At 42.4% G+C, this 288,358-nt stretch overlaps 5 protein-coding genes, 1 long non-coding RNA gene and 2 pseudogenes across 15 annotated transcripts; 5 read left to right on the plus strand and 3 right to left on the minus strand.

Moving 5' to 3' along the window:
* Positions 1-212: 212 nt before the first annotated feature.
* Ccdc170 (coiled-coil domain containing 170) lies at positions 213-79,517 on the minus strand. Of its 4 annotated transcripts, none has more exons than XM_047558455.1 (11): positions 78,962-79,517; positions 55,210-55,338; positions 53,410-53,666; positions 49,119-49,263; positions 45,906-46,091; positions 33,443-33,760; positions 21,294-21,494; positions 16,732-16,884; positions 13,311-13,553; positions 5,153-5,389; positions 213-3,038 (listed from the first exon to the last, which is right to left on the minus strand). In XM_047558455.1, exons 1-11 carry the CDS (start codon positions 79,202-79,204, stop codon positions 2,838-2,840), a joined length of 2,313 nt encoding a protein of 770 aa, XP_047414411.1. In that variant the 5' UTR covers positions 79,205-79,517; the 3' UTR covers positions 213-2,837. The 4 variants fall into 4 exon arrangements, with proteins under 4 accessions (XP_047414411.1, XP_047414412.1, XP_047414410.1 ...); XM_047558456.1 differs by having other exon boundaries at positions 16,732-16,905; positions 33,605-33,760; positions 78,962-79,516; XM_047558454.1 differs by having other exon boundaries at positions 16,732-16,905; positions 78,962-79,516.
* On the plus strand, positions 22,700-23,041 carry LOC124988728 (spindle and kinetochore-associated protein 2-like; annotated as a pseudogene).
* Positions 29,343-29,850, plus strand: LOC124988406 (40S ribosomal protein S11-like; annotated as a pseudogene).
* On the plus strand, positions 79,304-110,319 carry LOC124988729 (uncharacterized). Its single transcript, XR_007109479.1, has 4 exons — positions 79,304-79,477; positions 83,018-83,089; positions 101,597-101,699; positions 110,154-110,319. It is a non-coding gene; the product is annotated as an uncharacterized LOC124988729 (long non-coding RNA).
* Armt1 (acidic residue methyltransferase 1) lies at positions 102,568-114,899 on the minus strand. Its single transcript, XM_047558458.1, has 5 exons — positions 114,786-114,899; positions 112,565-112,670; positions 109,482-109,726; positions 106,998-107,163; positions 102,568-104,416 (listed from the first exon to the last, which is right to left on the minus strand). The coding sequence occupies exons 1-5, from the start codon at positions 114,824-114,826 to the stop codon at positions 103,622-103,624; spliced, it is 1,353 nt and encodes a 450-aa protein (XP_047414414.1). The 5' UTR covers positions 114,827-114,899; the 3' UTR covers positions 102,568-103,621.
* Positions 114,900-115,216: 317 nt separating this feature from the next.
* On the plus strand, positions 115,217-156,047 carry Rmnd1 (required for meiotic nuclear division 1 homolog). 4 transcript variants are annotated; one of them, XM_047557691.1, is made up of 12 exons: positions 115,217-115,348; positions 121,352-121,872; positions 128,635-128,743; positions 130,765-130,840; positions 134,016-134,055; positions 136,178-136,278; positions 137,765-137,871; positions 138,753-138,817; positions 140,796-140,872; positions 143,676-143,796; positions 155,170-155,286; positions 155,821-156,047. In XM_047557691.1, exons 2-12 carry the CDS (start codon positions 121,366-121,368, stop codon positions 155,851-155,853), a joined length of 1,353 nt encoding a protein of 450 aa, XP_047413647.1. In that variant the 5' UTR covers positions 115,217-115,348; positions 121,352-121,365; the 3' UTR covers positions 155,854-156,047. The 4 variants fall into 4 exon arrangements, 3 of the variants coding, with proteins under 3 accessions (XP_047413647.1, XP_047413649.1, XP_047413648.1); XM_047557693.1 differs by lacking the exon at positions 115,217-115,348 and adding an exon at positions 119,105-119,135; XM_047557692.1 differs by lacking the exon at positions 115,217-115,348 and adding an exon at positions 120,074-120,206.
* Positions 156,048-167,445: 11,398 nt separating this feature from the next.
* Zbtb2 (zinc finger and BTB domain containing 2) lies at positions 167,446-189,997 on the plus strand. Of its 3 annotated transcripts, none has more exons than XM_047559339.1 (3): positions 167,447-167,706; positions 181,862-182,046; positions 187,214-189,997. In XM_047559339.1, exons 2-3 carry the CDS (start codon positions 181,874-181,876, stop codon positions 188,583-188,585), a joined length of 1,545 nt encoding a protein of 514 aa, XP_047415295.1. In that variant the 5' UTR covers positions 167,447-167,706; positions 181,862-181,873; the 3' UTR covers positions 188,586-189,997. The 3 variants fall into 3 exon arrangements, with proteins under 3 accessions (XP_047415297.1, XP_047415295.1, XP_047415296.1); XM_047559340.1 differs by lacking the exon at positions 167,447-167,706 and adding an exon at positions 168,117-168,241; XM_047559341.1 differs by lacking the exon at positions 181,862-182,046 and having other exon boundaries at positions 167,446-167,706.
* Positions 189,998-195,835: 5,838 nt separating this feature from the next.
* On the minus strand, positions 195,836-284,884 carry Akap12 (A-kinase anchoring protein 12). 2 transcript variants are annotated; one of them, XM_047558077.1, is made up of 4 exons: positions 284,574-284,884; positions 240,785-240,902; positions 199,654-204,604; positions 195,836-198,651 (listed from the first exon to the last, which is right to left on the minus strand). In XM_047558077.1, exons 1-3 carry the CDS (start codon positions 284,733-284,735, stop codon positions 199,662-199,664), a joined length of 5,223 nt encoding a protein of 1,740 aa, XP_047414033.1. In that variant the 5' UTR covers positions 284,736-284,884; the 3' UTR covers positions 195,836-198,651; positions 199,654-199,661. The 2 variants fall into 2 exon arrangements, with proteins under 2 accessions (XP_047414033.1, XP_047414032.1); XM_047558076.1 differs by lacking the exons at positions 240,785-240,902; positions 284,574-284,884 and adding an exon at positions 217,877-218,064.
* Between the last annotated feature and the right edge of the window lie 3,474 nt (positions 284,885-288,358).

Here is a 288,358-nt window from a genome sequence, read left to right on the forward strand (position 1 = left end):
GAATTGCTTGCTATTCACCTGAAAAATAGACTATAAGGTAAAACTGGGAATTTAGACAGATCGGGCTTACAGTTTCTTCCTGAAATATTTTATGCAGATATTTAGATGTCTCAATGACCAGAACAATAACCCCAGTAGCAATTTCACTCAAGCATATTTGGTAGAAGAGTTAATATTAAATATTTTAAGGCCTCATCTAAAAATCACATCAATCTAATGTATTTTATTGGACAACATAAAATATACATGGATATTATAGATGAACAAAAACGCACATAAAAACAAGAAGCTGGCCTGCCAACTCTGGAATGAGTGGCCCTGAGGGATTGGCAATAATCAACTGCCATTTTAACAAAGAGGAAATGGCTTTTCACTAGCAGGTTTGCAGTTTGTCCAACCAACTGTATGAACCATATGAATAGGCAGGACTTCTTTTTCTTATTCTATTTACCCTTTCCACTAAAAGTCTCTAGGGATTAGATTCAAACATTAAAATATTTCCTTATATATTAACCATGATTGTATACCCCCCATTCATACAGTAGAAATACTATGTAAACATATTTGGATAAATGGTATAATTTCATATACTACTGAGAAAGTAAAATACTACCCACTATAGGCTATTTTTAGCCTCTTACGTGAATCCTAATATATATTTAATGATAAATCAATCACGGAAACACATTTATGTTTTAAAAGATCTTTGAATGGTGTAGAAAATAAATTTATAAAGGAACAAAATAAAATCTATTAAAAACTGTATTTGGAAAGCAAAATGTACAAAAACAGCCCTCCTACACACACACACACACACACACACACACACACACACAGATCCATATTGTATTCATGGGTACCTGCTCCAGGGACCCGGGGGAAGCCACTTCCTCCACTGGGGGCAGGGGTGGGTTCCAAAGTAGACGCCACTGCCTGTTTGGAGAATGAGAGGGGCCTCCAAAGACTGCAGCTCCCTCTGAGAACATTCAAGTCTGCCTCTCAGGCCTTGTGCGGGTCCAGTTGGTGTCCTGAGGCAGGGCTCTACCATGTGTGTACCCACTGACAAAACACCACTTATGCCACCTTCACACCAAGGAGAAAGCAGGCAGAGGTGGCCCATTGCACCAAGCGGAGCCAAGGTCACTCTGCTTCTGTGTGTCTGTCACCCAACCTGTAAATGTCACTCATTTACTCGCAAATTTTATTTTTTCTCTCTGCTTGATCACCATCTGCCCTACATTTATCAGATAGTAATTTTCTTAAAAGAAGTTCTTCACTTTTCCCCCTATTTCATCACTTATTTTGGGTAGTACTATGGATTCTTGGACTTTTAGTTACTGAAAGTATTGCAATCCACAGTACATTTATCAAGCTTAAAAAATTAAAATTAAAAAAAAATGGCATCCAGCATTGAGTCTACATTCAAGTTTCCCTGATGTTGCAAGAATGTTCTTTTACTTTTTTATGGACACCAGGATCTAATCTAGCTTCAACCTTTGCAAGAGAGTATTAGGTCTCTTTAATCTGAAAAACATTGGTGCAGAAGAAATTTTAGAAGAAACTAGGTGCCATGACACGCACCTCTAATGCCAGCTATCTGGGAGGGCTGAGGTAGAAGAATGGTAAGTTTGAGACCAGGCTGGACAACTTAGAGAGACCCTGTCTCAAAATTAAAAATAAAAGGACTGGAGATGTAGCTCTGGGTGAGAGGCCCTGGGTTCAATCCCAGTACCAGAAAAAAAAAAAAAAATTCCAAAAGAAAGCAGAAATTGATAAGAGATTTATAATAAAATCCCCACCATGAAAAATTATCCCAGCTGTATTTTTGGTATATTAGTGAATAAAGCTATAGAATGTCTCCATTTTGTAGGTTGGGTTCACATAATTTTTTTTACTTTAAAAGAACTGATAAGCCAAACATGGAAAAATAATAAATTTAGAGTTTTGAAATGATGCTATTTAAAATATCTTTGGAGAGTATAGAAAATATTCAACCCTGCTCAGACATTTAAAATTTTGCATCTGGCAGTAACATTTAAAACAGGTAAGCGTCTTTCTGAACCCCAAATCTATGTTTTATCCAAATAAACTGAGTGAATTGTTTTTTTAAAAAGTCATACAGGTTCTACTCGTCACTGTCACTTTGGGACTTCAATTCTTGATTTTAGGGATGTTTTCCTTTCTTTGTGCTGGCAATTTCTTTACCCTTAAGACTCAGGAGAAGCTGAGACTGTGGGACAGAAGAGACACAACCTCTGACACAGAGACAACACACTGCACATCCTGGCTCATCACTAACCAGCTACAAATTTGGGCAGGGGACATAATCTGAGCCCCTAAGAGGTTGTAAAATAAAGGTATTAAAGGTTCTCATGTTACCATGATCTGATGATTACACACTGTATACGTGTATTGAAATGTCATCCTGTACCCCATAAATAGGTGTAATTTCTATGTGTCAAATAAAAATATATATCAAAATAATTTTTAAGAAAGCTTCTCCATATGGTTATGAGAATTAAATTGGCTAGTGAACCCCCAATTGAAAAAGATACCCTGTCAATGTCAATTCTCTACTCCCATTTCCCAGTCTAGGTTGCAATCTAGTGGAATAATTCTGGGTCTCAAAGTGTTAGCAAATGGAATAATAGATGTTTTCAGTGATAACTATTTGTCTAGGGCTGGCACTTTTGAGACCCTTTTCTGCCAATAATGCAGCCTCACTACATCATCAAAGTACACAATATTCACACACTGATCACATTTCATAGATTTGAGGAATTTGTGAAAGTAGGAATTGCGATATCTTAGTTCCACCTCCCTCTAGAGACAAGCATTCAATGAAGAAGTTTTGAGTGCCCTTGTGGGTGCCTGTCTTGTCCGGGAGTCACGTCTTTGAGGCAGGCACAGGAAACAAGGCGATGCTGATGTAAATGGATCAGTCTTTCAAGACACTTGATGATCTCATAGTCAGGAAGAGCAAGAGCGGTCATGTTCAAGCCCAGCATCTGGGAAACTACCTCCCTGAAGTCCGCCAGCTGCAATATCAAACAGAAACACATTAACTAGGAGTACAAAACGTCTCCACTGTTGCTGGGTCAAGTGCAACCAAAAGCAAAAGGATAAATAATAAAACCTGGAAAACTCAGGTTTGCACAAGGTAGGTAAATTACCTACCCACTCTAGCCTTAGTAGTCTCACTCATAAAATAAGTCGGCTTGCCTGCTAATTACTTCTAAAGTCTCTTCAAGGGTCACACCTCAGCAATTTCATAACCATTTTTCTGATGAGCAAATTGATTAGCTACTAAGTCAAAAATTCCAGTTAAGAACCCATTAATGAGACTCTGACCTAAGACTTCATTTTCTCTTCTCCAACACTTACTTGCTCTGAAATTCTGAACAAATGAAATGATAACTGTGTATGTGCTCTGCATACTAAAAATACAGAGCTAGAAATATACAAATGTTGGTATGTTTGTGCATTGGAATCTTAACTGGACCATCAACTTCTAAAACTAAAAGAACAAATGGCAAGAAAGAAGGAGGGCTTCTAAGTTAGTATCATATCACATCACAGAGCTTGCCACCTCAAACCATAACATGGGACTGGTATGGGATTATTTGTCCAACAAGAAAGAAAAATGGGAGACCAGGGATCATGGATGAAATAAGCTTCATATACCCCTTCAAATTCTCCTAGGCTGGTTTCTGTGGTTCTAATCTAATGCAGAAGCAGGTAAATGAGAGCAATCTGGACAACACCTCGTTAAAGGTACCTTCCACTTTAGAAAAGGTGTGATCCAACAAGAAACTGAGATGACATTAGAGGAATGCTGTCCATACATGCCTGCCCCAGGCCCGTTTACTTGCCAACCACCTTCCCATGCAGAGTTCAATTTGGGAAATGTAATGTCCTCTCCACCTGCTATGGTAGAAATGCTTGTACCAAAAAATTTATTTATGTGGAAACAACCACCAATGTGATGGTATCAGGAGGAGGAGATAATCAGGTGGGAGTTCATTAGGTTTCTATGAGGTCATGATGGTAGAGTCCCCAGGACAGGATCAGTGCCCTCATAAAAGAGGCCCCAGAGAGCTACGTTGTTCCTTTCTACCACTTGAGGACACAAAGAGAAGACACCATCTATGAACCAGATGCCCAATCTACCTAACCCCCAGAACCGTGAGGAAGAACTGTCTTGCTTACGAGATACCCAGTTAATAGCATGGGCTTACAGCACCGCAGCAGACTGAGACACAGACCTGTCGCCCAGATGAAAGGTTCCCCTCAAGCTTCCACCCTTTTGAATGTGATCAGAGTTCTTAATTCCCAGGATGTTTCCCCCGAGTACATTTGCTCTCATGGTTTGGCGTTCCACAAACTCTGTCTGACACATGAGCCAAAGCAGAGGCAGCCAAAGAAGGGGGGAGCAGCATCCTAGGACGAGAGTCCACTCTCTGCCCTTCTGAGCTTCAGAGAGAGAGTGACATGAAAGCCAGAGGCAGTGGGGGTCAGGCTGCCCGGGACATATTTCCTTATGCCTGACCTGATGTGCTCACCAGATAAAATGTTCCTCCGTGTAGCCAGCCAGCCAGTGAGTACATTTTTATGGCTTACATCTGGGTTTGGTGGACTCGCAAGTCTGGGTGCCACTGTTTGAGACAGGAGGCTGTTTCCTGCAACTGAGCTCTGCCAGAGACGAAGCCTTTCCCCGGAGCAAGAGCCCTGTGAACCTGAAGGGACGCGGAGGCTGCACAGCCAGGGGTCATCACCAAACATAACAAACGACCTTGCCGCGACCAGAACCTGGATTCTCACTGGCTTGTCGCTGCTCTGATAAGAGCCTGTCTTTATTTTCTACAATCCTTGCTGTGCAACCGTGAACTGCAAATCATGGTCGTTCGTAATAGTTATTGGGATGCCGAAAAGAGGCAGGAGGGTATGTTGAAATGATAAAGAAAGCTTGAAGAAGTGTGTGAATGGCGTTGTCTTTGGCAGCACAAACACTAAATTGGAATCACACAGAGCAAAGTAGCACAGCCCCTGCAGCAGGGTGACAGTCTGTGAGGCATCCTAGTGACTAATCATCCAGCCTTTGAATTGTCCTGCCATTTCCCACATACGATTCCACTGCCTGATTTGTACCTACCCGCTTTTCTCTCTTTTCTGCTTCATCCAGAGATCTTTTCAGGGTCTTCATCTCGCTAGTCACTGCTTCTATCATGTGTCTGGCCCTTTCCTTATCCTCCTTAGCCCCATGCTCTGCCGTGTCCAATTCTGACCTGACGGACATGAGTTTTTTCTCGACTTTCTCCTTCATCTTCTCCAGCTTGTCTCTGGATTTATTTAAGTCTTCGATGGCTTTGGTCTGTTCCAAAGTTTTAATCTAAGGAGTCAAGAGAAGGCTGATTGTTTCTTTTGTTTTTATTTAGGAAAACTGTTTAAACAACATAAATCAGAAGTCAATGGAATTCACTTAGCTTTTTTATGAATAAAGAAAGGAATTCATCCCAAACAACTACACAGACTTTGCTAAATATTATGAGCTGGATGAACACGACTTAAGACTGTTACAGCTTGTAAACAACATATTAGAGTGCCCTTATTTGGAAAATCAATGAGATAAAATCGTAGACAGCATGATTCTGGAATGAGATATTAAAGCCCACAAGCAACCTGTGCTTTCTGCCCCTCTTAGTGGGCCACCATCCCTATAAACATTAGAATAGCAAAATGTCTCTTTTAGTTGTGTTCCATGGGGGAGTCCCACCTAAAGTACCCTCAGCAAGTCTGAGGAACATCTAGATCAGAATTATTCAGAAGTGTCTTCTGCCTTCACAATGAGTATTGGTTGCAGAAGGTGGTAACCTTGGCCTCTGCAGACCAGGGGAGGGTGGTGCATCCCACCAAGGATCCTGTCCCAGGATCTTCATTCCCAGGCTGTTTTTTAATTTTTTATTTTGAGATACAGCCTCAACAAGTTGCTTAGGGCTTTGCTGAGTTACTGATGCAGGCTTTGAACTTGAGATCCTTCTGCCTCAGCCTCCCGAATCGCTGGAATTACGGGCAATGCCACCATGCCCAGCTGCCCCAGGATCTTAAAGCCCAAACATCCTGGAGTGCAGGGCACATTTTTTGTGTTATCTTACTATTCAAGGTTATACCACAGCTGCTTACAAAAGAATTTAAGTAAAAAGGAATAAAATTCTGACTTACACGACCACATGGATGAACTTTGAAAACATGCTAAGTGAAAAAAACCAGACCCAAAAAGACAAATAGTGTATAATTCCACTTATCTCAGGTACTAAGATCAGGCTAATTCATAGAGACAGAACAGAGAATAGAAGCTGCTAGAGGACAGGAGGTTGGGAACCATCATCAGATGGACATAGAGTTTTGTTTGGGATGATGCAAAAGTTCTGGAAATGGATAGAGACGATGTTTGCACAACATGGTGAGTGTAGTTAACGCCACTGGAAGGCAGACACAGCGATGACTAAAATGCTGAATTTTATGTCTTATTTTGCCACAATCAAATTAAGGAATTTGAAGCAGTTTTATATGGACACAAATATTTTTAAATGACCATTCAAAATAAATACACATAAGCTACCACTTAACATCCACTGGGATAGCTACATAAAAACAAGAGACAATGACAAGGGATCTTCATTTATCCCAAAGCATCAGAGCCCATATGTGGATACGGCCTGCGCATTAGATATGGGTGTGTCGGCACTGCCTCAGTGGTAACTCCTATCAGTCATCAAGGGCAAAGTCAAGGCACCACGGCTCCCAGACCCACACACTTTCCACAAGCCACAGGAGACCAATTTGCCCTCTTCTTGCCTTTGCTGACACTGTAACTGTAAAATAAAATGTTAATGTTTAATTCAGCACCAAAAAAATAATGATTCCTGAGTATGCTGTTTATATTGTGGCAAAGGAGGAGAATGCCCTTGCTCTTAAGAGATACAGGGGAAAGGATTTGGGAGTGAGGGGTAAAGATGTTTGCCACTTTCTCTCAAATGGTTCAGCAAAAATAAAAGCAATCTCTTTCTCTCTCCTAGTAGGCAGAGTACAATAATTAATAAAATTTTTAAAATCTTTGTGAAGGGTTAAAGAATGTCCCTTATACTATTCTTGCGATGGTTCCATAGATTTGAAATTTTTCAAAACAAGAAGCTGGGAAAGGGACTATATTGACCTTGGGTCCTATCAATAAAAATTTTTAATATATATTTATAAATTACATAAATATACAACTCCAAGTAATATATTCTAAATTTTATAAACATTTCATAAATTGTGAACATTGCATGGATTAAATTAATATCAATTTTTAAAATAAAGTTATCGCCCATTAAAACAAAGAGATCCCCTTCACATGCCGAGTAGCCCCATGCTGCAGAGAGAATACACAGCAGAACGGGAGGTTGCTGGGGTTGGTGTGTTGAGTTCGAGCCCTTGTCTTAACAGCAGAAGAGACGCATTCAGCCTTTCTGTTCAGACTGGGGAAGCATTTACAGCGTGTGGTGGACCAAAGGCGACCAACTACAGCTCGGAGAGCTGAATCAAGTCCTAGGGAGAAGAATGCATTGCCAAGAATTTCTGAAAAACTCAAGACTTTATCACAGTCCCTAGGGCTGCCTGAATCTTCTTGTCAGGGAGCAAAAGCAGTAATGGCTCTATGCCAAGTCACCAGGACAAAGCAAGAAGCCAGCGGTGGTCTCCAGCCTCATCCTCCTAAAGTCAAACCCCACAGCAGATGTTTGGGAGTGGGGTGGGACCAGGTTGGCTTCTTAATCTTCCTGAGGGAACTTCTCCACACCAGCCCAGTGTTCAGCAAGGGTCCATGCCCCTAATTTTCTCCTACTGGGACAGAACTGGCCATAAACAATATTGATGCGCCTAAGACTCAGGCATAGATGGAAGGTTCCTAGGCTGCTCTCCCTGCTCATTGTAAACTATATTTGCTGCCTCCTCAGGGAAAGAATTGTTAAAATCTGGTGAGCAACTCTCTCTCATGTTATCAGGCCCAAAGACCCAAAAAGAAAAGGTGATTAAATTTAAAAGCTGATGTGTTGGTTCCTGCACCTCTCCAGCTGTGTGAATGTGGGGTGGGGTAGAGTGGGATTCAAGATATGCAAAGCCACCCGCTCACAGGCTTTCTGAATGGGGTGTGAACACAAGACGGGAGACCCTCCCACTGATCTGAATAGACACTGTGCCCCTTTTGGAAGAAGAACGCAAAGGTTTTGCTGGGTAGGAATGCAGCAGAACCAAAGGGAGATGTTGAATTTGGCAGTTCTGGCCCTCCTCCAGCAGCCCATGCCAGGGAACCAGAACCACTGGCTGCACTGGGCAAAGTACTGGGAACTCAAAGATTCTAAGCAGCTAGGGGATCTGCAGAATCAGAGCTCATCCGAGATGGGAGGTTAGGGGAGGAAGATAGGACAGACTCACTGGTTGGGTGGGAAAGGGGTGTGGAGTGGAGAAGGACCATGGGGAGCTGCTGTTATGTGGGGGATACCAAGAGAGCCGGAAGGCAGAGAACTCTGCAACACCCCTGTTGGTGTTTCCGTGAGAGACTGCAATGAAGATAATCATGGCTCGCCCCTGGGTTTGGTGGTCTGGCTGCTGATTTTGGGTCACAGCTCCCTACTAAGTTTAAGTTTGTGCCACACAACTCAGACCAATAGTAGATACTTCTCCATCAGAGAGCTTCTTTATTGCCCAGAATAAAGACCCATTCTCAGACTGACTTCATTAAATGAAGTCCTGGTACTCAGTTCCAGTCAGTGAAGATGTAGAAAGTATTGAGTCATTCCTGGAAAATAGCACACAAAGTGTCCTTGCCCTTCCTCTTGCCTAATAACTGAAAGGAGACTGGAGCCCCAGCAGCTACCTTGTGCTAAGAGGCAACATGGGGAATGAGAGCTACCATTAGGACAGTGAAATAGAAAGACGGAACAAGCCAGGGTCATTGGTGATCATGGAACTATCCATCTATGCATGGAATGCCTACTTTTGTGCTTCTGTTCAGTGACAAAGAATAAATGTCCCTCCTATCTCAGTCACTATGTGCTGATTCAATATATTCAGCTGAAACTAACATACTGTATCTCCAGTATCATATGAGTTACACATAACATTTTCTGCATCCTTTGGTGTTCTGCCATGTGATTCTAGTGGTTGAATTTATTTGCATTTCTACATAAGGCTACATTTATGCCAACTAGTAGTACTACTTTAATTATCCTAGGTTAATGAGAAAAGAGCAAAGGTAGGGTTAATACAAACTAAATGTTCATTCCAAATGAAAGCTGAACTATGCTATAGTGTATACACAAATACAGTATCTGCAATAGTAAAACATGTGGTAGGATAAGTGCTCTATCCTTAGGGAAAATAAACCATAGGCTTGCCAAACTCAGAAGAAGTTGCATCCTGAGTAGCTGTACCACACATTCTTGCTGGGATTTTAGTAAAATAACATCATCTGTCACATTAAATTAATATTACTAATTTTTTAATTCTATTTTGATAATTTGTTTTGATTTCTAAGTTGGTTTGGATTTCATAATGCTAAAAATATAATAAGATTAAGAACTTTTTATATAGTTTTGAGTTTGTACATATGTGAGCAACATTCTAATAAAATTATTCTAACTGAAGTAGGGAAATGTGAAGACATATTTATCTTGTCTTTGTAATACTAGGTTTGCCTGCCAAATTAAAATTTAATTGTTTATCTGTTAAAGTCTACTTTTTCTCAGTCTAGAATCAAGGGGAAATTTACTCAATGGGTATAAAAGTAGGTTTAGGGAAGATTTGGCTAAGCTGAGTCAAGGTCTTCGGTTATAGTTTTGCCACAGACTTAGAAATACATACCCACAAATGCTTATGACAGCCTTATTCATAATAACCCCAAACTAGAAACAACCCAAATTCCCATGAAATGTTTAATGGACAAACAAAATGTGTTACATACATACAATGGATTATAACTTACCTATAAAAGAGAATTATGATGGTAAGTTTTATGCATCAACTTGAGTGAACCATGGTACCCACATATTTGACCACATATTATTCTGGATATTTCAGAGAGGATGTTTTCAAATGGGATTAACATTTAAATGGGTAGACTGAGTGAAGCAGATTGCCTTCCCTCATGTGGATGAACCTTGCCCAATTCGTTGAAGGTCTAAATATCACAAAAGACTGACCTCCCACTAACAAGAGAATTCTGCCAGTAGATAGTCTTTGGATTTAAACTGCAATGGCAGCTTTTTCTGGGTCTCTAACCTGACAGCCCAACCTGCAGGTTTTGAACTTGTCAGTCTTTATTATCGTATGAGTCAATTCCTCAAAATAAAACCAAATAAAACCTCTCCCCGCCCCCTCTCTCTCTCACGCATACCTTCACACACACATTCCATTGGGTCCATTTCTCTGGAGAACCCTGACTAATATAGGTATATTGCCACATGCTATAACATGGAAGAACCTTAAAAACATCATACTAAGTGAAGGAAATCAGAGAGAAAGGACCACATATTGTATAATTTCATTTATCCAGAATATGCAAATCAATACAGACAGAAAGTAGGCTAGTGGTTGGTGGTGACTGCACAGACTGTCAACATCCTGAGAACCATCAAACTGCACTTTAAAATGGTCCATCTTATGGCATGTGAACTATTTATTCTTTGAAAAAGAAATGTAATTTCAATTATTATTTTATGCAGACCCTCTATAAATGGTGAAATTGTTCATCTAGAAGGTAATGGGCTGAATAATCTTCTCACCCCCAAAAGCTAGGTCTACGTGGAACCTCTGAATGAGATCTTGTTTAGAAAGAAGAACTTCAAAGATATAGTTAAGTTAGTTAAACTTAACTAACTAACTGATGAGATCAGCCTGGTCCAGGAGGTGACCTAAACCCAATTTTGGTTGTCTCTATAAGTGACAAAAAGAAGAGGCACACAGAGGGAAGGTTATGTGAAGACAGAGCAGAGTAGGAAGGATGCAGCTATAAGACAAGGGTTGCCAGCAGCCACTGGGAGCTGGAGAGGCTGGAATGGACTCCCTCGGAACCCCCAGAGGGAACTGTCCTGCTGACACCTGGATTTCAGGCTTCTGGTCTCCAGAATTGGGAGAGACTAACCTGTTGTATTAAGCTACCCAGTTAGTAATGATTAGGTCAATTTGCTGATGCCCTGAAATATTGCTTCATGAATAGTGAAATTAATACAGAGACAAGCTTAGACTGTATACGAAGACAGGTAAGATAACAGGACCTGGTGGTCTGTTTGTGCAGCCATGGCAAAGCCTTCTCAAAGATGCAGACGGAGAGTTCATTTCAAAACAGACTGTGCACTCTGGATTAGGCATGACCCGTCTATACACAGCCACCTCTCTGGGGAAGATGGAGATTCTCCAAACGGATCAGATGGGTCTTCAGATTCTTCTCATTCTTCTCTGGAGCCCAGCGTCCCACTTCCTGTTCCAGGACCTGCAGCACACCTGAGCTACCACAGTGAAGTCCCCTTTCCTTTCTGTTCTGTGCATTCTCCCACCACCGTCTGTCTTTCCACCGCTCTCCATTTCCTTTCCTTTCTGGCTCCCTTGGCAGTGATTAAGGGCCTTTTATTCTCTTTAATAAAGTAATTCTCCTGTAACCCTTTGAGCAGCGGGGGTAAAGGGGTCCCCACCCTGGAGGCAAATAGCCACACATTTCAGTCAGGAGTGACCAAAGCAACATCCTGGCCAGGGTAACTTAGGATTCGCTTTGTGGTCTCCAGAAACAAGAAACCAACTCACCGCCCATCACCCCAGACTGTGCAAGCACAGTGTTGGTAATCAACCATATTTCCTTGGTTTAAAATTTATTTTCCTTCATGCATTGCTCAGTCTTTCAGGAATGCTTTCTCCCTTTCTTCCTGCAATAGGGTTTGGGTGGAGGGAAACCCTGGTAGGTGTTCTGGCCCTCACGCTGCCGGACCCTCCTGCCTACTCCTGTGACCCTGTCCTGTGAGCACTCACTCACAATAGTCAACACTCCATCATCGGCCTTGGCGGGTTCAAGACCCTATAACTACATTGGATCATAGCTTGGGCATTGTCCCAGGGCCTCAGATGGGGTCACTTTGCCCCTCACTTGAAGGGACCCATCTGCTCCCACACTGGTATGCTGGCACGATCTTCAGCTATTGTCCATGTCCCCAGCTGTCGCAAATAGAACCCAGGCTCTAAGCAATCGGGATGCAATCCAGGCATCCTCTCTCCACACCCCTTCCAGCCAGGGTGGGAGCAGCCAGGCCAACCTCAGGGATTCGACCCCAGCCCCACTGGGCCCCCAGGTCAATCTCAAGGCCTGAAGAGGGAGTTGAGGACACTTGTCTCTGATATTCCCCACCCCACCCCAACCCGAGCACCTGTCAGATGCCTTTTCTTGCTTCTCTTCTCTGCATTCAAATAAGTCCTTCCCCTCCTATGCCACCCTCCTCTTCTCTAGGGAAACTCGCCTCAACATCATGGCCTTGTCTATTGGCAAGAAGGGCCTGAGGGGGGAACCCTAATGACCTAGGAGGGGAAAAACACAGAGGAAATGCTCCCTAAACAATTGTGCCTGCTGTGCATGTTCAAGGGTGGCTTGATCCCAAGGCTTTCTCCTTACTGCTCTGGTTCCAAATTCAGAAACACCTGAAAGTCAATCTCAGGGTGCCCCTCTGCTAAGAGCAGGATATTACTGTCCCTAGGATTTGATATTCACGTACCTGCCAGAAACGTGTGCATGTGGACATATGGCTAGAAGCACACGCACACGACATTGGAATATTTCTTTAAATTCCTCCGGGTTCTCATATCTTTCTTCTCTGTATTTAGCAGACATGGAACCCCTCAAATCCAGGACCACCTGCCCCATCTGCTGATCCCTTCTACTGTCAAACAGACTCCTCTGTAAACACTGTGCCCATTTTTTCATTTCTCCCTAAATGAATTTCTACCTGCTAAATCCCTCCATCGTCCCTCATCACATAGTGCAAAAAGAAATGTTTTTATTTCCTCGCACTTAATGTTGCCTCTTTTTGACTCTTTGAAAAGTGACCACCTCAAAGGTTGAAGACACAAAATTAGATATTCTGATTTATGTAATTGTGCTTTTTCCCCACAACAGGGGAAATCTTCATCTTTATTTTCCTTTTCTGGTGTGTCCATGATAAGGCTGTCATTCCTTGGCATAAACTTTGTTGGGAACCTGCAAAAGGAATGAGGGAACGGAGCCACACACTTGCCTTGAGCTCATTGGTGTCGGCCAGCTTGGCTTTGAGCTCCAAGTTGGATTCGCGACACACACTCAGCTCCTTCTGCATCCTCTCCACCTTCTTCTCCAACTTCCTGATGGTGAGCTGGGCCTCGTCCCTCTCCATGGCCAGGGCTGAGCGCACCTGCTTCTCTTCCTCCAGCTGGGCTATTTTCTGCCGGAGGAGGCTCATGTGCAGTTCTTTGCTCTCTAGTCTTTCTTTCTGAGTCTTTAGCTAGTTTGATACAAACAGGGATTTTTTTTTAAATAATTGAACAGTCAGTAAACATAAATGAATTAGCCAGATAATGTCAATTTTTATCTCCACTTCAATAAGACTAATTTGTAAACCATCAAAAAAGGTCACTGGGTTCCTTTTCCTGATTGCATTTTTATTCATATTTTTCCAAGAATTCATCTTGCAGCTGCAAAGTAGGAGACAAAAGAGCCGCAGAAGATGTGCAAAGGAGTCAGCTTTCCATCTCTGCTTCTCCCCAACACTGTGTGCATTATAATAAAAATACAAAATTACTTTTAAAACTACTTAAATAGGCTTATCAAGAACAGAATATAAGACAGAGAGACAAAATCCTCTCCAAACACACTGTCCGTGATGCCTGCGCTGGTGTTTTCTGAAACAAGATATGATACAAATTAGTATTGCAAACTGGGGCTGGTTAATTTCAGTCCCCGACAGTGACAACTGTGTCTATGCCCAACTCACTCCTTAACAAGGCAGAGTGGCACCCTGTGGGAGAATTCAGACATTGCTAAAATATGATAAACCAAGGAGATTTTTAAGAAAGCTTTGTTTACGTATTTAAAATCTTGGTTTCCTTGTTACATGACTGGCTGATTAGATCAACCAACCAAGCAAAGAACAAGGTCCTCAAACTGGCTTCTCAGTGGCATTCTAACTGGATGAAGGAAATTAGATTTTTTAGGTGATCATGGGTTCTCGAAGGGAGATCAGTAGAGCGAGGAAAGGGACAAAGAAGAGGGAGGAGGGGAAGGAAAAGGGAAACACTGGGAAATAACATTGACCAGATTATATTGTTGCATTGTGTGCATGTGCAATATGTAACAATGATCTCACTATTATGTGCAACTATAATGCACCAATAAAAATATGGAGAAATAAAATAAAATGGCTATGGAGTCTAAGGCTGAAAAGATGTTCCTGGGTTCCACCTGTCACAATTAAAGAGTGCAATAAGTTCAGACACCTCTGTTGTCTGCTACACATGGCAGGAAGGGGAATCAGGTGGGACTACGACAATCCCATTTCCCTCTATCTTCTCTATATCTGTAAGGTATTATAAGGCACGTGACTTTCTGAAATGCTGCTGAGTTTCTTACCTCCCAGTGACAACTGTGTCTATGCCCTCCAACTTATTCTTTACCAAGGCCCTCTACTATTTCTCTAACAGCTCCTGTTCTTAACCGTCTTCATGTCAAATTCCACTCTGGCAAATTTACACTGGTAAGCTCCACACCCTGACAATTCCAATAATTCTACAGTTCTTAGAAGGAATAATATTGGGTATGTAAAAAGGAAATCATTTTTTAAGGAGGACTTTGGGAAGAATTAGAGCTCAATTTAATGTCCTTGTTAGCAATTTGGTTTGTCTACTCTCTCTTTTATTAAATATTCCTCCAACTATAATCAATTAGGGAAGAGGAGAAATAGGAACAGAGTATCTTCTATGAACCAAGAGCTCAAAAATGTTATTTAATAAAAATCGACAGTTCCTTAGGGTAGGTATCATCCCTATCTTAAAATGAGAAAACAGAGAGGTACATAATTTGTCCAAGGTCACCCAGTTTGGTTGAGCCAAATTGCAAACTCAGAATGTAATTCATTACACAGCATTTAGACTAGATTTTGACCATAGACTTTTCTCCTAAGAACTATAATAAGAACACATCTGCATTTTCTATTTTCTTTTCCCAATACCAATAATTATATAACTAAGAATTACACTTTTTTCAGTTCATCCCTTCATTCATTTATTTTGTCTACACTCCTGTAGAATGAATGGAAAGTTGGTCCTTCTCTCTCTACTTTCTAGTGCAGTAGAGCTTATAAATGCAATCACTGCTACATACAGCCCCCAATCTCCTCTTCTCCCAAAGTAGTGGAAACTGAGTTTTTTAAGCTAGGCGAATGACCACCCAGAGTTAAGGCTATGTTTGCAAGCCTCTGTGTTAGCTCGGTTTGGCCATCAGAACACATTCTAGTTGGGGATGTAAATACAAGTCCATGTGACAGATTCTGGACCCCGTCTTCAAAAGGCATCTCTGGCATCTTCTTTTGTAACCTTCTTCTTCATCCCCTTCTTCTCCAATCTTCTGCACGGATCACAGATATAATGGTGTGGGCACCATTTTGAACCATGAGGATATTAAATTAATGAACTGAGATGGGTCTGGTTCCCTGAAGAATGGACAGAGCAGAGCTGCCAGGCCAGCCTAAGCTGCCCATCTCCAGAAATGTATGTGAGAAAAGAAACAACTTCTGCTTGTTTAAGTCAATATTATTTGGAACTCCTTGACATATACCCAAAGGACTTAAAAATCAGCATACTCTATAGCAACATAGCCTCATCAATGTTTATAGTAGCTCAATTCACAATAGCTAAACTATAAAACCAACTTAGGTACCCTTCAATAGACGAATGGATCAAGAAAATGTGGTACATATACACAATGGAATATTACTCAGCCAAAAAGAAGAATGAAATTACAGTAATTGTCAGTGAAATAAGCCAATCCCCCAAAACCAAAGGCTGAATGTTCTCTCTGATATTCTACTGCTGATTCACAATGGGTCGGGGGAGGTTCACCAGATTAGTAGGAGGAAGTGGGGAGAAGAAAGGGGAGATAGGAATGGGAAGGAATCAGACATAACTTTCCCATATTCATATATGAATACATAATCAGTATAACTCCACATCATGTACAACCACAAAAATGGGAAGTTATACTCCATGTATGTATGCTATGTCAAAATATGTTCCACTGGGGCTGGGATTGTGGCTCAGTGGTGGAGCACTTGGTGGAGCAACCCATGCTTGAAGCACTGGGTTCAATCCTCAGCACCACATACAAAACTAAATTTTAAAAAACAGTTATAAAAAATATACATTCTCCTGTCATATATAACTAAAAAGAACAAATTAAACAAAATTTAAATGTATTATTTGAGGCCTCTATTTCTCACAGTGAAACATAACCTTAAGTGGTGCATACTCTGACCAACTCTCCAGCCTTTAATCAAGACCCAGATTGTAAACACAGAATTTCCTACTTCCTGTCACACTAGTAAATATGGTGGGGGTGAATCACTTTTCAATATTTGGGTTTTTCAGAAACTGTTTTTCTTAATACTCCTAATTTTCAATGTCGCCTACCTTTCTCTGTAAATTGTGGGCAATAGTCTTGTTTTCGATGACGGCGCTGCTCTCAAGGCGAACTAGCTGCTCTACACGAGCTAAGACTATATCCAGACGCATGTCAAAGCCAAGTTCAGCAGCCATCCGGTCCAATTTCATTTTCTCTGAAAGCTGATCCAGAAATTTAAGATACTAAATTCAGGAACAAAATACGAAAATGGAACATAAAAGTAAAGTTAATGTGTGATCTCACAGAATCCTTCTCTTTCTCCCAAGCTTACAGGTGGTTCTCTTTAAACCCCACACTGGGCCTGGACTCTGATCCTAATATCTGGCAATGAATTCTGAACCCACAAATTCCCTGCTCTGCTCCATGTCCAACTATTCTTGACTGTCCTGGTCAGTGACCTTGGTGTTCAATCTAAGGTCGTGCACTCTGGTTAGCCTAGCCATATGACAAATTTGGCTGGGTCGACAACTACGTTCTCATCTCTCTGCTTTGGAAACGTGCTGATGCATTCGTGCCCCCGCACCCATCCAGCTCCTGGGACCTGCCCACCCATGCACCTTCTGTGGCAGGGCCACAATACCCAATGTGGAAACTGGCAACTCAACCAGTAGCCACTTAACTCTCCCTGCACCCCTCAGAACTCTTCAAAGTCAAAGCTCTCCCAAAAACTTGAACAACATTTTGGTTTGTTTTTTTTTTTTTTAAGCAAAAATGCTTTCACAAAATGTTTTTAAAAGTATTTAATGCATCAAAGTTAAATGAACAACATCTAAAATAGAGTTGTACAAAAGAAGTCAAGGTTCGTAGTTCAATGTCACAAACTATTCGAGTCCTCCACTTGTTAATGCTGAGTTTCTGCTGGATGACTAAAACAGTCCAGGTGCTTCCAGCATTGCATGATTTGGTCTCTATCTTGAACATTTTCTTCTCATTGCAATAAACTTCTCTCCCATCTGCCATTTCAGGCAATTAAATGTTTCAATAATTTCCTGCTGCCTGAGCACACCATCTTAAAGCCGGGAGCGATCTATATTTTAGTCATCAGGATGAAAATATCTCTAAGTGTATATTTTCCAATTTTGTGAAATAGCATACATGTAAATACAATTTAATCTCTTCTTTATGTAGGTCGGAGTCATTATAAACACCACACATTGTATCACCCTGCAATACCAGAGCTTGTTTGTGTCCCTGCATCACCAGGTTATCACTTCTTCCTGCCGTGTCACCTCTCCCATTGGAACGTTCAATTTCTAATCTGTGTGCATGGAAGTGACCTAACAGCTATTGCTTCTATTTAACATAACAGTTATTGCCTTTTGGTGATGACAGGAAAGCCCCTTTTTTCTATTTCTATGTGTGACCCACCCACTTACATGCAAGGATCTACAACAGGCAAGAAAAGATTAAGAAGGGAGCAAGCCAAGACCCCACAGAGGAAGTGCCTATTTCTAGACTCTTAGCTGTGCCTCTGAAGATTACATCCTCTGGAAACTTCTAACTTCATAGAAGCAAAGGATAATGTACATTTTGTTTATACAAATGTTAAATAAATGAATAAATGTTAAAAAGTGTGTTGTTGTGCATTTCGTGTTAGCCTAGCTCACCTCTACTTAGCATTTAATCTCTGTACAACTTTGCTTTTCGATTTTCACAACCCTGCCCAAACCAGGACATTCATTTCGTATGCAATTATCTCCGGAAAATTCACTGTGGGCCGAATTAGCTGACATAATTGGCTTTCATAACTGGAAGTAATTTTGGCATAATCCCAATTAAAATTAATGATTCACTTATATGGAAGGAGGGGAAAAAATAACACTCCACCTGAAATTCTTGCCTTTGAAATATTTCTTCTATAATTCACTCTTACTTAGGCCCTGGAGAAACAGAAAGAGAGAAAAGAGGAGAGGAGAAGGGAGAGGAGAGGGGAGGAGGGAGAGTAGGGGGGAGGGGAGGTAAGAGAAAAAGACTTCTGCTGGCTTCAGGAAGCAAGGAGAGAAAGTGCTGTGATGGAGGGACAGGGCGCGGCTGCTGGGGCGCATGAGAAGGGAGAACCGGGGCGCTCAGGTGAGACTGCCGAGGCAGTGGCATCTGAGCTGCAACCTGAAGACCAGCTCTTACCAGGTGAAGGTAGGAGAACATTCTCCCAGAGCAAATGGCTAGCGCAGTCTGAGAGGCCCACAAAGCCAGAGGCATTCTGCTGCAAACGTGAACGCGGGTGTCTTTAGCCTCGGCAATCTTTCACCACATACCCTGCCAGGGTCCTACTAGCCCCTGAAAGATTCTGAGTTTGTTCCCATTAGCCAGAGAGATTTGGCCTGCCAGCAGCGTACAGAATGTGAAGCCAGAGTGAAAGAAGGCATCTTCCCGCTCCTGGGGGCCAGAGAGAGCCACCCACCAGTTGTAAGATGGAGAAAGATAAGGTGGCTGTGTCTTTTATGAAGACCTCTCTGGCAGGCATATGGAAAGCAAATCTGAGATGTGGTGACCATAGCAAGGAGACCTATTAGAAGGCTGTTTCCATAGTCCCTGCGAATTAACAGGATGCTCAGAACAGCCACTGCTGCTGGAAGTAGAGATGGGGAGGGTGGGATCTAGGAGACAGCACTGGCAGAACTCAGCTCCTGGTTAAGGAGGACGAGCACCCAGGACAGCTTGGGTAAGTGGAGGCAGGCTGCCTCCTCACTAAGCAGGAGAGAGGCCAAGGTGAGGACAGTTCGCTTCGGTTCTGAATTGGACTTGGGGTTCCCAGACCATCTAACTGGGGCTGTGCTGCTGGCAGTTAAACAGTTTTCAGATTACCCTACTCTACTCAGGTGCAATATTTCTTCACAAAAATCATAATTTTAACCAATACCTAATTGGCTAAATATCAATATTTTATCTAATATCTAATAAACAAAAACCTCCTTCCTCCCACATTTCTCAAACCTATTCTCTAGCATCTTCATTCACAAAACCACTGCTTGGTCCACACCCTTTTAATCTTCTGAACTCGATTAATCCGCAAATCTTCCCCTGGGCTCCTCTACTTTTGGCCTCTAAGATGCTCCCAGCCAGTCTGCCTTAAGAGAAAACTTCTTTTATTCGAGTACCTTCTGTGGCTTCCCATCACCTACAGGATGCAGCCTGAGTGGATCCCTGCCCTGCCTCTCTATTCCTAGCCAGCCGGGGTGTATCTCACATCTCGGGCCTCATGAGCCACCACTCTGGAGTCTCCTCGGGCCACATTCATTTCCCAGGCCATCTTGTCCACCTCCCTTTCTTCCTGCAGCTCCCTCCACTGGGAAATCCTTCCCACCCCTTCTGCCTGACAAATTCCTATTCATTCTTTAAGGCCCCTGACAACTGGCACCTCTTCTGTGAAGACAGCTCACTTCCTCACCCGCAGGAACAGGAAGGAACTCATCACCTCTCTTCCTTAGTTCCTGTCACATTTATACCCATCCCCATTACTAATCAGGCCCCACCTGCTTGCCCCGTCCACTCGTTGGGTTTGGCACCATTCCTGAGTCTTTGCCTTCGCCCAGAGCCAACTGGCTCCCTATCTCACCACTTCTGCAGACCACATCACAGAGGTGGTTGATGTTCTCCCCACACTCAGATCCTCAGGGTGGACCCCTTGCCTTCTCATCCCTCTCTCCTCTTCCACTGGGCTAGCCCCAGACCACAATCTCAGCCCCTCAGCGGCCTCACGTTGTCGTTTTGAAATGAGGTCATGCATTGCTCGACACCAGGGATTCGTTCTGAGAACTGCATCCTCAGACAACCTCGTCATGGTGTGAACATCAGAGACATCTTGGTTTCACCGACTAAAAGCTAGGATATCACCAGGCAATATCATCTCATAGGACAACAATCACAACCACAGTCCATCATTGACTAAATCATTGTTACCAAGCCATGCCTGCATGGTGGTGCTCACAATCATTTATCACGCTTTGTATTCTACAGAGTAAAGAATGCTCAGTCTTTATAATCCCAGCCATTCCAGTCTTGTCTCCTTCCATAGCCCCACTAAGAATGCCCTGTTCTGGCCACACAGGAGTAACCACTCTGCATTCTCTGCATACAGCACTTAAAAGACTTTGTGTGCTCTTGTTCAAACTGCTTCCTCTATCAGCTCCTCCTTACCACTGTAACCCTACTTATCCTTCAAAGATGCACTTAGTTATCTCTTCTCCTATAAAATCTCTACCCAGAAGTACCTACGACACTGTATGCATATAATATAACTTTTATAACACATACACAGTCCGGGGCACAGCAAATTATCTGACGATCTGTCTTAAATTCTGAGAATTTTAAGACCAAGAACTTTGTATTATTCATATTTGAGCCACCCCAAACATTCAGGGCCTCATATATAACAGACATTCAGAAAATATGAGTTTAATTGAATTAATTTGGATCAAAGAAGTTCTTAATAGGAAAAGACTCAGCGTTTCTTGAAGTTTATTTGTGACCCAAGTCTTAGTCTAAGTACTGAAAAATTCAGAATATTCTCAGGTAAAATCTTAGAATGCAACAGATGCTTCCACCCATGGACGTGCCCTGGGGTCATTACTTTTTGTTTCTCAAAATTCAGGTTGTCTCGTAAAACATCTGCAGAAACCAGCTCTCCTTCCAGGTGTGTCAGCTGACTCTGGAGAGTCTCCGACTTGTCTTCTGCCTTCTGGGCTCTCTGGAGAGCTTTCTGGTGAGCCTCAGATGCCTTTCCCAACTGTTCCACAAGCTCTGCTCTTTGGGCTTCAAGCTGGGAGGCCATCTGGAAACAGAGATGCAACCAGGATAAGCCTTGTTGCCTTGTTACTCAGCCCCAGCACCCTAACCATTTATGACACCCACTTTCAGATTCTTTGTAAAAATTAAATAAAAAATAGGTCACTGGTAGCTCGACTTGCCTCTGTTTGAAGTAAATCTACTTCTATTATCTAATAAAATCTCTTTGACAGGTATTTTTAATTTGTATGAACATATTCAACAGTTTAATAAATAAATATTTACAGATAACATTGACTTACCTCCCAAACTGTTATTAATTTAGGAGTTTCAAAGTTTAGTTGGAAAAAGAAAGCAAATGAAAATTACTTTCAAAAATCTACAAGAGTCATTCTCCAGAGAAACTCTGCCCCCATATGCAGGTGACGGAAGATTACACAGCAAGGTGATCTTGATAAGTAACCTTGGGACATTGTGGGGAATTCAAGCATAGAAACATTTTGGTCAAACTTTCTCAACCTTGTATCAAGTGTCAGTTATTCACACCCTAAACTCCAGTGGTACTGACTCTACCGGACACAGTAAGACAGTGAAATCATTTCAGCATTAGGTGGGAATCTCTTCACCGTGGTGACTCCAAACAGGGTCAACGGTGGCATGCAAGTCAGCCAGGGAATCTGACTACTGTCCCCTCTCCCACCTCATGAAACTGCTGCCCCTCCATGAAAGCCCCCAAGGTTCACCACAATCTGGGATTTCCCCAACACCTTCCCAAAGGTCCTCTTTGCCCCTGTCCCCTTACACCAAGAATGTAAGTTTATCAAAGACCTCAAGTACACATTCAGAAAACTCAAACCCAGTTTCATAAAATGTTGAATTCAATACAACCCAGCAGACTTGGGCAATATATTTGTTTTCCTTTAAAGGTTTGTTTTGGAAAAGAGAAAAAATAGATATTCATAACACTGCAGTACCATTCTATAGGGTGAGCTATCTCAACTATTTCAGATTTTTAACGGTCTAAATTTTTTAAAAAAATGTTTGCACTTGCCTATTCAAAAACAACCATGTTTAAAGGCAAGAAGAACTTGAAGCTCCCTTCAGCTTTTTTGGAAGTCTATTATGTGGAAGAACAATAAGAAATCAGAGAAGGAATTCCACATCTATTTAAGGGGAAAAAATTTTCCCCATCCTATAATAATAACAGTAACACATGCCCATTATAAAATATTTGTTAAGGAACTATTCAACATGGAGGTAGAGGTCAATAAGCTGGAACTGATGTTCCAGAAGGCTGACTCCAGCTGGAATATGAAATTGAGACAAGTCATCCTGATTCAGCAGGCCTGAAAAATCCAGTTATGGTCTTAAAGGAATTGTCAGTGATAGAGTCTCACTATCAAACTTTATATGCACATTTTAAACCAGTTGCTATTGAGCAGAAAGAGACTACGAGCCACATTTACGCCACTTTGAATAAGACTATGACCGTGATACAAGAACTACAAAAGCAAACAGAGCTGGAGCCGTCACCACTGACTGAAGAAGAAAACCGTGACAGAGCAGCTAAAATCTCACATAACAGGCTTATGAAGAAATGGATTTGCAAAAGGAAATCAAAGAGATCCATTCTAGAGAAATCGAGGAAGATGTAATAGGGTAGGGATGCCTTTAATATGAGTGGAAAATATAAGAGCAGATATTATCTGTATAAAATTTAGCTGAAAAAAAAAAGAAATGGGAATGCAGGGATTTAAATATATATATATATATATGTATATAAAATCTATGTATACATATATACATATATTTAAGTGTGTATACACACAAACTCAGTTTCACAGTTTTAACTAAGGAAACCCCTTAACACTATTTTGGACCTGTTTTCTTTTGTATCATTGAGATAATGTAGATATTCTGCCTTGACATAAAATAATGCTTATTTATATTTCAGGCAGTCAATGTGTAAATAAGTATGATTTAGAAATTAAAGAACAAGCAACCTTTATGTGTGGGGTGTGTGTATGTGTGTGTGTGTGTGTGTAAACTTCCATTTTTTGAAATGTTGATTGGAGATGGGAATCATTATTGGGGAGACCACTATTATATGATGTGTAATCTCTCACAAAACCTAACTAATGTAGCAAGCTGGCTTTTCTGTAGTAGACGCACTTTTATTTTTTCCCTATTCCTTCTGCCTGCTAATGTTGAACAACATGAGCTTGTCTGCAAATGTGGTTTCAGACCATCCCTGTGGCATTTCAGTAACCCCTTTGTTTTCCTTCAGCCTGTGTTTGTGACTGTTTGTTGTTTGTTTTGGCAGCAGTGGTGATTGGACCCAGGGCCTCGCACATGCTCCATCCCTCGCCTGAAGGACATGCCTATCCCTGTAATTATTCATTCTGTGTGAAAGAAAACCAGGTGCCCATTGTGCATGCCTATAATCCCAGCTACCCAGGAGACTGAGGCAGGAGAATTTCAAGCTCAAGGCTAGCCTGGGCAACGTAGGGAGACCCTGTTTCAGTAAATAAAAAAAAAAAAAGTAGATGAAAGCTACATTGGACCATGTATCTGCTTCTTAACAGTTTTATATATAAGAACCCATTTCCCCACTTATTTTCCAACAACTGTTGGCCACAAGGTAATTGTCCGAAGTAGGATCAGGACTGGGAAAGTAGCTCAGTGGTAGACTGCTTGTCTAGCATGTAGGAGGACCTGGTTCAATACCCAGCACTGCAAAAACAAGCAAACAAAGACCCAAAATAGGGACAGATCCAAAAAAAGTTGTGGGATAGAAGGTATAGTCCAGTAGTAGGGCATATGCTTAGCATGTGTAAGGCTCTGGGTTCAATCTTCAATACTAAAAAATAAACAGAAAAGATAATATGGAGTTATTTACTTTAAGTTAGATCTTTTATTTAATTATTTATTTATAGGTGGTGCTGGGTATCGAACCCAGGGCCTCACACATGCCAGGCAAGTGCTCTCCCACTGAGCCACATCTCTAGCTCCTGGGGTTATTTATAATAACAATACATATACATATCTGACTAATGTAGATGAAGAGGAAAATAAATCATGGCATATCTATAAAATAAGATTATTGGATAATCAAGAAATTTTTATAGAAATGCTGAATCTGTGCCACACTGGGGAGAGGAGAAACAGATACTGCAGTTTTATAGTTAAGATTGGACTTTGGAGTCATACCTGAGACAGAAGTACAGTACTCCCCCCTGCTAGCTGCAGTTTTGCCCTCCATTATTTTATTTACCTGTGGTCAATTGCAGTCCAAAAATAATAAATATCAAATTCTGGATACAAACAATTCCTAAGTTTTAAATTTCACATTAAAAAATAATGATAATAATATAAATAAATAAATAAAATATTTGTTAAGGACAAAAAAATTTTAAATAAAAAATAACCCCCCTGATCCCACCACCCAGAGGCAACAACTTTAATATTTTTAAATAAGTTGTTATGCATTATTAAAATATAGATGAAGGGCTGGGGAGATAGCTCAGCTGATAGAGTACTTATCTTGCAAGCACAAGGCCCTGAGTTCAATCCCCAGTACTGCAAAAAAAAAAGCTTAAAATATTGGGCTGGGGATATAGCTCAGTTGGTAGAGTGCCTGCTCTGCAAGCGCAAGGCCCTGGGTTCAATCCCCAGCACTGCAAAAAAAGAATAAAAAAAAATATATATATATATATATAGATGAAATTATATTATATATGCAGCTTCCTTTGTTTTTACCTAGTTGTATCTTAAGCATCTTCTCATGCCATTCAAAATTTATGCCTGTAATTCCAGTGGCTCAGGAGGCTGAGACAGGAGGATGGAGAGTTCAAAGTCAGTCTCGGAAAAAGCCAGGCACTAAGCAACTCAGTGAGACCCTGTCTCTAAATAAAATACAAAATAGGACTGAAGATCTGGCTCAGCGGTCAAGTTTCCCTGAATTCAATCCCTGGTACCCACCCCAAAAAAAATTCTTAATATTTTAGTAACTACATTAAGAATTCATCATGAGAATGTGTTATCATTTACTTAAGTTTTTCTTTTAGAAGCAAGGAAAACTGTTTTAATGATTAAACCCATCTAAGCCCCCTCAGGCAGTGGGTTCTCAGTCACTGGCGATGGCCAGAAGTTCACTGACTGTTTGTTCCTAATGTCACAGAGCAGCCCAGTGCGGTGGTGTTCTCTAATTCCAGAAGCTCAGGAGGCTGAGGCAGGGGTGTCACTAGTTCAAAGCCAGCCTCAGCAAAATTGAGGAGCTCAGAAACTCAGTGAGACCCTGTCAATAAATAAAATATAAAATAGGGCTGGGGATGTGGCTCAGAGGTCAAGTGCCCCTGAGTTCAATCCCCAGTACCCAAAAAAAAAAAAAAAAAGAATGTCACCAAGTGAACTGAAGTGTTAAGGGGAAAGGTTAGGCTACATGGGTTCCAAACTCTCTAATTCAGTGTTTCTACAGCTTTCAGGGTTTGGGGCATATTAGTCAATAAATTTTCTATTTATGTGGGCGCTTAAAATTAGATGCCTGGTGGTTAAGCTGCTCAGAGCCACATTTGAGGAACTATTTCCCAAGGAAACTCTTAATGTTACTCCAGAACGAGTGACATTAAGAATACTTCATTTCATATTTTCTACTCTCGGTACTTACTAACAATAGATCTGACATCAATGCAAGAAAAATAGTGTGCTCACCTGGTACAACACACAAAGTTACCTACAGAGAAATGTCCATGAAACGAGGTCCTGGAGATGCCAACTCCCCAGGAAGCTGGTTCGTACTGTCCAAGGTTTGACACTCATTTCTGCAAAACGGGCCATGTGGCTTGACTCTAGGCTCCAGGAGGGAGAGTCTCTCCCCACCTGAGGAGCTGTCAACACCTCTCCTCTCCACTGTTGACCCAGCACAGAGGACGAAACCACAGGGGAACAGATGTGGAAGGCCCAGCCCAGAGAGGGAGCACTGCACATTTAGCCACGCGGACTGGCAAGCAGACCTCACCAGAAGAAAGCAGAGCCGCCCTGGAAATCAGTCAGAGAGGACTCCCTCCTGAGAACGACACTGGGCAGCAACAGGAAGTGGACTAGGGAGTGATAATGACCTTGAAGGAGGAAGCGGACATCTTCATGTGGATCACATGTGGGGCCAGAGCTTTGGAGTCAGAGAGCCCTGTTTCCAAGTTCCTCCAAGTCCCTCTGAACTGTTTACCAGTATGTTTCCTCAGGCAAGTATTTAACCTCTCTCAAACTCAGAGATGATTGAAGGAGACAATTTAGACCATTCGAGTAACAAATTTGAGTAGAAGAAAGATTCACTATCTACTTGGAGTCCAGCTTAAAGCCACATTTTCTAATGTGCAGAAACAAGTCAAACCTTGAATAATTTGAACCAGCTTCCTGGGGAGGCCACATCTTGTGGAGACCTTGTGGTCATTTTTCTTCTGTAGGTTGCTTTGTGTGCTACACCAAACTAAGCATACCATTTTTATTGCATCAAGATTAGATCTGTCTCACAGGCATACCTGTCTTACTGCCTTTGTCTTAAAGAGGTAAAGACCTTTCAGAAATTGTCCTATGTAATATTTCTCAAACTATCTTCAACCGTAGAGTCTTTTTTATGACCTAGAAGTCTTTCTGGGAGGGACAAATATGTTCAAATCAAAGGTACGAGGATCCCACCTGCATCTTCACCCCGTGTGGACCCAAGGCTATTCCAAGACTCCACATCGTATGACTTCTAAGACCACAAATGTGTAGACAGTTAAACTGTGTGCAGCCTACCTGGTTGCCTTGCCACAATTCTGGAGCAGAGAGGGCTGCCAACATCCGGGCACCTCCCTACACTCCAGCTGGTGCAGAACTTTGCTTCATAAGTTTATTTACGTGTCAATGCACTTGGCACCACTGGGTTTTTTCAGAGGAAATTTACAAACTGTCATCAAATAAATGAACACTCCCATCTGGCTCAGTTCTTAGGAACATCAAATGCCAGTGCCTGGGTGAACATATGTGTCCCACCCAAACTGTAAACATGTGTCACTTTTCACACCAAAAAATCAAAAGAGTCAATGAGCTTTTCCTTCCTCCTGTTTTCTTGTACCCTCTGTTAACATACACCTGATATTCCGTGGGACAGAACGTGCCTCGGGCTTCCACACTAGAGTTGTAGGGAATGGGGATGGGTATCACAAAGAACATATACCCCTGTTTTTTAAACAAACAAAAAGACACTGTAGTAAACTCTGCTTCAAGAGGCAGCAGTACCATGTTTGGCAGTGAAGTCATAACGCCCTAACAGTTAATTCACTTTCCAAGGACAAGGATTTGTTGATTTCATCAGAGAGGCATTTTGCTCTGAGACGAAACTAAGCAGAAGCAGAAGAGATTTAAGCGCAGAGGGTCACTTAGGCGCTAATGCCTTTTGGATATAAACCACTCTTTTTTGATTAACCAAGCTTTAATTTTCACTTAGGAAATATATAAAATCAGTAATCAGGTATCACACACTTAAATCAAATGTCCTTTCCTTCTCATAGGCACGTGTGGCCAACAGCGCTGACTGCCTAACACCACCCACTCTATTTAGTTCAAGGCAACTTTTGTGATGGATTGAATCAGGGACCCGACCCCCAAAAACCCAGTACCCCAAATATGGCCTTATTTTGGAAATAAGCTCTTTACAAAGATGACCAAATTTAAACGAGAACTCACTACCTTAGGCTCTAATTCAATTTGACCAGTGTCCTTATTAAAAGGGGAAATTTGGACACAAAGTCAGATATGCAGAGAGAAAAACTATTACGTCACAGGGACAGCATCATCCAAAAGCCAAGTAGACCTGAGCCGCCAGGAGCTAGGTAAGTCTTCTTCACTGACCTCAGGAGGAACCAGCCCTGCCAACACCTGGCTTTCAGATTTCTAGCCTCCAGAACCAAAAGCAAAAAATGTCTGTGGTTTAAGTCACCCAGTTAGTGGTCCTTTGTTATGGAAACAAATACAACTAGAGAGGCTGGAGAGCTAAACTTGTGTCTGTTCAGATGCCCTTACAGCCAGGGGTGAGTATGGAACACAGTTTTTATACAGTGAAGCATCTCTAGATGCTTCCAGGCACTTCCTGAGGAATGTTGGCTTTAGTAGGTGACACAGGATAAGAACAGAGTGGAAGCAGGTGACACCAAACAAGGACTGGGCTCAGAGACCAGAAGCATAGGCGGATCAAGGAGTCCATCCCTGGCTCTTTAGGACTTCAAGCTGGGTCACCACAATCCCCATAGAGCCCCCAAAATAAGATACTTTCCAGTGAAGGAAGTAAAGTCTTAGATTTGCCTAGTGCAAAGCAAAATGGCTGTCCAGGTCAAGGTGTGTGAGCTTGCATGAGTTTGTCTTTTTTTTTCTTTTTCTTTTTCTTTTTTTCTTTTGGTATCTAGACTTGAACCCAGGGGTCCTTAATCACTGAGTCATATCGGAAGGCCCCCCCCATTTTTTTTTTTTTTTGAGACAGGGTCTTGCTAAGTTGCTGAGGTTAACCTTGAACTTGCCATCTTCCTGCCTCAGTGTCCCCAGCCACTGGGATTACAGGCAGGTGCCACCATGCCCAGCTTGCATGAATTTGCCCTTAAGAAATTATGAAAAATTGATCATGGTCCTATCTTCTCTGTTTAATCAGTTCTCATCCAAATGACCAATCAATTAGTAAACACCTCAAAGCAGGGAAAATTTTCCTTCAGAATTCTCAAGTAAAATCTAAAAATGCGACAACTTTCTGCCATTGGGCAAGGGGTCACTATCTCACCAATATCTATGATGGCATCCTGAAATTTCAAAGCTAAGTTGTATCTTAAAACTTATTCAGGCTCTTTTATTTCAGGCAGCCGAGAAGATGGCAGACATTCAGACAGAGCGTGCCTACCAAAATCAGCCGACCACCTTTCAAAACAAGAAGAGGTCCTGCTGGGAGAAACGAGGAAGAAGAAGCTCCCTGGATACAACAAGAATATTGGTCTGGCCTTCAAGACACCCAGAGAGGCCACTTGAGGGCACCTATACTGACAGGAAGTACCACTGGTACTGCTTCCATCCGAGCATGGATCCTGGCTGGTGTGGAGACCACAGTGAAGATGCCGAGGGCCACGGGGATCCACAGGAACTATCTCCACTACATCTGCAAGTGCAGTCGCTTTAAGAAGTGACACAAGAACACGTCCGTGCACTTGTCTTCCCCCGTCAGGGATGTCCAGGTTGGTGACTTTGTCACCGTGGACCAGTGCAGGCCCTTGAGTGAGGCAGTGCACTTCAACGTGCTTCAGGGCTCCAAGGCACTAAGTAGCTCTTCCAGAAGTTCTGAGCAGGATGCCTGCCCACTTCCCATAATGAAAAAACTTAATTAAAAAAAAAAAAAACTCCGACTGGGGACATGGCTCGGTGGTAGACCTCTAGCCTGGCATGCATGAGGCTCTAGGTTTGATCCCCAGCATCACCAAAAAAAAAAACTCATTGAGGATTTCTGGGAAGCTCACAATAGAATGTTCCTCTAGGGAAGTGGTTTCCATGGAGGAGGGAGATCTTGCCCGGGAGGACATTTGGTATTATTTGGAGACACCAATGATTGTCACAATTGGGGAGGGGACAGTAATGGTATCTTGTGAGTAGAGGCCAGGAATGCTGCTAAACACCCTACAAGGCACAGAACAGCCCCCTCGACAAAGATTATTTGGCCCCAAATGTCAATAATGCCAAGGCTGAGCAGCCCTGCTCCAAGAGAAAGAAAAGCTTTTCAAAAGAAAATTAAATTTTGCCAGAAGCTGAAATTCAAGGAACAAGTAGAAATGACTTACTGAAGTGTGGGTGGTGTCCTCAATTCTACTGAGAATGGCAAAGCCAGGAGAGAGAAAATGGTAGACAAGGGGTAAACAAGAAAAGCACCGATCGGCAGGTGGGAGAGGACGTGGGGTGAGGAATGGCCAGGCCAAGCCTGCACCCGCCGCGGAGACTTCACGCCAGTGTAGACGCAGCAGCTGGCGGGGGTGCAGCCTCCCCAACAAACAGGTTCGTCAGTTGCCAAAGCTGCCATTCTTCAATTCATTCCTAAGACAATGTACAAAATCCATTTTCTCCTGATTTTACTTGAAGATGAGTCACACAAGACACCAGCTATATGCTTGATTTCAGGCTTTTAAATAGGAAGAACAGCTATTGAAAAAAATTACAGGGTAGGAAAGGCAGACAAAGGCACTAAAAAGATTCTGAATCATTCTAATTATATGGGGAGTGGGGGAGGCATATTAAGCTTAACCAATTTACATCATTTTGCTTTAGAAAATAAACATACACATCATGCTGACAATTGTACGCCATGTTTCACATGCTAGAATTAAAATAGATTTAGGGAGGAAAACATTGGAAATATAGAAGGGAAGCAGTAAAATGAATGGGAAAAAAAGTTGGCTATTGAAACACACTTATTTCCATTAATCGCTTCATAAAGTTTTTTCTGAAGCCTGTAAATAATTTCCTTTCTCCTTCTGTGTAGATGGAATCACAAGAAAAACTGAGTTTCTCTCAGAGATGCACATGCTTTCCAGGATGGAGGAGGTTAACCAAGGAGCATTCTGTGTTTGAACATGTATGTGTGTGTGTATGTGTGTGTGTGTGTGTGTGTATGTGTGTGTGCGCGTGTGTGTGTTATTTGTTCTAATTAGTTATACATGATAGTAGACTGCATTTGGACACATCATACATAAATGGAATATAGCTTCTAATTCTTCTGGTTGTACATGATGTAGTTACACAGGTTGTGTAATCATACATGCACATAGGGTAATAATGTCCCATTCATTCTACTATCCTTCCTAACCCCGTGCTTCCTCCCCTCCCTTCACTCCCTGCTGTCTAATCCAAACTATCTCTATTCTTCCCTATCCAATCCCCCACCCCCACTTATTGTGAATTAGCATCTGCATATCAGAGAAAACATTCAGCCATGGGTTCTTTGGAATTGGCTTATTTTGCTTAGCATAATATTCTCCAGCTCCATCCATTTACTGGCAAATGCCATAATTTCATTCTTCTTTAAGGCCAAGTAATATTCCATTGTGTATATGTACCACATTTTCTTTATGTGGTGAAGGGAACCTAGGTTGATACCATAGTTTAGCTATTGTGAATTGAGCTGCTATAAACACTGATATGGCTACATCAGTGTAGTATGCTGATTTTAAGTCCTTTGGATATAAACCAAAGAGTGCAATGACTGGGTCAAATGGTGGTTCCATTCCAGGTTTTCTGAGGAACATCCATACTGCTTTCCAGAGTGGTTGCAGCAATTTGCAGTCCCACCAGCAGTGTATGAGTGTGTATGAACATTTTATATCCACAAAGAGAACCCTGTAGTTGACCAAGGGAGCCCCAATTGCTGCTTCAAGAGCATGAATTTTGGAGACTTTTTAAAGGGAATTTAAATTTTTGGATAGCTAAAGGAAATTTATAAATATAACCTGAATTTGTTTTTTTTAAATAAATGCTTGTGTATGTTTAAGGCATACAAAGTGAAAAGATTCACATATAGTAAAGTGGTTACTATATTGGAACAAATTAACATGTCCTTCATCTCCCAGAGTCACCCATTTTTCCCTTCTGTTTGCTACCACATGACAAACAGTATGCTAAGTGAAATAAACCAGGCAGAGAAAGAAAAATATTACATGATCTCACTTATATACAGAATCCTTAAAAAGATGAGAAAGGTCGAAGATATAGAGATAGAGAATAAAACAGTGGTTACCAAGGGCAGGATGTGGGGAGATACCATAGGATACAACCCTGAGTTTTGAATTAGTCATCAGTGAGATGCTTATTAATATTAAAAAATGGAAAAGTGCATTTTCTCAGCATCAACAGAAGAAATAGTCCATAATGGAACTATACATGGAATTTGGACATCATTTACTCTAAAATCTCTTTAATTAGGACTTCAGGAATTTGGATTTGATGATCATTTAAACAGCTGGACTGAAGTTAACTCTGCTAAGTAAAGCTTTATGGAAAATGAGAATTGTTGATAAAGATGACCAAATTGAAGATGCTTCCACTATGTACATTAACTAAAGCCTTTTCTCCACTTGGTACCTAGTTCTCCTAAAAGACTCTCCTGGACACCAATACATTATACAAAGCAGACGAAGGAGGAAGAGACAGGGCGAGAAAGAGCAGCAAGAGTTAAATTTTGTTTCTGTGATTTGCCAAGCGGGGTTTTAAAGACTTTATAACTATTTTTCATCAATCTTATAATTTAAAAAATAATCTTATGTGGCAAATACTGGTACAGGTCTAGAAATCGTTCTGTGCAATTCCAAAATGCAGGTTTTTCCCAATTCATTTGCTGACAGCGCAGGCCTGACCTGACCCAGTGGAGCAGCAAACCCTGACCTGAAGTGACCCGAGGCCATTGAGAGTCCCCGTTCATCCCACTCCGGTAGCTCACGGGCTTTTCTGCAGCACTATGAATGTGGCAGGGATGGGGGCTCAGCAGACCCACGGTGGGGGGCTGTGCACCATTGCTTCTGTACTATCTTTCCATTCACTGTCTTGTCTTTCTGAACCCTGAAACAATTCTGAATTTAAAAGCACCCGGGTCCCAGCGTTTTGGATAAGGAACTGTAAACCTTGCACTAACCTGTACTGAGATAAGGAAACAAAGTCTCAGAAGCCATGATCTCAGGACTGCCCAAGCTCACACCGACCATGAGCGGGGTAGGGACTGGGTCAGTGGCAGGTGGGTCTGACTCCAGAACTCCGGGTCTTACTTCACAGCCAGCGGTCACTTGAGTGACTCTTGGGCCTTCCTAAGCACTATGCATAGTTACAACTACAACTGCACGTGGACTCTACTTCCAACCGACTCATGTGAACCAGGTGTTGAGCGCGCTACATGAATGACTCTGTTTTCCTGAGGAAGCCTGCAAGCAGCCATTCCTCGCTCACCCTTCTCAGGCTCTCTTCCTGGCTGCTCATTTCTTGAATCCGCTCCAAAATGGCATCCTCCGTGGACCCCGTTGGGCCCCATCTGCCCGAGAGGAGGCCTGAGACCTTCTCCCTAAACGAGGCGCTCTGGTTTTCTGAGGCGGTGGCCACCTCACGACTGACCTTCAAACTCTTCTCCAATTCACAAGAGCTTTCCTTCAGGAGGCTCAGCTCCTGCTTCGAGGCATCCCAGGCCCGCTGGCCCGCGAGCAACCTTTCTTGGAAGATCTTAACTTCCCTCTCAAGAGCTTCTTTGGCCTCTACCGCACTGAGCAAGTCCTGAAATAATTGCAGAGTAAAGACACAACCATTAGCAGTCAACAAAGTACAGCTGTGTGGACCCCAGCAACTCACTTACCTGGCTTTCTCATGACTTCAAGGAGTTGGGTTAAATACCGTTTCCATTTTTAACTCTGCGTTTCCTAATGTCTCTTCATAAAGAGACATTTTTACAATGGTCCTTTACAATCAAACCTTTACAACTTGATAATTGTAAAGGTTAAAGCATTAAAAACTATTTGAATAAAGATGCCTCCTTAATCTTGCTTTTTAAAATAGACTAGGATTCTCATGCAAACATCATTCCATAAAGAAGAACTAGATCTTTCTTTCAATATTCATTGACTGTTTATCCCCTTGTCTCATAAAAAGACAAGATTAAAATTGACACAACCTGAAGAAAGAAGACAGAAATAACTAGCCATTTGGTGGAAAAGGGGTTTAAAGGTAGAAGAGGGACTTGCCAGGCTGAAAAGAATAATCTTAAACCATATATTAGATTCAGAAAAAAATAATGCATGTAAAAGGTTACCTGTGCACCTGCTTCTATTCACCATAAACTAGAATGGTTCAAAGAGACACTGGAGTATATTTTAATTTTTAAATCACTTGATAACATCCAGTTCCAAAATACCTGAATTCATATCAAATTAAGATTAAGCAGTTGATTAGCCAGTATTGCTATCATATTGCCTAGTTAACTGGCAAAAAAAATTTTTAAATTTAAAATAGTATATCGGAGGGAAAAAGCAAAAATAAAAAAATAAGAAGGAATAGTATTGTTGAATCACAGCACCTAAACACCTAAACAAGTTGGGAACACTTCAGCCTGTTAGTTAAAACACAATCATTCCTTTTGCATTAGAGATTTTAAATGGTATTTATCTTCACCAACAGCTTGGAGACAAGAAGAAGGTTAGCTGACACACTAGATCCTACCATTTATGGGACCCATAGCATCTTACTTTTTTCCTTACGGTGATTTTTTTTTAAAGCGAGTAAATTTCAAGCATCAATTTGAAAGAAAAGTAACTGAGTGGAGAGGGAGGTAGAGAAGCCTGCCTGTTTCAGAGATGCAATAACTAATCATGGAGCTTATTTTGAAAAATGCCTTGCTTTTCAAGGTCTTGGTTTCCTCTTTCTCTTTGCAAACTAGTCATCTCTGCAGAGAAAGCCTCCTGCTAATTAAATTACAGCTGCTAAAGTAGAGGCAAGGACACTTTATCAAAAATACAGTATTTTTGCAGGTTTCTGATTGCTCTTCCGAGGGTGACATTACGACTGCTCACTTGCTCAGTTGGAGTAACCAGCATCAGCATGAGTGACAATCAATCCAGCCACATTTTACTTAGAAACCACAATCTCATGTGTGCTTAGAAAACTGAGACCCTAAATTTGACGATGGAGGGGTGAAATCGTCCTAAGCACTTTAGAGTTCTAAGCACATAGAAGATTACTTATTAACTTCCATATTGAAAGAAAACCCCTAAAGTGCCAGGCACAGTAGTGCACGCCTGTAATCCCAATGACTTGGGAGGTTATCGCAGGTTTAAACCAGCCTCAGAACTTGACAAGGCCCTGAGCAACTTAGCAAGAAAGTGGGCTGGGGTGTTGCTCGGTGGTTAAGCACCCCGGTACAAAACAAAAACAAAAACAAAAACAAAAACCTACGGCAAAAGGAAGAAGTGTCCATAGTCAATAGAATTTTATTTGTAACTGATTATTTACAAAAGGCCCTCAAAATACACACACAAAAAAAATATATCAGCCGCTTGAGTACCACGAACTTCCTGACAATTTGAAGTGACTAATCAAGAGGCAGCTGACACCAAGAGACCAATAAACACAATTAAAATATTTCAGAAATTTTTCTACCTAGTATCGTACTGTTGTTTCACTGACTTAGAAACAAGGACCATAACAATCCCCTCTGACAAATCCAAAGCTTTTCTTCCTTTTAAACCTGAGTACCCACATTTATATCTAATAAAAATCCAAAAGTAGCCTGCAAGGATGGACCATGGCAGAGCCTGTCCGCAGGTCAAATTTCTTTTCTCTAGATACTTTCAGCCCAGTGAACTCCAAGCCATTTCTGTATGAAATGCAGGACAGGAGCTAGTGACAGACCTTGGGGAAGGCCACTCCCCGGGGCTCTGATTAATCGTTCCAGGATTCAGGGGCACTGGCCTGATCGGCTGGAAATAGACGGCCTCAGATTGCAAATGCAATTATCTATGAGGAGCCATCCAGCAGCCTGCAGTCTGGTTGCATGGCTACCTCAAGGATAAACTGAAGCACAGGGCTTGAAGTAATGTGACATGGGCATTGGCCAGGACTTGGTGACTGCTGTCAGACCACACTGACACAGCAAGAAACAAGTAGCTTCCTCCTCACAAAACCAGGGCTGACCTTCCCAGGGGACATCACCTGTGCAAATGAGGAGAGGCCCTCTTCAGAGAGTGAAGCTGGTCACTTAAACATTGTTTTTATAATTAACAGATCTTTAGGTTCAGACGGACTAATACGAAGATAAACAATGACTCCATCGCCATTATGTTAACAACACCACTTATAAATAATATGATTCAGGCCTTCAGTTTAGCTTCGCCATTAAATGGCTGAGTCTGCGTTAAGTGATGAAACCCTTGGAACATTTGTGCTTTTAAAACAATCGATTCCTACAATGACACTGCTATTACATAGATTTAGATATGCCTGAGATCAAATTGCCTCTCAAAAGTACACTGACTATTTATCATCAGGGTAGAACCACGGTTGGAGCTTAATTCCTCCAATCCGAAATCAGTTCTATAATTTTTTTTTAAAAAAGTTCAATCGTTCTACTTACTGCAGTTAAGATTAACAAACCCAGGAATTTTCCCCAAACAGGACCTCTTGTACATAGCTAATAGAAATGGAATAGGTACAGTTTTGGTATAAATTGTTGCTATAAATGTGTAACAAAATTTAACAGGCACATTCACATATGATCAGTGGACATGATTGCTGTATAAGGGATGGTCTCTGCTCAGACTTGTTGAACTATGTGATGTGAGCCGTATCTCTGTTATGTCCTGTAGGTACACATCTAAAAATGTGCTCTTTTAATTTTGGTTTGCAGACTACAATCTAAGAGTAAAAAGCATATAAAATCCAGAACCCATTTTCTTTCATCAAGAGATAACTTAACTATACCTTTATGGAATAAATTAATAAAACTGTCTACAAATGGAGGATGGAACCAATTTTGAAAACACATTTGTTTCATTTTAGATGTAAGTTACAAATAAATATATTGTGCTTGCTGAAATTATTTTAAAATCTCTTCTACTCTCAACAAACCTCTGAGACAGTTTCCAACCATAAGTGTCTTAAAAACAAAACATGTTTTCTGCAATCAGAATTGTCAGCAATCCAACCAAGGTGACCTAAGTTAAGAAACCAGAAGCAAGTTCATTGTCTAAATTAAACTTTACTGACATAAGCAGAATCCATTCAAAATGTGCATATAGAACTTTATAACAAAGGGAATTTTAGTCATAATTTTTTGTTCACATGATCGCAATATAAGAAAAAACTGTGAGTATAATACTGATACTCTGTATTAATCTCCCACACACATACTTTCAAAGAATTTATATAATTCTATTCTTCATGTTTAGGCTCATCATATTTATTAAAATTTAATTTTATGTCTGTGGCTTCTAATACATAAATTTGGACATATGCTTTTTTTTATTATTGTAAACAAATGGGATACATGTTGTTTCTCTGTTTGTACGTGGCGTAAAGGCATACCATTTGTGTAATCATAAATTTACATAGGGTAATGTTGTTTGATTCATTCTGTTATTTTTTCCCCTTCCCCCCACCCCTCCCACCCCTCTTTTCCCTCTATACAGTCCTTCCTTCCTCCATTCTTGCCCCCCTCCCTAACCCTAACTCTAACCCTAACACTAACCCCCCCCCCCCCCATTATGTGTCATCATCCACTTATTAGCGATATCATTCGTCCATTGGTTTTTTGAGATTGGCTTATCTCACTTAGCATGATATTCTCCAGTTTCATCCATTTGCCTGCAAATGCCATAATTTTATCATTCTTTATGGCTGAGTAATATTCCATTGTATATATATACCACATTTTCTTTATCCATTCATCAATTGAAGGACATCTAGGTTGGTTCCACAATCTGGTTATTGTGAACTGAGCAGCTATGAACATTGATGTGGCTGTATCTCTGTAATATGCTGATTTTAAGTCCTTTGGGTATAGGCCAAGGAGTGGGATAGCTGGGTCAAATGGTGGTTCCATTCCAAGTTTTCTAAGGAGTCTCCACACTGCTTTCCAGAGTGGCTGCACTAATTTGCAGCCCCACCAGCAATGTAAGAGTGTACCTTTCTCCCCACATCCTCGCCAACACCTGTTGTTGCTTGTGTTCTTGATAATCGCCATTCTAATTGGGGTGAGATGGAATCTTAGGGTGGTTTTGATTTGCATTTCTCGGACATATGCTTTTTGAAGTAGCTTTTTCTAGTCATTCACTTTATATTTTATAGACGTATTGATCAGCAATTGATTGGAAATAAAGAAAAAGTTATCCTTTCCCACACATGGTATGGAAAAAAACAAACCAGAGTACATTCAGTAAATAGGAAGATTGGCGGAAGTTTTGAAGTTGTGTTCTGGGAGGAAATATTAACAGAACTGTAGATGCCTTCAAACAATTTGAAGGTTGTTACTAGGAGGAGGATTACCTTTTTTCTGCTCAACCCCATGATCAATGAAATGGAAGCTGGAGGGTAACATTTTACTTCCAATGAGAAGAGTTTTCCCAAATCTGACCTGTCCCGATGGTGTCAAGTTTACAAAATAATAAGAATTCAACTTAGGTTTGAAATTCTCATTACTGATAAATTCAGTGCTAGTAAGCAATGGACTTAGTTGCCCAAGAGGTCGGTGTGCTCCTGGGCTCCAGTACCAGGCTGCAACCCTCTGCCCTGAACCCATCAGTCAGTATCTGGAGGACCATGGACAGTTCCCACTAGACATGTCAAGACAGCCGTTGGCAAAATGGAATGGGTTCTGCATCACATATTAAGATTAGGTCCATAATAGAAAGTTTTATATAAGCACATTATTTTAAAATGCTCTTCTAACTGATTTCAAGTTTTCAAAATGAAGCTAAATACAAATCGTTGAAGATCTAATTATGATAACAGAACAAAATGGAAACCCCAACAATCTAAGTACGATAATATAATAAGGAGGTAGAAAGAGGGGATTGGAACGTAGAAGGTATTAAATTCTTCATAATTCATAGTAGAAAGTCTAAAAATACTATCTCATATTGATGAACCAGGAATGAAAATGTATTAAGGTCTTCATGGTAATTATCAGAACTAAGAAAGATAAACAGTTTTTAAAAATTAGTTTGTAAGAGTGAGACTAGGAGTGAGTATTGGAAGGAGAGGGGGTTTTTCGCCGTACTTCGGAGTCCTATGAGCAACTTTAATTTTATGAGCAGGTACTATTTTAGGGCCTACATTTATTTTAATTCCTCACCCAGTAGTAGAACTCCCCAAACCTCACAGAAAGTAAGAAGGAGGCACCAAGGCAGGAGAGTTGGGGAGAAATGGGGCTATTTAGTCAGAAGAGACTTGGAAATCCATGACGAATGCCTTTAACCGCTTGAAGGGTGGCCATAAGGAGGGATTTCCGTTTCCTCTGTGAAGTAAGGCAGAACCATGGTGAAGACAGGAATCCCAGGGATTCCAATGCCACCTGCTGCAATAAAGAACAGCTGAACAACTAGAACGGACAAGTTGAGCTGGACCACCTGGGATGGTGGCGAATTCAAGGAAGCGCTGGATGCTAGCTGTCAGAGACATGATTCTTTAGAGACTTGCCAGAAGATGTGAGGCCCTGGGTTCAATCCCCAGCACTTAATGTTAGTTCATTAATCAGTTAGTTAATTAATCAAAATAATAAATGAAGGTAATTCATATTTCCTATAGAGAGTTGGACAGTCTAGATGCTAAATGACTTGAATGTCAAGTCCAACATTATGATTCTAGAATAGTCAAGAGATCTTTAGTTTCTTTAGTAATACATCCTGTCTCATCATTTCTCACTTCCAGGAACATTTCCACATGCCTGCACTCTTCAAATAATCTCATACCTATTTTAATCCCTGGATAAAAGTAAACAACTGGGAAAGAGAAATAAAAATACTGAGTATAAATCATGTACCAGATATGTGCCGAGTACTGCGTGTTACAGTTGGCCCTGTATATCTACAGGTTCCACACCTGTGGATTCAACCAACTTCAAATCAGAAATATTCAGGGGGGAAAGAACTGCATCTGAACTAAACACATGCTGACTTTTTTCTTGTCATTATTCCCTTAAAAATATAGCACAACAGCTATGCATTTACATTCTATTAGGCATTAGAAGTAAATTAGAGATGATTTCAAGTCAACAGATAAAACACAAATACTCAACATTTCATATAAGGGATTTGAGTATCAGTGGATTTTGCATCCACCAGGGGTCCAGGAACCAATCCCCCATGGATATCAGGGGATGACTTTGTATAATTTAATTCTAACAATAGTTATAAGAGATAGAACCTCAAATCATTTTCCTATTTTACAGATAAGGAACAGATTCAAAGAAGGAAAGTTGCGTGCCTGAGATCACATAGCCAAATGATTCTGGAGCCAGGATAAAACCCCCAGCAGTCCTGTCCCCAAGTTCAGCTTCTTAACCACTCTGCTGTCTCTCCAAGTCTCTTTCCCTTTCACTGCTCAGCCACAGAATAAGTCAAAAAAGCAGATGGGATGTCCCAAACCCAAGTCAGCCTGAAACCAATATGGTGCCAATATGGTGCCTAAATCTAGTCAGTAAAGAAAATGTGAACAGTGTGAAAGAAAAGGCGCTGTTTGAAATGCACCATGTAGGTTTAATTTCCAATCCACTAACTTTAATTTCTAATAGTCTACAAGAAATGTGAGTGTGACTTGTGTGGACTTGAGTAGGCAAAGCGACTACTTTTCTCAAAGTTGGATTTTTTTTTCAAGATACCAATCTTTTGTAGTTTTTAATACGTACTTCAATATTTGGGGTGTAGCTCAGTGGTTGAAAATGTGCTTAACCCTCAGGAGACCCTGTGTTCAATTCCCAGCACCAAAAAAAAAAAAAGCCAAAAAATATTAAATATTTGTATATAATATATTCACCATATATATGATAAATCACTTGGACTCTTTTTTTTTTTAATGGTACTGGGGATTGAACCCAGGGCCTTGTGTATGTGAGGCAAGCATCTACCACCTGAGCTGTATCCCCAGCCCAATCTCTTGGATTTTTATGCAAATTTTTCATCAAGTAACTTAAGTAGATTCTAAGCTACTCAGAAAAGTTGAGTTTGGTAGAAACAGCACCCCAGCCCTGTGAATACTTCTAGCTCTGCAGTACAGCTGGACTTCACTAATAAATAAGTTTCCTATTTCCAAAACAGAGCTTTAGAAAGCATTATGAATACTCTTCCTGAGACCATTAATATGTCAGTAAAACCACTTGACAGTATTTTTCAGTAGTAAATCTTTGGAGTCATAATTCTGTGAATGAGCACTTTATTAAAGACCTCAAGTTTTTTATTGCCTGTATTTTTATTTTACAATTTTTATTATTTTGGCAGGAACCTCAAGCCAAAGTGAATGTGTTCCCAAAGTCTGAACAGCATCGACTCAGTCGTTTCCCAGTAAAGACACTTATGTAAGAAAAGGAATTAGTTCTGTTTTTTAATGTACTATTACAACACATTTTTCTTACTTCCTACTACTAACCTCCAGAGATCCATTTTATAGATAAAGATTAAATTCTTCCTAATTTTCAAGACTTGAAAATTTAATAACTATTATTATAACTGAATTAGAAATTACTCACTGGGGAAATTTTCATAGCTGCTAATACTATTGTTCCACTTACTAATAAATAATGTCTTTCATCAGACTCATACATAAGATGTAGCTGTGACTGTCAGTGTAAAGGGGAGTATGGATGGAGCATACTCCATCAATGGAGCAATGTGATGACCTGGGCTCCAGTCCCAGCTTTGCCATGAGATGGTTGTGCGAACTTGATCACATACATAACCTCACTGAGCACTTAGCACAAGGACTGTAAGTGTTCAATAAATGAGCACACCTAAAGCATGACTCTTGACTTCCAAGCACCATTCCCTGGTAAAATGAACCACAGCTCCTTAGGAAATTGGCTGGTTGGGTTTATGAACTAAAAATTGCAAGTGAGTCTGGGGTAACTTCTTTCTAAAAGTAAGGAAGTGTTAAACACTAGAGGAAGCTGGACATGGTGGGGCACACCTGTAATCCCAGCAGCTCAAGAGGCTGAGGCAGGAGGACCATGAATTCAAAGCCAGCCTCAGCAACTTGGTAAGGCCCTAAGCAACTCAGTAAGAACCTGTCTTTAAAGAAAATACAACAAAAGGGTTGGGAATGTTGCTCAGTGGTTAAGTACCCCTGGGTTCAATTCCTGGTCACGCACAGACACACACTAAAAGGAAGGGGCTGGACAAATTTGGAGAATTCAAGCACCAAAAAAGAATAACTGAGTGTAACACAATAAAAAGATAAAAATCCATGCATCCATAGAATCAAAAAGAAAAAGAAAAATGAAGGAAGTCTTTTTTTTACAGAAAAATAGCATCTAACTAATAGGACGAATGCTAAAATTAGAATATTACCACATTGCCACCCTGACCTCGGAGTTATTCCAAGCAAGATTTGATGGATGCTGACATCATTGGTAAGTTGTGAGAGCCAGACTAGTAAGTGTCACCCCCACCGATACCTTACTTAACTGCAGAAGAAAAAAATGTACCTTTACACTAAAGAGAATGGTAGTCATACTAAGCGTCACCAATAAAGGAAAATATCTAACATCATTTTCTTTCTAATGTGGTGCAATAGAAAATTTATATCTTTACTTTTCTGAGATAATTCAATTTCAGGATGTAGAGAAGCAATTCAAAGAGTATTGTGAAGAAACCACTTCTCTGGACTTTCCAAAATGTTAATGCTGTTTTAAAAAAAAAACTATAAAAAGAAACTAAAAATAATCCAAATATGCAACAAATAAACCCAGCATAGATCCCAATTTGGTGAAAGAAAAAGCCATAAAAGACATTCTTACTGCAAGTATTCTTACAAATACTTATGAAGTGTTTGAATGCGATTTGAGATGATTATTGGTTCTCTGTTGCTGTGTACCACTTGCCCCAGTGTGATGACCTTGAGCCCAGGTCATCACATTTCCGTCTTGAAACAACATCTGTTATGTCCCAGTTTCTACCAGTCAGGTATATGGGCATGGCTTGGGTAGGTCTGGCTCAAGGTCTCTCCTGAGGTTACAGTCAAGCTGTTAACCTGGGATATAGTCATTCCAAGGCTCAACTGGAGGAGGAGTCTCACCTGAGTTCACTCACATGGCCCCTGATCAGTCTCAGGTCCTTGCTATACGGGCCTGGAAATAGGCTACCTGAGTATCCTCACCACATGGTACTTGGCATCTCCCTCCCCAGGAATACCTTGCCATTAGGCAGCTGACTTCCTTCAAGAGTCTCTAGAGAGAATAAGAGAGTGCATCTAAGACAGAAGTCACAGTCTTTTAATACCCTAATCTCAAATTTTAACACCCCATTACTTCTAACATACATTATTCACTAGAAGTGACTCACTAAATCCAGTCCTCACACAAGAAAAGGGAATTAAGCTCCTCTTTAGAGAAGAAGTATCCAAAAAATGTGTGGACTTGAAAACAAGTTTAGATGATAATGGTACTCTCATAAACTTTTAGTTGTGATAATGGTATTGCCATTATTCATGTGGTTATTCAGTGGTAAGATCCTTATTCTTGGGCTAAATATGCTGAAGTAGTCTGAAAGTATACATAAAATATCTGTAACCTATTTTCCAATGGTTCCCCAAATACACATGTGTATTTATATACATAAAACAATAAAGCAAACAGCAAAATGTAACTACTGTTGCATCTGGGTAGGTGATAGATTATTGCTTACTATCCTATTTCTTTATTCTTTCTTTATATTACAATTTTTCATAAGAAAAAGTTAAAGAGAAATAATTGAGAGCAGTGTGAAGTGAATTGTGTCCCCCCCAAATTTTTACAGTAAAACCTTAAGCCCTGGTGTGTTGCTGCTTGGAGGTCGGACTTTGGGAGGTATTAGGTTTAGACGAGGTCATTAGGGTAGAGAGTGGGGTCTTCATAATGAAGTTGGTGCCCTGATAAGAAGAGACACCAGAGAGGTTGATCGTGTGTCCTCTCCCTGTCCTCTGCCCCAGTTCCCACGTGAGGAGACAGCAAGAAGACAGGCAACTGCAAGCCAGTAAGAGGGGTCCCACCAGACTCAACTATGGCTGCACTCCCAGCCTCCAAAGCTACATCGTTGTTTAAGTCACCTGATTTGTGGTGCTTTGCATTGTTTTGTTTTGCTTTGCTTTGGGGTGTGTGTGTGTGTGTGTGGTGCTGGGACTCGAACCCAGGGCCTTGTGCATGCTAGCTAGGCAAGTGCAATACCTGGGAGCTATATTCCCAACCAGCTCTGTGGTATTTTGTCATGGCAACCCACGCTGACTGAGAGGTTGATGACGATAGAATCTTTTTGCTCAAAGTTGAAATGTCAGGGGAGAAAACCAGTGGTAAGGGGGTTTATTGGTGCATGGAATTAGGGGAGAATTAGAAACTACTACCTTTACTGTGATCACTGTCACCCCCGGCTTCCCATCTCACCTCAGCTCAGCAGTAATGTCAGTCACTACTGATAGGAAAGGCCCCAGGAAGCCGGTCCCTTCTCCACAAACCAAGCCACGCCCTCTCCTCAGCCTGGGTCCTCATCCTTCTTGAGGTCTCTCTTTTGGAGTAGCACTTCTTACCTCATCATAAACTCCAGCTGTTTACCAGGGCCATTTGCTTTCCTTCCTCCTGTGCATCTTTTTTTTTTTTTTTTTTACCGGTGATTGAACCCATTGGCACTTAACCACTGAGCCACATCCCCAGACTTTTTTATTTTTTATTTTGAGACAGAGTCTCACTAAGCTGCTTAGTGCCTCCCTAAGTTGCTGAGGCTGTCCTCAAACTTGCAATCCTCCTGCCTCAGCCTCCAGAGCTGCTGGGATTACAGGACTACACCACCACACCTGGCCCTCCTGTGCACTAGTATTCACTGACTGCACTGCTCCTTACTGCTTTTGGAAGTAGATTGTTATTATTAATCCAATAATTCATTTTTGTCAGAAACCATAAAAATCACAATTAAAGGGTTATATGGTGTTAAACATATGGTATCAATTCTCTTGCTCAAATAGATTCCAGCTAATTTTAAAAGATCTAACAATTTGTTATGTAAAAAAAAATTTAGAATAGGGAATCACTTTCCTTTTGTCAATACCTCTCAAAATTACAACATCCATATCCTTTGATAGAGCAAGTCTACTACTAGGACTTTGTTTTATATGATCCATGAAGCATGCAAAATTATATAAAAATCATGCATAGTGGCCTTATTGATATTAATGTACAATATATTGCTGTTTCAAAAATAAATACATATTACATGTTACATATAACAGACATCTTCTCTTACATATTATATTCATACATGTACCTAGAATTATTTCAGAAGTATATAGAGGAAATTGTAGCAAGTTCCCTCTAGGAAAAACTGGGTGTCTGGGGAAAAGCGTCAGAGAAAAGGGTTTTCACTGAATATGTTTTTAGACATGCAGATTTTTTTAAATTTTGTAAACATATTATCTGTTTGTTCAAAAACACGAAACAAAATTTTTTAAAAATCCTTAAAAACTAGCTAACATAAATCATCTTCTCTACAAAGTCTTTACTTTTAAGTATTCTGTATTTCTTTTTTTCCAACTGAAAAAAAAAAATTAAATGGCCTGTTCTGGTCCCTTAATCCCACATCACCCACACCTCCTGCTGAGAGCAGCGATTGGAATTGTGGTCCATAATTCTAGAGCACTCATCTGACGTCCGCTCCATAATAATGGTCACAGACGCGCACACACACTGCACACGCCGTACCTGGTTCAGCTTGTCTTTCTCTTCCTTCCAAGAGGCAGTTTTTCTCTGCTCTCTGTTGACTTCTGAAGCCAGCCTCATGATCGTCTCTCTGTTAGCTTTTGCCTCCATCTCATGGACATTTACAGTCTCTTCAAGAGTAACAATTTGTTCTTTCGAGAATGCATTTTCCTTGCACAGCTCTCTAAGCTGAAGAGGAAGAAATTACAGCTGTCCCATGAAAATTAACAATTCCACCCACTTTCTCCAAGCCACTCACAGTCTGCAACCCAATGACTTCAGGATCGAATGAAAATGGTAAAAAGGATATTCCTAAGTGAACTTCAAAGCTCACATTTTCAAAGGCAGCCTCTAAACTTGGTTGTTAGGTGCAGACCCAGGGGTCAAATTAAAAGTATTCAAAAAGTGACCCTAAGGCGAGATGTCAAAAGTCTGCCCACCGGGCAAGCATCAGCTAGCGCTGGCTTCCGAACACTGGAGGCCAGAGATGCTCTACGGAGGTCGCTGCAGGAGATGGAGCCAGGGAGCTGCATTTGGTGCCTCGCTGCTCACCCCTGCTGCAGGCCAGGCACCTCCAGGGGAAATCAGAAGAGACAGGACTACTGTTTTTAAAAATATCCTCCTAATAGGAACCTAGAAAAATTCTGCATAACACGCTCAAACTATGATTTTGATCCTGGCCTAGGATCAGCCTATGGATGGCTTCGCCTATGGGGATGTCAATAGGCAGTGTGAAAGCCCCACCTTCCTGTTATGCCCAGCCAAGGAAGTGCCACAACTTTCAGCCTCAGCACTTCGCCAGCACAGTACCGTTCCCAACTAGTGCAATTCCTCCCGCTTGAACACTTTTTCTCATATTTGCATGCTCACTCCCCAACATCCTTCACAGGTCCCCACCTCAGGGGCCATTCCTTGGTCAGTCTACCTGAACCAGAAACCCAGGCTGCTGACCAGCTCTGCTCTCTAGCCCTGCATCCTGATGTATTTTCTTCGCTGCACCTTTAATGATGTGGGATAATATTCAATATTTACTTATTTACCTCTTCACCCTCTTTACCCCATGACAAAGAAAGCTCTAAAAGAGCGTGGAATTAATCTTGTCACACGACCACATTCCCAGCACCTCACGGTGCCTAGAATGGCTCTCACTGACGACTGATGAAATGGATGAATGAATATCAAATGAATTATTAGGAATGCCTCCTTTTCCACCACGGATCCTCCGGAGTGCTTGTGGACATGTGTTTACAGGGCATATAAAAGCAAAGCAATAACTTTTAAATCAGAGGGATTTTGTTCCACTTCTCAGCGGAACTCCCAGTGAGACTGAGGTCTTCCCGCTCTGGCCAGAGATTGTTTCTAGGCAAGCCCCTGCTCGGGATGGGGTGCTAAAACTCCAGAGTCCTGCTGTCTGTTTTGAAATACAGATTCCATTACTATTCAGGCATTGGGAGGCCAACAGACCCAGTGATAATTGCTACAGCAAAGAAGGCTCATTGCTTGTGGTTCCCAAGAGGAGACGTGCCATGCGACGCAGGGCCACTTGGAAAAGCACCAGAGCCAGTCAAGAGGCAGAGGGAGCAGGGGAAACGTGGGCAGGAGGCTTTGTCGTGGTTGCCTTAGGAAGGAAGAGGCAAGGTAGAGTAAGCAGGCTTAGGATTGGCTAGATTGAATAATTTTGGTGTATCCAGATAGAGAGGCTGTCCAGAGCCATCTGATAGCTGGCCCTGGGGAATTGAGAGCAGAGGGACAGTGGTCCAGGGAGTGTAAGAGCCAGACATAAGAGGTGATTAGGCTCTGGGGTGGTTTGTTCGCATGAGAAAGCCACGCTCCTAGGTGAGCCCTTTACCATCTCTAGGAACTGGCTGACCCTGGGAGGGGCAGTCTGCTCTGGGTCAGCCAGGCCCCAAATGGCAAAGCGTCAGGAAAACGGAAAAGTAAAGGACATGCTTAATGCACCCAGATTAGCACCAAGAGATGACCTTTGATGAAGGAAGGGGTATCATGAAGAAGAGGCTTCTGAAATCCCTTTGTATTTTCCCCAGCACTGGGACTGAAAAGCTAGCCCCCAAACTAGTGTGAAGGGCACTTTTACGGCATAGCTCCTGGTCACACATCAGTCACAGTAGAAGGAGGAGCCCATGAGAGTGTCAGGCAGACTCTCTCCCGAGATACCAAACCTATCAGTGAATGGATACTTGCTAAAGCATCATGGAATCCTCTCGCAACTCGCAGAGAAGACTAGCAGACAACTGGAAGGTGACTTTTAAGAATGGCTGCATGGCTCTATGATTTGAGTCTTTTAATATGTAATAACTGAATTTAGTACCCTAGTTTTACGGTAAGCTATTTCTTGAAAAATGTTATTCTCCCCTCTCCCACCCCAATCTACCCATATTTTTTTTTTTTAACTTCTGGATCCTGAGCTCCCTTCACAGTCTGAAGAAGGTATTGCAGCCAGAACAATGTACTGATGATAAAAGCCTTGGTAGCAATAAAAAGTTGTCCTTAAAAAAAAGAAGAAGAAGAATGACTGCATGGAAATCTGCCAAGAAGCAAGAAAACAAAAGGGTTGTCAATGAGCAAAGAGACCATGAGCACTCAAAGGCTTTGAGGTACCCAGATGAATCACTATGGGCCACGTGGATTATTCCGTTAGTATCATTCATTTCCATCTTAACAGTAATCGACCGATAAATAAAATTTTTACTGCTTGGTTTTCATGTAAAATTTTAAAAGTACCTTCAAATTAATCTTAAATGTATACTCAGTAAGTGTCCCCTAAATGACACATATCTGGTTGTGTGTGTGTGTGTGTGCAACTAAAAGAAAACAAAAATGATCCTACTCTGAGGTACCCCATTTGTGTACAATGAATCAAAATGTATCTGTAAATATAAAAAATATTTTAATAAAAAAAGATCCTAAAATACATCATTAATGAATAAGTAACTGTATTTGAAAACCTAAATATATTTTAGACAAAATAATTAATCCCTTTTGGAGAATAATTAATCCCAAGTAATGTTAGGAAGGATTTGGAATTAAGGTCCCAAGAGGAAATGTGATCTGTCCCACATCACACGGTTAATTAATGCTACACTTGGTCTACCGTTCCAGTCTCCTGTCACCATCCAGACTCAACCAAGCACCTCCCTTCATGTCACATGTCAGAATGACCCTTAAATTTCAGTCTTTTGGTCTGCACATGAACACCTTTAAAATTAAATCTTCCTCCGATGCCATCTCACTCCTCTTGTCTGGATCCAAGGAGTCACGAAGTTGAATTAGAAATTCTTCATGTTTCCTGCTATGCTTTGAGGCTTGTCTTTTGTTTTCCTCATTTTCCTCTGAACATTGTCTATCAGGCAAAAAGCAAATAAGCAGAGTTAACACCATAGAAGAGAGCATTCATCAAACCAAGTCAGAAGTTAAGCTCGCTGAGGGAAATAACTGTCGTGTTCAGCACAACAGAGCCCCTAGACACAGTGCACACTGCTGTCAACCAAGCCCTGTTGAGGATGGAGAAAGGTGGAAGCAATTTCCAGGTGCCTACACTTCGCTGAAGGGCAGAGAAATCCTCATGGCCATGTGGGCCTAGTAACGGGAGGAGGTGGACTCCGCCCCCTTGGCTCAACCCATTGGGATCTGCAGAAGCAGAGGCTAACCTTCGGATCACACTGACCCTTTGCCATGTGTGGTCACAACCCACACAGTCACTGGTCTCCAGTGGGACCTCATGGGGAAGCAGAGTGCCAGGGCATTGGTTCTAGAAGACCAAGCTGCACTTTCTTCTTCCAACACTACGCAGGGACCTATCAGGGTCCTGGTGTGGCCAAGCACAACTCTAAAGGAGGGGATGGGCCAGGCCCACCCACTGGAGGACAGAAGTGTTCAGTCACCAGCAAAGATTGTGATTAGTTTTCACACAGCGAGAATCTTCAGCATATGGGAAGAACGTTGGGATTGGCCAGTCAAGACAAATCAGGAGATTTGGGGCCTATTGTGAATGTTTTATTTCAAATCTCAGATAGGTTTGTTGAAATAGTGTGGTCCAGGTCTAATGCTCTAAATGTTAAAGACTTAGAGATTGTGAAAAAATAGACGTACTTTAAAGGCAAATTAGAATCATTTCAGTAATTTGGTGCCATTTCTTTCAGTACCCTAGACAACAAACATGATTATTGCTTTCCCTTTTCACCACGTTGAGTGTTTACCGCAATTTTTTCACTTGATTTGAAGATTAACAAAGCATTTAATTGCATATACTCAAAAGCATATCATATTTCCATTTAGAAAAATGTGTAAGAGTAAAGAACTAACATCAATATATCTGTGAATTCTTATTTTGGGCATATAAAAAGTAATATTTATTCAATCTTTTGGGTTTATGAAAGGCACAGTAAACACTGTGATTCTTATTGATTTACATATATGATCCTGTATATTAACCCCAAGATTTCAACCTTATTTTCTAAATTATGTCCACCTCTTTGCATTTTATCTGACCTAACCTCCTAAAGTCTCAGGAGTTCACCCTTAAGGTCAGAATCACATAAATGTGCAAACATGAATATTTGTGAACATTTGTTACAGCTTGACTTTTTTTTTCCTTTTTTTTTTAAAAATTTATTCTTTTTAGTTATACGTGACAGTGGAATGTATTTTGACATATCTTACATACATAGCGCATAACTTCCCATTCTTGTGACTGTACATGATGCGGAGTTCCTCTGGTCGTGTATTCACATATGAACATAGGAAAGTGATGTCCCCATTCATTCTATTGTCTTTCCCATTCTACGGCTTGGTTTATAGTAAATTTTTTTTTTAATGGTACTAACCTAAGTGTTTACAGGAAGCAGAAAAAGAATTGGTTGAGTAAGTTAAAATACTTCAGGCAATGGAATAAAATGGATCATTAAAAATTATGACTTTTAAAATATCTACAATATATTATTCAGTAAAAATAGTACATTACGAGATGTCATCTGGGCACAACTATCTGAAAATCTCTTCAGAAATTGTTAATTCTTGCTTTTCTATAACCATAAATTTTGGGCAATTTTTAAAATTTCTTCTTGGCACATTTCTGTATGTTTTTAAAAAATATTTTACAATAAGTATATATCATTTTATTACTCATTTATTTAATAAACACTGAACACCTACTATGCACCAGGCCCTATTAATAATGCTAACAGACAGTAGTAAACAAAACAGATAAGAACACTTGCCCTCGTGGAGCTTGGAAAGATGGACAATAATCATAATATTAATATATGTGAAACATACAATAAGGTATAAAAGAACTGCAGAGAAAAGGTGAAGCAGGAAAGGTGGTAAGAAATATTGTGAGGGAGCAAAATTTCAGATGCGGTACTCAGGGAGAGCCTCGGTGGGAAGGAAGGAGTGTTCTGGGTGAAGACCTAGAGGAAGCAGGGACAGCCGTGCAACATCTGGGGAAGAGCATTCCAGGCAGAATGGTTAGCAGTTGCAAAGACCTTGGGGTAGGATCACATCTGTCAGTTTCAAGAAACAGAAGGAAAAAAATAAAAAGGTATCTGATGTAAACAAATAAAGGAGATAAAGGCAATAAACCAGATTAGGATGGGCCTGTTAGGGCAAAGAAAATACTACTATGTCGTTACCCTAAGTGAGAAAAGAAGTCCATGAAGAGTTCTAAACTGAAGATAGACATGATCTAATTTGTATTGTGACGGGATCACCCTGGCTGCGGACACGTAGGCAGAAGCAAGCCAACTACTACTATGGACTAAATGTTTGTGTTCCCTGCCCCAGAATTCATACATTGAGCCCTAATCCTCAATGTGACAATATTTGGAGGCAGGGCCTTTTGGAGGTCATTAGATAATGAGATGAGTGCCCTTTTAGGAAGGAACTTGAAAGAAATAACCAATCTCCCTCTCTCCACCAAGTGAAGATACAAGAAGGCATCCATCTGCAAACCAGGAAGTAGGTCCTCACCAGGAAATGAACTGCCAGTCCCTTGACCTTATATGCTTTCAGCCTCCAGAACTGTGAGGAATAAATGCCTGTCTTGTAAACCAGTCTATGGTATTTTTAGAGTATCTCAAACTGACTAAGACAGAAATTGATATCAGGAGTGGGATGATAATGTATCAAACATCTCCTGCAATATCCAGTAGTGTTGGGGTGACCAGGGAAGCAAAGTTTGGATTCACTTTGAAGATGGATGGGAGTGGATTTATTGTAGAACCAGATATGAGTTTGAAAGAAAAAGAGAACCAAGATTTTGGACCTGATCATCTAGAAGAATGGAATTATCCTTGAAGGAATTCAGGAACCATCCAGAAGGATTTTGTGGGAACACCAAGAGTTGAGTTTTGGACACATTAGGTTTGCAGTGCCTGTTGGACATCTATGAGGATATGTCTCCTGGGGGGTAAGGTGTGTGGGTCTTGAGTTGTGGGAAGAGATCCAAGATAGATATAGAAATGGGGTGCCACCAGCATTTAGATCATGCTTAAAGTCATGAGACCAAACAACAAAGAAATGAGAAGAGATTCAAAGACTGGCCCTGTGACACTCCAACATTTGGAAGTCAAGAAGCTGAGGGGCAACAGCAAAAGAGACTCCCTGGGAAGATAAGAATGGAAACGGGTCATGTATGATGTCCTAGAAACCAACAGAAGAAAGTGACTCAAGGACACCAATGGGCTGTGACAGATGTGCTACTGACAGGTCCACAAGGTGAGGCTGACCCTGCGCGGCGCAGTCAGCGGTGGTCTACCTGAGTGGTTTCATGGAGCAGCTAAAGGAGAGAGGAGAGCAACTGGAGACGGTGAGCGCTAGAGGAGGACAGGAGCCAGGGCGTTGCTTTATTATTGTTAAATGGGACAAGCAAAATAAATATCATGTATTTTATGAATATTGGAGTCCTGCATGGAAGTTTTAAAATATAATTTAGGGGCAACTGGTTCCCACTTTTTGTCTAAATAATCACCTCGTTCTGAAACCAAGTATGGAAAATCTAGGTTTTAAGAGTCCTTTGTGTAAACCAGCAATAAAATCCAATGAGGAATGTTTGGGGTGGTCTGGCTTCCAGGATTTTTATATCTAACTTCTGAATAAATGCCTCCCTCTGTGGATTAGCCTGCCACCTTAGGGTAAAACTCTACCTAGAGAAAATCTTCCCATTTTGCATATACTATGCTTCTTTTATATATACTAGTGAATGAAACCTTTATGTTTATTTATTTGCTGTGCTTTTGCAAGCTTCATCAACAGGACATACCCGTGCATAGGACAATGCGGGGTTTGTGAAGACACTTGATGAGACTTAGAAAGAGCTAGGGAAAGCTTTTAAGACTCTAAAGATATCTGGGGCCAATAATATGTTTTTTTCTAATTGAGTTTCAAGGTCAGATAATACAAAATATTTAGAGCTTATTCAAAGACCTATCTTGCCCTCCGAAGCTACTGTGGACCACTCACTAAGCTGAGAACATTGCAGTATCCTTACTGTAATTTCTCCTCTAGTTCAGCAACTTTCTTCATTAACTCCTGATTCTCCTTGATTGCAGTGTGAGCTGTGAGCTCTGTTCTGATTTTAGAAGCAAAAAGTGCTGCTGATTCTTCTTCTAGCTCTTGAACTCTGTCCCTCAAAGAGGTGAGGAGAGATGATTTTCTGGCATTGTTTTCTTTGTAATTCTCCATTTCGGCCTTCAGCTCTTGACAGGAAACTTCTTTAGAAAGCATCTTGGAGTGCAGTTCTCGAAGCTAACGCGAAGGGAAGTTTAAAACAAAAAAAGACAAAGGAATCTAATGGCATGCCATTTGAAAAGCCAGTTAGAAACTGAAAACTGTAATTTAAAATCTTACTCTTGTATTCATGATTTGATCCAACTTCATTTTCTTTTTCTCATATTTGTATCTGTATTACCAATACAATATTATACTTTAGTAATATACTTTGTGTTTCTGTCTTTTTCAAAACCAATGGACCAATGTCTTAGGTTGATTTTATCTCACACGGGAAGCATTTGTGGTGGGAATTGCAAAAAGCAATAAATGTATTTTGCAGCAGTGACCCATTATATGTATCAGTATTGTTGCTTTTGCTGCTGATAAACAATGATTCAAGGAACCTACAAGTCACACTCTGTGATTTCACAGCCACAGCTATTCTCAAATAAATACAGACTATTTGATATATCACTATATTTCTCCCACTTGCCTTCTGGGCCATAATTGTGGGTAAAAAATAACATTCAGATTTCTGGAAAAAAATATGAGAGCAAAGGAAAATCTTTATCGTCCTTATATAAAGGGGACATTTTGAGTTTTATGAGCTCTGTGGCATCAAAATGCTGATCCATGTACACATCCTAATAAGTTAAGATGTCAGGTCTCTCCTATAGGAAAACTTCATGAATTTTTTTAAAATTTATTTTTATTGTAAACAAGTGGGATACATGTTGATTCTGATTGTACATGGAGTAACAGCATACCATTTGCATAATCATACATTTACATAGGGTAATGATGTTTGATTCATTCCGTTATTTTTTCCTTCCCCCCACCCTATGAATTTTATAAATGCAATATATTTCTTTGGAACTATTAGTGTGCATGTACACATTCTCTCCCTCTCTCTCTCTCTCTCTCTCTCTCTCTCTCTCTCTCTCTCTCACACACACACACACACACACACACACACACACACACACAGGCACACACTATCAAGACATCTTTCAGTGGGGTCATGGCATCTTCAGTGAAACTGCTTTTTATCTCACAGGCCAGCCTAGACTCCTGGAGCCCACTGGGCAGGAGCAGAATGAGTCTATCAAAGTTCTACTGTAGAACTTGATCTAGCCCAGAAGGCAGGTGGACCCCAAATGTCTTACTAGAATTTCCCCAGCCAATCAGAAACGTCCATAGAAAAAGAATTCTGATTTCCCTTCTAGGGCTCCAGATCGTAAGCTATCCACAGCAAAGGACAAAATTCCCAGAGAGGCTAAAAGTTCCCCAAGTCCTTTGCAACTTCAACTCAAGTGCTCAGGTGCCCTCTGGTCGCTTAAGGCTGCAGGGCTCTCTGAGATCCAAGCCAGGCCAAGTCACCTTGCTTTGCAGTGTGACAAATGCATAACCCTTCAGGAATTCTAGGTGATGGGCTCACCAGAAAAGAGAAAGTACAAACTTTACCAAAAAGCTTCCGTCTGCATCCCACTATCCCACTTCTAATCCTCTATCCTCTGCTTTACTCTATCAGAAGCTAAAAAGACCCACCATTCTTCGTGATGAAGATGTACAATCTTACCTCAGACTGAGCTGATTCAAATTTGACCAAAGTTGCGGCAAGTTCACTTCGAACATTCTCAGCCACATTCCGATAATGGTTTAATTGCTCCCGAGTGACAGGGACTTCCAAAGAATGATTGTGAGTTTCCTGGGAAAGTTCCCCCAAAAAGACAAGAGACAGAGAAGAGTGATAAACAATCTTTTCTGAGCAGCTGTGCAAAGCAAGTTCTGGCAGAAGGATTCTTTGTATTTCAAATGTTGAGAACGCTAACCAGAAGTGTGTTGTGCTCAGATCATTTTATTCTTGTTCTCAAATTCAAAGGGAGATAAGAACAGCCCAGGAACTAATAAGGGGCACCCTCAGGACTGTACTGAGATTTGACACTTAAGGATTGACTCTTGTCATTTCGAACATTTCCTCCCAACCAACTCAAATGCTGTCTGACCCCCTTCCCAGAACAGAGTCAACAAAGAGCTATTGGAAAAGACCACATCCTCTGTAATGACCAGGAGATTTCCATCATTCTTCTGTCTTCTGACTGTAAAGGTGATCAGCTCCTCTCTCTTATTTGTTTATCAGAGATCACATTATTTCATGTAAACGACCATATCCTTCCTTTTCACTAAGCCTTTTACTCACAATCTCCTAATCTCCTGGGGTCATGGAGATGCCTCAGAGAAATGCAGAAGACTAAAGATGGGGAGGTGCATGGAAAGCCTTCATTCCCTGCAGAAGGGAACAGTTCTCAGCTCCACTGATGGTCACCAAGGCAAAAATGAGGATCCCAGCTGGCCAAGTCATTCTGATTTTGCAAAACAAGCCATATATCCAGACCTTTCAAAGTAATTCTCAGTTTTGCAGTTTGAAAACTATCAAAATGTTTTTAAAGAAAACTAAGTGCCAAATAAACACTTCTGCAGAGCAGACTTGGCAGGGTCAACTGTGGTCAGTCAGCAGCCTCTGATCCTGTCTCTGTTCTCTCAAGCATTATGCCCACTTCCTTCAAGAATTATTTCTTAGCCTGGACAGATAACTGTACCCACCTCTGTGAAGTCCCTGGGGCCTATGAGGTCTTTGAGAAAGAAATCCCTTCATTTCTGAAGGAATGTGAAAGAGGTCACATAAAGGAGAATTTCCTGGAATCTCTGTGGCCTCAGGGGACACATCGGTAAAATCATGCCAGCAACTACTCTAGCAACTGTTTGACATAGTCATGAATGCAAAAGTCATCATAAAGCCCTCAGTCTGAGAGCAAGCATTGTCATGACTAGTGTGTTGTCGTCCACAAGATGCCAAACAAAACTTTTTGGGCACTTAGTAACAGGCAGTGTTTGCCAATCACAACACATCCCAGGAGACGGTAGCTGTGTCCTCCTGGGGAAAAAGCAGAACAAGTTTAACTGAAGCTTTCACTGGGGAACCACATCCTGCTTGGCCTCACTCAGTATGCAGAAGGGCCCTTCTCCACCCCAACCACCACAGGCACGTGTCCCAAACCAGCCTGTGTGAGGACGCAGGTCACTTACGAGAGGTTTAAGTCATAGTATACATGGCCCACCATTCTATAAAACCCATTAGGAAAATAAGTTCCCCCAAAGGTCTATGACTATCTTGTTCAATAGCTAACGTCTTTGTTTAAGAAATGATATAATCATATTATTTTATATCTCCTTCCAATGAAAACAAATTAGATCCATTGAATGTAATACTAAGAGTCAGACAAGACAATTCAGAAATTCATTTTAGGAGGTTACAACCTAATGCAGCACAGTACCAAAAGCATTAACATCTTCAAACATTCATGGGTAAATGAAACTGTAAATTAAGATAGGATGGGGCTGGGGTTGTCACTCAGTGCTAATGGTGTGCCTAGCACACAGAAGCCATGGATTGACTCCACTCATTGCTGGGGTGGGGGCGGGGGGCAGGGAGAGGAAAAAATATCCAAAGATTAAATACAAAGATATTCAAAAGGGTGAGTGTTAGCAAATTGTTTTTAGATCTGCAATTGCAAACATTTTTAAACAATTACAGTTCTATAAGAATGATAACATGAAGAAAAAAAAAAGAAAATGAAACAAAGGCACAATAAAATCATATTCAGCCGGGCACAAAGGCACATACTTATATTCCCAGCTATTGAAGAAGCTAAAACCCTAGTTCAAGGCCAGTCTGAGCAATTTAGAGGGACCCTGTCTCAAAATAAAAAATAAAAAGTTCTGGGGGTGTAGTTCAGTGATAAATTGCTCCTGGGTTCAATTCCCAGGACCACATACATACATACATACATAAAATCATGTTTGGTCATTAAAAACCATGTTTGGGAAACTACATTGTTTTTCATTTGTTTTGTTTTGAGACCCATCTCACTAAATTGCCTATGCTGCATTTGAACTCATGATCCTCCTGCCTCAGCCACCCCAGTAGCTGAGATTACAAGCATACACCACTATGCCCACCAAATGCCTCCCCTTCCCCCAGAATCACCCCAGGTGCCAGGGATCAAGTCCTAGGCATGGTGTATAAGCACTCTACCACTGAGTTATTTCTCCAGGCCAGTTTTGGAGCACCTTTAGTGACATGATAAAATGCTATATATATATGTAAATATATATAATATATATTATATATATATTTATTATTATAAATAATGTATTTATAATAAATATATTTATTTGTATACATATATATATGTATATATATATATAGTTGGTACTGGGGATTGAACTCAGGGACACTTAACCACTGAGCAACATCTCCAACCCTTTTTATATTTTATTTAGAGACAGGGTCTTGCTGAGTTGCTTAGGACCTCGCTAAATTCCCGAGACTGACTTCGAACGCACCATCCTCCTGCCTCCCAGGGTATTGGGATTACAGGCATGCGTCACCCATGCCCAGCTAAATGCAATTTAATTTTTAGTTTAAAAAGACAAAATGCAAAATTGTACATATACTTTCATTTCAGTTATGTGAAACAATTTTATGTGAAAGATAGAAAAAATGTTTTATTAGAATATTTGTAAACATCTACAAATTAGCAAGAAAATCACAAATGACCCACTAAAAAATGAACCAACATAAAAGCAGGGAATTTACATTAAGGAAATACAATTGGAAATATAAAACATGAAAAAATACTTAACTTCCCTAATAATCAATACAAATTAAAACAAAGACACACCAATTTGTATATAGCAGATGGGGAAAAAATAAGAAATTTAATAATATCGAGTGTTAGCCAAGATAAGAGAAGTTATTTTCCTATATAGCTTCCAGGAATATAAAATGAGTATATCCTTCTGATGCCTTACCAATTCGTTTATATCTCTGAAGAATGTAGATGTAGGGCTGGGGGAATAGCTCAATGGTAGAGTGCTTGCCTAGAATGCACAAGGCTCTGGGTTTGATCTGGTTATAGTGTGGATTTAGAATGCCCCCCAAAGGCTCCTGAAGGCTTAACCCCTAACATAGCAGTGTTCAGAGGTGGGGCTTTAGGATAGTGATTGGATTGTGGGGGCTCTGACATCAGTGGATTGATCCATGAATGGATTAATAATTTGATGACATTAGTGGGAGGTGGTGGTAACTTGAGGAGTTGGGACCTGGTTGGAAGAAGTAGGTGACTAGGGAGGGACATGGCCTGTAAGGGCATTTCTTGTCCTCAGTCTCTTTTCCTCTCTCTTTCTGCTTGGTAGCTGCCATCAGCTGAACAGTTTTGCCTTACACGCCCATGATGTTTCTGCTTTGGAACGAACTGACCATGGACAAAAACTTCTGAAATCATGAGCCAAAACAAATCTTTTCTCATGTGAGTTGTTTACATCAGATGTTTTTGTCATGGCAATGACAAACTAACACAGATCCACCAGCACCACAAAAATTAATTAACTAATTAATTAAATGTAAATGTATAAGTCTCTGGCCCAGCAGCTCAACTCTCCAACTGGCTACCCTTGAAAAATACTCACACGTGTGCACAGAGGATATACATTGTATAAGGATATTCATGACACCATGATTTGGAACAGCAATAAATGGGGAAGGGGGCTACTGAAAAATTATAAAGCCATCTCCATACTGTAGAACCTGATGCAGCAGGTAGTGTGAGATAGATCTATATGTCGGAGCATACTCATGTCCCAAGAAATAGCACTGAACAAAAATAAGACCTATACATTCATAGTTTGAAACTTGTTTTTATGAAGCACATACAGGAAGAAAATATTGTGTGTATTTACTATGAAAATATAGAGACAAAACAGAGAAGGACCTACAGAGCACATAGTCACCTAATGCCAGTACTTTTTCTGGGGGATCCAGGAGGACACTAGTAGTGGAGCTGTGGGTAGGGAAGCAATGTTCTGATTTTTTTCAAAAAGGATATATTTATACATTATTTTTACAATTAAACATAATTTTTAAAAAAGAAGAATACTGAGAAGAAAATGTTATCATTTGGTTATGGGGCTAGATTTAATTTTCTTCTTTATTATACATTTCCATAGTTTCCAAATCTTTTTTGATGAATGTAGATTACTTTCAGAATCAGAATTAATATCCCCTCTTAAATTTTCAAAAATAAGACAAAACCCACAAGACTTGTTATGTAGTGTCTATGTGGATGTGATGACAAAAAATGACAGTGGGCCCCCTGGACAGGAGCACATGTGCAGCTGCCATTTCAGGGGGTTGCTCTCTTAATTAAGCCCTCCTGGAGTTTGCAAAATTTTTCAAAACTCCTTCAACATTTCCTGTAAGTATTAAGCAATCTTCACTTTAAAACTTTTTTCTTACACTATTCAAAATGGTAAGATTAGGAGCTCATCCATTTGTCATCGCATGGGGACAATCTAAGTTATTAGGCACCTCTCAGTTAACCCATGAAGCAATTTTATATTAATTTTAAAAATCCAACTACATATGATTTGATTTTGCTACTGATATTATTATGATAATGATTGAAATTGCCTCACAGGGTGGCTCATAGTCTTTTCAGAATAAAGGATGGTTTCAAAGCTCAGTGGCATAAAGCTGATTCATAATTCAGTACACAATGTGTCCAATTATCTGACCTGTGGACAATGTCTTGGGCCAGTCTTACTAGCATGGTATTTAGTTGTCTTATTATCCCATGGAAAGAAAAAAAAAGAGGAAAATCACTGGCTACCTCTGACACACAAAAGCCCCTAAATTCATTCCATTCTCATCTTACTGTCCCATGAGGGACCTCCCCTTGTTCCACACAATTCCGTACAGCAATGCAGACTTGCATTCCTGCGGACTCTCCCACTGCAGAATTCCTCTCTTCTCTCTCTCTCTCTCTCTCTCTCTCTCTCTCTCTCTCTCTCTCTCTCTCTCTCTCTCTCTCTCTCTCTCTCCAAACTCATATTTCCAGTGGTGCCCAGTGAGTAATCCCCTCTAAGACACTCCCTCCTATTGTCTAACTTCTCTCCCACAAGTAAAGCTTCGTCCTTAATTCACCATACATAAAGTGTCTCATTAACTGCCTTTCTCCCACCTAATCATTACTACAAGAAATTTTTGACCATTCATCAGATTTCTTCTCTACCTGGAAGGACTTTCCCGAGCCTCCTGCTTTTCCATTATCTCCTCCCTGCACCTGGACCCTGGGGCTCCTGAGTGGCTACAGGGGACCCTGTGATGGGTGTGGGATCCAGAAATAACCCTGAGCACCTGCGCCCGAGCAGCTGTGGGACGCGTTTTGGAAGAAGACATTGTCACTAAAAACCACGTATTGCAAAAAACTGGTCATATTATTTTTACGTTATTTTCCCATCCTTTCCCCTTAGGCATCACTCTTGTTTACTTGAAACCCCTTCTAACTTAATATTTCTGTCTAAAAGAATACACCATCCCCAACACTACAGGGGAAAAACAAAGGAGAATACACTATCCTGAAACAGTCTTGCTTTATTAAAGATAGTGAGTCTTCTCCTCATGGGGCCGGCAGAGACCGCAATGAGAAACACTGAGGTGCCAAAGGCTTTTGAAGATCTGCTTTAAGTGCTAGTTATAAAGTAATTTATATATTTATACATGCACATATATGCTTATAGATTCATATATATTAGAATTCATATATACACATATAAGGATATATATGTAAGAGTATGTACATGTTTGTATATATATATACATATATATTTTTCAAAACTAATATTTACTGATCCAGAAACTTTTACCATTGCTCAACACCATAACTCTGTGAGTAGGGGCTATTCCTATCCCTTCACTTAACGTCTTAAAAGGAATTTTATTGCTGGATTGTTTTTAAAGTAGAGAAAGAAAGAAAAAGAAAGAAAGAAAGAAAGAAAGAAAGAAAGAAAGAAAGAAAGAAAGAAAGAAAGAAAGGAAGGAAGGAAGGAAGGAAGGAAGGAAGAAAGGAAGAAGAGGGAGGTACAGAGGGAAGGAGAGAGAGAGAGAAAGAAGGAAGGAAGGAAGGAAGGAAGGAAGGAAGGAAGACACAAAGGAAGAGAGGGAGGAAGACACAAAGGAAGAGAGGGAGGAAAAAAAGAAAAACTGGTAGCAGATCTCAAAGTAATAATTACTTCTCTGTGCTGTATAATGAAAAATAAGTTAAAAATATGCCTAATGAATGGGCATGTGAAATGTCCCAGCTACTGTGGGGGGCACTCCGGTTTATACTGTATGACCCACAGTTCTCCTGGTTCTATGTAATGTTCATGGCGAGCAGAGTCTATTAACACAGGAATTAGTACACTAGTACATCCATACAAAGAGAATCCAGAAAGCAGCTAACAGACTGGGACTATATCTATTGGGAGCACCATAGATTCAAACACATACTGTTTTTTAAATAAATTAGAGAACAAAAGTAACAACATGATACCTTTTATGTTTTAAAAGTGAATGCTAAGTAAAATAAGGTATTTTCCCTGGGCACAAGTATGAATGTAAACTATTGTCAATAGTCTCAAAGACACCTACCTGACCTATACAATAATTACGTCTGGAGAATGGAGGAAAGGATCAAGATTACAGGTGATTCTCAAAGGGAACTATAGCAGCATCTTTTGTAATTCTCTACTTTTTAATGGGAAAGTAACTAACCTTAATGTACATATGTATCAGAACATCAGAACATTTATGATGGTGCCCCATCATAAATATGTATTCTATACTTTTAATATCAGTTTTAGAAGATTTAAATTTTTTAAAAGTGACTAATTTTCATATTAAAATTAATTTCTTACCACCGATGAAACTCCATTCACAAGAATGGAATCCTAATTAGAATAAGTATGTATGTATAATATGTCAAAACACACTCTACTGTCATGTATATCTAAAAAAAAACAACAAAAAATCCATTAAAAATAATTTTTAATTGTATAAGTAAAAAATAACTGAAAGAATTTGAAGAGTTTAAATTACATAGTTCTCCGTTGGTTCACCCTAATTACCTTTGCTGCAGACTTTGAGGAGCTGAATACCATGTTTGTGAATTCTTACTGGCTACAGAGGCAACAGAAAACCCTGAACTTGAACCCCAGCATGCACTAAGAGGCAGTAGAAGGAAGCACCAAGTTCCAGCAATGCTTGGGATGCATTTGGTGTGCAAGGACGATGTTATGACTACATTCAGGACAGGAAATTCACTGCTAAAATAAATGGAATATAAATTATGTTGCAGCCAAAATATGAAGTGCCTTCAAGATTTAAAACAAGAATTCAGTGATTTTAAATTTTTCTCTTTTCTTTTTCACTAACTGGAAAAAGATCTCCAATTAACAAAGGACAAATTAGAGAAAAAATACCTAGCTGACTTCTGTGCTGCACTAAATCCTTGCTCTCTCTTCTAAGGTGGCTCTTAACTTTGCCCCCCACAAAAAAATTCAATGAAAATTATGCCGCTTCATCTGTCCTAGCAGCTTCTTCCACCACCTCGACCACCTCCAGCAAATACACACTCCTAACTGCAACAAAGCCTCCATTGGGAAATAACCAGAAGGTGGAAACTGTTAGCAAATGTAAGCAAATAATCCACTTTAGAAAGAAGTCAAACAGCAGTTAGCCTTCCTAAAAGAATTCTTGCAAAGAGACAAAGAAAGATCTTTGTCTTTTTAGACAAAGTTTAACAGGATTTTAGAATTATTCTCCCCTCTATTTTGTTCCCCAAATAAGTGAGATTAAAGGCAGATTCAAACCCTCCTCTGTAGTGTTCAGCAACCTTCACCAAGTCATGAGGATGACCTGTGTCCTCAACACCCTCTTCAGGACAGACGTTGTAGGCTCTTGGTTAGGAACCCCATCTTTCCCAAAGAAGGAATCCATCGCCTCCTTAACAACCAGAGCTCACCTCAGTCTGCCCAGGATCCACAGCCTCTCCTCCCCTCAAGTTCCAATCCAGAGAGTAGCTGGGGGCAGCTTGGGATTCGAAGAAGGAATCAAAAGCCAGTGGGGAAAATCAACTCGGCCAGTGCACATCCCAACAGTAACCCTCTGGCTCTTCCAACTCTCACAATTTAAAAGCCTGATTTTCTGTAGAACTTGACCAATCTAAACTCCCAGGCTGCACTGCTCCGTTTCAGCTGTCTTCTCACCATGAGGACGCTTCTTCCTCCAGGCACTTAGCCCAGGGTAAGGAATAAATGGTATGTGTAATCAAGGACTCCATGTCTCCCTCTCTCAAAAGACTGAGGCTCACTAAGGCACACCTAGCATCTACTGAGGACCTCACTATGCACACTATAATTATTATTAGAGTTAAGGAAATGGATGGATGCCCTTTTTACCAATATCTTACTCTTCCCTTTGGATTGACTAATGAGGGATGGATGCTTTTTTTTTAACTAATAGTTCAGTCCTCACCCTACATTTTATTCTATCTAGACTCTCATCCTATTCTCGTTTGTTATGCCTAAAACTGTTGGCCCCAGTGGCCGGCCGATTTCTACTGGGTCCCACCTGCTGGGGATGGGTAGATTTGGAAAGTCCACAGATGTCGCATGAGAAGGAAATGGCCCGCTAGTCTTCATTTCAGCCTCTCCAGAAACATTAACACCAGAAAGCATGGGTATATCACATAAAAATGAGCTTAGACAGGAGAGAGTTTCCTTTTTTCTTTTGCTTCTATGGGTATTCTGGAACATACTCCTCCTGTATCATGGCAGAGCCATAAATAAAGGCAAGTCCTCCAACTGCTAGTGTTTCCTCTATCTTTATTGTCTGTAAAAGACCTGGATTTTCGAGAATGACTTTAGTTCCCATCCGGAGCTTCAGGTCTATTTCTTATCCAATGTCAAAACAAAGAAAAGAAGGAATGGAATGGCAGTAAAGAAAAATTAAAGGAAGACAAATATTAAAAGAAGCAAATTAGGGTCACTTGCTTATAATGGACCTCAGCTTGACTTGGCTTTTCCAAGCAGATAAACATGAGTCACATGATTCACTAGGACCACAAGGGAAAGCGAACCAGTTGCTCAGTAACAGCACACCTACTACGGAAGAAATCACAACAAATTTCAAAACCCACAAAAAAATTCGGTGACATAACGCCAAGTCCTGGTCTAGTTAAAGCATTTCTACAACAGAATCAAAACAATATAGTCCAACTCGTTATCTCTTAAGATCTGGCTTTTCAAGGATAATTCAGTCAGACATGGTGATGCATACCTGTAATCCCAGCCACTCAGGGTGTTGAGGCAGGAGGATCGCAAGTTCAAAGCCAGCCTTGGCAATTTAGCAAGGCCCTAGGCAACTGAGCAAGATCCTGTCTCAAAAAACAAGAAGGGCTGGGGATTTGGTTCAGTGGTTAAGCACCCCTGGGTTCAATCCCCAGTACCAAAAAAGAAAAGAAGAGAAAATTTTCAAGTAGGATATAAAATGATCCTTGTTGTATCATTTGACCATCATTAATTTAGTTAATTCACACAGTTTCCCAGACTTGTCCAGGAATTGGGACATTCCTCGTCCATCACCTGACCAACTTCCTATTGAGACAGTGAGCTACGTCCTGGTAGGAGGCCACGGAGACCTCACCGGTCTAACGCCAGCTTACCAAGTTCTCAACATCCAGAGTCTAAGCATTTCAATGTTAGGGTTAAAAAGAGCTCTGCCGAAGCTTCACCCAAAAGCAGATGGAGACTGATGCCCAAGCTTCTCCACTGTTCTCCCCTCCTCTGACTCCCTTTGTGCTGACCTAACCACTGAGCTGCCTGACTAGTCATTCTGAAACACAGACCTGATCTCTTCCTCTCCACCTGCCTAAGCTGCCCAAGTTCAGGAATAAAGTCCTCAAGGGATGCAAATGTCTTCGTAACCAGCCAGGGTCCACATGGCCAGCATTTCTGACCTTCTACTAGTCGTGTAAACACCGATGCCGAACAGTATTGAAGCATGATTCAAATACAATGTCATTGAATCCTGGGAGCAACCAGGTGAAGCAGATGCTACTGTGCATTTTGGGTAAGAAAGAAAACCAAGTTCAAAAGGAACAGGAGTCCCCCCCTCTCCTCTCCTGTCCTCCCACAAGTCTAATCCCCTCACCTTCGCTAACTCTCCCCACCGTCACCGTGGCCCTTCATTCCTTAAGTCGGCTTTCTCTGGCCCTCAGTCTAAATTAAGTTCTTGTGTTACTTCCTCTTATGGTACCTAATACTTACCCTTCGTGTCTTTGACTGTTCGTTATAACTGTTATTCATCTGTGTGATTACTTGCTTAACATCCACTTCCCCTGCTAGACTAGGAGGTCCATAGGAGAATGTCCATTTTTGTTCACTACTGTGTCCCAGTGACTGGACATCAGGAAGTACTTGTGGAATGAATGAATAAAATAGTACAACCAAAATTCAAACCAAGGTTGACTCTAATGTCTAGGCTCTTAATCATAATTGTCCCATATATATTAGTCAAGAGTTGAAATGATCACTTTCCCATAAATTAAATTATGTCCTGACCTTCCATATTGTTGTCTGCTTGTCTGGCTATTGTAATATTGACATACATCCTGTAATTGATGTTAAAGTCACATCATTCATTTAACTTCCATTAATTCATAAATCCCTTTCCGACCACTTCTTAGAAGATACATTCTTCTTTCTGAAAGTTCATAAATGTACAGGTTGGGTCTGATCGATTCAGAGGCCTATATTTTAGCTGAATGTAAAGTTCTGTGGAACTTAAAACAATCTGTTCACATTAATGCAGTAATTTCTTAAGCTGGACTCAATGAAAGTCATAAGCAGACTAATTAACTTCAGGTCCAATTTTAAGCAACTAGCATTTGCAGTGGATATATCTCCAGGACTAATAATGAATGCAGACCTGGGAATGTCCTCCATTTGGAATAGTTTCTATAAATGGAATGGTGGCAACAAAAATCCCTGTTCACAGGTAGCTAGATGAGACATCTTAACTCTTCTCTCTCTATATATATCTGCTTTCTTTGTGGTTGGTGTTAATCCTTCATTCTCACAAACTCCTCAAGCATGGAAGGACTCAAAGGGCCATTGCCCCGAATGCTAGCGAGGGTTCTCCAGTAAGCCAACACGTTCCATGACTTGGAGGGGTACTTTGTGGGTAGATATTACTGGGGGCCCATGAGGATGTAACTCAGGCCCAAATTAAGGGACCAATAGAAGCATTCTAGAGCTACAGAATTCTTGATTTTTAAAAACTGGGCTTTCTGGGCTGGGGATATATCTCAGTTGGTAGAGTGCTTGCCTCACAAGCACAAGGCCCTGAGTTCAATCCCCAGCACCGCCGAAAAAAAAATTGAGCTTTCTGGAAAAGGGGAATTTTTAAATGTTTGAAATGCATACTTTTGCATATAAATAACAAGGCCTTGAGGATTCACAGTACAAAAAAATATCATTTCGTTAACTCACAGAGTAGAGAACAATCCATGATGGAAGACATTTTTCCACTCAAAAGAGAATGTGAATGAAAAAGAAATGGGAGGGACCTGGGACCACTGGTGCTTAGGGCTGCTGCCCATCCTCTTGGGACTGCAAACTGAGGTGGTGGGGGTGAGAATGTGCACTGCAGCTAGCTGCCCACTTCCGGAATGCACCATGGAGATCAGAGCCTCCTAGAGAAGGCCTGTGGCCTGCACAACTCCTGGGTGTGTCTGGGTGAGGTGCCCACCAGGAGAGGGAAGTGGGTCCTTCCAAGCTGCTTCTTCAGCACCCACTCCTCAGGCAAGGAAAGAAACAGCATCCAGGTTTCCCATGTTCCCAGGGAAAGCAAAAGGGACAAGATAAGACAACTGACTTAAAAGGATTGGGCAGGGAATAAGGAACAGGCCGTGCCCTGCACCCCCAGAGGCCAGGGCAGAGTAAGGACTTCAGCAGACATTGATGTCCAAGTCCAAGAGGGAAGGGGTGGGGCCCGGAGGAAGAGGATGGGCTCAGTCTTGTGCTGGCCCCCACCCAGACCTACATGCTCAAAATCCCACCCATCTCCACCTGCACAAACAGCTCCCCTCGGGAAGGACAAGAGAAGAAAACAGGCTAAGTTACCCTGAAGAGGGAAGAAGGTGTTTTTCTACTCTAGACAGGGGATTGCATCTCCTGAGCTAAGCTGAGTTACAGTCTCTCAACTTGACCCTCACTGCCTGGCACTAACCGGATGTCAGGTGTTCCCCCAGAGGGCTACCTATGGCCCACAGACATCCAAAGAAAACTGTTAGGTGAGCCAAAATGTATCAGAAACAGGCTGAGCAGCCGCTGCTTCCAGCTCTATAAGTTAGAGTACCAGAGAGTTTATTTCTCTAGAGCAGAGACTTCTCTAAGGTACAGTTTCATGTTCTTCAGCCTTTGGGGACCAGTGTTAGAAGAAACCTCCATATGAAGACTAATTCTGTAATTAAAGACACCGGCCGTATGTTACATCATTCTAACACTCAGTGCTTTGTGTGCAGGGAGGAGGGCTGGTGCGGCTTCTGAGTATGAGTGAGGATGCTGACTTTAGCAGAGGCAGTCTATTAATAAGCTCCGGCTGCTGTAACTGGGGAGCTTAGAGAACAGGCATGTACTGCTCACAGTTCTGTAGGTTGGGAAGTCCAAGATGAGGTTATTCTTGATGCAGGCTCTCTTCCTGACTTGCATATGGCCATATTATCTTGACAAAGACGAGCTCTGTTGGATCTCTATCTTCTTATAGGACACTCATCCCATCCTAGGGTCCCTACCTTCATGACCTTATCTAAACCTAACTACCTCCCCAAGGTCCCTGTGTCTCAATATCATCACACTGAGGGTGAGGACTTCAGCAAGTGGATTTGGGGAGGACACAAACCTTAAATCCACAACAGACCGCAGCTGAACTCTAGAGGACAGGAAAAGATAAATCCACATACACTCGGGAGCTGAGGGGCCTGGGGATTTAGGCAACTCGTGCATGTTGTATTCATCAACTCGTCATCCCAGTTTCTTCTTACAAGTCCAAGCACAGAACCTTCCAGATGTCCCTGGAAACAGAGGCTCACCCTTGCCTTTCCCTACCCCTAATGAAGGCTCCCTCCCGTTTGTTGATGTTGCTGCCTTTGTGTGTTCCAGAATGATGCAGTGTGTGGGCGCATCCCCGCCGGGCTCTGGCCTACTCTGTTTTCTACTTTTTCCTCTTTAAGTGTGGGATTTAGAGAAGCAGAGGATGTGAACATACACACTCCGTCCACTTTCTTTAGCAAGGAGTCCGGAGCAGGGATCAATCCTCCTATTTTCACCACGGGGCCTCTGAGGACTAGAGGGCTGTTCCAAGGTCTTAAGTTCAGCACACAGTGTGGCTGCACTGGCACCTGTCTTCTGCACTGTAGCTGTGGCCCCCACTTACGGCGTCACAGAGGACCCTTTCATGAACACCTGCCGTGATTGACCACCAGAACAGAACATTATCCCCCCCGTGTGTGTGTGTGTGTGTGTGTGTGTGTAAAACTTCTACCTTGAAAATCCACTGCTCTTTTTTTCACAAGCTGTCAGAGAGCTCAGCAATTTAGTGTAACAATTTTCATGCCATTTTCATGACATATCTAACCCTTAACTAGAGTGCTCTAATTCTCTCCTCTTCTCTGTCTCTCTCTCTCTGTGTCTCTCTCTCTTTGTCTCTCTCTCTCTGTCTCTGTCTCTCTCTGTCTCTCTCTCTCTCTCCATGTTTCTGTTATAAATATCTCAAATTATTGGGGAAGTCATTATTAGTTTATTAATATTTCTTCAATTTTTTGAAAAAGAAATAAAATACAAAACAGAATGGAACTAGAGAAGATCATGCTAAGTGAAATAAGCCAATCCCAAAAAACCATAGGCTGAATGTTTTCTCTGATAAGTGGATGCTAATTCATAGTGGGTGGGTGGGTGGGTAGGGAAGAATGAAGGAATTTTGGATTTTGCAGAGGGGAGTGAGGGGAGGGTGGGGCAGTGGGAATGGGGAAAAAAACTTCCATTAAAAAAAAGTTTAAAAGAAGCAAAACAAAACAAAGCAAAACATAAAACAACCAAACCTAGCAAGATCAAGTAATGTGTTCTCGATAACAAAACCAGCTCATCTCAGACTCAAGAATACTCAGGTCTCTTGACTTTCAGATTAATTCTTTCCAAGCCAATAAATATTCACTCAATAAATTGATGAACAATTGATTTTCTTATTAGGTGCTTATAACAGGAAGAATCTATTCCCTCATATCTTCAACTGAAAGGATATGAAGGGAATAAATTTGGGGTCCTCTGGGGTCTGCTCACCCCAACCAACACATGGTCAAATTCAATGTTCATTTGAAAATGACTCTCTCTCCCTGGAAAGGCTTTTACTTCTGTAGCCTTCCTTGTTAATGACCTCAAGAACCACCTAGAGGTCAATGACCTGCAAATACAGATGATCCAGCCAACACCTCTCTGTGAAGCTCAGAATCTTCACACCTAACTGCCTACTGGATACAACCTGGATACTGCACAGGCACCTCACACCCAACGTGTATAAAACTGGACTCCTAGCCAGATGCAGGGGGCACACCTGTAATCCCAGCAACTCGGGAGACTGAGGCAGGATCGCAAATTCAAGGCCAGCCTTCACCAGCATCCTCCATCTCAGCAAATGAGACCAAGCATCACCTTGTCACTCAAGCCAGACACCCATGCCTTACGACACGTCTCCCTTTTCCCTGTTCCTACACATCTGTCTGTGGATTCTCCCACCCAAGACCCTCAATCTCCTTGACCTTCGTTAAGTCTAGATCACAGACAATGGGTTCCCATCAGCTGATTCTCCTGTAGGCCCCAGCTAAGCCCCAACCTGCCTCGCCACCCTCATCTGCCACTCTAGTCACTTCGCTGTCCCCTCCAACGGCGCTCAGCCACACTGGCCTTCTACAGTTGCTTGAGCGGACTGTGCTTCTCCTGCCCCACGGCCTCCACACACTCTGTGCCCAGGAGAAGCCCCCTCGTGGAGATCCATGCCCAGTCCTTTGCCCACTAATTCCCACTCGCCTTCCAAAGCTCAACCTCAGTTTCACTTCCTGGAAGAAGATGGCCTCACCACCAAGTCCAGTGGATACTTTGTCCTCTGGCCTGACTCGGCCTCCCTCTGACATTCAGCACACAGACACTCCCTCCGTGGCACCCCACGCTACGTGCCCCCGAGCACCTCTCCTTCCTTTATTTCTGCGCACCCGCTTCTCCAGTCCCGCAGCTCATCTTCCTTCACCCCCCTCAACTTGATCTTTTTGGAGGTCTGGGGGGAAGGAACCTGGGGACACTTAAACACTGAGCCCAGCCCCAGCCCTTTCTTATATTTTATTTAGAGACAAGATCTCACGGCGTTGCTTAGTTGCTGAGGCTGGCTTTGAAGTCACGATCCTCCTGCCTCAGCCTCCCAGTCACTGGGATTACACTCGACTTGATCTTTGCTGGATTTTGTCCTCAACACTCCTCACTCATCACTCGGGACACCACCCTCCCGGCCTACTTCACACCCTTCGGTGATTTCAGCCACTTCTAGGATCTGATGGCTCCCAGTCTACATTTCCAGCCAGAGACCCACACTCACAACATCATGTCCTACCAGCACCTGAAAATCGGGATCCACCCCGTTGCCCCGTAACCTTGGCAAGGCTTCCCTTCCAGGCCCTGCGTCATGATGTCATTGTTTGTCCACGTGTCTTCCCTCCTGAGCCTTCCCCAAATTCAAACTCCAGCCACACTTGCCTTCGACCTTTCGTAACTTTTATTTATTAGCAATTATTCTTTACTTAACTAAACTGTAAGCTCAACAGATATAAACAGTGCCTTCTACTTTGTAATCCCATTTGTGGCCTGGTACGTCAGTTGAATGGATTTTTACTTCAGTGTGCAGAAGAGTTGCAAGATTAATCCCATGAATTCAAGAATACTGTTCACTTAATTCACCAATAAGAACATTTTGCTGCATTTTATTTTTTCCTTTATGTATTTGTGATTGCTGAATCATTTGTGAGCAATCTACAGACACCAGGGCCTTACTTCAGTATGCATCTACGAATAATGACATTCCTTTTTATATCATTGTCAAGTTCAAAATATTTAACAGTGACACCATAGTATTCACCAATTGACCCAGTGATGTTCCTCAGAATAACAATAAATTCATTGCATGTGGTGGTCAATTATCAGCCTTTTCCTTGTCTTTTATAACATCAGTGGTGAGAGAAATTGGCAAGTGACTATGTGATGCTCAGAAAATACAGACCCTCACGTGGAATTGCCAAAAATGATCAACACAAATCCAGTCATGAAGAAATGCCGACCATCCCCAAAGTGAGAAGCATTCAACAAGTCACTTTCTTAAATGCATCAACTCATTCCCATGAAAGGTACCATAATTGTCCTGGGTTTTTCTAAGAATGTTGCCTCACAGATCATTCAGGACTCTGCCTGGGTGCCAGGCAGACTCCCCCGGCCCTACTAAAACTGGACCCTGCCCTTCACCCCACTCCATCTCTACCTTGCTATCCTGCTTTCATTTCTTTTCAAAACATTTACCACTCCTTGAAATGACCTTATCTGCCTGCTTAATTTTTTATCTTTCCCTTACTAGAATATATATTTTTTGAGGGTGGGTCCATATCCAAAACAGTGCCTGCTTTTAAATCCGCCCACATTTCATAGTTGCTGAAGGAAGGCCCTTCTGTGTCTTCAGTGCCTAACAAAGTGCCTGAGACAGTGTGCGTGTCTGCAAGTGAGCGACCAGGGCAAGCTCCAACCCTGGGCCTGGATTTGTGCGTCTCTCTTCCTCCTGAGTTCTCTCACTTTTGCTTACTGCAAACCTCGAGGAGATTTCAACATCCAGATGTCCTTTTTGAAATCCAACTATCCATTTCTTTTGCCCCAAAGTAGACAAGATTTAGGGAAATGTCATAAAATTATTCCCCTTTGCACCGACATTGAGATTAGACTATGTTGACAGATATAGACAATGTGCCAAAAAATACATTTCTGAATATAGCTCATAGGGCAGATTCATTCAAGAGGAAAAATCTAAGGGTAAATTTAATCCATGGAAAGGAAGTCATCTCAAACACTCAGAAATATAATCCAGATATTTACTTTTATGAGACTGACTCTCCCCAGTGCACTAACGAGACAACTCAGATATTTATGAGTAATATTTATTACTCAAGCAATATCTTCTCATGTAGACATAGAAGCCATAATCAATAGCTGTGCTCCTATCTGTAAGAGAAAGAATGAGGTGCTCCGGTCCAATTCAGCAATGCCTTTGAACTTCTCTGCCCTTAGATCAAAGCCACCAAAGCAACAATTTCAAAGGGAAAAATTGGAAGGAAAACAAAGAAAGAAACCTTGAGTAAAAGAACATAGCATAAATAATTCCTGGTGTAGCAAATGTTACTCCCTTTTTCACTTAAAAAATTTTAAGTTGTCCTTGAACATGGAAAAAAGTAAATCTTTATAATGAGTCAACTTAATTCAAGTACAAACCAAGGAGTATTCACTATTGTTTGAAATACACTGCACATTCTATTTGCCAACACTAAGTAAACACCCACAATCTTCTCAAATTCATGCAAAAAACACCTCACTCTGTTTCAGGTTCAAAAAGTTCTCCCCTACCTGTTCTTTTTGAAGGTTTTTTTTAATCTCTGGCTGCATTCTAAGGCCAGGCAGCCAAAGAATAGGGAAGAGAAACGAAATGTTATAGTAAATATAACAAAGTCAAATGTGTAAATGAATGAACCACTCAATTGTTTTTAAAACATTTTATTCTGAAATAATTTGGAATTACAAAAAAGTTGCAAAAGCATAACCCAGTGTCCCCCTAATGTTAACCACTTTTGCGACTGAGGTACATTTATTAAAAGTAGGAAATTAACAATGTTACAATACTGTTAACTAAAGTACAGACCTCATTCCAATTTCATTGCTTTTTCCACTAAGGTCCTTTTTTTTTTTTTTTTTAAGTTGTCAACGGACTTTTATTTTTTTTTATATGTGGTGCTGAGACTCAAACCCAGTGCCTCACACATGCTAGGCAAGCAGCTCCTACACTGGGCTACAACCCCAGCCCACTGAGGTCCTTCTTTTTATTTTTTTGAGGTGCTGGGGATTGAACCCAGGGACTTGTGCATGCGAGGCAAGCACTCTACCAACTGAGCTATATCCCCAGCCCCCCTGAGGTCCTTTTTGATCAGGAGCCAACCTAAGCTCCCATATGCACTTAGATTTTGCATTTCCCTAGTCATGATCTTGATACTTTTGAAGAACACTACCCAGTAGTATGTAGAATGTCTTTCAGGCTAGGTTTGTCCACAGTTTTCACACGATTTGAGAGTTATCATTTGTTTGTAATAATTCTCTATCTTTAACATAGTAGAAAACATCTGATTCAATCCCTACCATGGAAGCACACTTTCTAGGCTTTTATCCAATTGATTATTACATAGTCTAAAGATATTTATTCCCCTGGGCCAAGAGAAAAAAGGTACTGGTTAATTTTTACAGTCATATCCCAAATGACTTATGCATTTTTATTCTTACAACAACCAAGTTTGCACTTTAGCAAAATCTTTCATTGGATCCCTTGCCAATTTTTGGTCTGGTTGGATCTACCAAATACTAACAGAAGTATATTTAAAATCTTCTAGTTGTGGATGTGTCCATTTGTACTTTTTTTTTTTTTTTTTAGCTCCTGTCAATTTTTACTTTTATATTTTGAGGCCATGTAATTAAGTACATATACATTTAGAATTGTTACAACTTCCTGATGAATGGAAAGTTTTATCATTTTGTGAAGATTTCTTTACCTCTAGTAATCCTTTTTTTCCTTTGAGTATTTTGCATTATATGAATATGGTAATCAGTTTTACTTTGGTTCTTATTTGCCTGGTATATATTTTTAGGCACTTTTACTTTCAGCCCTTCATACTCTTTTCCTTCTGTATTGTTATAGCTTGGATCTGGAATGTCCCTCAAAGTCGTGTGTTAAAAGTTTGGTCCCTGGTGCAGCAGGGCTCAGAGGTGGGGCTTTGGGAAGTGATCGGATCTGAGGGCTCTGACATCATCAGTAGATTCGTCCCTTGACGAGTCATAGCTGTGGACAATTGGGAGGGATGGAACTGTAGGAGGTGCGACCTAGTTGAAGGGAGTACGTCCTTGGGGCACGTCCTCGGGGCTCTGTCTTCTCCCCTGATCCTTTTCTCATTACCTGGTGGTAATGAGCTGACAGCTCTCCTCTGCCAGGCCCTTCTGTCATGCTGTTCTGCCTCATCTAAGCCAGAGCAAGGGAACCAGCCCGCCATGGACTGACACCTCTGAAATCATGAGCCAAAATGAATTTGTCCTCCTTTCAATGTTTTTTTCCTCAAGTATCTTGTCATAGCAACGAAAAGCTAACAGGTGGGTCTTAGCATTAACAGCATACACTTGGATTTTAAAATGTGATCTAGGGCTGGGGGTGTAGCTCAGTGGCAGCCCATGTGCTTTGTATGCACAGGGCCCTGCATTTCATTCCCAACACCGCAAAAAAAAAAAAAAAAAAGTGATCTCTTTTCATCAGCTGAGTATTTAGTCCATATGTATTTACCATAAGTGCTGATACATGTGCATTGCTTTCAACTAATCATTTTGTGTTTTCTTTTTTCTCCCCCTGTTCTATTTCTTTTTCTCTAATTTCTTGTATTTTTAAAAGACTTAGGTTTTTTTCTTTATACCTAGAAAAGGGAAACCTTCTGGCTTAAATTCATACAACAATGTAATCAGAATAAGATATTTTCTTAAACTTAATTTTGGTTTTAAAAAAGGAGGGGAAGAAAAGAACAAAACAGAGCAAATGAGAGGAGGGAAGGTGGGAGGAAATGGTTGTTTAAGAAGCAGTAATGACGGGCTGGGTTTGCAGCTCAGTGGTGGAGTGCTTGTCTAGCATGTGTGAGACACTGGGTTCGATTCTCAGCACCACATATAAATAAATAAGTAAAAATAAAGTTTCATCCACAACCCAAAAAATATATACTTAAAGAAAAAGAAATAGTAATAAGATCACCTCATATCCATTAGGATAGCTATGATACAGAACTCCTCTTCTGGGTATGTACTCAGAAGAACTAAAAGCAGAGACTCCATGAAATATTTGTTCACCTGTGTTCATAGAGCCCTATTAACAAAAGCCACAAGGTAGAACAATCCAACTGTTCAAGGACAGATGAGCAGATAAGGAAAACATGAGCTATACATACAGTGGAATATTATGCAGCCCTAAAAACAAAGGGAATTCTGATGCACGCTACAACATGGATGAACTTTGAGGACCATATGCTTTATTAAATAAACCAGTCACAAAAGGACACATACAGTATATATGGTTTCATTTAGGTGAGGTACTAGAATGGTAAAAGTGATCAGAAGAATGGCAATAGTCAGGGGCTGGGGGAGGGGGAATGGGAAGTTACTGTTTAATGAGTACAGTTTCAATTCTGCAAGATGAACAAAGATCTGGTAGCAATGGTGTCCCAGCAAAAAGAACATACTAAATGCTGCCGAACTGGGCACAATCATGTATGATTTAAGATGATAAGTTTTATGTGCCTAAAACACACATTTTTAAAAGTGGAAATAGTGGGGGGATAAAGGAAAATAAACTTCACTCCCCTCATTACTCTACATGATCGGCTCTAAGTCCTTGGCTCTGAGGAACTGCAACTGTTGAGAGCCGGTGTTGCTATTTGCATTTGCTTCTTAGAACGATCCTATCAGAAAGATATTCCACTTAGGCCTGCTTTACAGAAAGAGTAAAGAGTTTACTCAATTTCCCAACAGTAGTTTATATCGAAGACATCACTTCACTTTGGGTTCTCTGGGTATGTGGAAACACACTCAGCAGCACAGTGGTAGACCACCATGTTTTGTGGCCCCCTGACACCCGATCCAAGCACTTTCACTGAAATACGGTGACAGCTTCATGCTGCTTGGTGATACTACTTTTTAACCCAGTCGGATTTTTCATTCAGTGACTTATTTCCAATGCATAGTTATGTACTGCTGAAAGTTATGTATAAATTTCCCCAAAGCAAGTCTCTTCCTCCACCCTTGAGCTGTTCCACTTCGATCTCACAATATTTGCCCTCAGTGCTCATGACATTTTCTAGCCTGGTGAAGCTCTGTGGGTAACTTGGTTACAGGTAAATCCACTTTGAGGAAAGTTCAGCATGAAACCTGGCTCATGAGTGAAACCATGAATCCATAATCTTTTCATGTGTCTATTTCTCCCAATCATAAACTCTGGATTCATTAAAAGCAGGGACTGTGTCAAAGACACTTTTTGTCCTCAGTGCCTGTCCACAGATCCTCAGTAAACTGATGGTTGAGGTGGTTGGCAAGGTATCAGTGCAGGTGTTTGTGGTAGTAGCCGTGGTCTTGACACCATGGCAAATTCTTGAAGTTACAAAGAATCGCAGCAGCTAATATTACTAAGCTTATTCAGTCACTTCGTGGAGTGCCTTACATATTATGAGTGTGAAATCCCAAAACGACACTATGTGATAAGTATTTTGGTCCCATATTACAGATGAGGACACTAGAGTTCAGACACTGCTTGTGGTTTTTGTTTGTTTTGTGCTTTTTGTTTGTTTGTTTTTCTTTCGTTTTCGGTAGTGGGGATTGAACCCAGGGGTACTCTACCACTGACCTACATCCCCAGTCCCCATTTTTTGAGATAGGGTTGTTGTCCAGGTTGGCCTCAAACTTATGATCCTCCTGCCTCAGTCTCCCAAGTTAAGTAATATTTTTGGCCCAGATGACACAGATAAGAGGTATAATCAGGATTATATCTAGTTTCGGCTCCTTGGTCCTTATAGTACTCTACTTCTTCAGAAAGGTGCATACGATGACTGCTTTGTATTTTAACCTGTTTTCAATACAGTATGGTAGAAAAAGAAAACTTGCAAAAGAAAGATACTTCGGTATCTGCTCATTGTTTAACTGAGAAATTTATCTCCTCTTCTATATAATGGGACATTTCTGCGCTGCCTACACACCTACCTAAATTTTAAGATTATCTCAGATGAAGTATTTTGTAAACTAAAAATTTAATTACCATAAAAGCTTCTACTCTTTTTCTCAGTGCCATTTAGCTTATTCAAGCCCGTTAAAATCTCAGACTTCGTGGAAGTTTTCCTTTATGTAGTGACTTATTCTAAAAATTCTCTACCTGAATCAATAAGATTATTAAACTAATATGATTACTTATCTATTGTTAAAGGAGAAAAGGTACCTTTACAGTGGAAGAATCTGGTAGATACTACCAGTTGGGGACATCACCAATAATGGAACAAGTCAATATCACTCACCTGCTGATGTGATGCACTGAGATGCAATATCTCTGAAATAGCATCCTACCAAAAATCTAATCATGAAGAACAGATTTTTAAAACAAAACTGAGGAATTATTCCAAGTTTAAAGAAACTTGGTGGAGCTCAAAGTAAACTACATCACCATCATTTACAGACATCATGATGATGTCTAATTTACTCGGAATGGGCATACCATAAATAACATAAAGACACTACATGCTTATGTATGGGCTGTCTGTCTTAATTAATGGAGGAAACCATGTTGGGATAAAAGGCAAGGTGTCAAATATGCAAATGCAAGTGGAAGAAAAAATTAGTTTTATTTTTACAACACGCGACTGCTTTTCCACTAATATGTCAAGCATTGGGGAAATCTAACTGTGGGGGGTGTAAGACAGCAATCAAAGGTGCTGAACATGAGAATTCTGGTAGCATGGTGAAGAATCCACTCCACGCCTTGCATCTAACAAATCCTCCAGAGATGCATATAGTCAGTATGGTTAGCAATTCCACCGAGCACCGAGCACGGATTCTCCCTTCTCTGGCAACTAACTGCTCCAGATACAGGATACCTTGGGGGCATCCAGTGCCAGCTCCAAGGTGCATACTTAACTCAGGCTGAGCCAGACAGAGAATGAATCTGACACTTCAAGTCCCCAGTGCCTAAGTGAGTAAATGAATCCAAGGACACCTGAACTTCAATATTCTGGAGTGGTGAGCAACGGAAAGGTCAGCAACTTTACTCAGCCGGCATTAATCCTACCACATCCGACTGGGGGGATGCTCTGAGCACGTCTCAATAGCTAAGCAGCCAAAGTTAAAGACGGAATTCTCGGCTCCTTGGAGTCGGGGAGGAGGAAGCGCAGGAGCCGCCACCCTATCGAATTTACCCCTTTCAAGGGACCTGAGAGGCTTCGTGGCACAACCCAAAACACACGCGCTCGCCAGCTCCTGACCTGCGCGTCATTTCTGTGATGATCCGGCCACCCCGGTCCACTGCCCACGCGGGGACCGAGCTGCTCCGAGGCTACCCACGCTCGGGAGGAAAGGGGCGCGGAGGTGCGGCGTGCGTGCCGCCGGTCGCTGGGTCGGGGCCCCTCGGCGCGCGGCGGCAGCTGGGACTGTACCTCGGGCGCGGGCGACGCGGTGGGGCGGGTCGCGTCCAGGCTCCTGGAGCCCGAGAAGCCACGGCGGCTCATGGCAGGTCCCCGGACACCCCGAGCGCGGCGGAGCGCGGAGCAGGCGGGTGGCGCGGACGCGTCTCCTCGGGCAACGGTAAACACCGCGGGGAGGCGCTGGCGCCCGGCTGCGCAGGAGCAGGGTGGCCAGAGGCCTCGGAGACCCCAGCCTCCTGAGCCTGTCCTCCGCCGCAGGCGGCAGCGATTGAGCAACCGACCCCGTCAAAGCGACCGGGGTCCGCGGGAACCGAAGTCCGCGCCCACGGTGGGACTTCACTGTGAGCGCAGTTCCAGGTATTGTCCTTATGTCAGGGACAAGGGAGAACGAGTGGTCACTTTAAGGGTGCACGTGAGATGTAGGCACTTGCTAACAGTGGTGAACGGAGCATTTATTTAGCACCCAGTGTATGCAAATGTGCCTGTAAGCTCCAAGGCCGCTTCACAGGCATGCAACCTGTGTGGCTGCACAGGCCAAAGTTTAATGCTCTGTGATCCCAGTCTTGAAATTCCTGGTTCAAATTCATTGAAACTTTAAACAGGGGTTTCATTTTGTACTGGGCTTTGCAAATCACGTGGCCTGCCTCGGTGAGCCTTCTTTCATTTAACTTTGGCAACAACCCTGCAGGGAAATGGAGGTAATGGTAATCCTAGGGTTAGTGACAGCATGGCTTCTCCTGAAAACCAGGTGCCCTTACTTGAGGTGTTCTAACGGCTCCTTAAATGAAACAAGATTGCAAAGTGTGGGGATTGGGGTTGTGGCTCAGTGGTAGAGCGCTCACCTAGCATGAGTGAGACTCTGGGTTTGATCCTCAGCACCATAAATAATTAAATGAATAAAATAAAGATCTACCAACATCTAAAAATTTTTTTTAAAAGATTTACAAAGCAAGTATTAGAAGAATGCACTTTTAAGATCAGAAACCCCCACGGAAAAATAAAAGAAATTGTTCAAGAGTTGATAAATACTAGGGTGCAGTAAGACACCAGGCGAGAAAACTAAAACCTAGAGAACAGAGTAACCCGCCCCAGGCCCCACACCTCAGTAGCAGAACCTGAAAACGGAGACCACCTTCTTAGCACTTTAAAGCCCCTGCTGGATCCCACACTGTTGGAAACAGTATCAGAACTCAGGCAGCTTTTCTTAGATTGCATCCAGTCATCCTACATGTCTCTTAGAGTTTCTTGACCTTGACAATGGCTTTTTAAAAAGCAGTATTTTTAATTGACACATAAAAGTTGTACGTGTTTATGGAGTGCCGTGTGGTGCCGACAATGGCTTTTGACATTAATGTTGTATACCTTCCAGAATCACTTCCACCTGAAGCAACATTGGGGAAAAAAAAGTCCCTAATGGAAACCAAAGCTTTCTGGAATCTCCTATTAATAGTCTAGTTTTTAGAAAACATGTTTTCCCGTGGCAGTTTTCCCTTGCTGTGGAATCACTACAAAGTTGTTTAATTTTCAGCAAACGGACACTACCAGAGGAAACTCAGTCAGTGAAAACTCAAGGTACCTAGAAGAAAGAACCAACCAGAAGAAGTCGCTTTCTGTAAACTCTACATCCAGTTACTTCATAATTTCATTTCACAAAGTCTGAGTCTAGTCACTTTGTTTAACCTCCTATCTCTTCTTCATGAGAACAGGAGAGAGGAATTAGCAGAATCTTAAACATCCCTGTTAAACAACTTTTCTCTGTGTGAGGACAATATCTCTTTCTGAGTGCTTGGCCTAGCCTTGACCCAGGGCCTTTGAACCTTCTGGGATATCAAGACATGAGTCACATGGCTTTTCAAGGCAGCATCTGATAACGGGGTCTGATGATGTCTAGGGAGTTGAGAAGCAGGACTCAGAGGGCTGGACCCTAGAGGGGTCTGTAGGGAACTCCGTTGGCACAGCATCTTGAGCTGGGATGGAGGCCTGTGTATAGGGGCAGTTTATACCCAGGAGGGAAGTGATACGACCAAACCAGCTCCAGTCCAGCTTCCCACAGAGCTCCTCCTGTGGGCAACACACCGTGCGCCCAAGACTCCAGTACAGACTTCTGATTTTCTTTACAATGACAACACAGACAGGAAGCCACCAGCCATGTGACCCTGTTCACATCCCCTAACTTCATCTTTACTGTAGAGAGATGTTCCTAATTGGATACCTGTCTGAATTTGTATCAAATAGTATAGTCCCCTTAGGCTGATAAGCTTTGAAGGGCAGCATTGTGAATGCTACACCCAAAGAAAGAACAGGTGGACAGCAGATAGGCCTTGATAGGGTTGGAGAGGGGCTGGAGCAGGACACTGTCACGGGCCACCTGAGAGGCGAAGCTATACAACATGGGAGTGTGAGGAGAGATATTTGAGGCAGGAACCAAATGGAGTCTGGGATCCACCAGACAGGCAGAACAAGGTGAGACAGCAGGAGACAAGCAGAAGAGAGTTCAGTCTGGGACAACTTTAGTTAGAGGTGCTGAGAGGAGAACACGAGCAGATATTTCACAGTGTGGAACAGGCAGTCCTGAGCATCAGGCTGAAGCAGGAAACCCAGCTCATTCTTCTACAATGTTATCCTCTCCCCTGAAATGCACTGATAAACCTGGCATGCAGAGATATATGGTAAATAAATAGGATATTTGAAAGAAGGTAAAAATGCCCCCCCCCCCATGCTCTGGGGAGATGAAAAGTTCTGTCTGTTCCTACATGGGGTCTTTTGTTTCAGAGTTTGCTTGTGGAGTCATAAGTTTATTACTCTGTTTTCCATCTTTTGTTTAATTGCTTATTTGTTTTACAAACGAACATGTATCTCATAGGAAAAACTGTACTAAGATAACAACTTGGGGGTGCTCAATTTGCATTTACGAGCTTGTCACTGGATCCACTCCTATGACATTTAGTTGTCTAAAGATTGTTTGAAAGGGTATGTTCAATTTAAATATTTTCCTAATCAGGGGCTGGAGGTGTGGCTCAGTGGTAAAGCACTTGCCTAGCACGCATGTAGGTCCTAGGTTCAATCCTCAACATCACAAAAAAAAAAAAAAAGTTGGGGGGATGTTGCTCAGTGGTATGGCTGCCCCCAGGACTCAATTCCCAATACCAGGAAAAAATAAGTATTTTCCTAAATGATTTGCATGTGGGTGTCCTTGAAAATTTATGTTGGAACCTCATACTCATGATAGTATTAAGTAGCACAGCCTGTGGGAGTCAATTAAGTCATGAAGCTTCCACTCTAATGGATGAGATTAGTGTCTTTATGCAGGAAGACACCATTCATCTGTAAAGAACAGGCCTCCACCAATCTGTTGGCACCTTCAGGAGGCACGTTAGCTTCCTGGACTGTGAGAAATAAAACTTGTTGCTTATAAATGACCCAGTTTAAGGCACTTTGGTGTAGCAGCCCAAATGGACTAAGACAGAACTGAACAAAGACTGCAAACAAATTCTTTAGTCATCTAACCCAAGTTACCTGGTGAAATATAGACCGCTGAACTCTACTGCTATTATAAATGACAGCATTTAAAGGTCTTTAGGGCCCTTGTCACTCCTTTCCTAGACTTGTCTTCATTGTTTGCTGATCCCTAGTTGATGGTTTTAGCAATGATTTGCTAAAGCGAATCATTCTTTAGCACTGATTTCAGTTTTATCAACTCATCCTAAAACAGATCCCCTGTCCCTTCTTGGTTCTATTGTGATAGCTGTTGTAAATAATTTATCAGTGTCACTTTCTAAGGACCATCATAAATTTTCATTCAATTTTTCTTTAAGACCCACTTTCTTTTTTCCATGCATATAACCATGCATATTTTACACATAAAGTAAATGTGATCCTTTTATAACTTTACTATAGGCTAAGTTGAGAGAACTTCTAAGAACTCACCTTATGGAAAACAACCAACTCAAAGACCTTCCAATTTTTAAGGTAAATTATAATCATTCTTTTAAATTGGTAAGGTGAATTATAACTGCTCTTTTAAAAAACAAAATCCTTCTTATGGAAAATGTAAAGTACATTTCAAAATATTTAAGCTGGTTAATGTGAGGTTTGAAAAATATGAATGATGAATATACATATTCTAAACCTATGATTTTATTTTATTCCTATAAATCCAGTCAATATATCAATTCAATTTTAATCAATATTTCCTCAACTAGTCAGAAAGCTATATATATACATTCATGGCCTTACTGAAGTGATCTTTCAGCTGTAGAATTGCAAGTTTAAAATGTATTAATATGTTGGTGAAATTTGGAGGGATAAATGGAACAGTCTATGTTAATATTTTTCTGTTCTAAGGGGAGTGAGTACTTTCTGGCAAACTGGTAAAGGTGAACCATGTAAGTCAATGTGCATGTCCTCAACTGAAGTCCAACAAGCAAAGGTCCACATTCTTGTTCCAACATTCATGCGACAAGTGTCCATTAGTGGTCCAGTTTGTGCTTCTTTTTTGTTTTTTATTTTTTTGTTTGTTTGTTTTTTGAGATCTTTTTTGGCTTTTTGTATTAGTGGGGTTTTTGATTTTTGTGATTTGCGGTGGTTTTTTTTTCTTCCATTTCCAACCTTGACATTAGTGATTTTGTTTTTTGTTTGATTGACAGTGCCGGGGATCAAACCCAGGGCCTCAAGGATGCCAGGCAAGGATGCCTTGTTGGTGATTTTGCTGATTAAAATGGTCCCAGGCACAGTGCTGAGGTGCTGTCTAGTGTCACAGTCAGGGACTGTGGGATGTGCCTTAGGGAGAAAGTACATGTGCTAGAGAGCGTCACTCAAGCTTATAGTGCTGTTGGCAATGAGTCCAATGCTAATGAATCAACAGTACATATTTAATAAGATGTCTTTAGACAGAATTGCATAAAGTTATATATTGACCAGTTGATGAAAAATGTTGTAAACAGAGGCACATAGAAACCTAACTTTGTATTTCCCTTAGAAGCAATGGTTCAGTATTCACTAATTCATTGTTCACAGCTACTTCACAGAACATAACCACTGTGAATAACAATTTACTATATTCTACGGGGATTAGTCACTTGGTTAAATTTGACATTCACATTACAGTTTATATGATCTGCTGTTCGTTTATTGTACAGAATGATATCTTTAAGTTCCCAGTTTCAATCTACAAGTATCTTCATTATGGTAATTGCTCTGAAATAACTAATATTTAACAATGCAATAACTGAATGTGATGAACTTAAGTGTCCTTCCTGCCAATTTAGGCATGGGCCATGTAATTATAATTTTTAAATTATGTTTTCATATTAAAAAAAAATCCACCTGAAATAAAAATAGATTTTTCCAAAACTCTCTATAGGTACAAAGTTTAGGTAGTTTATCAGATGTAACAAAATGACAGGAAGAAAACTCTGTGAATCTGTTATTTTTTCCTGCCTCATGCATTTGTTTTATTCTGTCTATATTATAAACTCTGAGGATGAAAAATGAAATAAAATTTTGCAGCATTTATTATGGATTCTAAAAAGCAAGTCAAATGTTAGGTTAAAAAAATAATGAGTTTTTAAATGTATTTACTCTGAATTTATATGATTTTTAAAATTACAATAATGCTATCAGCAAAAAGATGAAGGAATCAGAATGCATTGTATTTAGTACCATCGGAAGCATCTAAGAGGTTATGAAATTCTTTGAAGAAAAACGAAGCTTTGATGATTACAGAAATGTTTTTGGTTGCTATACAACAAACATAATTTTTTAAAAAGAAACTTAGTATATCCCTGTGGTGTCAGAACTCTGACAGAAAACCAAGTGTGCCCAGCTGGGGACTTACAGAGGAGTTTAAGGAAGAGAGCACTTACAGACTTGGGTCAAGATTTGGGGACACCAGCAGACACAGTGCAGAGTGGAGACCTCCAACCAAGGGGAGGATATGGTTACTGGAATTTGAGGAGTGTGGCCGCATGGAAAGAGCTGCCCAAGAAGAACAAGTGGGCGGACAGAAGCTGGTGGTCTAAGTACCCAGACCACCCTCTCCTTCTGCCCTGTTCTCCTGCCACAGCCTCCCATTGGCTCCAACAACTAGAAGACCAAGCTCAAGAAAAATCAGGATTCCTGAAACCCTGTCTCCGAAGAGAGGGGGAAAAAAATCATTTTGCATTGACATTGCAAAGGTTTCAGTGCTTGTTTTTAGTTGTTCTACTTGGTAACCCTAGTCAAATTTCGAGAATGATCTTTAAAATAAACTGAACCTAGCTGATTACGGAAACCATGTAGGTCCTCCTATGATAGCAGAGTACAGAAGAGGGGATATTGTGAAGGGAGGAACAAATATGGGGCGTCTGGCTGTTAAATAGCCTCATATGTGTTCCGTATTACTGTTTCTCAAAGTGTGGTCCCTGGAGGAGCAATACTGGCATCACCAGGGAACCTGTTAGGTGCACATGCTGGGATCTATCCCCATACCCAGTGAACCAGAAACTCTGGGAGTGGGACCAGCAATCCATGTTTGAACAAGGTCTACAGATAATTCTGATGCACACTCAAGTTTTAGAACCACCATCCTAGAACACGAGTTGGCATACTTTTTCTGTAAAGAGTCAGAGAGTAAATATTCTAGACTTTGGAAGCCCTGAGTACATATATTCCAAGAGAGAAAACAGATTTTCATATTTTTATTGAGGAAATTCAAAATACAATAAAAATAATTGAGTGCACATTTTTAAAATACAGTTCTAATGAGAATAGAATTCCTTTGTGGAGTGAATAAGTTTGCTTAACTGGGGCTTAAGTAAATCTTTCCTAGGATCCACATTTATTACATATGTCCAACTCTTAATGTTTACCTATAATGAAAATTACCTATTTCATCTTTGAAAGTGTCATAAACATGGGTACTGACAAATACTGATTTCAGTTCACCAGTATGTGTTTATAATAGAGCATACCAATTACTTTGAAGCACTCATCAATTTATATTAGATTTTTATCTTAATATTTGCTTTTCAGCATACCATTACATTGCAGATTAATTAATTACTTCCAATTGAAGTTTAGATGGAAATTCCTCAATGGCACAGTTAAGTGTATTATTTTGAAATATGGGAATTTCCTTAGTATTGAGGGCTAAATATTTGTGGGATAATGAAATTTTAAAATCTTGTTTTTAACTGTGATAGCATAAGAAATGTTTAAGAAACTCTACATTATTTGCACTTCAAACAATACTAGCAGTTATCAAAATGACTTTGACAGTATAAGTTTTGCATTTAGTGCTGTTTTATCTTATAATTTTAACTACAGCAAAGACTAATTTCCAAAGTCATTCAGCCATTCATTTGATAATAGTGATTGAGGGCTGTTTTGAACTCATCCCTGAGTTTAAAAAAAAATTCCAGTAAAATTTTACCACTGCTGATCTATCAAATGCTGTGCAACAAGGTAAGGCAGGATTTTCATCTTCTTTTTCTAGAAAAAGTTCATAGAAGTGGCAAAGGTTAGGACCACAAGAACAAATTAAGTTCAACATTGACACTACTGGCTTAATAACACAATAAATACATATACTTGTTGGGATGAATTTGCTGATAAGTAACACAATGATTAACCAGAGACTTTTCATTTTCACATGCTCTTTAAATTTATCCAGTTAAACTCTTCTGTGTCCAAGATATTTTTGTCACCATCAGTTGCCACTCATTAGAGTCCACTCATCAGATTTCACTTCAGTACCAACTCAATTTCTCTGAAAATGTGATCACCTGTCATTGTTGCACATAGACTTTTCAATCATTTCAATCTTGGTACTGACTTCTCCAAAACAACAATAAGGCAATATATTAACATCTGTCAACTCGTCGAGAGCCAAAGGAAAACATTCTAAATCATTCACTCTGTTTTCTTATTGACTAGTGAAACTGTTCCCAATATTCTCAACTCTCTGAGCAACTGTTCCCACTGAAGGCAAGTTTATTATCTCTAAATACTTTTCTTTGGTGACAGTAATCAAACATGATTTAATGAGCTCTTAAAAGCATGAGAGCCAAAATCCATTTTTAACTTTTTTTCTCATTTTGACATGTCGGATAACCAGTAACTTAAAAAGTAGAATACTCATGGTTCTCCAAACACCATGGAGCTGATCAGCAAGGTCACGTGTAAGAGCATAGCGCCATCTCTTGTGCAGCCCCTCGCCTCTGTTCTTACAGTGTAACAATCAACCATAGACAAAATATAAACAAGTGTGACTGTGTTTCAGTAAGACTTTATCATGAACTTTGAAATTTGAATTTCACTTAACTTTCATGTGTCACAAAGTATTGTTCTTCTTTTGATTCCTTTTCCCCCATTCTGTTGAAAATGTGAAAGTCGTTATTCTTAGCTCATGGACCACACACACACACACACACACACACACACACACAAACACACTTGTGTGCAAACAGGTATCAGTTTGGACTTGGCCTGCAAGTCATATTTGCTCACCCCTGGTATAAGGCAAAGTGTAGGATACAGGTACATTTTCAATACGAATCAATTTCTGGTAAATTATGCAGTTATCCACTGCATAAGTAGTCTTCAGATAATAATAAAAATCATATAGGTAATAGAGGAATGACTAAAGTTTGGAAAACACTGTCTAGTGAAATTCAGTGGAAATTGCTGACAGCATTGGGTGAGTCCTTGAGGTTTATGGCTATAATTTTAAAATGAAACCAGTCAGCTCAATTGTCTGATTTTTCCCCTCCATGTTTCAATTGTTTGAGAAAATGGAACAAAGTTCCCTTCAACCAAGGTCAGGGTTATGCCAGGCAAGTAAGATAGAGAGAGGAACAAGACAATGGATTGTGTTTGCAAGGGAGTCCTAATGATGGATCATGGAATTTAAGCTGGATAGTAAAGAAAATGAAGAGAGGAGAAAAATGAAGGAGTAAAAGAGTTTGAAAAAAGAAAAGGAGAGAATGGATGAATGAGAGGTCTTGATGAGGTCACAACACTGTTGCCAAGGGGCTATTCCAGTAAGTGAATTGAAAGGACAGTAGGTATTGGCCAGAGTGGGATGATTGAGACCAGAGACAGCGCAGCTCCTGGTCCAGGCTGTAACCATGGGAACAGGTGGCCAAGTTGAAAAGTTAAAAAAAAAAAAATAAGAGTCATTGATTCTGCAGTAGGCAATCAAAGAACTGAATGGCCAAGATGTTGAATGGGTCACACAGTTAGACATTGATGTCACCAGGGATGACAGAGGAAGACAGCCAGGAGAGAAAGTCCTCAGTAGATGTATTACTGAAAAATCAGAACAACTCCATGGAGCCGGTAGCTTTTCCCAGACAAAAGCCAGCCCTCCTCCTTGGTAGCTACAAATAACAGACGGCCGGTGGAAATGTGGAGTAAAGCATTTCCTCTGCTTTAGATAAGTTGGCCATCCCTAGATTCATCCTAAATTAAAATTAGAGTGTGAGTGAGATTGGGTTCTTTTAATACATATGAAAAAAATTATCCATACAGTATGAAAAGTATTTTGTCCTTTTTTTAAAAGTATAGAAAGTCCTTGAGTGTATTAGACTCTCGGGCTCTGTTGCTAAGTGGACAGACCCTGGAGCCAGGCTGCCTGGGTTCACATCCTGATTTTGTCATTTCCTTGCAAGCTCTTCAACCTCTCTGGGCCTATTTCACCACCTGTAACATATAGGCAATAATAACACTTAATCCATGAGGTTGTGACAAGTATTAAATTATTCAATGCACTTAAGGTGCCTAGTATGCAGAATTTGGGATGAAGTTAGTGTTAGCTATTATCGTTATTATCTTAAAACACAAAGTAGAGAATTTCCCCATAAGACACTATATAAAAAGGACTAGAAAATCACAGTGTTTGCTCTTGTTCTAATTTATTCACAGCTTTGGAAGATCATAAGTTAGTTTTTGTTAACTACTCAGTATGTAAGAATAAATTTTTGAAGCATTTTCTGTACTTTTGGAAAATAAGTATTTTAAAAAGGAGTTGCAAGCAACAAAGAGGCGCTTCACCTTCAAGAACTTAGACATCAGTTGGTCCCATGTGGTTAAAGCAAAGTAGAATGTGCAAAGTACCTTATGAAGACACATTGTCTTCCCACACCAAAAGAGGACTTCGACTTAACTGACTAGCTCATCTTATATAAAGAATGAATATGGGTAAGGGGAGGGGTGGGGCGGTGGGGGTGGGAAGGACCGTAGGATGAGACAGACATTACCCGATATACATGTATGAAAATTAAAAAAGAAAAAATTTTAAAAACAAGAACGAATATGGGAACTGGGAGCGTATCTCAATGGTAGAGCACTTGTGTAGCATGACCGGGCTCTGGGTTTGATCCCCAGCAATGAAAAAAGGAAGAATATGATAATCACAAGAAAAGATATTCCGTAACAGAAGCTGGGAATAGAGAAAACAAAGAAGATAGTGAGCCTCAAATGTTAATGTTTTACCTCCTTGATAGCATTATTTTTCATCTAAAATTATAAGTAGACTTTCAGGTTTTTAAAAATCATGACTATGTGTGGTGGCACACTCCTATAATCCCAGCAACTCAGGAGGCTGAAGCGGGAGGATCACAAGTTTGAGGCCAGCCTCAGCAACTAAGTGCGACCCTGTTTCAAAATTAAAAATAAAAAAAATTAAAAGGGATGGAGATATAACTTAACAGTAAATTGCCTCTGGATTCAATTCCCAGTACAACCCCCCTCCCCAAAAAAAACCACTAAGATTCTACTCTCTAAGCTTGCAAGCCTGTGGCCACCCCCAGAACTTGTCTTGCCTTGGGATCCTTGTCCATTCGCAGGATATGCCTGAAAGTGATCAGAACAGAAGGTGAACGTCCCAGTTACCATCACTTACTTGAGTTAAATGAAGACAGATCTTAAAAGATTCTTGCCACCTCAAGTTGGAGTTCTCAGAGGAGGCGTGTTAAAAATTCCTCAAAACAAGATGATAATTTGTCAAACATTCTGTTAAAATTAACTTTCAACAGCAAGCATAGCTTCTAAATTAAGCAAAGACCTCAGCTACTTCTGGATCTCAGCTACTTTGGATGGGAGGAGTGTAGAATTTTCCTGACCTCATTTTAGACTTCTTTATTTTATTTTATTTTTTGCAGTGCTAGGGATCGAACCCAGGGCCTTGGGCTTTTGAGGCAAGCACTCTACCAACTGAGCTATATCCCCAGCCCTAGATCTCTTTTAATATCAAGCCAACTTTCTTTCAAACAACAAACAATTCTTGCTTAAAAGTTGAGAGTGACAGCCTTAAAGAAGAATGAAATTATGGCATTTACAGGTAAATGGATGGAACTGGAGAATATCATGGTAAGTGAAATAAGCCAATCCCAGAAAACCAAAGGCCAAATGTTTTCTCTGATAATGGATGTCGATCCATAATGGGGGGTGGGGCGAGTAGGGAAAAATGAAGATACTTTGGATAGGGCGGAAGAGGGAGAGGAGAGGAGGGGCGTGGGGATGGGAAGGACGGTGGAAAGAGACGGACATTATTACCCTATATACATGTGTGACTAGCTACCAGTGTGACTCTGCACCATGTACAGCCAGAGGAATGAGAAGCTGTGCTCCATCTGTGTCCAGTGTGTCAAAATGCATTTTGCTGTCGTGTATAACTAATTAGAACAAATAAAAAATTAATTAATTAATTTTTTTTTTTAAGTTGAGATTCCTCAATCATGTGTCTGGCTCTGGCCATCAATTCGAACCTCCTGCTGAAGTTTTCACAGAAGCATTCCAAAACATGTGGATCATTTTCCTCATTTGGATCAGACTAGATTTTATTACCAAATGAAGTTTAGCCAACCCTATATATGCATATAAAGTGATTCTCATCTACCCTTCCCAGAAGCTTCAGAATAATAAATTAGTCTGATTTTTGGAAATTTTATCTTCTGCTGATTCACTGATTTGATCACCTCTAGTTCTAAGCCTGCACTATTGGTCACAAATTTACTTGGTCTCTAAAACTTCCTCTTATGAAAGAGAGCACGAAGCAAGATACAAAAAGCTTGGTAGTCAGCAAATTATTTTGGAAAAAAAATGAGTATTGCAGCATCTGCAGGGGCTCTTGAGATACTTCCTAAAAGTTTTATCACTAGATTTAAAACACTGATCTAAGAGCATCAACTGCCTTTATTTCACTTGAAAAATCAATCTGCTCAATACAGACCACTGATCAGAAAGTCCCATGAGTTAGAAAGATGAGAATGTTTAAGAAAAAAAAATCTTAATTATTAAATAAACGAAACCCAACCACAAAAAAGTAGCCATAGAGCAATATTAAAGTCGCTAAATAATGTAAACCAAGGAATCATAAATAAAAGCAAAGACAGATTTATTCTAGTGCAGAAGAGATATGCAAATGAGGACCATGGACTCAGCTAGATGGAGCCAGTGTTCCATGGAAAGGTGAACTTGGACTCAAGCACAGAGAAGTGGGTGGTGCAGCTTTGCACTCTAGGGCAGATAAGTGGGACTGAGGTAAATCCAGTGCAAATCGGGTTGGTCATGAATTTTGTTACGTCCTTGGAACGTCCATGTCAGGAGGTAAACTGGCCCATCTGGTATTTCCCAAACCTTGCAAGGGATTGTCAGATTCTGGAAAATCATTCCCTTTGACAGATTTCAGTCTCCAGCATAATATCTGTGTGGCAATTTAGACCCACCAGTAAAATTTCTAAGACTCAGAAATGGATTTTTGCTCTCATTTTGACCATTCTGTAGTTCTTTTGATTTTTATGTTATCAGTATAGCGGGAGTTATAAAAGTCCTTGATGACAAGTGAGAAAAGATTTCACGAGGGAAGTGAGTCTGACCAAACTTTGAAAGACGAACGAATGGAGAAAAGGACGTTCCTCCCTCCTGGCACCTCACCCTTGGGGGCAGCCATCTCGTACCTCACAAGTGCAGAGTTCTCTGAATCAGCCCTTTTGGTATTCACACAAACAAAAGCAGCCGGACTGTCCCCAGTGCCAAAGCATAAATCCAGGACCAGGTTGATGTTTTCCAGTTTTTATACCTCATTCACCCACACAGGTGACAGAGACTGGTTTGCTGTTCACAATACCCCATTAGGTATGACCTTGAAATCTGACCTTTGGTATGGGGACGGAAACCAAGTACGTCACTCCAGGTTTGGCCCAGAAAAACACCCCACAGGACTCTGTGCTTTCTCTTCCCATATCTTTTTCCCCTATCTTCTGGCTGGATCTTGATTGCAGGCTGACCTCGGGGCCTCCATCAGCCAGGGCCACAGAATGTCCACAGAGAGCCGACAGCCCCACCCTTCCCACACACACACCCTGGCCAACTGGACTTTGAAAGAGTACATTCTATTCCATGAAGCCACTGAGTTTTGGCTGCTGTAAGAGCTAGCACAACCTTAACTACAAGATGCGACTTTATTAAAAACAAAGAAAATGATAGCAAAAAGACATACAGTAGTCCCCTGCTACCCACGCTTCCTTTTTTGAGGTGTCAGATATCCTTAGTCAACTGCAGGTGAAAGTATTATTTCACCTTAACTCTTTAAAGAGGGGGAGATCCCATTCACTTTTACTAGAGTATATTGCTATAGCTGTTCTACTTTATGATTATTGCCGTTGTTGATCTCTTACTGTGCCCATTTATAAATAAACTTCATCACAGGCGTGTACATATAGGGAAAAGCCTAGAGAATACCGTATGGGTTGCGGGTGTCCTTGGGAGGTCCTGGGGGGCATCTCTTGAGAATAAGAGGTGCAACTCTACCTGCTGAATTCTATTGGAGAATATTAGATATTTATTGAATGAGACTTACAGTGAATACATTCTCATTTTCAAAATTAAAAATAAAGCATTTGAGTAATGACTAAAACTGTTAAGTGTGGAACAGATAGAAGGAAGTCCAGCCTGTGACACATTTAACTGTACCCTCTCTCTAGAATACTATGGGGACCAAAACAGATTCTGTCTGTGGGGGAGACTAAGACTCTTCACTCACCCAATTACACATTTTTGAATGTGTGGTTTCCCAAAGAGTAACCCCATTTATTTATTTATCTATCTATCTATCTATCTATCTATTTTTCCTGTGTGACACATCGCTCCAGGGAAATTTCACAGGGAAGCCAACAGATCATGTTGGCACTGTTCTAGTTGAAGTGTGAGTTAAGAATGCGACTCCAGACTCAAACTATTTCTGGCAGCCCTGGAAACATCTTAACAAAATCCCAGGGACTCTTAAGAGCACAGTTTGAAAGCTACGATTTACATTAATTCAATCACAGAATATTTCCCTTATAACTTAGTTATTAGTTTCCCTTATAACTTAGATTGACCCGATCAATTATTGGTTTATCTGTATTTTGGAAGTTATTTAAATTTTCAAGCTACGTAATCCCATAGGCAATACATTCCATTTTCTTTAAAAAATATGTATATATATATATTTTTTTACTTTCATCCTTCTTCCATTTTCTTCCTACCATTGATCTACTTCAGGCTTATATTACATTACCTCCTTTGTCTCAGTTTCTCCCCTCCCTCCCAATCCACCCTGCACACCTTCTCTGAGAGTCTGTTCTTGGGCCAGACAGCCCAGGTGGGCTTCATCAAATATAAATCTAAGCAGGTCACTCTTTTGCTCAAAACCCTCCGATGGCTGCCCATTCAAAGGACACTGGGTGTAGTGGTGCATGCCCTCAATCCCAACTACTTAGGAGACTGAGGCAGGAGGATCACAAGTTCAAGGACAGCCTAGGCAACTCAGTGAGAACCTGTCTCAAAATTAAAAGGGCTGGGCTGGTGTGGCTCAGGGGAAGAGGGCTTGCCTAGCATGTGTGAGGCACTGGGTTTGATCCTTAGCAACACAGATAAATAAATAAAATAAAGGTCCATCAACAACCAAAACATTTAAAAACATAAAAATAAAAATAAAAATGACTGGGGATGTGGCTCATTGGTAGAACTCTTGGTTAACATATGCAGGACCTCGGATTTGAACCCCAGTGAGTGCATGTGCATGCACACACACACATACACGCATACACACAATCCAAAATCCCAGGGCCTTTCAGTGTTGCCCAAGACCCTCCGTGACCTGGCTTGTTGTCCACTCAGGCCCTCTGCTCTGCATCCACTGCGCTTGTTGAACTTTCTCAAAGAAACATGGCAACCACTCCCAGTTCCCTGTGCCTGGGCCTGTCACATCCCACATGACCATATGACTCACTCATGTAATTCATTCCCATCTGTGGTCCCATTTGACCTGCTTAGGTGAACCTTCCTGATCACTGTAGAAAGCTTGTTCTCTCTCCACCTCCTACTCAGAGCACATCACCTTCTGGTGTTAAATCATGGATGGGATGTGTATTTGGCTTCCCCAAAACTCCTTAAAGATGAAAATTTGGTTGTTCATTTCTATATCCCCAACGCCTAAAATCATGTCTAGCATTTATTGGTTGCTCAATAAATAACCATATAAAAGAATAAATGGATGGATTCCCAAGAGAGTTTATAGCACCCGATTATTATTCTTTCCACTTCGAAAACATTCAGTCCCCAGCATCTCGAGGCCACAGCCCCTTTCTGGCAGCCTTATTTCCCATTCGGAGTCTTGTGGCTGCCTGTGCACACAGGAGCACAGATGAATCTCAAAGGCTTTACCCCAAAGGTTTGCAGTGTGGGATTCCATTTATGTGACAGTCTCCAAAGAACAAAATTACAAGGACAAAGAACAGATCTATGGTGCCAGGAGTAAAGGGTGGAGTGAAGAGGAAAGGAACAGCGTGGGGGAGGTGGGGGGATGGAACTCTCCTCTGCTAATCATGGTGATGGCTACATGAATCCATAGGTGTGGAAAAATTCAAGTTTACTATAAAACAATTTTAAAAATAAAACTAAAAACAAACATGAAAGAAAAAAGTTAAGTCCTATGAACTCTAAGGCTCAGGAAAATTGAGTTCTTGCTGTTCCCACATCTTGCTCTGGTTTTCCTGCCCAAGCCCACACTCTTCAATGACCTCTCTCTTAACCTGCGTCTATTCTCCGATGTCTTTTTCTTCCCTTCTATAAGTCTCTTTACAAAACCCCTACCAGATTGATCTTTAGGAAATGTGACTTCCACCACTTTCCTCCTGAAAAACTTTCAGTGGCCCCCCTATCACCTCTAGCAGCGATTTGGGATCCTTCCTCATTTTAAAGTCAAAGAATCTTTGTTCATTTAGGCTCTTTTCCAGGAGCCCAGTATGCAGAACAGACTAGTTAAACAGAAGTGTGGTACCAGAGTCCCCCCGAGGGCCTCCTGTAACCCCACTTTACATCCCACCCAAGCCTTCATAGAACCCCAAGTGCTCAGAGAAGCTTAAGGTGAAAACCAGTAAGACAAGATGGGGAGAAAGAAGTAGACTATTTCACAAAGATGATGTGCTAACTTTTATGCAAGAAGAGAAAACAGGAGTGCCCAGAATACATAGCAATTGGATCCTGAAATTATAAACATGACTAAAATGAGTTTACTGAGTTACTATCAGAACACTAAGTAGCAAAATGATTGAACACCTAGCTAAATTGTGCAACCTAACTCAAGATGAGATACTTCATTAGTGGCACAGCTGGGACTGGAATCTTTGCCCAAGCTGTCAGACTGAATCAGATCCCACAGCAATAATGGCTGAGGTCATTGTCCAAGACCACGATTATTAGGGTGTCAGCAGTTCAAATCATATTCCTTTTGAGAACTGATGAAAAAGGAAATAGAAATATTTAATTAGGCATACTTCAATAGATTAATGCAAAATTGTGCCTCATTTAATTTTAAACAATTTGTTGGTAATGCTATCAGGCCAGAATTGGAATAATTTATATGAACAGACTTTTGGATTTCACTGAGAGAGCAAAACATAATTTTTATTATCATCCCTTTGGTTGGAAGAATGAGCCAGTTCATCTTTGTCAAATCATTCCCATCTGTTCTCAAAAACAATTTCCCTTCAAAATAACTACCTACTGGCTTCCAGCTGCTTGGTGGCCTGAAACATGAGAAGTATCTTTCTCATCACTGGATTTGCTGAAGTTCAACCCCCAACATTGAAGTTCTTAGAGGAGACTTTCCTTCCCAGGGTGGAATTTGGCCTGTTCTGAAAATCTGTGAATTCGTATTTTCCCAGTGACACTAAATGTAATGACATGGAAAAACCCTACTCATTACAATGCCTGTAATTCCAGCGACTTGGGAGGCTGAGGCAGGAGGATCACAAGTTCAAAGCCAGCCTCAGTAACTTAACAAGGCCCTAAGCAAAGCAAGATACTGTCTCAAAATAAAAAATAAAAAGGGGTGGGGGTGTAACTCGGTGATAAGTGTCCCTGGGTTCAATCCCCAGTACCAGAAATATAAATGAAACCTTTTCCACCCAAGTTTACAGACCATGCTGCCTGAATTCTACCTATGGAATCCTACAGAGACCTGTCTAAAATTTTGTACTTTAGAAACATACCAAGCCCAATTTATATCTTATGAAATGCAAAATAGAATTGGAATATTAGTTCCTTTAAGTATGCTCAATTGTGATAGAAATTAATTTGTTGTATCACAATTAATAAATTGGGGGGAAATATTGTACTTTTCCTTTTCCTTTAGTTTCTTATGTGCATTATTCAAGCAAAGCCTCAGTGAATGGAAAGCCATTTCTGATTTCCTACAAAGTTTTTTCTAGTCGAACTTTTCTACTACACTGCTAACAATATTCTATTTTGTCTACTTCTTCTGGATTTTAATCTTATTTTCAAATTCACCTGACAAAATACTTCCATGAAAAATCACTGTGATATTTTGTCACAAGAGTTATGTGTAAAAATTAAGCCAACAAATGAATGAAGACTTGCATAATTTTACTGTTGTTGACCAGATTATGTTTTGCCGTGGTAGGCAGCTAGCTCTGATGTCATACATTTAAAGTTGAAGCCACAAGAATGTGTGTTGTCAGCCACAAAGATTATACTTTGCCAGTTTTCCTTGCTGACATCTCTGTGTTAAACAGTACAGAAAATCCAGCTACTCTGTGGCGCTAATGGAGCTCCTCCTTGGACCTAAATTCTGTACTGTACTCAAGCGGGGTTAGAGGTAAGCAGCATAATATGTGAATGGATTTTAAAAGGAAAAAAGAGAGAAAAGCAAGTTCCTTCCTACAATAAGCAATTACTCAATGTTGAGAATTTGGAGCTTTTAAGTTTAATGCAAACACAATTTCAGGAGGTCTAGAATAATTGGGTGGCTCCAGATGATTAATGGTGCCTGAAGACTCAGGAATTTTGCGGCAAAAACGTTGTCTGAAGGCAGGTCCAGCAGCATAGACCTGTGTACTCCTGGCTGCTCTGGAGGCTGAGGTAGGAGGATTGCTTTAGTGAGTGAGTTCAAGACCACCCTGGCCACATGGACACCATCATAGGGAAGAACAAGAAGAAAAAAAGTCTGAAGATATTCATTTCAGCTTTTTTTAAAAATGGCAAAAATCTTAATAACCTGTATAGTGTATGTACTGAAAGAAAATATGATACAGCCACATGAGGAAATAAATGTAGCCATTTTAAAAAAATGACATTTTTGCCAGGCATGGTGGCACACTCCTATAATCCCAGTGTCTCAGGAGTCTGAGGCAGAAGTATTGAAAGTTCAAGGCCAGCCTCAGCAACTTAGTCAGGACCTAAGCAACTTAGCAAGACCCTGTCTTGAAATAAAAAATAAAAAGGTGGGTGTGGCTCGGGGATAAAGTGTGGGGATTCAAACCAGTACAGAAAAAAAAAATATCACATTTTTGAAGAATTTTTAACAAATGGGAAATTGGTTGCAATACAATATTGAAGGAATAGGCAGTATTCAAAATGTACACATTTGTTGAAACCCCCAATTATATTATATATACACCTTTTTTCATTATTGATATATATGTGTGTATATACATATATATACATATATTTATATATGTTTTTTCAATCAACAAGTACTAATCGGTCTGCTAATTTATGTCAGTCTTTCTAGCAGCCCCATCCATCCTTCAGCCCTCAATTTAAACAGCATTATCTCAGAGGTTTAAAGAACGGTTTCAAATGCTGAAATTCATCACCTACCAGTCACTCATTCATTGAGCACCTACTCTGTGTGCAATAATGGCAGGACAGACATACCAAAGAGACTGGTGGTGGCTGCCCCAAGAAAAATACGACTGTGCGGTCGTTAGAAGAGTCTTCTGTTGGAATAGATCTTCCCTTATTTTCTAAAAGGCTCTGAAAATGAGGCAAAGTGATATTAAATAAACTGAACAGGGAAACACGATGTACCAAAGAAAAGCAGGTGGTAAGGCCGGGTGTGGTGGCGCACGCCTGCAATCCCAGCAGCTCGGGAGGCCGAGGCGGGAGGATCACGAGTTCAAAGCCAGCCTCAGCACCATTGAGGAGCTAAGTAACTCAGTGAGACTCTGTCTCTAAATAAACTACAAAATAGGGCTGGGGATGTGGCTCAGTGGCCGAGTGCCCCTGAGTTCAATGTTCAATCCCCGGTACTCCCCCGCCACCCCCGTTCCCCCCACCAAAAAAAAAAAAAAAAGAAAAGAAAAGAAAAGAAAAAGGAAGAAAGAAAAGAGAGAAGAGAAAAGGCGGCAAGGAAAACGACTTGGCCGGTGTCCTGGTATGACGGCTCAGCACATGCCCTCCGCCCATGAGCAACCGTATTTCCCTGTCTAGTTTACAGAGGAAAGATCAGGTTTTAGGGACTCTTCAGGTGGCCACTAGGGGATGCCAGCCTGCCAGTATCTTTCACCACGGTTCCAGTTTCCTTAGAATAATCGGCTCTGAGATTGAGTATAGTTCATGTGAACCAGAAAGTAAATCGGTGAGATTTACTCGTGAGAATGGACCTTAGGTCACGCAGTTCATAGCTGGTGTCATTCTTTAAATGTGTCCCCTTCCAAATTCAGGGTGAAAACTTAATGGCCAGTGCCACATATTAAGAGATGAGGTCTTTAAGAGGTGGTGAATGGGATCGGGCACTTAAAGAAGAGGCTTCCCACAGCCTTCCTCTCACTGGCCCTTCCTGCTTCTGCCAGGGGAGGACTGAGCATCCCTACCCTCCCTCCCTCCCTCCCAGGGATGGAGCAACAAGGTAGCATCTTGGAAACTGGACTGGGTCCTCACCAGACAAGGAAACTGCTAGCACCTTGATCTTGAACATTTAGTCTCCAAAATTATGAAAAATAAATTTCTGTCATTTTAAAATTACCCAGTCTTAGGTATTTTGTCATAACAGCACAAACAAACTAAGACAACTGGGGATTAGAAACCAAGAGTTTGTGTGTCCCAAATCATGTTGCTACTCAAGGAAAAAAAAAAAAAAAAACAAAACTTCAATTTCTCTAGCAAGAAGTCAAATGAGAGCAAAACCAATCAAACTCAGGAGCTGGAAAAAATACCTCAGAAATTAAAAACAATTAAAGGTGTAACCCTACTTTTTTGTCTTAGAAATATATTTTTTTAAATACTTTGTTCATACAGAAAATCTTGGAAATGTATACATCAAAATCTTAACAGGTATATCTGGAGGTAGTGATATTTTGTTCTTATTGTTGTTTTTCTTTTCTTTTCCTCTGGTTCATTCATTTGCTATAATTTCAAGATACCACCTATTGCTTACTGTGTCAGACATTACATCAATCCTTTATCTAGGTAATGACATGCATGTCATTTCAAAGTCTTTCACACTTATAAACTAGTAAAAAAAAGAGCAGAGGAAAAAGTTTTGTATCAGGAGATGTTTTGGCATAAGCCTTGGCTGGGGTTTGGGCACAGAGACCTGTGTTAGGAAAATCAAATGGGTAGGAGAGGGGATTTTAATAATTGTGTTTTCAGTTCATGCCGGGGTTTTCTTAAAATTCAAGTGAATGTTTGAATAATGTTGACACAGCTTTTTTGGGGGAGGAGGGGAGAATTGGGGATTGAGCCTAGGGGCACTCAACCACTGAGCCACATCCCCAGTCCTATTTTGTATTTTATATTGTATTTTATATTTTTGTATTTTTCTCAAACATGAAACATTGCCTTAAATTAGAAAAGCTGGATCGTGTTAATAAATCTTGTCTATTTGCTGTTCAGTAAGAACACCACCCTCTGTCTACACACCCTTAGTCCACATTTCCATCCTCACATGCTTAGGATATCAGATCTGTTTTATACAAGGGAATGTCGTGAAATTTATAAGCTGCATTTTCTTCTTTCATAATCAAGCGTGGTACCCTTGGTTGTCAGAACAATTGATACTACTTTGGGAGAGCTTCCCAAGATCCCTCAGCTCTTCAGTGGAGTGCCCCCCCACACCTGACTAACACCAGCTTTCCTCAGCCTGCTACTATTTGGCACCTAAGTCAAACAGATGTAGGTTATATTTGCTCAGGTGGCCCCTGAGCGGTGTTGGGGACATCTGGGAGCTGCCAGCAGAACCCTATCCATTGCCCAATCTCAGTTCCTCACTTCGGTGGCCCTTCAAGGAATTTTAAGCAGTTCAAAAACAGAGTTGTGAGTGGGGGTGATTGATGCTCAGTGGTAGTGAGCTTGCCTCGTATGCTCGAGGCCCTGGGTTCAATCCCCAGTACTGCTAAAAAAGAAAAAGAAACCAAGACCCATCAAAGACAGTACTTTGTGATAAAAGAAAAAAATAATAATTTTGTGATGCAAATATATCATTAAAAAAGTGAAAAGACAACCCACAGAACGGGAGAAAATATTTACATATATAATGAGATGTATCCATAACATATTTTTTTAAATCTTACAATTCAATAGTGAAAAGATAATTTAATTTTTAAATGGATAAGGGACCTGAAGCTACTTATTCAAAAAACACATACACCAATATGCTCATGAAAATGTGCTCGATGTTATTATGGAGAAATACAAGTCAAAATAATGAGATACTGCATCACACCGAGCAGGCTGCTTATGATCAAAACCAACAGTACTAAGTGTTAAAAGGATGTGGAGAAATTGGGGCCCTCATGCATGACTGGAAGGAATACAAAACTATGCACTTTGGAAAACAGTTTAGCAGGTGATTGAAATGTTAAACATAGTTATCAGGTGATCTGACACTCACTCCTAGGTATATACCCAAGAGAACTAACAACAAATACACACCAACACTTGTGCAGTGAATGTTCATATCAGTTTATTCATAACAGTCAAAAACTGGAAACAATTTTGACTATTGTGAATATGTTGACAAATGTCCATCAACTAAGGAATGAATAAAATGTGGCTTACCCGTACAATGGAATATTACTCAGCCATAAAAGGGAAGAGGTAGTGGTAACATGCTACAACAGATGAACTTTCAAAAGTAGCCAGGCACAAAAGGCCGTATACTGATTCTCTTTTCCCACTTTCTTCTTTTTTTTTTTTTCTTTCTTGCAGTGCTGAGGATTGACCAGGACCTCCTGCATGTTAGGCAAGCGCTCTGTCACTGAGCTACACGTCCAGCCCTTGTGATTCTCTTTACTTGAAATGTTCGGATCAGGTAAATCCACAGAAACAAAAAGATTAGTAGTTGCCAAGGGTTAAGCAGAAGCGGATGGGGAATGACTGCTAAAGGGTGCCGTTTCTTCTAGCGGTGACCAAAATGCTTGGAATTAGATTGGGGTGATGGCTGCACGACCTTGTGAATATACCAAAATTGTGAACCCTTTAAATGTATGTGAATCCTATCTCCATAAAGCTGTTAAAAATCAGCTAGTGAAAATGCAGGAAGCTTCATTTAGGTACAAAGTGTCAAAATGCATTGTCATGTATAACTAATTAGAATAAATTTAAAAAGAAAATACAGGAAGGCCATCCTTCCTGCTAAGTACTTGTAAAACTTCCAGTTTTTGTTTGGAACTGGGGATTGAGCACAGAGGTACTTTTATCACGGAGCCACATCTCCAGCCCTTTTTATTTTTTATTTTGAGACAGGGTCTCGCTAAGTTGCTGAGGCTGGCTTTGAACTTGCAATCTTCCTATCTCAGCCTCCAGAGCTGCTGGGATTACAGGCCTACTACACTGTGCCTGCTAAAAATCTCACCTTGAACTGACTTCCACTTCCAGTGTCACCTTTCTTGTTCTTTGTCCTTTTGGGGAGAGGGGTCAGGAGGTACTCCTTCCCCATACATCACCATGTCATGTTCTTAGCAAATTGCCTGGTAAAAATAGCAAAAAACCCCAGAGCTTTGGTAAATGTAATACATAATGGCTCACACTGTGGCTATGAAGACAATTCAAATATACAAATGTGTCCTACAAATAATTCAAATGTGGTAAACATTTTGGTAACTATGTTTAAAACACAAACACATGTAGATAAGAAAATAGTAAATTCAAAATGTGTGGTTTTATGTATTTTTTTAAAAAAATTTAGGCACTTAGGAACGTAGATTATAACTTCATTTACAAGTTATATTACTTGAAAGCTACTTTGGGCAATGTATATAATACATATTATGAGTTTATTATACAGATCTCATTCTTAATCTTCCCCTTGATTTTTCCCCGGTGGAAAATAAAACCACAGAAAAATTTAGGCACTATTCATTTTATTATTTCAGTGCAAGAAAACATTTCCACTTAAAACAAATTGACATGAATTTTTAGTTTTTAATATCCGCAATGACCAATAAAATGTGTATTATAAAAAATGAATTCATTATTGTAATATCCAAATTCAATGCATAAAACTCTTTTCCTGCTAAAGCATTTTTCTAAAACTACAATCAAAAAATTTGCCCACTTAAAACACTTGTGTGGTAAAATAATCTGTTGATTGTGCATATCATAAATAGAATGTAAAAGATTATTTCTTCAAATATCATGTTTCACTCTGTTCAATTTCATGTTTCCTAACATCCATTCCACAAGTTAATAAAAAATAGAACTGCATGCAAATAAAACAGGGTACTGAAATAAAATAAAATTCTAAGAGAACAAAAGTTACAATTAATTTATGAGGTAAGTTTCACTTTTATGTTCAAGCATGACAGGTATAAAAATTGCCTCTCTTCACAAAGTCATTCAAATGTATATTTTCACAAAATCATTATTTCAAGAGCCCAAAAGTAAGTTAAATAAAGTTCCATGTTGCCTGGGTTATTAAATACCATGCAGCATACTCTTTAAGAAAAAAGTTAACTAACTTAAAAAGCAGAATTCACTTATGTTTTTCTTTCTACCCAATTAAAAATATTTGAAATAGTTCCTAAAACCCCAACAAAAGTGTAAATATTTGTAACTAGCATTAAACCATATATTCCCAAAACCTTGTAGTGGGTAAAATGTTCCAAGGAAAATTCAGCCAGAGTGTAAGTTGATAAGAAGGCCAAGCTAGGCCTCCGAGAACTGACAGCACAGGCAAGGGACTAAATTCACACACTGCTTTTCTGAGGATGAAAAGGTGCTTCTCAGATCCTTCTACTCGCCTGGGAGTTCTAGGCTGGGTCCCAGCGGACCATCAAACTGAACCACTCCATATTTCCCAGTGACTAGCCAGCTGGGCTCGGAAGCTGTGAGCTGTTCCCCTTGCCCAGGTTGCAGACCAACCTGAATCTCAGCTTTTAATGTTCTCAGGCTGCACAGAGGGGCCGGATGGAAGCCACTCAGAGCCTTATGGAAGGGAACAGAAAACGCCCATTTTCTATCACCTGTCAGCTTTCTATAATTCAAATCACCCTTGAATAAAATTAAACATGCCTTTTGTAGTTCAGCATACAAATCAGGGGCAACCTGAGACATTGCTGCAAATTCGTGAGGCAAAGTCCAAAACATATGATCCTGGTAAACCCATCTACCCATTTTAATATAGTTTTCCCAGTCAACTCCACACTTTGACATCCACTTATGATCATAACGTTTTACTTGTTCAATAAGCCAATTAAAGTCATGTATCGTAGTATCAGAAACAAACCATGGAATACTTTTTCCATGAAAATGAATCTCAGTAGCCAAATTAGAGGACAACAAAAAGTCAGCTAATACTAAATCTGTAATAAGTTCAAACCCAGAATTATCTAGAACAATATCCACTCTAACTATGGGCACTTTTTCTCTTGTTTTCTTGCATTTACTAAGCAATGACCAAAGATGTTCCATATCATTCACTAAAATGAAAGGTTTTAGATCTTCCAAAGAATTAATTACGTTAGTCTTCTGAGAACTACTTTCTCCACCTGATAGAGATAAATCGCACTTATTTCCCCAGAGTGAAATCTGAAAAAGAAAAGTACAAAACAGTTATCCTTCTTTTGAATAACCAACAAAACTCTATTAGGAGGTGAAGGAGGAGGTTGCCAGGAATATTCATAATAAACATTCATTTATTTCCACAAAACTCCGAATATTCCCACCAAATCCATACTTTCTCAATGCAAAGTATGTTTACATGGTGCTCTATCAAAAAGGGGAAACAGTGAAATTTTTATTCAATATGTAAGGAACTTTCAAAAAACTGGTTTAGAGTCAGATATGCTGGCACATGCCTGTAATCCCAGCTACTGGACTCAGAAGGTTGAGACAGGAGGATCACAAGTTCAAGGCCAGCCTGGGCAACTTAACTAGACCATCTCAAAATAAAAAATAAAAAGGGCTGGGGATATAGCTCAGTGGTAGAGCATCCCTGAGATCAATCCCCAGCACCCCCCACACACACACACAAATTCACTGGTTTGAATGATTTATCACCTACATTGTTTATTCAGAATGAAGGTTTTACATGTTGCAGATATTAAAACACCATCAACTACTATGGAGAGGATCAGAGTTTATAATTCAGAGTCAAGAGAAAAATAAAACTCATTTTTTTCCTCCCAGTCCTCCCTAATATAGCCCAGTTTCATTTACTAATTGCATAACCTTTAGGACAAGGCAACCTGCCTGAGGTTTGGTGCTCTTTGTAAAATAAGAAATTGGACACCACGATTTTGCAATACCTAACTCTTTACATAAGATGATATCAACTCTAGATCCACTGTAATCAATAATTTGGATTAAAGTTGAATTAATACTCAAATTTACTTTGTAGAAAATGATATGTAGCCCCTTTTTGAAGTTATAAAATTACATGTTTAGGACTGCAGGTTCTGGAATCAGATCTGGATTCAAATCCCAGCATCTTCAATTAACTATCATTGGCGAATTACCTACATACTCTTAAGGCTCAGCTTCTGCAACTGAAAAATCAGGCAATAATACTTTCCTCACAGAGTTATTGTGAGAATTAATGACATAATGCACATAAATAATATACCAAATACTTCACGTACAGAAGTACTCAATAAATATTAGCCAAAAGACTCTACTTTCTTTGTGATTTAAAATAAGGAAAACGGGCCAGGTGCAGTGGTGCACACCTGTAATACCAGTGGCTCAGGACAGTGAGTCAGGAGGAAGGACCCCAAGTTCAAAGCCAGCCTCAGCAACAGCGAGGTGCTAATAAGCAACTCAGCGAGACCCTGTCTCTAAATAAAATACAAAATAGGGCTGGGGATGTGGCTCAGCAGTTCAGTGCCTCTGAGTTCAATCCCTGGTACTGTTCCCCACCCCAACCCACCCCCCCAAAAAAAAAAAAAAAAAAAAAAGAAAGAGAATGGTCAGGCGTAGCACGGCAGCCTGAGCTCCAGTTACTTGGGAGCCTGAGGCTGGAGAACTGTGTGAGCACAGGAGCCCGAGGCCAGCCTGGGCAACACAGCAAGACCCTGTCTTGATAAAGAATAAAGTAAAATTAGGAAAATACACGTTCCAACTCAGAGTATTATTTTTAAAAGGATAAATGAATGAATTTTTTAAAAAGTAGAAGGCTTAAGTAGTAATGTAAGTGTCCAAGACCACTGTTTTGTATAGTTTGAAACACACACAACAGCATAAATAATGGCATTCATCAAATGATATCAAGTTCTCTGTTGGCCTCCTTCCTCTATCTTTCATTTTACCTACAGTTATTTTTTTAAAATATTTTTGTAGTTGTCAATGGATCTTTATTTTATTTATTTATATGTGGTACTTTAAATCCAACCCAATGCCTCACACATGCTGGGCAACACCCTACCACTGAGCTACAGTCCCAGCCCTCACCTACAGTTATTGATCCAATTATTTATCCATAGTCTTTCAAGATTACAAGTCCTATGACAGGATAATTGGCCTGTTTTTTCTACCACCAAATGCACAGTTATCTAGAAGTGTTTGACACAGTAGATCTGTAAGAACCTGCGTGGATCCTCATGGAGTGCTGACTTTTTAAAATAGATTGACATTCCCTGCAAATTAAAACACCTTCAGGTATCTCTTGGGATGTTAACCTTTTGCTCAGTGTGGGCAATAAAAGGCAACTTTGGTCTCCTTTATTTGGGAACAGGGTGACAGCCCGGGGTAGCTGGCCAAATTAGATGGCAGAAAATAAATTAGTACTCATTTTTCTTTTTTTTTTGGGGGGGATCGAACCCAGGGCCTTGTGCTTACAAGGCAAGCACTCTACCAACTGAGCTATCTCCCCAGCCCCAGTACTCATTTTTCTTTACAGTATAGTCTACTTATGGGACAAAAAACATATTCAAAGAAAATTATTACCTAAAAAGAATCAGCTAGCCAGGAGTCAAGAGCTGGCCTGCTCATTTTCTTTCATTTTAAATTCAAGTTAATGCTAAAAGACAGTTCAAAAGGAAAAAATAAAAAATCTAGTTTAAAAAACTACTAATGATACATATAGTACTGATCTATAAATACTTATGTAAGCTGACAATATTGGTGTTTACAGAACTGAGTAAAAAACACATTCAGAGTTTCGGATCTTTACCTGCAGAAGTTGAAAAAACTGAGTTTTCAGCTGATTTGCATCTAGGTCTTCAATAGTTCTCCTCAACTCTTGCAAGTGAGTACACAAAGCAATGACAGATTCCTGTGACTCAAAGAAATTTTGGTCTTTGGATTCTTTAAATACATCAAAGTCATTGATCGGTGGACTAAAGTAGGAGAAAAATATTAAGCGAAACATTTATAATAAGTCTGTATCTTTTTAAAAAAACATATTTGGGTACTTGCAGTACTTTAAAGGGAAGAAATGATCCGGTCTCAATAATTAGTAGTAACAGATACTAGATATAACACAGATAAGCAAGTTACACAAAAATAAGTCCCCAAACTCATTTTAATTGTCAAAGGTTCTCAAATCAGCTATTTTACTAGAAGTAGTAAAGAATTATAGTCCATAATTATTTACCCAGCAAAGAATCCAGAACAAAAGGAGACAGATTAAGAAAATTTTAAGATAACTGCTTTAATTTAACAACCATTGTTTGAGTATAAAATGTGACAGAGTTCCTAGTAACAAATAAATGGATATAATATATTGAAACCTTTAGAACATTTAGAATAAAATGCAGTAATCACAGTTAACCCAGAATATTATGGAAACACAATGAGAACTTGAGATAAATCTAAGTTTTATTAGAATGACAAATATGACCATTTACTTACAGATTTTATAGATTTTGTGTGTGTGTGTCAAATTTTACTCCCAGGTTTTTATCAAAGGCTATGTTTATGTGATGGCTACATTTTCATGCTGTCCAGTGAGAGAAATATTACTCAGAAGAGAGGAATACTAAAATAATAGCCTTTATGGAATAGAAAAGACATTCTGATGATCTGATGTTCTAAATTAGCTACTTTCCCGGGGAGCCACCCATGTTAGGGTAAAAACAATGTAAGACTGTAACAATATTGATGTTTTTTTAAAAACATACCAGCATTTACACAGCCAAATGATGGCTGCCTCCCTCTGGTCAGCCAGTCAGCATAGGAAGTTATTATACCTTTATTCCAAGGATGCTGCCATTGCACAAAGCACTTTAGGAATTTTCTTTAGAACCGTGGCATATCATTAAACGTTCTATCAGTGACCACATGTCTTCATCCCCTGGAGTCAGTTTACTTTTGGAAAAAGCCAAAAATCACTCAGAGCAATTTCAGTAGAATAAAACATATAATCAAATTGAATAAAAATATTTTTGGTAATAAAGAGTGACAAAAATAATGAAACTAATTTTCTTACTGAAGTTGTAAACTGGCTCTGGAAGAAATTCCAAAGAATACAAAGTTATTTTTAGCAATGACAGCACTGCTAAAATCAGTTTAGTCTCTCAAGGTGACTTAAAACAATAAAATCCATTTGGGCAAAGAGATTCAAGTGCAGGGTCAGCAAACCTCAGCTTGACCCTATCAGGCCCACCACCTCTGTTCTATAATCGGTAATCGGCAAACTAAAAATGATTTTCACACTTAAGATCACAAAGCAAGGCTGGGGATATAGCTCAGCTGGTAGCGTGCTTGCCTTGCATACACAAGGCCCTGGGTTCAATCCCCAGCACTGCAAAAAAAAGGAAAAGAAAAGCAGTATCTTGTGATATGTGGAATTCAAATTTCAGAGTCCACAAAAGAAGTTTTCTTGCAACACAGTTGTGCTCATTAATTTACATTCTGTCTACGACTGTTTTCACACAATGGCAGAACTGAGCAGCTGCAACAGACCCCACACGGCCCACAAAGCCCAACATACTTATTACCAGGTGGTCTCCTAAAGACCATTTTGGCAACATATGTTCTTATGTTTTATTAACAAATCATTCGTAAGTTTAAAGTTATGCCCCATGTTAAGAATGAACCTTATTTTGACCTCACGTAAATGTGTAAGTTCTTGTTTTGAAATGTTCGCTACTTTAGAATCTACTGAAGCTATATGTATGTACACACTATAAGCCAGTGATTCACTCCTAGACACATTCCCAACAGAAATATATGTTAATTAAGTGTGATGGAATGTTTGTATCTGCATTCTTCACATTAACCCCAAACAAAATATCCACACTAAAACTAAGATAGAGTGATCCACTGTTCTGATGACTCCTTATAAACTTTCAAATACTATTTTTATGAATTAAACATGCTTGTTTAATCTCACCTTGATTTTTTAATATATAATTATTTTAAAATTAACATTTTTTACTTAATAAGTATAATTTGTTTAACTCTAGAAGTCCTTATAAGAATCTTAGAAGTTCATACTAGATATTCAATCTTATGTCTACTTGTGGGCAAGTGGATTCAAATGACCAAGAATCTATTAAACCGATACCATTTGTGGAAATGTTCAACGGTAAATTATTTGCTGAACTCAACTGAATTCAGGCTTTCACTTGCTTATATTCAAAGTTTATCATTTTACAATTTTAAAAAGGCACAAACTTTCTAATCATTTGCTCTTTGATGGTTTTATACTTACCTCTGGATAATCGCTTCATGAATTCTACGATACATGTAACATTCTACATACAACCACGGACAGCGGTACCAACTTGGCTTCCCATCACTTTCACTTAAAAGACTCTGTTGATATTCTAGGTACTGATTCCAAATGTCCGTATCAACATATTTCTCGACCAAAGGGACAATTGGTTTATCTGTTTGCAATTCATTCCGTAATTTAGAAAGAAGAGAAATAGCTTTCTTTTCAGCTTCTACGCCTTCCTGAGGGAGGAGAAAAAACGCCTGTGAATGTGTGCCTGTGTATGTAATTCCTTTATGGTAGTGTATTTTTATGATAAGGACCTAATTTAAGAAGGAAAGAAAAATACCATATTTCAAAATTATTGTTTATTTGCAAATTCCTGTAAACACTTAAATTTAGAATTCTTAAGCTGAAAATCAAAGAGAAGACAAAGATCTCATATGAACATAATCATGCCTTATCTACCTGCATTTTATTTTTTTAAGTTCTGTTTTCTGTACCTTCAGGTGGGCGGACCAGTACCACAGACGGGAAGGAACCCCTGCCAAGTTCCCTGTAGCTTTCACATTTCTCTGGTGGCACTGCTAGAAAAGGAATTCTGGCCTTCCTGAGATTTCTCTTGGCATCTCAGAGTTTTCTTATTCTTTGTTCTCTACTACATTCCAGATAAGTGAGAGAGACCCCGACAGAAAAGACGCTGCAATATTATATCACCTAACAGGACAACTGGAAAGGAGACAAGTGAATGGGATCAGGATAAAGTGAGATGGCACCTTTAGTTTTATACCAGCAAAATTCCTAATTTAAAAAAAATATATAAATCTATTAAAACATACACAGAATAAATATAGGAAATAATCAAGTTCAATTGAATAGTTTTATAAAATCATTATTACCATGTTGATGTCAAGGGAATTCAGTTCCTACCATCAGGCCTATAATGTCCAAAATACTCAATACTCAATACAGATGTCTCCCCAATTTTTTTTTTTTTTTTTTTTTTTTTTTTTTTGGTGGTGCTGGGGATCAAACCCAGGGCCTTGCTGATGCTAGGCAAGTACTGTGAACTACATCCCCAACACCCACTCTTCAATTTTTTTTTCCCCAAATAGAAATCTGTTTTGCTGCTGGAACCAAAGGCTGAAGCTTTATAAACTCTGGGTTCACAAACAGAAGAGGTTGTAAAAAATAGAAGTTTTAGGAGCTAAGCCTGCTAGACCCAACATGGCTAACTTTCTCAAGAGGAGCACTCTCTTCTCCAAATCTCTATCCTGAAGTCTTTAGCATCTTTATTTAATAATAAATTCCAATAACTGAGATTTTTGTAGGGTGTAAGTACCCTCTTTTAAAGCAGCAAATACTTGTCAGAGCTAAGGACCAATGTTTGTGTCAATGCCAGTTTATTATTTTGCTTTAATTTAAATCAAACATTTACTGAACCTTTATGTTTGACATCTCTCTGTGCTCAGGGCCAGAGATAAATGAAGTCTGGAACCATCTCTAAAAGATCCACATCTGCCAACCAGGTAATTAAGGACTACTTAACGAGGGCAGAAATCTATAGAATGGCTCCTTTGGGGACAAGTGTGCTTTTGCTGTAGTTGGGGGTTCAGAAAGCTTGAAGAACACATGGGACTTAAGAAGAGTGGCTGTAGATATGAGAGAGGCATGAAAGGAAAAAAAGAAGTTACTAAGAACAGACTTTAGGCTGGCATTTTATTAGGTCTTGTCCTGTATCCAGGAGTGAGGAAGAGAATAGAGCTGGAAGGGCAGTAGTTTGCTTTCTCATTCTTAACCAGAATGGTCCCCTAATGATTATGAGCATACAGGTCAAGCAACAACATGCTAAGACTTGACCATACTACATTTTAGGTCACTCCAGTGGAAAATACTGAAATTACAAAACAATTATGGTAATTCCCTTAAGGATATGACCAAATACTCAAGCAAATGACCCAAATTTGGTAAAATGATACTTGAGTGGTAAGTGTGTATATCCACAAAAACAAATTCATGCTTATGTGATAACAATGGAACATCAACAGAAATGTCAGTGTTCAAGACAAGTGAGTCTCAGCAATAAAGAATAGGCACAGGTGGGCAAAGAGGTGGGCCCAGTGGTACACATCCCAAGTACCCAGGAGGCCAGCCTAGGCAACTTACAGCTCATTTCAAAAAAGGTGGGAGGGGCTCACAATGTAGTTCAGAGATAGAACCCTGCTGGGTTCAACATCCATTCCAGCAAAAAAGAAACACACACACAACACACACACACACACACACACACACACACAAAGAACAATAGGTGTCCTCTGTTATGCCAGGATTGGTTCTGAAGACAAAATAAACAGATTTAAGGAAATGCAACATTACACTCAAATTGCCTGTGTGCTGTCTTACTCCTTTAAGCTTAGCCAGGAAAATACCACCAATCATTCTCTAAATCTTTGCTTTCAATTCTTAAAAAAAAAAAAAAAAAATACTGGTGTATGCATGGTCTTTCAGTCTATTATATAAAAGAATTATTACTGGACTTGCAAGTTTAAAGACCTATATCTCCAACAATATATTTAGAATTTTCCTCACCTATTAACTAAATGGACAAGGTGATTTCCAAAGTCCTACACCACTCTGAGTGGCAGTGAATCTTTCACAACTTCAATCACAAAATGTTAATCAATCACAATTCATATTACTCTTCACTTTTAGTTTTGCATAGCAGCCTGATCTTCTAGGACTCATGACCTTAAATTAGTAATATAAATACTATAATTCAGCTAAGTTTGAAATTAAAAGAGCTTTTCCGTGCAAGTCAACAACCTAATCACCATTTATAACATGGTATATATTTAATAATATGTTCTGAAGTCTAAAAACCTGACAGACTAGGTTATTAAGAGCACAATTCTTTTTTTCTAGGCTGGAGATAGGCTTGACCCATGATTATACTTGACTTCAACACACTACAGTAAAACCAGACAAATATTTGGCCCATTTTGACATTTTACATGAAAGCAAAAACCTTCAATACCTACTCTTATTCTGTCAAAAAGGTAAAGTTAAAACACAATTCTTACCTCTCCATGTTTCTGAAAAAATTCACTTTTATGTCGATGCAATGTATCAATAGCCTTAGTTAAGATCAGTGGTATTCTGTCTTTAATTGTAAGATATGCAAATGATCTAGAAGAGAGAGTCACATACATTACTTAGTAGCTTTAACACTAGAAGATAGGTCATTTTCTAGTTTCTGGAACATCTGATTTAAATTAAAATTCCTTTTCATGCAACTATAAAAAAAGTAAATAAGTTTGTCTACTATAGTGACATAAGAAAATCTGAAAACTTCTGTTATGTCATAGAAGCTAAATTGTCTTGGTGCCTCTAATCCCCAGTTTAATCATTCTTATCTTTTCCATCCTTTTCTTTTCCTGAATCAGAAACTAGATTAACAATGTGATAGGTTAGAAAAAGATTAGCCTTGAAATCAAGAAAGCTCTGGTTCCAGGCCTACTACTTACTGACTTCATCTGCTTAGAAAGATGAATGAGGCAACAGATGTAAAACTGCCCTAAAGACTCTAATGTGTTTGAAGAACGAATTAAAAATACTTATGAATCTATTCTTAGCTGATTTTAATTCTTTTCAAAGGTTTTTCTTACCGCCTTCTCTATCTGTACAAAGAATTCCTCATTCAGTTCCACCTAGCAAATTAAGGCAAACTACTATCTCACCCTTCCAGCTAAAATAGAGATTTTCCAGAAGTGTCTTAAAATGAACACTTACACTTGCATTAATAAAATTAAAGAGATTCTTGATTTTAGAGATGTGAAAACCAAGATTTACAGATTATCATTCTATGTGATTAGATTTTAAGAAAATATATTTGATTCAGTGAAGAAAATCAGGATTTATTAGGTGGTGAAATTCTGTGCAGTTTTTTAAACATCTAGAATACAGAGCTTAGCAGTGTTTACACCTCAGATCACCAAACACAAAATAAAACCAAAAGAGTTTACAAGATAGTTTTGAGAAGAATGCCTCTATTCAAATCATTTATTCCAAATTTAATTTGGGATCACTACACTTCTGAAAACTCAAGTATCTTATTCCAGTTTTCAAAATATTGGGCTGTATCTTAAGAATTTCTTCAAAGATTTTCTTAAGTAATAACTGTAAAACTTTAAGGGGAAAAAAACTGCAAAAACACATTAAGACTCTGTGGTGCTTCAAGTATAGTGCAACAATGAGTACATTTAATATGCATACGAACTATTCTGATAAGAATTTTTTAAAAAATCATACTTTGAAAGGAGGAAGGAACATACACCAATTGACACACTTTCTAAAGCAGAAGATTCAAAATCAAATGAAGGTCTTTGAGATTTCACTTGTATTGTTCTTTTTCTATTACATTTCCTCATACAGAGGTTTGCACCTTTAATAAGGTCCTTGGCCAGGTGAGGCCAGAGGCTCCTAAGGAAATGCTCACTCCCCTTATTTGCAGGACCCTGAGGGACAGTGCTAACTTAAATTTGGGGGTTTTGGTGCCTCTTTGGTTTTAATATACTCCCTGCCCAAGTAGTTCTTTGTCTTCTGTTTCCTGCAATATTTTGAAGAAAGGACCTATTTCAAATATGAACTTGGTCATCTAATTTATGCAAATGATGGTTATATTAATCATTCACGGTTTTACCTAAAAAGCCCCAAACCACTGTGAATCCCGCTCCCTCACCCAGTTTCCCTTTCCCAGGTGTGGTCAACCAGTCTAAACATATTTCATATGGTAAATTCCAGAAATACACAATTTCTAAGTTTTAAATTAGTTTTATTACAATGTATTTGTTTTGTTATTTTTGGTTCTCTCTTAACTGCACCTAAGTTATAAATTAAACTTCATCACAGGTATGTGTAGGAAAAAAAAAACTATAAATATAGGATTTGGGTTTCAAGTATCCACTGGGGATCCTGCAACTCTAAGGGCAACTATTGTACAGACAAAATTTTTGGTTTGTGAGATTATGAATTAATTTGATCAGCGCCAGGACTAAACACAAATCACAACAGATCTAAGATTCCCGACTTTCACAGAGACTTTTACCCCCCTACACACAAGGGTTATTTATTAAAGTGGATAAATCAGGAGCCACCAGGAAGAAGGCGCCCTGGGACGCGGTGCCCTACGGCGGGACTTGAACTCGCAGCCTCGGGGCAGCGGGCGCCCTCCGCTCGTGACCCACAGGTTCCCGGCTAGGCCTGGCTCTCGGCAATAGTTGGCAGGAGAAAAGCGAGACGAACCCCACGTCCTGTCCCGAGAGAGACGCCGGAGGATCCGCCATCCTGTCGGGCGCCAGCGGCCCCAACGCTCGGGTCTCACCGATTGCAGGAAGAGTGAAGGAGGAGCTGAGAAAGAGGGTGATGCAGCTCAAAAAAAAAAAAAAAAAAAAAAAGGTGATTTTGAATGAAAAACTTTATTTGGTGCCCGGGCAAGTGCAAACAATGGCTGGCTCGAGGACGCAGAGATCTTCCGGGGACGAAGGCGACAGCCGCGGAGGGCAACGAGTGGAGCGGAATAAGGAAGCGGGTGGAAGGCGGAAGCAGGCAAGGACCGGGAGTCCCAGGGCCCTGCGAGCGGAAGAGGTCGCGGCGGCACGCGTCACGTGGTCAGGCGGTCACGTGGCCCGGGCTGCTCGCTCGCCGCAAATCTGTACGCTTGCGCAGTACGCGCGCTGGGAGGAGGTGCCTTTCCCCAGACGAGGGTTGGCTGTGTGGGCGGGCGGCCGCCCGGTGACTGTCCTTTGCCCTGCGGTCCTGCCGCGGAAGCTCGTGCTCTCGGCCCTTTCTTCTTTTCCCGCGGAGAGGTTAGTGCACTGCCTTTCCTTCGCCCTGTGTGGCCCGGCACCGAGGTCTCTGCCTTGGCCCCTGCACGCCCGAAGCCTCTCTGGTGACAGATTTTCGTCAGTACCACTTTGATCCCCTGCCTCTTACAGTGATCTTCGGTGGACTTGGCTGGGAATGAAAAGCACTCTAAGTCAGAAAACACTTGAGGACCCCGTTTTTGAGGGAGGTCATGGTGGTAGCTGTAAAGATGAATAAGAGAGGGCTGGGGAGATAGCTCAGTCGGTAGAGTGCTCGCCTTGCAAGCACAAGGCCCTGGGTTCGATCCCTAGCACCGCAAAAAAAAAAAAAAAAAAAAAAGATGAATAAGAGAATTTTGAATTCAAGGGATTTAAAGGCATGCTCCCAAAGATAAGTGCTACTTGTGCACTTAATTGTAACCTAGCTGTTACCGTTTTCTTAATTGCTATTACTGTCCTTAAGAAGTAGAAATGTGCCTAAGAACTGAGTATGTGTCTTGTATTTCATTTTTAGGAATCAGTTGATGCCTGCGTGCTAGGCATTATGGTCACAGGAGATACAACATCAACAACAACAACAGAAAAGAAATCGGTTTTCATGGAACTTAAGTTTTAGAGGAGACAAATCTTTCCTGTTTTCTTTTTCTTTTAGCATTTTCACTAATATATATTTTACTGATTTGTCTCCCACACTCCAATATAAGGTTCAAAAGGGATTTTTGTCTTTTATTTTCAGTTGTAATATAAGCAACTAGTACAGTGTCTGGCACTTGGTAAGGACTTGGTTCATATTTCTTGTATGAATTAAACTATAAATGCAAGATATGCAAATGATAAAGAAAACGGAGAAATAGAAAGTGAAGGAATCAGAAAGGGTGCTGATTGTACTGAATGAAATGTCTGGGGGAAGACTTTGCTAGGTAGGAAATATTTGAAGGAAATGAGGGAGTTAGGCTTACAGATTCCTGAGAGAAGAGCATAGGGGGTGGTAAGTGTGAAGATCCAAAGACCAAGTTGAGAAGCAAAGCTGTAGGGAAAGGGATGTAGGAAATGTTACCGTGGTGAGGGGCCAGAAAATGTGGGTCTTTGAAGACCATTTTAAGGGTCTTGGGCTTTTTTTGTAAAAGAAACATGAAGCCATTATCAGATTTTGCACTGAGAAAAGATGTGATCCTACTTCTCAAAGGATCACTTTCATTGATATGTGAGAAGAACCTGTAGGAGGCCAAGAACAGAAGCAGGGAGACCAATTAAGAGGCTTCTATAGGCTGGGATGTTGCCCAGGAGTAGAGCACTTGCCTAGAGTGTGAGGCCTGGGTTCAATTCTTAGCACTGAAGTGGGGGGAAAAGAGGCTATTAAAATAATCTCTGGGAAAATTAGCAACTTAGACCAGGTGGTAGCAGAATCAGTGGTGAGAACTGGTTTAAGGCCAGTTAGATGTACTGACAACCTGGGTATGGAGAATGAAGGAAAGAATCAAGGCAGACGCAAGGTTTTGGGTTTTAGCAAATGTAAGAATTGCTATTTGTGAATGGGGAAATCTGGGAAGATTTCAGAAGCTTGGTTTTGAGCCTGTTACATTTTTGTTGCTTATCAGAGTGGTTTAGAAATAGATATTTGCTATCCATCAATGTATAACACTGCAGGAGCCCCATTGGGGGGGAAAAGTGGCCTAGAGACCGAGCCTTGGTGCATTCCCTTCTTGAGGGATGAGTGACTAGGAAAAGATAGAAGGTGCAGGCAGTGAAGAAGGAGGAAAACTGCCAGTGTGGAATTCCAGACACCAAGCAAAGAAGGTGCTTCAAGGAGGGTGGTGTGACCCGCGGCATCAGATGCTTGGTACGTCTGGTAAAGTGAAGACTGAGAAATGAGCAAAGGATTTAGAAAGGCGAAGGTCTTTGATGACGTTGATAGGTGAGTTTGGGTAAAGTGGTAGGGATGAAAGCCCAAATGGAGTGGGTTTGAAAGAAATCAGAGAAGAAGAATTAGAGAATGAAACTTCTGTTAGAGGAATATAATTGGAAAGGAACTCAGAGAAAAAGTGTAGTATGTGGAAGGAAAATGGGATCAGGGGAGAGTTTTTTTTAAGTGAGAGAAATTACAGCATAGATGTATAGAATGTTCTAGTAACGAGGGTTAAATAGGGCATGGGAGAGAGGGGAGGAAGGCAAGAAGGGATGAGTTCTGTACTTGTGGAGGACTTGGCTCGAACATAGCAGAAGGGAAGACAAAGGATACAGGTACAGAAGCAGTGGTAGGCAGATGGAGGATGGCCTGAGGGTTTGTCTTGTGGAAGTTCTCTTGATTATTTTTATTTTATCAGTGAAAGAAGAAGCAAGTCATTGAGAATGAGAAAGAAGGAGGAGACTTGAAGTTTTGAGGCAAGAGTGGAGAGAGATGTCAGATTGATTGTTGGGCAGCATGACAGGCCCACGTGGAACCCTCCTCATTTTAGAGTGAGAGAGGACAGCATGGGTGTTTGGTGGTCTAAATGTATTGGCTGCAGGAGTAAAAGCACAAATTAGGTGAATTATGTTTAATTAGGGTTGTGGTTATGTCACATGGATGTGTGGAGGAGGGAGGGACACATGAGTTTCCCAGGATAGGGAAAAGATTATAATGGTAGGCCTTGGAACATATATGCTGGGTGTAGAGGAAGCGAAGTCAGGGTAATGAGCAACAATGAAAAGGTGGGTGGATCAGCTAATTGTAGGTCCTCTTGGGTTGAGAGAGTTGTCGGCAATGGGTAGAAAAAGGAATGAACTGGAAAGACAGGAGTTTGGAGAGTCAACTGTGTGAAATTGGGACTACAAGGTTGCATTCAAGAACAAGAGAAGGTCTAGAGAGCACTGTCCAAGAGAACATGCCTGCCACAAATCCTAAGCTTTCTAGAAACTGCATTGACAATAGTAAAAATGAATGACAAATTAATAATGTATTTTATTTAAACCAACTGTATCAAAAAGTATTATTTCAACAAGTAAACAATGTAAAAGTTATTAAGACATTTCACTTTTTAAAAATGAAATCTGAGTCTATATTAGCCACATTTCAAGTACTTAGTAGACACTCGTGCTGGCTAGTGGCCACTAAATAGATCAGAAAATGTGATCATGGGAGTGAGTGACTGAGTGAGAGTGGAAAATAAGGTCTCCCAGGAAAGGAGGTTGGAGCTCAGGCCAGGGCATTAGAAGGCTCATTTTCACTGCTGACCTGCACAGGTAACAGAAGCCACCAAGGGTTATACCCAGGATAATATGAAGTATGTAAATTCATTGCCAAACATAGTATGTGTTTTTGTAATGTTTGGGTAAAATTTTAAATCTGGTATCCTTTTCATCTTTAGTTTTATACAGTTAAAATTTCATTTTCCTCTAGTGCATCCTGGCTTTTAGCAATGCCTACAATTTGTGTGTGTGTGTGTGTGTGTGTGTGTGTGTGTGTGTAAAACCTTAAATGCTATACTTGTGTCTTTCCCAGCAGAGCTACAGAGAGAACATGCTTCTGATTTGTCCTGTAGCTTTTCTGTTTTGTAGAGGATTTCACACAGCTCCCATGTCAAAACAGTTGTTAGAAGGTGGAGGTAAAGAATGTGCTCAGAGACAGTGAAAGAATCCAGCTCTGTATGCAGATTTTTTAAATGTTTTATCATTTCTCCAAAACCCACTTGTTCAGCTAGCGGGGAATAGTACTAATTAGTGAACTACATTACATCCTTGACTAAAACTTACAGAATACCAGCTTTTGAAGATATTTTGAAAGCAGCAGATCTACCTCATAAACATCACTGTGAGTCATCACCTTATTCTTCTCAAAGGAGGCAATACCATGTAGTGTTGAAGAGTAGTCTTTGGAATAGGGAAGGCCTGCGTTTTACACACCTCTGCAACTTGCTACCCAATTAGCTTCCCCGAACCTCAGTTTCCTCATCTGTAAAATGCCTCGCTGGGTTATCATGAGGTGACATAGAGTACTTGGCATATAGAAAGTACTAGAAAGTAATGTCTTAGTCTCTCTCAGTAACTCCTTAGCATTTTCTACCAAAGACATTTTTCAGAAATATACATCTGACCTTGTGAATCTCATTTAAAAGTTGTGGTTTCCCTCTACCCATAGAAACTCCATAGGATCACCAGGCATGTTGGTATACACCTGTACTCCCAGCATCCAGGGAGGCTGAAGCAGGAGGATCACGAGTTCAAAACCAGCCTCTGCAACTTAGTGAGGCCCTAAGCAATTCAGTGAGACCCTGTCTCTAAAATACAAAAAAAGGTCTGGGGATGTGGCTCAGTGGTTGAGTGCTCCTGTGTTCAATCCCTGGTACCAAAAAACAAAACAAAAAAACAGAAAAGAAAGAAGAAACACTCTCCTTTTAAGAAACACTTAATGAATCCTTTTGGAATCTGGCCCCCAGCTCCTTTTCCATCCTTTTGTCCTGCAGCTCACTGCTCCCTCCCCTGAAATCGCATCCTGTTTGTCAGATAAATACTGCAGTGTACCTGGTCTGTTTGATTTTCCGATCCCTCTGCCCTTTCAAGACCCAGTTCAGACGTCACCATTGTGAGTGTGCCACGCTGCTTCTCACCTTGGACACGTCTCCAGATCCGCGTGCGTTTGCACGTCACCTTATTCCGCCTCCACTGGACTGTGAATCCTAGGCCACTGGTTCATACTCGTATCTCTAGCACCTAACTTTTTTTTTTTAAGAACTGTCATTGATCTACAGGCTTATATCTAGGGGCTGGCAGTATGCAGAGTGGCAGAGCGCTTAGAGTGCTTATTTAACATGTGCAAAGCACTGGATTCCGTCCTCAGCACGGGAAAAAAACAACAAAACACCATCATCACATATTTAACACTGTAAGTAAGAGGGAAAATTACTTATGTCTGCATTCCGTTTCCTTTGTTTGGACTCTGTGCACATCTGATGTGCCCAGCTCCAAAGCACCTCCTTTCAAGAGTGCTCCAGTCCTTCTGGGAGCCTCTCCCAGTTCTGCATGTAGAATTGGGTGAATTCCTCGTGTGTTTCCTCAGCATCTGGACTACAGCGTGGTGTTGGGTCTGTTCATGGAATTATGACGAGCTGTTGAAAATGCCCGTCTCCTCCCGGAGAGCGGAGACCTCCATGGCAGGGACACTTGTCCATTCATGGATGCATCCTTGGCCTCAGCTAGTTGCTTATCTCACTGTAAAGGTTGAATAAAAGAGGCTTTTTTGGTTTTTTTTGGTACTAGGGATTGAACCACTGAGCCACCTCCCCAAATCCTTTAAAAAAATGTTTTTTTCATTTATGACAGGGCCTCACTGAGTTGCTTAGGGTCTCATTAAATTGCTGAGGCTGGCTTTAAACTCGAGATCCTCCTGCCTCAGCCTCCTGAGCCACTGGGATTACAGGCCTATGTGCCACCACACCCAGCTTGTGTGTGTGTGTGTGTGTGTTTTTTTTTTTAAATAAAGAAATTTGTAAGCACAGACTCTTTTAAGTGGTTGACACGTTACTGAAGTAAATTAAGAAAGTTATGTGGGGCTGGGATTGTAGCTCAGTGGTAGAACACTTGCCTAATATGTGTAAGTCATTGGGTTCAATTCTCAGCACAACATGAATAAATAAAATAAATGTTTGGACAACTAAAAAAAATTAAAAAGAAAGTTACATGTGTGTGTGTTTTAGTAATTTTATAATCTAATCTTTCAGAAAGAAGGCCAGATACTGACTAAATGAAAAATGACAGAGTCCGTGTGTGTATGTTTTTTCCTACAGTTCTAGGGGTTGAACCCAGGGCTTCAGTAATGCCAGGCAAGTGTTCTACCACTGAGCTGTATTCCCAGCTGTGCATATATATATTTTTTAACCTTGTTCTTTTATTATAATTAGAGTAAAATATTTTCTTTTTCACAGATTTTAACAGAAATAAGCTTATTTCATAGAGAAATTGTATCTACATGTAATTTTAAAACACTTAGAAAACAAAACCAACCTGAATTTTGAAACCTTTTTCTTTTAGCTTGGGATGTGGTAATGCCTGCAAGACTTCTCAGAGCCCTGGCCAGATACCACAGTATATTATCAAAAGTACATCAGAGCCGAAGACCTGTTCATCTCACATTAAAACCACTCAAGGAATTTGAGGATACAACATGCAGCAACACCCTGAAAATACATCAAAACTTGGATTCATTCTTTCCTGCTGCAGCAGCTGGTGGTTTGAATAAGCCTCAGTTCCTGGAAATGAACTGGAAAATACCAGATACAGCAAAACTCTCTCCATTAAATACTGTACACGGCCAGGATGAGAGAGCTTATCTTCCATCCTTGAAATCGTTTCCTGCTCACAGGAAGGTGACCCACAAACCAAATCTATTGGGTTCTAAGTGGTTTATAAAAATATTAAAGAGGCATTGTTCATCTGTGTCAACTGAAACAGTTGTTCCAAAACAAGACTTTCCACAGATCAAGAGACCACTGAAAGCATCCAGGACCAGGCAGCCGTCCAGGACCAACCTTCCGGATCTCTCTGTGAGCGAGGTAAGCCCAGCGTGGCTGTGGCACTTGTGTTTATCAGTCATTGCTTATTCTCCCAACAAGTGTACCCTGCAGCACAGCCCTGACACTAACATAAGTGACCTGGCAACCAACTCAGAGTTTCTTTTAAGATCTTCAAAGCCTAACATATCCAAACGGACTCAGAATCTTAAAAGAGTTAATGATGTGCATAATGACATACATAGGCAATAAAAGATAAAAATATAGTTTATGAAAGGATTAGTTACTGGTCTAAGAAAACGTTATTGGCTTTTGAAAAAGAGCATTAATTCCAGTCTGGAGGAACTGGGGAGATAGCTCAGTCGGTAGAGTGCTTGCCTTGCAAGCACAAGGTCCTGGGTTCAATCCCCAGCACCCAAAAAAAAAAAAAAAAAAAAAATTCCGGTCTGGAAATGGTAATGTAAAAAGCACCTATTTTTAAAAAAAACAATCTAGAAATTCTTCATCACATTTAAAAGGTGTAAGTAACCTTGCAGATAGGCAAGCGTTCGTTAGCCTGTGGTTACCACGCTTGGAGTGGTGAAATGATGTGCCAAGGTAAACTCAAAAAGCAGTGAGCTAGAGGGTTTTCTCTTTTTTAGCTTCTGAAGGTTCAAGGGTGTGTTTTACTCACTGCTAAGAGGTTTCTGGGAATTTCTCAGCAGCAGTTGGTATTTCTCCTCTAAGTGATGAACAGTTAAGGTCAGGATCAGGTGCAGTTTTTGACCTTTGTGTCTTGCATAATACCTAGAACTATGCCTTGTACTTAATGTTTGTTAGTTTAGAAAGCATGGAAAACAGCAAAGAAATCAATGCCAGTCGTCATCAACATTAAAAATAGGAATATAGAGCTGGGCCTGGTGGTACAGGCCTGTAATCCTAGCTACTTGGGAAGCTGTGAGGCAGAAGGATCACTTGAGCCCAAGAGTTTGAGGCCAGCCTAGGCAATATAGCAAGACCTATTTCAAAAATTTAAAAGTGTAAATATTTAAAACCCCATTAGGTCTTATGAGCCTACTAGAAAGCAGGTTAGAATATCTGTCTTCAAACTTGATTCTAAGCATGTTCAGTTCTGAGCATGTTCAATTTTGGCTGTTTGTTAGTGTTTTTGTTTTTACTATGCAGCTGACAACCTTTGAAAAGCTATTATGTCCCTTCATGACTAATCCTCAGATTATGTCATTAGGAGTTAATGAATGATTTTTATTTTGGATCCTGGTTTGGGTTTTTGTGTTGTTTCTATGTGCCTGGAATGTAAAGGACAGACGTGTGTGCAGAAACTACTCTCAACCTGCCTTCTTCCAAGAGCTTGAGATGTTCTGGGAATTTCAGTGTTCAGGGGACTGAGGTGACACTAAGGATCAAAATCTGAATTCATAGCAAATCCAAAAGGAAAATCAGCTCATTTTTTCTCTTGTTAGATCTACCAGCACAGTGCATTGAGTTCATTGTGAAGAGGCTGCTACAGTTAAAAAAGTCACCTTTTTTTGTAGTTACTCATTGTGAACTTCCAAAGAGGCTTTATTTCCTCAGGTTCTCCTTAAATTTGGAAGCAGTTTTCCTGAATTCCATTTTTTATTTTTCTTTAGGGTTTTTTTTTTTTTCCTGCTTCCTTCCCGAAAAAATTTGAAGATTTTTAAAATTCAACAGTTTCAAATGAGATAATAAGAGCATTCCATTTTAAAAGCAAACATTTAATATGAACAGAGACATTTTATCAGGGACCTAGTAAGAACGATCTATTTGAGCATTTAGTTCTGAGACACTCAATAATTAAAAATAGAGGCACTCATGGTAGGTTGTACATTTCTTTTCATCTCAGATCTGGTTTCAAGGATGGAGGTAGATACAAATAAAAGTCTTAAGAGAAATAGTGTTTATTTTGTGGATCCTTTCAGAGGACACATTGTGTCACATAATGGTGACATTATTTGGAGTTGTGCAGAACCAGAGTGTGTTGCTTTTAAATTTCAAGTTTTCATTTAAGCCCATTTGGTAAAAAAAAAAAAATGAAGAGAAAATCTTACATTTCTAAATGATCTGAGGTAATGTAAGTGTGGAGCTTTGTTTTCTGAGTATTTTACCTTTCACGGGAAGAGCAGTCTTGAGGCTTGACTATGTAATAAACCCCCAAGACAGAAGACTAACTTTTTTCTGCGCCAAGTTGAGGGCCACTCCATTTTCGTGTGAACATCAGAGGACGGGTGATTTCTTTGTTACGGGGCAACCCTGTCCATCACCTTTGACTGAGACAGAGCGAGGCCTGTGCTTGGTATCAGGAAGCCTGTCCACGTCCTCTCGTTCCCACACTTGCTCTCTAGCAGATGTTTGGAATTGCCTGAGGTTTCAGTCACCCTCCAGATGGCATTAAATCTCTGCCTGGTCTCATTTGTAGAAATCATAACCTGCAGTGATATGCTAAATATGGCTTATAATTTAGCAGAAGAGCATGGTGCTGCTTCCTGAACATGTCCCATCTCTCAGGAGCAGAGGGTCAGAGGGTGACTCAGTGGGCCGAGCAGCCTGGAGACTGGCATAAGAGGGAGAGCGAGGGAACACCCGTTAGTATTTCCAGCGACCCCGCAGCATGTTGTAAAATTAACTTTTTACAAAAAATGAAATAGGATAGAAAATATCAGAATGCATTGACTATGATAAGAAAAGTACTGGTTTGTGAAGTTTCTGTGGCAGTTATTGGTCTCATCTACATATATGTACTGTGTGTATAATCTGATTCCTCATCATAGGTTGTAGCCAAAAAGCTTATAAGCTAAAACATTCTACTAATATAATTTATATCTGTATTTTGCAACTTTGATCTACATCTAGTATATAGCAGTAAAAATGCGTGTTTTCCTTCGTAAATATAGTCCATTTATACTCAAGTACTGACAACAAAATCCATCAATGAATTCTCCAACTCTCCAGACACTAGTAAGGTGACCTACAGTTCATTTCAGTTCTGACCCTGTGTGGAGTCAGTACAGATTAAACTCAGTCCCATAGGACTACCTCCCACTTCAAACACCAGTCTCAAGCCCCAGGTTGTAAATCAAAGGTTCCCATGTCTACCACCTTGGGTTTGAGAGTCTGCTAAAATGGCTCCAGAACGCAGGGAAACAATTTAGTTACATTTACTGAGACTCATGAACATCCAGGTGAAGGGATTCACAGGTTGAAGTCCCAAAGTGCCCTGAACATAGATGCTTCTATTCCCAGGGAGTTGGTGTGTGCCACCTTCCTGGCCTGGGATTGTATTCATCAGCTCACAAGTTGTTTAGATAATTTTCACAGCGATTTCATCACAGAGACTTGATCAGTTGCTAACTCAACCTCTAGCCTCTTCTGCTCCTGAGGTTGAGAGGAGGGCCTGAAAGTTCCAAGCTTCTATTCAAGGTTTAGACTTGTTTGGGCAACCAGTCCCCCATCCTGAAGCTGTTCCAGAGCCCACCAAGAATCCCCTCATTAGAACAAAAGGCATACCTATCCTTGAGAAACTCTAGGAGATTTAGAAGCTTTGTGCCAAAAACCCAAGGCAGATGCCAAATATTAAACAACAAAAGATGCTCCTGTCACCCTGTATCCCTTAGGAAATTGCCAGGGTTTTAGGAATTCTGTGCCAGAAGCCAAGGACAAAGACCAAATATAAATTTTTTGTATCCTAGTATAGTAGTAAAATAGAAAGAACATTGCGATCATATACTATTTTTCTTCAGTCATAGTGTATGGATAAAAAAAAATTTCAAAGTATGCAGTGCTGTTAAGAATCACATATAGATTTCTAGCCCCATCTGCTGGAACTTGTCTTCTGTGGCCATAGAAGCAAAACGTACTGAAATACAGTGGTTCAACATTTTACCTTAGGCCTAAATTGGGGGCCTAAATCCAGTAGCTATTTTGGGTTGAATTCTGGCTTCTATTTAAGAACAAGTTACGGATCCCCAGGCTAAAATCCCAAATTTGCTTTACATATGTACATGCTTAATAAGTAAGAAGCCACAGTAAAAATCCAGGAAAAAAAAGTTTCTCATAAAGTAGCAGCACCTTTAATTAATAGAGGGGAAAATGGCCAGGTGAAGTGGCACACACCAGTGATCCCAGCCACTTGGGAGGTTGAGGCAGGAGAACTGCAAGTTTGAGGCTAGCCTGGGCACTTAGCGAGAGGAGGGTTGGGGGTGTGGCTGGATGGTAGAACGCCCAGGAGTTCAGTACCCAGGTCCACAAAGATAAAAGGCAGGGAGCGGGTACTCCATGGTTATCTTTCCCTCTTCCAAGTGGGTTTAAATGAAAAATTGAAATTGAAAAGCAAAGGAAGCAAATGTCAAGATGTCAAAAAAAGTCAAGTTTCAAAACTTGTGAATTATCTATTAATGGAAGGCCACAATTTAGAGTAGTATGGTGAGCCCTGTTTCACATGTGACTTTGAAGAGCTCTTTGAGCCAAACTAAATAGAAGATACTGAGAGAAGGTGACAATCTTCAGAAAACCTGTAACAAGACTTAAAAAGTCTATGGAAAAAGAAGTTATGTTTAAAGATTTATTTGTGATCTATTTGGAACTCAATGTATTTTCTCATAGAAATAGTGATTGACTTGCCATGTTTCACCGACTCTTTGAAAGTTTAAAATAGTAAATAGTTTAGCACCTGTGGCCTGGGCCAGTTACAGACCTAAAGCAGACTTGAGATAGCTGAGGGGAGGGCCGTGTGGCCGCAGACCCTAGGCCCCTACTCAGTCCTGGTCCATCATGCCCGATCTCTGCCTGGGCAGAAGAGGGTGGAAATGTGGAATATGGCGAAACTCTCAATTCATTGTTGACTTCTGACTCCCATTTTACAAATGCAGTATAGGTCAACTCAACTTGGATGGATGGCTGAGCTCACTGCGTTCAGTACAATTAAAGGATAATCCACTACTGGACAGGCCTGGGGCTGGTTTATCTTCTGTCTTCTCCCTTTCGTGCCTTCTTCCCACTCCAGTCAGAGTGGCAGTCACAGAGGGCATTTTGACACCCACCCTGACATGCTGTGATTTTGTCCAGCAAGCCACATCCAGTCTGTCAGGTCTCACCAAGTAGCACTGTGGCCTTCCCTGATGGGTCCTGACAGGACTCCCTTTCTCTCAGGAAGCTTAATCTCCGCTTACATGGTGTCAGGTCTCTGGAATTCCATGAAGCCAGGAGGGTTGAAACCATGAGCACGTCCTATTCTGCACTCCAGTGACTACCTGGTCTTGGACTCTTACCTGTGTGTGTGTGTGTGTGTGTGTGTGTCCTTGTGTTCCTCCACATGTGACTGCAGGAAGTAGCTTATCAGTTATCCGCCAGTGTGGGGGGGTGGTCTACTACATCAGTTTATCCCCATATTCTCCACTTATTTCAGCTTGTCTGACTCAATTTTTTTTCTAATTACTTGGTGTGCTTTGTTGATTTTTAGACATTTCAGTTTCTATTATTTCTCAAATCCTTCGTTTACTCCTGTGCTGCTTTTTAAGCCACTTGGAAGGATGTGCAACAGACTGAGGAGAAGACAAAGCAGGGTTAGACCATTTGTTGAGAAAGGGTAGGAATTAAGTAACAGGAACAGGAGGAAGAAAGGAATTCATAGACTGCTGCTCCAGAACTTCACAGTGGGAATGCCAGAGCCGGAGGGAACCTGGGAGCTGAATGGAGGAAGTCCTAGGAAGAAATGTTAATTTAGTGACTCATAAACTTCTTTTAACCAACTGTAGTCCAATCAATATTGAACAGTCCTGAGAATTCTATGTATTTATCAGCTTTTTTTAAACTTTAAAATAACCCTATAAACTAAGCATTATTCTGATATTTTTAAAAAATTTTGTCTGAAATCTTATGATGATAGCTTTCAAACTTTTCTGACCTCATCTCTAGTGAGAAATATATTCAGCATTTTACATACATAGTAACCCAGTGTAACATAAGTAGACACACATATGTGACAGAAAACTTCATAGAATAACATTTGCTCTTGCTATGAGTAATTCACCATATTTTGCATTTTATTTTTTTCATATTTTTTTCAACTTAATCTTTTTAAAAAGCTCGTTTATTTAGGTCAACTATACTGACACCTGCATATGGCAGAGGAAGCTGCTTACCTTATGGCGTCTGGGAAGCAAAGAGAGGAAGAAGAGGGGCCAACTTCCCTTTCAAGGGCACATCCCAGTGTCCTAACTTCCTCCCGATCATTTGGACACTCACTACAAATTGCTCACCACGTGTACTTGGTATCAACACACAGATATCTACAGTCTATGCAGACACAACTCGCAGCAAAGCACCAACTGACCAAGACGTGTTCTCAGATTTGCAGACATTTTTGTTTACTATTAGCCAGAATAAAAATATTATGATTCTTTTGTGAATTCTAAGGACCTCACATAATAATGTTGCTATGAAAAAGTCACAGAAACTCTGGTTGGAAAGACTTGACATATCATTTTGTCCTGGCCCCCATCTCATACCTTTACTCAGGCTGCTTGAGACACTTCCGGTTGGAGCATGGCTTCCCTTTCAGGAAAATTATTCCATCTTTTTGGCTAACAGAAGCAAGTGCTTTTGTCAATGAGCTGATATTTGTCTCCCTATAACTTCTTTGTTTTCATACTTATCCCATCTTTGTATGAGCCTTTGAAATGTTTGGAGAAAACTTGAGTGCTGGCTTTGCCAAATGGGGTCCCCTAAGTTAGGGACATAGTAGCCATCGCAGATGTTTGAGTCTCTTGGTAACCCATCTTGTGCTCACAGAACCTGATGCACTGCACAGCATTTGCCACAGCAGACGAGTACCATCTGGGAAATCTGTCTCAGGATCTGACCGCCCGTGGATACATTGAAGTAACAAGCTTGCCTAGAGGTACTTCTGCTTGAACCTGGGGCCAAGTATGTTAAAATCAATTAGAACTGGGAGAGGAGGCACATGCCTGTAATCCCAGCACTTCCAGAGGCTGAGGCAGGAGGATCTGGAGTTCAAAGCCAGCATCAGCAAAATCAAGGCACTAAGCAACTCAGTGAGACCCTTTCTCTAAATAAAATACAAAATAGGACTGGGGATGTGGCTCAGTGATCAAGTGCCCCTGAATTTAATCCTAAGTATCAAAACAAAAAAAGTATTAGAAAATAATTTTCCAGGGCTGGGGAGATAGCTCAGTTGGTAGAGTGCTTGCCTTGTAAGCACAAGGCCCTGAGTTCGATCCCCAGCACCCAAAAAAAAAAAAAAGAAAATAATTTTCCTGTGATACTGTCTTAAGTATGCTTTGTTACCATTTCATTTATTGAAAGGATTGTATCATAAAAGTGGTGTCAAATGTCTTTATAAAGAAATTAAACATGTTTATAGAGAATTTGGTTCTCAGATTAAATTTATTTATAGGCTCACTGTTACTTGGAAAGATCAAAGGCTGCATGTGGTAGTCATCTTTCTTTGGCTATAACAAATACCCAAGATGTACCAACTTAATAAGAGAAAAGGTTTGTTTTGGCCCACAGTTTAGAGATTTCAGTCCACAGTCAATTGGCCCATTGGCCCACAGTTTAGAGGTTTCAGTCCATGGTCAATTGGCCCATTAATTTTGGACCTGTGGTGAGACAGCACATCATGGTGGGAGCATGTGGTACAGGAAGCTGCTCTCCCATGACAGCTGAGAAGAAAAGAGAGGAAGAAGGAGGGCCAGTATTCTTCTCAAGAGCACACCCCCAATGACCTAACTTCCTCCCACCAGGCCACCTCCTAAGGTTCTTCTACTTCCCAATAATATCATGGACTGAGGACCAAACCTTTGGGGGCTACTTACCCAAATCAAAGCCCCAGGCTACTTCCTTTTGGTCACATTAAAAAATTATTTTAATATTATAGAACCATGAAATTGGTAGAAATGGGAAGAACCTTTAAAAACTTTTAACAATCCATTAGTGAGATCCCTGTGTAAAAATTTAAAAATAGGCTGGGGATTTAGCTCAGTGGTAAAGCACCCCTGGGTTCAATCACCAGTACCAAAAACAAATAAACCAATTACCAGTCCAAAACTTTAATAAGATTAGTTAAAAGATAACATAGTATAAGAAAGAAAAAAATTAACAAGTAAAGATTTTAGGATAGTTTCAGATAGGATTCTTAAGAAAATAATTAGTTTTACATTTAAAAAAGAATAGCTTAGAACTTTTTGATGGAAGAAAATTTTCGTGATTCTCAAGATAGTCCACTACCCAGAAAACTTGAGTTTCCCTCCAAGTAGCAAAAACAGCAGGTTGAAAACTTTCCTGCTGCAGAGAAAATTCTTTGTTAAACACTCATTGATCCCATAAGAAACAATTGAATGCCGTGCTTTTTCAGCCTTGGTGACTGAACAGACTATTTGTGCTGTTGAATGACCAAAACAGGAAGTTTTCAAAGAATTAGAATAACAGAGCCATGTCCAGAGCCCCTAAGATGAGAAGTTGCTCAGGGGCGTTCATGGCTGACTGAAGGCTGTCAGCAGTGTGACTTTGGGCGTTGCAGAATTTTGAAACAATATGTAACTTTTTGTAAAGTACTAACAGTATCTTAATTGGTATGTTAATATGGTATGTTAATTGGTGTGTTAATTGGTATGTTAATATGGTATGTTAATACACATTACAGAAAATTCATATACTTACAAGAAATATTACTGTACTAGTATATAAAGCAGCTACTTATTAATGAATATTGGTATGTATTTGATAATATTTAAAAGACTAAATATTTTAAATAGTTCCAGATAACTCTAGTGGTAGTTCTCAGAATCTCCATGGTATATAAAGTGACCATAAGTACTTCTGTAAAATGTTTATAGATGACTCTTACACCTGTGTCACCTTGTGACAGTTTTTTTTTGTTGTTGTTATTTTAAATCACAGATGCAGCAAATATTTTGGTAATGGGTGTGGAAAATTCTGCAAAAGAAGGTGATCCTGGAACAATATTCTTCTTCAGGTAACAGGAAGGAAACCCTGTTGGGAAGTGGGTTCCTGGCCAGGTCCCTGTGGTCTCTAAAGGTTCATGTACCTCTAATAACAGAACATGTGTTCAAAATGTATTTGTGACCAGAATCTATCATCTGATTTTTATTTCATCTAGTAGAGTTTGTCAGGTCTGGAATCCTCTGGTAAATCATCTTGGAAAATTTTTTTTTGTTGTTGTTGTTGTTGTTGGTTTTTTGTTTGTTTGTTTGTTTGTATCAAGATTGAACCCAGAGACGCTTAACCACTGAGCCACATCCCCAACCCTTTTTATTTTTTATTTTGAGACGGGATGTCACTTAGATGCTTAGGACCTCTAAGTTGCTGCGGCTTTGAACTTGTTATCCTCCTGCCTTAGCCTCTTGAATTGCCAGAATTATAAGCATGCGCCTCTGCCCTCAGCAAAATAAACAATTTTTAAAAGAAGTAAATAGGGGCTGAGGGTGTGAGGGTGTGGCTTAGTGATAGGGTGGTTGCCTAGCATCACAAAAAAAAGAAAAAAAAAAAAATAGTAACTACTCTCCCCTGCTTTGTCTCTACTTGTAAACGTGGCTGTTTGTTGAAGTTTATGCAAAGTGTCTATTTTGCAGTCATCTCAGTGCCTGTGTTGGACTTAGGCGACTTCCCCTGCTGTCTTTTCTTTTCTTTTTTGCCATTTTGTAGCTTTTCATCCAAATTCTTAGCCTATCTTACCTCTCCAGAGACTTCAGATGGGGACCCTGGCTCACATACACTTATCCCTTTTATTTAGAGATTGTGTTGATACCAAATACTGTGGAGTGGTTGACCAGGAGTGATGATAATAGAAACCACATTTTAAAAAAAATCTTGCCACATTCAAGGAAGGTCTATTAATCTCATCTTGCTGCTGAGGAAACTGAGGGTCAGACAGATTGAGTGAATTACCTGTAATCATGAGACTTACAGGTGGCAGAACAGAAACACGGGGAAAATCTGACTCCAAACATTAAGGTGGGCATGGCACCATAGCACCAGCTACTCTGGAGACTGAGGTAGGAGGATTACTTGAGGCCTGAAGTTCAGGATCAGCTTGAGCAACGTAATGAGACCCTGTCTCCAAAAATAACAAAAAAATCCAAGGTTTCATAGGAGGTTTTTGTGATCTTAGCCCTTACGGGTGATGAAAACTGGAAGCCATATTTTTGTTCGCATGGATGCCTGCCTTCCTTTTGACCATCTTTAGAGATAATTGGGATTTCAACATTTAGTCCAAGTGGAATAACAGCACCCCTGTGCCTCAAGTGAGAAATGTAGATTTCTGAGGACCTAGCTTGGCACTGTCCAGTGGAGATCTGATGTAAGCCTCACACATGATAGTGTATTTTCTAGTTATCACAGTTTAAAAATGAAGAAAAGGAGCAAAGCTGCTCACCTCGTCATGGCCAGGAAGCAGACTGAGAGGGAAGGTGACTTGGGACAAGATATACCCTCCAAAGGTCACCCAGTGACCTTCCTCCAACTAACCCCGCCTCCAAATGTTTCCACCACCTCCCACGTGCTTGGGACGATGCATTATCACTTGGCCTTTGGAGGAGCTTTTAGATCCAAACCCCAACCCTAGGGTTTGAATTTGGTGAATTTTACACTTAGAGCTCATCTCGATGCCACCAGGCATGTTCTAAGTGCTCCACTGCTACAGGTGGCTTCTGGGCACTGGAGTGCACAGCTGGGCTCTAGATGGAGAGGTGCACATCTGCCTAGAAGTCCTCTCTAAACCGGTACTTGGCTGTGGCTTTGCCTCAGAGCTGTGTCCTGAGACCCTGTCCTGGCCTGCCTGCCTGCCCACCACTGGGCTATTGCAGGCAGAGTAGTTCTTCATTAGTCACTTCTGATGATGCCACTCCTGCTTCAGATTCCAGGGACTCTTACCAGACTGTCACAGCACAGAGTTCCGCCCAGGCTTGGCTCCTGCCTGTGTCTCTAGCCTGAGGCTCATGACCAGACATTTATGGCCGGCAACTTCTGTTGGTTCCAAGTTACTGCCCTGTTCCCTCCATCCACCTCCTCAAACCTGTGCTGGTTTTTCTGATGGACTCTTTACTTTTCCTCATTTGACCAGCTCTGCTAGTCCTTGAGGAGGATGTCTCTGCTGGACATCCCATGGTACACTCTGCGTAACTCTTTTTTTTTTAAGTTGTAGATGGACCTATTTTTGTTTATTTATTTTTATGTGGTGCTTAGGATGGAAACCAGTTCCTCACACGTGCTAGGCAAGCGCTCTACCACTCAGCCACAACCCCAGCCCCACTCCGCATAACTCTTAAAGCACTGGTGGTCTAGGTATGCTTCTCTAGCCTGGAGTTCCTGGAGGATAGTAACTGGATCACACTCATTTTTTTTCATCCCCAATGCGAAAATAGGCACAGACCCACTTGTCTACTAAGCACGTTCCTTGAGGCACGTCTAAAGAATGATGTGAATGAATCTTATGTTTATCTCCTGCCTTTCTTTCTCCAACATGAACACCCAGAGTCATAACTCCTCTTCTTATTTACTAAAACAGGTTAATGTGCCAAACTTCAGACATGAAACAAAGTTCATTTATGGTCTTTAGAGTTTAATTCTGTCAAGGCCCTGCACAAGTGGGAGCTTTCCTCCACGAGGCAGCTAGCTGTCAGAGCTTAGAACTGATCTCGTCTCTTTTTCACAAGGATTAAAAACATGTTCTTTGCCCATAGAGATCTAAGGCAGGATCTCAGAAGTTTGCCTGATTTTGATTTCTGTGCATCCGAATTGAAGTGAATATGAAAGAGTCCAGATACATGAATCTTTACAATAATTACTTGTTTTGCAAACTATGTGAGAAATCATGAATTTTGAGAAATCAGGATTTATCAAGAATCAAAAAATAACTCACATTTTAGCAAGTCCATCTAGAGACCATATTGTCTAATCAGTCAATAAATCATATTTTCTTCTTTTTTTTTTTTTTTTTTTTTGCGGTGCTGGGGATCAAACCCAGGGCCTTGTGCTTGCAAGGCAAGCACTCTACCAACTGAGCTATCTCCCTAGCCCAATAAATCATATTTTCTACAGTTGAATTCTGGGAACATTCTAGATGTTACCTAAGCATAGCTTCAGAATTATTCTCCTTTAACTCACTTGATTCTTTTGCTCTTTTAAATCAGGGAAGGAGCTGCTGTGTTTTGGAATGTAAAAGACAAAACTGTAAGTATATAAATAGTAAGTGTTAAAGTATGAAAAGGTAGTTTTCTAAGAATAAGTTATTTATTAGCACTTAATAATTAGAGATTTTGGAAGATAAATTAATAGGCAATCCACAACTTATTTGTACTGCATTATGTGATGTCTATCTCATCTATTTCATCTTCCAAAATACATATTTTGGTTTATTTTTAAGTTTTACACATATTCCATTTTCTGGGAACACATTGATTTGTGGAGAATCCCAGTCCCCACCACCCCAGCAAAACTGCAGAATTAATTATTTACATCATATTCATTTACATATGATAGTATAAAATTTGATTAATGTACATATAGTTATTGGAAACTGGTTAAACTGATTCTTATTTTAGATAAAATTTTCAAGAATTTATCAGCATGGAAAATAATTTCAATGTCCATATCAGGATTTGTTCAATGCAACCTTTTTAGAGGCATCTTGGTGATGTACGTCAAAGTTTTATATTTAACTCAGCAATTTTATACCTAGAAAGTTACCCAAAGGAAAAAATTACAATTATGCATGATGAATTACATACAGAATGTTCATCATAGCATTGTTTATAATAACAAAGATTATAAATAACCAATAATAGTTTGCACAATAATAGTTTACTAAGTACATAAAAATGTGGAATAATACCTATTCCCAGAAAATTGCTTTTGTATGTGATAGAGTTAAATTAAAAGAACAAAGCCTGGTGCAATGGCACATGCCTGTAATCCCAGTGTCTCAGGAGGCTGAGGCAGGAGGATCATGAATTTAAAGCTAGTCTTAGCAACTTAGTGAGACCCTGTCTCTAAATAAAAAGTAAAAGGGTTGTGGGTGTTGCTCAGTGGTTAAGCACCCCTGGGTCCAATCCCCAGTAACCAAGGGGGGAAAAAAAAAGAGCAAATTACAGTATATAACCAGCATAACATCAGCAGGTTAAAAAGTGCTTCACCTGGGTGGAGTGATGTATGCCAATAATCCCAGCTATTTGGGAGACTGAGAAGAGAGAATTGCAAGTTTGAGACCAACCTCAGCATCTTAGTGAGACTGTTTCAAAATAAAAATAAAAAGGACTGAGGATATAAGCCCCTGGGTTTAATCCCCAATACCCCTCCCCACAAAAAAGTATGCTTCCTCCAATCTCAGTTTTACTGAAAGGAAACAGATATGTACACAGTAGAGGAGGAATTCTGGGAAAGAGAAATGTACATGACCAGCAAATATAAGAAAGTATAAATTGGCCATCTGAAGTTACAAAGATACAATAACACTCTGTGGTTTTTATGAGTACTCTCATAATTATTTGAATTCTAAAATTGGAAGAGCAGTTTTGGAGAACAGGTCAGCAATACTTGTAAAAGAAGGCATACCTTTTCATTTTTTTGTAATGGTGGGGATCAAATCCAGAGCCTCACACTTGCTAGGCAGGTGCACTCTCACTGAGCAACACCTTCAGCCTGCATGTCTTTTGTCAGTAGTTTCTAAAGAAATAGGCCACAAAGATATATGCATGATGATGATGCATGAAGACATTATAATGGTGGGGAGCAGGAATCATCCCCCACAGGTGGACATTTAGGGTGGGAAAATACATTGCAGGGTCTTGTTTAAGGAGAACAGTGTTGAGAATATTCATATGCATAGCTATCCCATTGCATGCAGAAAGCAAAATAAATGTATACACAAACATCACAGAAAAAAAAAAAGGGTATAGGATGTGCCCCAAGTGTAGTCATGGTTACCTCTGAGAATTAGGATACGGGTGAGCTGAGAGAGATGGTCACTTTCTACACCTTTAGGTTGCTTAAATTTTTACAAGTGTTTGCCTATACATTTTTTTTAGAAATTAATGAATACAAACCATGTTACCAATGATTCTTTGGGTTGTGGAATAATAACTTTATTTTCTTCCTTATGCTTATCTTTATTTTCCAAAGGTGAAAACAAATGAACACGTCATCCTGATTAGCTTAATAACATAGTGAGTTTGCCTTTTCCTTAAGAACTAAGCAGTAGAAAACATACTATTCAATGTTATAAGCATTAACCCCCGAGCACACTTATACTTAGGGAGCCAGTTATAATTCCAGGTAATGTTCTTTTCTTTTCTAGATGAAGCATGTAATGCAAGTTCTAGAGAAACATGAAATTCAGCCTTATGAGATTGCATTGGTACATTGGGAAAATGAAGAGCTTAACTACATAAAAATAGAGTAAGCAACTTTTTATCAAAGTTATGAAAAGGACACTTGGGGGAAAAAAACTAGGCAAAGTAGTAGAGAAGATAAATTATTTATGAATCTGGAGATTAATTTTAAGAAAAAAGTTGTTGGAGGTCTGGGGTTGTAGCTCAGTGGCAGAGCACTTCCCTAACACACGTGAGGCCCTGGGTTCCATCCTCAGCACCACATAAAAATAAACAAATGAAATAACGGCATTCTGTCCATCTACAGCTACAAAAAAGATTTTTTTTAAAGAAAAAAAGTTGTTGGTACAAATAAAAAGCCTAAACTATATAATACGTATTAGTGGATATATACTTTTAAAAAAATACCACAAACTTCTCAGGATCTCCAGAAATTAAAACAAGTATATAGTGTAAGCCCAAAATGGAAAGTTTATGTTTTTGGAGCAGCCTAATCAATTAAAAAAAAAAACAACAGTATCCTTCATCAGAATAACCCTATCATGTTATTCCAGTGAAAAGTAAAGCCACTTTTTTCCTGAATTGATTTTGAGTATAAAAAGGAAATGTGGTAAGGGCTGATCTGAGAGAACCACTTGTAGAAATGTGGGTGACTACAAGAAGTGGGAGCCAGCTAGAGTCTCAGGTAAGATGAGACTGCCCCACAGCTTTGGTGAAGGTTCCCCTGCACTCTTCCCATTTGCTGTGATGTCCATATTCACAGACTCCCTCCCGCTCTCCAGTCCCCTCCAGAGAGGTCTTCAGGTAAACCTCTAGTTTTTTATAACTTCTGCCTCCCTTGCCTTCCCCACCGAGTAACTGTGATCTTAGATTACAATATATGGAGTTTCACAATCAGCATCTTTTCTCTTAGCAATTTATTGTGAACATTTTCCCTTTATATTAAGTATCTTTCCATAACATGTTGGCGTTTTGTTTGTTTTTTATTTTTGTTTTTGAGATGGGGTCTTGCTATATTATTGCTCAGGCTGGCCTCCTCTCCAGCTCTTGTGTTCAAGTGACTCTCCTGCCTCAGCCTCCTAAGTGTTGGGACTATAGACTCCCACAACCACGTCTCCTTTTAATTTTTGTTTGGTGGAATTATTAATTGAACCATCCTCCCATTGAACATTTAGTTTCTTCCTGGTTTTTTACTATTAAAGTAAAAATTGTTTTGTACACAGATTTTTTTTTATATCTTTATTTCCATATGATAAATTCTTAGAAATAAAATAATTTGGATCACAGTATAGAACATTTATAAAGACTCTTGATACAAATTGGCAAAATGATATCCAGAAAGATTATAAGGTGAATTTTTTCAAAACAGAAACTTTAAAGCGTGTGTGAGATTTGGAAGACACCTGGGTGTGGTAGTTCCAGCTACTTGGGAGGCAGAGGCCGGAGGATTGATTGACCTCAGCCATTCCAGACCAGCCAGGGCAACAAAGCAAGACTCCATCTCAAGAAAACAAATAAAGGATTTGTAAATTACTTTCCCCCACTTTCCCCAGGGGCCAGTCTAAACTTCACAGAGGGGAAATCAATTTAAATTCGGAGCTGGATCTAGATGATGCCATTCTAGAGAAATTTGCTTTCTCCAATGCTCTTTGTCTTTCAGGTAAGTTACTCCTGCTGTTTGGAGAACATATCGCACAGTTTTCATTTCATCAAGGGGAGTTTAATTAAGTTTTCATTTCATTAAGGCGAGTTTATTTGATGAAGATTTTGGCATGTTTTCACAGAACTCTCAACAAAGCTTTAGTATCCTCTTTTTCCTCCAGTAAATAAATACAGTAGAAAGTAAAAAATGTGGTATCTGTAATATCACTCATTCCTTGTCAGTTGTGTTGACAAAGCTTACTTTCTCCAAAATACATGTTACCCGGTTGTCACTGCTTTTGTTTCCTGATTGTGATACCTGGGTACCTCTGACCCAGGCAGAGAAAGCCCAGCCCATGGGACTGGGCACAGGCCTCTGTGGAAAACGACTCTCCCAGGTTCCGCAGGAGTGGGCCAGAGTCACAGCTGCTCTAAGTTTTTCCTGAAAGATCCATGCCCCTGATAGTACCATAGAAGTTCTGTGAGAATCTCTTGTGTCTCTGCTGTGCATGAGGCAGCTGCTGTGGCAGCCCATCCACGCCCCTCTGGGAAACTTCCGAGACCTCTGTGCTTTCCTCATGGCCCTGGGGACCCGCGGCAGGCCTGTCCACAGAGCTGCCCAGGGTGTCAAGGGGTGCCGCACACCCTCTGGGCTTCTGAAAAGTGGTATTAAAAAAATACAGAATTCTTCATATGTAGCTTTGGTCTTAGAAATACTGTTTCTACTTTAGTGTTATCCTTTACCATCACTAACTATTCTTGATTTTTAGTTTCAATTTTTAGCACATTTGCTTCTTAAACGTTTATTGTTGAAAGGGCAGCAAAGGTACTGTACAGTTGTAGATTTCATATAAGCATGAATAATATTATAAAGAAATTTTTCATATTTTTCCCCCCCAGTGAAATTGGCTATTTGGGAAGTGACACTGGATAAATTTATTGAGTCTATTCAATCTATTCCAGAGGTAATTATATCAAGTTTATGCTTATTTTCAAGGAGTTTTAAATATTTCTTTAATTGTAGATGAACACAATACCTTTGTTTATTTATTTTATGTGGTGCTGAGGATGGAACCCCGTGCTTCACATGTGCTAGGTCAGCGCTCTACCACTGAGCCACAACCCCAGCCCTCAAGATTGATTCTTAATTGAGAATAATACAGACTTCCCAATATTACAGTATATACATATGAGAGTACAATAAAGTAATAAAATACACTAGGAAAGCTACCCAGAATGTAGACAAAAAACAAAAACAGGCTGGGGGTGTGGCTCAGTGGTAGAGTGCTTGCCTAGCATGCTTGAAAACATGAGTTCAGTCTCCAGACACACACACACACACACACATACAAAACCAGCCTCCCCATACACACAAAATGATGAAATAAGAAATTTCATGTTGATATTTTTTTACTTTTCAAAACTTCAAATGACTGTGATGGCACTGTGTTTTTAATATAACTGAATAAAAGGGGAAAAGCATGCTAGAGTTGTAGCTCACTGGTGGAGCATTTGCCTAGCGTGCTACAAGGCCCTGGATTTGGTCCCCAGCACTGCACAAAAGGAAAAGGAAAAGGAAATCTTTCTAAGGAAGGAGATTATTACAACTTATTTGTGATTTTTAAAAACTATGAAATTTTGATAAAGTAATGGATGTACATGAGTTATATTTACAATATTGTTATAAATGTGTAAAGCTATATTAAAATTTCAAAGTGCATTAAAAGTCATTTTTACTGTTTTTGCTGTGACACAATAATTACTCTTAGAAAAAGAGGCCTTGTTTTTCTGAGATTAGGAATGTATATCAAGGGAAGTGCTGGTGTGAAGGGTATTTAAGCTTTCCATTTCTGTAACAAGATGCCTAAGACAATCAACTAAGGTACCTAAGGTTCGCTTTGGCTCCCAGTTTGGAGGTTTCAGCCCATGGTTGGGCAAATCCATTGCTTTCGACATGTGTCAAGAAAGCATCCCATGGCAGGGAGCATGTGGAAGACAAGCAACTCACCTCTTGGCAGCCAGCAGGCAAAGGCAAAGGAGGAGAAGGGGCCAAGTTCTCAGTATGCCCTATGAGGCTGCAGCCCAATGGCCTAACTCCCGCCCGCCCGCTAGCCCCGCCTCCTGAAGGTTCCACTTTCTCCCAGTAGCACCACAGGATAAGGACCAAGTCTTCAACACTTGGGCCTCTGGGGACATTCACAATCCAAACTAGCCAGGCCCATTGGTGCACACCTGGAATCCCAGCAACTTAGGAGGCTGAGGCAAGAGCATGACAAGTTTGAGGCCAACCTCTGCAATTCAGTGCGGCCTGTCTCAAAATAAAAAAGACTGGGGATGTAGCTCAGTGGTAAAATGCCCCTGGGTTCAAACCCCAGTATTGGAAAAAAAGAAAAGAAAAAGATCCAAACTATAGCAAAGGGAAATAAAAGAAAGTATATTTCTACTTAATAAGATTTTGAAATCTTGGGGTGAGTTAAGACATCTGTTTGGGAGACTGACACATAATAGTTATGTACATAAAATTAAAATTTTGCCCCTTTAGAATCTATTTGATGGACCTCATGCTTACTGGAATCCTAATGTTTACCAGTATCCATGGGAAATCAGTTCCAGGGCCCTACCCCTACCCCAGTATACCAAAAATTATGGATGCTTATCTTTATGTAAAGTGGCTAGTATTCGCATATAACTCATGCACATCTTCTTGTATGCTTTAAATCCTCTCTAGATTATTAATAATACCTAACATAAATGTTGTATAAATGGTTGAATGTTCTGTGCTGTTTAAGGAACAGTGACAGGAAAGACCAGTCTTCATGTTCAGTGCAGGTGCAGTCTTTCAAAAACACTTTTGTTCTGTCCATGGTTAATTGAAAACATAGATGAAGAACCCGAAGATAAAGAGCCGACTGTGTGTGTGTGTTTTCCCCTCCTCCCAAACAGGCTTTAAAAGCTGGGAAGAAAGTGAAACTGTCTCATAAAGAAGTTATGCAGAAAATGGGTGAGCTCTTTGCCCTAAGGTAAAATTTTCTTTTGTAAATATAACATTTCATATACTTAACAGTCTCATGAAAACATTCCTGTAGTTCTGTATTAAAGGAAAAACATTTATACCTTGATGGGAATTATAGCTGTTTTTTTTTTTTTTTCATTAATTATTAGCGTGAAGAACTCTTACCCATGAGAAGCAAGAGGCTGTATTAGGACTGTACTGGAGGAGATTCATGTAAAAGAGATTTTAATTAGTCTACATTAAACATATATCAAGGGCACAATAGATGCCCTTTGAAGGTAGGAAGATACAGTCTAGAATTCGGTTAATGGGAATTCCCAGTAAAAATATATCACTGCATCATGTTGCTCAATCACTCAATTGCTACTGAAAAGTTATGTACCACATTTTATTGGATTTCAGACACTGTAAAATGCCATAGACAAGGAAAAACCCTGCCACATAAACTTAATAATGCTTTTTTATTTTGGGATTTAGGTTTTACACATAGAGCCCTTTGAGTCTTATTTGATATGGATTCCCTCTTAAATATGTAGAAAGGAAAGCATATAGGAAATAGTTTAAGATAATGACAACTCAGTCACAACTGTCACATTTAACAGACACCATCAATAATTTTAAGATATCTCCCATACTTAGAGATGTTAAATGGAAAGGACTATCTCCTGAAATTCATGAAATACAGTGATGCACATATTAAATAAATATCTGGAAAGGTTTTCAGTTTATTTATTTTTTTGTACTGGGGATTGATGTCAACAGTACTTTACCACTGAACTACACTCCTAGCACTTTTTGAGACAGGGTCTCACTATGTTGCTTAGGGCCTAAGTTGCTGAGACTGGCCCTAAACTTGTGATCCTCCTGCCTCAGCCTCCCAAGTCACTGGGATTACTGGCATGCACTACCATGCCTGGCTTCAGTTTGTTTTATTCTTGTAATTTTCCAAGGATTTATGGAATGAAACATCCTGGATATTGTTGTTTGTCTCACAGGGCAGCACTGCCCGGTTTTATCCCTTCTGATGTGTGGAATGAGTTACCAGAGCTCCTCGTGTTTACCCACAGCTTCTCTCTGTTCTTAGACGCTCTGCCTGGAGAGAAGCCGTGCAGTGTTTCATCATCTGAGCATTTCTCAGCATTTAGGGACCCTGATTCAGGGTCATTCAGCAGGAGCGACCCCAGCAGATGCAAAGCCTTGTGTTCTCTAAGAAGTGGAAGAGAGGCACCCTTCTCTCCTGTTCTCTTAGAAATGCAGGCAGAATCTGCTAGCAAACGATAATATCAGAACTCAAAAGTAGTTGAGTGCAGTGGTGCACGCCTGTAATCCTAGCTACTCAGGAGAATGACGGGTTGGAGGCAGGCTGGACAACTCAGCGAGACCTCATGCCAAAATAAAATAAAAAGGGCTAGTGATGTAGCTCAGTGGTAGAGTGCTTATCTACAATGCATAAAGGACAAGGTTCAGTCCTTGGTCCTACAACATAAATAAATAAAACCTCAAAAGTTAGATTTGTACAGTTTCTATAAGGCTGACTTTTAGTTGTAGGTGGCCACAATACCTTTATTTTTTATTTATTTTTATATAGCACTGAGGATCGAACCCAGTGCCTCACACGTACTAGGCAAGTGCTGTACCACTGAGCTACAACCCCAGACCTATAAGGCTGACTTTTCTATCCAGAGTTCCTTATCCTTATAAAAAAATGCGTATGTTAATAAAGGAAGGTGATGAGTCTGAAAAGAAACATGGCAGGGTTTATTGGATGAAAAGTCACAAGACAACACAAACATTCTCATTTAACTTGACAGCATATATGCACAGAGAAACATCTAGAAGGCCACATCAAAGTGTTCACAGGGCCTGTCACTGGGGGGACTAAGGATTTGAGTTATGTGTTTAAGAGCACTTACCACTGTTTTCCTCAACTCCTCTCTAGGGTATTTTCTTTTCTTTTCTTTTTTTTTTTTTTAATAGTGAATAGCTATTTATATGTAACTATTACAACTTAAACCTTCATTTAAATTTTTGAAAGTAAGCGTACACCTCTATATAAAAGGTAGAAATTGAGAGGGAGAGAATGAATGTGTATGTTTGCTTGTCCAGTGTTTGCACAATCACTGAACAGATACAGAGGAAACGTAGTGGTGGCCACCATAGGAAGTGGGAGAAAAGGAAAGCTGGAGATAAGGATGGCGTGGTGGCCACAGCTGTAATCCCAGCCACTGGTCAGTCTGAGACAGGAGGATTGCAAATTCAAGACCAGCCTGGACAACTTAACCAGACCCCACCTCAAAATAAAAAGTTAGAAAAGGGAGGGGGTTGTGGTTGAGTGGTAAGATGAGGCCCAGGGTTCATTCCATAGTAAAACACACAGAGAGAATTAAGAGCAGTTATTTATCAATTTTATCTTTACATAAGTGTGTGTGTGTGTGTCTATTACTGGGAATTGAACCACTGAGCAACATCCCCAGCACCCTCCCCCAGCTTTTTTTGGCTTGCATCTGTATATTTTTTTTAAATTCTGAGCTTTGTATTACCTATCTCCCCAAAATATGAGTGTGTGTATTATAAGCTTTATGTAATGAAAAAAGAAACAACTTCAGAAATTGAAAACAAAATGTAATTTAAGACTGGATTAATTTGGTTGAGATTTTGAAATTCTTTTGTCATTTAAATTTACATTACAAGTATTTTGCAAATGTCAGTATTTTAAAATGTTCTCATATAGCACAGTATAACTATGAAATGTAATAGAAACACTGATTTTTAGTTCAAGATAAAAAGATTATAATTTTCCCTTTTTTAAGGCACCGTATAAACTTGAGTTCAGACTTCTTGATCACTCCTGATTTCTACTGGGACAGAGAAAACCTGGAAGAACTTTATGATAAAACTTGTCAGTTTCTAAGTATTACTCGAAGAGTTAAGGTATGCATTTTGCACTTTTATTAAGAGAAAAAAAGGTTGCCTATAATTTGTATGACACTTAAGTGAACATGTTAACTGCTTTCAGGGAAATAGTGTGTTCAGCTTCTGCTCAGATCTCTTCAAATGGTCCCTTGTTTATCTTCTACAGTCACATTTCAACTTTTTGTGTCAGATCTTCTGATATTTGCTTCAAAGACTAGATTTGTAGGAGTCTGAAGGCCTAACAATGCATTAGGAAGTTCTTGTCTTGCTTAAAACAGGAGTTCTTGGAGTCCTGAACTATTATGGTGACACTGAAAATAGAAATAAACTGAAGAAAAAGTCCTGTATGATAAATCAAGTGACTGGCAATGGGGGGGTGGGGCGGGGAGGACACAGGTTGACTAATATTTGCCTGCTGGTGATGGGCAGAAAGGTGGCCAAACAAAGAAAAGTCAGGGGAAAGAAATGAACTAAATTTAAGAAATGCTGAGATTAGAAAAGAACAAGCTATCAAGAGAGAACTATCTCCCGAGCACTTAGAAGAGTAGAAGCAAAATGGAGAGACGCATCCTTATCTGGATCATGGTGATGGCGGTAGTAATGGCGGTGTACTGCATGGGGAAAGAGCAAACAGGAAAGCAATAGTGGTGCTACAGGGCAGGATTCTGTGACAGCGCAGCACACGTGGACTCATGAAGCCACAGGATCGAGATACCGCATGCTACCCCTTCATCCCACACCAGTGCACCCCCACTTCACCAGCTTGAAACCCTGGCAGCAGTAATCTGCTCTCCATCTCCATCATTTTATCATTTTGCAAATGGTATGTGAGTCGAGTCACAGTGGGTAACTTTTTATTTTTTTATTTATTTATTTTACAGACTGCATTTTGATTCATTGTACACAAATGGGGTACAGCTTTTCATTTCTGTGGTTGTACACAATGTAGATATACACCATTCGTGTAATCAGCCACGTACACAGGGTAATATGTCTGTCTCCGTCCACTATCTTTCCTTCCCCTGCCCCCTCCTGCCACAGTGTGTAGCTTTTAAAATCGGCTTTTTTCACTGGCCATAATGCCCTTGAGAGCTTTCCGCATTGTTGTGTAGATCGATTCTGCTTTCCTGAGGGTTACTGAGACTTTTTTTTTAATTGTTTTATCAATGTTGTTTTGAGCATATCTCCTTGCAAAGATATTTAGTGGTCGTTGGAGTCATTATACAGACATTACAGTCTTCTGGCTTCCACATTTGACCAGATTAAATGAAGCATAGAAACTTTACTTCCCATTACATCCCTTACTTTCCCCTATTTGTAACTTTCTTAACTGTTCTTTTTCCTTTTTTTTCTTTAGATATTAAGCACTTTATCAGATAGTTACAATTTTTGCTTCAACATCAAACCTAACTTTAGAAAACTCAGAAGTTTGTTGTATTGACCCATATTCTTATTTTTCTGTTCTTTCCTGCCTTCTTATGTTCCATGATTTCTTCATTTATTGTTTTCCCCTTTTCAAGAATTTCCTTTAGCTCTTTTTTTAAGGTAAGTCTGCTGATACACATTTGCTTAGTTTTTCATCCTGTGAGAATATCTTAATTTTCCCTCCATTCCTGAAGGATCTTTTCACAAGTTACAGTATTTGGGGTTGACAGGTCTTTTCTTGCACCTGAAAAACGCTGTGCCACCTCCTCCTGACCTCCTGATTTCTGTAGGAAATCTGCTGTCATTCTGCAGCCTGCACGTTTGATCTTCTGTCATATTCCAAGCCTTTTGAGGCTCTGTCCATTTTTTCCCCGGCATGTTTTCTGTCATTCAGATTGGGCAAGTTCTCTTGTTTCATCTGCAGGTTCAACTCATTCTTTCTTCTGTCATATTGCTACTGAGAATGAATTTTTTATTTCATTGAATTTATTTCACTGCTCAGTTCTGAAATTTCCATTGTTTCTTCTTTATATCTTCTGTTTCTCTACTGAGAGTGTCTATTGTCTTTTTTCATTCCCTCCAATAATTTCAATACCTCCAGTTTCCCTCATTGCCTCAAGTGTTTATATTTTGTGGTTTTGCTTGATATACAAGGTCCTTACTACTATGTTCCTTTTTCAATCTTATTTCCCTACATTCACCCTAGTATCTCATCAAAAAGAAATGACTTGTCTGAAATCAATCAGTGCCTTGGGAGGCTGAGGTAGGAGTATCACACGTTCAAGGGCAGCCTTAACAACTTAATGAGACCCTATCTGAAAATAGTTTTAAAAAAGGGGAGCGGGGCTGGAGATGTAGTTCAGTAGTTAAGTACCCCTGGGTTCAGTCCCTAGTACCAAAAAAGAAAAGAAAGAAATGACTTAGCCAGACATAGTAACACAATCTTATCGTCCTAGCTACTTGGGAAACTAGGGCAGGAGAATGACAAATTCAAAGCCAGCCTTAGGGCTGGGGTTGTAGCTCAGTAGCAGAGCACTTGGCTAGCACTTGTGAGACACTGAGTTTGATCCTCAGCACCACATAAAAGTAAACAAATAAAATAAAGGTGTTCTATCCATGTACAACTATTAAAAAAAAAAAAAAAAAAAAAAAAGCCAGCCTTAACAACTCAATAGGACTTTGTGTCGAAATTAAAAAAAAAAACAAGAAAATGCTGGGATATAGTCCGTGGTAGAGTGCCTCTAGGTTCAATCCCCAGTACAGCAGGGGAAAAAATTTCAAAACCCTGCCATGGCTCATGGAATGCTATGGCAACATGCATCTACATTTTTTCCTCAAAGTCACACACTGTCCCTTCCTTAACCACATCAAAGGAATCTACAGTTGTCACCCATCTTGATATTCCTGTGTGTTATCTTCTAAGACAACAAAATGGACCTCATTGCCAGTGTCAGGGAAACGCTATGTTGCTTCTACTGGCATAGAAAGATTGATCACAGACCCTGTAAGAATAAAATTTCAGTGGACTGCATCAACTCAGTTTTAGATACACAGAATCAGTTTTCTGGGTATACATGAAAAGCTTTGAACTTTCATGGTTGTGGACTACACACACAGGCTGAAGATCTAGAGGATATAAAAGAGACATGCTATGTTTATGAAGATAAGGTATTGCCAGTAGGTGTATTGGTTTGCTATTGCTGTGTAACAAGCAGTTCCCCCAAATCTTAAGTGTCTTGAAACAATTCTTATTATCCTGTAGTTTTATGTCAGAATCTCTCATGAGGCTGCAAGCACTACAAGGAATGACTGAGAGTTCATTTCCTAGTTTACTCATGTGGTTGTTGCCTAGGTTCAGTTCTTCTTCAGGCTGTTGGACTGAGACCTCAGTTCCTTAGCATAAAGGCTTCTGCATGACAGCTTTCTGCATCATAGTGAATAGCAAGACAGCAAGAGACTGTAGCAAGAGGGTGCTAGCAAGGTAGCAGTCTCACAATGTCTTGTAGCCTAATCACAGGAAGAGTAGCCCAGCACTTTAGCTGTGTTCTGTTTGTTAAAAGCAAGTCAGCAGGCCTACCCCACACTCCAGGGGAGGGGATGACACAGGAGCAAACACTAGGAGGTAGAAAATCTTTGGGTGGCATCTCAGAAGTCTGCCTGCTGTAACAGTTTTGAGAAAAAGATGGGGAAATTTTTAGAAGTCTATTTTGTGAATGCTGACCCACATTATCTTCCTGCTACCAGTTACTTTAACAATTCCAACTCCAGGACCCTAAAGATGCTGGAATCATTGCTGATCTCATTATTTGAGAATCATCAGTGGGCCAATTGCCATTGACACTAGACTTGAACAAGAAAGTTGATGCCAAGGCTATAGATGAAGCTCAGTGGTGGAGCACTTGCCTGGCACATATGAGGACCTGGGTTCACTCTCCTGCACCACAAAACAAAAGCAAAAACAAAAACCAACTGTGTGATGATATACATCTGTAATCACAGCTACTGGGGAGACTGAGGCAGGAGGATCAAAAATTTGAGGTCAACTCATACAACTTAGACCTTATCTTAAAATAAAAATAAAAAGGACTGGAATATAGCTCAATGGAAGAGCATGTGCCTAACTCTGGGTTCAGTCCTATCCTGCAAAAAGCAAAAGTGAAAAGAAAGTTGATACCAAAAACATCAAGCATTGTTCTGATCTTTGACCTGGGCATCATTTTTTATGTGTATATCCTAACTATTCAAAGTGGGATTATTAAGACTGGGGACATAGCTTAGTGATAGAACACTTGCTAAGTATACACAAGGCCCCTTATTTGATCCTCAGCACTGGAAAAAAAAAAGATTCAAAATTGTTTTTGATTTTATTTATTTTGAGATGAAGTCTCACTGTGTTAGCAGGCTGGCCTTGAACTGGGCTCAAGAAACCCTGCCTCAGCCTCCTGAGTAGCTGAGACTACAGAGGTGTGCCACTGCTAAACAGTGTGATTACTGAAATCAGGTCTACAACTGAGGATCCCTGCCTAGGTGAAGAATACCTTGACACCTAGTGGTCAGCTCTACCATAATCAAGATCAAGTACAAGTATAAAAAAGACATCAGAGAGAACAAGAGGGCTGCCCAAGCCCACCCTTCTCTAATGAGCCCTTCCACTCGTAAGGACAGTTTGAGATTGAGTTCTTCCATGAAAGGATTAACAGTTATACCTCTGCTATACATCGACAGCTAGAAGAATCAAATGTTGTTCCAGTTTTGGGCACCCTAGACCTGTGGAGAAAGCCCTAAGCAGTGTCAGCTAGACAAGTCACCAATCCCTTGTGAGTGGTTCTATCTGTATCTCTAAAATTTTAAATTTCCTATAGTGAGAAGTAAAACTGTACTTATTCACAAACACCACAACCTTTTATGTTGAATATAGTAAAGAATCTATAAAGAGTTTTTATAGTAGGTATAATGGTGCACGACTCTAACCCCAGTGACAGGAACTCAGGAGGCTGAGCAGGAATATCACAAGTTCAAGGCCAGCCCCAACACCAACAGGGAAGGTTTGATCAAGGAAGACATTGAGTGTATGATCCAGAGGATGAGAAGTAAGAAGAATGTCTTTTAAGAACTCACTCAAATCCTTTATGTTCAACATGAAAGCTTCAGTAGATGAGTAATGCCAAAGAATCAATAGTGAAAACAAAAGTGCAGTGAATAATTACCTACTAACAAGGAAAGGAAAACCCTGGAGAGTGTGCCACTGCATTGCCACTCTACACCAGAGGAAGGATATGCCATTAAGGGTCCCTTTGGGCTTGCCCAGAAACAGAATTCCTGAGTGGAAAAGCTTCTTTGGATCCCACCACTGGAAAGTTGGCTCAGCCCAGAGTGCAGGGGAGCAGGCTTCGCTGAATCCCCGAATGTGTAGATTCCTGTTAAAAGCCAGTCCTGAGGCAGTTATTTTTAAAAATCTTATATGAACTGTCTGTAACTGTAGTGACTGACTTCAGGAACTTTAGAATACACAGGGAAGATGCGTACTATTGCACTGGGCACTACAAACAAGTGAAATATGTCAGTTATGCCTCTGCAAACCTGGGGGGAGAGACAATTAAGTAATATTCTGAAGAATAAAAGTGAAGATCTATTTACTCTAGCACCATTAAAAAGTCTTTCATACCTTTTCAAGTTGATGTGATTTGGTTCATTCTGTGTCCTTGGGCCAGGACAATCCTAACTGCATTTTGCCTAATGAGCCCAAACCACTCTTAGGAAGTTTCCCCATGCTTTTGTGTTTCTGACAGACCTCAGACCCTCAAGCTTAGCACTTCACAGACTCTATCACAGTGGTCTGATTGCACGTGTCTCTAGAGTTAAGCATTTCCTAAGGGAAGTTCTGTCTTTTGAGTCACAAGGGTATCAGAGCTCATAAAAGGCTCCTGTATGAATGAAAGCTTTTATGGAAAGACTTGGTCAAAACATAGACAGGATTTCTTTGCTTACATTCTTTCAAAGGTGCCCAACATAGTAGACATCTAAGAGTGATCAGATAAGTGAAAGTTAGCCTTAAGATGCCTGTTTTATAGTTCTTATCACTAACAAGTCAGTTGTTCACTTCATCACTCAGTCTCACTCTGAGGCATCTCTCTGGTGTTAAATCTTCCACTTGAGTTAGGAAGCATTCCTACAAGTTCTCAAACTACGTTTTCTCTGCATCCCCATAAGCAGTTAATACTAGTTGAATTGTGTGAAAGACTTAGAAGTGACTCGTATTTGTCAGCTTTCCATCACTTCAACAAAATACCTGAGATAATCAACTTACAAAGAACACAGGTTTGTTTTGGCTCACAGTCTGGGAGGTTTCAGTTCATTATCAGTTGGCCCCATTGTTATGGGCCTGTAGCAAAGCAACACATCATGATGAGAGTGTGTGACAGAGCAAAACTAACTTACATCACAAGCTAAGGAACAAAGAGTAAGAGTCAGAGTCCCATAGTCCCTTTCAGGAGTGTTATGGTTTAGATATGAGGTGTCCCCCACAACTTGTGTGAAACAATGCAAGAAAACTTAGAGGTGAAATGATTGGATTAGGAGAGGCTTAACCTACTCAGTGCTGATCCACCAATAGGACTACCTGGATGGTAACTGTAGGCATACGGGGGTGGGGGGGTAATATTTAGTCCTTGTAGAGTGGAGCTCTCTGCTTTTGGGTGTGTTCCAAGCTGCTTTCCTCTGGTGTGCCCTCCTGTCATGGTGTTCTGCCTCACCTCTGGCCCAGAGCAATGGAGTTGGCCATCTGTGAACTGAGACCGCTGAAACTTAGCACCAAATAAACTTTTCCTCCAGTTGTCAGGTCTTTTGGTCACAGTGGTTAAAAAAAAAAAAAAAAAAAAAAAAAAAAAGCTGAGCATACTCCCCATGACCTAAAGACCTCCTACTAAGCTCCACCTCTTGAAGATTCTGCCGTTTCCCAATAAATCCGTCCTGGGGATCAGCCTTTAACACAGTGGCCTTGGGGAACATACTCTATAATGCTCAACATACTGCTGGCACCACAGTCTAAGACAAAAGAAGAATGAGGCTGGTTCTGGCCTTCAACAAGCCATATGGTCTTTCAAGAAGACTAGTGGAAAGCCGTTCCTTATTTTTATTTTTTCCACAAGATGAGCCTTGGGGAAATCTGAAGTGATGGGGCGTAAGACAGGCTGAAAAGCAATCAGAAAATTTGAGGGCAGAGGTCAGATCATTTCATTTGGTAATTAGATCACTGGAAAAAATATTCAGAGTTCAGTTAGAGTACTGTGGGGACAGAAACCAATTTTCAGCCAGTGCCATGTGCCATCTTACCAAATTGGTGTCCCTGTCACAGATGCTTCTCATGCTGCCTGTTCCCCAAGCACTCCTTTTCATGACTTATTCCACCTTTTCTTGGTAATTTTCAGATAATTCCTCTAACCCTAATCCCTTGTTTGTCTACCCAGTATTGTTCAGTTGCCTCCTAAATCGCACGACCCCTCCACATTTACACATCTCATAGCTTCCCTTCTAATTACATGTGCCATTTCTACTGGAATGTAAGCTCCATGAGGTCAGAGACTGTGAATGTTTGCTTTCCAGTTTGGGCAAAGGCATCACATACAGTAGGTACTTGAATTTGTAGAACAGATCGGGATTGAGATTTCAAAGTGGAACTCATTGTATTCTTCAGAAAAGGTTGACCCTTTCCTGCTTTCTATTTCGGCTCCTGGCAGAACCACCTAGCCTCACCAATCTAGTCATTCAGCCAGAAATTTAAAGTCGTCTGAGAGTCTTCTTTCTGCTTTGCCCGCTTCATTTCCCTTCAGGTGTCACTCATTCATTGGTGTGTACTTATTGATAGGCCCTGGGCTAGTGAAACAGGTAGGTACCATACCAGCCCCCGCCTTTAAGTTCCCCCCAGTTCACATGCACCCGCTCTGCCGCTCAGCTTCCTGCCTCCCCTGGACTAGTCTAAGACTAGTCTAGAGTGGATCCTTTTCCAATCCCTCTGCACCCTCTGTCAAGAAGGCAGACATGTCTGTCTTACTTGCCATTCTGTCTTCTCTTTCCTGTAGTATAGTGAATCTTAAACAAGTATTTCAGGATTGAAAAAAAGGACTCTTATTTAGAAATAAGTCCAGACATTACAGTGTGGCATATTTTCTATTGCTATTGTAACAAATTACTACACCCTTAACACAAGCTTACCATCTTAAGAGTTTTATAGGTCAAAGCCTGACTTAGGGAGCTGGGGAGATAGCTCAGTCGGTAGAGAGCTTGCCTTAGTAAGCACAAGGCCCTGGGTTGGATCCCCAGCACCCAAAAAAAAAAAAGAAGCCTGACTTCGGTGTCACTGGACTAAAATCAAGGTGTTCGCAGGGCACATTTTTTTCTGGAGGCTGCCTACATTCTGTGGCTCACAGCCCCTTTCTCAGTCTAGCAAAGGCAAGTTAAGTCTTCCTCCCGTTGTGTCATTCTGAATTCTTCTATTTCCACATTTAAAGACCCTGTGAGTACATTAGGCTCACCCAGATGATCTGGCCCTACCTGTCTTAAAGCCAGCTGATTAGCAATCTTAGTTTTGTAATGTTCACAGGTTCCAGCAACAGCTATGAGTATCTGAGATGGGGGCATTATTCTACCCATACTAGTGGTACTCGTTACCTCTCACAATGTACTTACCTCATTTGCAAGCACTTCTTCCAAGTTTTGCACTGTCTAGGTATGCGTCCCTGTATGCTGTTTCCTGTTTGAAACAAATGTTCCCTTTCTGTCACCTCCCTGTTTAAAGCCTACTTCACAGTAAACACCCCAACGAAGGCTGCTGTTCTTTCCTTTGCTTGCATGTGACACACACCTCTACAGCTAAATAGGAAGCATACAGTAGCATGACATGTAGTCAAATGCTTGGGTTAACTGGGCTTTAGAACTAATATTTAATAGGAAACTTTTACAGGTGAGTTACGGTAATATGTGCAAATCCTAAGGAATAAGTTGAGTGGTGAGAAAGTGGAGGAAGAACATGTCTGTTTTTTGGTCAAAGTTGAAATTAAGTGCCGAGTCAGTAATTTGAAGACAGAAGTAAAAACTTTTAAGGATAAACATTTGTAGACCAAGATGAAGCAGTCAATAGGAAAGGGGAGGGAAGGGAAGTAGGTGGTAAAGCAAAGGCAGGCAGCACTGTTACAAATACTCAGATTAGAAATCACAGGTAACCATAAAGTCTAAGTGTGGGTGAATGTTTTCATTGCAATCCACTAGGAAGGCAGTTTAACATTGTAGAATCAATGAACAGGATGTACCAAGAGCTTTTTGTCAATCTTTGCACTGTGCTTAGTCTCCATCCTCACTGGACAAACTTGCACCTTCAGCATACCCTTGGAAGAATCAACTCCCCCCTTTTTTTTTGTACCAGGGATTGATCCCAGGGGCACTTAACCACTGAGCCACATCCCCAGCCCTATTTTGTATTTTATTTAGAGACAGGGTCTGAGTTGTTTAGGGCCTTGCTAGGTTGCAGATGTGGCTTTGAAATCATGATCTTCCTGCCTCAGCCTCCTTGGATACTGGGATCACAGGCATGTGCCACCATGCCTGGCACAAAACTATTTTGAAAAGTTCGTTCCTAGACTTTCCAGTTTTCAAAAGAAGGCACAGAGATATTAAGCAGGCATGTAACTTGCCAGTAGTCAGACAGGTTTTAAATTCAGATTTGATTTGCTGTGAAACCCCACAACCAGCTTGTAAGCCATCATACTGCAGAACCATTGCTGCTCAAAGTAAAAAGTACCAGGTAGTGGTGAGTGGGTAGGACGTGTTCAGTGTTGGGTTTTAGTAAATCATTGTTTTTGTCATCTTTAGGCCATGCTTAAAAAAAGTTTCAAGTTTGTCTTTTTTCTTGGTATTGGGACTGAACCCAGGGCAGTTTCACCACTCAATCACATTGCAGCCCTTTATTTTGAGACAGGGTCTCAATTGCTTAGGCCCTTACTAAATTGCTGGGCTGGCCTTGAACTTAAGAGCCTTCTGTATGAGCCTCCCAAGTTCCTTGGATTACAAGCATGTGCCACCAGGCCTAACTAAATTTGCCTTTTTAAAACTGCTAACAACCTAAAGATGGTGGTCATGCCTGTAATCCCAGGGAATCAGGAGTCTGAGACAGGATTGCAAATTCAAGGCCAATCTTGGCAATTTATTGAGACCCCATCTCAAAATAAAAATTTTGAAAAGGCCTGGGGAACAACTGAGACAAATGTCTCCTTTAGAACAGTCATGAGACTTTTGATCCCTGACTAGGCAGGGTCATCACCCCTTGCCAGCCTGAAGTAGCCCTAGGAGATCGATCTTTACCCCTCATCAACCCCTAAGGAATCAAATTGGGGGGAGTTAAGGATTTGGGGTAGAGATAACTCTTAAAGGAAACACCTACAAGCCATTAAGATGCAGTTTAAGATCAAGCCCTTGTAAAGTGACAGACAGTGCAAAGGAATAACTGGAGTGAGGCTCTGTAGCTTCACCGTCTCCACCTCTTGCCCAGCCCCTATCCCTGTCCCTTTATAAATATCAACACCCCACACTGTCTCTGGAGACAGTCTGCATTCTCCCTTGTGTGGATTGCTTGCTTTGACCACAGAGGCATCTCTTGAAAATGTCCCCACCCCATCCCACCACACTTCCCTTGAATGTGTACCTACTTTCCTAAATAAACCTGTCTATGCCTTTGGGAAAAAAAGGGTTGGGGTGGGGGCGCTGCTGTGGATATAGCTCAGAAAGAATGCTCCTGGGTTAAATCCCCACTATCAAACTAGAAACAAAGAACTAAGAGCAGCCACCAAAAACTAAGAGACCTCATTTTTTTAGGTCCTCTATCAAAATCCTAGAAATAGCCAGGGTCATGTCAGTGATTCCAGCAACTAGGGAGGCTGAAGCTGGAGGATGGAAAATCAAGGTCAGCCTGAGCAATTCAGTGAGACTCCCCCCCAATAAAAATAATTAGGGGATAAGGCTCACTGGTAGAGCACCCCTGGGTGGTGGATGGTGGTGGATGGGGGGGCAGGTCTTACAAATAGTTTGGCATGCAAAATAGTCCTTAAATCTGCATTAAAAAATGCCTCTAGGCCGATTCACTGGAAAGAGTGACTTCTTGCCTTTGGGGAAAAAGAGTTGAAAGGTGGTTTTTCAAGGTAATACCTGTAGAAATTTGAACCATTTGATCAAATTGGTGAGGTTTTTGTTTTGTTTTGCACTACTGGGGATAGAATCCTGAGCAGTTTTACCACAGAACTACATCCACAGCCCTTTTTGAGACAGGTTGCTCCCCAAGTTGTTGAGGCTGGTCTTAAACTTGCTGCCCTTAGGCCTAGCATTCAGTGCCTGGAATCACATGAGTGTACAACTGCACCTACCTTTATTCTCTTAAATTTAAATTATTTGAATGTGATACCAAAACTTTTCTTAACACAGGTCATGAATGAAAAACTTCAGCACTGCATGGAACTAACAGATCTAATGCGGAATCATCTGAATGAGAAGAGGGCACTGCGCTTGGAGTGGATGATCGTCATCCTCATCACCATTGAGGTGAACAGAAACTGTGGCACAATCATTTACCATCTTTTTACAAATAGAGAGCCTATGATAATAAAGACAATTTGAGACACAAAATTATAGCAGGAAAGGCGATAACTTTAATTACTATGTGGAAAAGAAGCTTAAGTTTCAAATGACTGGTATTTTGCAATTACATTAAATGTAATTTTTGAAAGGATCCCACATTTTAAAAGGTAGCATTTAGAAGTTCTAGTTGTAAATTTATGTGTAGCCCAACTTCAATCGACTACCTGTGCCTCAGATTTGCAGCTTGCCATGGGAGAAAGGCAAGTATTTACTCTTACTTGAGGAACATTTTTCATTAATCACAATGCTAGAAATCATTGTAGTTTGCAGCAATACATTTGGGTTTTGTTTTTAATTATTTATTTTTTAACTTTTTACAGACTGCATTTCGATTCATTGTACACAAACGGGGTACATCATTTTGTTTCTATGGTTGTACACAATGTAGATTCACACCATTCGTGTAATCGTGCAATTAATTCTTTTTATCATCCTAAGGTAATGTTTGAGCTGGGACGAGTATTTTTCTGATCCTGTGATAACCAAAGCCACTGCAAGAGATATTCAAGTTCTACAATCAAAAATGAATGTTCACTATTGGGTGATCTCTTACTTAATAGGTATTTAATTATTTCAAATCAAGAAATGGTTACAATGGTTGTCTTCAGCTCCTAAATATATTATTGTTTGAATAAAAATCAGGAAGAGTACAGTGTTTGAGTCTGCATCAATGACAGTCCAAAAGGAAAATATTTCTATGAGATTAAAGAACTCTGGATAACCTTAGCATCAAGGAAATCTCAGCAAATTCCCCTTGGGTTCTTGGTACTGAACCCTGACTTTTTACCACTGAGTTGCACTCCCAGCCCTTTTTGAGACAGGGTATCACCAAGTTGCTGAGGGTTGTGCCAACTGCACCAGGCATCGTCATACTTCCTAAAACAAACAGGCTTAGATTTTGAACACTATCCCTTAACCATGGCGTTGGCTAAAAGAACAGTATAGGATCTCAGGAATATTAACATACAAGATATCAAGATAGGCTTTTGATGGTAGAAGCACAACAAACCTATTTTAGATGACACAATTGGAGTGAACTGCTCGTGGCACGTTGCTTTTCATTACTCAGTACTTTCCATCCTTTTACCATTAAGTCAGTCACAGTGTTCTTCCCGGAGAGACACTTTTTTTCTTGTTTCACACGTACTTTTGGAAAATTAAGAACTGCCAAACAGAAAGAACTTACATACTTAAAGAGCAAGTCAAGGGCTCAGGAAGCTCAGTAAGTAAGAGTGCTTTTGCCTACCTTGCATGAGGCCCATCACTAGCAACACCCTCCTGCCACACACACGCACACACACACACACAAATCAAGCCAAGGGTAGTAGTGTGCACCTGTAGTCTCAGCTACTCAGGAGGCTGAGGCAGGAAAATCGCTTGAGCCCATGAGTGAGACCAGCCTGGGGAACCCAATAAGAGCCCATCTTTAAATAAATAAACCTTAATGCATAACTCTTCCTTGGGTTCTAGTCCCCACCAAAGTGAATTTGCTTTTTCAAACAAACACACAAGTCAACACAATATTAACTTTGTTCTAAAATGGGAGACTATCATTATTTTAGGTTTTTTTGGTACTGTAAGAATCAAACCCAGGAGTGCTTAACCAAAGCCACATCCCCAGCCTTTTTAAATGTTTTGAGACAGGGCCTTGATAGGTTGCTGAGGCTGGCTTTGAACCTGTGGCCCTCCTGCTTATGCCTCCTGAGCCACTGGGATTATAGGTGAGCACCACCACACCCAGGAAGACTGTCTTTTTGGACGTCAAATCATGCATGGCATTCCACCAAGAGAATACACATTCATTTTATACCCTTACTAATGAGCACATTTTATCTGCGGTTAACAGTACTAAGTAAATGAAGAACTGGCAGCATTTTCAACATAATGCAGAGTGCTTCTTGAGCATCTATCTTCCATCTGAGTTATCTATAACCCCAAGGGTAACCAAAAACTTTCTGAGGAGGATGTGGACATGGACAGTTCACAAATTGCTTTTAAGATCAAATTCCATGTAATTCATAATGCCACCATGCTGTAGTATGCGCCTGCAATCAGTATATCAAGCCAGTTCTCCTTTTCCATCTTCTCTTCTTAAACTTGATAGAAGAGGCATCCCTCACCTAATCTGCATAGTTTGGCCCACTGTGTTTAATGCCCTTTAAATACTTAAAAAACCTTTGGGAAGCCTTATCCGGAGGACAATTTGAAGCCTCCTTGAATCAAGGTCATCTACTTCAGATTTAAGAAGCATACCTCCAAAAAAATTTTACTCAAAGTAGAACTTGCTGTTTAGGTAACAGTAACAATTTAAACTCAATCCAGAAAAAAAAAAAAAAACAAACGAATATTCCGTGCCTTTTGGTGATAGCAAATTAAAATTTAACAATTTATATACAAATGTTGCACAGAATAAAAAATCATAAAGTCTATCAACATTTATTATATTATGATAAAAGTTTGGTGGGGGGAATGTAACACAAATATTGTCAAGGAACAAAATTAAATTTTAATAGTTTACCTATGTTTAAAAGGATCATGGTAGACATCAGTCCATGGTATTACATTCCACTAGAAACAAAGACTGAAAGGTTAGATACCAATGTTATGATACACTGGAAATTATGGTTTCCAACAATTCAACGTTTTTGATTAAAATCTTCAACATAAATTATGGAAAAATTTAAAAATTATTTTGGATATAACACAAAAAATTATTTTCAGAACCACAATGTCAAGAACAAAATGATTATACCAGTTACTGAGAATCTAAAGTAAATACATTTACGATTGGCTCCCAAATGCCCGTCCCCCACTGCCACAAAGTAGTATAAGAATGTCTATCACCCATGAGTGCTCAGTGGAGATCAACCTGGATTTAAATTCCTGCTTTATTATCACTTACTCTTTGTCTAAGTCACTGAATTTCTCTGGGCCTTAGTTTCCTCATCTATTTGGCTTGATAACAATACTCCCTCATAAGGCTGCTGTGAGGATTAGTATAATGTATGTGAGGCTATAAGAGCATTAACTATTCCTACAATCCTATTTTACCAGGTAAAAATTCACATATGATTCTAAGATTAATGGAAGCTGAAGCAAATTTCTAGAATCTCCCTTTGAATCTTTAGGTAACATGAAGACCGAAACTTAAAAGGATAGCTGTTACTGAATCCTGAAGCAGAATGGAGTTCATTTAAATATAAAGCAGTATCACTGCTTAAAATAGGTTGGCTCTCCAGCTTGAACCTAAAAAAAAAAAAAAAAAAAAAAAACTCAGAACTCACACATTCTGCATGTACCAGGAGTTGCTGACAGGTATTCTGGATGCCTTCTTGAATAATTCCACAGTTGGCAGGAAAGAGATTACTTTCAATAAATTTCTAGTTTTATCATTTCTTAAATAATGAACTCACTTCACTATTTATTATCTTTCTACCATTATTAGAGCAGTTTTTTCCCAAGTACAGCCCTCAAACCAGGTGCATCAGCAAATACACACACTGTCATTAGTATTACTGATTCCTGGACTTCACACCAATTACAGTACCAGAACCTCTCAGGCTGCAGAGAGATTTTTAAAGGCCATATTTCCATCCCCTCTGCACAATTTGGGAAACAAAACATGGACTCCAATGCTTCCTTAAAAACAATGTTTCACTGGAAGTGGTGGCACACATCTGTAATCTCAGCAATCTGGTAGGCTGAGGCAGGAGGATCATTGAGTTTAAAGCCAACCTCAGCAATTTAGCAAGGTCCTAAGCAACTTAGCAAGATCCTATCTCTAAATAAAATATAAAAAGAACTGGGGACATGTCTCAGTGGTTAAGCACCCCTGGGTTCAATCCCCAGTACAAAAAAAAAAAAAAAAAGTTTTAATATCCCCTAGACTGTTATAAAATAAATCTGGAAATCATGCAGCATTGTAAAACCTACTCATTCATTCCTTCATCCAATTCAACAAATATTAGAAGTTCCAGTGTGCCTACTGTAAGCTTCAAGACATAATGGTGAAGACGAGAGAGGACCCTTGCTTTCAAAGTTTACAGTCTAATGAAAGCAGTAGGAAGCAAGTAAGCAACTGACCACATATTCTACTTAAGAGGGATAGGTACTCAGTAAATCTATAGAAAAGGTAGCATGAAAAGGCAAAAAAGGGGAACAGATTAGGTAATTTATAGAACTTAAAATTTACTTGAAGTTTAGACATCAACTGGATTTTAAAACTCAAAACAGGGAAGATTCTCATTAAGTATAAACTCAACTTTTAACTTGGCTTCTACACACAAGATTGGGAATTGGGGCTGGGGTTATGGCTCAGTGGTAGAGCGCTTGCCTAGCATATATGAAGCACTGGGTTTGATCCTCAGCACCACATAGAAAAATAAATATAGTCATTTTTAAAATTGCAAGTATGGATTACTTCAGGGCTTAAAAAAAAAAAAAAAAGACTTGAGAATTTACTTACCACAACAATTTTTTAACTGCTAATATCAAAAGATGAATTAGACTCCTTGAATTTATCAAAGACTTACAGAGTGCAACAAACTAACAAAAATTAATGATGTAATTAGTCACATATAACACCATACCACTGCTAGCCACAAAAGACTAAATTCAAGATGTGGATCTTAATTAATCTAGAATGTCACTTGTGGTTAGATTCTGGTGACCTCTAAGATTCTGACACTAAGCACCTTGATGACAATGTCCTATGGCTCACTAATAAAACTTGATGAGCTGGATGGAACTCTGGTTTTCTGAGTGTCCCTTTTCAGAAAGAGTGAAAGAGTGACCAGCCATACAGGGATTGCCTGGGACTGAGGGTTTTCCTGGGAGCAGCCATCCTGGGTACAACAGGGCTGGTGCCCTTATCTACAAATGTCATTTTACTCTAATCTTGTTTCAAAAGCCACCTTTTTCAACTCAGGACTTTGCTACAACTCTACAGATCTTTGATATGGATCAACTAATAAGAACAAGAGCCTCCCCTACCAATGACCCAATCATTTTCATAAAGAAAAACACTGGAATCAATACAGACCTACAGCTGTCATCAATCAAGGGACGTACACTCCTCTTGATTTATGATGGGACTGGTCCCTCCCCTCATAACCCCATCCTAAATTAAAAATACCCTAAGTCCAAAATGCATTCAATATGCCTAATTTACAAAATGTCCTAGCTTAGAAATGCCACACACTCCAGAGTATCAGTTGTTCACACCCGTGACTGCCTGACTGACTAGAGCTGTAGCTGAGAGGATCACACCACATACCCCTACCCAGGAAAAGGTCAATATTCAAAATCTGAGTTCAGTTTGTATCAAATGTATATCGGTTTTACATCATCGGAAAGTGCAAAAATCTTAAACCACTGTAAGTTGATGACCATCTCTAGTAAATTTTCCCTTATAAATCTCAGCATGTATTTTACTTTTTATTTTTGCACTACCAAGGGCTGAATCCAGGGGCATTCTGTACCTGACCTACATCCCCAGCCTTTTCTAAATTTTAAGACAGGGTGCCACTAAATTGACCAGGCTACCCTGGAGCTTGTGATCCTCCTGACTTAGCCTCCCAAGTGGCTGGGACAAGCACACACCATGACTGGCTGTTGGTTTCACTTTTAAATATAAAAATCCCAAGTCGAATACAATTTGAAGAAATATAAGCAAGAACTCAGATTCACGTTTTTTGTTTAAGACAAAAATGTTACAAGGCCTGGGGGTGTAGCTCAATGGCAGAACCTGAAAAGAAAGAAAAAAAAAGAAAAGGAAGGAGGGAAGAAAAATCAGTTGTAGTGCCCGGGGCACAGTTCAGTGCTATAACTGAGCTCTTTTGCCAACTGCCCAGGGTTTGATTCCCAGCAAAGCAAAAAATAAAAGAGCAGTTGTGAACTACTGATACTTGTAACAACTTGGATGAATCTCTCACTTCACTAGGCTGAATAAGAGGCCAGTCTGAAAAGGCTACAAATAATTTCATTTATATAACATGCTAGAAAACTCAAATCTACAGTATAGAGAGAAGAAATCAGTTGGTGCCAGGGGTTAGGGACAGGAGGATGGCAGATCTTAGAACAACCCTAGCCAAGTGTGCCACACACCTGTAATCATAGCTACTCAGACAACTATTAGGCAGCAAAATTCACAAGTTCAAGGCCAGCCTGGACAACTTTTGAGATCCTATCTCAAAAATAAAAAGGGCTGGTGTTCAGTGGTAGCACTGCCCCTAGGTTCAATAGCAGAACCACCAAAACAAAACAGAACAAAACAAACTCCTCAGGGAGTTCTTTTAAGTAAAAGACCTCTCTATCCTGGTGGTAATAACAAAAATATATATACCATGTTGAAATTCACAGAACTTTGTTGGGGGGAAAAAGCCAATTTTGTTGTAAAAATTTAAATAATTTTAAAAATGTATTAATGATCCCATTATTTATAAAGGTTAGAACTATAGTAAGTAAACCCTCTTGTGTATACTCTTTTATATTCACAAAACTTTTTTAGGAGGGGAGGTGTTTACTGGGGATTGAAGCTAGAGGTGATTTACCACTGAGCTACATCCCCAGTCCTTTTTATCTGAAGACAGGATCTCACTAACAAAACTCTTGAGATAAATAGTGCCCCTATTTGAGTATTAAAAAAAAAAAAAAAAAAAAAAAAAAAAAAAGGAGGGGAGGGGAGAAAAGTGAGGTTTAGAGGTTAACAGCTTACATGGGATAGAGCATGATTCTAGCCCATAGTCTACTTAACCACTACAATACACAACACTGTCATCCCTCTATTCATAATTACCGACCAGTGTGTCTCTCCAAGTTAGTGTTAGGAAGCTACTGAGTTCCTTTGTTTTATTCCTAACTCAACACACTACAGATAATATGAAAACACACAAGTAAAACTTAACTCTAGTGTAACACTGTCCAACAGAATTTTCTTTAACAAGAGAAATCTATAGTATCTGTGCTATTCAATATAATAGCCTCCAGTCTCTTGTGGCCTCTGAGCACATATGACTAATGATTAATTTATTTACAGAGCCACATGTGCTATCAGCTACTAAACTGAACCACACACTTCTAGAGAACAAGAATGAACATGCCACAAAACAAGCAGCTCATTAATTATAATGGTAATTTGCCAATAAGAGGAAAACAATTTGAGGTAAATGTGTAATGAATAAATAAAGGAAAGAAGTGTATAATCCCCCAACATGTCACCAAACTAAGCCTATCTCTTGAATACTTGTTCAGCCTTCATGGTTAGTTTACATATCGACTTCAACTACACTACCACAGTACTTTGTACACCTGTAGAATAGAACCAACTGTACATTATCTGATTGGTGTTTTTCTCCCCCACTGGACTGTGAGCACATTAAGAGTAGAGATAGTTCTTATTCACATATACACCACCAGCACATACCAACTATACCCAAAGGCTTTCTACAACAGTAATTATCTTTTCATTCAGTTCTTTGGGAAAAATAATAATAATCTTAGGTCCTTCAGTGCACAAGAGCATGCTCAAAAAGTTTACAATTAGGGCCAGGGGTACAAGATGGAGGTAGATCAAGTGGAGTAATCAGTGTGTACAATGCTTTGAAATAGGAATTTCAGGCATCATGGTGGTGAGGGAAATGGAAAGTATTTTAAGAAAAAAGTTGTCATTATCCCATTCTGTAAGATCACTTACAGTATCCTACCATTACTCAGAAAAGCCTAATGGAGTAGGGGCAGGCTTTAGAAATTTTTTTAGCTAAAATGGACACAATACATTTATTTTTAGGTGATGCTGAGAATCAAACCCAGTGCCTCACACCTGCTAGGCAAGCACTCTACCTCTGAGCCACAACCACAGCCCCTTGCCTTAGAAAACTTATCCTGGCTTTACTTACACTATCAATGTCAGGTTCTCAAGAGTTCTACTCCTTCCAGCACTAAGCTAAAATTTATCTTAGGAAAAAAAAATCCTTAAAAGTCCCAAAGTTTCCATGAAAATTTCACAGCATAAAAAAGTGGTATAGTTTTCTTTGTATTTATATCTGATGATAACATTCTCTTTTAGGTCCTTGAAGTGTGCTAACTGGAATTACTATGCACAGGATTAATCTCATGGTTGGTAGACAGGCAGTATTTGGGGCTAACTCTATTAAAATTTGAATAACTACTTGAGTTTGATTTCATTTAATAAATACATTTTTCTGTTCCCCTAAAAATCAGTTGGGTGGAAAGAGCACTAATATGAGGAATCTACAAATCCAGACCCCATGCATTATCTGTCATTGAAGGCATAACTACTATAAAAGAGCCTGCAAACTGGAAGATTAGAGAACAGTTATGCACTATAACTTTTTAGGAAGGATAAAAAAGTGTACCAGTCTATGCTCCCACCTTTATCAGCATGACAAAGGTCAGAGAAAAGCTGTGAAATTCTTCTACTAGATTGAATGGCCTTGGGCCAGTTAATTACTTAACTTCTTTGAGCCTGCTTCCTCAAATTTAAGAGTGGGAAGAGATAGATGCCTGGGGGGGGGAGGGGGGGGGAAATTAACTAATATGATTACTTACAGATTGACTTCAGCAAGGTTTGTTTCAATCCTAACTCATCCATAAACTGGAAAAATATAAAACTGAAATAGTTATATTAAAATATGCCCATAATTCTTGAGTTTGTGATGGATTTAGTGCTTTACTTTTAATAGAATGATGGCCTAAGTGATGGCATGTGGCTTCCTCTTTGCTCTTTCTTGATCACTTGCTCTAGGGGAAGCCAACTTCCACCATGTTGTGAGGACACTCAAGCAATACAATACAATACAATACAATACAATACAATGGAGAACTGAGACTTTTCATGAGCCAGTAATGACTTGCCAGAAGAGGAAGCCACCCTGGAAGCAGATCCTACAGTCCCAGTCAACATCTGGACTGCAATAGCATGAAAGACACCTTGAGCCAGAGTCACTCCATTTTGCTACTCCCAGATTCCTGACTATGTGAGACAAACATGTTTATAGTTTTATGCCACTAAGTTTAGGGTTCACTTACAACAGCTGAAGAATATACCAGTGTTTCTCAGACTATGGGCCTTGACCCATTTGCAGTTGATGAAATAAATTTAAGACTGCCCAATCAATGTTTTAAAAACTGAAACAGTTGGCAAAGACAAGACTACATCATTCATAAGTGCTATTTCCTATCAGTTTTACATATGTATTAGTAGGTAGCAATTTAAAATGTTACTTAGAATTACAGTTGAAAATGTAAACACCTACATGTTTACACCATTAAAAGAAAAAGCTCCCTAAAACATAGGAATTCCTTGAGGGAATATGATCTTAATAACAACCAACTATAAAACAAGCATTTTCTACAAAATTTTATGACTAAACCAATGAAACATTAAGATTCTCTCAAAATACATCTTTTCTGATTCATATTGTTACATTTTATAAATCAGAAGGTATAGTATCTGCCCTAGACTTCAAAGTCTAACATGTAAAAACGTGTCATTTTCCTAGTTTAAGAAGTTGCTCATCAGGACGTCCTTCATAAAATTTAGTGAAAAAGCTGCTTTGAGCTTTAACCATATTTATCATTTCCTCCTACAATTACTTTTCTTATTCAAAGTTAAAGGAAATTCCATCTTTAACCTAAGCACACACTCACAAATTTTCTCCAAAAATAAGAAAAAATACAAGGTTAAGTTCAGATGTATTAAATTGCTTTCTGTCCAATGTCAAAGTCACAAAGGAACTCTTACTCTTCACAACCAAGTGCCTACTTTTGTGGTTATGTCTCAGAACAAAAATCAAAACTTTCAGCAATACAAGACTTTGCTAAATATTTATGCATAACCTGTTGATGATTCCACCCAAGATTATGTATTTATGCACTGATTTTCTTTGAAGTAAAATATGTTAATTTTTGAACTCCGAATATGCCAGATTTGTTTTCAAAATATGAAAATAAATTGGTAAACACTAAAAGTAACATATCTTTCATACCACTTAGCTCAGGGCATTTGTGGCTCTCTCATATCCAGACTTTTTAGTAAATCCACACCTAAATGTTCAAGAAAGCAGATACAGTCTATTTAGCTCTCCTTATAATACTACCAGATGATGGTGACAATCATCAAAATAGCCTGCACACTTGGCAAAAGTCAAGTGTGCCTGTCTATGCCTTGAGAATTAGCAGCCAAGTTATCCAGTTCTAAATTCAAAAGCAGCCGCTCTTGAAAAGAATAGGATGCTCTTGACAACACATTCCTTAGGAATAATCCTCAGCCTTGGGTTAACCCTAGGTTTATTTCTATAAACCTATACAGATTGTAGTACTGGAAAACTGTTCACTCATCTTAAGAATATGCATATTTACCTTGACCCAAGGCCAATTACTCTAACATGAAGGCCAAGTTTCAGCCTAATGACTTCAATCTAAACCTTCAGTGTAATTTTTGTTCACTTTTTCTTATAGTTTCTTGTTAAATCAGTTCACACTTCACCTAAGTACTCCCTCAGCACAGTTCGGAAGATTTCAAAGTCAAGGTCCAAATAATTAAGAACTTAATAAGATCTCTATGATTCTCTACAGAACAATCAAAATCACTTTAATTTTGTAATAAGAGAAAACAGACTTCAACTGTAGAGCCACTCCAAAGAACGGTGGCATGCCATTCTGAAGATCAACTTTGATGTTTTAGTGACAGTGCATCAGAACACTTAAATCGGGATAAGAATTTGGTTTTGGAGGTAGACATTTAACCACTCAGGCAAGTCATTTATCTAGCTGATCAAAGAATAAGAAAGTTCAACGCAGGTATATGCTGTATCTTTTATTCACTTTGGGGCCACTAAAGTTAAACAGCTGCTTATTCTGTCTTCAAAGAAAAAATTAGTCATCAGTAGCTGTGAAAACAACTGAATACTAAATCAAACTCTAGATTTTTAAGAGGGACACACTATACATTAAATTGTCTTCAAATAGTAAACTTGCCTTACATGTTTTGTAAATTACGTGCCAGCCACTGTGCTAGGGTCTGGATGTACAAATCAAAACGAATTAGACATCAAGGTACTTAATAAACAGGTTAGCATGCTTTAAAACCGAGTAACCTGGGAACTGCTGCCTCTGTATCTTTATGAACCAAGCCTTAACCTTTAAGTCTAAAAAATCCTAGATATGTAAAATAAATCATTAAACTCCAGTCCTCAAAGGACTCAACTGTACTTTCAAATAAAAAAAAGGTAAAATAGCCAAAAAGTAAAACTTGATGACCTCCAGGGAATTCCAATTCCCCTGACATGTTACCGTGTATCAGGCTCTCCCTTTAAAAAAGATTTACCCTACCCCAAAATCTACGAAGGACAAGTATGGAATCCATTCGACCATCACCTCAAAAGACCACAACTTAATAGGAGAGTCAACTCTTCTTAAACAACACGCTGTGCAGACTTTCATTTTCTTGGACCAAAAGTTGAAAAACTCAAATCCAATTTCTGAAATAACCGTCACATTCAATCCTAACAGAAAGCTTAGACCATATTCAACTCGTCTGAGGAAGCACCTCTGCCCTCTTACCACGACACTCCAGTATGACTTTCAATTACCACTCGGTGACAAGAAAGATGCTAGTGATTTACAACAATGCCCTGGTTCCACGTCTTAAAAGATGAAAACCTAAGCTAATACAGGATGTCAAGGGATAAAGGTACAGGCCAAGAGGTGTCAATCAGAAGCTGAGAAGTAAACGAGCAGCTCTCATCTGTACCCCGAGCGTCTCGAGGGTATGTCCTACCTAAACACTTATGTATGTAAACAGGGGGCTTGTAACTCAAGCCTCCAGCCCCAATAGGTGCAGAGAAGTTTCCTCGCCTCGGCTGCACATGGCTCGCAGAAGTTTGGCTGGAGCAGAGAGCCGAGCCTGGGTGGGAGCGGCAGTGTAGTTAGTGCTGCAGGCGGCGGCGGCGGCGGCAGAGCAGCAGGAGGCGGAGGCGGAGGCGGGCGGGGGGAGGGGAGCGGCTGGGGGGGCGGAGGGGGCTCTTGCCGCCACTGCTCTCTCGCCGCCTCTCCCCCCCGGCGGGAGCCGCTCTCAGCCTCTTTGCACTAGTCGCTCCGCTCTCTCGGTCATGTGACCTTAACGTAACCGGACAGGAAAAGCCCCGCCGCCGCCGCCGCCGCCGCGCCGGAGACACCGACCGCGGCGGCAGCAGCAGCAGCAGCAGCGAGGAGGAGAGGCGGCGGCGGCGGGGAGGACGGCACGGCCGAAGCTGCCTAGCGCTGCCTCCTCCACACCCCCCGCCGCAGCAGCACCGGCGACAGGTAAGCGCGCACCGCCTCCGCCTCCCGGGGCCGGTGCCCACGTGCCGCCCCCGGCCCGGGCTCCGGGAAGGCGGAGGGGGGGCGGGGGCCACCGGAGCTCGCAAACGGTTCCGGCAGCGGCGGTGGCAACAAAGACGACGAATGACCCCCGTCCCGAGGCTCCGGGTGAAGGCAGGCGGAGGGACCGAACCCCACGGGACCCGGTTCTGGGAAGCGAGGGCAGGGGCGGCCCGTGGGGGCGGTGGCGGCTGCGCCTGGCGCCGGGGCTCTGGCCGCCTGACAAAACCATCCCCCGGAGCCAGGCGGCGGCGAGTCGGCGGCGGCTCCATCCGGGGCTTTGCGGGAGGGGGAGGGGACGGAAGCCGAGAGGGCGGGTGGCGGATCGGAGGGAGGGAGGGAGGAAGGGGAGGGGGGCGATTCGCGTTCCGTTCTCCGTCGCCGGTCCCTCCCTTCCCGCCGCCACGGCGAAGTGCGTCCCGAGCGGCGGCGGCCGGTGAGCGTCCCGCGCTGGAGCCCCGAGAGGCGGGCCCGTCAGGTGCGTAATCCTCCGGACGCCCCGCTGCCGCCTCCTGCTGCTGCCGCCGCTGCTGGTTCGGCGGCAAGGCCGCGAGCTGCGGAAGTGGGTTTGGGGGAGGGGAGCAGAGAGGGAGGGGGAGGGGAGGGATCCGGTCCGACCGGAGCAGGCCCGGCCTCTCTGGCGCTTCTCCCAGCTGCAGCGGCTCCTACAGCTGCTGCCGCTACTGCTGCGGCTCCGCCTCCCCGCTCGCGGGCGGGGGCGCGCACGCGCGCTTCCGGCCTCTTCGGGTCTCGCGCTGTCTGCGGCTCTCGCGCGCGCTCATCCCCTCTCTCTAGCTGGGCCACCCCCGCCCCCGGCGCCGGGGCTATTGCGCCGGCCGGGGCGTTGCGCACGGCGTAGGCGTCGGCATTGTGTTAAACTCCGCGGGACTTGGGGCGGGCGCGCGCGCGCACGCGGGCTGAGGGAAGCGGCGAGCGTGCGGCGCGGCCGAAGTGCGTCGCCCCTCCTCTCCCCTCCCCTTCGCCCCCGGGGGCTGGGGGCGGGGCCGGCGAGAACGGAGGGGCCCCGGGACCCTGCGCGGCGCGCCGCGGCTCCGCCTCAGGCCAGCCCCCGCCTCAGGGGCCCGGGTGGGGTGGGGCCGGCAGCCGTTGGGCGGCTCTGGGCGGCCTAGCGCGTCGGTCACCCTGGTGGCCGCCAGTGTCGCCCGCTGAGGTCGGGGCGGGTGTAGAGCCAGCGGCCTTGAGCTTCCTCTGGACGGGCGATCCGCTGCGCCATGAGGCCGCGCTGCCGGGATGTGAACTGCGGTGGCAACCGCAGCCGGGCTCCGGGAAGGGGAGGTGGCTGCGCGAGGCCGTCTGGGCCCGAGTCGTCTTCCGGGTGCAGCGAAACCCCCAAACCATTAGTTTCTAGACAAGGCCGCAAAGAGAACCGTTAAGTCGGAGGCTGCATGGGAAGCGAGGCTGTCGCCTTTAGCTGGTCGTGAATTAAAGAAGCAAAGAAGAAAGCGAGGAAGGGCAGTGTGAAAATGGTCACGGCGGGAGCTTCCACCCAGCCGCTCCAACTCCCGATTGTGCCCCAGGGAAACCACCGAGCCCCTTACTTCCCCCACCCTCTGCATTGTTCTCTTGCGCTTTCAGCTGCAGTGGGTCTTAGTGCGTGAGTCTGGATGCTGTTCGTTCCCATGTTTTGGTAAATAAGGCAAAAAGGTCGGGATTTCGGACTCACAGAACTCTAGGATGGTCAGGGTTTGCTTAACCCGTAGACCTGTGCTCTCTAGACCATCTGTATACACCCTGATGGCCCACAGGGTGTGCAGAGAGAGCCCTAGCATTTGCGTCTGGAACATGAAATTATAAGATTAGCTAAGACATTTAATCCATTTCTCTGATTTACCACAAGCCGAAAATAATAGTAGTTGGGTTTTGGGGTTTTGTTTTTGTTTTTTTCTTTTTTTTTTCTTTTTTTTTTTTTTTTCCCTGAATAATGCTGGTATGTAACCAGATGTTTGCAAACTGTTAAAAGGCAGTTTTTAAAAAGAAAGTAATTTACTACTAATATTACTTTCTTTTAAACTGGACATTTCTCATTTAATAAACGTGTAATTTATGTTTATTTTCTAGCCTAAGAGTTGGCCTGTTATTGAAACGTTTATAATATCTAAAAATACAAGAAGTGATACACCATGGGTACAGAGGGAGTGAAGAAAATGCCTAAGACTGATGTGTGGCATCCGCTCGGGACCAGCTTCTTTAGGTGGGGGACCCACCTGCTAGTTCTCAGTGTCTCTTGGTGCTTCATCCGCAGACCCACTATCTTTTCCCTGCCTTTCCCTGTTGGAACTTTGAAACGCTGGTCAAGTAGTACGTGTCAGGCACAGGGGAGGAAGATTTTTATCATAAATTTCAAACTGCGTCTGGCAAAAGGGCATATCACTTTTACTATTTCCTTGTTTTCTTAGCGTCTCCCAACACAATCCTGAAAACATAAAAGGGAATTGAATTTTTTTTTTCCTGAAGGGAAAATTATTGTGAACATTCTAAAAACATTAGATTGAGAACATTTTAAGAGCTTTCTTAAGCTCAGATTATTAATTACAAACAATTATAAATTTATAGCTTTCATTAGGAAATTATAAACTTTAAAATACTGCTTTGAGTTGGTAGTAAATAAAATAATGTTTACACAATGCTAATGTTGCCATTAAGATGTAAAATCAGGCTGGGTGCAGTGTCACATCCCAGCAGCTCTCTGGATCACAAGTTCAAAGCCAGCCTCAGCAACTTAGCAAGACCCTGTCTTTAAAATATTAAAAAGGGCTGGGGAATATGACTCTGGTTGAGCGCCCCTGGGTTCAATCCCTGGTACCAAAAAAAAAAAAGTGAAATCAGCTGGGCATGGATGTATACACCTGTCATCCCAGCTACTGGGGAGGCTGAGTCAGGAAGATCACAAGTTCAAGGGTCTTACCAAGTCTCAGAACAAAACATAAAAAGTTCTGGGGAGTGTAACTCCATGGTAGAGACCTTGTCTAGCATGCTAGAGGACCTGGGTTCAGCCCAGATAACACAGGCAGAAAAAAAGGTGTGGAATCAGTAGCCAAAAATTACCAATGAATTACAGTCCAAGACAGGTAGGGCCATTCTTACATGTTAGAGGCCAACTTAGAGGTTGGTATTTAAACCCAAATGCACAATCTCCAGTTCATATGCATTGGATGACTCTTGTTCTCACTACAGGAAAGCTCTCCTTGTAAAAGTAGGAATTTATAAGCCACATATATAGATATATGGACAAATACGAAGGGAACTACTTTGACTTTGCAAGAGGTTTCAGTGTAGCATTCCTTAAAATTGTGTGTACCCTCCAAATTCAGCACCAAAAGAAGGTGCAGAATCATCAAGAGTCCTTGAGGTCAAAACTATTTTCATAATAATACCAAGATATTATTGTCCTGTTTTGGCAATGGGAAAATTTGCATAATTCAGTGAGCCAGTATTTGCCAATAACCGATGAATTGTTAAAATCATGCATGTGTAAAATTCCATTCAAAGTGCATAGACCAGTGAACTTTACCAAAACAAAGTAGGTTCACTCGTTGCTACAGTTCCAGATTGCACAACTAGCCATTAAAAAGCTAACACTTGTCAAGTTTTGGGGTAATATCAAAGAAGAATATTCAGAATTACCTGATATTTTGACTATTAAAATACTTCTCAGCACCCAAAAAAAAAAACCTACAGCAGAGTAAGTGCAGAATCCAATAACCCAATTGTCCTCTATTAAAGAGAATTAGAAAAATATTTTAAAAGCCACTTAACTATTTTGTTGTTTCTGAAAATACTTTCATTAAAACATGTTATTCATTATTGTATGGTGGGTTTTTTTTAATCGAACCTTTTTAAATTTCTAAGTTTTATATTTTCTGAATTCCATATATTCTAATATGGTGAATATCACTAGTTGTAATCTACATAAACAAAAGTTTGTTTATTTTGGTACTGGGGATGAACCCAAGACCTTAGCATACTAGGCAAATGTTCTACCACTGAGCTACATCGCCAGCCTTTTTTTTTTTTTTTTTTTTTTTTTGTGCCCTAGTGTCTTAACTGAGTTGCCCAGTCTGACTTTGAACTTGGCAATCCTGCCTCAGCCTCCCGAGTGGCTGAAATTACAAGCATGCTTCACCACACCTGGCTTAAAATAAGTTTTTTTTTTTTAATGTCTTAAATAATTTTAAAGAATATAAAGGTGTCCTAACACCAAAAAGTTGGAGAGACTCTTTTCTAAAATACAGAAATGTACTGTTCAAGTAGGACCTCAGTTAAATACATTTGTAACTCATCTTAAACTAGACCTGTAAGTGATTGTTTTCTTTAGATTATCTAAATTTTACAAATTGTCATATGGTACATAAAACAGAAAACCAATCTCTACTTTGGTTAGTAGAAGCAGATTAGGGTTTTTAATTTTGCCAGGGGCAATCATATATAGGTTTCCTTAAAGTTGATTGTAGCATAATGCCTTCAGAATTATCACTTTAATATCAACTTTTTATTAGCCATAATTCTCTAACAGACTAGTAACTTGACACCAAAAATATTCCTGGTATGTCTCCTCCTTACCGCTATTTGCGTGTGGAAATTTAAAACATAAGCAAAGTATAATTGCAAAGACAAATCTTTTTACGAATGCAGTGCTTTCCAATGTGAAAATAAGTGCTATTAGTTTATGCCACTCCTTTTTCTAATTACTCTGGAAGAGGGTTAACTAAAAAATGTTAGGGGAAATGTACCAGTCTGTCATCACAGCTAAGATGCATTTCCTATCTTTGAGTTGCAGTTTTAAAATATGTTGAAATTCAAATGACCAGTGTCATACAGGTTTCCTTCATGGGTTCTCCTGACATTAATTTTTAATACTACTAATTGCAAAGGCAGTTTTTATCCTGATAAGTGGTCTAAACTACTTGAAAGAATCCATCTTACTGTGAGTAAAGCTACTTCTGTTACTGATGTGCCCTGGGCATTACAGCATTTATTTATGCTTCACTTAAATAAAATCAAGGACTTCAGAGAAGCCTTTTAGTGCCCTTGAAATGCATGATCTGAGTGGTATTTAGTGTCTTCGAAGAGCTATTATCTTTAGAAGGTGATTCATCAATCCCCAAAAGCTGTTTTGGTTTTCAGTTCTCATACCAGAAGTGAAGGAGAAACTTAGATTGTCAAAAAGTTATGTGATTATATGTGTCCCATTCAGCTGCATCTTCAAAGATGAGTAACTTGTTTAAGCACCAGCCCAACGGAAAGCACTTGACAGCTAAGTGGTCAGTGTCCCATTATCAAAGGTGGAAACAAGGGTGAACCAAAAAACAACAACAAAAAACCCAAAGTATTAAATAGTTTAAAAGAGGATCTATACTTGGCTTTGGAAAGTTTTATTCTTATTTCTTTTTTAATTCTTGTTTTTACTTAGTTTTTAAACATATTTTATATATATACACAAAAAAGAAAGCAGTCTACCAAAAAAAAAAAAACTTTCAAAAACTGCCTCCCCTCTCTGTCACTCCTTTTCTTCAGCTCTTCTCCACTCACTGCTCTAATTTAGGAAAGACAGGTGATTTTCTTATGTCGTTGTGTTTTTGAAGTTGCATTAGCATTAACAGTGTTTTTCTTTTTTTTTTTTTTTTTTTTTTTTTTTTTTTTTTTGCGGTACTGGGGATCGAACTCAGGGCCTTGTGCTTGCGAGGCAAGCACTCTACCTCCGGTGTCCTGTCCTTGGCAGCCCTTTGTCTCCAGGATCTTTAAGAAGTGTGAGGAGGGACTGGAGTGTTGGCGCATTCCTGGAACCCCAGCTGCTCAGGAGGCGAAGGCAGGAGAACTGAGAGTTGGAGGACAGCCTCAGCAATTCAGCAAGACCCTGTCCCAAAATAAAAAGAGAAGAGCTGGGAGCTAGGGAGGTAGCCCAGTGGTGAAGGACCTAAAGGACTCGCTTAGTGTGCATCAGGCCCTGGGTTTGATCCTCAGTCCTACACACACACACAAATGAACTTGGAGGAGTGCTGGGTGGAACCAGGCAGGTAGTGCCCAGAGAATGAAGCGTGTACCCAGAAGACAGTCTTATTGGTTGGCCATTGGAAGAGCAGTGATTTAAGGACATGGCTCTGGAGTCAGGTAGCCTGGCTTCTCTGAAGACCACCGCCGTCACAGGACTCCTGAGCCCCAGACCAGTATCAGCTATCAATAGGTACTCACTCTCCACTCCACATAGAGGGGGCGAAGAGGGAGAGTCTTGTCAGTATCTCCAACCCAGCATGCTCTTCCCCTCCCACCTGGGACTTGGTCCTTGTTCCCCCTGGTGGAGAGCACCACCTACCCAGCTGGAGAAGGAAGAAGTCTCAGAGTCCTGTTGGAGCCTGTGGTTCTTCCCCACCCTCCTTCACCTGACCCGCCAGCCATTGTTCTAGATTTTTTTATCTTCTGAATATCTTTGGAATCCTGCTTAGTCCCTTCCTCCTGGTCCCCACCACCTAGCTTTCTCTCCACAAGAAAGGCTCTCCCGCCCACCCTCTGTCCCTCCTCCCCAGTTTGGGCGGTGGTGCACCTGCAGCCAGGTTGTCTTTGGAGTGGAGCTATGCCATTGTGTAGCAGGCAGAACATCCCTGTGGAGGCTTCCCATTGTTTCTAAGATAAAGAGCACAGTCTTAACTGGACCTCAGTGGTGCCTCGTTCTTCTCAGGCTTTTTGCCCTGCAGGATCATGGTAAACTCTAAAGCAGGTTCAGAAGATAATTGTTAGCAGGAGGAAGTACCAAGTGACATTTTTAAACTGAAAAATTCTTCCAAAATATAGTACACATTAAATTAATGAGAGTTCTTTTAAGTCAGCCCAGAGTAAGAGAAGCCAAGCTTTTATTCCAATCGATCAGGGACCAAGTGTGACTAGAGAACTCGTCAGCCTTCTCTGAACAAGTAGTTACCAGTTTATTTAGCAAATACTAAACACAATGCTAGGCACGTAGAGTAGTGAATGATAAGGACCATGTGTTAGCTTTCAGGAATGTCGGACTGCCGACCTCACCGGCACGTTCACGGATGCTCCAAGAAGAGCATTCTAGGGTCAGGGCAGGCTTGCATGCACGTACATATGTGTGTGAACATGTACGTAGGTCTGTGACGAGATGTCTCTGAAAGTAGCATGTCCAAAGGACCAAGCATAAGTTCTAAGCCCCTGTTCACATGCCCATCTCCTGACTGGGGTGAGTCAGAGATGAAGGGTCAAGTGCTCAGCTCAGAGGGTCAGGCCTCAGAGCAGTGAGTGTTACAGACTGTTAGGAGGCTAATAATGGCCTGGGCGTTCTGGGCCCTCTGGGAAAAGAAATTGTCATTCCTCTGCTTAGCTCTCTGCTCATCAGAAGTTGTGAGTGAAATATCATTTTGTCTCCATGATCAGCACACTCAGATCAAAGAGGATTTTTGTTTGGCAGTGCTGAGATCAAACCCAGGGCCTCCCTCTTCTAGGCAAGTGCTCTGCCACTGAGCTGCATCTCCAGCAGAAACATGATTTTAATAGTGCTTGGATTTCAGAACAGGCTCCACACTTGATAATCATTTTGTAAAGATCACCAAACTGACGATCTTGCTCAGGAAAATAATTAGACACTTTAATATCATGAAGAGTTTGTGTTGTAATTTGTTTGCAAATTGAAAAACCTTTTAATATACTGAATATAGTGCCAACTGTCCTTCCCCTGGAATATGCTGATAATATAGGCTTCCTGCCTCTTCATGTGCAAAAGGCCCCGTCCCTGTAGGGTTTTAAATGGCTTATGTCTACTTGCAGGATAAAGAGAGAACACCGCTCTGGACCCCCATTTTAGAGGGTGGTTGGTTGGTTGGTTAGTAAGTGTGAAGTTGAGCAGGATCGGCACCGGAGCACATTGTACAAAATGGCAGCAGTGAGGTGGCGCAGACAAAGCTGTGCTATGGGTTCGGAGCCACAGGACGATGTGGAGCCAGAGAGTGCCATCAGGCTTGCCCTTGGAAACAATCTCTGGTCATTACAAGGTGGGCAGAATAGGCCAGAAATGGGAATGGGAGGTGACTGGGGGGGTAAAACTAAGATGGGGGGCTGGGACTGGGGCTCAGTGTAGATCACTCACCTAGCACGCATGAGGCACTGGGTTCAGTTCTCAGCACCACATGTAAATAAATGAATAAAATAAAGGTCTATCAACAACCAAAAATATTTATCTAAAAACAAACAAACACCAAGATTTAGAGGCGTGGGGGGAAGTTTCAGTTGACTTGAGGGCTAAGAGAAACTGGCCTGAGGGCCGTGTCGGGATTCTGGCTCGGTCAAAGGGCGGTGGTGGTGCCGACATTGAGGTGGGGAATACAGAACAGGCTCCCGCCCCAGGTTTTCATTGTCCCTTGTAGAAGTGCGATGCGTGGATAGGGTGTACTTGAGGTCACTCTTCCCTCCACGGAGTTAGGGTTCCTGTGGGACACTGAGTAGAGGTGGGTGCAGTGGGAGGCGGCTGTGGACCAGGCACAGAGAACACAGCAAGAGGACTCCCCAGGCCAGCCACGGTGGCACACACCTGTAATCCCAGCAACTCAGGAGACTGAGGCAGGAGGATTGCAAGTTCAAGGCCAACCTCAGCAACTTAGCAAGGCCCTGAGCAAAATAAGATTAAAAAAGGGCTAGGGATGTAGCTGTGGTTAAATCCCTGGGTTCAGTCTCCAATACCAAAAGAAAAAGGGTGGAGGGGACTCCTAGGTAGGGAGTAAGGTAACAGCCAGAGTTAAGGCCAGACCAGAGTGTGACCCCCAGCACAGGGAAGAAGGAACCAGAAGGAAGACTATGAAGTACCACAGAGCGGGCCAGGAAGCATCCATGGCTCAGCAGAGGTCTTGCCTGACCTGGTGAGCCTGTCATCCAAGCCGGGGGAGGTGGAGGTGGGGCCATGCCGTTTCCCATGGGGACCGGTGGCCGCCTCGACAGCCTGCACAGCATCTTTGTACAATTTAAGCCTCATGGAAACGAGTGAGGTGTGGTCAGGCTGAGGAAAGAGGAGAGAAAGATCTAGAAGAGGGCACTTCTGTGGCTGGGCAGGGTGGCGGGTGGCGTTGCCAGTGACCCAGCCTCCTCCACCCTCTCACCCCTTCTCAGGTCAGTCCTCATATGGAAGAATCCAGGAGTTTGTATTTGGTTTTTTCCCTGAGAAATATTTTTTGGTCTCGAGTTAAGATTTTCTAGACTTGATCTGTGTGTCTTTCCGCAGGTAAATTCTGAGCCTGCCGTTTGCCCTCGAGCCTTCCTCCTTTGCTTGCTTCATGTCCCTGAGAGCCCATGAGAGGGTTCTTCCCTCTGTATTTGAACACTCTTGTTCACTGTTTCCTGATCTAAGAGATGTTCTTAAATCAAGATCCTAAAATAGCAAGTAGACTCCCTTATAGAAAGGAACATTCTGCATTTTTATTATGGCTTAATTCTTATGGACTGAATAGGACACTCTTATTAATCTGTTTATGGAAAGAGAGGGAGCCAGACATTTAGCTGTGTCAAAGGAGATAGTATTGTATGTATCCACTATGTAGAAGCTAAAAATCCTGCAGCTGGGGTTGTAGCTCAGTAACAGATCATGTGCTTACTGTGTTCAAGCCTTGGGTTTCATCCCCAGCACCACAAAAACAAAAAACTAAAGAAAATCCAAAGAAAATGACGGTGCTGGCAGTTTAGCTCAGTGGTAGAGCACTTGACTAGGCCCTGGGTTCAGTCCTATCATTGCAAAAAAAGAAGGGGAGGAAGAGAGGGAAGAAAGAAAGAAAAATATTAGCATCATGTGACACAGCTCATTTTTTTTATGTACAATGAGTTTTATAAAATCAATATTAAAAAAATCCAAGAGCTGGGCAGGGTGGCAGTCCCTGTGATGTCAGCTTCGGCAACTTAGCAAGGCCCCTGTGATTTAGTGAGACCCCGCCTCAAAATGAAAAGTGGAAGGGCTGAGGATGTAGCTCAGTGGCAGAGTGCTTGTCCAGCATATGCGAGCCCCAGGTTTGATCCCCAGCACTGCAAAAAGAAAAGAAAAACAAAGACTAAAATCGGTAAAACTCATGTAGAGATGCTAGAGGAAATAAAAGTGGCCAATTAATGTAAAATATGCTTCATATCTTCATTAAATTCATAGAAAGTAAAAAAGTGATGTTCAGCAAAGGTTCCTTTAAAAGTGGTGAAGCAGTAATTAAATGCCCAGGATTAGCCAGAGTGTGGACAAATGGGGGAATAGCTGGGTGGTGCTCACATTTTGTTTGTCCATAAATATTTGAGTCTTTTTCTTTCTTTCTTTTTTTTTTTTTTTTTTTCTTTTTTAGTACTAGGGATTAAACCCAGAGGCTCTTTATCACTGAGCTGCATCCTCAGCCCTTTTATTTTTTATTTTGAGACAGGTCTTGCTAAGTTGCTGAGGCTGGCCTCAAACTTACCATCCTCCTGCCTCAGCCTCTGGAATTGCTGGGATCACAGGTGTGTGCCCCTGCACCTGGCTGTATTTGAGTCTTTCTTAGCAAGTGTACATACTTAGAAGTAACAGTAAAAATGATATTTCCTGTTAGTTTAAAAAACACTGCACTCCCATTTGTGTAGGACATTCTGATAAATCATGTGAACCTTAATTTGGATTCCACTTCTTGAACTCATTGGGCAAGCGACCTACCCTGAGCCAGTCTCCTCACTGATGAAGTGTGAGTGGCGTACCTTAACTATCTCCAGGGAGTTAATGTGAAATTGAATGAGCAGCATGTGGACATGAGCAGCTAATAGTAAGCCAGCCCGTCGAGGGGTAACTGGTGAAGTGCTTGATGCTTCTGTCAAAGGTGACACCAAAGGTGTGGGACTGGAAGCTCCTAGGACTACAGATGAGCCTGAGCAGAGTCGGTGGTGGCAGGGCGGCCCTGCACAGGTGGGTCTTGAGGATGATGCACTGTGCTAGAGAATGGAGCTTAGCACACGGGGACGGGCTGTGCTCTGGCACCAGACAGCAGCCTTGAAGACAAGCTTCTAAGTGGTCCTGGGTGGGTCAGGTTAGAGTGCGCTTCTCTGCAGCCCGGCAGCGTCTCTGACTCTCATCATGACCCCTTTCCTTCCCTCCTTCCTAGTCCTAATGGTTTCACCTTTGCGCAGAGAGATCCTGTGCATCCTTTGCCCCATCTCCCTAGTGGAAACATCGTGCAGGATTTTAGGACCGTATAGTGCCACAGCCAGGATATTGGCATTGACGTCATCCAGCTGCAGAACTTGTCTGTCATCACCAGAATCCTCCTGTGGCCACACCCACCTGCTCCCCTGTACCCCACCACTGCAAGTCTGTTCATTTCTGCAGTTTTCGAGAGTATTATATCAAGGGAGTCACATAGTGTGTGACCTTTCGGAATTAGCCTTTTTCTCTGAGCATAATTCACCCAAGTTGTATGTATCAGTAATTCCATTTCTTCACATGACCAAGTAGCTTTCCAATAGGGACACAGCAATTAGTTCTCATTTATTTCTGGTTTTTGACTATCGGGAATCAAGTTTTATGAACATTAGCATACAGGGTTTTGTGTGAACATGGTTTTCATTTCTCTGAAGTAAATGTCCAGAAGTACAATTGCTAGGTCACATGAGAGTTGCATGTTTAGTTTTTAAAGAAACTGCTATTTTCCAAAAATAGCCGAAGAAACTGCACCATTTTACATTCCCGTCAGCAATGTACATCCTCTCCATCCTCATCAGCACTTGGTATTGTCACTGTTTTTTATTTTAACCATCCTGATAGGTATGTAATGATATTGTGTTTTGAATTTATGTTTCCTTAGGGAATGACATTGAGCATTTTCATGTATTTATTTGCCATCTGTATATCTTCTTTGGTGAAATCTCTCTTCAGGTCTGTTGCACATCTTCTATTTCAATTGTTTTTTACTGTTGAGTTGAGGGTGTGTGTGTGTGTGTGTGTGTGTGTGTGTGTGCGTGCTGTGGGGGTTTTGGGGTTTTTTTGGTTGGTTGGTTGAGCATGCTAGGCAAGCACTCTACCACTGAGCTACATCCCCAGCCCTGGAGAGTTCTTTATGTATTGCAGATGTTAGCCCTTTTTTGGAGGGATATTTTGCAAAAGTTTTAAGATATTTTCTCCTAGTCTTAGCTTGTCTTCTCATCCTCTTAACAGAATCTTTTACAGAGCAAAAGTTTCTAATTTTGACAAGATCAATTTATTACTTTCTTCTTATTAATAGTCTGCTGTTCATGTCAAGTGTAGAAACTCTTTGCCTAACCCTAGATTCTAAAGATTTTTCCAAACATATTACAGTCTTGAGTTTTTCAGTGAAGCCTGTGATGATTCAGTTTCATTGTATGTAAGGTGTGAGGCTCAGCCAGGATGCTGCCTGCCTGCCTGCCTTGCCTGTGGAAATCAGTTGATCCACCATTTGTTGAAAAGGTTCTGCTTCCTTCACAGAATTGTTTTTGTGCCTGTGTCAGCAATCAATTGCGTATGTAAAATTTTGTCTAATTTAAGATAAAGTAATTAATTTCTTTAAAAAAATCAATTGTGCATATTTACTTGGGTCTATTTCTGGGTTCTCTGTTCTGTTGCGTTGATTGGCCTGTGTGTCTCTCTGCCAGTACCAAAGTTTATAACTTTATGTCAATATAATACATCGTAAAAATGGGTAGACTGATTTTTTATCCCATTTTATTGTTCTTTTTTAAAAATTGTCTTAGCTACTCCAGTTCCTTTGCCTTTAATATATGCATTTTAGAATAATTTAGATACCAAAAAAATCTTAGTTCTGATAGGAATCGTGTCAAACTTACATGAACTTGGGGTAGACTCATCTTTATTATGTCAAGTCTTTCTATCCATAAGCATAGTGTGTCTGTTCATTTATTTAGCACTTCTTGATTTTATTCACCAGCACCTTGTTACACCTCTGTATTTCATTTTTGAGTGATTATAAATGGCATTACATTCTTAATTTCAATGACCATATGTTCATTATTAGATTGGTGTATTTATCTTGTAGCCTTATGACCTTGTCAAACTTATCGAGTCTAGGAGTTATCGTAGATTCCTTGAGATTCTCTACATTGCAGTCATGTCATCTGCAGAGGGGGACACAGTTATTTCTTCCTTTGCCTTCTGAATGCCTTTTATTTCCTTTCTTGCTTTATTGCATTAGTGAGTACCTCCAGCGAAAAGGGACATCTTGGCCTTGTTCCAAAATACAAGAAAGTACTCACTTTTTTCTCACCGAGAAGTATAATGTTTGTCTGTGTGTTGTGCGCTTTTATAAATGCTGTTTGTGAAAAGGGAGTAGTCTAGGGATTTGGTGAGCTGGGCAGAAGAATCAGGTAGTTTCTCTACTAGGTTGCGGGGATGATGTTCCAGTAAGAGAAATTTGATTGGAACATTCAAATTTAAATTTTGACTCCCCCTACCTTCCAGATGGAAGGCCTGGGGCAAATTCCTTACACATCTTCAAAACCCATATCCTCCTCCACAAAAGGGAGGCAGAGACCAGACCTGCTTCCTCCCTGGGGGTTGGTGTTAAGAGTCAAAAGGATAGGAGATACATGAACCATCTTATCACCCGCATGCGCATGAAGAGGAGCTAGAAAGTCCCCCCAGATTTAGTGAGATTTTCATCCTGCCTTACTGTAACTCCACCCCAACACTTTAACTAATCTGTCTCTACGGAAGATTGAACCAATTCTGATGATCATTAGAATATGTATTTGGGATCTGCAAAAGACTGTCTGTTCCAGGAATATTTGCTGTGCCAAGGACTGGATGCTTGGAGGTAGACAACCTGGGTTCTCTTCCTGGCTTCTCCACATACCATCTGTGTAAGCTTGGGCAAGTCACAGAACCCCCTGAGTTACCCCATATGTTGTCATCTGTAAGCCGGGAGTCATGGCAGACCTTATTCCTAGGCCTGTTATGAAGACAAACGAGTTAATCTGTGGACCATGTTTAGCAGTGCTTGACACGTTCGTTACCTGAGATGACATGTTAGCGATGATCATTATTGATGACTATAAAGGACACATTCTGATTTGTGAATCACCTTTCTTAAAAATAAAATTGTTTACTTTGCAGATATTTAAAAAAATGGATTTGACCAACCATGGACTTATTCTACTGCAACAGTTAAACGCTCAGCGAGAGTTTGGTTTCCTGTGTGACTGCACGGTTGCAATCGGCGATGTGTACTTCAAGGCACACAAATCAGTTCTTGCTTCATTCTCCAATTACTTTAAGATGTTGTTTGTCCATCAGACCAGGTAACTAAAGTGATTGATAATAATCTAATGACTATGGGCGTCCTCCTCCATGTTCCTCTGCCCACTGAGCACACTCTTTGCCTTCATCCAGACCGCGGGTCTCTCTGCCTCTCCCTCGGCTCCTAGGTGCCCGGTTCCCTTGTGACCCCACCTGCCCCCTGCCCTCTTGGTCACTCATGCTTTCAGCAGCACTTGAGAATCACCACCTCTCTGCTCCTCGCAGCCCCTCCCCCTCAAGATAGCCTCAGTGGTGTCACCTGCAGGGTCTGGATTGGCGTGTCCAGGCCCGTTCCAAAGTCCTCCACAGCCCTTCTGCGGTAGCGCTCTGGGACTCGCTGTCTAAGCCCTCCTCTGGCTCCTCCAGCCCCCAGCATCCCCTGTCTCATGTCTCCCACTCTACTGAGAAGCTGGAGGACATGAATTCCCCTAGTTTCCCTCTTTTCTATCTTTGCTCCGGGTTCTTCTTCCTCTCTCTTCTAAGTGTCTCAGAGAAAAGAGCTCTTGGTGTCTGAGGGAAATGGTCCTCCTACCTCCCTTGTACCTCTCGTTTTTCTTCTGCACTTTATATTTTACTCTCCGTCCCTTCCCCCTCCCCGCAGCCTGTGGGAGAGCAGGGCTCCTGGACATTGCTGCCTGCTCCAGTGGAGATACTATTCTCCTCTAGTTGACTGCGAACCTTCTGAAAGGGCCATCTGTGTCCTCTCGTGCACCTTCCTCATCCCACGCTCTTCCTGTCATTTGCACTGTGGTTTCCTCCCCATCACTCTGCTGATGTCGTGTCTCAAAGGTCACCCTTTCCCCCAGTGTCCATCCTACTGTCCTCGGCAGCACTTGCTGCTGTTTTCTTCCTTCTGAAGCAGGATTCACCTGTATTCACATGACTGAATGTCCCCTGTTCTTCAGCCCTCTGCACGGGGCCTTCCTGAGCCTGGGTCTCGGGCTCCTCGCTCTCTTTGTTCACTCTCCTGTGGGTGCTTATCTAGGTCTTGCCTTTGCTGCTGGAAACTTGAAGGTTACAGCTCTGGCCTCCATCTTTCTGTTTGCAGACCCCAGTCCCAGCCCCCTGCCCCCATCCTGGCTACTTGCTGATCATTTAGCATCGAACATCTCCTTTTATTTCATTGGGCGTATCTAAAACTGAATTAAGTCCCTTCCCTGAAGGCCCCGACTTGCCTGTTGAATCTTCAAGTAAACCAAGCTGAACGTCTCTTTCAAGTCACATCTTACCAACCCGCAGATCATGCTTTCTTCAAACTACCTTTCACTCTTGTCCTTCCCTTTCTGGCTTCCATTTTCCGTTCATTCGTTTTCACATCCTGTCAGGTTGCTGTTCCTAACACTGCTTGGTTGCAGAGTGCCTCGGATGGGAAGCCACCGCACTGTGTGAGGTCTTTGATCGTAAGCCACGAGAATGCCCACTGCATACAAAAATAACGTCCAGGCTCCTCTCCTGCCCCTCAGGGCCCGGGCCTGCAGCCTGAGCCCTCGGCCTCATCCTGTCTTCCTGGCCTACTCGCCGTTCCCCGAGTCCAGCTCACACAGCCCTCTGCCGTGGCATCTCCCTTGTCAACCGGACAAAATATCAAAAGTGGCCTTTTCCTCTCTCATGGGCCAGATCCCGACACTATTTGTGCCACCTCTAGGAGCTGGACATTTTCCCTCCACTGTTGTCCGTGTTGTTATTTCCCCTCCTCATTTGTAAGTTTCTCGAGGGCAGAGATGGGGACACCACGGAGGATGACTCAGGTGCATGCAGGTGATAGAAAGGCCACTTGATAAATGTCTGGAGGAGCAAAAGGGCCAGTAACAACGTAACAGGATAGCAGCTCCATGGCGAGAGCAGGCTGGGGACGTGGCTCAGTGGGAGAGCACCGGCATGGCGCGCAGGAGGCTCTGGTTGGATTCCAGCAAAAAAGCAAGAAAGCACCCCTTTCACTTCATGGTTTTAGAACCTCGATGACTAATGAGGTCTTTGCACTTAGTAGCTTTGATACAGTGAGTTAAATGGTCTCAGAAAGGGTATTTTAATTTCAAGGAGTAAAGTCAATGTAATGTGCTTTAGTTAAATGGAGGAAACTTAAGTATAGGTAGTGAGCAAGTGTCTCTATAGTAAGGGGATGTGATCTTGGTGTGACAGAAGGTCCCAAGTTTAAGCAGTAGCATGAATTACACCAGAGGTGACATGGGCAGTTTGTCAGCTGCTGCGGGCCAGCCTTTCACAGCTCAGGGTGCAGAGTGCAAGCTCACGGAGGCAAACGCTGGCCAGAGGCCAGGGACATGCCATGGAAGCACGGTGACTGCGCCTGGCCCCTCAGACTGAGAGGACAGCGGGACCTTTCCAGGTTTTACTTAGGGTATTTTATGCCCTTAGTTACCACTAGATGTCTCTGTCTCTGCCTTATGTCTGGAGACCGAGCCCTGGGAAATGAGCTGTCACAGCGTAGGGCTTGCCGAGGGCACCCACTGACGATGCTCAGCACTGTTTAAAATGCCTTACCTTAAAGTTGCAGTGAAAGAAAAATTGAACATGGAAATTACCACAAATTGAATATGGAAATTATCTGACTAAATAAAAATAAAACCTTATTAGAAGGTTATTCACATTTTTTTCCTACTTAAAGTATTAATGCCAAGCACACATCCACAAATCATACCTTAGGCGAGGTTATACTATGGAGGACTAGAAGGGACCAGAGCTGGCCCACAGCGAGCTGAGTGGTTAAGAGAGGGGTCAGGCTGCCCGGGAGTAAGAACAGTCAAGGATGGCGGTGGCTGGCATGTGACATTGGGAACTTTGAAAAATGCCACCTGTTTTCTAACTCTGTGTATGCGTGTGGGTCCACATGAGTTTCTGCTTTTAAAAAGTTTTTTAAAATAAGCAAACTAAATTGGTGGCTGGATACCTCCCTGGGCCCTCCAGGCCCTGGCTGTGACCCCAGGGATAGGCTGTTTCCTCTGCCTGGCCCTCTGCCAGCAGTGCCTGCCCTGGGAGTCCTTATCCTCCAGCCTGACTGCCGCGTGGACACTGGGCTCCCTAGCTCCTTCCTGGCTTTGCCGTTAGGGACTGTACGTAGCTGCTTAAAATTTGAGAGGTTTGCAGTGGAGTGATTATTCACAAGCAATAGACAGGACAACCTATCCAACCAGAGTGAGAGAAATTATAACTCACATCAAGCATTTTTTGGAAAAGTAGTACCTTTCATGGATGCTTTAAAAAAAAAAAAAATTGTTAAAAGGCCCCCTTGGAATTTCCATTCCCTCTATCTGTTCCTTCTCCCCTGAGGACCAGGTCCATCCTGAGCCTGTTAGTCTGGGAATAGGTTGTATCTCTGAAGGCATATAAGGTTCCCTGGGCCTCTGCCTGATTCTGGAAGGGTCCCTGCAGTGCCTTCTTCACCTGGAGTTGATTGTGTACATCACTATTGCCATCTTCACATAATCCCTGAAGCTGTTTTGATTATTAAATTTCCCCAGAGTATCTGAATATATTACACTCTTCATATAGTATTGTTGGAACTCCTCTTGTGCTAAAAGAAAAAACCACCATATTTGCATTCCTGTTTCAGGGGATATAAGTAATTTAAAGGAATAAAAAAGATTCCTAGTGAAAATTTGAATGAATTATGTGTCTTTTTTAAAAGAAAGGAAAAACAGATTCACTCCTCTATTTGGACTGTCAAGGGGATGCTAGTTGTTTTTGTTTGGTTTGATTTTGAGGTTTATTATTTATTTTGTAGTAATGAACCCAGGGGTGCTCTACCACTGAGCTTCCCCGCAAGCCCTTTTTATTTTTTACTTTGAGACAGTGTCTCAACTTAATGTGCCTTGAAATTGAGATCCTCCTGCCTCAACCTCCCGAGTAGCTGGGGTTGCAAGTTGGCACCACCAGGCCCAGGAAGGTGATACTAGGTTTCATGCTTGATTTTATTCTTTGGCTTCCATACTTTGTAGTCAAGCATTGGTCACGTGATTTGCGTGCAGTCTCCTTAGTATACACAGTTGACAGCTGTACAGTAATTATTCAAAACTGTCCTATCACAAATCATCGTTCAAATCACTGTTCTGTTTATATTTAGCATACTGGAAAATATTTAACAAAATTAACATGATTACTAAAACAGAAAAGAATTATAATACCAAGAAGTCTTATAATCAAATTGTTATAAATTCTAAAAACATTCAAGGATGTAATCCCTGAAAATGCATTGTTTATAGAATGTATTCACTTGGTGGGTGATAATGTATCTCATGATACATAGATATGTAAATCACTGATTTCTGATGATGCATTAGATTTCTGTCATTACTGGTAGTCAGTGGAGAGTCCTTGGGGACCTCTTCCTTATTGCTGCTTGATCAGGATGATGTTTCTGAAGTAATTAAAGCAGTAGAGTCTAAATTTCAGAAAATCACCTGTGCCACTAGCTGCTTTAGGTGCCTCAGATAGATTACTTAACTTTTGGGACCTTGGGTTCCCTATCTGTTAAATGAGAATAATCAGCCCCACCATATCTGCCACCCAGGATTGTTTGACTGCTCTGAAGGTTCTTAGTGTGATGGCTTTGGGACTAGAAAGGTCTAGATTCACATCCCAGTTCTGCCATTTGCCAACTCTGTGATACTGAGCAAAGGGTCAAGCAAAGGGTCAATCACCTGGAAAATGAGCGCGACTGGGAGCGAATGAGAGATTGCCCCTGCTGCCTGCTGGTGCTGGTGCTGGTGCTGGTGATTGCATTCGAAAGGGACCGTGTTGTCCCCGAGCCACTCTTTAATGCCACCTAGCAGCATCAGGAAGGCTGCTGGCCTGCCCTGCTCTTCCCCGCCTGGCTGGGCTTCAACCTTCATGCAGGAGAGAGCCGCGTACCTCCAGCAGCTGTGAGCACGGAAGTACTTTGATCTAGTGCAGCTCCCCCATACCAGCTTAGACTTGAGGACACTTTCTCACCAGACTCTTACTGTAAGAGATCTGCTGCTAAGCTCTGGGTTGGATCAGTACAGAACCCTACACTTTTAGCTAAAAGCTCTGCGAGGCCAAGAGGTTCCAACACTCAGAAATGGGAAATGTGATTTCATTGTTTTCAAGTGTCTGTTTTTTTCTTCTCTGGGCTTTGTTATCATTTGAGACGCTGGCGGACATTTACTCACACGTTTTACTTGTTTCTTCCAGCGAGTGTGTCCGTTTGAAACCAACTGACATACAGCCTGACATCTTCAGCTACCTTTTACATTTGATGTACACTGGAAAGATGGCGCCTCAGTTGATCGATCCTGTCCGCTTGGAGCAGGGGATCAAGTTCCTGCACGCCTACCCGCTGATCCAGGAGGCCAGCCTCGCCAGCCAGGGCACCTTTTCTCATCCTGACCAAGTCTTCCCACTGGCCTCCTCGCTGTATGGCATTCAGATCGCAGATCACCAGCTGAGACAAGCCACCAAGATTGCCGCGGCGCCCGAGAAACTTGGGCGAGAACCAAGACCACAGACCTCCAGGATGAGCCAGGAGCAGGCGCCCGAGGCTTCCCAGCTGTCTCAGCTGACATCCAACCTGGCCCAGGTGAATCGGACAAACATGACTCCCTCGGACCCTCTGCAGACCTCACTGTCTCCAGAACTCGTCTCCACTCCTGTCCCTCCCCCTCCTCCCGGGGAGGAGACCAACCTGGAAGCCTCCTCCTCCGACGAGCAGCCTGCGTCCCTCACCATTGCCCACGTCAAGCCGAGCATCATGAAGAGGAACGGAAGCTTCCCAAAGTACTATGCCTGCCACCTGTGTGGGCGGCGCTTCACCCTGCGGAGCAGCCTGCGAGAGCACCTCCAGATTCACACGGGCGTGCCCTTCACGTCCAGCCAGCAGGGGGAAAGCCGCGTCCCCTTGTCGCTCTGCAGCAATGCAGCTGACCTCGGGAAAGACGCCATGGAAGTGCCTGAAGCGGGGATGATCAGTGACAGTGAGCTGCAGCACATCTCAGATTCCCCGATCATCGATGGGCAGCAGCAGTCGGAAACCCCGCCGCCCTCCGACATCGCCGACATCGACAACCTGGAGCAGGCGGACCAGGAGAGGGAGGTGAAGAGGCGGAAGTACGAGTGCACCATATGTGGACGCAAATTCATCCAGAAAAGCCACTGGAGGGAGCATATGTACATACACACCGGGAAGCCTTTCAAGTGTAGCACTTGTGACAAGAGCTTTTGCAGGGCCAACCAGGCCGCCCGGCACGTGTGCCTCAACCAGAGCATCGACACCTACACCATGGTGGACAAACAGACTCTGGAACTCTGCACGTTTGAGGAAGGAAGTCAGATGGACAACATGTTGGTGCAAACCAACAAACCCTACAAGTGCAACTTGTGTGACAAAACGTTCTCAACCCCCAACGAGGTGGTCAAACACTCATGCCAAAACCAGAACTCGGACGTGTTTGCCCTGGACGAGGGGCGGTCCATTCTGCTGGGCAGTGGGGACTCAGAAGTAGCGGAACCTGACCACCCAGTGTTAGCTTCCATCAAAAAGGAACAGGAAACCGTGTTACTAGACTGAATGTTGCTTGTCTTTTTAGAAACTGTCATTTTTACAAACTCTCTTCCTTCCCTTCCCCCAGCCCAGAACTGTGGCTCTCCACAGTTCAGACTCTGACACACACAGGTCCCCACTCCTCTTCCTCTTCCTCATCTCCCATCCCAGCCCCACCTCTGGAAAGGCTTTGTGCATTATAAACCTGGAATATATTTACTTTAAGTCAGGGGATATTGGAAAGATAATGGTCAGTAGTACTTATAAACTTAAATAGATTTTGAGAAGTTTTAGATTATTTAAAAGCATACACGGAACTAATTAAGGGTTTGTAACAAAACAAAACAACGAGAATATAATTTGGTAATCTAAAATTATGACTTTCCCTGGGTAATGAGTCTTCCTTCTCAGAAAAACAATGTCAGAAAATACAGCATGCTTCTTAGAGAGAAAGCTGGGCTCTGTACTATGCAAAACCTAGAAGGTGTGGGGAAACTTTAAACCCAAGAAAACGTTTTTAGTATTTATCCTCCAGGTGTCTTGTTTCAGAATGCACCCTTTGAGATTATGTCCAGTTAAGAGAAATCACTAGTTAAGAAATCTGCTTCAGCAAAACAGAAAAAGTAATAATGTGATGGCAATCTTAATTTTTGGATAAAACATGACAAGCTGTGACTTTGTGTGTTTGTAAGAGAAAATATGGACACTTGCTATAACAGGTGAACTAATGCACATGCCTTAGCTAATTGCTGGCTTCTTTCCAAGTTGAACAACAAAATGCTGTATTTTAGTTTCTGGCAGATTTGTTAAAAGTCAGATTTGAAAGTACTATCGATTGTCTTTCTGAATAGAAAATGACATGCCATTTTCTAGCAGTTGCCAGTGGGAAATTTGTTTCAGTACCAACCAGCTGCTTTTAAATCAATGTGTATACTGCAGGGAAAAGGCTATTGGAATATGCATCTTACAGGGCAGGCGTGAGCAGGAGATGTAACTTTATTGAAAGTTAGTGCTAATACTTCACCGGCAACATTCACTGAAGTACCTAAAATGGCAAAGAGAAATCAGGACAAAATTGAATTTGCTGTTGGGAGAAAAACTTGATTTTGATGTATATTCTTGGACTTTTAGGTTTTTTTTTTTTTTTTTTTTTTTTTTTCTCCTAACATCTGAAATTTTCTCCACTGGCCTGAAAGCAGTACAAGTTATCCGTTAATCTTCCCGTAGGCCAATAAGAGAGTGAGTGGTCTCACAGGACAAAATAGGAGCCAGAAGTAAAAACCGAAGGGGATGGTAAGGGGGAGAATAGTCAATAGCTATACCATATGTACATGTTAAAAACTGAATATCCCATCCTCCTATTGTATGTATAGTTGAGTTCTCAGATTTGTAAGTTTTTATACATCCTTTCATTGAATAAACATTTAATTAAATGGGAATGTGATCTGAAATCTGTGTGTTTATCCAGAGAGAGAGAAGAAGCGGGTATGTAGAAGCACTGGGCCGAGAGTCATTTTCCTGCTCTCCCCAGTACTTTGGGCTTTTCCCCTAACCTGAGTGGCATCTTCCAAATGTAAACTGAAGAAGTTGATGACTATTGGGTCTTGAAATTGTGAGGATCAAACAAGTGAACTCTGAAGATGCTAGGAACTGTCAAAGGCTGAGGAGGAACAGGCTCAAAGTCCATCTTCCCTGACTTTCTTTAGAAAGAAGAAAAAAGGAGGCCAATACATGCTTGCCTAATGACAGGAATTAAAATAAAAGTACAACAAAAACCAAAATTAGTAAATAACAAATAGTTTCTACTGGCTTAATCTTAAAATCAGACTATTCACATCTCCCAACTTAAATGATAGCCTTGTGCCAAGTTAATGTCTGAATATCTGTAAATTAGGGTGAGCCTCGGCAGCCCCCCATACCACCTCATGAGGCCTCAGAGGGACCAAGGTACAGCTAAAAGGCAAAAAGTCATGGGAAACACAAGGAACATGACAGATGAGGACAGGATCCCAGCCAGCCCTGGTCCAGCTCCTGCAAGTTTGTATAGGGGGAAGGACAGGCAGGCCATGCAGGAACGTGTAGCACCAACCAGAGGCCACCTCCAACAAGGCAGGGCTGCAAAACACCATCTCTCTCCAAAATGGAAAGAGCTGGGTGTCAATACTGAAGACTACCCCACGGAAATGCTCATTTGCCTATTCCAATCCCAAGAGGTTTTAAATTTGACTAATTTGTTCTTTGTGTGTGTTTGGTTTTGCAATACTGTGGATTGAACCCCAGAGGTGCTCTACCACTGAGCTATATCCCCAGCCTTTTTTTTTTTTTTTTTTGAGACAGGATCTTGCTAAATTGCTGAATCTGGCCTCAAGCTTGCAATCCCCTTGCTTCAGCCTCCTGAATAGCTGAGATTACAGATGTGTACCTCTGCACCTGGCTGGTGTATACATCATTAGGTAAATTAAAAATTACCTTAAGATACAACTAATCTGTTTTCTTACTGAGCATTGGGGCCCATAGCAGATACTCGGGCAATCAAGACAGGAGGTTCACAAGTTCAAAGCCTCCCTAGGCAATTTAGTGAGACCCTGTCTCAAAACGAAACAAAAAGGGCTCCCAGGTCAAGCACCCTGTGTTCAATCCCCAGTACCACCAAAAAAGAAAGATCATATATATATATATATATATATATATATATATAAAATCAGAGAGCTTGACAACCCTGGGTCTTCGAGGAGTGAAGGGTGCCCACACCTGCCTTTGGGGTGTGTATCCATTTGCTGTCCTTTAATAAATCTTTGCTTGTGCCTGACTTTTGACACATCCGGAATTCTTTTCAGCAGCATAAATCAAGAACCTGCCCAGGTCAAATTGAGGTCCCATTGCCCACTAAGAGGAACCTCCTTGGACCTCTGCCCAGTGTCACTCTCTGCTTTAACACCAACCTATGTGGTTTGCCCAGCACTTGGCAAGTAACAAGTCTTGTGGGGTCTTTTGTTTAGTGCTGGGATTGAACCCATGGATAGGCGTTTAACCGCTGAGGTCATTTTTATTTTTTATTTATCTAGAGACAGGGTCTGGCCAAGTTTCTTAAGGTCTCACTAGGTTGCTGAGGCTGGCTTTGTGTGCACCAGGCTAGGTCTTATGTTCTTGCAATTGACAAACCTTCGATTCAGTATCAAAGGACAGCAAGGGGCAGGAATGGACGGTGTGACTTTTTTTGCTCATCTGACGTATCTTTTTGTGTTTGGTTTTAGATGTAGATTTGTCCAAATTATAAAGGGAAAAAGTGATATTTTCCCAAATATGCAAGCATCTCTATGAGCTATAACTGGGGGAAGGAGAATGGAAGAGAAAACTTTACCCCCTGTTAACCTAGTTATTCTGCTACTGAGGCAATTTGCTTAAAGCCATTTTATCGCCTTGTATTACCACAGTGGTCCTTGGGTTCTGGAGGAAGGATAAAACACTGTCAGCCTGGGCTGGGGTTGTGGCTCAGTGATAGAGCGCTTGCCTAGCACGTGTAAGGCCCTGGGTTTGAGCCTCAGCACCACATGAAAAGAGAAATAAATAAAAATAAAGGTACTGCATCCATCTATAACTAAAAAAAATTTTTAAAAAAGACTTGTCAGCCTGCTTCATGCAGATTCAGTTGGTGTTAGGGCGGGGGGTGTGGGGGGTGTCTAACAGGTTTCCAGATGGGCATCGGCCCAGAGACCCACTTTGAGTACCCCAGGATTACGGTGGCATTACTCCTGTCTTTCTTGGTTCTACTTATCAGAATTGTAAAAACCAGAGGAGCTAATAAAGGAGCGGAAAAGAACCTGCCGTTCCTAGCATACTCCTCTACTGCAAGGCGCTTTTCTTCTTCCTCCCAGTACTGGGTATCCAAGCCAGGGCTCACACATGCCAGGCAAGTGCCATACCACTGAGCCACATTCCCATCCCTTTTTATTTTTATTTTTTATTTTGAGACAGGATCAACCACGTTGCCCAGGCTGGCCTCGAACTTGTGGTCCTCCTGCTTCTGTCTCCCTAGTAACTGGGATTACAGGTGTGCGCCACTGCGCCCAGAGGCAAGGGTGGCACCCAATGAGAGGGGTGCAGTGTACACATCTGTAGTACATGTTCCAAAGACTCTGGGATTCATTCTAACTCCCCATTCTCATTCCAAGTGTCCCTGAAATCTGCCCAAGAAACCAAATGCCCCAACTGGTTTACAAGGAGGCACCTGTACCAGTCTCCATAAAGAATCCAGATGACAAAGAAAGAAAGATGGGATTCAGGTCATTTGCCAAGATCGCACAACTTCTTAGTGATCATGGAGAGCACAGATCTCCCAGTTCAGGGCCCTTCCTCCACTGCTGCCACCCTGCCTAGGAAAGAAACACTTCTTAGACTTCCGTTACGATTTTTCCATAATAGTTCAGGAAAAAAAAAAAAAAGCCAGGCAGTGTTGCAACATCTGTAATCCTAGCTACCCAGGGTGCTAAGGCAGGAGGATCCTAGTTCAAGGCAAGCCTCAGCAACTTAGCAAGACCCTCAGCAACTGTGAGATCCTATCTCAAAAGAAAAAAAGAAAAAAAGGACTGGGGACATAGCTCAGTGGTGGAATCCCCAGTACCAAACAAAAGAGAGAGCCAACTAAAGAATTCTTTCTCTGCTTTCAGTTACACAAGGGTGCCTCAGAGCAGACAAAAGTCGGAAGGCAGCCAGCCAGAGAACCAGAGCCTGAGTAACCCATGGTCTGGGGAGACCTGGGTGTGACCAGGAAGAAACAGCCGGTTTAGCATGATGTGCCCCCTTCCTGGAGAGATGCGCTAACTGGCCACCAAGGCCAAAAAGGTAACAGGATGCAGAGGACAGAAAAATACAGATGACACAGAGAGTGGACGATTCCCCTTTAAATGAGGGCATGTCTGCATGCTGCATTCACTCGCAGTTTTAAAAGGAAGATCATGGGGCTGGGCATCTAGCTCAGTTGGTAGAGTGCTTGCCTTGCAAACACGAGGTCCCGGGTTCAATCCTTAGCACCCCCCACCCCCAAAAAAGGAAGATCATTGCAATGATTCAAAATCTGCCAAAATACTCAAGGAGTCAGCAGCAGTTCATCAGTGGTCACAAAGTGCTTCTGGTGGACAGTGATCAAAATTTCGTTCTGTTCCAATGACTAACACAATTGTGATGTATATATAAAGCTCTTTCATAACAGGAGAATCTAGTGAAGTATTTTAGTATGATAAACTGAAGATAAGTGAACTCCAAATCCTCATCTTTCTCAGTACCCAAGCTAAAGTGTATGCATGAACGTATTTTTGTTGCTGTTTGTGTCCCCTCCCGACAGCCCATATTTGAGGATGGAACCCGGGGTGTTTACTCCTGAGCTACATCCCCAGCCCATTTTATTTTTTCAGAAAGGGTCTTGCTCAGTTGTCCAGGCTGGCCTTGAATCTGTGATTCTTATGCCCTAGTCTCCCAAATCATGGAAATTACAGCCATGTGCTATTACTGTGCCTATCTGTGCATGAGGTTTTAAGAAATGTTACGAGGCTCTGGGTCGTGTGTTCTTTCCTCATTTTTCCATGGACACAGAGAGGGCAACAGATCTGTCGATGTCCCCCCACCTCAAACTCTCTCCTTATGACTGCACAAGCTTCCACTGTTTCCCTACAGGCCACCCCTGGTCCTTGCCTGGATTATGAGAACAGCATGTTAGCTAGTCTCCTCCCAGCCTCGAGTTTCCATTCTCCGAAAGCAGGACACCATTGGCTTTCTAGGTAGAAACTCCTTTCTTAGGCAAGGCCGTCCTTGCAGGGTTATCAAACATCTGTGACCTCAACTCATGACATGCCAATAACCCCTAGCCATGGCAAAACCCCAAAACACGTGTGGGCAGCACACACAGGGGCATCAAGTCTGGCACCGCTGCAGCCCAACAAACCTGGAAAAGCCCTACAGCAGAAGGGTCACATCACTGCCCTGCTTAACCACTTTAACAACTGGAGGATAAGCCCTACTCCTTGAGAGAGCTCCCTGGCCATCTCTGCAGGATCTTTTCTGGAAAAGTCTTTTATAAGTACCCCAGTTTTATTGTGTGCATTATACAAATATGTAACAAGAAATTTCACCATTACATATAATTATAATGCACCAATAAAAGAAAAAAAAAAAAAAAGAACAAACCCAGGTTCTTCTCTCAGGCTGCAAGCTCTGCAGGCAAGCCCACCTCTTTCCCAGGAGTTGCATAAGGCCCAGAGGCAAAGAGGGGTAGTTAGAATCAAGTACAAACGTGGTTCTTTATATTAGCCTGTTAAAGTACTGCCTGTATTCACTAATTACACCAAGTTATTTGGGATTGTCAGGGGACAGAGCACAGGGTTGAACATCAGCATCAGCTTTAGTCCTCAGGACCCTGTGTGGGAAAAGAACTCATGGTGTCATTGGGAAGTGTCCCCCTCCCTCTGGTTTCCAAATAAGTTATAGAGAAGCTTCTCCCGTCATATGTAAAACCACCCCTTGTCCTGTTCACACTTTCAATGTCACAAGTAATGGAAGAGTACGCAGTCAGGGGACAGTCCCCCTGACCGCAGGCTGCTACGGTAAACATGCCTGTTACTTGATGTCCAAGGGAGACAGGGTGGTTATTAGAACATGGCAGCATTTAAAAAAAGAGCAGAAAGTCATGATTATCTTCGTAACTATATCTTCATAACCATGCCACCACCAAGTCCTCCTGTCGCCTTAGCCAAAACCTGTGACATCACTTTCTGGTGGGCATGGCAGGACATGTGTAATCCCAGCTACTCGAGGGTGAGGCAGGAGGATCACAAGTTCGAGGCCAGTCTTGGCAACTTAGAAAACTCTGTCCTCCAAATAAAAACTAAAAGGGGCCCCGGGTGCAGAGCTCAAGGTGGAGCGCCTACCACAGCCAGGATTCAACTCCCAGCACTGCAAAGCAGAAAAAGGAAATCTCCGCTCTCAGGTAGGATCATCAGGGCCCAGATTATTTTCCTAACTCCAGTGACGTGCTGGAGACAGTGCAGAACTTGGTTGTGAGGAGAAACCTGCCTCTGTCCAGAGTTGTGCCAATAGTGGTGCATTCAGCAGACCCTTTTCCAGAATCACACCCATCCCAGACACACCGTTCCACACCCCTGTGATGCTCTGGGGATAGTGTCCCCAGCCGAGTGCTTCGTTAAAAGTAGGACTTATGTGACACAGATATCACAGCATCGAAGAGAAGAGCAATACAAACCGAACCGAAGTGAAATTACAGAAAGAAAATTTAATTAGACTTTTATTTAATGAAAACTGGCCCCCAAACAGAACTAGAAACCAAAAATATTTGAGGTAAGTGCTAAGCTTAAAGCTTACATGAAAAGCTAAATTTGCAGCCCCTATCTCTAGTTCCAAACATCGAAGGAAAATATCGGAACAAAGGATCTATGTACAGAGGCAACTCATGGGTACCGTTAAGCAACATTACCTGAGGGGGGACACTTTATATTCCTCAGTGACAAGTGGCAGGAGTTTACAAGTCTTGCAGCATCACTTTCTATTGTCCATGGCTCCATGGTAATGCCAAAAATAGCAAAATTGAGGCACTTGCTCAAACTTCCACGGTTTACATTTGATTATGCTTAAAAATTAACAGCAGCTTTCAAATTATAAAACAATTATATTTCAGGCTACTGTTGGCATTCTTGTGTTAACAGCACAATGTCGCTAAACAACCCCGGCGTTCAGAAGCCACCTGGGGCACGCAGGCATCATCGGTACAGAAAGCAGTCAAGAAGCAGTGATCACTGGAAAGCCGGCTGTGATGGCCTGTCCCTCTGTCACACATGGGAAGAAAGGACAAGGGCACACACTTAACTTGCTCAGGACAGCAATGTTTCTTTCTGCCACAGAAACATTATAAACTGCTGTGGTCTCCAATACTTTCTATTGTCCTTGAAAAAGCTTCAACTGATGAGAGGTGGGCGTCAGAGGATTTTATATTGGAGGATAACATTCAATTATTTTAATTATGAACGCACAGGTGATCTAGGTGTACTGGCACATGCCTGTAGTTCCAGCTACTGGGGAAGCTGAGGCAAGAGGATCACTTAAGCCCAGAAATCAGAAACCAGCCTGGATCAACAGAGACCCCCATCTCAAAAACAAATAAATACGCATGGGTGGCTATTGAAAAGAACTAAACCATATCACCAGGTGTCATATGACCTGGTGACCAATATGACCAATTGTTTAGGTAGTCAGGTTTGTTGAGAAAACTACTTTCAATTTTAATAGTAAACTCTCTTGTAAAAACTAAGTCGCTTTCTAGAATGTTTACTTTTTAAAAAATCATTGACAGTTAAAATTTAAGTTCTCAAACTGGAGTACTGAGGTTAAGTCAAATTTATGCATATTTGCCAGGACAGTTCCATGTGTAAAAAGGTACTACTTCTTTATGGGACAACGGTCTGACAAAATCCTTTATGGATGACTCGTAACGTTAACTTAGGGGCAGGGCCGCGTGGAGAGTATACTAGGGATTTAACCCAAGGAAATCACCACTGAGCTACACTCCCAGTCCTTTTTAATTTTTATTTTGAGCCGGGATCTCACTGAATTGTCCAGACTGTCCTTGAACTTGGGATTCCCCTGCCTCAGTCCCCAGAGTTGCTAGGATTACAGGTGTGTGCCACCACGCCCTTGCATTTCTAAGGTCAACTTTTAGGTAAGACATTTTGCACTATTAAGTCTTCTTAAAAATTTCCTTCTGGAGACATCTGCCATTTTTGGTTTGAAACCAAAAATATTAACAAGAGAACTGGGTTTTTCAGGAATTATAAGATGAGGAACTGTACCAGAAATGTCAGTCTGGAAAACTACTGCTGAGACTTCCTTTGAACATCTGACTCAAACCAGTGTAAAGCGAGGTTTCAGGCAGCGATGACATCAGAGAGCTCCAGCTTACCCACCAGAGTCTTATCGTCATCATCTTATTCTAACCCAGTAGACATTGGTCCCGGGCTTCCTGGCACCTAATAAAACCAGCAAATCTAAGTGAAGCAAATATTTTATTTAAATCAGTTGTCATATCACAATTTATCCAAAGGAACATAATGCAACATTGTTCTTAAAAGAAGGGGCACAAATATGACACAGACACAATCCAGTATCTATCAAAATACCATTTGTAAAGAACAGGACTCATTTCGATCTGTGTGAATTGGCCCAGCATATAAGAGTACAAATCAAAAACTTACAACAGTCAATTCTTTTCTGCATAACATGAAAAAACACTCACTACTCTGCCTCAGGATTCAGCACGCTCATCTGTCCACACAACCGTAACAATTAGGAGAAAAGACTTAGGACTTCATCTGCTACTGAAAAGGTCTTCTTTCCAACCGCCACTGGACTAGAAAGAAAAATCTCACAGTAACAATCGAACATTCTGTATGTTTCAAAATGCTTTTTTATTTTTAGCTCACTGCGCATGAGAGGAAAGTGACGGACTTCAGAGTGCTACCAGCATAGACCTGAGCGTTAGTGAGTTTTAAAGTAAGAACTGTACCTTCTCCCTAGGAATGTTATTCTCGGAAGCTGGTTTTCACAGGTTGTCATTGAGGTTTAAGTCTTTCCAAGGCTTCCCCACAGCTGCACACCCCGTCATATGTTGTGTGACACAAAGGGCATGTGCTATGGCACACATGTCCTTACACAGTAAGAAAAAACATACAAGAGACACAGGGGGAGGATTACTTAAAACACACACATAAATACATAAAGGATGGTACTCCAGTTTGAGAAGCAGAACCAGGTATTGCCAACTCCAGTTCCAGGTTAAGAATTCAGAACCTTAAATCAGAAATGTTATACAGTATCAAGGGAAAATTACAGGTGGTCTTGGAAGAAAGGAACTCTTAGGTGGCTATAGCTCCTGATGAAGCCTCAGGATTGTCGGGGGCGCTCTAGGAGTGAGATCAGTGGATGTGCCTGCTCTCTGGTTCTCAAAGCCTGAAACATGGGTCTCAAGTCTCCGCAGCATCTTCTCCATGACTTGTCTTCACACACTGGTCTTGCAGCTAGATGATGAGATTAACTGTAGAAGGAAGTAAGAAGCAGAGTAAATAGAATCTTGTTTTCCCCCCTTTTTATTAAAACAGAAGAGCTGTGCAAGTGAATTTAGCAACCAGGAATCCCAGTAATACAATAAGTTTACCTCCATGAAAAATAAGAAAGAGGGCCGGGTGCAGGGGTACACACTGGTAATCCTGGTGGCTCAGGAGGCTGAGGCAGGAGGATCATAGGTTTTAAGACCAGCCTCAGCAACTTTTTCTATCTCAAAATAAAAAGAACTAGGGATATACTTCAGGGATAAAGTTCCCCTTGCTTCAATCCCCAGTGCCAACTATAATTAATAGAAATAAATAAATATATTAAAAATGATAGTGGGCTAGGGAGATCTTGTTCCACTATAGAGTGCATGCTCTCTATGCCCAAAGCCCTGAGGTTCAATCCCCAGTACCACACACAAAAAAGAAAGGCTAGTGAGGTTCCGCATTACATTATGCTGAAACACCACACTGTGGAAGTAGTATAGTACTTCCTGTCAGGTTCATATGCATTGGACACTTAAAAAATTTTTTGTTAATATTGCTGGTGCAGAGGGGGAAATCCAATTGTGTCTAAAGCACTATAAATATAAATTCAAACAGTTAGATATAAACCTCCTTTTGGCTGCTAGTTATTTAACAACAAAACAAAAAAACTCAACACACCAGTTGGTGCGGGGCTGGGTGTGCACAATGCATCTCCTATGCCTTTGGCCAAACACACATGCCCTTTACCTTCTTCTAAAGCAGTTCCACAAGGGGTAAAATGAAGCCATTATTTCCATGACACCAATATGACTAAATGGCATTTCAATGAGGAAAAAAATTAGAACACTCTAAATCTCTTAATCTGGTTGAGAGTTACTTCCCCAGCTAAAGAATCTGCATCAAATCATAATTATTTGAACTCCCAACTCCCTTATAACAAATCTGGCATCTAACAGTATGAAGGGGAAACATCTCTTTAGAAGGAAAGGAAGCTTACTTACACCAGGTCTTAGGATTCTGCAAGCTCGGGCCTTGCCAGTTCTCTCTCGTGTTTCTGTATCTCCTCTTCTGTTTGGGGTTTGGTCTCCTTCTCTGACTCACTGTGCACTTTTCCCTCCTGAAATCCTACTTCCTGGGCATCTTCCTCCTCTTTCGGTTTTGGTCCATTGGCATCCGGGGACTCTTTGGTTAAGTCTCCCGAGGCATCAGCATCTGCCAGGGTTGAGCTTTGGTTCTCTGGGTGATCGGCAGCATCTCCCTTTTCATCTTCTTTGGACTCAAATGGTGACTTCTTCGTTCTTTCTGCTAATTCAGCCTGACCCTCGTCTGACACAGACTTCATTCCCGTTCCATCCCCCTCGGCCTTGGAAGAGAGAATCAGCTCCTCACACAGCTGGTCACTTACGCAGCAACTTTTGACCTCAACTGTCGCGATCTTTTCAGAAGCTTTACTCACATCTTTGGAAGCATCAGCAAGTGGCGGACGCACGGCAGTCAGCTCTGGCTCCTCTCGGGCTGCGAGGGCTTCCGCGCCATCCTGTGCAGATGCCTGACCGTCTTCTTCTTTCTTGGGTTCCTCTTCAGCCCCCTGGCTGTCAGCTTGCATCAGGAGGGTCTGTGTCTGTAAATCAGTTGTGAGCACGCCTGTGGCTGTTTCTTCTGTTCGTGTGAACTGGTCAACGGCTGTCTGGATGATGTTTTGGACAAGCTTACTGCTCTCGGTCTCAAGTTCCAAAGTCTCCTTTTCGCCCATGGGCTCTTCCTTCATTTTGCCTTCCTGGCAACGAACCCGCTCCTCGTCTTCATCTGACGTCTGCTTCTGGGATGTGCCCTTCTCTCCTTCCAGGTCGGAAGGCAGGCCTCTTTTGGGAGTGGCAGACACGATTACTGGTATGGATTCTGCCTGGGACTCGGCCCCCGCCGGCACATGTTTGTCACCTGGCTGAGGAATCCAGTCTTCCTCTTCAGAGGTTTTCTCGGCTGGTCCTAAATGGGCACCTGCACACTCCAAAATGTCACCTGCTTCCGAAATCTCGTCAGTTTCTCCTGAGACCTTTTCCTCCACTGCCGTGAGAGACTCCGATGCCTCAGAGCTCGGAAGGTGCATCTCCGTGCATCCTGCTTCCTTTGGATGTGGGCCGGGGGAGCATCCTTCAAGGCTGCTCTCTTCCTTCCTCCCGTCCAGGCCAGGCACCCTGACTGTCTCAGCCAGTTGCTGGCTGGGCTCCTCAGAGGTGGGAACCGCTGGTTTTTGCTCCAGATTTTCTTCGCCCACTTGTGCTGGCTGTGCTTCAGGCTTCTCCCTTTCTACTTGGGCTACCATCTCTGGGCGTGGACTCTGGGGTTCAGTATCGTCATCCTTCTGACACTCCTCTCCTTTGGTCACTTCACCTGTAAGGGCAACTTCGGTGACCTTTTCCTGACTGATGCTTTTGTCTGTGTGTGAAGGCGCTTCAAGTCCTGCAACACACTGTCCATCTTTGGCTTCCTCCTCAGCAAACTGGCCGGTCTCTTGAATCACCTCAGTCTTGGATAGAATGGGTCCAGCCTCCACTGACACCTCTTGATCTCTGTGTTCTGGACTTTCTTCCATTTTTGATTGCTCTATATGTTTTTCCTGTAATTGAAAACTAGATGGTGACGGAGGCCCCTCTTTCTGCACAGAAACAGCCTCGGCCTGTGTGACCTGTGACTGGATACGGGATACGTCCACATTCTCCTCATGGCTTTCCACAACCTCCTCTTGCTGTATGGTATCTAGAGCTTCAAGATCTGCTACTGGGGTGCTTCCATTGGTCCCGCTGTCTGTCAGGGTTTCAGCTGAGTCAAGGGGCAGAGCCTCTTCCATGGGGTTCTCCTGGGACTTGACTCCAGTCAAAGTTTCCGCTCGACAAGTGGCTTCAGGTTTCTGGGACTGTACACTCTCCGGGACGTGAGGAACATCTTCAGAGCTTTCAGGGCTGGGCTGAATAACTCCAGGGCCTCGGGTGAGATGCTCGGCCTTGGCTTCTTGTCCAGGTACTGTCAACACTACATCCGTCTCTCTCCTCAGACCCTGCGCTTCAGAATCCTCTTCTGCTCCTTCCGGCTCCGGGGCTTCTGGTTCCTCTTTCTGCGTGGCCTGGATCACACCTTCTGGCCCGCTGGCGTCAGGCTGTTGGGATTCCTCTTTCACCTTTTCTGCAACTGCCTGCAGGATGGCTTGAGTTCGCCTCTCCTGGTCTTCTGCATCGGGCACGTTGCCTTCTACCTCCTGAACGGGGGTGGCTTCCTCGGTGGTGTCCGGGGATTCGGTTAACTGGGAAACTGCTGACACCATTTCCGTAGTCTCTTCGGCACCAGATGCTTCGGTTGCTTCTTCGGCACCAAGTGCCTCCGTGGTCTCTGCAGCTGTCACGGCCTCAGACGTCAGCTCCACCTCGCTGGCCATCGTGTCTTCCTGGGTCTCTCTGCTCTCTGGCAAAGTCTGGGTAACCGTGGGAGTTTCTTCTGCAATGACTTCTCTTTCAGTGACCTCCCCAGTTAATGGTGCGGCTTCCTCTTCTGCTTGTTCAATGGGCTCTATCACTGAAGCAGATATCCAAGAAGGAGACCGTTCTTCAATATTGGTAACCGCCCTTGTCCCATCAATGACGGCCACAGTCACTGTCTGAACCAGATTCTTGCTGAGCTCCTCGGACACGTCCACAGGCATCTTGTCTTTGGACCTCTCTGCACTCTGGAGGGCCTGCTGTGCCTCCAGTTTCTCCCTCTCCACCGCATCGTACTCGGACAGGGGTACCACGGCTGGGACATCGGGATCATCTTCGTTGACTTCTGTTGGCCCTGGGTCTTCCGTGGTGGCTTGTTCTTGTTTCCCATCTGACCTTTTCTTCCGACGGCCTGGAATAAATTTCTTAATGGAAACCCAAGACTCTTCCTTCCCGGGTTCCACCTCTGAAGCTAAATGTTCTATACCGGGGTCTTCGGTTTTCTCTTCCAGTTTCGATTTGGACTTTTTTCTGGGGGTGACTAATCGCTTAAAGGACTCCCAGGTGGAAACGCCCTCCCCTTCAGACGGGCTTCCAGCTGGCTCAGGTGAGGAACTTCCTGGCCCCTGATCCTGATCCTGGGAGCTGGCAAGGATGGTGTTGCTTCCCGTTTCTTTGTCTTTGCTGGCCTCCTCTGTTTTCTGGCCGTCTCCTCCCACGGTCTTCGGTGCCCCTTCTTCATCAGAAGATGAGCCTTTCCTGGCTCTCTTCTTGGATGACCCCACACAGATTAACGCTTCCCAAGACACAGACGTGTCCACCTTGCGCTTCGGCTCTTCCGGCTTCTGCTCTTCTCCGGGTCCTTTGAGTTCCTCTTGCATTTCAGAGACTGCGCTCTCGGTGGAAGACAAGGTAGCGCTCTTCACCTTGTCCAGTTCGTCTTCTTTATCGCTTTCCGAGAGCCTTCGGACGCGTTTCTTGGGTGTCACCATCTTTTTGAAAGACGCCCAGGGTGTGATGCCTTCTCTCTTTTTCTCTCCGTCGGAAGTAGCTCCTTCTTCCCCTTCCCCTTCCTGGTGTCCTTCTGCTGTCCCTTTCTCCAGGCACGTGATCTCCTCGGGTTCTTCGGGGGACGAAGGGGAGCTCTCCCCCTTCTGCTCGTCGGCACTCTCTGGAGACTCTGCTGGAACCTGCGGAGGTTCCCCTAGCTCGTCGTCTCCTCCGCGTCTCCCCTTCTGTTTCTTCCCAGAAAGCTTCTTCAAGCCCGTGCTCGTGAAGAGTTTCTTGAGGGGGCTTCCCTGCACCTTGATCCGCTCCTGTGATGACAGCAATTCCGCCTCACTCACCATGCCTTCGGGGTGTTTAGGCGACACCTGCTCCTCGGGACTCAGGTCAGCTGGCTGGGGATGGTCTTCTCTGGACACACACTCTTCTTTGGTCTCTACCGGCTCCTCGGCAGGTCCTGCTTCCGTTTCAACCAGTTTTTCAGGTGGCGCGGGCTCTGCCGTGTCTTCCACGTCTGCTTCTTGCTCCTCTGTTTTCTTTTCAGTGGCGGTGACATGGACTTCTGCAATAACTTCTTGCTGGACTTCTATTTTGTCATCAAATATTTCTGTCGCCAGGGGAGCACACTTCTCTTCCAAAGAGTCCTGCAAGACACTGCCTGGGTCTTCTGAGGGCAGCTCCACCTTCTCAAACTCGGCGGACAGTCTGGCCTCGTCCAGCCCTCCTGCGGGTTCCTGGGGCTGGGGCTGCCCCTCTGACGCCTCTTCTGTCTTCTCCTCTGCACCTGCTTTTTCTGGCTCGTGCTCCTTTTTCTTCTCCAACACTTCCAGTTCATCCTCCTTTGTCTTCCTGAAACTCGTCTTTTTGCGCCAGCCAGCCCAACCTTGTGTGAAGAATTTCTTGAAGGGTGATGCTGTCTCACTGGTAATCGGGCTGGTGGGAGATTCCGGAGACTTGGCAAGTTCTTTTTCTTGTTTTTCTTCTCCTTCATCTTTGCCTTCCTCTGCCCCTTGATCAGACTCAGCCTGAAGAGAAACTTCTGTGTTGCTTTGCTCGAGCTTAAGGGCGTCTTCTGGCTGCTCTATGGATTGCTTTAGTTCACTTTCTTTGGACGCCGACGCCCTGGTCTCTACACTGGGTTCTTGGTGGTCACCGGCCCCATTGGACCCTTCTGCGCCCTCACCTTCATCTTTTTTGACAGCGAGCACCTGGACGGTATCAGACTTCTCGTTCTTATCCTTCTTCACAGTGAATTTAAAGCCAACAAACTTAAACACCTTCTTAAACCCAACATCATTAGCCTGGGACTCAGCAGGTTGTGTTAACTCCTCCAAATTGCTTTCCGAAGGGATCTGTTCGATTATTTCAGGCATCTCCTCCTGCCTGTCATTCGTGATGTCCTCAACAACCGCAGAGTGGGCAGCCATCTCTTTATCAGAGTCTCTTTCTCTCACATCTTCAGACTCTCTCTGTCCAACTATTAACAAAAAAGTGAGGAGAAGGGAGGAAAATCAGTACAGTTCAAGAAGTCAAATATAGTTTGAAATATTAATTCTCTCATTAAGATAAGGCGTTTCAGGATTAGGTTAAGGGTCATAGGGGTATTTGCAAGTCCTAATAGATAGGGCAACGACTGCTCTTCCAAATGAACTTCAAAAATTCAGGTTTTCAAAGGTACAGCTCTGCTCTTTCTGTTCCTGTTAAAGGAAAACCACAGATCCTGTTTGCAATTCTCCTGGCAACATTGCTAACAGAATCGAACCAGGAGGACAATCAAATCCACAGTGAAGGACATTCTGCAAATAACCAGTCTGGCCTCAAATCTCAATGTCATGAAGGACAAAAACACACTCAGATAGCAAGCAATGGGTTACAAATAAGTAGTCACTAACCAGATAGTGTATCTTCTGCTGGACAGTCAAATAGAATCACACACCACACCCACGGGTTCCAACTGGAATCCACTGGGTTTTAGCTCTAACTTCCACTGTGTAGGAAACAAAGGGTGAGAGGCGTAGGCTAAATAACAACACAAGCAAGGTATCCACACAAATTCGGAGGAGAGAAATTCTACGCGATAACTAGCCTCATCTCAGCCTCATGGACCAGCTCCATGGAGAACTTCCAGGCGGAGTCACAGAGAATACCAGGAACATTTTATTGGGAGAAAGGAGGTACCCAAGAGCTGGTGGGGCATGTGAGAGAACAGGAAGACCAGCTTTCAGGGGCTCCCACTGGCCACTCTGAAGCATATAAAGGGGAATGGTATGACATCCATGGGTTACAACACACTGAATTTAAAAAAAAAGAAGAGGAAGAAAGAGAAAAGGAAGCAAGAACCATAAATTGAGAATGGTACCAAAAAAATGAGGAGCAGGAAGTACTTCCTTATGAAAAAAATGTCAACTGGCTGGGGCTGTAGCTCAGCCCAGCATGCACAAGGCCCTGGATCTGATCCTCAGTGTACTGTGCGCGCGCGCGCGCACACACACACACACACACACACACACACACACATAAATTCAATAAACAGATTCCACACGGATTCTTGAAGTCAATCTCTTTAGACTATCAGAATCAGAAAAATGACAATCTACAAATGTCATTTTAACAAGTTAGGCTGGAAGTGTTGCTCAGTGGTACAGCACTTTCCCACCATGTGTGAGGCCCTGGGTTCCATCTGCAGCACCTGGCTAGTAAAAACAGGCAATAAGTTATCCAGACAAGGATCAAGGAATGCTGAAAACATCGAGTGAAAAGTTGTCAGAAACACAGTATTAGAGCATCAACATGCAGATTACTTTCTTTTTATTCCTCCAGTACTAGGGATGGAACCCAAGGTGATCTGTCACTCAGTCACATTCCCAGCCCTTTTGACTGTTTAATTTTTTTCTGGTACCAAGAGTTGAACCCAGAGGTACTTAACCACTGACTGACACCCCAGCCCTAATTATTTTTTATTTTGAGACAGGGTCTTGCTAAGTTGTTTAAGGCCTCACTAAATTGCTGAGATTATCTTTGAACTTGCGATCCTCCTGCCTCAGCCCCCAGAGCCACTGGGATTACAGGCATTTCAAGTGCCAACTGAACCAAAGGATCAAACTTACATCCTTAGGAACGGGACCAAATGTCATTCTGTGCCTCCTCAGGAGAGGCACGGAGGAAAACCACAGATCCTGTTTGCAATTCTCCTGGCAACATTGCTAACAGAATCGAACCAGGAGGACAATCAAATCCACAGTGAAGGACATTCTGCAAATAACCAGTCTGGCCTCAAATCTCAATGTCATGAAGGACAAAAATTATGCAAAACCACAAAAGGGTTGTCTGCAGTCACTTTAAATACTTTAAGGAGCGGGGTAGAGAGAGGATGTGGTAAGATCTCCATAACTGGTGAATTAGGTCAAGGACATATAGACATTTGCTATATTTTTTATGCAGGTTTGACATTTTAAAAATCATTAGGGGTAAAAAGCAAGTTAATGTGACTCAGTGAAATGGGGGTGCAGGGTGGAGTGAAGACTAACTGGGAGAATTGAGGAGCCTGCCATGTCCTGAATTGCATAGTCATTTGGGAAAACCACTTAAAGAACACTTTGGGGTTCTCTGGAATTAGGAAACGTGTGGGAGGAAGCAGGTGTTCCACATACCACCCATCTCCTAAACCCCAGTTTCAATCTGAAACGTTTTAACTCTGGGAGGACTGGAATGATTATAGTCAAAACTAGACAGACAAAAAATAATGAGCAGCCCAGCTGGCAGGACCAAGCAGTTCGCTGGCAGCTTGATCATAGCTTGGCAACATTCAATATCGGCCTTAGAGATTTTTTTATTAGTGCATTATAGTTACACACAGTAGCTGGGCTCACCCTGACAAAATCGTATGTACAAGGAATTTGACTTCAGCGCCTGTTCCCCAGTCTTTCCCCACTTTCTCCCCTGCCCCTGTCCTCCTTCCTCTACTCTATTGATTTTCCATTTCACGCATTAATTTATGTTTGTTTGGTTCTTTCTACATATACATAAAGGTGAAATTACCTGTGGTATATTTATTTGTGAACATAGCATGATTTTTTAAAATTCATTCCACTTTTTCTCCCTTTTCTTGCCCCTCCTCCCTCTCACTGGATCTCTTTCTACTCTAATGATATTTATCTTTATGATATCTTCCTTGTATCTTTATGATATCTGATCTCCCCCCCACACACACCTTCTTTCCCTTATTTTGCTCTAGCTTCCACATATGAGAAAACATTCAATCTTTGATTTTCTGAGACTGGCTTATTACACTGAGCATGACATTCTCCATTTCTATGGCAAATGCCATAATTTCATTCTTCTTTAGGGTTGAGTCAAACTCCATTTATATAAATCTCACACTTTCTCAATCTAATCTATTTATCAGAATCTGGGCTGATTCCATAGCTTGGCTATTTTGAATTGAGCTGCCACACACACTGAGGTGGCTGTATTGCTATGGTATGCTGAGTTTTACTTCTATTGGGTAAATACCCAGCAGTGGGATAGCTGGGTCATATGGTGGTTCCATTCCTAGTTTTCTGAGGACTCTCCATACTGCTTTCCAGAATGGTTGTACTAGTCTGCAGTTCCACCACCAATGTGTAAGTGTGCCATTACCCCCACATTCTCACCAGCATTTATTACTATTTGTTCTTGATTGTTGCCATTCTGATTGGGGTGAGACAAAATTTTGGTGTAGTTTTGATTTGCATTTTCCTGATTGCTAGGAATGTCAAACATTTTTTTTCTTAAATTTACAGGCCATTTGTGTTGCTTCTTTTGAGAAATGTCTGTTTAGTTCTTTTGCCCATTTATTGATTTTTTTGTTGCTGTCAAGTTTTTTAAGATCTTTATATGTTCTAGATATTAATATTCCTCTGTCAGAGGAGCAGCTGGTAAAGATTTTCTCCCATTTTGTAGGCTTTTTTTTCTGAAGGACATTTCAAAAAATCATAACTGGTCAACTTAGTCTAGTCTCTTGACCTGTCAGAATAATCTTCCAGATGCGACACACCGACTGGACCTGTGCGCTTTGTGGGCGGGCTCAATGTGCGCAGCGGCACGGCGCCTGGGCCTCAGCCTCCACTGCCCTCTGCGCGGCCCGGCGCAAGCTACACAGGCCATACCGGGAGGGAGGCCCTGCTCCCTAAAAGTCAGCTTCCACTGTCACCAGGCTATTAAGCATCTACTGAGCCCCGGGCCTTACGATAGCACAACCGCTTTCCTCCCAGCTGTCTAGGGAGGGCACGTTGGCGCCGTCCTTAAACCACAGGGTCTTCTTGCGGCTGGATCACTGCTGCCACCCCTCCGCCCACATCCCCGGGCCATCTCTATCCCAACCCCCGGCTCCCTTTCCAAGCCAGAGTTCCCGGGACTGTGTCCACGGAGAGAAGTGGCGTCCGCTCTGGGACACCCCACGGGTTGCAGCTGTGTTCAAATCCGTTTTCGTCACATCTCCGGGTTAGATTAAGGCCACCAGTGAGGGTTTGGGCTCCTGTCGCACAGGACCCAGCCGGTGGCCCTGCCTTCCGGGGACCCTTGTCTAACACTGGCCGGTTCGGGTCAGGGGCCGCTGTACAGCCCTGGGCTGGAATGCAGTGGGCGCTGCCATCAGCGCCCTGACCTTCCCGGGCAGGGACAGGCAGGCGAAGGCTGGCGAACCCACACCCAACGCCATCCATGCCGGTGGCTCCCGGGGGCGAGGAGGACCGCCGAGGCGGGCGCGCTACTCACGGCAAAGTCTACTCCACCAGGGCATGGCGGGCTCCGCCGGCCAGGGGCAGAGCGACAGGGGCCCGCGAGGCCGGGCCTGCCTCGCCTCGCTGCCCCATCGCGGAGTGCGCTCGGGCTGCCCCGCGGGGGCCCGCAGAGCCAGTGACGGGGCCGCCCCGCGGGGCAGCGGCGCGCGTCACAGAGGCCCGGGCGGCGCTGAGAGCCCGGGTTGGCCGCCCCGCCAGGCAGCCCCGCTGACCAACGTCCCTGCCGCTGGGCCCGCGATCGGCTCCCCACGCCAACCTCCTCGGCGGGTCCGCTCTCATCCCCGCTGTGCACCGCAACTGCCGCAGGCGTGGCGGCGTGGCGTGCCTTTGAGAGCTGTAAGTTCCAGCCGAGCCAGACGGCGCGCACCCCTGATCCCAGGAAGCAGGGAGACTGAGGCAGGAGGACCGCAAGTTCGAGGCCAGCCTGAGCAGCTTAGGGAGGCCCTGTTTAAATTTTTAAAAAACCACAAAACCTGCAGGGGTGTGGTTCAGGGGTAAAGCTCGCCTGGGTTCGAGCTCCAGCGCTGGTGCAGTGGCGCAGGCCTGTAATCCCAGCGGCTCCGGAGGCCGAGGCTGGAGGAACCCGAGTTCAAAGCCAGCCTTAGCATCTTAGCAAGGCACTAAACAATTCAGTAAGACCCGTCTCTACATAAAATATACTAAATGACGAGGTCTGGGGATGTGGCTCAGTGGTTGACGCCCCCTCAACCCCAATTCAATCCCCAGTACCAGAGAGAGGGGCGGGGAGAGTTGTTAAAATCTGGAATATGGAACTGCGGACATCGGACATCGTACATGTTCCCCGCATAAAGCTATTCAAAACAGCATCTGGGAGAGTGCAATACCATATGTGCACTGGGGAGAGGAGTCTGGCAGCTTCTTATACCAAACACACTTTTTACAATAAGACCCAGCAATTGTGCTCCTTGGTGTTTGCCCAAAACGAGTTGAAAACTTAAAGTAAACACAAACTGCACATGGATATTTATGACAGCTTTATTCCTAACTGCAAAACTTGGAAGTAAACAAGATGTCCTTCTGTAGGTTGAGCAGATAAATGATGGTACGTGCAGGCAGCAGAATATTATTCAGCACTAAAGAGAAATGAGCTATTATGAGTGCTGACGCTCGCCTGTGATCCCAGGGGTTAGGGAGGCTGAGGCAGGAAGATCCAAAGTTCAAAGCCAGCCTTAGCAGCTCAGCAAGATCTTCAGCAAGTCAGTGAGACTTTGTCTCCAAATAAAACATAAAAAGAGCTGAGGATGTGACTCTGTGGTTAAGAACCCCCGAGTTCAAACCCCAGTACAAAAAAAAAAAAAAAAAAAAAAAAAAAAAAAAGACAGGGAGGAGCCTTAACCATAATGCTAAGTGAAAGAAGCCAATCTGAAAAGGCTAAGCCCTGTATGATTCTAAATCTATATGACGTTCTAGAAAGGGCTAAACTGTGGAGATGGGAAAAGATCAGTGGTTGCCAGGGACTGAGAAAAGGAAGAACGAATAGGTGTACCATAGGGGATTTTTAGGGCAGTAAAAGGCACCATTCTGATTGGTTGTGGTGGTGCACACTGGTAATCCCAGTGACTCCAGAGGTTAGGGTAGAAGGATTGTAAATTCAAGGCCAGCCTCAGCAACTCTGTGAGACCCTATCTCAAAAATTTAAAATCTGATCTCATGCCTACATAACAGAAATCTAAGTTCTGGTGTTTGTTTTGTTTCCCAGGAAATGGTTAGGAGGGGACATAAAATAAAAGAGAACTCTACCACTGAGTCACACCCCCAGTCCTTTTTAAGTTTTAATTTTTGGACAGGGTCTCACTAAGTTGCCCAAGCTGGCCTGAAACTTGTGATCCTCCTGCCTTAGCCTCCCAAGTTCCTGGGATTGCAGGTGTGCTGGCTCCAGCAAGGTAAATTGGAACTATAGGTCAATCTAGCTAAAGGGTATGTGGGCATTTCTTGTACTATTTTTATATTTGCAACTTTGTCAGTCTGAATTTATTGTTTAAACACAAAAATGAAGATAGTAGGGCTGGGGAGATAGCTCAGCTGGTAGAGTGCTTGCCTCGCAAGCACAAGGCCCTGAGTTCGATTCCCAGTACCGCAAAAAAAAAAAAAAAAAAAAAAAAAAAAAAATGAAGATAGCTAGCAAAAATATAAAAAATAACAAAATGGAGAGAGTAATATCCACCTTCTATGAGTTGAGAAGAGACCATTTAACTTTGGTATGTTATATAACACAATATAAATTTCAACTGCATATTTAACAATCAATAAACTACACCCCACCTCCAAAAAACGAGAAACAGGGGAAGACTCTGGACAGACTGGTTTTTAAGTTTTAGTTTTACCATTTCCTAGTACTGGGCCCTGAGACAAATTTCCTAAAAACATTTGTTAGTGTCCTCATCTGCAATATCCATCACCACCATTACTGGAATTGCCTGAAAAGATTAGCTGATCAGTGGGCTGTCTCTAATAATAATAAAATACAAATGCTAGTGAGTGTTTTCTTTGTTGTTTCCTTCAGAATGAAACTACTTATGTAATGTTTGTCAATTCCTAAAATAATCTAAACTGCAAAACTTCAAAATACAGAAAAGGGAAATTTCCATAAAGATAGCATTCAGAAATAATCACTATTAATACACTTTTTCCAGATAAGTTATTCAACAGTCTTCAAAACTATGGCATGATGACAGCACAATGTATATTTATGTCCCCCTACTGCTCAATGTGCATTGGTCAAAATTCTCACCATTTCTCTGTCACAGATATTCACAAATTTTACCATGATCCAAATCCCTGAGTTTTTGAACAGGAGGGGGCAGTGTTGACCCACGCCAGCCGCTCAACTACAAGGACGGAGGCGTGTGAAGAAATCCCAACCAAGTTCAGGTACACTCACACATTCTGTAAGTGGAATGCTCTGCTGTGCCCATTTCCACCCAACTTCCAACAGACACATGTCAAGGGGAAAATACGGGCACCCACACTTCGAGTCAGCTTTCTATTCTTTTTTCTTTATTTGCACTAAAGATGCAGGTCCATCACCCCATTTTGGACTAGTGCAAGTCAGATGTGGCCCCAGACCTCTTCCTGTGTTGACCCTCACTTCTTCCTATGACCCAACTGTGCGCAGTCTTCCCGGTTCTGGCTGCAGGCGGACATCCCAGATGAGATGTCGCCGTCCCTTCCATCACTCTCATCTAGTCTGGCTCAGCAGCCACACTTGAAAGGTGCTTTTTCATGCTCCCTGCGCTGGTGCTCAGTGAGTTACAGATAATAACTTAGAAAGCAAAGTGGGAGGCTGCTAAATGGATTTGGGGGTTTTTTGTTTGTTTGTTTGTTTTTGGTTTTTCTTTTTTTTCAGCGCTGGGGATTGAACCCAGGGCCTTATGCTACAAACTGAGTTATATCCCCAGCCCTGTTAAATGGATTTTTTAAAAAACAACAGCCCAATAATCTGGGTGGCAGGGAAGGAAAGGGAAAACCAGCAGGTCTGGTGGGTGACCAGTAAGACACCCACCAAAACAGTGGAAAAGAGAGAAGGTTCACTGTGGGCCTGTCCAGGTTTCACCTAGTAGAATCCACTCACAACCGCACTTCACGAGAAACTTCTATTAATGTCTTTGTTTCTGCCAGGCACTGTGCCACACACCTGTCATCCCAGCCACTCGGGAGACCAAGGCGGGAGGATCACAACTTGGAGGTCAGCCTGGACCATTCATTTAGCAAGATGAAGCCTCAAAATAAAATTCTAAAAATGCCTGGGGATGTAGCTCAGTGTAGAGCGCTTGCCTAACATGCTTGGGGCCTGGGGTTCAATCCCCAACAATGCAAAAACAAAAACATTTACTTTTTAATTTATCATTTTAAAACCTCCTGTCATCATTTTTGACACATCCGCTCACTATAGATACTTTGGTGCTCGGGATGGAACCCAGGGCTCGAGGCGTGCTACGCATGCACCCCACCACCGAGCTACAGAACCGTTACCTGCCTCTGAGGAGGAAATGGACAGGAGGAGGAAAACTCAAAGGAACCCTGATCTGGGGATGCACTTTCCCGACTCCCAGAGGTCCCCCCACAGAAACTGGTGTTAGCCTGGGCCTCACATGGTGCAGAAGGATCACTCATGGGCAACTCTCCATGACACGCCACCTGGAAGGACACCGCAATCAATCCAGCAAACCTTTCAAGTGCTGCCAGCCCAGACGTGGTGTTCACCACCTCCCCGAGGACGATATTCAGCCAGAAAGGATATCAGGAGAGAGCTGAGCTGGCCAGCTCACTGGAAACACAGTGACCAGAGTGTGCACTGGAAAAGGCTGAGTTGCCAGCAATTCCCATCTTCACACCGTCCCTGCAAGTCGTCCATCCTCTCCCACGCCGGACACGTCAAAAGGGTGAGGAAAGACTGATCCCTCCACGTGTCCACAAAGTCACCTGCACCACCCTAAACACGGCCTTGTTGGTGCATGTTTTGTGTGAACAGGTTTTTTCACATGTACTATTAGTGGAAGCAACATCCTACCTACCTTGTTTCTAGATGGTAACTACTTTGGGGAAAAACCGTGCCTGCACCGGATATGTACAGACATCTTTTCCATGTCATTATTCCCTAACAACATACTATATAATTTTTAAAAATAGTATAATAACCATTTGAAGCACTTATACTGGATACTTATACTGTATTAGGTATAGTAAGCAATTTAGAAATGATTTAAAATATATGGGAGGGCCTGTAATCCCAGCAACTCAGGAGGCTGAGACAGGAGGATTGCAGGTTCAAGGCCAGCCTCAGCAACTTAGCAAGGTCCTAAGCAACTTAGTGAGATCTTGTCTCAAAATAAAAATAAGAAGAGCCGGGGGATGTAGGTCTGTAGCACAGTGTTCATGGGTTAAATACCAGCATCCTCCTCAAAAAAATAAAGTATATGGAAGAGTATGTGTAGTTTATTTGCAAATACAATGCCATTTTATATAAGGGACTTGAGCATCCACAGCTTTTGGTATCTTAGAGGATTCTAGAACCAACTCCCCACAGATGCCAAGGGACAGCTATAGAGATTAAAAGGTAAAAGTATAATTTGTACAATAAATAAATAGAAGCATGATTGTTTTCTTTTGCTATACATGCTTAAAAAATTAAGGAACGTGTCCAATTAAATATTACAAAAATTTCAATGTTTTCATCTGAACTTTGCTGTTGGGTTTCAGTGACACATCATTTTTTGCAGAGAAAAAAGTGCAATTTTACAAAAACTACAACATTCATTTTTTTAGGTTTAGAATCCCAGAGTTCTCGGTCCCCAGGCACATGGGGACGGCTTACTATGACATCTGGAACTGGTTAACTTTCCCCCACGACTTGCAGCATTGTCCTGGAATTTTTCCAGGAATTCTCTGCATTCTAAATCCACCCCTTATCCTAACACGTCCAACCCCCCTTGTCCTAAAGCTCATTAGCCACAAAATCTCCAAGAGGAGATGCTTCACTGGGATTCAAACTCAGAGAAGCAAAACCCTGTACAGAAGCCTACAGGTGACATCATCATTGTCCCTGGTCTTGACACTCACGTTTCATGTCTGGACAGGCTTATAAAACTGTGGGCATCACTAAACAATTATTAGCATCTTCTATAAAATGAGAAAAAGTCAAATTTTTACAAGGTACTCTACGGTTATGCTTCTTGGTCGCTGTGAAATTTTGAGTAAATTACCAAAGTATGAGAAATCTACTTTTATGATAAGAAGGGGGTTAAGCAACCACTTTTTGCAGGATTACTGTGAGGAATAAATCACGAAGTGCACAAAGGACTGAAGAGACCTGACAGAGCAGGCACTCAGGAAGCGCAGTTACTCATCTTAGCAGTTGCAAAGGTACCGATTTCACATCTCCCAAATCCCTGGGCAACTGCTCTGTATCCATAGCACATTAATAGCCACATGCAGGGTTTTTTTGTTTGTTTGTTTGTTTCTTCTTATTCTCTTGTAAAATGATTTGCATAGGTAAATCATTTTAAATAATCAAAAACATGCATGAATATTAGAGGACTCTTCTTCCCCAGTTTACTGTACAGATAAAGAATGTTGGCCGGGTGCTGTGGGACACCAGTGACTAGGGAGGCTAAGGCAAGAGGATCAAAAGTCAGAGGCCAGCCTGAGCGATTGAGCAAGGCTCTGTTTCAAAATAAAATTTAAAAAGGAGTTTGAGATAAGCTCGGTGGTACAGCACGCCTGCGTTCAATCCCCAGTGTTAAGGGGGGAAGGGTAGTCACCCTACCTTCTCACAATACCTTTGCAAAATTCACCAAGTATCAATGTCTCTGCAAAGCTAAATAATACGTATGAATTAAGGAAAACAGGAAAGATATTTTCTTAAGTCCAAAATTCTTTGCTGGCATGCCATTGGTGTGTAAGGAAGGGATCCTCATCCACCATGTCAAATCACTATGCTCTAGTTTCTAGGCTATTCTTGCTAATGGGGCACAAGGGAAAGGAGACCTCAGGAGTGGCAGCATGCAAGGTGACTAATCAATCACTGCATAATTCAAGTTCTACTGCATAGTTTCAGCTGTTTGTCTGAACCTGAGAGCAATGATAATGATTACTACCAAGGCACAGTTTTCCCTCCTTTCAGAAATGAAAACTCCTTCTTAAGTAGTTCCTATGAAAACACCATCTGTCCTGTTAATGAATTGTGATGCTTGGGCACCCCCTCCCCAAATACCATACTACTAAAGAGGACTCCGGGAACTTTCTTCTCCTTTATTTAAATGAGTAACTTCAAAGAGAAAGAGAGCTTTGACTATTTAATTAATCCTTACACCAGGTTTTAAAATCCTGATTGCTTTTCAAGATTCTGACCAACTAGTCAAAAAGGCTGATTACAGCCAGGCAAGCTGGCGCACGCCTGTAATCCCTGTGGATTGGGAGGCTGAAGCAGGAGGATCACAAGTTCAAAGCCAGCCTTAGCAACTTAGCGAGGTCCGGTGTCTAAATGAAATATAAAAAAGGGCTGGGGATATGGCCCTGTGGTTAAGCACTACTGGGTTCGATCCCCACTCCCCCGTGGAAAAAAAAAAAACACTGATTATAAGTTTTCCTTGTCAGGATAGAAAGAAAAAGAGAGACAGAGACAGAACCCCCCTTTTTTTCACTTTTTCCACTATGAAACATCTACTTGCTGTTAAATTTTGTGCATTTTGCCACATACTCCATGTCCACATTGCAATAAAAATAAAATTCACCAGGGATGGTGGCACACACCTATAATCTCAGTAATTCAATTCGGGAGGCTGAGGCAAGAGGATCACCAAGCTCAAGGCCAACTTCAACAGATTAGTGAGACCCTGTCTCAAAAAATAAGAAGAGCTGGGGATGTGGCTCAGGCGTGAAAGCACTCCTGGGTTCAATCCCCAGTGTGAACAAAAACAAAAAGTAAAATTCAGAAGCAAGAGAACCAACCACTTGAGACTGTCTTAAAAATTAGATAGTCCTTCCAAACCTTCCTGTTCATTGATTATTCCATTGTTATCTGAACCCACTGTTAAAAGCTCCTTCCAGTGCCAGTTTATTAACTCTTAATTACTGCTAAAGAACCACCTTCCTTTCCCACAAGAAACTGACATGTGACAAACTATTACCAGTGAATATAATAAACATTTTGTATATGAAAAGTGTCCAGAAAAGTGAGCTCTCAGAAGTCCCTCTCTCTGATTCCCACAAGCCACACCACAGGTGGTCTCTGCCATCGTTGGGCATTTGCATATTTCAAACATGGAAAAATTAATGATGGGAAAATCATGAATCTTGTGCTTTTTATTTTTTCACTTTGTCTATTTAATAAAAGTCTTTATGTATCATATAATGTTTGTGCTGGTAAATGGTAGGAAAGCTAATCAAGTTACCTTGGGGGAAGGAATCTGAAGGAAATCTCAAAGTAAACAAGCTAATCTATAGAAAATGAGAGATATTTTTAGTTTTGCTAAACTTTCACATTGATTTAAAAATCCATAAGATGACAAGGCTTTGCCAAAGCAGCTATATTGAGAAAACAGAAAGTCTCTACTGCCCTTTTAAGAAAACGCATAGATCCAACAGCACGGATCTCAAATATTTAAATAAGAGCTCTTTTGATCAATCTAGTTGAGCAAATGGAGTTTAATTTTCTTGATGAGGGGAACAGGGAGTGAGGAAGAGAAAATGTGCAGGGTCCCAAGAAAGGAGTCGGGCCACCCTACAGCTGCATGAAGATTATCAAATACCAAGTTAGAGGAGTTGAATATTATAAAAGTTTGATGTAGACAACTTATTTGCTAGAAGTAGGAATTAAATATTATACTTCCTACAGCCAGATTCCTAGAAAACAAGCTGAGAAAACTACATTTTTAACTTTTTTACTAACTGCCCAAGTGAGGAAGTTCTGGGTTCAAATCCCAGCACTGCCAGAAGTACAGATATACATACAAATTTGAAATGACCACCACTTAAACCAGAGCTAAAACTTCAGCCTCCTAAACCATCAAGTGTACCTTTCTTCAAATTTCCCAATAAGTCAAAATGCCAAACGCTTGCAGTGTCTCAAAAAATAGGAATTTTTTGTTTGTGAATACTGCAAAAGATGAAGCTTTCACGCCTTATTTTCAAATTCGCACAGATCTGGTTTTTTTCTATTCGGCTGGCTGCTGCGGTTCCTCTCCCGGTGTCCCCGACCCGAAGCCCCTAACAAGGGAAGGGCTACTACACAACCTGAACCGAAAATACAGACTCCCGTGGGCGCCGCCAGGAAGAGTTCTGCTTAGGCAAAGATGGAAGAGGAGCTCTGGATGCAAAGGCGCACGGGCAGCAGGGCGCGCCTGGCCTCCCAGGCTGCCCACCCAAAGGCACAGCGGAGCGAAGAAAGCACTTTCCTCGCCCCAGGCCGGTCACCGAGGGGGGCGAAGCCGATCTGGCTCGCGCCTTACCTGTGATCGTAATGGTCCCCAGCATATTTTACTAGCACGAGTCCAGCGGCCAACAAGTGGGCCGGTCCTTGCCCTCCTGGGCAGCTGGCTGCAGCCTCGCCCTCCTTCCTACCAACCCGCTGAGGTCTTGGTGTGAACGGAAAGAACGAAGGGCCAGCCGCCGTAGAGCTCCACCGGGACCGAGATGTCCTCCGAGCCGCAGCGCGAAGCGGCCCGCGAGTGCGGATCCCGGCTAATTATAGGCGGGCCCCGCCCACTCGCCACGCCCACCCCCACGCCCCCGAGCGCGAGCGGAGCACCTCTCCCCGGGCTTGGCTCGGCCGCGGGAGTCACGTGTGCACCTGACAGGCGGGCACCCTCCGGGGCTGGTCTCCTTGCGGTCAGTTGCCGGGAGGAATACGACCCGGAGCCGCAGCTTTTGATCCCAATGGTTCCTTCGTCCCTGGCTGACTTGCACATCTCAACTTTTAAGATGATGTAAAGGAAATAACCGCACAGATATTAAATTCTCCTTCAATTTTTAATACCGTGTTCTGTATCCTTCAGTTTATTTGATGGCTGATGAGGTGCGATACACGGCTCCCCTCTTCACACCTATGGTACTTTACATTTCACCATCCGTTTCTCACACAGGCACACGAACGATCTGAGGACTGGCAACTCTCAGTAGTCCTGTTTCCTGAACGCTTCGAGAAAGAATGTTAGAAAGCAAACCTTGCCTTCCACATTTCATCAAGGCAACTTTTTAAAAGTAGAAATACTTGAGCATTAGGTCTTTTTTTAAAAAAATGTTGTAAGTTGGCTAAATATTTAGATCAAACTATGCCATATTCCAATATATAGACAGTCTCATGCCTCCAATGGACAAGCCCACAGCAAGAAAACCAAGCAGAGCCTATACTAAAAATTCAGGCCGGGTTTTGTGGGGCACGCCTGTAATTCCAACTGCTTGGGAGTCTGAGGCAGGAAGATCAGAAGTTCAAGACCATCCTCAGCAACATAGGGAGGCCCTAAGCAACTTAGCAAGACTCTTGTCTCAAAATAAAAAATTGTAAAAGGGCTGGGGATGTGCTCAGTGGTTAAGGTCCCTGGGTTCAATCCCAGGTACCAAAAATAATGATTTTTTTTTTTTTTTCCAGAAATGTGGTTGGGGCAGGGGGCGCCACTGGAGACTTATGTCAGTAGTCTAGAATGTTTGTCTAGCATGTACCCAGGCCTTTGGTTTTATCTTAAGCACAGAAAGAAAGAGACAGAATTAAGTTGTATTTTTAAAAACTAAGAAATTCAGGGAGCCCTAGAATTCTTCAACTCTTTCAGTGAAGTTTCAGATTTGCTCTACGTAAAGATACAAGTGATAATTGACAGTTTATCACACTTTTTTTACACACGGTGTTGTATGCCAGGATTGTTAGGGTGGGTCCGTTCGGTCCCCTGCGTTTCTTCCCTTCTTTTCATCTTTTTCCTATTTATCACTTCACGCCTTGCCTGCCTGACCCCATTAGCCTTGGCTCTTCCCCTAAGCAAACAAAGAGAAAAGTTTTACTATTGCTCTTTTCTTCAGACCGTGAAGATCTCGTTCATTACTGCTTCAGGCAGGAGGGTGGGGGGCCTCCGCATGGACCACTGTGGACACAGCAACCCCAAGGTGGGGGGAGAACCAGAGAATCCAGGGAAAGCTGAAGCCCAGGCCAGACGCGGGGGCTTGGCACGTAGTTGCTCCTTGTAGTCACCAGGCGGCGCTATGCTCCACATTCAGGCCTAGAGTGAGCAAAACGAGGGCCACTTTTGTAGCCGGCAATCAGGTTTTACTACAGAAATTAGCTTCCGTCTCCCCCCAAAAACGTGGCTTCCGTCCTTTATTCCCGGAAACACCCAACCCGGCTGTAAATCTACATGTGCGTAGGGAGCAATGGGTCTTTTCCGGATATAGCAAGATATTGTCTGGGGGCTGCTTCCCATTCCCAGTCACGTGGAGGCTTCCTAACCTTTCATCTTCCCTAGAGGATCCTCAACTTGAGTTCCCAAGTCGCTTCGGCTGTAATGACAATCTGGTGTGTCTGAAATACTAAGGGTCCCTCTGCAGTCTTCACTGGAGAGGGGACGAGGGCAGTTCAGCCATTTCTCTCCTCCCAATGCCCGGACTCCCATCCCAGCCTGGGAGGGTCCTGGCTGAACAGCTCATGAAAAAGAAGCCTCTGGAGGTTGCATCAGTGGCCTTCAGTAAATGAGCCCTGTACCCAGAGTCATCTCAGGAGACCAGGGAGGTCTCCATCCTCAATCACCTCTCAGCACCAGCTGACATGGACATCACGTGGCTGTGACCCCCCAGCTCCACTGATTTTGACTTTCCCTACCTATATCACCAGCACCTGCCTTTCTGAAAGTCCACAGACCAAGTGACATCTATTTCACTGATCTGGATAGGGAAAACATTCCACAAGTCACAAAGTCGAGGCCCCAGATGGCATTTTCAAAGGTAAATGTATTAGTCTCGGATGGTGGCACTTAACTTTTTCTTTTTATGACACTGATGACAATCTCTGATGTGAGAGTCTTAAGGAGGCAGTTAAAGTCACAAGGCTGAGCAACAGATAATGCAGCAAGCTGTTGACTCTCAGCAGACTGTTCTCCTTTGATCTTTACCTCTCAGAGCAATCAAGGCCAGCACGCAAGGCATGGCTGCCCGGACAGCACCCCTGTGAGTGGATTTACAAAGAAGAGCCATCAATCAGGAAAAGCAGAAGCAAAGTCTACGCCTGGGGTCCATATACCAGGCAGGCAACTTCCGTTTGATATAACCTCCGTTCTCTATTAGTTTTTGTTAAATCATGGTTTTTAGAGGTAGACCATCACCACCTAAAGCAAAAATTACAGGAAAATGTTTACCAGGTCATCAATTAGGTGGATGATGGAGGAAAAAATGTTTCCAAAATCTGCATGGCTCATTCAAAAAATACTTACCACGTTTTTGCTCTATATTTATTGTGCTAAACATCCAAGGACACAATTAGAGACTGTCCCTGGCCTCAGGGAACTTGGAGGCAAATGGCAGGCACTTGCCAGAGGCCAAGGTGGGCATAGTCTGGTTTAGTTCATCTCTGGAAGTGTGGGGGTCAGGCCCACCTGGGGCTTGGAGGTGGACAGTGTTTCAGAGTCAAAAGCAGGCAGGGACAGAGGCACAGAGAATATGGCCACGGGCGTCATGAGTGTGTCCCTTACAGGTGCATGCTCAGATCTATGTGGGCAGGCCAGGTGGGCAGAGGAGGCCAGAAAGAACTGAAAAGGAGGCGAAGAATATTAAACTGGGAAGGTTTTAGAAGGACATCTGAAGAACTTTGTAACAACCCTACTTAAAAGTAGGCAAAAAAATGTGAATTCAGTAGATGCTTCTCTATAGAAGATATGCAAATGGCCGGTGAACACATGAAAAAAATGTTGAACATCTTTAATCATTAGGAAAATGCAAATCAAAACCACTTCATACCCACTGGCATAAGGATGATCTAAAAGATAATAATCAAAACGACAACAATAGCCAGCTTGCGGTGGCACACACCAGTCATCTCAGCTACTCGGGAGGCTGAGGCAGGAGGATCACAAGTTTAAAGCCTCAACAACTTAGTGAGGCCCTAAGCAACTCAGTGAGACTCTGTCTCTACATAAAATATTTCTTAAAAGGAGTAGGATGTGGCTCAGTGGTAAAGTGTCCCTGGGTTCAATCCTGGGTACAAGGAAAAATAAAAACAATAAGGACAAGAGAAACTGGAAATCTCAGACACTGCTAATAGGAATGCTAAATGGGGCAAATGCTTTGGAAAACAGTCTGGTAGGTTCCCAGAATGTTCAACCTAGATTTACAAGTTGACCCAGCAATTCTCCTAGATGAACACACAAGAGAATGAAAACACAGCCACCTGCAAAATCTTGCTCATGGCTGTCACAGCGGCATTACACACAGCAGCCAAAGATTTTGGTATCTGCAGGGATTTCTGGAACCAGAACTCAGAGATACCAGATACCAAAGGAGAGCAGTACTATATGAGGTATCTATAAAAGTCGTCAAATCCATAGACACAGAAGGTGGAATGGTGACATCCAGGGGCTGCGGACGGTGGCTAGGTGGGTTTAGAGTTTCAGTTTTGCAAGATAAAAACAGTCCTGGAGATTGCTTGCACAACACTGTGAATGTATGTAATACTGCTGAGCTGTGCACTTAGAAATTATTAAGATGGTAAATTTTAAATTTTATATTATGTGTATTTTACCCCCGTGGGTGGGTGGAGATATATAGGTACGTGTACAGACACACACATACACACACACACACACACACACACACATACACACACATACAGCACAGATCAACAAAACCGCAGTGAGGGAATGCACCACAGCAGAAATAGACAAGGCCTATTCCCCCAACGATTTCACAAGCCTTGTGAAATTGCTCAGAAGTCAGTCAGTCCCTGCCAGTACCGATCACAGAACCCTATTCTCCAAAGCGCCTCCTCCCTTGGGCCCGCCGTTTAGGAGCAGAGAATAGGTTTCAGGAGGCAGGCTTTGGGGCTCGGGACTGGGGTCTGCCCTGGGCACAAGGACTTCGCCAGATGGTTTAATGTCTCTGATCTTCAGCTTCCTCCTTGGCAGGGCTGTTGACACGACACACACAGAGCTCAGGAACCATGGCCCGCAGCTACTTTAAATGGGTCAAATGCATGTTCTGTGAATTATATCTCACTGAAGCCAGTGTGTTTGCTCATCCTTTTTTTTCTTTTTCTTTTTTTAAAAGAACTTTTTCATTGATACTAAAAACCATAGGAACCACTGGAGGTTTGGAGACAGGGTTTGGTGGTCCAGGAGTAGAACTGATCATTTAGAAAAGCTAGTGGGAAAGAAAGCCAGAGGAATACTCTCCAGGGCGGGGAGAGATGGAGCGGACGTTGGAGGAAGGAGCCAAGAGCAGAGGCACCAAGGACGGAGGACCGCCCACGCAGCAGCGGAAGCCAACTGCAGCCCTGCAGCCCTGGGAGATGGCCTAGTCAGAATGAGGCCCAGGAGGTGAGAAAGCCTGGAACCCCAAGGAAGGGGGCCTGAAATGCACCCCAAGAGTGGGCAGAGATCAGAGGCGAAAGTGGCTTCAGACTCCAAATGTGCAGAGGGTTGAAAAACAAATGACACAAAGTAGCCACCCAGGAAGAGGGTTGGGGAGGCACCCCACTTCGGGGCCAGGACTGGGGGGTGAATATCTACAACACAGACCTGAACTTCTCTCTCTTCCACTTTCCTGAAAGGGAGGGACAGGGGCCAATACACCCACTAACTCCCCCAAGGATGCCTAAGTATTTGACCCAAATAGGAAAATCAGGGACCAGAAAGATGGGTTCACATCAAACCCAGCCCTCCCTGGTCTCGGCTTAAACTTGCTCTTCAACCTGGTGTCAATGACCCTTGGAAAAGAAGCCAAAAGCCAGGGGCTGGAAAAGGACAGGTAAAATCTAAGTAAGAGACAATCCACGCCAGTCCCTTCTTTAAAGGCCAGGCCCTGGGTTCCATCCCAGCACTGTTTAAACACAGGTTTTTTAAAAGCTGTTCCACCTGGGAAGTTGGTGGGGGACAGGATGGTTGCTAGGTATGGGGTGCAGCTGGACAGGAGGAATAACTTCTAATGTTCTGTGGCACAGTGGGATAGCCCTGGCTGACACCAATTAATTGAGTATTTCAAAGTAGGTAGTAGAAAGGATTCTGAATGTTCCCAGCACAATGAAGGAATAAATGTCAGAGTTGGTGGATACGCCAATTACCCTGATCCAATTATTGCACTGTACACAGAGGGCAAAATGTCTCACTGTACACCATAAAGATGAATAATTACTATGTGCCAAAAGTAAAAATATTTCTAAAAACTAATTAAAACTGGATAACTGTAGAAGAAGAAATGAATATAGATACATACACAGTCATCCTTCAGTATTTGCAGGGATTGGCTCCCCAAAATCCTCAGATTTTCAATTCCTTTCTATAAAATGGTGTCATATTTTACACAACCTACGCACAGCCTCCCTACCTTAGATCATCTGGGCTGCTTTTAACACCTAGTGCAATGAAATTCTATATAATAGTTGGTAGACTGTATCATTTGGGGAATAATGACAAGGAAAAAAGTCCTTATGTATTCAGTATATGCACATACACAATCTATCTATCTATCTATCTATCTATCTATCTATCTATCTCTATTTCCATCTCTATCTCTCAGACCAGGGATGGAACCCAGAGGTACTTAACCACCAAGCCACATGCCCATCCCATTTTATATTTTGAGACAGGGTCTGGCTACGTTGCTTAGGACCTCCCTAAGTTGCTGAGGTTGGCTTTGAATTGCCATCCTCCTGCCTCAGCCTCCCAAGTCACTGGGATTACTGGCACGCGCCACTGTGTCCTAGAATATTTTTTGATCAAAGATGAGTTGACTCCATGGCTGGTTGAGTCCATGAATCTGAAGCCCTCTCTGGAGCTAATCAGTCACAGATAACAAGGGAAAACTGGACTTTAATTGAGTCACCTGCACATTATGTGAATTACACCTCAAAGAGTTGTCTAGTTTGCTTGTGGGCTGAATCTAAACAGCACTGACAAGTGAGACACGCAACAGCCAGGGGTCCTAGGGTCAACATACTTTCAAGTCTCTGCCCCATGCAATGAACACAGACGGATACTAACTGAAATTTCTGACCCAGCCTTGTTGAATTTGTGTGTGTGTGTGTGTGTGTGCATGTGTATGATTTAATGGGGCCTCACATACACTAAGCCAGTGCTTTACCACTGAGCTACATCCCCAGTCCTTTTTTTTTATTTATTTATTTATTTTTCCTTTTTATTTTCTGTATTGAGACAGAGTCTCACTAAGCTGCTAAGTCTGGCCTTGAACTTGCAATGCTCCTCCTCAGTCTCCTGAGACTGGAATTATTGGCATGCACACTGCTCCCAGCCCCAATTTTGCTTTTGTGAGGAAGAAAAAAAGAGAATACCCCAAGAAAAATCACAAAGACAAACCAAAGTAGAATCATGGGCAATTTCTGTCTCAAGAATTTTCTACACTTTATAAATTCCTTTGCAACTCATCTTTATCACCTTTATGACTGGAAGTCAAACACACTAGCCTCAGGGCTGTGGGTCATACAAAATGGTCCAGCACTACCTGGGAAACCCTAAAACTCAAAGTTGCAAGACTTGGAGCATTATCTTTGATTTTCTATCAATAATGGAAAATGGGCACCTGTATTCCCAGTTACTGGGGAGACTGAGGCAGGAGGATCACTTGAGGCCACAAGTTCTGGGTCAGCCTTCAGCAACATGGCTACACCCAATCTTTAAGGAAAAAAAAAAAAAAAAAAAAAGGTCTAAATTTGTATCTTAAACTCTCTAATGATGGGAATCTGAACACGGATGAAAGTCTAAAGCAAAGGGAATTCTTTAAAAATAATGAAATAAGCCAGGCCTGGTGGCGCACGCCTGTAATCCCAGCAGCTTGGGAGGCTGAGGCAGGAGGATCGTGAATTCAAAGCCAGCCTCAGCAAAAGCAAGGTGCAGAGCAACTCAGTGAGATCCTGCCTCCAACTAAAATACAACTAGGGCTAGGGATGTGGCTCAGTGGTCGAGTGCCCCTGAGTTCAATCCCCAGAACTCCCCTGTCCCCAAAAAAGAAGTAAATAAAAATAATGAAATAAGAAAATACTTATTCCACCAAATGTGTTCAGGGACTATAGGAATAAAAATCAAATTCCCTGAGTGACTCCAACACTTATAAAGTCCTTTATACCCTAATATAGTTATTTTAGCTTTCCATTGCTATAACTAAAATACCTGACAAGAACAATTGAGAAGAGGAAAAGCTTATTTTGAGCTCACGGTTTCAGAATCCATGGCCAGCCAACTCCATCGCTCTGGGCCTGAGGTGGGGCAGAACGTTATGACAGAAGGGCACGGTGAAGGAAAGCTGCTCAGGGCACGGAAGGAGAAAGGGAGAAGCCAGGGACAAGACAGAGTCCAAGGCCAAGCTCCAGTGACCTACATCTTCTCGCCGTGCCCCCACCTGCTTACAGTAACCAAAGTCTGTTCAAATTATTAATCCATCAAATGGACTAACCCACCCATCCGATGAGCTTACAGCTGTCATAATCAAATCATTTCATCATGAACGTTCCTGCAATGCCTAACATATGAGTTTTTCAGGGGACATCGAAGATCCAAACCATAACGATAGTCAAAAGAGGATCCTGAAGTCTGCGAAGCTGGTTTCTGGTCCTTGCTCTTCTGTTAGCTGTGCAACCAGGGTCAGAGTATTTAAGTCCCTGGGCTTCAGCTGATGGGAGAACGAGAATACCTCCAAGGCAGTGTTATTCTGAGGTGCTAGAGGAGGTCAGCACCAGCACCAGCAAGTGTTTTGTTCTGTCTGAGATGAGGTCTGTGTTGCCCAGGCCTTCTCAACTCCTGGGCTCAAGCAATCCTCCTACCTCGGCCTCCCAAGTATCTGGGACTACAAGAGCACATGCCCAGTTTGTGAGTGTAGTTTAGAAGGGGAATATTAGCTATGCATTCTCAGTAAGGGAAATACTGCCCTCAACGGGGTGAAAAAAAATTAGTTTGGGGGAAAGACTAATCTTACTTGTATAAGAACAAAAATGCCTTTTCATCACCCGTGTCTCAAAAATGCATTATAAGACAGGTTCGGAAGCACATGCCTCTAATTCCAGCTGAGGCTCATTCAAGGCCAGCCTGGACAAATTAGCAAGACCCTGTCTCAAAATGAAAATTAAAAGGTCCAGAAAGTAATTTGGTGGTAAGCAGTCCTGGTTTTTAAGTATTGGGTTCAATTTCCAGTACTAAAAAAAGACAGTAGTAAAAATAATAGTATGAGCCCTGAGTCAGTCATGTAGGTGATAAACCTTCTAGTCGCCACATTAGAAAAAATAAAATCAACAGTTGAGGTTGATTTTAATATATTTTATATAACCCAATATATCCATGTTAGGTCAACATGTACTTGGTAAAATTAATAAATTATTTTAGATTCTTTTATATTTTTGTACTGAGTCTTTGAAGCTTGATATGTACTTTACACAGAATACACCGCAAATCAGATTCACACACAGTCAGCGCATAGCTCTGAAACTATGAAAATAACTAACATCCCCTTTGTGGGCACACAGGAATGAGTCCCAGTGACAAATCTATCTCTGATTCAGTATCTCTGTCTCCTGATATGGATGACCAAAAGATACCCAATCACAGCATCCATCCCCTTTGTACATGTACAATCTAGAATTGGCCTTTGGTTCCCCAGGCACAATCTAGAACTGGTTTTCAGTTCTCCCAGGTACAATCTTGAATTAGCCTTCAGTTCTCCACAGTGGTCTTCAGAATAGGCCCAAATCCTACAAAAACACCCCTCTAACAATTCATTACTCAGACAACCATGAAGGATCTCCCCCACTACAGCAAGCCACTAAAAAAAAAAAAAAAAAAAAAAAAAAAAAGAAGAAGAAGCTAACTAACTAACTAACCAGCTAACCTGCTTTGTCTCCTGGTGAGTTCCTAGTGGTCTCTAGATGGCAAGGAAGTCAATTCCCTTGGTAGTTTTACTTGGCACAGTTTTTTCACTGTCTCTTAATGTGGGTGAATATAGTCAAATCCATGACTCTTTCTACACTTTCACAGTGAAAGCACCGCACAGTGACCAGTGACTTCCACATGATGTTTTACTTACAGCTCAATCTAGTAGTATATTTAGACTGGCTTCAAATAAAAATGCAAAGAAAAAATGAACACTTGTAAAAGTAAAAAGCTCAACAAGTTCCCCAGGAGACGACGAGATGTTTATACTGAAAGAGGGTTAAACAGAGTTTCTTGGGGGCAGAGGCATATCCAAGGGCACCATCAAAAAAGGCGGGTTGAGTTGATGCAGCAGGTATTAGATTCCTCGGCTCCCATGATGCCAGCAACCGGCCAAACACACTGCAGGAGGGGACAGAAGGGTCCTGGGGGAATGGGGGGTGTGAGTAGAGAGAGGTTTGGGTTCTCCTACCTCATCCTACGGGGAAGGCCGCCATTGCTTTGCCTTCCCTAGGACACACCAGCACATTTTTACATAGGAGAAACCTGCTCCTAAATCAGACATGTAATGAAAACATCTAACTTGAAAGACCACAACAAAACAAAATAAACAAAATCAAACCCCAAAAGCAATTTCAAACAGACTATGCATAAAAATAAACAGTTTAAAAAGAAATCCTGAGGCCTGAGTGTAGCTCAGCGGTAGAACACCTGTCCCGCATGCACAAGGCCCTGGGGTACAGCACCAGTGCCACGTGCTCCAAAATTCTGTGCTGGCTTCAGCAGCACAGGTACTAAAATTGGAAGGTATAGAGAGGATTGGGGTGGCCCCTGTGCAGAGATGTGCAAATCCTGAGGCATTCCGTATTTAACAACAACAATTAAAAAAAAAAAAAAATACTGGGAGACCAAAGATATTGCAACCAGGAAAAAAAAAAGGTGATACATTCTAAAGAGAGGATTTAGAACTCCCCCCAAATCAGTTCTCAGAATTTTTAAAAAATAGTAATTAATATGAAATCTAGACTTGAAGATATTTTTCCAGAAAATAGAGGCAAATATAATGCAATAGAAAATGCGGGAGGAGGGATTTTTAAATGAGGATCTGTCTAGAAGGCCTAACAGCTGAATGATAGTAATTCTGGAAGAGAACAAAGAAAAACAAGGGAAATGGAAAAAATACTTTCTCAGAAATAAAAGGCATGGAAGAACGCAGAAGGACCCAGCAAGCTGGATGGACATGGATTCACATGGAGATTTATGTCTCCTCAGTGCAGCGGCAGACTGAAGGATTCCAGGAGCCACACAAGGGATCAAGACTCAGAAGGCCCGGGTTCCACACAGACAACCCAGATAGAACTCTAACGTGTCCCAACAGGCCAAACGGAAATTAACTCCGCCAAGACAATAGCCGGGGCCCAGACTTTGACAAGCACAAGGCTAAGACCGTACTTTGGTGAAAAGCCCTTCATGGAGTGTCCTGGTCCACTTGGGCAGCTGTGACTCATTACTGTACAGCAGCAGCTTCGAGACAACTGACATTTCTCACAGTTCTGGAGGCTGCAGGTCCAGGTCTCAGGGCCAGTATGGTTGGGTCATGTGAGGGCAGATTCCTCACTTCTCATATCTATCCAGATGGTAAAAGGGAGCTAGGCAGGACTCTGGGTCCCTTTTATAAAGCCACTAAGCCCATCAGGAGGGCTCTGACCTTACCTCCAAAGGCTCTATCCACGGGTATCCACTTGGGGGTTAGGATTTCAACATATGAACAGGGTAGGGGGTGACATAAACAGGTAGTCCATAACACAGGGCTGACACACTGAGGTCACAGGCCTTACGATGGGGTTTGCTCTTAAGGCAAACCACTCTGCTGCAGAATATGAATCTTCTCCAGATGAAGACCCAACAATCGGAGAGTGGGAATTCTCTGACCTTTATCTCTGGCCACTGTATTGTGTAAGGCTGTCCTGCTAATGATTATGTGGGACCAGTACCCAAAGGGGACTGATAATTAAGGGGCTAGAGACAGGAGCACACATCGGTATTTTCTTTTAGCAACAACATCCTTGATGTCTATACACCAGTCACTTACTTCTGTGTCAATGACTGGCCTCCTTTAATCAATTTCTTGAGGACATAATACTTGGTTCAAAGCAAACCAAGATATTCTCGTGCTTTAAAGAGTTTGAGAAGCTGGGTGAGGTGGCAGAGTCCTATAAACCCAGCAGCTCAGGAGGCGGAGGCAGGAGACCTGGAGTTCAAACCCAGCCTCAGCAACTTAGTGAGAAGCAACTCAGCAAGACCCTCTCTCTAAATAAAATATAAAAAAGAGCTGGGGATATGGCTCAGTAGTTAAGGGCCCCTGGGGTCAATCCCGGGTTAAAAAAAAAAAAGTTTGAGAAATAAACTCTTCTTAAATACTGGGAATACTGAAAGGAAACCCAGTTAGGCTTGGCAAGATTCCATCAAGTAAATTCCTATTGGAAAAAGCATTTTTCTTTTAATGCAAGGCAGCTTATTTTCTCTGGAGATTTGCTGCCGAGAGGAGAAAAGATGAAAGGAAAGACGTGATCGATCGATCGCATTCTTAGAAGGCTGCCGGGTGGAAGAGAGGGTGAGCTTGCTCCCTGCGGTTACGGAAGGCAGAGCTGGAGCAGAGACGGGTCAGAGGGAGGCACGGTTTCACTGCAGTAGAATAAACGGCCCCCTTTTATGGAGAAAACTCCCCCAAATCCTCAAGGATATGCGCAGAAGCGCGTCCTGCGCGGGGGCGGGGACTGGCACAGTCGGTGTCAGAGTTCCTTTTACTGAGACTCCTTGGTCCCAAATGGGACTTTCCGACCGGACAGTCACAGAGCCATGTACCCCCTCAGACTCACCGCTGAAGTTCGAATCCCCAGCACCCCAGGATACAACCGCACTTGCAGGGAGACCAATCTGGAAGCCCTAATCCAACCTGACGGGAGTCCTTATGAGAAGAAATCTGGACACACAGGGACACCCGGGATGCACCCAGGAAGGACCATGCGAGGACACAGTGAGAACAGACACGTGCAAGCCAAGAGGAGCGGCCTCGGGGGAAACCAACGCTGCCAACACCCTGACCTTGGACTTCCAGCCTCCGGGACTGTGAGAAGACAAATGTCTGCTGTTGGGCCACCAGTCTAGCGCCCTAGCGGATGGACACAGCACGGTACCGGCCTCGCGCGGTGCTGTCCACTACGCTGCACGTCCGTGCACGTTCGTGCACGTCCATGAAAGCAAGCAGTTCATGGATAAATTAAATCCAGCACGTATGGAACTCTCGGCCGTGTAGCGCTCAGTGGGCTGCCCGCCAGCGGATGCAGCCCGGCAGGTCCGCAGCTGCCCCGCAGCGCTCTGCCGGCGTGCACCCGCCGGGTGTAGCCTGGCGGTGGCAGGCCGCAGGCGGGCGCCTGTTGCCCTGCAGACTGGCTCTCACCTTGGGCCTCGGGCTGCCTATGACCAGCGCACCCTAAGACCTCGTGGGGCTCCTTCCTGGGCGGCCAGCCGCAGGACACGCCTGCAAGGGGGCATGACAGCACCCCCAGATGTCAGTCTGCCACCCTAGCCAGCCATTGGTCCACCTGTCTGCTTGTGCTCTGCAGCCATTGGCTTAATCCCTAGGAATTTTAACTGCTCAGCAATTGAACCGATCGTCCTTCGTCCTTCGCAGGGAAGTACAACCACTTAAGCGAAGCTCCCAGCCATGCTCTCTTTCCAGTGCTCGCTCTCTCTCTCTTCAGGGCAGACACTGTTCGTCTGTCTAATAAAATCCCTTGTGTGAGTCCCCGCGTCCTGAGTCTGGGCGCCTTTTCACTTTTCAACCTGAACAATGAAGGCATACACTATGAAGAGAGAGGGTCAGAAACGACTTGACATCACTCTGTATTGACACTTGAATCTGAGAAAATTCAAGGAATGGCACTCAGGAATGAGTCTTAATTGACAGGCTAAAAAACTGAATTTTAACATGATCAAAGCATGTTAGATGCATGTTCGAGTATGCCAAAATGAAATCCATTATTCTGTATAATTAAAATGCACCACTAAAAAAAAAGATGAACTTTAAGCCCAGCGAGTACATTTTTGGACATTATCAAAACACCCTTTCAAACCGGGTGCAGTGGTGCACGCCTGTAATCCCAGCAGTTTAGGAGGCTGAGGCAGGAGGATTGTGAGTTCAAAGCCAGCCTCAGCAAAATTGAGGTAGATGCTAAGCAAGTCAGTGAGACCCTGTCTCTAAATAAAATGCAAAATAGGGCTGGGGATGTGGCTCAGTGGTCGAGTGTTCCTGAATTCAATCCCTGGTATTCTCCCCAAAAAATCCTTTTACAAAGTACAGGGACGTTGTGTTCCAGAACATTTCATTACCAGAACCACTGGGAGGTTACTACAGGAGGAGAAAGGGGTGCTGTTCCCTCTGAACATGAGGCTGCCTTTGAGGAAAATCCTAGAGGATTTTCATTAAGTAACTAAAATGGCTGTGGCGGTCTCAATGCCTGTGTCCCCTCCAACTTCCTAAGTTGAAAGCCATGGCCAAGGCAGAGGTATTAGAGGCCCTCCTGCGTAGGATCGCTGCCTCTTAGAAGAGGCCTAAAGAAGTTCACGGGCCCCTTTGCCTTCGGCCACATGAGGACACACACATGGCACCCCCACGAGAAAGTAAGTCTTCAACAGGCGTAGAATCTGCTGGCACCTTCGTCTTGGGCTTCCCAGCCTCAAAGTTGTGAGCCATAAATTTCAGTTGTGTATAAATTACTCAATCTAAGGTATTTTGTAGCAGCAGCCAATGAACCAGGGCAATGCTAAAATAATTGCACGTTTCCATTAACAGCTTAGTCACAATTAGAGAGCCATTCATCGTGGGCCACCGTGGTCCTTTAAAAGGAAAGGGCTAGCCAGGCGTAATGGCACATAATCCCAATGACTCTGGAGGCTGAAGTAGGAGGATTCGCAAGTTAGGAGGTTGACCTCAGCTACTTAGCCCTGTCTCAAACAAAACAAAAACAAGACCCTCAAAGGACTGAGGATATAGCTCAGTGATAGGATCCTCTGAGTTTGGTCCCCAGTAGTAGAGAGAAAAAAAAAAGAAGGGGCTAAATGTTGGTATGTTACTTGGACAAACCTACAGGCCTATGCTGTAGTTTGGATGTTAAATGTGCCTCCAAGGCCCATGTGCTAAAGGCTTAGTCCCTTGTTGGTGCTATGGGGAGGTTCTATAGACCTTTAGGAGGACAGGCCTAGTAGGGAGTCCCTAGGACATTGGGAGCATGCCCCAGAAGGGGCCTGTAGGTTTCCAGTCCTTTCCTCTTCTTTTTTGCTTCCTGGCCTTGACGTAAACACTTTGCTCTGCCATGCACTCCCCACCACTGTCATCTGGCATGCCCACCAGAAGACTCAAAGTAATGGATCAAACATGGGCTGGAATCTCTAAAACCATAAGTCAGAATAAACCTTTTCTCTTCCTAAGTCAATTACCTCCAGTATTTTGTTATAGTGACATAAAGCTGACCAATATACTCATTGATGCTTCCCTCAAAGAAAACGCTGCAGAGCACCAATCCTGCTGGAGGGTGGGTTGAGTAGCTCTAAACTATAGAGATCCACAGAAATCCAACCCTGCTGGAGGGTGGCTTGAGTAGCTCTAAAACTATAGAGATACTGACAGCCTGTGAAGCAAAGATGTAGGATTTATGGACACCTTTCGCAACAACCCCTTTTCCATAATCCTGACCTTCGAAGAAGTCAGCAGAATTAACATGCCAGGAGAGAGATGTGATACCTTGTGGTCACATAAAATCATCTATCTTTTGCTTTCATACCTGTATAACTTTTGTATCAAGTTATTCTTGAATAAGATTTCCCCTCTTCAACGTTTATTTCCAATAAAATGAAAACTTCTAATCTACAGAGTGGCTTTTAAAAGCAGATTAACAACAAAAAATCATAGAAGTATTTTTATTAAAAGCACAATGAAATTACCAAGCGGATTCCCACCCGCCCAGGATCACCTGGTCTTCAGTAGCTAATTCACAGTGGGGTTTTCAGGTCCCATAACCAGTAATATTGATGTTAGTCATAGAATTTCAGAAATGGATGGAGATGCTCATTTCACAGATGAAACTGACTCTCAGAGAGATGTATTCAAGTGAAGGTCACCTGGAGAAATATCAATCAAGCAGATTCCCTATATTTTAGTTCCCTGAAATTAAGGGATTTACAAGGTGAAGGGAGCTTGAAGTCTTTCCTTCCTCACCTGCATCCCTGTTTTTGCTAAGTTAGAAGACTTCATTATAGTTCAGAGGGAAACAGCCTTCTCTGTACATCTCTGGCTGCTGATTAGTAAAAAAATCAATCTTTAAAGGGAAAAGCAGTAGAATATCTGTAGCAGAAACTGTTCAATGGCATAAGGAATTTCGGAGCATCCACGCTGGAAATATTGCTGGGGAACAGGGGAACGAATCAAGACCGGTCGCCAGCACTTGTACACCACAGCACTTTCACCTAAGGTCAAGGCCTGTTCTGTGTGTGTTCTCTCTAGTTCTCAAAACATCACAAAACAGGATACAGCTTGAGAAAGTGTCATGCGACAGTACTGCATTTGAAATGCCAAAGTGTGTGTCGGGGAAGACCCTCTGTCGACTGAGTACTCACATTTGATAGCATTACTAGGAAACCTCATTTAATCACGGGCAGGTCAGGGTCAGATTTCCCGTTTCCAGACCACACCTGAATGCCAACAGCAGGCACCTGTGAGGGCCCAGCCCGACGCACAGAAAGAAGGATCCGGCTTGGTTACCGCCCGTGCAACAAAGGAAGGGAGCTGTGGATAAAATCTATAAAGCCACAGCATTTGAGCAGGAAATGAACTGATATAAAGTTAAAAGGCTAACAGATCCTCCTTGCCCACATAGTTAGAACTACAGGGAAAATAACAGCATTGTGAATTTTAACTCAAAACTGTCTTCGACAATTCGAATGTTTATTGAGGGTATGTTATATTCCGGACACTGTTCTAGGCCTGGAGGATTCAAGAGACTAAACAAGACTGGAGTGTGGCCAAAGGACAAAAAGAAGAGAGCACCCCTCCCCACCCGCTGTCCCAGGAAATCTTTGCCTGGGTGATTCTGTTTTAAAGGGTGGTGGTAAGAGACAGAGAGAAGGCTGGAGGTCAAAAACTGTTACGCAGAAAAAGAAAGGCAGAAGAGAGGGTAGAGATGGAGGTGACAGGAATTTCCTCCAGAAAGACTAACAAGATATCCCTTATGGGCAAATCAAAATACAAAAGAAAGCAGACTTTCACAGCCAAATGAGTATGGGAGGGGATCATCTTTAAGACCCAGCGCAGGTTTTAGAGTAGCCGCATCCAGATAAAATTAATAAACGTTCAAAGCAAGGAAGAATTACTTGAACTCCCAAATGGATTTTCTGGAAGGTAACAAGATCCGCAGGGAGGGCTGCCATTACTTGGCCTCACCTTTTGGCCTTTCCATACCCCAAAGGAACTTTACACCAGGAGCCGGAGGGTTCAAATTTAATAAAAGCAAAGACAGTGACATTAAGCACCATTAGGAAAACGAAATTCTCCACAGTGTTGCAAATTAAACTATTAGATGACTGAGCAAGGAATTCTCCATTTGTGACAGGGTAATATCCAAGTGCAGAAGAGTGAACTTCGGTGAAATATGAGGAATACGCTCTCTAAAAGAAGTTTTAAGCTAAGTTTTGTTTTATTTGTTTTTCTCAGGGGAGGGAGGGCGTTCTCCAGAACCAGCAGGTATAATGGTTATGTTTTGATTAGCATAACAATACCTGGTTCACCTGCTCAGCGGGCTGATACTTTGAAAGCAGCCCCTGCAGAGAGGGAGATAGATACCAGGGCAGAGCACCCACTGACCAGGTGCAGGGGTGCACACCTGTAATCCCGGCGACTCCGGAGGCAGGGGCAGGAGGGTGGCAAGTTCCAGACAGCCTGGACAATTTAGTGAGACCCTGTCTTGAAACTAAAAGTACAAAGAACTGGAGACGTAGCTCAGTGATAAAGTGCCCCTGGGTTCAATCCCCAGTGTCCAAAACCAAAAACAAGCAAAAAGAAAAAACAAAAATGAAAACAAAAAACTGCTTGCTGCTGCGACCCCATGGTCACTGCACGGTGCAGTACATGTCCTCGACTCTGGGTCTGCAATGTGAGCAAAATTACTTAAACCAGGGAGAGGAACACCACTGCTCCTTTGCCACACAAACATGAGAGCTGCAGGGTGAAGGAAACACGGGTTTCACATGCTTTGCCATGTCTGCTGTCTGTCATGCACTGCAGAGAAGCAGAGAGCCGAACTCCTCGCAAGTGATACATTCAAATGTATCAAGACCCAGCCAGTGGCACCTGCCTGTGTAATCCCAACTGCTCTGGAGGCTGAGGCAGGAGGATGGTGAGTTCAAAGCCAGCCTCAGCAACTTAGCAAGGAACTAAGCAATTCAGTGAGACCCTGTCTCTAAATAAAATGTTAAAAAACAAAAAGGGCTGGGGATATGGCTCAGTGGCGAAGTGTCCCTGAGTTCAATCCCCAGTACAAAATCAAATGCACCAAGACCTGAAACAATCTCCCGATTACTTGTATGTGAAAGTGAGTTCCAGAGGTCTTTGTTCAGCAAACCAGTATGTTATTATCAAAAGAAATAAGATGTTAAGTTGCTTGTTTGTTTTTTAAGTTAGAAAGATTGATTTTCTTCATCTGGGGGAAAAATCCATGAACAGATACTGTGATTAAATTTCTTTTTAAATCTTCAAGTTGTTCTAATTTACAAAAGTTTTAAATCGAAAATTGGCTCTAGTCCCAGATGTTTCAAAAGTCATTCTTTGTTTACTGCTGTGTGTGTGTGTGTGTGTGTGTGTGTGTGTGTGTGTGTGTATGCATGGTAGTCAAGCCCTCTACCACTGAGCTACACCCCAGATCAAAATTCATACTTGTTTCAGAGCACAAGAGAGAGAACCCAGGGAAATTTTCTCTCTGAGCTACAAACCCAGTCCTTTTTTATTTTGAGACAGGATTTTACTAAATTTCCCAGGTTGACCTCAAACATGATCCTCCTGTCTCAACCTCCCAAGTGGCTGGGATAACAGGTGTGCACCACCGTGCCCAGTTCATTGCGTTATTTTCAGCAAAAGCAGATTTGCCATGAAACTAGTGGCACTTGGTCGGCCCCTGTGAATGCTAGAAGTGCCTTGCTTTGGCACAATAGAACTTTCCAGTTGGGGATGAAAGCCAAACTATCATTTGCATATAAGCCATTTTGATCAACTGATAAATTCATTAATCACCTAAAAAAGCACAGGTAAAAGGGACTAACTTTCCAAGGCTATTGCAATCTGCTATGGTTTCTCCACCCGTGTTCATTGTGATTAAGTGTTTGTGTTCATCCCTGATGGTGTGTGCTCTTAAGATGCCTGCAAATTATATAATCATCAAGCCCCCACCCAATCTATAGAAATATATCTGACCCTACTAGTCAGCTTAGAAAATATTTAGTAGACACAAGATTTTTCCTACCATTTAAAGAAAGTTTACAAAGAAATCAGATTCTGTTTTCATTATAGGAAGAGAACTGGCTCTGAATTACCAGTATTACTAGTTTCAAAAAGAGCCAATGAGTCAAGGTGGATAAAATTATTTTTACTTCTGACTCCCCCGCCCCGTGGTGGGGTTAGAATCCTTGGCAGGGAGCATGCTAGGCAGCACCCTACCTGTCCAGCCCCATAAACACTGTCTGTCGACTTAGTGTAAAATCCCCCTAGCAGGCTGTCCATTTGCAATTCACTCCCATCAGTAGATCTTGCAGATCAAATGCCCAATGCCACTGCTGCCCAATCCTCCTGGGAACCAAGAGGATTATTCTTATTTTAGTGGACAGTGGTAGGAATCAATGTCCCCCAAGTCCTATAATTGCTTACATACCAAACTATATCTTCATTTACATTATAGCAATCTTGCAGGTACGATTCTGATTTCCAGAAACAACCATCAAAATCTAACCATAGTGGGGCTGGGGAAGTAGTTTTGTGGCAGAGCGCTTGCCTTGCATGAGTGAGGGATAGCAAGTGTGCAGCTCTTTTCTTTAATATTTTCAGCAGCATCAAACTTGCCATGAAATAAATAGTTTGATCCCCAGCACCACCAAAGAAGAAGGAGGAGGAGGAGGAGCAGAAGGAGGAGGAGGAAGAGAAGGGGAAGGAGGGCAAGGAGGGGAAGGAGGAGGGGGAAGGAGAAGGAGGAGGAGGAGGAGGAGGAGGAGGAGCCGGGTATTTTTCCGTGGCATTGGCATACACCTGTAATCACAGTCACAAGAGAGGCTAAGGCAGGAGGATGGGGAGTTCAAATCCAGTCTTAGCAACTTACCAAGGCCCTAAGCAACTTAGTGAGACCCTGACTCAAAATGAAAAATAAAAAGAGGCTGGGGATGTGGTCAGTGGTTAAGAACCCCTAGGTTCAATCCCTAAGTGGAAAAAAAAAAAAAAAAAAAAAAAAAAACTAACCATAGGTAAACACTGATAACAGAAGAAAAGAATGAAAAAACATTGTTTAATCATTTAACATGAAAATTCTGTCTGTATTTACATTGCCAGGCTATTAATTATCATCTGGCAGGAAGACAAAATAGAGGAAAACACAAACATCCAAGTTGCCAAGGGAATCACAGTTCTGCCCACTACAGGGAAAGCCAACTCCAAAAGGGCCCTGGGATGTGCACTGGATGGGAGCCTCTGTGGCCCTGGCCACCTGAGGGAACATCAGCCCTTCCTAGAAGGCCAGGCTTTTCCAGGATCTGTCAAAGCATATGAAGGACCACTCTTTCTGCATGCGGCATTTGGAATTTGCTCAGCTCCCCAAGGCCAGCGGTGGTCAGGAGCCTGGGTCGGCTTGGGGAGACAATGGAATATAGTCATAGGGTGGAGACAGAATTGCTTTCTGTAAAAGTCAGTGTTTACCCATGTGGCTGAAATGTTCGAGAAATCACATCTGGACTAAAGGACGAGGGCCAGCAGCAAACCTCCAGGAAACGAGTCACAAATTAAAAATCTCCATGCTATCTGGGATTCTATGGAACATGTCCCTGCCCCATCCCTCCCTCCTCTGTCCACCCTACATATCAGCTAAGCCAGAAAAAACCTCACGGACCACTGCTCTCCCTTGGTGGCATATCCCAGGGGTCTAACATTGTCCACTAAATATTTTCGAAACTACACTCTGCTTTCAACACCCTCTTCTCCAGTCCCAGTTCTCTGGTCTGGGCTTTCATTCTCCACCCTCCAGTAAAACTGCTGGGAGCACACTGTTGGTCCACGCCAGCCTCAGACCTGTCCTGCGCCGTGCAGAAGAGCTTACATTTGGTAATCAGCTGATTTGGGCTGGAGTCTCGGAAATGATCTTGTCCACTTCATAAGGATGCCCTATCCAAGGCGATGATGCCCAAAAGGCTCTGGGCCCCATGATAACAGCAGATGACCACTGGAGGTGGGGTGGCTCAGGGGTACAGGGCTTGCCTAGCATGCACCAAGGAGCCGCGGGTTCGAGCCTCTGCACCATGCAAAACACCCATGAGGCATTAGCCATTATTATTTCCCTCACTTCTGCTGGCATTCTTATCTTGCTTTTTTATTTTGGCATGGTGCTAGGGATCAAAGCCAGGCTCGTGCATGCTAGGCAAGCGCTCTACCACTGAGCTACAGCCCAGCCCTTGCCTTGACACACCGAAATCCAACCTTCCCTCATCCCCACACTTCACCCACCCTTGACCTTAAAGCATCGCTGTACCTGAACTCTGAACAGCCCTCGGCTCTTGCAAAATTCATCAGGTAATCACCATGTGGCCTTGGTTAAAAAGCCAGGCTTTTAACCTTCCCCAGATCACCTTCTTGCCACCCCAAGTGGAAGACCCACTTCTTAGCTGTTTTCAACCCCCCCCCCAAAAAAAAAAGCAAGCAGCACAGTGACTTGGCTGTGGTCAAATCAAAAACTGCTGCTGCTTGATTGGATTCAAAAGTGAACGTGAGAAGGACAAAGCGCTGGGCTTGGGAATTTGAGTTGGGTCCATTCCAATTATTTTGGTGGATATTATTTGAAACTCTCACACTAGGTCAGGCAAACACTCCGTCTGTGAGACTGTGTATATTTCTAACTTTATATGGTGCCTGTGGTGCTATATAAAGACCCGTCTTCCCACCAACTTCAAAAGCAGCTCCCGGCTTGAAGCTGCGCCGCGGGGGCGAGAACGAGAAGAGAAACGGTTCCACGTGTTCAAAGAATCCCCTCTGACAGAGGCCCTGTCCAGTCTCCGTTCACAGGACTGTGCCCTCTGCCTCGCTTCCTATTCCCTATGACCATAAGGGTCAGGGTACTGTAACCAAAGCGTCATTTATACATCTTCAAAAATGGTCATGAATAATCCCGTCACTTAGTGAACAAATGGAACCACAAGCCGAGAACTCAGAGTAGAGGAAGGTTCTTCAACATGTAGCCTTTCATTTCTCCCAAGAGACCAACGGGTCAAGGTGCTCAATTCTGACCCCACGGTAAGGCTGCCCGTCACAATAGCTAAGATCAAATGAGTGATACTCTGGCCAAAGACTCAGTCTCTAGTCACCACCCCAGGACCTCCGGGCTCAAGAGCTGTAAGGCATGCGAGCCACCAGAGTGTAGACACACATGTCTTGCAATGTCTCCACCAGAAAACAGTGGGCAAGTTTTGTAGGCTCCTCTCTACAGAGAGAGATTTTTTAAATTTTCATTTAATTGGGGGGGTGCTAGGGGTTGAACCCAGGGCCTGGCGCATGCTGAGCATGCACTCTACCACGGAGCGACCCCTCGAGTCCCTGGCTCTTCTAAAGCACCAGGACTTCAGTGTTTCCAACAAGAGTCCACGTTCAACATTAGACAGGCAACGACAATTTTAACTCAACCTTTTAGTCTATCAACTAAGGCTCATTCCTGAGTACCATACTCTGATTTTTTTCAGACATTAAGTTCTAGATAGGCATGCTTACAAGAGAAAGGAAATATAACTTCAAGACCTAAGCATCGGGACTACCCCAAAAGTCAGGCAAATACCTCCTTTTGAACCCTCCTGCCTGCTTTTGTTGCTAACATCATTCACCCTCATGTATTATGAGAGTGTATTTTCTGCTGAAAATATGAAGGAAGTGAATTCCCAAAGATCACTGCAAGTGCTGTTAGCCCTGTGGCCCCTGGTGTCCTGCCAGCGCCTGCAAGGGTGGCTTACCGTCAGTGACAATGGCCTCTTCCTCCTCCTGGCCATTCAGGGCTTCGTCCTGGAGGCTGAGCTCTTCTTGCTCAGCTAAGCCATTCAGGGTGGACAGCTGGCCATTCTTCTGCAGCAGCTGTGAGGAAGACAAAGCCAGGTAAACTTCAGTTCTTACGCCCATGTCAGAAGCAAGGCAGTGATTTCCAGAAGACGAGGAATGGAGAAACGTCTTACATTCACCTGAAAGATCCAGCTGCCTTCAGAAGCAACTATCGGCCATCATGAAGCAGACTGGACCTTGTATCTGGGTCAGTCTGTGCACAAGCCACTCACTGGTGTCCTCGTTCATTCACCTGAACACCACGCAGGACATGCATGTCCACCATTCCTTCCAGGCCTATTTCAGAAGTAGCGATGCGCAAGCCAGGTGAGGTCCCCCCTCTGAGCCTACGTACTGCTATGGAATCAGGCTTCCCCCTACCGCCCGGCAGTGCTGGGGATCAGACCCAGGGCCTGGGCCGCGCACGGGCTGGTCAAGAGCTCTACCACTGATCTACACTGCAGTCCTAAAAATACTTTTTACTTTAATGTCTCCTTCTAATTAGACACAAGCTATGCATATTTAGCTGGAATATATAAAAGACGAGGTGTCCTCAGGTTAGAAAGCAGCTGTTTAAACAACTAATGGCTAAATTGCAGTTCTGTAAACTGTCATAAAGGAGACATCCATAGAGCCCATGACAACAACTAGGGGCCCTTGTCAGGCAGGGGCATCACCAAAGGATGGTCCACGCAACTAATGTTTTCAGTTGCAAAAACAGTAAAACTGGATGCACATCCTTATTTTTTTTAATCCTGAGAATAGAGGTAACAAGTTTTTGATATTTGCTTGTTTGTATTGAGGATTGAATCCAAAGGCATGTTACCACTGAGCTACATCCCAAGCCCTTTGAAGACAGGGTTTCACTAGGTTGCTTAGGGCCTCTCTAAAGTGCCAAGGCTGGTCTGCTCCAAGTCACCGGGATTACAGGTATGCACCACCCCACACAGCCCGAGATGAAAAGTCAAGCCAAATAAAAATAGCACAATAACTTAACTTTTAGGAACCTAAAGGCTTTAATCATACTTTGTAATTGGTACATGTTTCCATTTATCTTAAAACCAATGCAGACAGGTGCCATTATTTCCATTTTACAAATTAGGACACTGAGACTCAAAGAAAAACAGAGAGGTAGGTCTGCCCTGGGCCCCACACGCCCCAGATCAGCCACCACAGTGTGAAGGCCAGCCCACCAGCTGCTTCCAACTGTCCGAGACCCCCACATAAAACACAGGTACCATGTTTTGAAGGACCTGTTACTACACACAATGGTATTACCAGACCCGCCTGCTACCAAGAAAACCCAAAGGAGGCCGGAGGTGATAAAGCAAAAGGTCCTGTGTTCAATCTCATTAGAAAAGGGGAAACAAAGGAGGAGGAGGAGAAGAAAAGAAAGCAATCTCCGTTTAACATCATTATGTCCTGCTTACAAGGTAACAAATAAGCCCCAAACCAGGGGCACGGGTCAGTCTTGGAAGTGCAGTAGACTCAAGACAGTCAACCCGAAATCCTTAATTTGTGCTAAATTGATTTCACCTGGCCGTTCCCTAATTCCCAGCGAAGCTGTCCTTCAACCGAATGCATTTCCTCCTGAAATAACACCACTGTACTTTAATAGTGATATTACAGATGGAACAGTTGGCTTCAAAATGCCCATGCTGAGTCCATTTATTAAACAGAATACTCGGATTACATTTCCTCTTAAAGTCTTCTCTTACCAAAATATGAAAGATGGGAATTTTAAATGAAACCTAAAGACAAAAAGAGAGGGGGAGGTGTCTCCACAGGCCCATCAGCAAAAATGTCAAAGTACTTTAAATACCATTAGTGATGTGCACAGGCAAGATTTGAATTTGATTAATAATGTGAAGAGCTGGGGGAAGGGGAAGCAGGAACCACATATTTTCATGGGCTACGTGGTATCTCAAAAATCTCCCCACACCCTTGGTACAGAGGATTGAACCCAGAGGCCCTTTACCACTGAGCTATATCTCCAGTCCATTTTTTAATTTTACTTTTATTTTTTATTTCTGTTTTGAGACAGGGTCTCAGAAAGTTGCTCATATCTAAAAATGTTGATGTGTTCAACGTGACATGAAACTGAACAGGGACCATGAGAAAAATGTCCTACTACTCAACTTTGGCACCTTGACTTCAATCAGTTGTGCCTCTTGTTTAGGAACCAGAATCTGCAGTTCTATTAAGTTTAGAGCTCTACAGAGCTTCTGCAGTCCTCCTAATTCTTTGTGAACTAAAGACATCTTTAGTTGGAGACAAACTGAGGATCTTTAAACACGAAATATCTGTAGGGCACAGGCACCAACATCCTTTTACAAATCTTTCAGAAATGGTACAAATACACAGTAAAGTACATTAGATAGTAGCGGGGGAAAGTCTTTAAAACAGGTCAAACTGGGCGTGGTGGCACATGCCTGTAATCCTGGAGACTTGGAAGGCTGAGGCAGGAGAATCCAAAGTTCAAGGCCAGCCTCAGCAACTTGTCGAGGCCCTAATCAATGTAGCAAAAATAAAAAAGGTTGGGGATGTGGCTCAGCAGTTAAGCACTCTGGATTCAATTCCCAGTACTTAAACAACAACAACAAACGAACCAGGTGAAACCCAGGAGGTGACACACAACGGTAATCCTAGCAACTCAGGTGCTGAGGCAGGAAGATCACAGGTTCAAGGCCAGACTCCACAATTTAGTGAGGCTCTGTCTCAGAAAATAAAGTGGGGAATGTAGCTTAGTGATAAGTGTCCCTGGGTTCAATCCCCAGTACTGTAAAAAGAAAAGAAAAAAGAAAAAAAAAAAAAGACCTGAAGTCTGCTGCTAGACCTTCTTCTATCCTAAATAGGACAATAAGTTAATGATGGAGTAGCCATCGCAATGAGTCAGGGTAACTCTACTTTAGAAAGGCATTTGATGCATTATTAACTTTGGTAGAAATTTATGACAGTGACGTTATTGAAACAGAGTTTTGAGCCTATTTATTATACGCATAGCTTGGGCCCAGCAGGTGTACCCACACTGTGACTCCACGGTCCAAGTCCGGTTGAGCACTCAGAGCCCATGACTTCATTCCCAGTCACCTCACATGCAGACACTGGGACACTTCTGTCCTTTCATTTAGAGATGTTTTTGAAAATCTCAGGTGTTCTTGCAGATCATAATTCACTTTTCCCATCTCAAAGTGATATTGTTTTCTTTCTCTCCCATTCTAAACCATCTAAATACGTCATACTAGCATTAAAAATTCGGGCACTTCTGCAAGTTATTAATGGGTTAAAATCACCTCAAGTAGAACACATTGTTTTGTAACTTTATGGTCTTGCACATTGGGGACATCTTTATCAATCAATAAACACACCTCTTGCTCATCTGAAGTCAGAATCTCTTTTCCCTATAACTCAGGTGGATTTACATAGAGTTCTGCCTAGACAGACCCTGAAAGGTCTAAGGACACAATTTAGAGGGGGCCAGGTACATGGGTCAGGGGTAGAGGCCTGCCTAGCACACTTAAAGCCCTCAGTTCGGTCCCCAGTACCACAAAAACAGACACACAAAAACTTAGGGGGCGCCAGGGGTGGAAGGTAATGAAGCCAGATGAGATTTGGGGTCATCTAGTTCAGGCAGGAAAGGAACACTGTAATTTTCAGTTTCCAAGCAAGAAATAAGGAGGAAACTCGAATTTCAGTTTTTCACACTGAAGCTGCCTCGCACAGTTTTCTCCTCCCATCTTGGACTCTGTTTTACAAATGCCTCTATTTCTTTGGAGACAAGAATTGGACTTGAAAGACACCCTCCTTACACTTCAACGTGGTGAGCACCAAGAAACCCAATCTTCCCACTGGATTTGTGTTTCAAAATAAAAAGCGTAAACACCTCCTTTGAACAAATCAAAATCCTAAATGTTTTCAAGCTTATATCCTTCGAGTGGGTCAGCCAGAGTTTATTCCTGCAAAGTATTACCACATTACAACTAAGCAAGCATTAAAAAAAAAAAAAAAAAAAAAAAAAAAAAACTCACATGCTTCAAGCAACAGCATTTTCCTCTTGTTTCTGTAAAACAATTAAGAATATAAGAATATACCCTAAATGGTAGCCAAGCCATTGCAGGAAAATGATGAGACTTCTCTGTTCCCCTTCCCTCACAGAGGGCTGCATACAGCTGGCTTTGAACCCCCTCTAAAGAGCAAGCAATGGGACTACCGAGCTCTTTCATGGATTTGCTAAACAAAGAAGGGAACACATAAGCTCTGTCAGCTGTCAAGATGCTGGGGGCAGAAGAGGAGAGTCTGGTGTGGAGTAACCATTTCCACCACAGAAGCCATGCTCCGTGGGTGACATTCTCACTGGATGGCCGTATAGGTGGAAGAGGTTCCTGGTTTTCACAGGGTACACAAAGCTCCAACCACTGCAATCCACCCCACCTCAGCACTAACAGCCAAGAAGACACAGTTATGTGGCCATAACCAGAAAGGACCAGAGGTCAATCAATATGACAAGCACACTCACACAAATAACCAGAATTAAAAAGCTTGTCTGTAGAGAATTTTAAATCCCATGATAAAACTTACAAAGAAAACTTTTTTCTTCCCTCTGATACTGGGGATTGAAACCAGGGTTGCTTTACCACTGAACTACATCCCCAGTCCCTTTTTTAAAAAAAAAAAATTATTTTTTTTAATTGTTGATGAACCTTTTATTCATTTATTTATATGCGGTGCCGAGAATTGAACCCAGGGCCTCACACATGCTAGGCAAGTGCTCTACCACTGAGCCACACCCCAGCCCACCCCAGTCCTTTTTACTTTTTATTTTGAGGCTGTCTCTTTTAAGTTGCTGAGGTTGGCCTCAAACCTGTGATCCTCCTGCCTCATCCTCCCGAGCATCTGGGATTACAGGTGAGGGCACCACCGCACACAGCAAGAGAACTCTTCAATGTGGGAGTGTGTGTTTTCCCCTGGTTCCCACAGGATTCTGAAAGCAAATCATTTAAAACATCAAACAGAAGAAAATAAAAACTGGAATATAAAATCAACAATCCCCTTCAAGAGTAATTAGGAAAATGTACAAAAATCTTAAATGTGCATACCCACTGGCTCTGCCTGCCACGACAAGGAACGGCTTCACATACTTATGCAGATATCGGTGCAATGATGTACAATGCACAGTCATTTGTACAAGGAAAACACCTGTAAGAGTCTAGGGGGCTGGGATTGTAGCTCAGTGGAAGAGCACTTGCCTAGTATGTGTGAGGTACTGGGTTTGATCCTCAGCACTACATAAAAATAAATAAATAAAATAAAGGTATTGTGTCCATCTACAACTAAAACAGTTTTTTTTTTTAAAGTCTATCAGTAGGGCTGGGGGTATAGCTCAATGGTAGAGCACTTGCCTAGTCTGTGTAAGGCCCTGGGTTCAACCCCCAGCATCTGATAAGTAAGTAAAACAAAATCATAAATGCAGAACAGAAATTCCTTTTTAAAAAAGGAATCTATCAGGGCTGAGGTGGTGGCTCAGTGGGAGAGCGCTTGCCTAGCATGTGTGAGGCACTGGGTTCGATCCTCAGCACCACATAAAAATAAAGAAACAAAATAATGTATTGTGTCCATCTTCAACTAATAGTAAAATAATTTAAAAAAAAAAAAAAAAAAAGGAATCTATCAGTGGAGAGCAACAGTCCAACATGAGCCATCCACACCACAGACAGTATCAAAAGGGGTGAGGTGGGAAGGGAATGAGTTAGGTGAGAAGATGTCCCCATTTAAAAGAAGAAAAACACAAGTTGCTGAGAATCGCTGAATCCTTTAGGTGTTTAAAATAAAATAAAAATGACCCGCTTAGGGACGGGGAGGACCCAGAGCAGCACATTAAATCTTTACCAGCAGCTGCCTCTGTGGAGCTGACGTTTGGTTTTACCCTTTTTGGAAGGGAGCTGGGGGCAGACACGTGGTTTTCTTCTTCTACATTATTATAAAGGTGAAAATACATGGAGCCCTACAATCCATAAATTCTTAGCTTATAAGTATGCTAATGGCCTGGCTTTCCAGGATTCATAAATCTTTAAAAACCCATCCAAGCCAACAACCTGAACTGTTGGAGCTGAAATGTCTCTGTTCTGAGGGCCTCCAAATGTCATTTGCATATAAATGTCCTCAGTCAAGCCATCAAAAATAATGACCATAGGCACACCTATCATCAGGGAGGCTGAGGCAGGAGGACTGCAAGTTCGAGGCCAGCCTCAGCAACTGAGTTGCCCTAAGCAACTCGGTGAGATGCTATTTCTAAGTAAAATCTTTTTTAAAAGGTCTGGGGCTGTAGTTCAGTGGGAAAGCACCCCAACCCCAGGACTGAACACACAGACAGGCTCACGCACACAACAATGAAATTCTCTGGCCTTTGGTAATCATGCCTTTTCTAACAAGGTCAAGGTACACAGTAAGCAGTGAAAAGACGATCTGGAATGCATATTCATTTCCCAAGCATTTTAAAAGATTAAGGCAAACTAAATGAGAAAATTACGAAGAGGCTTTTAACCAGCAAGGTTCCTCAGAAAAAATGAAGTGCTTATCGCGTTTCAGAGGTATTATCACAACTATTGTGCCCAAAGCTCTCTCCAACCACATGGAACTGAGAAGAACACGCATCCCAGGGCGGGAGCAATTCTAGTGACCTCCAAAAATAAGAAGTCCTCATCTCTGAGAAACTGACCTTTAGAGAGATCTCTTTCCAATCCCAGTGTCCCTCAGGGAAGAGACAGTAGACCCTCCTCAGTGTGAGGAAATCCCAGAAATTCTGAGCTTTAAATCAAACTGCTGCTGGTTTTGATTTCATGATTTCTTTCTACTCTTACATCTAGCAAAACAAAACCAACAACAACAAAAGTCCCCTTAGTGGCTGGTGACATTACACATGACTGAGCTAATCTGGAGGACTCAGACCAGGGGTGGACACCTCGTCACCATCAGCCAGGCCCCACTAGATGGAAAAAGACTCCACCCTGCCGTCTGAGCCCACAAGTGCCACCAGTTCATCTGCGGGGTTTTGCTTGAGCCTGACGATGCTATTCGACATCACCAACCAAGGACCAGAAGCAAAACCTGATTCTCCAACTAACAACGTTCATCCAATTTCAATACAGAATTGGCTTAGAGAAGTTTTGTGATGATCTTAATTTAATACTAGTGTGAAAATTCCGATTTTTAGGATGAACAGATTCATCTTCCAGCACAAGAGCTTGTGGGTCTGTAAGTGGAACTTGTGACTATATCTGGTATAGGTACCAGAGAGTATTGGACCACTGTCTACAAATCCCTGATTTTCCTTTCTTATAAGTTTCAGTGAAATTCATGAAGATGACCTCACATAACTTCAGAAGGAATAATTCAACCTTACATTGGGGTGCCAGTTTGCTTTTAGCATGCAAACTTGAATTTCAACTCAACTGGATATTCACAATCAAATATTCCGACTGTTTTGCTTTGTTTCATTTTGTGTGCAGGGGATGGAACCCAGAGGTACTGTACTGCTGAGCTACGGTGCCAGCCTTTTTTTAAAAATATTTTTATTTTTTAGACAGGGTCTAAAATGGTCTTCACACTTGTGATCCTCCTGCCTCAGCCTCCCAAATCACAGGGATTACTGGCATGCACCACCACGCCTGGCCCAATATTCAAACTGCCAGGTGTCTTTGAAAATAATGTTATCTCATATAGGTTATGTAAACACCCAAGGACTTGGCCACTAAAGGCAAACTCATTTTATTAAAAGTGTTGTCTACAAATTAGGTCACTCCATCTCAAAGACCATTTTTCAAAATGGTTCAAAGAATATCAATATAGCAGGTGGATCAACACCAGCATGAGGCATTATCTTAGAAATGCTCTGTGCTTTAAATCAGCTGTAGAAACTGTTCCAGACAGAGTGGAGCTGCTTTACTTAGAATTGGAAGACTCTTTAATGTGCATCCTGACCCTCTGTAGGTGGATTCACTGTAGCATTTTTAAATGATTTGCCCAAAGAACCCCTCCCGAGCCCCATCTATTAACCTCATCCATAACTAAGACACCATGGATACATGCGGAATGTTTTAACACACAACATTTCAGTCAAATGTTCTCCCACTCAAAAAAGTTATAGTTGTTTTTAAAAGTATTAAAACTCCTGGGTTCTCTGGGAAAGTATGCAAAAGAAAACAAAGAGCTCTAAATCTGGTTAGGTGGGAGATCGACCATGTTGATTTCAGGCAAAGGGAATTTATAAGATCTCTGCTTGAAATGAGGGAAATAAAAGGCACCACCTACCAGCAATGGCAACTCACTGTGCAGACAATCTGCTGGAATTCCATACGGGAAGTGGCGCCCTTTGTAATATTTGGAACACCCAGAACTTTAGGTTGGCATTGTACTCAGGACAGAGAGATGCTCAGTAATCACAACTGGAGGAAAACCTGTGACACTTAAGCCTCATCTGATACCATGAGTATCCTCCTCTGTGTAGACACAGTGCAAGAATGTTGGTCCTGGGGGGAATCCCTGGTCCCTCCAGAAATGTGTCACCTGGGGCGGGTGGTGTCAAAACCTTCCTAGTTAAAAACTACTACTCACAACCACAAAGAACCAACCAAAAAAGAACTCTAATAGATGAATGTTAAAGACTGTACTATTTTTCCCCTCCACTTGCCTTAAAACAAGAAAACACAACCCTATTTATAATATAAATATGTTATCAGTCAGCTTTCCATTGCTTTGACAAAATACCTGATATAATCAAATTAAAAAGAGAAAAGGTTTACTTTGGTTCACAGTTTCAGAGGCTTCAGTCTATAGTTGCTTGGCTATGCTACTTTTGGCCTGCACAGCACAGCACAACACATCATGGAGGAAGCACGTGGTGGAGGAGGCCAGTTCACCTTCTGGTGGCCAGGAAGCAAAGAGAAAAACAGGAAGGGGTCAGGGGCCCAGTACCCCCTTCCAAGGACATGCCCCCAAAGGCCTACCTTCCTTCCCCTAGGCCCCGCCTCCTGAAGGTTTCACCAGTTCCCAGTGGTGCCAAGCCTTTAAACCACTGCACCATTATAAAATCCTTCTAAACAAAATCTCACTGTTAGAGTGAACCATGGTTGAAACTGGGTGTCCACTTGGGGGAAAAGACTAAGTGACCCAGCAACTCCAATCCTGTCTTGTGCTCAGGGCGAGGGACAAACCCACCCTCCCATTACTTCCTCTCTCCTTAGGCTTCACAGCAACGCCCACTGAGCAGGAAAGCAGCCCCCTGAGCTCTCTTGGTTAAGTACTGACTTTGAGTCCTAGATCTGGTCAAGTTACAGAGAACCGAGAACAAACCCCTAGAGCTCAATGTTCTAGTGCCATGACCTTCATCAGGAGAGTCTAAAGTCAGTCCTCTGCCCTCCTGAGCTTTAACGAACTATAGAGCACCCAGGGCTGATTACCTGCCATCATGCATCCTAAACCCAAAATAAGCAAAATACTGCTGTGAAGAGCTAGGATAACAAAAAGGAGTCGCCTCGAAGCACAAATTGGTGTTCTGAGACACTTCTGACAGTTCTGGTGATTCTCACACCTGGTTTCTTCTGAGCCCTGCACCAGGGAATTCGCACTAGGTTTTATTTAGATATGGACGTCAAGATCCCAATTCCCACTTAACTCCTGCACACCATATCATACTCAAGTAATTACTCTCCCGTCAAGTGGCGGCTTCTCTCTAAGGGGTCTGTCACTTGATAGTAGAATAACTTCATCACATCCTTGCTTAGGAAATTTCATTACAAAATGTGTGTTGAAACCCACTGCCTGCCACAGAAAATCCAAATCGTTTCTTAGCCTTAAGATAAACAGTTTCGACGAAGGAGAAAACCATTATCATCAAGTGAAGTTCAGATCTTAAAGTTCAAAAACATTTTAGATGCTAGCATTACTTCTTATAATCAAAGGGAGGGTCCTCAGATGCCAGTATCAGAAACATCACCACGGAGGGAGTCAGATAGGGAAATATACAGTGCCCAAACTGTAACCACCGCCTGTTTACAGGAGAGAAGGCAGAGCTGTCCAAGAGGCAGAAGCGAGAGGCCTGCGACCAAAAGCTTTTCTCCCGGGTTGAGAAGGATGTCCACAGGTGGGTTCACCTGAAGCAGCCCAAGGCGGTAGGAATCGCCACCTTCCGTAGGTTCCTCACCATGTGGACAACTGCCATGTAGGGACAGGGGATTGGCAGTTTGTCCCAACCCAGGTTAAGAGGATCACAGACCACTGTCAAAGTGACTGCGGCCCACTGTCAGTATGCAAATCACTGTTAAAAAGGATTGCTGATTTTTTTTTTTTCTAAATTCAGTTAGAAACAATTTATTGATCACCCCTTTGCTGCTTCACTTCAAAGTCTATGTTCCATTCTGATTGAAAAAAAGGAAACGAACAAACAAAACTGCCTGTCTTGTTTTCCATAGCATGCACTCGATTCGTGAGGCCCTCGTCAGGAGATAGGACTAGGCACAATCACCGAAAAACTTAAGGTGCAGAATAAAAAAGCAGCAAATTGCGGATCCACGAGGAGCCGTGCTGGGGTTGCTAAAGAGCCTCTTACTGCTTCCCAGGCTGGATTCTAAACCACTTTCCAATTGATTAAATGTCTGCTGAGCGCCTGGTGGGGGAGGCCCGGGGCTCCTGTTCCCTGGCTAGTAGGTAGGAGGACACAGGCAGCAAGAGGGAGGGGGAGCAGCTGGCCAGGAGAGCTCTGCTAAGCCACCCCAGGGGACTCCAAGAAAGACCTCCCTATTGGTGAAAAAAAACAAAGAAAGTTTCCTGTACACCATCACGTGGATTATTTAATAAAGTCATTAAACATTTCGCTCTGATAATGGATTTGAAGATGCCGTCTTGGTGAATCCACTTAGGGTTTGTGGATGGTTAACAGCAAAATTACAATGATAAATTGAGATGGAGGTTCTGACAGGTATGCATGGCTGCGTGCTCTGCAGAATCCAAAGGACTGCTGCATTCCAAAATAAAGGTGGCCTGAAGCCAGTCCTACCGCTGCCGGGGCTCGGCCGGTGTTCTCACTTTGGTCGGAGGAAACATGGACTCTTCCTCAGCCTGGGGTCCACAGATTCATAGAGGCAGGAAGTGGCCTTCCACTGACTTTTTTTTTTTGGTACCGGGGATTGAACCTAGGGGCGTTTAACCACTGAGCCACACCCCCAGTTCTTTTTTACATTTTATTTAGAGACAGGGTCTCACTGAGTTGCTTAGGGCCTCACTAAATTGCTGAGGCTGGCTGTGAACTCGCGATCCTCCTGCCCCAGCCTCCCAAGCCACTCTTAAAGCAAGCTTTTCTCCAGGTCCAGCTTAGTGCCCTACAGTGAACAGACGGAAGGGGAAGGAATCCTGCCGTGGCCACTTGTTAGAGTGAGATCTGGAAGCAAACTTCTCATCCTCTGGGCCTCAGTTTCTTTACCTATAAAATGGTGACCGATGCTTTGCAGGGTTGCTGTGGCCACATCCCAACCCATTTCGACCAGAATCTCCTGAAAAGGAACATTCCTAGATTTTAGGTTCCCCAGGGGATCCAACGGGCAGGATCAGTCTCAGAGGCAGGAGACCAACCAAAGAAGCCTGGCAGAGAATGAGACAGGGGATTGAGCTGTTTGCAGTAACTGGAAACCAGCACCCAAAGGAACGTAAATCAGAAAGTCTCTGTGCAGGTAAGTTCACAGGAGGGGGTAACTCAGGGGACTGGAGCGGGAAGAGTAAAGAAAGGCTTTTAAAAACAAAAGAAACAACTTGTGGAGGTCAGGACCCCTCCACGGGCAGTAGCAGAAGGAGGCGGTGGAGCCCTGGAGACAAGGACAGACCTGTGAAGCCCAACAGAACTCTGAGGTCTCCCCGCCAGGGCCAGTCTGTCGGCCTGGGGTCTCCTCGGGGAGCACTGGACAGAGCAGAGGAGCAGCGCAGAAGGCACTGCCCAGCTGTGTGAGGGATGCCCCGGAAGGAACAGTGACAGCAGACGCTTCTCACTTAGTCCAGCCTGGGGCCTGGACCACCACGGAGACCACGGGATGCCCCCTCGCCGCCCAGCCCTCCTGATCGGGGCCCCGCGAGGACGGCCTTTCCCATCCCAGCCTCTCCCCGCCCCTGGCCTTCATCCAGGCACTTGAACTCGGCAGAGCAGGAATCCAGCAGCGCTGGTCTCTATAGCATTGCTACGTGCGAAAAGGTAATTCTTCCATCCCTCGTGACTGTCCTAACGACAGACTGATGTTGGTCAGTACATTTCTTCCGTCTCAACAGGAAGCCCCCAAGCCATCCTGTTCAGATGCCTCTGCTCCTCGCCCTCTGAACAGGTGGCAGCAAGACACGTGCCAGCCACAGCCGGCCGGCCCTCGAGGTACCCAAGACCTAGAGAACCGCACCGGGTTAAGGACAAGCGTCCGCACCAGGCACCTCTCGGCCTTTCCATAGAGTGAGGCGGAAGTCAAGGCCGTTGTGAAAACTTCGAGAGCAAAAGTGACATCTGGGAAGCCCCACCCACTACCCGGCCCCTCGGTATCCAGCAGCCAGGTGCTTCCTGGCCCCTGCAGGCCGGGCTGATGGTTCAGACGTCCCAAGAGACAGACCTCTACTTGTAAAAATGGCAGCTCTGGCTCCTTTTGTCTCACTTTCCTGGTTTTTAAAAAATTACTGAAGGAAACAGAGTCCACATACAGGACCCTTCACCAAAGGACATGACTCTACGTGAGGGAAAAGGAAGTGCATTCCTACAGAAACCGACATCAAACGAGAGGAAAAGCCCCACTGAAGGGTACTGACTGCCAACAAGATGGGCTTTTGACTTCTGACCTTGTCATTTGGTACTAAATCTATCCCCTCAGACCTTTGCATCTGAGACACACAGGCCAGTCTGAATATTCACTAACACATAAGCAAATGCTCTAGAAAGCGCTGCATAATTTAAAATGCAATCACAGTCCAGCCAAGTACAACCAATTCACAGAGGCCTGGAAAGCTACAGAAACTTCTGTCAACAGAGGGAGGGGAATCTCAACTTGGATCTCCCCATCCCGATTTAAGGGGTGGCCGGTGTCAGTTTTGCTGGAGAGATACATCACTGTGAACTTGCCACTGGTGTCTCACAGATGTTTCTAAAAGCTGGGTGAGGTGGCACAGGCCTGTAAACCTGGCAACTCAGGGGCCTGAGGGGGAGATCACAAATTCAAGGCCAGCCTGGGCAACTCGGCAAGGCCCTAGAAAACTTAGTAAGACCCTGTTTCAAAAAGAAAAATAAGAAAAGGCTGGAGATATGGCTAAATGGTAAAGTGCTTGAATTCGATCCCCAGTACAAAAAAACAGAACAACACACACACGCACACACGCACACTCGAACACATGCACACACGCACACTCGAACACACACACACACACACATACACACATGCACATACGCACACTCGAACACACACACACACACACACACACATACACACACACATGTTTTTGAAAGAGTCTGGTTATTAGGAATTTGTCACAAATTTACAGAAAAATTTTTTCGATTTGCACCACTGGGGATCAAACCCTGGGCCTTGCTCACGCTAAGCAAGTGCTCTACCACTGAGCTACACCACCCCCTTTGTTGTGAATTTTAAAAAAATAAAAGGAGACACAGATAAACCCACACAAGCAAATACTTGCAGTAGGTACTTAATTATGACTTGAACCTAAATGATCTTATACAAGGGCATTTTCCATTAGAAAAAGGAATCCATTAGCCTTATTTATAAATCATAAGTTACAGTTGTCAAAGAAGCTTTTAGAGCTGCCAGCTATTGCAGAGAACACCCAGGGATGCCATTAATACCCTAATTTTTAGCTTTCTCAGTAGCACAGTGAACACAGGTCAGGCCTCACTCCCCACAGAAACACACCCGGGGACTCTCACCTGGATTTAGGAAGCAGAAGACATTAGTTAGGGAGAAATTCACTCTGTTCTCCAAAAGCTGTTTTTACTCCTGCATAGGAAAGGAACAGGGGTGGGGAGGAGTGAGGAACAATTCAGATGCACCCCAACCCCAGAAAATATGAATCAAGCATTTCAGGTGTTCTTTGAAGTCCTTATAATGCTATCAGCTTGAGATGAGCACTTCACTTATTTTACCACCTGTGGTTTAAAATGTCTCAACCCCCACATCCCTACCACCCTAACAGCTGTGTTCACTGCTGTGCCAAGTGAACGGCAGTGTTGTTTCTTCTTTAGTGGTGCTGGGATTGAGCCCAGGGATGCTCTACCACTGAGTTACACCAGGGTCCTTTTTACTTTATTTTGGGATGGGGGTCTTGCTAAGTGGCCCATGCTGGCCTCAAACTTGTGACCCTCCTGCCTCAGCACCAAGTCACCACACACCTGGTGATTTTTCGCTCTTCTTGACTACTTTATGTAAGGCCTGAGCTCTTGAGCTCTGAAGACTAACCTCCTCAGAATCACAGTCAGGATTCAGTCAAGGGGGGGCAGGTACGCTGCTCTGCTTCCTGGTGGTAGACAAGGAACAGAAAATGATTTGTTTTAGTCCACGCAGGCTTAAATAACCACAGCCATCTCAGTGGAAATGGCTCCTTCCTTGATTACTTGGCTCAAGGTCTGTGAGCAAACAATGATTTCAAGATGGATGCATTTTAACTGCTAGGGAGACCAGCTCCAGTGCTCAGGTCTGAGGTCTAAAGGGAGAGCTGGCTGTCCTGCCTTCTGTTGTTTAACTGTGCAAGCCAGGTCGGTGACCTCGCATGAGTAGCGTCGGCTCCTGGGAAATGCCACCCCTGCCTCTGTGGACCTTGAACCTCAACGCAAGCTAAGGAGAACACATTTGCGCAGTAAGGGGACAGAGATGAGCAGGCAGGTGCCACCTTCTCTGCTGTCTGAAATATGAACAAAACCCTTTCAGCTCAATGCTCTTCTTTTCTAAAGCAAGCTTGCTTCTCCGAGGGAAAGGGTTGTCCCTAAACAAATGACCTATTACTGACACATCTTCAAAATTGGTTTGTATGTTTTAAAAAATAATCACCTCTTTGCTGGGCACAGTGGTGTACACCTGTAACCCTACCCACTCAGGAGACTGAGGCAGGATGATCAAAAATTCAAAGACAGCCTGGGCAGCATGTAGTTCAGTGGTAGAATGCCCCTTGGTTCAATCCCCAGTACCACAAAATAAATGACCAAATAAATAGAATTGTCACCTCCAGAAAGAGGGCCAGACTATAGATTATAGACCAGTTCACAAAGGTTTTGCTCTTTCTGGACCAAATGCTAACTAACAGCATATAAGAATTATCTTTAGAAACTTTAAGATCTCAGCATGTAAGAATTATCTTTAGAAACTGGACAATTATTTGGTTTTCTTCATCACGTAGACTGTACAAACAACTTCCCTCTGTCTCCACAACTCAACCAAATGACAGACTGTAAAACTTTGAATACTTTTCTTTTTTCTTTACTTGAGGCCCCCTCCTTTTTTGCATGAAATCAATTTTTTTCTAAGCCAAGGGGCTATAACTGGAGAAGTTATTGCAAAAAAGAACTTCAAGATTCACTCATCTTGGTGGGGCACGATGGTCCACTACTCAGGGGAGGAAGATGGAAAGTTTGAGGTCAGTCTGCAACTTAGCAAGATCCTGTCTCAAAATAAAAATTAAAAAAATAAGAAGGGGTGGGGATGTAACTCAGTAAAAAAAAAAAATAAATAAAATAAAAATAAAAAAGGGGAAAAAAACAAAGGAAATGATGTTTATAAGTTTTAATTAATATAAATGCAAAGTAAACTTGGGACACCATCCTGCACCCGTCAAGGCCCATACTACCAGGATCAGGGATGTTCTGGTGCAGTCTGAATACTCATTCATGCCCAGCAGCCTCCACATTATGCACACTGTAAAGACACTACTACAGCAACCCTCTGTGCAGTCTGCAGAGGGAGACGCACACATCCAGTCACCTCCAAGCTAAGTGACACTGGCTCAGGATTCCATCCACGACCTGACTGTCAAACACGAGCCCCTTCTCCTGTGCCTGGATGTTTACCCTGAGGATTCCAGGAGAAGGCACGAAGCAAGGCCACCTCCTGCAGAATGGGAAAAAGCTGCCAGCGTGCTCACTAGCAAATGAAAACAGTGGCCTCGCTAGCTGTTGCTAGCTGTCTGTGTTTTTTAAATTACATGCAAATAAGGAATGGTAATTCTACAGATAAAAGCAAAACAGGAGAGTTTCGAGCTAATGGCAACTTGGTGCAAATTCTTATGCTCATGAAATGACTGTCAAAATGGGGTAGGGAGCTATTATCTAATATTAGATCATTGCAAAGCATCCGACATTGTCATGTCTTGAATAGAAAATAGAAGAGAGTGCCCGCTGTGGTGGCACATAGAGGAAGAGGAAAAGGTACTTGAGGACACTTAGTGTGGCCGCTGAGCATGGATGATGTCCAGATCTGTGAACTGTCCCGTATGTTTATGCACGGGGTGTTGGGAGCTACTGAAAGCTAAAAGCATCCAGCATGCTCTGGAACCCATTTCATTCCTGGGTAACAAGAAATTTACCAGGTAGAAAAAACTGGGCATGTGGGTAATTCCTTTCTCTCAGGCAATAGGCTGGCAGAGGTGCCTGCGCGAGTTGATATATACAATTTGCATTTTATAGAGTTAAATGTATATATTATGTACAAAAGGGTGTTCACATCAGCATTATGTGTAATAGCAAAACAAGAGCATCAACCTAAACACCGATCAGGAAAAGAACTGGTTAAATTCACTGGGTGTATCCATGTGTTTGAAGAAGCAGCCGTTAAGTTTTGAGCCAAGTGTGTATATACAGACCCAGAGGGTAGAAAGCAAGTTGAAGAACGTTATTAACCTATACGTATATTTCTGAAAGCAGAGAGGATGTGTTTGTATGTGTTTATTTTTTTTTTTAATTTCAGAAGAGTCGGGCAGGGTAGTACCCAACTATAATCCCAGCGACTCGTGGGGCTGAGGCAGGAGGATCACAAGTTCAAGGCCAGTCTCAGCAATTTAGTAAGACCCTGCCTCAAAATAAAAAACAGAGGGGGCTGGAGCTGTAGCTCAGTGATAGAACACCCCTGAGTTCAATCTCCAGTACCCCAAGTAAGTAAAAGACACAAAAGATAAAGTAACGAGACGGGGGAGGGAGAAACCGTCCCTCTTTTGTGATGGATGGTGTTTTCACAATAATTATATATGATTTTATAACTCTTTGGGGTTTGTGTTTTTGTGGTATTGGTCATTGAACCCAGGGACCACTCTACTGCCGGTCTACCTCCCCAGTCCTTGTTATTTTTTTATTTTAGACAAGGTCTCACTAACGTGCTTAGGGCCTCTCTAAGTTGCTGAGGCTGGCTTTGAACTTGTGATCCTCCTGCCTCAGCCTCCCAAGTCACTGGGATTCCAGTAGTGCATGACCCCACCCAACTCATTTTTTTTTTTTCTTTTTTTAACAATAACATTCTGCTAAGAAAGAGCAGGGAGTACAGTCTTCTAAAACACGAGTGTGATGAGACCTTCCTGAGTCAGAATAAGACTCAGGGTGTTGTCCAGGAGGCTGCTGAAATGGTACAGGCGGCACTGACTCCTTGGTGCCATCAATGTCAAATCCATTAGAACCATGCACTGAAAAATCTATTCAAGGAATTTACAAAATAAAACAGAGTGAAGTTTTGACCAAGAACACTTTCACTTTACCACAACAGTTTTTTACTTTGCCATCCGCCGTTCCAGCCAAGTCATGAGCTAGAAGCGACCTTGTTAGCTGCAGCACCGGTAACACTGCTACGGAGAAATTATTCCCAAAAGTCAAAAGAGCCTGTCAGGAAACCAGACTCCAACCCAACTCCTGACGCCAGAGTTTTTTGATGACAAAAGATTGGACCCAGATTCTCCCTCATTTGAAGCCTACCCACATTACTATACTAGAGACCAAAGACCTTCAACACAGAAGTTAATATGAAACTAATCCACGAAAATCTCAAGTACTCTCTTAAGTGACACATTTTCATCATTGTGGATTTTAAATAATATGGAAGACAGGTAAATTTCATTATTTCTCTCCCATAGTAGTAAGAAAAATAGAAATGTTTTTTTCCCTGCTGGGGAAAAAAAAATGAGCACACACATCCAGCTATTCCCTAAGGACCTGAAAGGGGAAGTTTAACATGCCTTATATATTTCAGTGATTTATGCTTCATTTATTATTATGGACCTGGAGTGCAAATCAGCGATAGAGCACTTGCCTAGCATGGCCCTGGGTTCAATCCCTAGTCAAAAAGAAAATTAAAGGGAAAAGCTAAAAAACTAAATGAAAAGCAAGATTAAAATATAATATAATACACCAAAGAAAATGGTTAAATAGGGGACACTAGTCTACTTGCAAGTTTAAACTGGCTCATTCCGTTAAGGAAAACAGGTAACTTTTAAGATTTAACACTTAACTCATTCAATAAATATTTGTTGATCATCTGTTATTTACCAAGAATCAAATTTTGAAAAAAAAGGAAATCAACATGTATTATTTCAATTATTTCAGTTTTACAAAGTTCTCTCATTGTAAACACCTGAATGTTTGGGACATTTCGATATAAGTTCCCTTTCCCACCATTTCTAATTTTAAAAACTCTTCTTAAACAGGGCAGATCCAGAAACCAATTGTTCTCCATCTGGGTATGCACTCCCAAAAAGAGAAAATCCAGGTTTTCTTCTAAATCAGGAACACGCATATTGCTGTAAAAGGCCTTCCAGCCCGTGTCACATTCATAACTGACAAACGTTTCTTGCAGCCTCATCAATTGCTCAATATCTCCCTCTGCTACGATGGAAATTTGGATCCCGGGTACCGGACCCACCTTTAAACAGCTGCGGAAATTATCACCCCGGACGCACTGTCTCCTGTGTCTGCTAAACTGTAGAGGTTCCATTTGGTTTTGGATGTTTGTTTCCTTCAAATGACCAAGAGCAAGATCTGATTTAAATCATTTCAGTGCAGTACACACCCATGGGAAAACACAAAGAATTCCACCCTCAAAACTGCCAACAAATACTCAGCCCTGCCTTACCATCCCGGAAAGGACAGTATTTTTAAAAAAGACAATTCCTCTTGAATTCTTATTACTTAACAGATAGATCAATAGAAGGGTACAAAGTCATCAATGAGCTTCCTAAATCCTTCATAAAAGCACATGGTCTCCGGGCTTGGTGGCCCACGCCTGTCATCCCAGTGGCTCAGGAGGTTGAGACAGGAGGATGGAGAGTTCAAAGCCAGCCTCAGCAAAAGCGAGGTGCTAATAAGCAACTCCCTGAGACGACCCAGTCCCTAAAGAAAATACAAAATTGGGCTGGGGATGTGGCTCAGTGGTCAGATGCCCCTGAGTTCAATCCCTGGTACAAAAAAACAAACAAACAAACAAAAAAAAACACAGCCGTAATAGAGCAACCAATGATTTCCAAGGGGAACAAAGAGAAATAAAGAAGCTTCCTCCAATCGCAGCACTCCTGGCATGCTGGGTTCCTGGAGCCACGCCCAGGTGCGCTGGCTTCTAATGGTGCAGGGCTCCAGGAAGCTCTGTCCATCAGGAGACTGCACCTCAGTGAAGCCCAGCAGCGCTGGGCTGGAGCGGAATTCTGCACGCTTTCCACAGCCAGGGCTGCTGACTAAGCAATCGGTTTACTGAGCCATCCTCTCTCAGTTTTCCTAGAGCCCTAAGCAGAAAAATATAAACACGCAATCAAATGCATTGGCACCCACGGAAATGTCTTATTAATCTCCTCCAAACACGAAGCGAATTCTTACAGGGAAGAGTCTCATGGCTGAGCTCATTCCTGGCGCTACTAAAGCACTCGCAACAGTAACTACAACCTCTGGTACACCGTGCTATTAAAACAATTAACTTTTGCAGTTTTAGCTTTGTAACATCCAACTTTTTTTTTTTTTTTAATATACCTGGAACATGGAAAGGTTTTTAAAAACAAGATTTATTGTTCTGCACCGAAAATTGTATTACACGATCTCTCTAGGCTCAATACTACCCAAATTAAGTTTATACACAAAATTTCATTCTGACCCATTTATTAATTAAAAATTTTAGACCAAGGCGGGTGGTTTTGCCAATTAACAATTAAGTTCAGCCTAAGATTCATTTACCAGTCATTTTCTCCCTACAAACACAAATACTAAGGGATTAAAATCAGTTCAAGTGAGACGGGCAGGCATGGTGGTGATCACCTGTAATCCCAGCAACTGGGGTGGGGGGCCGGGGCTGATGCAGGAGGATCTCAAGTTCAAGGCCAACCTGGGCAACTTAGCAAGACCCTATCTCAAAACAAAAACTAAAAAGGGCTGAGGGTGCAGCTCAACAGGAGAGCGTGTGCCTAGCATGCATGATACCCTGGGTTTGATCCTGGGAACCACAGAAAAGAAAACCACAGTCCACATCTAGATAGTAAGAACTGTCCACATGACCAAGTATCCTACTGATTTAATCTACATAAATCCATTTCACAAAAACTCAAACAGCCTTTCTGCAGTCCCACACTGGAGTGGAAAATGCAAATGTACAACTAGGAAGGTGAGCCAAACATTTTAGGGGAAGAAAATGAGGTGTGCAGGTGGTCTGTCCAGGTGACAGCAGATGGCAGGAGAATAATCCTATAAAGATGTACTCCTTCCAGCAATAATGTTAGAGTCAACATCTCAGTTTTAACATTCAAATTCCTACATCAATATAAATGTATAATGTCAGGGACCAAGACATTCTGAGAACATTCTGACCTTTACAATAAGCAGCAGCGCCCCTCCCCCACTCCCGGCTGATAGTTCCTACAATATGGCGCCTATGGTGCCGTCCCTGCTTCTCTTCCGGGACTTCACCTTCCCGCCAGCGCAAACTTGCACCCTATCAGGAGCCCAATAGAAGAACACAGCCAACCAGCCTGCACCTCGTCATACCCCTCATTCCCTCAGCAAAAATACCTGTGAGAACAATAAAAATTTGCAGCTTGATCAGAATTCCTGTCTTGCTGTCACTCCCTGTGTCTCTTGTCCCTTCATTCCTTCTCTCTTAGGTTCGCCGTCCTCGTTGATGTCCCGCGGGCCGGGACAGTATAAAGTACTGTGAAAAATAGACTTGCTAACAAATGATTCTGGTGCCTTCCCCAACAAAATACAAGCTTTAGAACTGCGATGTCCCCTTCCACCCCGTATGTCCGACCAAAGGAAGGCTCACATGGGCTGTTCTGTGTGGCCCCTGGTTGGAGAGTTAATTTGTTTTCCAAAATTCCATTTTTCGACAGGCCTTTTCCCTGTTCTCTAGATATAAAATATAGACCAAAATTCCTTGTCCCCACATACACTCATACATTGCTGGTGGGAAATTGCACCAATTGCAAATTGGTGCAACTGCTCAGGAAAACTTGGAATGGAACCACCATTTGACCCAGTTATCCCACTCCTCAGTATATACCCAAAGGACTTAAAATCAGCATACTATAGTGATGCAGTCCCATCAATGTTTATAGCAGCTCAATTCACAATAGCCAAGCTATGGAACCAACCTAGATGGCCTTCGACAAATGAATTTAGAAAATGTGGTGTATATATACAAGGGAATATTTCTCGGCCATAAAGAAGAATGGAATTATGGTGTTTGCCAGCAAATGAATGGAACTGGAGACTCTCATGCTAAGTGAAATAAGCCAATCCCCAAAAAAGCAAAGACCGAATGTTCTCTCTGATATGCGGATGTTCACACAATAAGGGGGGGAGGTAGAATGGAAGTTCATTGGATTAGACAAAGGGGAACGAAGGGAAGGGAGGGGTGGGAATGGGAAGGACAGTGGAATGAATCCGACGTAACTTTCCTGTGTTCATATATGAATACACAACCAGTGTAGTTCACATCACCTTCAACCACAAGAATGGGATCCTAATTGGAAAAAGTTGTACTCCATGTACTATGTCAAAATATTCTTTCTACTGTCATGTATATTGAAAAAGAACTAAAAATTAAAAATAAATAAAAATAAACAATAGAAAATATAGGTACAATATACAAAAAAAAAAATTCCTTTCTCCCCCGGGCTGGGGCTGAACCCAGAGCCCTGCGCTGCCGACACCCCCAGCCTCGCCCCAAATGCCTCAAGCATCTGTTACTCCAGGGGTGCCAACCCTGGGAGCAAAGGACAACAGCAACCTCAAGCTCTGAACCCAAGGGCCGCCCGCCCGCCCCAGCCTCCACATGTGGCCCAGACACAGCCAGCTCGGAGCTGGGAAGGGTTCTGTGGCGTCCCTGCGGGGGGGACACAAAACAGTACAACAATCAGTGTCATCACGGGACCACACTTGACAACAAAAGGGCTTGAAGAACTGGCAGAGAATCCTCCCCTCCATACTAAAAAAAAAATTTTTTTTTAGTTGTGGATGAAACAATAGCTTTGTTTTATTTATTTATTTTTATGCGGTGCTGAGGATCGAACCCAGTGCCTCACACAAGCCAGGCAAGTGCTCTACCACTGAGCCGCGACCCCGGCCCTCTCCCCTCCATTTCCGGCATCGAGTCTATGAACCTGAGTGTTTATGGAAAAAGAAAAAAAAGAAATCCGAAATAAGAAACTGCCTAAAATTGGTCAACTGGCACCAGGTCACAAATACCACTTTTTCTTGTCTTCTTTTGTGGTACAGAGGATGGAACCCAGGGCCTCAGGCAGACTAAGTACCACTCAGCTACACCCCAACCCACATTCCTTTTTTCTAAGGATACACAAAAGTGATTAGGTGTGTTAACTTGATGCTTCACAGCTGGTTTCTCTTCTTTTTTTGTTTTCTTTTCCTTTTGAATATATTCCATACTTTCTACTTTCCATATTCATGACACTTAAAGACCCCACCTGCTCAGGGACAGAACTTTTTTTTTTACGTCATATAATCTACAACTTCCTTCAGGAAAATATTCCTGAGCAAATATTTCTGATACACTTTAGTGACATTAAGATCTATTATTCTAAGGCAGGAGCGGGTCTGTAATCCCAGCTACTTCGGAGGATAAGGCAAGAGGATCTCAAATTCAAGGCTAGCAAGACCCCATCTCAAAATTAAAAAATGAACAGGTGTGGGTGAGCTCGGGGGTAGAGCACCTGGGTTCAATCCCCAGCACTGCAAAAACAAAGATCTGATATTCCAGAACTCTCTTCCCTGATGCTCAACCCTCCCCACCTCCCCACCACCAGCCACCCCCGCCCAGCAAGCCTCGGGAACAAGAGATCCCCATCTTGACCCCGTTCTTCCAACCTAACAATAATGAGCCAGACGTTCTCTTTGTCTATGGCATGTCCCTACCGTGAGGGTCTCTGAACTGGCCTGCTGGAGATCTCTTTCCTGGAGGTAACTTTGAAATAGAAATTGGAAATTTGTTCATAACCTTATGGTTGGGAAAAAGATTTTTTTAACTTTAAGGAGAACAGGGCAAAAAAAGGAAAAGCTCACCCATAACAAAAGGGTGCCAGGTGCAGACATGCAAGGGATCAAGAGAGGAAGGCTGGGGTGGAGCTCAGGGGTGCATACAGCCCTTGCCTGGTACACTCTAGGCCCTGGGTTCATCCCAGCATTGCAACAAAAGAGAGAAAAATCACCATTTTGCAATGATTTCAGGGAGTATTATCAATGAATGCTACCACATTGGTATCAAAAATAACCAGCTCAATTCACAATAGCTAGATTGTGGAACCAACCTAGATGCCCTTCAATTGATGAATGGATAAAGAAACTGTGGTATATATACACGATGGAATATTACTGAGCCATAAAGAAGAATAAAATTATGGCATTTGCAGGTAAATGGATGAAGTTGGAAAATATGCTAAGTGAAATAGGCCAAGCCCAAAAAACCAAAGGCCGAATGTTTTTTTCTGATAAGTGCATGACAATATATAAGGAGGGTGGGTGGTGGGAGGAACAGAAGAATAAAGGAACTTTGGATGGTGTAGAGGAAAAATGGGGTGGGAGGGGGTGGGGGACAGAAAGATAGTAGAATGAAACAGAGAGTATTACCCTATGTACATGTGTGATTACATGAATGTTGTGAATCTACATTGTGTACAACAGAATTGAAAAGTTGTACCCCTTTTATGTACAATGAATCAAAACGCAGTCTGTGAAAATAAAAAATTTTAATTAAAAAAAAAAAACTGTACCAAACTCAGCGTCTTTAATAACCAGGTTCCGATTCCTGATGCGATGATACAACATCACCAAGTTGGTATTCCCGCTAAGAATGTTCAGCTTGAATCAAGAAAAACAAATCTGAAAAATTTACTATGCAAGATGAGTGGCCCAGACTCTTCATAAAAATAAATCCCAGGGAAAATATTCTAGTTGAAGAAACCAAAGAAGCAGCAAGGTGCAGTGTGGTGCATGCCTGTAATTCCAGCACCTTGGGAGGCTGAGGCAGGAGGATTGCCAAGTTCAAGGCCATCCTCAGCAACTTAGAGAAGCCCTGTATCGAAGCAAAATAAAAAGTGCTGGAGATGTGGGGTGTGGATCAGGGGTACAGTGCTTGCCTAGGATGCATGAGGCCCTGGGATCCATCCCCCAACACCACAAAAAATACTACTACTACTTTTAAATCAGGGATGTAGGAATGGTCACTCGGAGGCCAGAAAAGCACGTTTTCAATTGCCAAGGGGGCATAATGTTTGCGTGGATTCATTCTGGTATTTGTTCTACATGCACTCATTTCAGGATTTGTATTTAATTTCTTGGTTTTACTTCTGTGTATAAGAATTTCAGAATTCTACTTTACTAAACAAACTGCACGAGTATTATAGGCATCAGGGAAGTGCAAATCAAAACTGCAACAGAGCCAGGTGTACTTGTGCATGCCTGTAATCCCAGGGGCTTGGGAGGCTGAGTCAGGAGGATCGCAAGTAGGAGGCCGGCTTCAGCAACTTATTGAGGCCCTAAGCAAATTAGTGAGGCCCTGTCTTCAAATAACAAAAAAGTCCTGGGGACGTGATGAACTGTCCCTGGGTTGAATCCCCAATACCAGAAAAGAAAACCACAACAGACACCACCAAGGGCAGAGAACAAGTGAAATTGATACAGACCCTGAAGACTCATATCCAGCGGGTTACAATGTCAAAAGGTGCACCTGCTTTGGAAAATAGCCTGATAGGTCCTCCAAAGGTTAAAAAAAGAGTTAACATATAACCCAGAAATTCCACTCCTAAATACCCAAGAGAAGTGAGAACATGCCCACACAGAATTTGCACACCAGTTCCTACCAGTGTTACTCATAACCACCCAAAAGGAAAGCATTACCCATGTCTATCAACCCATGCTTGAAGAAATAAAATGTGGGAAACAGCTATTCAATGGAATATTATCAGCAACTAAAAAGAAATGGGCTTTGGGTGTAGCAAAGTGGTGGAGCGTGCGCGGAGTGTGCGCTGAACGTGCACAAGGCCCTGGGTTCAAATCTCAGCCTCCCCAAAGGAAAAGAGGTAAAGTCCTAGATGAATGTATCTGGCAAATGTGGCACTAAATGAAAGAAGCCAGGCACACACAGTCACATCTTGTACAGTTCCATTTACGTGAAATGTCCAGATGGGCAAACACACAGCACAGGAGTGATGGCTGAAGGGCACCGGATTTCCTTTGAGGCTGAGAATGTTCTAGAATCGATGTTGACAGTGGTTACCCATCACTGTAACTGTGCTCCAAACCTCTGCATTACATGCTTAATGATGAATTGTATGGCAGGTGAACCACACCTGAATAAAGCTGTTACTTTTAAAAACCCAGAACAATTAATACTGTTGTAGCAACTGAGAATAGCAAAGATCTCAAAGGGAAAGTTGCCCAGAGATATATTCCTGGAGTACATCTGCTCCAGCGCATTCATTTCCTATAAATCTCAAACAAGAATACAGTGCTTAATAATAAAACACTGACAATTCAGAGTCAAGAGGGGTTGATTCCTGAAGGAAGTAAAATACTTTTTTTTTTGGACACCAGGAATTAAACCTGGGCACTTGACCACGGAGCCACCTCCCCAGCCCTATTTTGTATTTTATTTACAGACAGGGTCTCACTGAGTTGCTCAGTGCCTCGCTTTTTGCTGAGGCTGGCTTTGAACTTGAGATCCTCCTGCCTCAGCTTCCTGAGCCGCTGGGATTACAGGCGTACACAACCACGCCCGGCAGGAAGTAAAATACATTCTTCAATTATGAAATCCTCCCCAAATATCTTGGCAAGTTCTTATGACAGAAATAAGCTCCCTTTCCACTAAATTTGGAGGGGAAGACCAGACAGAACAACAAACAATTCTAAAGTAGCACTGAGAGAAATTCTGCACTGAATAAAAATTTTAGAGAGGACAAATAAAACTTAATCACAAAATAAATCTCTTAAAATGCAGCTGGCGTTGGAATTACCATCCATCTTCTGGAAGGCACAGTTCCCAAAGATGGGCTGCAGCCATGTTCAAAAGGATCTGTCCAGAACTTGAGTCCTTTGTAGGATGGATATTCAAATGTCTGCAGAAAACTTTCAGGGAAGATACTTCTAAGGTTGCACATCTTTTGTCTTCATCATGAGATTTAGTTACTGGTCAATAAATGTTTCCCACACATAGTACTGGGGACTGTAAAGACAGCTTCTTGCATATTTTGGCGGAGCAAGGGGGTAGCAGGGATTGAACCCAGGGACACTTAACCACTGAGCCACATCCCAGCCCTTTTTCTGTATTTTATTTAGAGATGGGGTCTCACTGAGTTGCTTAGGTCCTTGCTAAATTGCAGAGGTTGGTTTCGAACTGATGATCCTCCTGCCTCAACCTTCCGAGCCACTGAGATTACAGGCACGCGCCACCATACCCAGCAAACTTCCTGCATTCTTACCATTGAACTTACACTACACTAACCTTCCTTACGCCCCAAATTTCAACTTGCCTTTTATTATATTAAAACAAGGGGTTGGGGGTAGAGCTCAGTGGTAGAACACTTGCCTAGCATGCACAAGGCCCTGAGTTTGATCCCCAGCACCACACAAACACCCAGAACAAAAAAAAAAGAACCCACAAGGATTTGAAGGTTGAATAAATAACCTGTAAATTACAAATGCTGGTCTGTTCAACAATGGAAGATTGCACAGAATTGAAAATTTCCCTTATAATACAGGTACTTGGAGAAACGTCATATCTTCCTTTGTAAGCAAAAAGACCAATGACCGTTCCAGTACTAAACTCAGTTCTATAGCTTCCGGGTTTTTATTTTTGCTTTAAATGCATACATTTGGGACTATATAGTCACATTATTTTAATAATGGCTATTTGCTCGGTCCCATTATTAAGTATCTGGCTTACTAGGACAGGAAATGGGTGTGGGGCACGAGGAAGACCAGGCAGTGGCAAGTGTCAGGCAGGAATGTCACACCCTAAGGTATGGGCAGGAACAGAGCACGAGATGGGCTGGGGAGTGACCACTGGCTCTCTCCAAGCCTAGGGAAATGAAGCCTGGAGGCTGCTTTTGGAGGTTCATTTTGTTTTGGGGGATTGAACCCAGGGCCTGGCGCATGCTCCGTACAAGCTCTACCACTGAGCTACTCCTTCTATTTCTGGAGTTTTTATATTTTTGCTTTTTGTTTTTTCTGTGTGTGTGTGTGTTTGTGTGAGTGTGTGTGTGTGTAAGCAAGAGCGAGCGAGCGAGCGAGCGAGCGCACCCTGGCAGGACACAAGACCACCCCTTTGAACTGCCTTGGTCAGCATGACTAAGAAACCACATCCTCCGCCTTCTTTGGGACCTTTTGCACTTTAAGTGACGGCCACCATTCCTGTTACGTCTGCCTATAAAAAGCCTCCATTAATTAACAGGATACCTTGCCAATCTGTGAGAACAGCCCTGGCGTGTTTTTATGACTGCATTCTAGAAATGTAGCAAGTCTTCATCAAACAGATAAAAATGGCCCATATGGCTAGGCACGGTGGGGCACGCCTGTCATCCCAGCTACTCATGAAGCTGAGGCAGGAGGATCCCAAGTTTGAGGACAGCCCGGGCAACTTAGTGAGACCCTGTCGCAAACGGAAAAATAGCAAGGGCTGGGGATGTGACTCAGAGGTAGAGCAACCCAGGGTTCCATCCCCAGTATCAAAAAAAAAGTACATACAGTGGCCAAGAACACAAGACTCGTCATTTCTTCCATACGACTCTCGCTGACTTCGCAAAACAAGTCCCAGGCTATGAGACTGGCACCTGCAGACCACCTAGCTGTCCCACTGGAAACCCCTCCTCGAAGTCAGCTGGAGTTCCACATCTTGTGACCCCACACCAGCTGGTGCTCCACACCCAGTAACTGTCTCAGAGACCCAAAATGTTATTGCATCTTTTGCTGACGCAGTGGCAGACAGCTGTAATCCCAGTCACCAGGGAGGCTCAGGCAGGAGGATCGAAAGTTCAGTCTCTAGTAATCATACACACACACACACACACACACACACACACACACACACACACACGTGTCTTTTTATGGACCAAAATATACACTGTTTTTTTGGTTTTTTGTTTTAGGTACCTGTCTTGAACCCAGGGGTTCTCTACCATTGAACTACATTCCCAGACCTTTTAACTTGGAGAAAATCTGGCTAAATTGCCCAGGCTGGCCTTGAACTTGTGATCTTCCTAGTTCAGTCTCCGGAGTAGCTGGGATGACAGTTGGACACCACTACACCTACCTCCCAAAGTCTACACTTCGGACTTAACATAGTCATGTCTGCCATTAGAACGTGACCGTGAGAATTAGGAACAACAGAGTTGCACACCCAAACAGTCAACCCTCCTTATCCATGGGCTCCATACCATGGGCTCCGGATTGTGGATCCGCCCAATCTCCTATCAAAATATTTTTTCAAAACCCCCATCTATATTAAAAATGTAGAGACTGTTTCTCATCGTCATTTCCTAAACAGCTCGGTACAACAACTACTTATGCAAAAGTAATATGCAAATATTAAGCCATGCATCTAGGGACTTGAGCATCTGAGGACTGTGTATTCTCAGGGGTGCTGGAAGCAATACGAGCACATGGACTCACCAGTGTAAACCACAGTGAAATGCCATTTCTATTAATGTGGCATACGAGTGTGTGGGATTTTAATTAGTCTTAAAAAAGGGGAAATTTTAAAGTTTTGAAAAGTTGAAGTTACCTAAAACCCTGGCATCCTCTCATAAGTTAATGCTATGAGTTAGAATCCGCACAGAAAATTGCATTGCAGAAAAGGAATGATAAACACGATTTTATTTATTTATTTATTTAGTCTTTTATTTGTTTTAATTGGTCATATACGCCAATTTTAAAAATAAACACAATTTAGGGCACAGGAGGTAGTTCAGTGATGGAGCACTTGCTTAGCATGTTTGAGGCCCTGGGTCTAATCCCCAGTCCCACAAAAATAAACAAATGCAATTCGATATTTATTAAGATACAAGAATTAGTAGATTGAGTTGCTCCTGCTTAAATGGCCAAAAGTAATCTTACAAGAATAGCCCTACATTTGATTTTTAGGTTTTACAAATGAACGCCTTTCTTAAAAGTTTAGATAAGCTACCACCCCAGAATACAGGCTACTTTCTTTTCTAGTAATCAAACTATAAAGATTTGTGATCAGACTTAAGGAAAAAAATAAATCAGGGTCCTTCTCAAGTTCTTATCTGAAGCTGAGATAAACCAGCTGTTCTGCTTCTAGCAAAGGAATTGTAAGCTTTGGGGACTTTTCCTTCTACATGACCATAAAAAGCAACAACCAGGGACATTTCCTTCTTCTTGAATTCGCTAGAGGAAGAATTTGCAACTCCATTCAAGAAGGCCGTTTGACCCTCCCCTGATCTTGTCAAGTTCACAGACAGTTACAATAGCTCCAGTATTCACCGCAGGAGCTGGGGCTTGAGGAACACAGTAATTTACAGCTTTTAACTCCACAGTAGTCCAATTGTCTCGGGTCCCAGAAAACATGGTTAAGGGAGAGTGTGAAGCTTAATGTGGTTTGCAAGAGGGTGATTAGCTTCACGGGAAATTAAGTGCCATAGAAATGGAGTCTATAAACAATTATTACTGCAGCCTGAAATAAAAACCAAATATGATGCAATTGTCTGAATTATTGAACAATGAAGTTAATCCAAAGTGTGCTCAATCCAAAAAATTTTAATTTTCCTTACTGTTGCCTCAATTTTCTGCTTTATTATCTACAACTTCCACCCTCTCTGCCAATGTCAGCAAGACTAGATTTAATTTAATAAGGCATAAAAATGTGAAATATCTCATCTCAGGATAACATAAGGAATTTCCCAAATAACATACATTTTAAAATTAGCTATATCCCACATTCTTCTATTTTAACCAGAGAATAACAATCTCTCAATATTTACTTAATTCTAAAATTAGAGGTATATGAATCAAAATACTATTTACATGAACAAAATGAAAATCCACCTTCCTCCCACCCTTCCAAGGCGGGGGGGGGGGGGGGGGGGAAGCCAGTTGTGGTGGCACATGCCTATAATCCCAGCAAAATTAAAAATAAAAAGGGGCTGGGTTGTGGCTCAGTGGTGGAGTGCTCACCTGGCATGCATGAGGCCCTGGGTTTGATCCTCAGCACTCCATAAAAATAAAATAAAGGTATTGTGTCCACCTACAACTAAAACAAAATATTTTAATAAATAAATAAATAAATAAGTAAATAAAAAGGATTGTAGCTCAGGGGGTTAATGTAGACCAGGTTTAATCCCTAGTGCAAAAAAAAAAAAAGAAAGAAAGAAAAGAGAGATAATTTTTTTCTTTATAATTATTTTCTCAGTTTCAATTTTTTTTTTTTTTTTTTTTTTTTTTTTGGTGGTGCTGGGGATTGAACCCAGGGCCTTGGGCTTAGCAAGGTAAGCACTCTACCAACTGAGCTATCTCCCCAGCCCTATTCTCTCAGTTTCAGATTAGAAATATAAAGTCAGCCCAGCCCAGAAATATAAAGTCAGCCCATCTCAACAAAATAAAAAATAAAAAATGTAAATATAAAGTCAAACTGGGAGTCCCCATTCATGGTAGGCTTCACATTGCTGGTCACGATACTTGCAGAAATTGCACCCTTAGGTTCAGCATTGTCCATAGAAGAGCCACAACTTGCCCCCCCAGGCTTCTCCCCACCCACCCAGTGCTGAGGATGGAACCCAGGGCCTCACCCACAGGGAGGCATCTACCACTGAGCCACAACCTCAGCCCTTGGCTTCTTAAGTGCTCTGACTATGCTCTCTGACCTCAGCTTTCCAAACTACTCCCAGTAAAGACACGTCTTCTCCTTCCTCTTGGGGGAAAGTATATTCATGATAATAACATATTAAAGGTTCTGAAAAGTCCTGCAATTGGGGAAAAAAAAATCTACTAAGCATTAGCTCGACTCTTCTTGGACAATTTTTCATTCAGGAGCAACATTTCTCCCACATGCTGTGCTTCTTTCCTGCCTCATTATTTTACTGGATCCTTCATTCGAGCATCTTTGTTCTTCAAAGCTTCAGCAGGAATTCCATTTCCTACACACCACTGTTGCTGGTACCCTCATATGTGCCCGCACCGCCCTGACCCCGGTCATGTTTGAGACTTTAGTCTAGCACTTCACTACAATTCAGGCCGAAACACTGTTTCCATGAGCTTAAGTCCATGAGAGACTGTGGGTACCAGGGTTTTATATAATTGGATAATGATTCAAATGGGTCTCTGCACAGCTTAGCACTGACACAAAGATCCCCAATCCCAATTCATTGAAAACAACTGAGTTTCCTTTTCTTCCTGAATGTACTTACACACACCATCTATTACCACTTGCCTATTTTTGAATAATTTCTATCTCGAGACCATGCAATGAAGAAAAAGTGTGTTTTCACCAGGCATGCGGTGCTTGCCTGTAATCCCTACAGCTCAGGAGGCTGAGGCAGGAGGATCAAGAGTTCACAGCTAGCCTCAGCAAAAGCAAGGTGCTAAGCAACTCAGCGAGATCCTATCTCTAAATAAAATACAAAACAGGGCTGGGGATGTGTCTCCGTGGTCAAGTGCCCCTGAGTTCAATTCCTGGAACCCACCCCTCCCCCCAAAAAATCATGTTTTCAGTTACGTCTTTGAAATTTCTGGTCACCAGCTGATGACCTCAACTTTTCATTTTGGGTGTTTGGGGTGCAGACACATGTGGGTCATCTGAGACTCTGAGTCCAGCCCCTCAGAGGTCGACAAGTTAATTCTGCCACCTAACTTGCCTAGGACTAAAGCATTCTGGGAAGGGAACCAGCTGGGTCCCAGGAATCCCAGGGACAGCTTGGGAAACTTTCTCTGACCAATGTGATTCTTTAAACCGTGACCTCCTTCCCTGAATACTTAAGCGTTCTCTGCATTCCTGCCTGTCAGGACGGATTGTTTATCAGGCCCAGTTCCAGAAGTGAACTCGAAATCTGTCACTGTTGTAGGTTTAGATAAAATTGCCACCACAGAATCTTCACATAGGATCAAAACTTTTGAGCATTCAAAAGACTTAGTGAGTCTTTAATGAATATTTAGAGAATAACTCATCTTCATTTTAATCAAAGCAGAAAAGGTTTTCTTTATTACGAACAAAATGAAGACTTGTCTAAAATTGCCATCAAATTGCATACAGAGTAAACTTTCACTACAGGAGGTTTCCCAGTGGGGGAAAAATGGATATAAAACCAATCAACCTGGGGTTTTGCACCCATTGTAGTCAATTCTTTTTTGCTTATATTTTCTACACTACCTCATGTCAAACTGTGGTTCACAACTGTAATCCCAGTGACTCAGGACACTGAGGCAGGAGAATCCCAAGTTCAAGTCCAGCCTGAGCAACTTAGTGAAACCCTGTCTCTAAAAGGACTGGGGATGTGGCTCAGTGCTTAAGCACCCCTGGGTTCAATCCCAGTTTCAAAAAACAAAAAAAAAAAAAATTGCCTAATTATTTTTTAAAAGACTGGGGAAAATATTGCAATAATCAGGGCAGATTTTATAAGTAGTAATGCCCTCCACTGTTTTCCAATAACTAATATAAAATAGCAAAACTGTTATATTTACCACTCAGCTACCTCCTAACCCCTCCTACTTTGAGAGTATCTCTCCGAGTTGCTCAGGCTGGCCTCAAACTTGCCATCCTCCTGCCTCCTGAATAAGTGGATTAGAGTCACTGAGATTAAGGTATGTACCACCACACCAGCTTACATTTAATATTTGCATTTAAAATGTAGAAATCAGGGTGAGGGATGTAGTTCTGGGGTACAGCCCTTTCTAGCATGCCCTCTGGATCAATCTCCAATACCAAACTTTTTAAAAAATTATTAAAATGGAGGAATTAGGAACTCATGTCAAATATCAGCTGTACATATCATTTTGAAACAATTGAGCAAATTCATCTCAGAAAGTGGCTAATTCAGCTGGGTGTGAGGGTGGCACACACCCTGTAATCCCAGAAACTCAGGAGGCTGTGGCAGGAAGGCTGCAAGTTACGCAGTAGCCTCAGCAACTTAGCAAAGCCCTGTGTCATAACGATAAACAGGGGCTGAGGATGTAAAGTGCCCCTGGGTTCCATACTCAGTATGAAAAAAAGAAAGAAAACTATCAAGGACACAATGAAGCATGTGGCATTAAGGACGGTCAATATCAGCAAATGACAGCAGAAAATGGATCCTTGGGGCAAGCAAAACCTATAATGGCTCAATAAGAAATCACATGCTTAGACACAAAGAAAATGACCCGCTATCAACCACCAAAGCCCAGACTCTGGTGATGAGAAAATTACAAAACAATGTCCTTTCTTGAAAGTAAAGACAAGTCGGGTGTGGTGGCACACATCTGTAATCCCAGAGGTTTGGAGGCTGAGGCAGGAGGATTGCAAGTTCAAAGGCAGCCTCAGCAACTTAGCAAGGCCCTAGGCAACTTAGTGAGACCCTGTCTCTAAAAAAAAAAAAATTTTTTTAAAGGGCTGGGGATGTGGCGTGGTAGTTAAATGTCCCTGGATTCAATTCTCAGTACTTGCTCCCCCCACCGAGAAAGTGAAGACAAGCATCCCCAGGAAACCTAGTTTCTTTACCTGCAAATGGAGGGGACGCTGCTGGCCGGATGCTTTCATTGTCAGGTGGACCCAGCCGACACGGTCAGTGCTGCGTGATGCAGTTCTGCTGTGGAGGCCAAGGGTTCATCCAGTGATGACGCTTTTATCAGGTCTCCTCTACCAAGGCTCACCCTTCTCCATAGCCATCAAGGTCACAGTGCTATCATCTCCTACCTAACACGTTTCACCTTCCAAGGGGCTCCCATCCCCCCTGCCCACAGTCTCTGCTGGTGCAGACCACTATTAAAGAAATGTTACTGAGCTTCTAGATTCTTCTGCCATTACCTGGAGGTGTCTGCTGCAAAAAAAAGTCCCAAGTTGTTACTACTAAGGAATGATCTGCATTTGAAAGATACCCTAAACCAGGCAGGGTGGCACAGGCCTACAAGCCAGCTATTCAGGAGGCTGAGGCAGGAGGATTCCAAGTTTGGAGCCAGCTAGGAGAACTGGATGAAACCCTGTCTCAAAATAAAAATTTCAAAAAGAGGTGAGGGTGGCCTCAGTGGTAAAGTACCCTGGGTGCTAGAAAAAAAAAAAAAAAAAAGGAATGGGGAATGTAGCATGGAGCTCAATGGGCTAGCATGTGGTAGGCTTTTAGTACCCCAAAAAGATACTCTAGGTGTAAGTAGTTGTTGTTTGGCCTGGTTTGTTAAACACCAACAGAAAATCAAAACCAGGACTGCGAGGAGCTATTGTCTGACTACTGGCGAAATTAAAATACTCCATATTCCAAGTCTTCAAAGCTTGGTTTTTCTGTTTGTTTGGTACTGGGGATCGAACCCCGGGGTCCCTTATCACGGAGATACATCACCGGACCTTTCATTTTTGTATTTGGAGACAGAGTCTCGCTAGGTGGCTGAGGCTGGCCTGGGATTAGCACTGTGCCAGCCGCAGTCATTCCCAACTGTCCCCACAACAAGCTTGTATCCTGCACCACTCCCAGGGACCCTGCTGACATCCGAGCCAACACGCCCCGTGGAAGTGTTTGTGAACAGCGTCCCCTCGCCAGCCGGCTGCCCACCGCTCACTGGACCATGGCCGCGGCCTTGCCCCACAGGCCCACTCAGGTGGAGCTTCTGCGCCCTCAGTTCACATATCACCGGGGGCCTGCAGTGGCTGTTGTCTGTGCAGCCCGGTTCTGGCTGGCCACACCTTCATTTATCATCCTCTTGCCGTGATTCTCCTAAAAACATTCAAGTCTTCATGCCTTGTGCTTTCTGGCCTCCTGAGTAATGGCTTCTGATCTGCCTAGAACACTTCCCGAAATATTCTTTTTATAGTAATTGTCTGAACACTTCACCAAATAGATATGCACAACCTAATGGCAGTTCCCTTAGCCTTCAAACTCGCTTGAATCCTTGCTATTAACAATGGCTTCTAGAGACGTTTGTCAACTCCACCTGGATTATGAGGCGCTCAGAGGCAGAGCTGCATGTCCTCACTTCTCAGCCTCCCAGAGCCTCCACACCAGGCAGTGCCCTTCCTACGTGGTTCAGTGGATAGGAACTGTCTACTTGACCTTTATTTTTTATTTATTTTTTTTCAGTACTGGGGATTGAGCCCGGGGCTCTATAACACTGAGCTACACCCCAGCACATTTTTATTTTGAGAAATGGGCTTGCTAAGTTGCCAAGGCTGGCCTCGAACCAGTGGTCCTGCCTGAGCCTGCAGACCAGCTGGAATCACAGGCAACGGCACCACATGGGCTGTTCAAGGTTCCTTTACGCATTGAAATGCCAGACCAGAGCTACCTCCCTGTTCAAGGGTGGTGCCCGATTGGCACCTTACTTAGCCTAAGAGCAGTTTAGAGAAGCCACCACCAGCAGCACACGACTAAAAGCACGCAGAAGGAATCTCTTCATTTCCCCATCCAGGGCTGTGGAAGGGGAATACCTACTCTTCATCTGAAACCCTCCCTCCCACCCACCCAAGCTCCAGCCTCAGGGACTGACCTGTCACCCAGGCCTGGACATCTCTTGGGGGGAGAGCCATCGGCTTGAGCACCCATCTCTGCCCCTCGCACAAGGGGCCCATCCAAGACAACAGAACAGAAGACCCTGGGATTGTTTGGGATTCAGACTCAATTAATGGAGGAGGGGGGTCCAGTGCTATCTTTCAAAAGCTCCCCAAACGATCCACCTGCACAACCAGATTTGGGAAGGAGGAAACATTTAATTTCTCACCACTCCACAGTTTGCAGAGGGGACACATAACAAACAGAAGAGGGGCCAGTGAGCTGTAGTGGTCTCTGCTTCTTCCATCTCGGCTCATTTCCTTTACAAATCAAAAACAAAACTGACATTTCAAACCAGGATTAAGGGTAGGCAGAACAAAATGTTTTAAAAACATCTCTCAGAGAAACCCTAAAGAAGACAAAAATCTTTCAACTTGAATGAATACTTGTACTAAGAGAAGCTTACCAGTGCCTGGGAAAGACTGATTTCCAGTGCTGTGAACACCTACGTTTTTCTGGGAAAACACATTTATTCTAGTTAACAGAGACAGGCTGTTTCTTATGAGAATATAAAAGGAAGCTAGGCCCGGCACCACAGCACACGCCTATAATCCCAGCTACTAGGGAGGCTGAGGCAGGAGGATTTTAAATGCAAGGTCAGCCTGGGAAATTGGGGGAGACCCTGTCTCAAAATAATTCTTTTTCAGTTGCCCAGAACTCAAATTTGTGATCCTCCTGTCTCAACCTCCCAGGGAGCTAGGGTTATAGGTGTGGGCCACTGTACTCAACTTTAGTGAAAAAAAAAAAAAAATTATATATATATATATATATATAATTTATATATATATATAATTTATATATATATATATAATTTTTATAAATATATATATAATTTTGTACCAAGGATTGAACCCAGGGGCACTTAACCACTGAGCCATATCCCTAGACCTTTTTTATATTTTATTTAGAGACAGGGTCTCACTGAATTGCTTAGAGTATCACTAAGTTTCTAAGGCTGACTTTGAATTTGCGATCCTCCGGCCTCAGCCTCCAAAGCTGCTGAGATTATACTAGTGCACCATCAAGCCCAGCCTCAAAATGAAATTTTTAAAAAGGGCTGGGCTGTAGCTCAGCGGTAAAGTGCCTCTGAGCTGGATACCCAACATCAGAAAATAAAACAGAAAGTAAACATTAAATGAATCTTCTTATACAATGACTTTACTTTTTATTTTTTAATTGACATATCAATCAGTGATTAGGTGAAATTTATTAAATTATTAATGACCCTTCTATTAGATATATTAATGAATAAGAAATTAAAGGATTTTATAGGTACAAAATCTTACCCTTACATTCTCTAATGTGGTTCAAATTTACAGGAAAATAGCCTGAGATCCAAATAGACAAGTCAAATAATTACAATCATGGATTTTGAAAGAATCTGAAAATAAGAATATGTAGTAATAGGATTCGGTGCTTTCCCTCCCCCAGCTCTCTGCATATTTTTCTATTTTATTATTTTAAAATGAAGCATATTCTAAATTGTAATTTGTGTTAGGTTAGAAGAGAACTAAGAGGTTCAAGGAAATTTAGTTTTGATTGTTTCAAGAGATAAAAGTACAGACCATATTTTTCTCAGCACGCTGAATGCTATACATTCGAATTTCTCACTGCATGAATGACTACTGCTTACACCATTATAAAGGTCAAGGATAAGCACCATTTAGCTTGATTTTTTTCTTGCATTGGTGTTCTTGAACCACTGCATGTTTCAAAGCTGATGAAGAAAAATAAAAAGAAAAGCAATTCCATAGTATCTTTTGAAACAAAGTGTGTGTGTGTGTGTGTGTGTGTGTGTGGTACTGGGGATTGAACCCAGGGCCTCCAACATTCTGAGCACAGGCTGTACTACTGAGCTGTACCCTCAGCCCCTGAAACAAGACATCTTATTTCCATTTTGTTAAGGGTCCTACAAAATATCAAACTAGGATAATCTTATAATATCAGTAAGTAAGTAATGAAAGCATAGAGATTACTCCATACCAGGGCTTGGGGTGTAGGACAGTGGGTAGCGCGTTTGCCTAGCATGTAGTGAGGCCCAGAGTTCAAACCCCAGTACAGCAAAAAAATAAAATAAATTAAGAAAGAAAGAAAGAAAAGGAGAAAAAAAAAAATCCTGATGCCAAATGGATGCACACGGGAGGGAATTATTTCAAGTGGAAACTGCGACCTTCTCACACATCTTCCAACTGAAAAGCTGCAGTGGACCAGAGGGCAGGTCCTGCAACCCCCTCAGGATCCCTACCTGTTACAAGGTATAGGAGGAGGTTGTTGAGCTCCTTACCCTGAGCCCCAGGGACCAAACCAAAATGGAGACACTCTTGCTCAAGTTCCAGGCAGCCAAGATAAAACTAAGCTGTTTCTCTGACCTTCCCAGAAATATGACAACAGCTAAATCCACAAACAGGCCAGTCTGGGTGGACATAAATCAGTCCCTCTGCAATCACCTTCACAAGAAGAGTAACTGAAATCAACCAGTCCTTTCTGTCGTCTCTGGTTCCCTGAGCCCTTTCCTGTATGTGAAGCCAGCTCCTCAGCTGAGCTACTGGCACGCTCATTCTGTCTTAGAGAAGAGGGCGTTGCTGATTCTGGAGTCACAGATGAATGCCGACTAAAGCTGGGTGCAGGGAGGTGCACCTGGAGTTCCAGCCACTGGGGCCGTGAGGCAGGAGGATGGCTTGAGCCAAGACCAGCTTGAAAAACACAGTGAGAGCCATCAGAGAAAGAAAAAGCCAATTAAGATCTTAAACTAGACTGGATATAGCTCAGTAGTCGAACTAGGCCCTGGGCTAGGTAGTAGATCCTGGGTTCAATCCCCAGTACCACAAACAGAAAGATCTTTAAGGTGCCCACCTGTAATCCCAGCAACTCCAGGAGGCTAAGGAAGGAGGATCACAAGCTGAAGGCCAGCCTCAGCAATTTCGTGAGTCCCTAAGCAACTTAGTGAGACTCTGTCTCAAAATAAAAAACAAAAAGGGTTGGAGATGTGGCTCAGGGATTAAACCATCCCTGGGTTTAACCCCCTGCAAACCAGCTGCCGTAACACTGGAAAAAAAAAAAAAAAAAAAAAAAAAAAAAAAAAAAAAACTTCAATTAAATTTGTTGTAATTGTTTTTTGAGGTTCTGGGAACTGAACCCAGAGGCGCTCTGCCACTGAACTACAGCCTCAGTTGACACCCCTCCCCTGCCTTTTTCTTCTTCTTAATTTTATCCTGAGACAAAAGTCTTGCTAAATTGCCCAGACTGGTCTCAAACTTGCAATCCTCCTCCCTCAGCCTCCAGAGTCTCTGGGATGATGAGAGCGCACCATTGTGCACCACCACACTCTGCTTGTGATTCTGTCTTGACACTACTAAACGACCATTTTCACACCCACATCTCCAACTTGCGGTCTCTGTTCTAATCAGAAGGCAGTATGCTTTTTTACTCTGGGGAAAACCTGATGATGGGCAGGTCACCTTGTACATAAAAATTCCTTACATTCTAGTGATCATCATGTAAAACTGGTGACTTGGTCACATTAAGGCGAGTCTCACCCTCCACTCCCTCTTTGTAAACACAGGGCCAGTGGAAGCGTCACACTAGCAGAGGCTGAGGCGTGGGGGGGGGGGGGGGCACTGAAGGACAGTGGTGGCCTGATTGTCTGTTTTAATGCAGACACATCCTTTAATCTAAATCAGACAATGGATTTTTCTGTTTGTCTAGATGGGCGCAGTGGCACACCTACAAGTCCAGGGACTGAAGAGGCTGAGGAAGGAGGATTGCAAGCTTGAGTCCAGCCTCAGCAATTTAGAGAGACCCTCTCTGAAAAATAAATAAGAAGGGCAGGGAAAGCAGCCCAGTGGCTGAGCTGCCCTGGGATCAATCCCCAGTATCGCAGAAACACACAAACAAATAAATAAAAACAGACAAAAGAAGCATGCAGTGGGACTGTTTTTTTCTGGTCCCCAGCAGTCGTTAAAACGGTTGAGTCTCAAAATTAAACCTGGCAAAAAACTGGTCCAGTCATTTTCCCCCAGAATTTACATACGAAGTTGGTAAAAGATTAGAAGACTCCTTTCATTTTATTAAAATGCACCGCAGATAAAGCCTAGACTTCTGCAGTGCATTTAAATGTTAAGTTTGAAGGATGAAAAGCCTACCTCTCCATTTGACCAATATCAGGAGAATTCAGCTAACATAATATCTTTTGAAATAAGGGCATGCACTTAGTAACTGGCAACTAAAATTAGCAGAAAAGGGTCTGGAAGTGTGACTCAGTGGTAGAGAGTGTGCTTAGCATCATGGCAGAGAACCTGGGTTACATGTCCAGCACCCAGATAGATAAATAAACAAACAAATAAATAAATAAATAATAAATAAGTAAAATTAGCAGAGAAAAAGGAAAGTAAACTATATTTGTCAAACAGACAACATATAACAACGTAAGTATTAGATAGAATAAAAATCTGCTAAAAACCTTTAATTAATGATCAGCAGTCTATCCAAGAAAGAAAAACAATGTACTATAGACTAAACCTCCCCCATATGTCCATAGACCCATCAAGCAAGTTCAAGGTGTGATCTGTAACTCAGGGGCTATGGTCTGACCTGAGCCATTTTTAATATATATTTGCCTATATGAGATTAAAGTCCTTCCAAACTGCACACTAACGAGCCAGAAAACAGAAAGCAGAGTATCCAAAGCTGAGTTTTTTGCCAAAATTATTCACTTGAACAGATATGCCTGACACAGTCACCAAGATAAGACCCATAATGACAATGAGAGGGTCAAAGGGTAAATTATAGAAAAAGTGGATAGGCCAAGGTCTTCCCCACCAGATGGTCTCCAGCAAAACCAGAGGGCCAACGTCACCCCTCCTTTCCACACATACTGAAAGCTTCCTACCTGCCAGGCAGCGAGCCACGCACGTGAGCCGTGTGAGCAAACCCCGCTGTGTTCCTGCCGCTCAGAACAGTCAGGACTCCTTTGAGTTACAGTCACTAGACCCACAACGGTGGAACTGTTGGGAAGGAGGGTCCAAGGTGCCGTGGGAGCCCGGAGTGGCAGAGACCACTCAAAGGTCAAGAATAGGAGGCTGCAGGTGGGGTGGGGACAAGAGTATGTATGCTGAGTCATTCTTAATTCTGGAGTCCTTTTGAAAAGACTTAGGTCTTTAAAACCTGAGTAATAAATTCTGCTAGTTGAAATGAAAAACTGCATATATATACTCTAAGGATACATGTAAGTGTATCGATTTGCCTCCAAATTGATAACTGGGAAGCATGCCAACAAGTTCAATGTTACCGTGGATGTCATTTAAGTAATCTTTTAAAGGAGATTGCTTGGATGTTTCAAGATGGTGGTTGACTACAGCAGAGAACAATAAGGTTATGGAAAAATGAAGAAAAGGAGAATGGAAAGAATATTTTAAAGTAAGCAAATATGAGTTGGGTATTGCAGCACAGGCCTGTAATTCCAGCAACCCAGGAGGCTGAAGCAGGAGGACTGCAAATTTGAGGCCAGTCTTAGCAATTTACTGAGGCCCTGTTTCAAAATAAAAATGAGCTGAAGGTGTAGCTCAGTGACAGAGCACCCCTGGGTTCAATTTCCAATACCGTAAAAATAAATAAATAAAAATAAACACAAGCTTATAGGGAAAAGTTTCCATGTTTCAATGCAAACAGTTAATAAGACCTGAGGAGTACAAACATCAAAGGAAAAATGTTCCCTGATTCCAAGTTTTTAGCTATTATACTTCAAAATCACCTGCATGGCAGACTCTAAACTGGAGTCATTTTGGCAGTAATTGGCATCAAAACATGAGGGACAGGTATTAAAATGTGACTTAGACCTCAAAAGGATAATTCCTTGGGCCAGAGCATAAGCACCTATTAGAAAATCTATGAATCAGAGGTTTCTAGGACCACAGATTTTACAAGTAGGTATGAGTTGAAGACTGGAGGTAAATAAAGCTGGGTGTGGTGGTGCACACCTATAATCCCAGCAACTCTGGAGCCTAAGGCAGGAGGATCCAAGTTCCGGGCCAGCCTCAGCAATTTAGAAAGCCCTTGTCTCAAAAAATAAAAAGGACTGGGGGTATAGCTCAGTGGTAAAGCACCCTGGATTGAATCCAGTACCAAAAAAACAATGTTTAAAGGCTGTTGTTTTTCTATTATTAAGAGCAGTCTTTTTTTCTAGGTGTGGTGAGGCCTATAATCAGCAACTGGGGAGGCTGAGGCACAGGGAATCACAAATTCGAGACCAGTTAGGCAATCTAGCAACCCCCAGTCTCAGGATTAAAAAGATCAGTCTCTCAGCCCAGACTAGGTCAGGTAATGAGGTCATAGTTCTGTGAAATCTACCTAGATCTCAGGTTTTTTTCTCACCTTATTTTTTGCGGGGAGATGGTAATTGGGAAGCCCATGCACCCAGTCTCGTGCATGCTGGGCTAGCTTCCTACAACTGAACTACACCCAGTACCCCTGCCATCACTCTTAAAGGTCCTCATTACTCTGTCCTCAAACCCAACACATGGGTTGTTTTTAATAGTATGAAGTATGGTTATCCGCATCTTTCCACAAGGATATCACAAAACGGGTTGGGTTTGCTAAAGAACACATGTATTCTAGAAGACAGGTCTCAAATGCAACAACCAGAACGAGGCACAATCTGGGCGGCTGTGCTGGCCCAGATGAAATATTCCAGCCGTGAATCCTGAAGGCCACAAAATGCAGTATTTCCAGGAGTATCTAGCACTGCCTTCAGAGCAAAGAGTCAGGGTCTGCTCCTTTACGCCTTAGACCGCATCCTTGGCGAACTTCAAACTACTCCTTCAGCAGTTCTGCCCAACAGGGTCCCCCAGGCAGTGAACCGAGCGAAAGCGAGGACAGGGCGCCGGCTGGCTTGCGAAACCTGTCATCCCTCTCAGAAAGGCTGCATCTGCCCAGGTTTTCTCCGGCTCGGCTCGGAGGCAGCTGCACCCTAGGCTCTGCATCAGAAAGCGACATCTGCTCCCGCCGCTGCCGCAGGAGCGCTGGGTACCAAACCCTGGGACTCCGGCGCAGCGGGTGTCAAGGGCTGCGCCGGCGGAAACCCGAGGATGGCGGCGCGCTGGGCTCCCGCGCCGACCCGGCCCCATGGCTGACCTCCGCCGGGAGCTCCCGGTGCCCGGCGGCGGCCGGGTCTCCACGGCTGCCCCGCAGCCCATCAAGCTCGGCGGAACGGCTCCCACCGGAAGAGCGGAGAAAGGCTCGGGAGCGGCGGGCGGGGGGCGGATTTTATTACTGCGGATGGCGCAGTCGCCTCCCCGAGGGACCCACGACAAAGATGCCAGTCCCGCCGCGCTGCTGCTGCCCTGGCCCCGCCCCGGCGCGGAGACCCCGGGAAGCCCAGCAAGAGGGCTTCGCGCGGCTGAGTAGCAGAGGGGCTGCACCGACCGAAGTTCTCCCCGGCGGAAACGAGGGACCCCTGCGTCCCGCCTCCCCGGGGCAGGTGGCCCCGCGCGCCCGTACCTTGGTGGCGGGCTCCGTGGCGAGGATGGTGCGGTCCTCCGAGGGCTCCGGAGCCGCCTCCGCCGCGGGGCCGCCGCTGCTGGGCTCGGGCTCGGCCGGCGTGTCGCTCCCCTCCTGCGGCTGCTCGGGGCTCCGCTGCTCCGTGGAGCTGCCGGCACCCATGGCTCCGCGGCTCTCCCGCGCCCGGCCGCCGGGTAACGCCTTCCCGAAAGCGCAGGGCGGCGGGCAGCCCGAGAAGACGTGTGCCCGCAGGGTCCCGAGAGCGCCTTCCCTCCGCGGTCCTGCTGCGGACGCGCCCCGACTGAGAATGAAGGAGCCGCGCTCCCGGCAAACTCCTTAAAAGAAAAAAAAAAAAAAAAGCCACCTCTTCGCCTCCTCCCCCCGCCTTGTTTTTCCCTCGCTTCATCACATGAGCGCAGCCCCAGACACGCCTTGCAGCATCTCCCCCCGGGCTGCTAGGACCAGAGGCGCGGCCAGACGCCACCCAGGGCCAGGCTCGCGGCCAGCACGGCCCCCAGGGCGCCTCCCCTTCCTATCAGGGGCAGAGAGCTGCGGGGACGACCCAGGCCGCAGAAGGTGAGGGGACAGCAAGAAAGGGGGAGCCGAAAGCTTCCCGGGGGCATGGAGGTAACTGGGTTTTATTCAGTGATTGATAACCCAGAGCAGGAGCCTCTGCAGTCGTGCCTTGCCACTCGCCCACGGCGCCAGATCCTCCTTTGCTTTCCTTCAGCTCGTGTTTGATTCTAAACATTTGTTCCTGCCTCCTCCCCATTAGCAGGATAAAGGCAAACGCTCCTGCTCCCCTCCGGAGCCTGACCATATTAGGGCAGCTCACGTGGCAGGAGCCGAGAACTGAGAGGTTAACGCAGTCAGGCCATGGATGAGGTGGGCCAAGAGGCCCCTCGCTGCCCCATCGTCCCCAGCCGGTGATGTCAGCTGATGCCGTCAGCAGCACCCGATGCCCTCCTTCCTCAGGGAACATGGGGGGAAATGAGCCTGTTACTGGAAACGTGCCTGTCCTCTTTTGACGGCCTGATGCTAGAGGCCACTTGTCTCCTGTGATGCTGAAACATGATGGCCTAGGTCGCTTCCTTGGCCATCAATGTTCTCGAAATATGAAGAATGGAGCCTGTCATCCCAGCAACTGAGGAGGCTGAGAAGGGAGATCACAAGTTGGAGGCCAGCCTGAGCAATCAGGCAAGACCCTGTCTCAAAATAAAGAAAACAAAAAGGCCTGGAGATGTAGCTCGTGGTTAAGTGGTAGGACAAGGCCAGGTTCAGCTCCCAGTACCAACTAAAAAAAGAAGAGAAACCCTATCAGCCTGAGCAGTATGCATTTTTTTCCTTCCTCCCCTTAAATACAATATTTATTATGTGAACATAGCAGGCAGTCAATAAATACTTGAACTACAGTACATTTTTAGCTGGATTATTTGGCACATAAGCATGAAGGTGCTGGGGCTGAAAGCCAAAATGACCCCAGTTGTCACTGAGTTCCTCAATTCTCACAAATAGTTGTACCCTCCATCAAATGAAGAAGCTTGGGCTTAGTGGTAAAGTGTACATCAGCCTCTCATGTAGGATGCCTAGGGTTAGATCCTCAGCACCCAAAGAGAAAAGAAGAGAAATGAAAGGAGGAGAATCTTGCCTGGCACAGTGGTACATACCTGTAGTCCCAGAGGCTCTGGAGAATGAGGCCGAAGGATGCAGGTTCAAGGCCTCAGCAATTTAGCAAGACCTTGTCTTAAAATAAAAACTATGAAAGGCTTGGATATAACTCAGTGATAGGGCACCCCTGGGTTCAATCCCCAGTACCACAAAAAATAAAGAAAAAACTTTTAGAACATCAGTACTGGATGCCGATAAATAAATTCCCCACCCCCTGATTTAGTATAAGTTGGTACTGACTTGATGTAAACAGTAGTTCATGAGTAGGATACTTTGTGCCTAATTAATTAGGAGTAGTAGATTGACACCAGGAGTTAGTCATCCAGTGTAAAATTTTTTTGATTAATCAGTTTATTTGAAGATGTGCACAAAGGCCAATTTCTCTAGAATTTATCTCTTTAGAAACAGATGCAAGATGCCCGGTCTTGGGAACTTAAAAGCACCCACCTCAACTGAAACTTTGACCACGTAGGAAACACTAGAGTTCTCATTCTGTACCAGGCACAAAGCACTTTGCCTATGTAATCACATATAATCCTTACAATAACTCCATGATGTGGATGCTTTCGTTCTCCTTTTGCCAATGGGGCGGGAGAAGGGAGTAGACAGAGAAATTAAATGACGTGCCCAAGGGACCAGAGCTGTAGATAGAAGAGCAAGGAGTTCAACTGGCATGCGACTTCAAAGTCCACACTTGATCACGGCACGACACTCACCCCCCTTGCATTTGAAGCTTCTTCTCAGGAACGTGGCTGGCAAGTGACATTTGGACCTTGCTTAGGATGATAAGAGCTTTAACATACTGTTAAAGCCTGTCTGAGCGCTGGGGGTGTAGCTGAGCACAGAGCACATGCGTATGTGGGAGATACCAGGTTCCATCCCTCGCACCAAAGAAAAAGAAAAGAAAAGACTGTTTGAGAACAACTAAAGTCAGCATATTTGAAAATGTATCAGTAGGTAGTACAAATATTATCAAAACTTTCCCATTCTGTGAGATTATACTTATTTGATTCTTGGAAAATTCTTGACAAAGCTTTTCATATTCATTAGCCTTTAAATATTCAGAAAAGATTACAAGGTCACAGGTTTTTGTTTTTTTGTTTTTTTTGGGGTGGGGTTTTTATTGTAAACAAATGGGATACATGTTGTTTCTCTGTCTGTACATGGCGTAAAGGCATACCATTTGTGTAATCATAAATTTACATAGGGTAATGCTGTTTGATTCATTCTGTTATTTTTTCCCTTCCCCCCAGGTTTTTGTTTTGTTTTGTTTTGTTTTTCTGGTACTGGGGAGTGAACCCAGGGTCACTTTACCACTGAGCTATATTCCCAGTCCTTTTTATGTTTTATTTTGAGACAGAACCTCACTAAGATGCTTACGGTCTCACTAAATTGCCCAGGCTGGCCTCAAACTTGTGATCCTCCTGGCTCAGCCTCCCAAACTGCCGAGATTACAGGTGACATCATGGTGCCTGGCTAGGCCAAAAGATTTCAAGTATACAACCCGCATGCTGAGGAAGACATCTTCCGCGTCTGCTCAGATTGGCAGTTGCTTGCTTTATCTGTTTTCCAGACAATGAAAAATGTTCCTATTGTCATTTTTAAAAGAAAAGTGTATTTTTAAGGGGCTGGAAATGGAACTCAATGGCAGAGTACTTGCCTATCTTGCTTGATACCACGGGTTCAAGCCCAAGCACATTGAAAAGAAAAAAAAAAAGGTCTTTAAGAGATGTGCATGTTTGGTATTCTGTATTCTGCCTGAGCGACTCAGGGATAAGAGAATATTAAGACCAACGGGCTCCTTCGTATATTCACACAGCATAAACATAACTACGTTTTCTGGACTAACCAAGGAATCCTTTCCCTCTTACTTACAAACAAGAGAGTTACTCTCCTCTCCCCACTTTTTTCTTCTTTTCTTTCTTAGTTTTGCAGTGCCAGACGATCAAATCCATGGCCTCAAGCATTGTTAGGCCAACCCTCTCCCACAGAGCTACACTCTCAACCCCAGGAGTTACTCTTTCTTGAGATTATGTTGTTCATTATTCTTAGAAATGAGATATCCCAACCTTTTGGATATGCTGCTTGGTCCTTCAGAATGTTACAGAATCGGCTGG

This window comes from Sciurus carolinensis, chromosome 7, assembly GCF_902686445.1.
Source record: "Sciurus carolinensis chromosome 7, mSciCar1.2, whole genome shotgun sequence".
In the NCBI taxonomy this organism is placed as follows: domain Eukaryota; kingdom Metazoa; phylum Chordata; class Mammalia; order Rodentia; family Sciuridae; genus Sciurus; species Sciurus carolinensis.

Excerpts from the sequence above, each read along its gene's own strand:
- Ccdc170 (XM_047558454.1), bottom strand. The coding sequence starts at position 79,204 with ATGAGCCGCCGTGGCTTCTCGGGCTCCAGGAGCCTGGACGCGACCCGC. Across the intron at positions 55,339-78,961 it reads ATCACAGAAATGACGCGCAG|GAAACTCACAATCATTCTTT; the intron begins GTCAGGAGCTGG and ends GAACTTTCCCAG. Across the intron at positions 5,390-13,310 it reads CCGACACCAATGAGCTCAAG|ATTAAAACTTTGGAACAGAC; the intron begins GCAAGTGTGTGG and ends TTGACTCCTTAG.
- Zbtb2 (XM_047559339.1), top strand. The coding sequence starts at position 181,874 with ATGGATTTGACCAACCATGGACTTATTCTACTGCAACAGTTAAACGCT. Across the intron at positions 182,047-187,213 it reads TTGTTTGTCCATCAGACCAG|CGAGTGTGTCCGTTTGAAAC; the intron begins GTAACTAAAGTG and ends TGTTTCTTCCAG.
- Akap12 (XM_047558077.1), bottom strand. The coding sequence starts at position 284,735 with ATGGGTGCCGGCAGCTCCACGGAGCAGCGGAGCCCCGAGCAGCCGCAG. Across the intron at positions 240,903-284,573 it reads CCACGGAGCCCGCCACCAAG|CTGCTGCAGAAGAATGGCCA; the intron begins GTACGGGCGCGC and ends TCTTCCTCACAG. Across the intron at positions 204,605-240,784 it reads AGAGGCCATTGTCACTGACG|TTGGACAGAGAGAGTCTGAA; the intron begins GTAAGCCACCCT and ends TTTTGTTAATAG.
- Armt1 (XM_047558458.1), bottom strand. The coding sequence starts at position 114,826 with ATGGCGGATCCTCCGGCGTCTCTCTCGGGACAGGACGTGGG. Across the intron at positions 109,727-112,564 it reads TTTTTCAGAAACATGGAGAG|GAAGGCGTAGAAGCTGAAAA; the intron begins GTAAGAATTGTG and ends CTCCTCCCTCAG. Across the intron at positions 104,417-106,997 it reads AGTTTTTTCAACTTCTGCAG|ATTTCACTCTGGGGAAATAA; the intron begins GTAAAGATCCGA and ends TTTCTTTTTCAG.
- Rmnd1 (XM_047557691.1), top strand. The coding sequence starts at position 121,366 with ATGCCTGCAAGACTTCTCAGAGCCCTGGCCAGATACCACAGTATATTA. Across the intron at positions 140,873-143,675 it reads GGTGAGCTCTTTGCCCTAAG|GCACCGTATAAACTTGAGTT; the intron begins GTAAAATTTTCT and ends CCCTTTTTTAAG. Across the intron at positions 155,287-155,820 it reads TCATCCTCATCACCATTGAG|GTAATGTTTGAGCTGGGACG; the intron begins GTGAACAGAAAC and ends TATCATCCTAAG.